Source organism: Narcine bancroftii, chromosome 5 (genome assembly GCF_036971445.1).
Source record: "Narcine bancroftii isolate sNarBan1 chromosome 5, sNarBan1.hap1, whole genome shotgun sequence".
NCBI classification, from domain to species: Eukaryota; Metazoa; Chordata; class Chondrichthyes; order Torpediniformes; family Narcinidae; genus Narcine; species Narcine bancroftii.
The window spans coordinates 118,076,834-118,292,779 of NC_091473.1; the positions used below are offsets into that span (position 1 = coordinate 118,076,834).

Genomic DNA, 215,946 nt, shown 5'->3' on the forward strand with positions numbered 1-215,946 from the left:
CTCGCACAGGCTTCAGAATAAAGGTGACTGTCTCCCAGCCTCTCCTCAGTTCGGCACAGTTGACCAGCAGGGATGTGCCTTCATTCTACTGTGAATAAAAGCCTATCAGTTTTGCTCAGTTTCAGTTTCATGAGTCATTGATGGTGGATCACACACCAAACCTGGTTCTTGAATAAATACTACAACATTTGTAGATGTTATCCAGTGATAACTTGCAAGATAGATATCAACATTTATGCTGGCATGATAAAGCCAAGAAAGCAAAAATATGCTGAATGCAAATGCTGGGGACCACATGAAATTCAGATCTATATAATTACATTGGGGGTCTACAGTTCTTGTGAAATGCGATAGCCATGGATGTGAGAAAACACTGTATGATGTGACTGTTTGAAATGCCACATCAAAAGTATCTGTGATCGCAGCATTACATGGCTTGCAAAATTTCCCATCAAATCAAACATGTCAAAACACCACACATTATTAGAGATTCCAAAATGGATACCCTCAAAGCTGAAGAAGAATCTGATCAATCCTATTTGTATTTGGAAATCATGGGGCATAATTTGTCACTCATGTGTAAAGGTACTTCTTATCTGAAAGATGGTGAAGAGCTGATAAAAATCTATGAGAATCAGAATATTCTGAAACATAAATCTAAAACCTGAAATATTTCTTTTGATTAACATGAGAAGGGGATGTGGTGTTGTTCCAGCATGTTCCTATACTTTCTTTTTCAGGAAGAATGTGTCTATTTCTTCTTTAAATCTTTGAATCTTCTGAGCTTGCTAAGAGTTGTGGGCATTGAAATACAGAAAGCCACTGTTGCCTTTATAGGGGTCAGCAGAGAGATCTGAGCAATATCAAGGTTCCACAGTTGCAGTCTACACAGTCCTAGATGTTTCACTGAAATTCTCTGACCTGTTTTAATATAGGTCCTTTCTCCTCAATCTCACCTCAGCTGTCATTAGGATTCAACCTAATGAATCTTTGCTTCTTCCTTTATAAGGTCTGCGTTTTTCCTTAGGCTTGGCAACCAAAACTGTGCACGGTTCTTCATATGCAGGGTTACCACAGTCCAATTGCAGACAGTCTCCTCACTCCTTTGCTCCAACCTGCCTCGAAATTGCAATAGAGACCAAAATACCATTTGACTTTCTAACTCCTTGCTGTATCTGCATATTTTTTAAGTATTTCCTAAGTCAGGGAATTGAGTTCAGGAGTCGAGAGGTCATGTTGCAACTCTACAAATCCCTGGTGAGACCACACTTGGAATATTTTATTCAGTTCTGGTCACCTCATTATAGGAAGCCATGGAGAGGGTGCAGAGGAGATTTACTAGGATGGTCCCTGGATTGGAAAGGTTAGCAGAGCTGCGACTTTTCTCTCTGGACTGAAGAAGGATGAGAGGACTTAATAGAGGTCAACTAGATTCTGAGATGCATAGATAAGGTAGACAGCCAGCATCTTTTTCCCAAGGCAGGAATAGCAAACACCAGAGGACATATGTTAAAGTAAAGGGAGGTAAGTTTAGGGGAGAGCTCAGGGTTAAGTATTTTTTACACAGAAGGTTGGAGGTGCCTGGAATGCCTTGCCAGGGGTGGTGATGGAGGCTAAAACGTTAGGGGCTGTTAAGGGGCATCTTAGACAGGCATGTGGAGGAAAGAAAAATAGAGATTACAAAGGGTGTTTTTGGTAGGAATGTGTAGGTTGGAACAACATTGAGGGAAGAAAGGTCTTTACTATATGGTAGTGTTTATGTTCTATGTTTATTTTCCTCCATATTCTACAAACGAAGCTTCCAGTTTTCCAATTCACCAACACAAATTAAGCAAAATAAGAAGGACGCTGTTGAAAGGATATTTCCTCGAAGAGTATCTGGATCTCAAGGAAGTGTAATGGCAGGGAAAACCTGTTAAAGAGGGAAACAGTCAGACAAATTTCCCTTTTGTTTTGAGGTTCATTTTCAAGACAATGTTAATTTCTACTGAGTAAAAGTTAATAGGCAATTTAGTTGCCCATTCAGAGCCAGCTCTTCAGCGCTTGACGTCCTGCTTTGCGGAAACTGCCAAAATGTTTGGCCTGGAAGTCAGCCTGAAGAAAACTGAGGTCCTCCATCAGCCAGCTCCCCACCATGACTACCAGCCCCCCCACATCTCCATCGGGCACACAAAACTCAAAACGGTCAACCAGTTTACCTATCTCGGCTGCACCATTTCATCAGATGCAAGGATCGACAATGAGATAGACAACAGACTCGCCAAGGCAAATTGCGCCTTTGGAAGACTACACAAAAGAGTCTGGAAAAACAACCAACTGAAAAACCTCACAAAGATAAGCGTATACAGAGCCGTTGTCATACCCACACTCCTGTTCGGCTCCGAATCATGGGTCCTCTACCGGCACCACCTATGGCTCCTAGAACGCTTCCACCAGCGTTGTCTCCGCTCCATCCTCAACATCCATTGGAGCGCTTACACCCCTAACGTCGAAGTACTCGAGATGGCAGAGGTCGACAGCATCGAGTCCACGCTGCTGAAGATCCAGCTGCGCTGGATGGGTCACGTCTCCAGAATGGAGGACCATCGCCTTCCCAAGATCGTGTTATATGGCGAGCTCTCCACTGGCCACCGTGACAGAGGTGCACCAAAGAAAAGGTACAAGGACTGCCTAAAGAAATCTCTTGGTGCCTGCCACATTGACCACCGCCAGTGGGCTGATAACGCCTCAAACCGTGCATCTTGGCGCCTCACAGTTTGGCGGGCAGCAACCTCCTTTGAAGAAGACCGCAGAGCCCACCTCACTGACAAAAGGCAAAGGAGGAAAAACCCAACACCCAACCCCAACCAACCAATTTTCCCTTGCAACCGCTGCAATTGTGTCTGCCTGTCCCGCATCGGACTTGTCAGCCACAAACGAGCCTGCAGCTGACGTGGACTTTTTACCCCCTCCATAAATCTTCGTCCGCGAAGCCAAGCCAAAGAAAAGTTAATATCACTTTGTCTGGTAAGGCAGTGATTTGTAAGGGACATAAATGCACAAAAAGAATGTGTCAGCTGGTGACAGACCAGCCAGGTGATGCGTTATATTCTCTGTTAGACCATGTTGGCCTCTAGCTGTTCTATTGCAGTTGCTAATGTTAATCATCATTTACTAAAATCCACCCTGGATGGCAGGGCAAGCAAGTATGTCAACTCCTCCCTTTGTCACTTGTCACAATAAGAGCAGAAACAAAGCTGGAAGGAAATGAGGAGCAAAATGAAAGAAGAGTGAGAAAAAATAATTACCCAGAGGCAAAATCAGCTAGTCGGCTGAAATCAGGCACCATTCTTCACGGTATAATAATAGTCAATCAACCCGGCCACCCAAGTAGTAAGGATTGGAGATCAAGTGTCAGTCCTTTTGTCCTTTCTCCCCCACTTTTGTTTAGAAGCAAATGTTTGAGGCTGCAAGGCTGGCTCCTTAAAAAAAAGATTGCACCACCTAGATTAAACCATCTGTCAAAGCATGTCACTCACAGATCTGTTTGTTGGGTTAAGTTATGTGGCAAGCTGCATTTGCTTGCCTCTGAAGTTAGTCACATCCCTGTGTCTGGATGTATGTGGGAAGGAGGGCAAAGTATCCATGTTAAAAGGGTGGATGTCATCACAGTGGTAAGTGCCAGGAAACGTTGTGCTGCAACCAAATCAGTGCTGAGAGGGATGTTTTCACTGTAACCAGTGAAGCTTGGCTCCTCGAGCAGACAGTTCACTTTACCACACTCTGCTTGGGCAAAGGCAATGAATACTGTTGCAAAGATCAATCACCTTCTTGTTCAATGTCACACTTGCATCTCAAACTTTTTGGTCATTCTTCCATGTCTATCCTGAAGGATGTAGCTTGATAACAGATTTCTGCAGTGTCTCGTTCATAGTATGGAACAATGTGTTAAGGAAGGGCTTGGCAAATAACCACACTGGGCCAGGGACTTGCATCCACCATCTAATGGTGAAGAAATGCTGCTACTTCTCCCAAAATGTGCAGTTGCTAAGAGCACTCAATTTCCTGGGTCAGGTTCTTTGTATAATTTTTCATAGACCCATTACACAGATCTATTGTGTCTTCACGGGGCAAACACAGCAAAGATGCACAGTAAATGGGGCACTGAGGAGTGTGAAGGAGCTGAGAGATCTGGGAATACAGATACATTGTTCCCTGAAGTTGGTGTCATAGGTGGACAGGGTTGTAAACAAACCTTTTGGCAACTTAGTCTTTATAAATCGAAGTATTGAGTTTAGGAGTTGGGATGTTACGATGAAGTTGTTTAAGACATTAGTGAGGCCAAATTTGGAATATTGTGTGCAGTTCTGGTCACCTAACTACAGGGAGAATGTCAATAAGATTAAAAGAGTGCAGAGAAGATTTACTAGGACATTGCCGAGTCTTCAGGAGTTGAGTTACAGGGAGAGATTAAGCAAGTTAGGACTTTATTCCTTGGAGCAAAGAAAACTGAGGGGAGATTTGATAGAGGTTTACAAGATTATGAGAGGTTTCGACAGAATGGATGCGAATAGGCTTTTTCCACAGATTGGGGGAGATGAATACAAGAGGTCATAGTTTTAAGATGAAAAGGGAAAGCTTTGGTGGGAACATTAAGAGAAAGTTCTTCACTCAGCGAGTGATGGGAGTGTAGAATGAGCTGCCATTGAATTGGGTTTTAAGAATAAATTGGAATAATTCATGGATGGCAGAAGCTTGGAGTGTTACGGAATGGAAGCAGGTCAGTGGGACTAGCGAAATGATGGTCAGCATGGATTAGATGGGCCGAATGGCCAGCTTTTTTTTTTTCTGTATTGAAGCATTCTATGGTTCTATCGTTCTAAGAGTTTAGTATATTTTGTGCCCATGACAATAAATGGAATCTTGAATCTAGTTAAATACATTTGTACTTGGTCGGGAAGTTCTATGTAAGAATGACTTATTGGGAAGGTGCAATAAAAAAGGGAAGTGTTCTAATAGGGTAATAGTCATTCCTAAAGTTTTAGGCAAGATGCATAAAAGATTATTAACCCGCTTAAACAAATTTTTTTTCAAAGATTTGCTTCATTTTTGGGGATTATGACAGACGACTTCAAGCTGAATACAAGGATCATTTCAGATTTGCTGTGCCATGTAGGATGTTGAAGAAACATTAAATTAATTTTTATTGAATTTAGCATGTTTGATGCAGAATGATGCTGGCACTTTGCATTAGTTCAACTGACCTAAAAATGTTTTGATGCTGATTTTCATTTGTACTCAGCATCTGATGCCTCTCATGTCAGTGTCCAACAATAGTTGGCCAACATTAATACATTCTAGTTGCCCTGATCCCGCTTTTCCATGGCTACAATGTCCCTGTTTCACCATGTTCATCACTAACTGCACCAAAATCAACAGGGAAGAAGTCCAACCACAAATGCCGAAAATTAATTTTCAATGACATGATGCACTTCACCGTTTTGTGTACTTCAAGTAGATTTATGTATGCTTGAAGTAGAAATTTGACAGAAAATCACAAAATAGGTTACATCTAATAATCAGTATGTAAAATGTGAAAATTTTACACTGATTTACATGATCAGCAGTCCAAAATCCATAAGATACACCCAAAAGTATTTAGGAACAAAAGGTTTATGCATTATTATACAATGTGTTTACTTGGTAACTTGGTGTAGGGACTTCTGCATCCATTAGAGGACACTGCTCAAGTGGAGGAAGTACAAGAGCCAGGATCAGTCGACAGAGTGTAATGACATTGCTTCAACGACGGGTCTCTGTATTCAACCATGTCACCCAGTAATTTTCGAACAGTGGAGGAAACTGGAGCTCTGGGGAAAACTCTTGCACACGTGGGGAGAACATGTAAACTCCTAATGAACTCCAGTCCCAATCACTGGTGCTGTAAAGACGTTGCACTATCCACTATGCCAACAGTGTCACCTGAATATTTTATAGGATATTTTGTATTTTAAAGGGTGGCATTTCTTAAGATGGAACAAAGAAACAGGCATCTAAAACTCTCATTCCTGAAAGATTGGGAGATTTTTTAAAAATGAGAGTAAAGGATGAAGAGGAAGGGCATTGCTTGTGTAGGCAATTTGTCTCCAGAAAATAATGGAGGAGGTAAGCACGTGAGTTATAGAAACATAGGAACATAGGAAGTAGGAACAGGAGTAGGCCAAAAATGCCCGAATTTTAAATATGTTTAATGAGGCAGCCTCAACCACTTCCCTGGTTAGAGAATTCCAAACATTCACTACTCACTGGGAAAAAACTATTTTTTCTCATCTCCATCCTAAATCTACTCCCCCGAATCTTGAGACTGTGTCCTCTGGTTTTAGTTTCCCCAGCCAGCTCAAAAAACCTTCCTCCATCTATCCTATCCATACCCTTCATAATCCTATATGTTTCTATAAGATCTCCTCTCATTCTTCTGAACTCGAGCGAATACAATCCTAGATGATTTAATCTTTCATCATAAGTCAACCCCTTCATCCCAGGGATCTACCTAGTAAACCTCCTCTGGACCCTCTCCAAAGCCAGTATATCCTTCCTCAAATATGGAGACCAGAACTGGACACAGTACTCCAGGTGCGGTCTCACCAGTACCTTGTACAGTTGCAACATTACCTCCCTACTCCTGAATTCAATTCCTCTAGCGATGAAGGCCAACATTCCATTTGCCTTCTTAATAACCCGCTGCACCTGCAACCTAACTTTTTGCGATTCATGCACAAGCGCTCCCAAGTCCCTCTGCACAACAGCATGCTGTAGTTTTTCACCCTTTAAATAATATTCAGCTCTTTTATTTTTCTTGCCAAAGTGGATAACCTCACACTTACTAACATTGTACTCCATCTCCAGACCTTTGCCCACTCATCCAGCTTAACTATATCCCTCTGCAGACTCTCCACATCCTCATTACAATTTGCTCTTCCACTCAATTTGGTGTCATCCGCAAACTTGGCTACACCCCATTTTGTCCCCTCCTCCAAGTCATCAATGTAAATGATGAACAGTTGTGGGCCTAACACTGACCCCTGCGGCACCCCACTTACCACTCTCTCCGCCAACCTGAAAAACTCCCATTTACCCCGACTCTCTGCCTCCTGTCAGACAACAAATTTTCAATCCAGTCCAATATACTTCCCCATACTCCACTTTCCTGTAACTTACTGATAAGTTTCTTGTGCGGCACCTTATCAAACGCTTTCTGGAAATCCAAATATACAACATCAACCTGTTCCCCTCTAACTACCGCACCCATTATATCCTCAAAGAATGCTAACAAGTTTGTCAAACAAGATCTTCCCTTTCTAAAACCATGCTGCGTCTGCCTGATTGAACCCTTACATTCCAAAAGTTTCACTATTTCATCTTTAATGACGGCTTCAAGCATTTTTCCAACTACAGACGTCAAGCATAATTGGCCAATAATTTCCAGTCTTCTGCCTACATCCCTTCTTAAAAAGTGACGTGACATTTGCTATCTTCCAGTCTGCCGGGACCTGCCCAGAATCCAAGGAATTTTGGTATATGACCACCAATGCATTAACTATAACTTATGCCATTTCCTTCAGAACCCTTGGATGCATATCATCAGGACCAGGTGATTTGTCTGGCTTTAGTCCCATTAGCTTCTCCATCACTACTTCCTTTGTAAAAACTATTTTATCGAGGCCCTCCCCAACATTCGCACCCTTAACTCCGCACTTGGGCATGCTGGACATGTCTTCCACCGTGAAGACTGACACAAAATATTTGTTCAATGCCTCGGCCATGTGTTTCGGACAGGTGGGAAAATGATGCTGCTTGCAATAGTCATGAACAGTTCTGCCTCCTAAGTCTCTCCATAAATGTTGGATCCCGCTCAGAAGTAGGTACAAGTGTGGTGGTGATCGATCTTGTATGGTGCATGTGTCCTCATGGGGAACCATGCAATAGTGCATGTGTATCTGGCCTTCTGCTGACTTGGACCCAATGAAAACACCTCTCCAGATAGCTGGCATTGTTCACAATGCCTACAGATGCAGTTCATGACACTTCAGTAGGTGCACCAGCTGCTGATCACCGAAAGTGTCTTCTTTCATGTAGTACCAACATACAGTAAAACATAGTAGGCTGTCAGAATAGACACTCTGTGTTTCATGGTTGGATGCTTGACAGCATTGACAAGAGTTGTTTACCAGCAGGCTGCTGTATGGGCAGGCTAAGAAATGCTGAGGGGTTGGGGGGGGGGGGGGGTGGAGAGGGGGGGGGGGGGGAAATAAATCTGCAATGCTGGAAAACTGCAGCAATACACAAATAAAGTGCTGGAAGAACTCAGTGAGTCAGGCGACATCCATGGAAAGCAATTTTATCAACTTTACTGGCAACATCCACCCTACCCTCAAATTTACCTCTCCACCATTTCTCAATCTTTCTGTTTCCATCTTGGGAGACAGGCTATCTACCAACCGACTCCAACTGTTGCCTTGATTAAACCTTTTCACATCTAAGGATGCTATTCCTTTCTCTCATTTCCTCCATATCTACCCTATCTGCTCCTGGGAGGAGTCATTCTATGTCTGGACATCTGAGATGTCCTCTGTTTTCAGTAAACGTGGTTTTGCCCTCCACAACTATCAATGCAGCCCTCACCCACAACTCCATTTCCCGCTCATCTTCCGATGTTCCTTCCCCCTCTCCCCCTGTTCCTGTACCCCTAACCCACCCCCCCCCCCGCCACTCATCATCGGCACCAGAACAAATGTTAGAGTTGGGACACAGTGCAAATCTCATAAACTCGCTCAGCGTGGGGGTGGGGGGGGGATGCTATTACCATTGTCTGCTCCACTGATGTAGGTGCCGAGAGCGCTGCTTTTATGGCGTCGAGCATTATTAGCCGCTAGTGACGTGGCCTGGGGTGGATGGAGAGTCGCTAGCGTGCGTCAAGCTAGCCACTAGTGATGCTTGACACACGCAAGTCATGCTGGAGAGGGTGGGGCGGGTCTGGCGTTGAGCAATGGCCGCCCCCCCCCCTTGGCCCTGACCCTTCTCCCACTGACATAGCAGAGCATGGGTAAGGTTCCACTCATCTTCACCTACCATCCCATTCGGCCAACATATTATCCTCATTAACTTCCCTCATATAATAATGGGATCCCATCACCAGCCACATCTTTCCCCAAGGATTGCTCTCTCCGTGACTCAGGATCGGTGCCGGGGGGTGGGATTTGCCCCCCAAACGAAGTGCTGTGTCCCCTTTATGCTCACGGCCATCGCTCGCTGCCAGACCTAACCTCACCTGCATAATTAGCATAATTTGACGCTGGTGATTGTCCTGCAACAAAAAGCAAAGCTTTCGGCTACCTCGTCAATGGGATGGAAGAGGTTAACGTTTGTCCAGCAGGTACTAGCATCCACCTGCAGCCCCCCACCCCCAGCTGAGCGAGTTACGAGTGTTGGACTGTACCCCATCCGTTACCCTAATGCCCCCCCAACACTCTTTCCTTGCATTGACCCTGCCTTGATTCCCTTGTCCACTCGTCCCTATTAATCAAGCCCAGCCCTTCTCCTTGTGACTACAAAAAAAAATGCTGCACATGCACCTACACTTTGCCCCTTCACCACCACTCAGGACCCCAAACGGTCTCTCCAACTGAGGCAACACTTGACCTGTGAATCTGTAGAGATCATATGCCCCATCCAAACAGTAACACAGGTAGGGAAGAAGGTGGAGCAGCCATGGCAGGAATTTGAAGGAATAATTCAAAAGACGTAGGATCATTCCATCCCAAAGAAGCATTCTAAAAGGAGGGTGAGGTGATTGTGGCTGACAAAGTAAGTCAAAGTCATCACTAAACCAAAAGAAAAAGCCATACACAGAGCAAACATCTTGCAAAAAGCTGGAGGATAGGGTAGACTTCAAAATGACACTAGAGATGTTATAATGCAGAATAAAGAAATGGTGGATGAATTGAATAAGTATTTTGCATATATTTGCAGTGGAAGACACCAGTGATGTGCCAGAAATTCAAAAGAGTCAAGGGGTAGAAATGAATGTAGTTGCTGTTATTTGGGAGAAAGTGCTTGTAAGCTGAAGGGAATGTCACCAGCACTAGATGGACTACACCCCCAGGTTCTGAGAGAGGTAGCTGAAGAGATTCTGAACACATTAGTAGTGATCGTTCAGGAATTGCTAGAGTCCAGAATGTTTCTAGAGGACTTAAAATGTCTTTGCTGATGCACCATCAATTACTCAAAGACTGAGGGTGAGAGGTCAATAGGCTTTTATTCACTAAAGAACAAAGGCACATCCATACTGCTCGACTGTCCTGCACTGAGGAGGGGGCTGTGGAACAGTCATCTTTATATAGGAGCCTGTGGTTGGGGGGGGGGGGGGTGCCACAGGTACAGCCAGCCAAAGGGTGAGCCTGACCAGACAAATACATACAACAGTAGTTTACCACATTCACCCTTCATTTTTAAAATAAATGAGTCTAGCGGGGTGAAGCTGTGCTTACAAAGTCACAAATTAAGTCTCAGGTGGTCTGGTCGTTTGTTGGGACCATCATAGTAACGGTTGTGACTGCGGTACAGTGGCGAAGTCCTGGATGGTCTCAGGTGCTGTATGTGCTCATTGGTCCTGTGCTGGTGGATAAGCAACGACTAATCTGATGTATCCTTTGTTGGGGAAGAGGCAGGGTACAATGGTTCAGGTGTATTGTGTGCGATCAGGGGTGAGGGAGGTGTGGGTTGATTAGTGGAGGCTTGAGGGCCCCTGGAGGAACCAGATCCCTAATGGATATAGTGTCCTCGCATCCGTCAGGATACGCCATGTTGGCATATTGGGGTTGGCATAGAGGAGATGGACCCTTTCGACCAAGGGGCTGGACTTATGGCCCCTCACACGTTTCCAGAGTAGGACCAGCCCTGGGGATTTCAACCACACTGGCAGCGAGGTCCCTGTCACAGATTTTCTAGGAAAGGAAATCATACATTCATGCAGTGTGGCATTCGTGGCAGTACATAGAAGGGGCCTGACGGAGTGGAGTGCCTCTGGGAGGACCTCCTACCAGCGGGAGACTGGAAACCCCCTAGATCACAAGGCCAGGAGGACAGCTTTCCAGACCTTGGCATTCTCCCTCTCCACTTGGCCATTCCCCTGAGGTCCTGATCATGGCAATGCCACTGGCCCCTGGTACTGGAGCAGCTCATGGATATAGCTGTGGAAGCTGAATAGAGTGAAGACGCTGCCCAGTACCTTGATGACTGTGCCAGCTATCATGTCAGAGTAGGAGATGGCAAACGGGAAATGGGATTATTTGTCAATGACATTGAGAAAATACATGTTGATAGGTCTGTGGAGGAAAGGGGTCTTTTAAAGCCAACTCCGAGGAGCTCAAAGTTGACTTTTATCAACTGCGCCGTGTCTGGCTGGTAGAAGTGTGGTTTTCACTCAGCGCAGACCTGGCAGTTCTTGGTCATGGATCTGATCTCCACTCTTTCCATTCTATCCTCTACCATTGTAACCCTTGTTGGTTAATTTATCCATCTTCTCTTTAATTTCCTTCTGCCCTTCCAACACTGATTTTTTTAACTGAAACCATTAATTTTTACAGTGTGGCAGCCTTACTTGAAACATATTGGCGCACAGATTGATTAGCATCCCCCCCCCCCCCCCCCGTACCACTTCGAAATAGGGGTACGATAGCAATCCGTCCAAGCAGGGAAAAGAAAGGGACCAAGAAAGTGGGGCATGGTGCAGGCAACGTGCTTTTATAGATTAGTTTTAAGGTTTTTTCCCTTTAAAATTTTTTTTTAGCCTTTGTTAATTAGGCATCATGGTTGTTTTTCCTATAGGTTTTTCCTAGGTTTCTGTAGCGGTCTATGACCCTACAGGAATTTGTATTTATACAATTTAATTGATTGTTTTTTTAGTAGGTAAGGGTGGGGATAAACATAGACTCTGTATATTGTATGAATGTTGAAAGATTATACTGTTTGTTTGAATTTTGCGAGTCTACAAAAATCAAATGGAATATTTTTTTTAATGCAAAGATCTTACCTGACCTTACCTTCTCTGTGAGAAACATGTCCTCAACCTCTGCTCCCCGAAGTCTTGTGAGTCAAAGCTTCGAAGTCCCACTTCTACAGTGAGCAACTTACTCACTGGCTGCTCCGCGTGAGTTTCCTCTCTTTTTATTGACTCCAGATAATTAGCTGTAAAAAAGCAAAAGGTTGGCAAGATTCTAGAATCCATTATCGAGGATGAGTTTTCAGACAACTTGAAAGCAAAATAGGCTGAAGTCAGCAGGGTTTCCTTCAGAGGAGATCTTGCCTGACAAATCTGTTGAAATTCTTTGAGGAAGTAACAAAGACAGATAAAGGAGAGTCAGTGGATGTTGTTTACTTGGATTTCAGAAGGCCTTTGATGAGGTGCCACACATGAGGCTGCTAAACAAGATAGGAGCCTATGGCATAACGGGAAAGCATGGATAGAAGATTGGCTGACTGGCAGAAGAAAAAGAGTGGCAATAAAGGCAGCCTTTTCTAGCTTACTGCCATTGACTAGTGGTGTTCTGCAGGAGTCAAGGTGTAGGTAAAGTATTTTATTGATGGAATTGATGGCATTGTGGCTAAGTTTGTGGATGATATGAAGGTAGATGGAGGGATGAATAGTGTTGAGGAAGCAGGGAGTCTGCAGAGGGGCTTGAATAGGTTTGTGGAATAGGCAAAGAAGTGGCAGATGGAATATAGCATGGGGAAATGAATGGCCATGCACGTTAGTAGAAGGAATAAAGAAGTAGACTATGTTCTAAATGGGGAGCAAATTCAGAAATTGGAGGTCCAAGGGGACTTAGGAGTCCTCATGCAGGATTTTCTAAAGGTGGAAATGCAGGTTTATTGCAAATACAATGTTCGTATTAATTTTGTGAGGACTGGAATGTAAAGCAAAGATTTAATGCTGAGGCTTTACAATGTATTGGTCAGATCACATTTGGAGTATTGTGAGCAGTTTTGGGTGCATATCGATGTGCTGGTATTGGAGACGGACCAGAGGAGATTTACGAGAATGATCCCAGGGATAAGAGGGTTAATGTATAAGGAATGCTTGGGCTTTTCTCACTAGTGTTTCTAAAGATGGTGGAGTGGGTCTCATCAAAACATTCCAAATATTAAAAGGCTTAGAAAATTAAATGGAGAAGATGTTTCTAGGAATGGGGGAGTCTATGCTCTCTGGTCCTAGACTCAGAATAAAAGGACATCCCTTTAGAACAAAGATGAGGAGAAATCTCTTCAGACTGAGTGCTGTGAATCTGTGGCATTCATTGTCATACACAAGTCACTTAAAGTAGAGTTAAATGTTCCTGATTTGTAAGTGTGTCAAAAATGATGGGGAGGAGGAGAAGGGGTTGAGAGGAAAAATACATCAGCCACAGTTTGAATGCTGGAGCAGACTCAGTGGTGGATGACTTAATTCTGCTTCTAATCTTATTGTGTTATCCGGTGTTCCTGTGCGACCTCCTCTGCATCAAAGAGACTGGACACAGATCAGAGGATTGCTTCATTGAACACCTCCATCTGTCTGCTACCACAGCAAGGACCTCCCAGTTGTCAATTTCGTCAATGCCACTTCCCATTCCCATCCTAACATGCCAGTCCATGGTTCTCAAGTACTGCCATTCAGAGAGCACACTTTATATTCTGTCTTGTTAATCTTCAGCATCAATATTGACCTCCATTTTCTGGTAGCCCCCATTCCTCCATCTCTTTCCCTTCTACTTCCCCTCCCCACCCTCTTATCTACTGTGGTGAACTGCTGTATTCCTGATTACCTGGTTCCACCCTGTCCTGTGACTGTACCTGTGGCCCTGCCCTCTTTGACCTTGTATAAAGCCTCTAACACCTTGACCCTTCCCTAGAAAGCCTGCGTCATGACACAGGATGAGATCCCTGACTATTGTGAATAAAAGCTTGTAAATCAGTGACCAGTCTCAGCCTCTCAAGTTATTTATTACGTGTCACCTACCTACATCTTCCTTTTTCTAGCCCCCCCCCCCACCCCCACCACCCTATTCCCTTCCTTCTATCATAGGGCATCTTTGTCAGCCCTCTGCCCTTATTAGTTCTTAGCTCCGCCCTACCTGTATTCACCTATCACCTGCCGATCCGGTGCTCCTCCCCAACCCCTTCCCCACCTTCTTATTTGGGCAATTTACTTTTCATGAAGGGTTACAGGCCTGACACACTGACTGTCTATTGCTTTCCATGGATGCTGTCTGACCAGCTGAGTTTCTTCCAGTACTTGCTTTGTGTATTGTGGACTGAGACTCTGACTTCGATTTTTTAAAAAGATTTAAGATAACTAATCAAGTAAGGATGGGTGCAACTTAAGACTGGGAACATTTCCTCAAATTAGGCATTCATGTACTGTATATACATAGTGTTGGAGGTGATGGAAACCCTGGCATTTGGACAGTGCTTGCATAGCCTCAGAAAGACCCAGATCAATGTACCAGTCAATAAAGTACTTATATATGACTATCACCCCATGGTCTCTGTTACAATGTAGGGATTGAGGCAGCTAATTTGGTGATTGTAATGATATGGTTGTATGTACAGGCTCGCCCCACCTCCTGATGACATCCTCTCCTAGACTCCTCCCATGTGACCCAGGCCATAAAGGTCGAGTCCTCTCTTCCTCTCCTCATTTTCCCTAGCCTTAACCCAGGCCAGCAATCTCTAGTGTAATCATCCCCTCAGTCTTTGTCTCTGTGATTATTGGGGCAACTGATAGCGCCCAACAATGATCATAAGGAGCTACCTGCTAATGACAGTTTTTAGTGATTTTAGCTAAAATGTTAAATATAGACTAAACCTCTGTCTCTTTGAAATAGGGCCAGGAATTGTTTTCATCTTCCCACCCCCCCCCCCCCAACCCCATCCTGGAGTTTTGGTTTTCAATCTTAAAAGGTCAGTATTTGTGTTTGTGTAATCTATAGGGTAGTACTGCAGTATCAGCCAATGTTCAAACGCTTGATGTGAAATTTGAACCTGCAATTATCTGACTCAGGTGAGTGCCATAGGCAGTATATGAGAGAAGAGCTGGAATCAAATCAGGACTTGCTGGGGGGGAAAAAAAACCTCATCAGGTCAGGTAGCATCTGTGAAATCTCTCCAGCCAAATGGCATGAACATAGATTTCTCTGCTTTCTTTTAAACTTGCTCCCTTTTCTTTCCTCTTCCACTTTCCAGTTCTCCCCTCCCTTCCTCCTTACCCACCCAGCCATCCCTCCTCCTCCTCATTGCAGCTGTCCCCTCCCTCCCCTCATTCACTTATCATCTCCTGCGTTGGCCAACCCCCCACCAACTTTTTTGTTTGGATTCCTGCCTGCATTCTCTCATACCTTGATGAAGGGCCTAGGTCTAAATGTCGGTTCTGTATTTCTAACTTTTCTACATAAATGACACTGTTTGACCTGCTGAACTTCTCCAGCATTTTGTGTGTTTTTTTACTTCAACCACGGAGTCTACAGATTTCCATGATTTACTTCCAACAAAGATAACCTTTTGTGTCCAGAGCCCTTGAGAGGGATTGAGTGTATTGTAGAACAATATTTATTGCCCTTACAGTGACCTTCTGTGTATTTTGAGAATTTAGCTTAATTTCATATTTTCACATCTTCAATTTTTGCTTTTTTATGCTGGATGGTTGATAGAAATATCTTCACTGCTGCTTAATATCTTCACCATTGCAATTGAATGCATACTCATGTCCACACACATATACACATTGAAGGTCACTAAGAGCTCTGCGTAAGTGTGACCGACTGAATTTTAATCACCTCAATTTGTTTTTAATATATTTTTCTTATACTTTGAGGTGTCATTGATGGTTTAAGAGTGGTATATTAGTCGGCTGAATGTCAGCTGTGGTGGGTATGCCAGGAATGACTACGAATCCTGCAGTACGCTCTCTACAACTAATAGAATACTTCCAAGTAATTAACCACTGCAGCTGTGGAGCAGTTCTGGACAACTGGATGGCATGCAAAGGGTATGCGTTAAAAGGTCACAGGATACCAGATACCATAATAAATGCTTGGCAGTGAGCTACAAGCCAATAATCCCATCAGCCACTAATGCTATAAACCATTACATTGAAGCTTTGGCAGCTTCGGAACTTCAGCTGGGCTACTGTATTCAACAGCTTAAGATGAACAGAGTGAAATATCAATAATATTTTGTTTAATTTTCAGGCCAAATGGGGATGAGAAGAAATATCATACCTCAGAATCCAGATGGCCAAAGGTCAATTATGTACAGTTATCCATAAGAATTAATAAACCATTTCTTTGGCTGTTCTGAGGAGTCCTTTAGCAACACGTCTGACAGTTCATATATGGGCAGCTCCTATTACAACTTGGCTCACTTGTTCTGGCAGTAGATCCATCAAAGAGCAGTGCAGGTGCACCTGGAGAAGCAGCCTCTATCATAAGGTTTTGCAATGCCAGAGATGCTGGCTTTCAACTGAGGAATTAAACTGAGGCCCCATCTGCTTCTCAAATGGACATAAAGGGTGCAGAGATAGTACTTAGAGAAAAGAAATGACTTCTGTATGGTGCTCTGACCATCATTTATCCCGAAAAAGAGATTATCTCATTGTTTCTTGTGAAACCTGTTATGCTCAAATTTGCTTCTGAGTTTCTCAAAATTATAACTCTAAAAGCATTTTGAAGGCTGCAAGGTCATTTGGGATGACATGAGGATTTTAAAAATTTTTAAATTTTAAAAAGGCAAATTGTTAATCATTTATTATAAAGATTTGCACATAGCAAATGAATGACTTCCAAAAAAAATCACTCTCTCCTCATGAGCCACTTTGTCAAGTGAACAGATGATACCACTTTGCAAGGTAGTTCATCAAATATAAAGCTCTTTAAGGCTGCAGATGCTGGCATCTGGGACAATAAAAAAAACAATCTGTGGTGGAACTCAATGGGTTGAGCAGTATCAGAAGGAGAAAAAGAATAGTTGATGTTTTGGGTCAGAAACCTTCAAGACTATTGGTGAAGGGCTCCGACCCGAAACGTCGACCATTCTTTTTCTCTCTCTGATGTTACTTGACATGCTGGGTTCCTCCTGCAGATTGTTTTTGATAACGCTGTTTGTCCCCCCGAACTCTGGGCAACAATCCATCAGAGAAAACGTCACTGGTGAAGGAACTCATTGTCCACTCAGCTTCTGGTTAGATTGGAAAACCAGATGCTGCACATGTTCCTCGGACAAGTCATTCCATCTCATAAATGGAATCTGAAATAACTGATGCTGACAAGTTATTGCTAATGGGAATATTCAGATTTGTCTTCCAGATATTTATTTTTATCCTCTGTATCAATTCTGGTGCTCAGTTTGCCTTGACCCATAATTAACTGAGATTATCAATGAGACTGCACAGTAACAATCGATTTAAAGTGAAGTACATAGAAGAATTGTAAGATCTGAGATCTAAATAGTTTGTACCTTTGAAGTTATGCAAATGCTAGCTCATGACCCCAGGGTCACAACCACCATATGAATTTGGAGATTTCTCCCCAAGTCTTGCACATGCTGAATGCAGGTGAGGATCATTTCTGAGTGATGGGGGCATCAAACAGAAGGGCAGTCATTCACCACTCTGCTTACTTAGTGGTTCCACCCTGAGAAAAGTAGCAGACAGGCTAATTTCTCTGATTCACTGATTAAACAAAGTTTTATAGAACGTGGAGGAAAATAATTAGAAAACATCAGTTGATAATTCGCTGAACAATGTAATGAATCACCCAGGACAACAGTTAGATTAAATGGTTCATGTTTATTTTTATTTTGTTAGTTAATCTCCTATTGTGCTGGAGACTAAACATGGCAGTATTACAGTCAGAAGGAGCAGGTTTATTGGTCACAGTGTCCAGATGCCCAATTCATCACCTCATTTAACAAGAATGGGAAGGTGTGAGGAGCAGTTAAACAAAACAAGATGACAACACATTTCAGTACACATCCTTCACTCTGCAGAGGTATACAAGAGGTGTACCACCAGACCGTAGTAATGAACCCAATTAACAATATATAATATAACAATATATATTTACTCTTTAAAAATATACTTCAGTCAGATGGCTACTTCTGTACAACTACAAAAATAAAAATTTATATAAATAACTTATATGGCATACAATAGTTTAACTGATTACATATACCCAACAACCAAAAAAAGCCCCCATGAACAGATTCGATTTTTTTCATGTGGTGGGTATATATTTTCTTTTCTGCTACAGTAACTACAGTTTACAAGATTTTATTTCACAGAAAGAAACAAGACATGTTTTCTACTGGATCCTACAATTAAAAGTTTATTTTCCTTTTCTTCAACCACCCCTTCACACTTTAGACAGATACAGCATTTATCCACTGACAAAATATTTTTTTCTCAATTTGAAGCAGCCCCTTTTGCTTCAACACATTTGTAAAAAAAATCAAAAGAGAAAATAAAAATATAATTCCCTGCATTTGTTGGACGGGCAGTGATTAGGACCAATCACAGCAATGAATCCTTAAAACTCTGAATCGCCCAACTGTGCACATGATTGGATAAAGGATGTAAACATTGATCTAGTATCTGCAGGCACAATAGAGTATTTCTGTGCTGCGGTTCTCTAGTAATTGGCAGAGTGAAGTATTATAGTTAACAAGATTTCTCAGTGCTTTCTCACTCCTATACTCTAAACCATTAATCACAAGCCACTTGGAAGAGATTTGGAATGTTTTCTTGCAATCATTACTGTCACTATGAACCTTACCCAGTAGACCTGGCGGCCCTCCACAGGAATGGAAAGCTATCAAGGCCAGAAAGGGTTTCTTGCTACTCCAGGGATTATTAAAGGATCTATAAGATTACAATGGGTTGGTGAACTCACAGATATACCATTTCTGTTTCTGTATGCAAAAAATATTTTCTATTCCCATAAGACATTTACAGTTGACTTGGCTGAAACAGTCTTTCTGAAGTGGGAAAGGGTGATTTTGCTTTTCCAGGGGATCCTACAAGAAGGAGTATTTTAAAGCTGTAATTGAAGGAACAATATAATAGATGTTTATTACTTATTAATTGAAAACATTGCATTGATTTTCTAGAAATATTCATTTAAATTCTAGATGAGAAATTGGGCAGCCCTATTGTAATTAGCTCTGGTGTCATATTGCAGTAAACAGCTTGGAAAGGATAACATATTCAATTATCATTTTTGTGAATGTTAAACTTTTTTGTAGCAAATTGAAAACCAGGACATATTTGAATAAGTTCAAACAGCCAATGAAGGAAAAGTACCCATCTGATGGATCAAGGCTGTAAGGGAGTCTAATTAAGATGTTCTTCCAAGTAATTGGGCTTGTCAGTAGTTAACTAAATGGGATCCAAGTTACACTGCCTGAGGAAGATTAAGGGAGCAGGACACAAAACATGGTTGGCGTAGCAGTTAGTGCAACGTCTTTACAGCAGCAGTAAGGTTTGAATCCCGCACTGTCTGTAAGGAGTTTGCACGTTCTCCCTGTGTCTGCATGGGTTTTCCTGGGGGCTCTGGTTTCTTCCTACTATTCGAAATGTACTGGGAGGTTGTAGGATATTGAGCAGCATGGACTCATGGGCCAAAATGGTCTGTTGCCATGCTGTATCTCTAAAAATCTTTTAACAACTCAGCAAAATAACAAAGCTGGTAGAGGGAAAATACTAAAAAACTGAAGCACTCAGTTTGATTCAAACTAATGATGGTTTACGGTAAATGAATGTTAAATTGCCCAGTTGAGATGGGTAGAGGGCAAATATCAACCTCACCATCTCTGCTGTTCGACAAATCCTATAGATTCCAAATTGTATGAGTTCAGTGCACGATCCAGAGCAATATGGGTAAATACCTGTGACAAACACGGTTTTCTTTTCCACATTGTACAAAAATATAAATAGAACACCTCCAACAACAACAAACAAAACTATTAATTTAAAACACTTTCATTCATTCATTTTACTGGCTATGAGTTTCCACTCTCCTCAGTCTGGTTAGGAAAAAGAGCATTTGGCACTTAAAATGGTAGCATTGAAAAGAATGATTACATGTGCATGAAAAATACACACGAGGAAAATGACGCAAGAGACATTTCCAACACATTCAGCAACTGGGTAAGAATGTTTTGGATGAAACCTCAACATCTCACTCTTTTGAGAGGCAAGGACGGGCTTCCTCTGAACTAGGTCTAAGCCTTATTCAGTCCACCATGTATGTCATTATCCGAATACATTACCACTTTTGGTGGGAGAGGTAACATGCAAACTAGTGGGATATTTATTGTTATTATTTTTAAAGTAATCAACATTTGGAAACTTGCAGGTGATTTCCAAAATTCCTGTTGTCTTTTTTATATAGGAGAGAAAATTCAGATCAATCTGATACTGGGAGGGGAAGACTGCGGTGCACATCTTAGTAACAGATCTCAGTGTGGCATCAGGAGTAGCCTAGAACAGGGCTGCAAATTAGGCACATCGCTATTTGCATTAACATGTGACTGATATGTTCTTTGAGCAAATGGAAGACCAAACATGAAAAGTCATTGAATGGAGGTGGAATGCTGGCCAAAATGCTAACCCCTTCAAGTGTGTTATATTTCGTCCACCTTATGCTAATGTCACAGACCCAGAGAGGCTATTTGGGCCGAAAATATGCACACGAATTAGTTTTAAAAGTTTCTCACAGGCACAAATGGGGACATAAAAGGATGTGACTGGTCAATCCAGTGTCACCAGTGTGGAAATGTGTTCTCTCAATCTCGGAGAAGGAAAAATACACTTACAAATGATCCAATTAAGTAGATGGAAGTGCAAAATGAAGAAAAAAAGTCACAAACTCATTGTGATCAATAATAGTTAACATCCTGTATGGTCTACTGGCATTCTAGCACTTCTAGTGACAGTGAAAATAATGCTAAGTACCCTCAAATCACATTAATGAATGGTGACAGAACAGCCCAAGCTCCTGATCCACAGCAGAAGAGATGGTGCATGGCATTTAAATCACTTCAAAAAAAGCTTAAATGGCCCTAATTGTTCAACTAATTAATGCACTAACTTGCTGAGCTCTTTGGATCATGAGCTGATTCACTGAACATGCTAAATTAGCTAAGATCACGGTGAGACTGTTAAAACATAACGCAGCTCCCCTGGGCAAGCCGAGGAAATAGGTCACATGGATCAATGTTTTGTGCCAGTTGTTACACTCCACTTGAGCTTTATCCCACTATACCTCATTTTCCCTTGTATTTATAATGTCATCAAAATGACCATTAGTTCGGTTTTATTTGCTAATGCTGTTGACCTGGTACTTCTCCAATGTGATCATACTTGTGCCATTCCCTGGGTAAAAATACAAAATCTAATACTGGAATTTTTTTTGAGTGTGTGGTGACCCCCCCCCTCAAAAATGGAAATATTGATGTGTCTACCCTTACAAACTCTTCTGTAATTCTATAGGTCTCCATCATTCAGTCTTCCCTGTTGCAGGGAAAAGCCAGCTCAGTGCAAAAATTCTCAAGGGTTACTTCATCAGATCGAATATCACAACCTCTGTATGTATATATGTGTGTCAGATGAGGCAGGACTTAAGTTTAATCGGGATCTCCACATCTAAAAACTTGCTGACACTCAACTGTCACCAGTCATACATGGAAGAATGCCATATGGAAGAATGCTGAAGGGCACTTATGGGACTGTAGCTCAGCAAGGAGAAGCGGTGGGGGGGTGGGGGGAAGAAACTTAATGATGATGTAAAATTGATGACATTATAAAGAATGTAAGCATTTTTTGGAGTCCAAGAGCATATTTTAAATTTTGCTTATTTTCAAATTAAGCGACTTTCTTTGAAACTTTGGTCACATCAATGCACAAAGGACACTTTAGGGAAATTATTCACATTCAAGTTGGAGTTGAGAAACATTTACATATAATGGAAAAACATCATGATTTCCAGAGCATGGGAGGGCTTATCAATTTCCTGTTGTCATCCCTTACATTCTTCTCCCTTGTATTCAGAGACAAGGCTGCATATTAATCATTTTGACAGGGATGAATCTTAATACATTAAACTGCAGTGAATGAAAAGCCCAAGAATTTTCTTTAGGTACAACAGCTCCCTATAAATTCCTCTATGTAGCTATTATGTTTCTCACACATAGTTAAAGAGCAATGTCATTTTCTTTGTCAACTTTCTTTCCTTCCTTCCCGAAGTTTTCCCTGCTGTGCTGTGGCTCCATGCAAGTCAGCCATCCTTCAGCAATTTGCTCATTTGTGTGTTTTGATGATGCGCTTGAGCAGGGTGTTTGCTCATGGGCCATCATTGGTGAACTCATTCCCACCTTCCCCAAGCCTGTCCACTTCTGTCAGGATCTCCAAATAAAAATCGGTACCAAGAACACCCAATAATCAGAAAGCAGGAATACCCTTTCTGCAGCACTCTCCAACTACGTCTTACATTATCTAATTTAGCAAATGTCAGGCTTGGATTTGAGACTGTTCTGTATCATAGAAAATTGGTCACCGAGCCATCAAGGAAGTTAGATGAACATTTCTGCAGCTTCAGTCAAAATGAACAACCCAAAGGGCCAACAATTACTAATGGTCATTTTGTAATCGTAATATCTCATTGCCCCATGCTACTAATTTTTTGGTTCTTGGATTGCCTGTGACATGAGCAAGTGGGGAAATTAATTCAATGGAATCAGGGTATAAAGAGAGAGAGAGAGAGAGAGAGAGAGAGAGAGAGAGAGAGAGAGCTGAACTGGGATTTATTTTGGGCTAATAAATTATTTTAAGTGAAATTATTGTAAATCCTGAATATTCCCACACACAGACCTGTGAGGAAAGCAAATTACATCTGTAACCACGGTAATCTATCTGAAATTTTAAAAAAAACCTTCTTTCATGGTGACTAGGTACTTGCATAGAAAGAAAATCCTGACAGGACAGGGAATCTAATCTATATAAATTTTTAAGTTTTAAAAAGCGTAGCAGCAAAATAATCAAGCAATTATCATTTATCTGAACCCAAAGTTACAAAAAAATTCTCTTCATTGTACACAGTCTACACATCTTAGAATTTTGACTCTGAACTTTCCGGTGCTTTACACAGTATATAATACAGAAGTATACAGTACATCATTAAATAGGTTTGTTTCATTTTGATTTTTTTAGTATTAAAATATATTTAAACACCAACTTAATATTTTAATATAAATCTTCCTGTCTCCAACATGAGGTTTATGTACATAGGCAGTTTTGCACATTTCTTGAGCCAGAGGATATCGGGATATGGGATGGGTTGGGGCGATGATGGGAATAAAAGCATTCTTTGGTTGCCACATTCATTTGAGGCGACCTGCAGAAAAATAAAGTGAATGAATGATATGAATATCAGTGATGTAGAGTCAAGCACAAAAGCTATGAGACACTACATTTGGCATTAACACAGTTGTCATTCTATTTAATTAAGTGGATTGAAAATAATTTAAGCAAGTGAATTAATATAATCCTAATTTATACAAAGCAATAGAATTGCTATTATTTTGCTTGAATTCTGGCAGAATCTGTACTTTGGAACCATCACTTTACAATCTAGGCATTCTGTATGGTTGGGATTAATGTGCAGTTGTTTTAAGTAGCTTAAAATGTCTGTGCCATCACTGAAAATAGAACAATTCAAAACTTTCCTGAGCTTCCCCCCGCCCCCCCCCCCCCTGCGTCACCACCCCCTCCCCACCCCCCCCCCCCCCGCCACCTCAATCATTTTCTACTGATCACAAAACAGAAATCCCACTGGGGAGATCTAAATTAATGTAAAGAAAACAGTCAGCGTACTGATAATATAAAAAAAAGATGCGCACCTTTTGTGCTAAACGACCTGAATGGTTCAATAAAATGTATAAAGTCTGGTACTGAGTCATACTGAGATAAGGAACCGATAATGAATGAATTTGATATCTTTTAGATGATAGCAATGATTGATATTGATCAATTGTATTTCATTTAGAGTTCACTCTTGTGGTATCCCTGGAGATTTAAGTGAAGGGCAGAGATAATTACCTAATGCCTTCTTGGGGCTTCCATGTTCCTTACTTCACATTCAGCATCCTGAAGTTCAAAAAACTCCAGTTTGGAGTCTATTGTTTTCTCATGATTCACATACGAGGAAGGTATGTGCAATTCTTCAAAGCAATCAGACTCACTGTCCTCAAAACCTTCATGTGTGTACCCTTTAAATGTCTGTGATGCACTTGGGTGTACAGAGAGCGTCACTGATGTGGTGGCAGTCACTGTAGTGAAAGGGTTACTGGGTCCAGCCACACCGGTGGAGTATGCTGGAAGTGAAGTCCTAGGATGGTGAGTCCTATTGTTGCGAGACCTATGTTGACTCCGTAAGGAACTGGCAGGCTGGATGGGTTGAGAAACATTTCTGCCGTGCAGTCCATTGTTAGTGACTTGTTGCCTCCCTTCTCCTGCTGCTTTATTTAAGTCTTGAGGTTCTTGCCAGGCTAGTTGAGAACTGACAGAATCAACAGTAGATTGAGGTGGTACTTTTGTGTTTAAATTATTCTTTTTGTGTGATGAATCCTTAATATCCTTGTATGGCTTCACAATCTGTTGGAAAACATTTAAAAAATTATTGCTTATGCATAGTTGAGTTTTTCATTCAAGTGTGCTTATTAGGCAGATATATGAACTAAAACTAAAAATAATACAAAAGGATTATCTTTAAGGTCTCTGGTTTATTTGCTTAATATTAGTCATCAGTTGGAGTGAAGTTTACAAAACAGCCTTCAAATGCAGAACATGTATCCAAATGGTAAATCTGAATGATCATTTTCCAAAATCTGAAGATAAAAGTTAAAGTACAAAATTATCAGTTGATTGGAACTTTTCTCTGTTAAATGTGAAGGAAAAGATCTGAGCCAAATTCAACCAGTCTTCCTCCAGCCTTCTGAAGAAGAGCCCAATTAAAAAAAAACATTTTAAATGTTAAATTTTAAATGGCATTCAGTCACTTTGCACAGTAGATAATGGCAATTCTTGAGAGTATCTCTGAGGATAAAAACATTGCTTGTTTTGGTTAGTGCTCTAGAAAGCAAATTCATCTGCTCTCTCTTTCTTCTCAAAATCAAGATAGGTGTATCTTTCTTTTGCTTTTCTTTCTCTGACTTTAAAGAGGCGCCCAACAATTTCTGCTGATGGTGAATCTAAAGCAAATTTCATGCAATATTCCACCTGGTTTATTACATGACAATAAAGGAATCTTACTTTTCCATGTGCAACTTGGGCAGCACAGTTGGCATAGCGGTTAGCCAACGCCTTTACAGCGCCAATGAACAGGACTGGGGTTTGAATCCTGCGCGGTCTACAAGGAGTTTGTACATTTTCCCCATGTCTGCATGGGTTTCCTCCCACCATTTGAAACGTACTGGGGGTGTAGGTTAATTGGGTGTAAATTGGGCAGGACGGACTCGTGGGCCAAAATGGCCTTTAATGGTGCTGTATGTCTAAAAAAATGTTTTAAAACTTGACTGGAGGTGAGGTTTGGAATCCACTACTTACAGGTTTATACATTTTTGTACATCAGTGTTTATAATACTAATTCAATTTAGACATAGAGCACTATAACAGGCAAATGTTTCAGTTTCCTTCATCCTTGGCAGATTCTTAACAAAGGCTGTGGTTAGCCCATTATAAAGCATCCACATTAATAGCCCATCATTTTCAACTGCTATCAAAATGCCAGGAAAAACTGTAACTTGATTGGCAATGAAATGACTTACTGTGACTCGTGGGAAATTGGAATTGTTTCCAGACTCCACCAGTATCTGTGAGTGAGTTGGTGGGATGATGTACGCACTCTGGTCAAAGTGTGGCAAGTCCTCCTCACTGATACCAGAAACTGTGGTTTCCGAGTAATATTCGGAGTCGGAAGATTCGGAAAACATGCTCTGCTGCTGAGGAAATGAATGGACGTAGAAGCCGTGATGGTTCATGGGTGGAGGAATGGGCTCAGGAGAAGGGGTTGGCAATTGATTGCCTCTATCTGCTGGTGTGACCTATAAAAAAATCAAAGGGATCAATGTATAAAGATGAGTTAGCCCCATAAATTAGGCATTCTCAGCAGCTTTAATTTGGGTTTTTAGAACAATGCCATCTGGTACAGGCCCATCTGCCCTTCATTTTGTGCCAACTACTGTATTCGTGCCAAAAAAATTAAACCTTTTTTATCTTGTAACTCTCTATTTTTACTTTCATCCATGTGCCTGTCTAAGAGTCTCTTAACCACCCCTAATACTTCAGCCTCCACCATCAACCCAGGCAAGGCATTCCAGGCACCCACAACTCTGTGTAAAAAAAACTTATCCTAGATGTCTCCCCAAAATGTTCTTCCCTTCACTTTGTATAGATGTCCTCTGGTGCTTGCTATAGATTTGAAATAGATGTCTCTAGGGACTGGTTATATCCACAATGGTTCCCTTGGTAATTTTTCCTCATCCATTTTTGCTATTTTCCTCTCCATTGTTATCTTCTATAGATTCTGAGAAGAGTCCACTACTTATTCTTTCAAATTAGAATTTAGTTGAAATAAAACAATGTCCTGAGGATTCCCAGCATCATGACCACAACCCATAGGTGGAAATAAGAACAAATATGCATCCTGACCCCCCTCCCCAACAGCACCCAACATTTCTGAATGACTAGATTTAGGAAAAAACAGCACTGAGAATTGTAACCTTATGCCAACAGTTCATCAAAATCCTTGCGTTCAGTCTCGCTTGGTATTGGAACTGTTGCAGTAGTCGGCATTTAACACCATTATCCCCTCAAAACTGTTCAGCAAACTCCAAGACCTGGAAGTTAACACTCCACTGTGTAATTGGATCATGGATTTCCTCTCCTCCAGACCATAATCAGTGAAGATTGGTAAGAACATCTATTAGTACCAGAGCACCACAGGGCGGTGTTCTACTCACTTTACACCTACGACTGTGTGGCTCAAAACAACAATAACACCATCTATAAATTTGCCGATGATACCATGGTAGTGGGTTGTATAAAGGAAGGGGATGAGTCTAATACAGGATGGAGATTGAAAACTTGGCTGAATGGTGCACCAACAACAACCTTGCGCTCAATGTCACCAAAACTAAGGAGCTGATTGTTGACTTCAGGAAAAGAAAGCCAGTGATCATTGAGGGATCAGAGATGGAGAGGATGAGCAAATTTAAGTTCTTGTGAGTCACTATCTTGGAGGATCTTTCCTGGACCAAACACACCAATGGCATCTTGAAGAAAGCCTGTCAGTGCCTCTACTTCCTCAGGAGTTTGCAGAGGTTTGGTATGACACCAGAAACCCTGGAAAATTTCTAGAGATGAGGTGGAAAGTGTGTTGATCGGCTGCATCATGGTCTGGTAAGGGAACAACAATAACCCTGAAGCCCTCCAGAAGGTAGTGGACACAGCCCAGGACATCACAGGCAAAACCTTCCCCACTCTTGAGTACATCTACAGGGAACGCTGCCGTCGGAGAGCAGCAGTAATCATCAAAGACCCTCACCATCCAGCACATGCTCTGTTCTTGCTGTTGCCATCAGGAAAGAGGTATAGATGCCACAAGACTCACACCAGCAGGTTCAGGAACAGCTGTTTCCCCTCTACTATCAGACTCATCAATGATAAACTCAATCAGAGACTCATTTAAGGACTCTTACTGTGCACTTTATTGATTTTCTTTTCCTTCTCTCTATTGCACCATCAACTTGTTTGCATTCGTTATCTGTTTACAGTTCTTTGTTTGTTTACACGTTTAATGCTGTTTCCAGTTTATTTTTTGTACCTCCAATTAGTGGTAGTTCTCCTGCACCAGCAGGGAAAAGGAATCTCAGAGTTGTATGTGATGTCATGTATGTACACTGACAATAAATCTGAAATCTCTCGTCCTGCTCACACTATGGTCAGGTCTGGATGGCCTGCCTCCAGTTGACAAAGCTAACCTGACCCAGCACATTCATAACCATCTCTGAGGCACTAAGTTACACGCAGAGCGGTATATATTCTGGAATGATTAGACTATAACCTCATCATTGGGTTCATACCATTTGCCAACAAAGTGACAGCTAACAGGGGATAACTAACAAGGGTTTAACTTAATTGTGGAGTTCAGAAAAGGTCACAAATTTAGCAGAATTTGCAGAACCCCAAGACATAATTTCAGTCCAGTTACAAACTTTCTGTGCTCATTCTGTGGATTTGCTACAAACGTGAATTTGTAACTCATTTAAAAATGGTCTGCTTCCAATTATATTAATTACACTCACTGGTTGAAGCCCTTGTAACATGAAATTCAGTTTTCAATCCAAAAGAATCCAAATCTTGTTAATCAAACATAAACATGCGACTCAAATCAATTTAAATTTGTTGCTTGGAAAATATTCAGACAAACTGAATAGAACTTACAATTTGAGAGAAAGCACTGGGAATTAAAGGTGGCATTCAGGAGCAAGTCAAAAACATTACAAGTAGTACATGTTGTAGAACATTTGTTTCATCTTTTTTTTAAATTGAGAAGTGACCAACCAGCAACATACTGTGAGAAGTGTTGCAATAAGGCCTTGTCTATTTCATAAAATATATTTATGATGGATTGAAGTAAATGCAGTAGTGTTATAGTGAATCATTAATTGAAATATTTTTACAGTTTCTTAAATACTAAATTAATGACATTTTATTTCAAGGCCTTTTACATAAGAGAGTACCACATTAAAAATGAATGTGATAAAAAGTCACTGTATATGTGTGAAAAGAAATAGTGTATATCATGACTAATGTGATTTATGGTGTGAAAAAAAAAAAAAAAAAAAAAAAGAATGTGATGATATACAGGTACTCCCCAACTTATGACTGTAATTGGAACTGAAGGATCGGTTGCATTTCTGATTGGGTCTATGTCAGAATTGTGCTTTGGTTTAAAAAATATAAAGAAAAAAAAATTACGTAGTTTATGTTGTATTTTAAAAAATATAACAGGGATACAGGGCATGTAACAGCTGAAATGTGTGAGCTTATGTTGTTAGTCGGCTTCCTGGAGTCCATAGATGGGCGCAGCCATCTTGATTCATGTGCGCATGCCTTTAGTTGGCGCATGCACGGTGGGTTTGCATATTGGACTTTGGTTGGCGCATGCACGAGGGTTAAGCATCCTAACGATACTGAATTTGCACCTTTAACCCCTGCGCATGCGCCAACCAAAGACTCACGCATGCACAGAGGAATCAAGATGGCCGGGCCCAGCCTACAGACCTCAGGATGCAGACTAATTAGGTAAGTACGCAGATTTTGGCTCTTACATGCCCTGTATCCCTGTTATAGTTTGTCAAATACAACATAAACGGCGCCAATTTTATATATATATTTTTTTAAACAAATTTTGCATGTGCGGACGGACACATGTCACATCAGTCGCAAGTTGGTATAAAGATCCAAGGCTTATTCCAGATGATAAAATGTACCAGAAAGTGCCATGTAAATGAAGAGTAACTGGATGTAAATAAAACAACATAAACCATCTGGATCATTACAGGTGTCATGCAAATCTAGGCACTGATCCAAAGGAACATAGAAGTGAGTAAGCATCAAAGTATGTCACTTTGTTTTTTGAGTTCTTTATTAGAGATGGGGCCCTACATAGTCATCAAAGGATGCTGTCTGTCAGAAAGAGACAAGAATTTTCCAAATAAAAGATATCTTTTCAGCCACAAACAAATTCAGGGAGTGCATGCCTCACTCATTAGGCCGTTGAGCTTCCTGCATTTAACTCTCCATGCACCCAGTGAAATGAAACCTGCTATTACTGATTAGGATAAGGTTGGAGTCGATGCAGAGCAGATGGAAACATCCAGACCCCTAAGGAAAATGAGTTGTGCGTGCTAGTCTGGGGCATTGGTCAAATCCAAATACTGATCTTCAAAATTTGTCATCCTGCTCCGTGGCCACTTCCACAAAACAAATCAGAATGGAAATTTACATGAACAAACTCAACGCAGGCTGGGTAAAAATGAAGAATATAAATACTCTCACCAAAAAAACAGTTAGTATCAATGTTGCAGTTTGAATACGATTTTGCTAATATATGTCACTGCGGATGTCAGGAAGCCAGGCCTTGCCCATTGCATCTATACAGGGAAGAACCTGAACCAAGAGTCTTGCCACAGAGACATGACCATGTGGGTCTAGACGCTCACAGAGGTGAGACTGGAAGGAGCAGCAGATTTTCTTCACTGATGGACTTCAATGAATCAGGTGGTTTTCAAAATCATTTGATAGCTTTCATTGTTACATTTCACAATCCCAGCTTTTTTATCCCAGACCTTGAAACTCCTGTCACCCAATTAATGACCCAAGGTTCTTGATTTTGGCCTCATATTTTAAGCCTGATTCTACTGTACCCTTATTTTAGTCTGATTGATTTTGACCATCACTCCTGTGATATTATGTGCCACAAGCTCCCTGTATACAGGTTAATTCAAGCATTTACAAGGAAAATAACTCATTCTATTCCTAAGGCAAAGCAGGATCAATAATTCAAGACCATTCTGCTTACCTCAGCTGGAGGCCCAATGACTGACAGCAAAACAGGAAGTAGAACCAGACCATTGAGGATACCCAATATTGTTAATATGGTCAAAACTGCAAAGAAATACCTGCAAGCAGAGAACAGCAGTCAATATTGTTGGAAGACCAATATTGTTGTGGTTTCATTTTATTATTATCATAACATCTTTTGCTCATCAAAGTCAAGAATCAACTATCAAATCAAAACCAGTTGATCAGGCATATCCATAATAGCAAAAATATTGTACAGCAAGTTGAAGAATGGAAAGGGTGTGAGTGGGAATCTCTGGAGAATACGTCGATGGTTTGGCTCAGATCGGTGTGGAAGCTAATCAGATGACACCAAACCACTGAGAGGCATAAGGGAAAATTTCTATAAAGAGGATATTAGATTCCACAAGGTTAGAGGAGATGAAGAAAACTATGGAGATGGAATTTTAAGATAGAGGAGGTTAAGGTACTGTGTTAGTGGGTTGGTGAATCAGAAATTGTAGTTGGTGACTGAAGGGAAAACGTATTGACCACAATGTACTGTTTGGGTGATAATAACATGAGTCGGGGGGGGGGGGGGGGGGGGAGGGGAAGAGCAATGCTATTCATCTTTGTTAATCCTGATTAAATTGAGGTGAGAATATTAATGTTTTTCTATGAGGCTGCTCCCACTCCTAACACCTTACTCCAAGTCCATCTCTTTTGTCTTTGCATTGTGAACCTAGATGGCTTATTCCGTGATCAACTGCGAGTTACATCTCCTGTTGTGTAAGCAATTGGGAAAGGTTGTGAACGATTACGGCCAATTTCCCGTTTCAGGCCTGTTGGTCTGGAGGCATTAATTATAGAGCAAAGGGCCTCCACTGAAACTCCTCACTGTACTTAGAAGGATTAAGACATTTGGCTCAATTTCAAGTGAAATTCCTGAGCAAGAGGCTTAGTCCTATTCCCAGTGGCAGGCTCATCTATCATTACAGTCGCTGTACTTCCTGCACTCTGTGTGAGTATATGTGTGTATGAGAAAGAAGGGGAGAGAGAGAGAGAGAGAGAGAGGCTCAGCTCTATGCTCGCAAAATTCCATTCTCTTTTTCTAACTTTCCAAAAATGAAACTTGATTGACACAATTAATTACTCCTTCACAGAGATGCTCATTTTAAACCCCCATAAATAATGTAGAACTGAGCTGGAACTTTATTTTGTGAGTTCAAATAATTTCTCTGCAAATATAACTGATGAATATGTATTCAATACCCACACAAAACAAATTTGCAGTAAACTTTCAACCAATCAATGACAAGGTTGCCTTGTTAAAGCCCACCTTTATAAAGTAAGGTTAAAAAAAAACATTTCTTTCCAAAGCTTTGCAGTAAAATAGGGAAGCCTAATATTATTTTTCTCCCCAGTAATGGTCTCATGAACATCAATAATGTCCAAATAATAATTCTTTAGTGATGCCGGTTGAGGAACAAACATTGGACAGGATACTGGGAGAGTCAGTGCTTCCCTTCAAAGAGTGCCAATGGGATATTTAACATCCACCTGTAAGGCCAGCTAGGTCATGGTTTAAAGCTCATCAGATAGATGGAGCCAATGGATTACCATCTGGAGGATCTTTATTTTACTTTTGTTCTTGGTTTAATATCTTCTCTTAAGTGACTTGGTGATAATTTAAAATGTGTTGTAACCTTTCCCTTTAAAACACAGGGATTGTTGCAGGAAACCGAGAACTCAGGCACAGCTGCAGAACAGCAGGAACCTTCTTCTAGTCCTTACTGCCTTTTCAGCTTTAAAGCCTTTGAGCCCCATGTGTGCCGAGGAAGGCCAAGTGTTTATTTTACAACATAGTAAGATAAGCAACAATATGCATTACTTGGAATGCACAGGAATGGCACGCAACTCCAATGGAGCCCTACGATCTGTCTCCCTGCCTCATTGAAAACATCTTTTTTTGGCTTATAAGTTTCCACTGTGGCTTGGTTATGTCTACGTCTATTTGAGAGAGGAGAGTGGGGGTGGGGTTTGTGTGCTAAAGAGGCGTTGGCATCTATTTTGTAGGCAAGAGACCAGCAACAACAGGCAGATAAAACTACTTTGAAATGATTTACTTGTCAACTAAAGATATGCTGACAGGAATTGACAAGTTTGTAAAATTAACTTCTCAAGCAGCATTCATCGCAGCTCTCTGAACCCAATCCACATGTCCACTTTTTGTGCCAATCTCCTGCTTACCCTGTTAAAAAAAATAGTTGTGGTCCTGGCTTGTAACAATGCTGATGAAACATTGAGCAAATAATTCTTGTACTAAAGCTAATGCTGAAAAGTCAAACTAACTCTCAATCTGCTGGCTCTCTTGGTGCCAGAAAATTCACTGGATGGAATACTCTGCATTAACTTTTTGGTTCTTCATCAGTGGCTGTAGCTTTGGCTTTCTAACAATTCAGAGAGCAGACAGAGGAAAATGCTTTGCCCTGGCCTGTTTGACCCCCACAATTAGATCAGATTGTGGCCAGAACTGGAGAAGGCGGAATCTGCCACTACGAAACTGGGGCTCCGTTTGTTTAATTAGCCCCACCACCAAGGCTGCCCTTTGCTGCAAATCATCAATCAATAAGCTTCCACTTCCTGATGCCTGTCAGGTTAACAAAATCTGACTTGGTGTTTAACAGTGGCAAATGAGCATGTTTCTTAATCTCCCCCACCAAAAATAAAGACTTAAATTGCCACCCCGCTTTGCCCTGTATAACAAGAGGGGCCTCCTGGTAGAGCAATCAGACAAGCAAGCATCTTCTATTTATTTTACTTAAGCCAACAGTCTGAAAATCAATTGGTTGGCTTGTTTTGCAGGACCTCCAGGTAGGCGGCAGCATGTCAGAATCCTGTTGTTTATGCTTTCTATAACCTTTTCCATTCTGGAGAAAGCTTGCTGAAAAATGCAGAGTTTGTTCAGCTGTTTATGGTGCATGCACCAAAGAAGAAATATTTACAACAACTTCCTTACACTAACCCACACTATCTGACTGGCTCTCTAAACAAGACCTCCCTGCTTGAAAGTCTACCTTGTGGTTCATTTAGTTCAATGTTTAAAATTTTTAAAAAGTCAGCTGGGGGTTTCAAAATAGTATCTCTGTTTCTCATCAGTTTTAAATGATGTGGAGTAGAAATTCCTCCCACTCACCCCACCCTCCTGCCATTTTATTTCAAACCTCCAATTCTTTCTCCTTATGCCTGGAATGGCACAGTTACCATAGCAGTTAATGCAAAGCTGTTACAGCACCAGAGACCCGGGTTCGAATCTGGCGCTGTCTGTAAGAAGTTTGTTCATTCTCCCTGTGTGTGCATGGGTTTCCTCCAGGCAATTCAGTTTCCTTCCACCCTCCAAAATGTACGGGGGTTGTAGGTTAATTGGGGTAGTGAGCACAGGCTCACGGGACTGTCACCATGCTGTATGTCTAAATTTAAAAAAAATATTCAAGGATACACAAACTGGAGCAGAAGAGGGTTCCAGGGCTTCTCAAGTCTGCTTCACTTTTCAATCAGACCATGCCTGCTCTGACTGTAGATCTCAACTCCATGTTCCTGCTTGTTCCCCAAAACCCTGGATTCCCCTGTAGACCAGAATTTATCATCATTTTCATTTAAGGGTCTGCTCTGATCACCTAAATGCCAGAGCCTATCCCTAATCCTTTGCCCCTACTTTTGTCTGGGCTCACTCAGAATTTGTTTTTATTTTAGTCAGTTGTTACCAACCTTTCTACCGCATGGTCCAATTTAGAAGTCACCTTGTAGGAGCATTAGACTCTAAAGCTCCATCTCCTCTCCTCATAGATTGCCAATTCAGCCACAACATTTTAATTGGTTATTCATATGTATGATCATTACTTGAATGGAACTAATAAGACTCAATACACTGAAGTGAAATAACCCATTACAACCTCACTGACAAAAGACAAAGGAGGAAAAACCCAACACCCAACCCCAACCAACCAATTTTCCCCTGCAACCGCTGCAACCGTGTCTGCCTGTCCCGCATCGGACTTGTCAGCCACAATCGAGCCTGCAGCTGACGTGGACTTTTACCCCCTCCAGAAATCTTCGTCCGCGAAGCCAAGCCAAGAACAACAGTAACCGCACTTCATGCACTCTGTTGGTTGTGGAGCACTTTGGGATATCCAGAGTTCATGAGCCTTACTATGTAAATGCAAATCTTTCTTTCCTGATACACGAATCACAAAGGTGATGGCCATGGCTCAGTGCTCGGGGTCTTGTCATCAGAAATTCAGAGAGCATGCCCACACTATGGGACTGTGCTTAAGTGGTGCTGAGTCATTGGAGGTGCTGTCATTCAGAGCAGATTGGTCGTTCAGGTGGCCACTAAAATTATTCAGGTGTTGCAGAAACGTGGCGGGAGGGGAGAGGGGAAGATCGCCTTGTTTTTGTGACTTCAAATAACAATGTGGAATATTGCATGCAATTCTGGTCACCCCATTACAGGAAGGATGGGGGAGTCTTCGGAAAGGCTACAGAAGAGATTTGCCAGGATGCTGCCTGTGAGTTATTGGGAGAGTAGGAGGCTGATCTGACAGAGGCGCATAAAATCATTGAGAGGGTGGACAGTCAAAATCTTTTCCCCAGTGCAAAAACACACCCCAGTGTGTTTAAGGTGAGGTAAGGAAGTTTAAGTGGGATGTGTGCAGCAAATATTTTTACACAGAGAGTGGTGGAGGCTTTGAACAGGTGGCCAGGAGTCGTCGTAGAAGCAGACACAATAATTGCATTTAAGACGCTTCCAGATAGACACGTGAATATGAAGTGGATGGAGGGCTGTCTATCAGGTGCAAGCAACAGATGTTTGGTTTGATTTGGGCATCATATTCAGCACAGAGACATGGGCCGAAGGGTCAGTTCCTGTACTTGACTATTCTATGTTTGAAATCAAATAAAAATGAAAAAAATCTACAGACACTGGAAATCTGAAACAAAACAGAAAATGCTGAAAACACTCAGCAGATTAGACAGGATCTGTGGACAGAAAAATAGTTAACGTTTCAGGTCTGAGATCCTTAATCAGAACACTAACAGATATTGTTTAATTTCTGCTTGTGGCAGCTACGTGGCCATGGTGTCTACACCACAATATTACTTCACAAACAGCAAAGGCTGAGATTGTAATAATCGTGACAGAAAATAAAACTTGTCTTTCACTAAAATATGCTGTGAGTTATAGTAAAGACCATTTAAAATGGATGAAGAACGAGATGACAATTACATTTTCTTTCATTTAGCATTGCTATTGCATTATATCCTAAATTTTAATTGACATTTCTCTTTGGCAAGGCATCTGGAATGGTGTCAAGTGGATATCAGTGACAGTTTCCAGTCTGCCATTGGATTGAAGGGTGCAAAAATTTTCAGCTGCATTCAGGTTTCTTCTGCATTCACTGTGGACGGTTCCAAAAAGATAAGCTGGTTTCCATCTCAATTGCTGGCTCTGCCCTAAGATAAGATCTCCCTGGAAGGGGGTGATAGAAGTTCTGTTCCAAATTTACATATCAGAAACTCTGGGTGCCCATCATTTCCAGTGGGTTCTGCCAGTTTTCTAGGAATGGATCAAAAGATTTTAATTCAAATTCACTTGGTTGCCAAAAAATTCATCAAGCAAATATCTAAAAAAAAGCATTCTTAGGTTCCCAACTTCTCTGCCCATTCTGGCTAGTTTATGGATAGAAAATAGAAACACATTCAGAAGTAAAGCAAAATATAACTTATAATTCACAAATAGACTTTCAATGTAATGGAATATTCAAAATCGGATTAGTTCTTTTTCTTACTCAAAGTAATGGTTTGAGATTCCAATCATTATTTCCAACTCCCACTGGAAAGCGTTGTGTCCCAGTCTAACATTTGCCCTGGGAACACTTTGGACTGGATATCTACTCAATGTCATAGGTTACATCAATCAAAGAAGTGGAAATGACAGCTGAGTATCACCTTTACAAAGAGCGATAAAAGAGACTTAAATCTCTATCGCATGTGGAAATCAAATCCCCAACAGACACTAATTACAACAAGCCTGTTGCAAACATTCTGTCCAATCTTATGCATGATTAAAACAATACCACCTATTACATTTGACATTCGAGGAATATTTCAATCATGATATTTTGCGAAGGGCTAAAAAGTTTGAAGTTACAATATTTCTTCAAATTTGCTGCAAACAATATAATTTTGTTGCCCAGGGAGGCCATTCAACCCATCGAATATGTGTCAGCTCTTTATAGGACAATCAATTTGTTTCCAGACACTTGATCCATCCCCTAAATCTTCAGAACTGTTTACCTTCTAACATTTATCCAATTATTGTATCCAGATCAAGAAGAGATGGGACAGAACCAAACAGCATTCAGACACAATGGAGCAGAACATTTGGAAGAAAAGTGTTACAATCCATAATGATCTTTGTTCTGGTGGATAGTTAAAAGGTCTTCATGTCTCATTTTGTCTTAGCCTGGGAGTTAGGAAAATGATGGGATCTGGTGCAACACTGCTTTACACTCAGTTCAATTTTGCTTTCCACTGAAGTCAATTTGGATGATTCCAGCATTCTACTTATCCTTTCCTCCTTTTAGCCTGCCAATGACCCATTTATCTCACTCTTTCAGTTGGGGCATTGTAGTTAACAACACGAGGTGCAGGTGAAAAACAGCTTTGAAATATTTTTGAAGTACTTTTTTATTATTGTTCAGAGTAAATCACGAAAGTCTGCAGATGATGTGAATGTAGTAAAAGCACAAAAATGCTGGAGAAACTCAGCAGGTCTCGCAGCATCCATGGAAGGTAAAGATATATAACCAACATTTCAACCCTGAGTCTTTCTTTAAGGTATGACTGAAAAGCAGGCAGGTACCTCAATTTAAAGGGGTGGGGAGAAGGAAAAAGCACACAAACAAACAGACAAATGGTGATAATTGGACATAGATAGAAAGACACGAGAGGAAAGGTGGATTTGGCTCTGTGAATGTCGAGCTGGAGGAAAGGTGTGTGTGTGTGTGTGTGTGTGTGTGTGTGTGAGTGAGAGAGAGAGAAAAAGATGGGTCTAGGGGTGGGTGGGCTAATGGAAACCAGAGAAGTTGATGTTAAAGCCATTTGGTTAGAGAGTGCCCAGATGGAATATGAGGTGCTGTTCCAAAAATTTGCGTGAGATCTCAGTCTGGCAGTGCATGAGACCTTGGATAGACATGTTGGCATGGGAATGGGGCAGGGAATTTAATAGTAGTGAATAAGTAACATTCTGTATCCTTTGATGTGCTGAATAATTGTGAAGTAAATTCTTGCAGTAAAGTTTGTCACCACAGGGATGCTATTCAAAACTTACCTAATGATGAAGTCAAACTCAGAACCAGCCAACATCAGTACCCCAAGCAGTGTAGAGATTGCTCCATCTATCACCGGTGCAAACATATGTTCTAGTGCTGCAGCGGAACGCAGATTCTTGCTTCCAATGGCAGTCAGGAAACCCTGATGAGTAAAAATTTACTCATTTACCAGCACAAAAATTTCACTTCAACACATCATTACGTATTAAAATATTAACATGATTTATCACTAATTTAAACTAAAACTGAATCTGCTGAATAACAATATAAAATATTTGGTATAAGAATTATGGCAGAAGAGGATATCTTCCACCTGGAAGATGATAATTAATCCATTATCTGAAAAGATGTGTGAGGCAGAAACCCAATCAAGTGTAATTGAAGAACAGAAATGGAAAGTGGGATTAAGTTTGGGGGCTCTCTTTTTAATAGCCCAGAAATGATAGGCTGAAGTTTTTCTTTTGTCTCTTTCTCCTATTGTTTGGGGCGCCGCCGGACAATGTTCATAGCCCTTTGTTTCCTTACAGCAGGCAAAAGTTGAAGCATATCATATGTATTACATTTTTAAAATAAGAAACCTTTGAACCTTCAAGTGCCTCCTTCTGTATTGTTACTTCTTATTTTTGATTTGCTCTGAGGAACTGGCTGCAGATGTTCCTGTTGCCAGGTAAGCACGTAGTGATAATGATGTACCTACCAGAGCTACGTGAACAGTGAATTCCACTCCAATTCCAACCGAAGCAATCAGAATCACGACAGGAATTGCACTCAGTTTGATTCCCATCAGTCCCATCATTCCAAACAGCTCGACTGTCATCATAGCCAGAATAAATACCTACAGATAACACGAGAGAGATGAAGAATTTAGACATGTTTGTGTTCACCTGGTTAAATCTCTCCTTGCATTTGTAATATCACCTTATTAACCTTTCTACTGTATACAGAAAAATGTGGGTGAATGAAATGATACTGGCAAATGCACTGACATTTAATCACAAATTCCACAAAAGCAATTCAAAAAAGTTGAAATGCTAATCATTTGTGCTAGATTAGGTACACTTAGTTAATTGGTGAACCAATCAGTAACACAAATGTCACCAAACTCAAATGGCAAAATATTCGATGACATTATTGAATCCAGAGGTATGACAACATTTGAAAAAATCTTCTCTCATCATTAAGTTTTAAAATAAAATAATATGATTTATCATTAGCTTAACTTAATCAGCTGAATAACTTGTTACAAAATATTTGTAATAAGAATTAGAAGAGGATAATAACTTTCACCTGGAAGATGATAACATCTAACCCACTCCCTGAAAAGATGGGCGACAGAAACCCTACTAAGTGTAATTAAAGAAAACATCTCTGCCTTGGCCGGCAGGTGATGTATTTGCTAAAGTTTAGAGCAGGGACATATCAACAGAAAATAGGGTCTATGGCAGGGGTAGCCAATCTTTTACATTCCATGCGTCAAAATAAACAACGACCAGGAGCTCCCGCGAGATGGGTCTGGCTTTGGCCTTCGAATAAGTTGTGAGGTGAACGGGAAGGATGAGGAAGGGTGGAAGGAGCGAAGAAGAAAGAGGTGTATGTTCTTTATATGTCAGGGGTCACTGGCTGGGGGGTAAGCTGGCGCTGCTGTGGGGGGGGGGGGGGGGAGAGAAAATTGGACTCCATCTTTGCTAATTGTGCCTCCTCCCATGCACCACTTCTAGCTATTGGGGGAAGTCCGGAGGCCCTGTGTGGAAAGAAACCTTCGGGAGCCCAGCTGAAGAAAATTCTTTTGTCACTATCCGAGGATGGCTTGTCTAATAGAAACTGCTCAGTGGCACCCCCTTCAAGTGGCACCCAAGGTACATTCCATACCTTATATATGCCACTGGTTTAGACTCTTTGCCACCCACCAACCTGCCCGTCCTCCACCAATACAACACAATCCTGAAGAAGTAAAGGCCTGGCCCATAACATTGTTTACTCTTTACTTCTATGGATGCGACTTAAACTGCTGAGTTTCCTCAGCACATTTGTGTATTGCACTTGACTCCAGAATCTTCAAACGTTCTTGTTTAAAACAATATAGTCCTTTGAAGCCAGAAAGAAAAATCAATTTTGTGAAATGGACAGGGCTGCAAACACAAACTTCATTTTGGACTTTCGCCAGAGAGCATCGTACAAGTTTTATTAATTTATAATGCTGGCAATGTCAGAATCTACTGTCCATTTCATATTTTCATCTAATTTCTATCCCTTATGGGCATCACAGTTAGTACAGTGGTTCGCACAACATTGATACAGGGCCAGCAAACCAGGTTCAAATCTGGCGCTGTGTGTAAGGAATTTGTGCATTCTCCCTGCATCTGCATGGGTTTCTTCCAGTTGCTCTGGTTTCCTCCCACCCTCCAAAAATGTTCAGGGGTTCTAGGTCAATTGGGTGGCATGGGCTCATGGGTCAGAAGGGCCTGTTACCTTGTTGTATGTCTAAAATTTTTTAAAGATCTAATCACATGACTGGGTATGTTGTTATCTGAAGGATGGTAAATCTCCTCCAAACCACATCATTTTTTTTTAACATAAATAAGTGCATGGCAGAATAAACTGAACCATTGCCTTCCAAACCTTTCACCCAGCTGTTGCACAGATGATGTCATGGGTGAATTGTGGCAGCTTTCCTGTATTATCTTCTCAACTGATGACACCATGCAAAGAAATAGTTCACAGAAGAGAAAAAAAAATGACAAGGTGTGTGGTGGGCAGATGAAACAATCATTTTAGTTCTAATATCTACAGTGTATAAAGACTTTTTGAATGTCTGAATCAATGAAGGGACGCACTTGCTGGCAAGATCAGAAAAGCTTCTTGTAAATTTAAGGATTACTTTAAAGGGTAACTTCAAAAGATGGGTGGAAAAAGGTGTTGCCCTTTTGTAAGGAGATGCTGGAGCAAGGGATTTGTTTATAGTCTGTGCTTTTATCTTCCACTGTGAGCTATTTCAATGTAAATTCCTTCAAGCACTCCAGCCTAGACCTGGAGAAGACGAGGATAGCAGCAAGCAAGCATTCGCTCTGAACCTTGCTGCCGCCATCATCTGTTAGGCATCGAGTTACAGGGGCCTCTTGTGATTCAATATTTACAAGGAAAGTCTACCATCTTCAAAATGAGGACGAGTGAAGCTTTTTATTTCCATTTTTTAAATTCTACAGAACCAAATCTCCTAATGTAACTCAACAGTTGTAGCATGACATATTTGGCTGCATGAACTACAGTGAACAGTCAAGACTGTGTGTGCTGTGAGAAAATGGGTACTCTCTTTACTTTTTTGGCTTCCCTGTCCCTAGGTAATGATAAGATTCTTGCTTTGATGTCAGCATGAGGCAGGTTTTGTCACGCATACCCTGTTGTTTGACTAGTGTGGAAGGAATCACTGATAACTTTAAATTCCTTCCCAAAAGAACAGCATTACTTTTGCACGGATGGATTTTCAGCATGTTTAGTGCTGTAAAGAATATTGCCACTACTGTAATATACTGAGACTCAAGATCATTAAATTATTTAACTTATTTTTTAAGGTAGGTATTAGTATAGTCTATGGATACTAAAAGCAATGTGTCTGCAAAGAAGAGGAAAAATATCATGAGGAAAATAGACTGATCTGTCCATCCCAAAGGTATATATCAATTTCAGGTGCAGCACACCGTAAGCTAGTCTCTGCTCTGCAAGGGAAGGATGATGAGCGAAGGGTAACACATCCTTCAGCCCTGGTGCTAGAACATGTTGACTGCCAGTGACCAACTGAACAAATAGAAGTTTTAGAATGCAACACATGTTGCAGCCCATCAGTGCATGAAGATGAGGAAAGAGTGGGGAGGAGTGGGGGAGGTCTTGCAGACCCCAGGACATTGATTAAAGGACTGGAACTGAACTGAAGTGGTAGATGCATTGAAATGGCATCACAAATTAAAGCCCGAACATTTTATGAGCAATTGTCCAAATTAATGCTCACCTCCAGCTCGTTATTTTTTTATCCATTTATTCAAAACAGCAGTCACCTTGTGTTTGTGTTTTTTTTTAATTGAAATTTAGACATACAGCATGGTGACAGGTCCTTCCAGCCCAGAACCCCTGTTGCCCAATTGCATCCATTTAACCCATATATTTTTGAAAGATGGGAGGAAACAGGAGTTCCTGGAGGAAACACACGCAGACATGGGGATAAAGAACAAGCTCCTTATAGACAGTGCTGGATTCAAACCCGGGTTCCTTGCGGTGTAACAACATTGCAACACTAAATGTGTCGCCCATAATAATAGTTTCACCTACAATTTTTATATGGCTATACTTTTTTTTTTAAAATTCCATTATAAGAAGAAGGGATTAGTTCAATGAGATAACCAACAATAAATATGCCATAATATTATAATATGAGGTGAAATTTTTATAAGGGAATTTCTACTTTATTTGAACATAGTGCACAAGACAATGTATAATTCATATTCTGTATCGCTCTATATATAAGTTATGTAACTAATATGTACAGAATATATAATGTCATATTTCTCTCTACCAAATCAATATTTTTTTAAAAGAATAGACATTTCTACACTTGTTTATTTCCTGAATTACTCATCAATAAATGAGTTTATTAGTGGTAAAGCAAATTTTAAACTTCTGAAAGAGACATGAAAGTAAGTGGCTGTATGGTATGTTAGTGTGTGCACAGAACAATTAAATAGAGCAAGGATGGCATTATCAGCGAACTGTAACATGCCCTATCATCTGTTTATATTTGCAAAGTAATTTTAAAGGTGAGCCAACAGGTACCAAAATAATATGTGTGGACTGTAAAAAAAAAATCAAGTGCATTATTGGAGAATTTACTGATAAATTCAGTAAATTCAGGGTGGATAGATGGGGATGTTGTATCAGAAAGGAACAGGGCTATTTCATTTCACACTTGTTTTCTGCTCCTGGGGTTTTTAATGCTCTTTCTTAATTTTCCATTAGTCTCTATATTACATTATTATGATCCTAGACTCAAGTTATGAAAGAACTGAGTTACATAACCAAAAGATTTTAGATATTTTTAAAGCCAAAATATTTATACACCATCAAGAAAAATCTCTTGACTTAGCTTGATTACATCTCTGAAACACCTTCCAAGTTTTCTCTTTGAAAGGAACTCAGTATATGACTGTAGGGAGGACATTGATACTTATATTAAAAATTATATATTGTACCTTTCCAAGCTCAGGGAACACAAGAAGCAGTTTTCAAGTGTGGCACCTTTTATAAGGTGGGATGGTGACCAGATTATCTGTTGATTTGAATAATGTTTTGAGGGATTAATATTCAACCAAGACTGAAAGAATTCTCCTTTCCTTCTTCTAAGTAATGTCACCAATGTTCTATATCCACCTGAGAGTGAAGATGGGCCAAGTACATTGACATAACAGTCAAGAAAGCACCAAAATCTTTTTTTTTTGAAGACTAAGGAAGCTTGGCATGTTCTCTTTGTCCCTCAACAACTTCTACAAGTGCACCATCAAAAGTGTGCTTTCTGAATGCATCACAGTGTGGGTGGGAGGAGCTTTGTGAAGATCGGAAGCTACAGAAGGTCACAACATCACAAAAAGATCAGAACATCATAAGAAACTTCCCTCTCCTCCATTCATTACATCTACATCTCCCGCTGCCTAGGGGTGGCAGCCAACAATTCCCAGACACAATCTCTTCCCCCTGCTCCCAATGGGAGAAGCCTCATAAGTGTGAAAGTATGCGTCGACAAGCCCACAAACTCTTTCTTCCCATCAACCATGGGGCTCTTGAATGAACCCCACAACAGTGCTATCATGCTATCCTTGCTTGGTGCTAACTGATCACTTATTTAATTGTAACTCTTCACTCTGTAAATTATGCTTTTTAACTTTATATTGGCTACATGAATATTAACGATAGCCCGTTGCTTAAAAATCTTCTGTCTGTACTAGGTATAATGTTTCAAATAAGCTTAAATGTAAAGATGGGGCATCATTTAATGTTACATTGAAGCAGGCTGGATTTTGAGTATATATCCCCAGCGGGGAATTTCTTTTTTTATATTTTTTAATTAATACTTCACTGCGAACCATGTTAGTAACAATATGTACAAATATTCAGCATTAACAGTAACATTTTCCTTTTTTTCTCCCTTCCCCACCCCATAACGTAAAGCAAGAAATGAAAGAAAAAAGAATAAACAATAGAAGCGAAAAAGAGAGAAAAATAAATCATGTCATGCAATATTTCATTTTTAATTATTTTCCTAATTGTAACATCATATCAAGAGATGGAGGTCTGAAATTGGCAGTTTCTAATGTACTCTATGTATGGTGCCCAAATATGTTCAAATAAAGTATATTTGTCTTTTAGATTGGCGGTGATTTTTTTCCTTGTTCAATTCTATGTACCGTTGTTGTATTTTAAAGTTGCTTCTGTTTTCCAAGTTATCATTATGCACTTTTTTGCTCCTGCGAGTGAAGTCATAATAAATCTTTTTTGGGCCCTGTCAAATTTTAGACCTAATGCTTTATCTTTTATGTTGTTTAACAGAAAGATTTTTGGGTCTTTTGGTATCCTAACTTTTTCATCCTTCTGACTCAGTGCTACCACACAGTTGACACATTTGTCTTTGCAGAATGTTATGCATTCTACATTTCTCAATGTAAACTATGTCTGTACCTTCCTTTTCCAAAAGAATCATTTTTTTTGGCAATTCCTTTCTGAAATTAGGTTTACTTTTCATGGTATTATTCACTAGGCCTTGGAAAAAGGCCTTGTGGTTACCCCCTCCCAGCCAATAGGCCTCCCACTTCTGCTGCCATAGTACGTCAGCTGCTGATGGATTGATTTATCATGTGAAGGTCAAGCCAAGGACTACTTCTATTTTTCCAAATGCAACAGACAGGGATGTGAAAGTCCCTTGAGCTCTGACTATTTTATCACTGTTTTCTTAAAAGATTACTTCCCACTGTACTCCATAAGCCTCAAAAATATCCCCTACAATTTAATTTATTGGCAACTGTCATTGACTCTTTGGAGACTGGAAAGGTTATGAAAATTAAAGTATCATGCTGTTTTTCTCTGGAGTTTCTGTTGTCTGTTCCCACTCACTTTTAAAGCATCGGTTGATTTTGTAACAGAGGAAATGAACAAAGTATCTTGCAAACAAAAAAATGAAATTTTTTGTGTTCAGATATTAGTTTCTGGATTGTGTGTGTGTGTGTGTGTGGGGGAGAGAGGATATTACACACAACTAGATAATCCATCAATCACATGATCAGTATTGCAACTGATTGAAATGTATTTACTAACAAAAAAACACTCAAAATAATTACACCTGTTTCAATAAAGTTCCACATCTTGGTTTTAGCTTTAAACTTGAAGAATTCCCATTGTGTAATTCATTAATGGATTGAAAAGATCATCTTGTTGAAACTGATCAGTACCACATAGAGTCTCTCCTAGATCATATCTCATTCATGCTGCCTCCACTTTTAAATTATGTGGTGCTCGTGAAATGGACTCAATTTTATTCTGTACCGAAAGCCTAGTTTGTTTAGCTTGCTCTTTTTGCGCCTTTAATTTAACATAGCTTTCATTTTGTCATTTTTTACTGTTGTTTAATGACAAATCTACTCAACAACCAATTCCACTGGTAGGTTACAGTGAAACACATCAAGAAGATGGTTAGTTGTACAAAGCCGCTCTTGGGCTTATGCTCAGTTTAGGAAAGAGAACAAAAGAAAAGCTGGCAAATAGGCAGGAAAAAGAACAAAAAATACAAACCCCTAACCAAGTATGGCAAAAGAATTTTTCTTTGTTGTTCGGGTGTTTGAGAACTCCAAAATATTAATATAATGTGAGCAACTTAAAGAAGTGATTTTACAGGAAAAGCAACTCCGGCGGTACTTGACCTTCACAATGGTTATTTAAGTGAGACACTTACAATAATGCCAGCTGTCCAAGGGTTGAGCAACAGAAGAGCGCACACTAGGAACGTGCAGGCTAACACAATGCTGATAGTGAGCAGAAACCAGTGACGCAGGCCGATGTACTGTTCCCAAAACAGGAAAGGGTAACCATTGGGATAGTTGCGTACTCCCTTCTTGGAGAACTCTTCACATATTGCTCTGATACTCTCGATAGCTTCAATGAAGTCGGAGGTCTGCTGCAGACCCGTCAGGTAGAAAGGGAACTGGGCAAACTCAATCAGCTCAGCAGCAGGAACTACGTAAAAAGGGAAGGAGAAAAACAGTTCAATGAGGTGAAATATTAGCAGCGACTGGATTTTGGTGCATCTGTACTTATGTATATGACAAATTCTCATATCATTTCACATCCCCTCTTAACATATCAATATTTAAGCAACATTACTGCTAAAAAAGTGAGGTGAGTTTTCTCTGCGGGCTTTTCATTGTTGGTAGGTTGCAAATTATTTAATTGTTGTGAAGAATGCAGAAAAATATCCAGGATTCCACATAGCACCATTTCAGAGAATCATGGAAAGGTCCATCCTTACCTTTAATTAACCTGCATGGTAATTGATTCCATTGACTGGAGCAGGTGGGGCGAAAGCGCGGTAAAGTGGATTTACTGTCAGAATTTGTATGTGGGACGCCTGCCAGGTGGAACAACTGAGTGCTGTCGACACGACATGACCATTTGGTATGGTCAGTGATGTCCAGGTGACCTTCACAATGGGTCATGAGACTGTCAGATGCAGCCACTGACTGCTTACAACAGGTGCTGAATGGTAATTAGGCAAAAAAAAAGGTTCAACAGTAATGGAGAAAGTCGGCCAGAGGGCAGAACTGATGAGACAGGATGAGTGCTGACACAGCCTTCCGAATCCTGTTGAAAGTGCTGGACTCCAGCTGGATACGGGATTTCTTGGCCTCTTCATGCACCTTCCACCATCAGCCTCAGCTCTAGCTCACTATATCTGGGGCGCGAAAATAATCCCAGTTTATTTTCCCTCAGTGGCCTGATCTCTGGAGAGATTTACTGACAAAGGAGGCATAAGAAAGCACAAGAGCCTGACCACATTCGGGTACCACCATGTTGGTGTAATGCTGCCACCATTTTCACAGCTGTTTGGTTTTGAAGTGATGAGGGACTCCGGGGGATTTTTACATGGGATTCATAGACACTCCCTTCTGCACCAACATTGTGGACAAAGTCTTTACTTAAATATAAATTCCAGCATATTTAGCAGGAGTGATGTCAAGTGTGAAAGGTGGCCATTGTTTAATGAGCCACAGATTAATTAGGTGAAACACGAATGTCAGCAGACACTATGATTGTAGAAAAAGTGCTGAAGGAATTCAGCTCATCTCACAGCATCTATAGGAGGTAAAGATACCAACATTTTGCACCTGAATCCTTCTTTAAAGTATAAGCAAAAAGCAGGCAGGCGTCTGAATTAGACTAGGGAAAGTTTGAAGAACGGGAGGGGGAGGACTCCACACCACCAACAGACAAAAGTTGTTAATTGGATATGATAGAAGAAAGTTGAGAATTGATTTTGGCTCTGTGAAAGGAGACAGAGGGAAAAGGGAAGGGAGAGAGGGAGAGAGAGAGCTAGAAGAAGAGACAGGTAGAAGAAGATTGGTGGGGGTGGGGGGGGTGCGGGGAAATATTAACTGAAACCAGAGAAGTCGATGTTAGTGCCATCTGGTTAATGTTACCCGAGTGTTGAAGATGAGGTGTTGTTTCTCCAATTTGCAGATGGACTCAATCTGGTCACAGATATTTCAGAATAGCCAATACAACAAGGAAAATTGGAAATCCAAAATGGATTGCTTACCAAATCAAGTTTATATTCACTCAATTAAAGAAACGGTCTTTCATATTCAGAGAAGCATGGAATTACAAACATCAAAACGTGTCCTTCTGTGCAACTTGCCCATGACAACCAAGGCACCTCCTTGAGCTAATGCCATTTGCCTGCATTTGTCCCCTATTCCCTACCATATTTCCTATTTATGTATCTGTCTAAATCTATTGCAAACATTTTAATTATACCTGCCTCTACCATGTTCTCTGACAACTAGCTCAATTCACCCATAATCCTGTGTAAAAACATATAACCATATAACCACTTACAGCACAGAACAGGCCAGTTCGGCCCTACTAGTCCATGCCGTAGCAAATTCCCACCCTCCTAGTCCCACTGACCAGCACCCGGTCCATACCCCTCTAGTCCCCTCCTATCCATGTAACGATCCAGTCTTTCCTTAAATGTAACCAATGATCCCGCCTCGACCACGTCTGCCGGAAGCTCATTCCACATCCCCACCACCCTTTGCGTAAAGAAATTTCCCCTCATGTTCCCCTTATAATTTTCCCCCTTCAATCTTAAACCATGTCCTCTAGTTTGAATCTCCCCCTTTCTTAATTGAAAAAGCCTATCTACATTTACTCTGTCTGTCCCTTTTAAAATCTTAAACACCTCTATCAAGTCCCCCCTCAATCTTCTACGCTCCAGAGAAAAAAGCCCCAGTCTGCACAACCTTTCCCTGTAACTCAAACCTTGAAATCCTGTCAACATTCTCGTGAACCTTCTCTGCACTCTCTCTATTTTGTTTATATCTTTCCTATAATTTGGTGACCGAAACTGCACACAGTACTCCAAATTTGGCCTCACCAATGCCTTGTACAATTTCATCATAACCTCCCTACTCTTGAATTCAATACTCCGATTTATGAAGGCCAACATTCCAAATGCCTTCTTCACCACACCGTCTACCTGAGTATCAGCCTTGAGGGTACAATTTACCATCACTCCTAAATCCCTTTGTTGCTCTGCACTCCTCAGTTGTCTACCATTCAATGTATATGACCTATTTAAATTTACCTTTCCAAAATGTAGCACCTCACATTTCTCTGTATTAAATTCCATCAGCCATTTCTCAGCCCACACCTCCAGCCTTCCTAAATCACCTTTTAATCTACAGTAATCTACCTCACTGTCCACAACACCACCAATCTTTGTGTCATCCGCAAACTTGCTTATCCAATTCTCCATCCCTATATCCAGATCGTTAATATATATAACAAATAATAGTGGACCCAGGACCGAACCCTGAGGAACTCCACTAGTCACCGGCCTCCAATTGGACAAACAATTTTCTACCACTACTGTCTGACACCTCCCATCCAACCACTGCTGAATCCATTTCACTACCTCTTTATTTATACCTAATGCCTCCACCTTTTTTCCTAACCTCCTGTGGGAAACTTTGTCAAAAGCTTTACTAAAGTCCAAATAAACAACATCCACAGCTTTCCCTTCATCAACCTTTTTTGTAACCCCCTCGAAGAACTCAATCAGGTTTGTCAAGCATGATCTACCCCTGACAAAACCATGCTGATTACTCCCTATCAATCCCTGTACCTCCAAAAATTTGTAAATAGCATCCCTCAGAACACTTCCCATCAACTTGCCCACCACAGATGTCAGACTTACAGGCATATAATTCCCAGGTTTGCATTTGGACCCTTTCTTAAACAGAGGAACCACATGCGCCACCCTCCAATCCTTTGGTACCACCCCCGTGGCCAGTGACATCCTAAATATCTCTGTTAATGGCCCCACTAACTGTCCACTAGCCTCCCTGAGTGTCCTAGGGAATATTTTGTCCGGTCCGGGAGATTTATCCACCTTTATCTTTTTTAGCACAGCCATCACTACCTCCTCGTTTATCCTTATATGCTTCATGACCTCCCCACTATTTTTCTTTACTTCAACTGGTTCAACATTTTTTTCCCTAGTGAATACCGAGGCAAAGAAATTATTCAAAATTTCCCCCATTTCCTCAGACTTCACACTCAGCCTACCCTCGCTATCTACAAGGGGTCCAATTTTATCTCTCACTAATCTTTTACTTTTAATGTACTTATAGAAACCCTTTGGATTTATTTTTACATCCCCGATCCCCGACCCCCCCCCCCCCCAACCCCGGTTCCCTTTTCCCTGTCATATTAAACCTATGCCTTAGCTTTAGACATGCCCAACCTTGTGATTTTGCATACCTCTATAATGTCACCCCCTCAGGCTCCTACTCTGAGGGAAAACAGACCCAGGTTGGGATAAATGTAACAATATGTTTCAGGATTATATCTAAAGGTTGTCTGGAGCAAATGGTCTTTGCTCACTTACATACAGATTCTGATACCCCGCTCAGAACATACTTCTTAAATTTTCTCCAGTTGTGTCATATCTGTCGTGAATCCATTCAGGTGGGTGAGGGTTGAAGTTAGCTTGAGATGCAGCATATCCCAGGGGGTCATTGCTAACCCATGCTGTGAGATAGATGTAAAAGATATCAGGATTGATGATCCCATCCTCATCCACCAACCGCCTTGTAGACAACTAGAATAAAGGAGTAAATAAAGCAGTCAGTGAAACCTGCATGCGACCTGATAAAACTCGTGCAACAGCACATATGGGCACTAACCAGACCGAAAGCTCCTGAATAGGTGTTTCTACATTCACACGTATTCATCTCTTGCAGAATGTGACATCTTCTGCTTATTTTACTCCTGCCTACAGACGTAAGTGACGTGAGAGTGGATTCATTTTATGCTGTGGTAGGATTTGTGTTTGGGAGGAAAAAGAGCGTGTGTGTGAGGAACAGAAACTCTTCCTGATATTTACGTCACTTAGCTTCACTTATGCAGTGAAATTAGAAGCTCACCTGGTTATAGTTGAAGGGCTCCTTCTTGTTTCCTGTTTGTATGAGTAATTTATAGGCAAGGATGCCATCCTCTGAACCATTACGGTAACTCTCCCTGGTGATTTTGCCTGTCTGGCAGTCTTCATCAAATGCATTCTGTAATCCTGCATGTGCAAATGAGAAGAGTTGGCATTGCATTTTTACAAAAAGAAGTAAGTCCCTTTCATCCGTTGGACGGATGGATATGGTTAATCTAATCTTAAGTGAGTCCTCTTGACCTCATCATTGTCAAAAGTATGTTTGAGGCTTAATGAGGCTTTTGGAAAGCAATTGTCACCAAATCTAGTTTCGTTTGAGTTAGTAGGTTTATGAGTGTTTTTTTTCTCAGATTGCTACATTAGGTGGAAGCAATAGATTATTGCAGGTTACTGTCTACGCTGTAACCCGTCCAGAAGAATCTTACTTGTAATATGATAATTTCAGTCCAGCAAAAGCTGATCAGATTCTGTAAAGAAAGGTGCATTCTACTCTACGAGATTAATGCCCAAAAGGGCAAAAGTCTATCCCTAATTTTCACTTTCACATCTGCACCTTCAATAGCTTCCTGCACTAACTTTATGGAAGAAAATACTGTAAAATCCCCAGATTCCAGCACCTATGGGAATTGATAGGTGCCGGATAACTGAATTTTCCGGTTCCTTGAGATTACATGGTGAACTAATGGCAAGGCGCGCCAATTTAAAACTTCTGTATTTTTTACCTATTTATTTTCCTTTATTTTTTTTTGCCGTTTGTTTGAGGCTGCTGGTTGCTTGAATTCTGGATAACTGAGGTATTACTGTACATGCATAAACTCACACTAGGTAATTTCCTGTGGCATGACTCAGGATTGTCCAGTACAGATGCCAGCATGAAAGTGATGGGTAAGATTTAAAAGGACCAAGTGTTACAGCATGTAACTATGGCACATGAAAGAAGAGACCTTAAATACATTATTTATTGACAGATAGCCAGGAGGAGGATACTGGTTGCACTTTGTCTATTCTTGTGTAACACACAAATTTATTATCAGGGAAATTTAGGGAGAACACCATACTGTGCCAATCCTGCACTTCACTTATCCCTTGACAGCCTGCTGCTCGGAGATGCTTGCTATTGAAATGGCAAAGGCTCATTTTCCAGTCTTTAAAAGGCCCTTTCAAGCAAGGAAAATACCCGACTGTAAAGGTGGAGGTTCTCCGCCCTTATGCCTAGAAACTTATCTTTCTGAATGTGCCATGGCCAGCTCCAAAGCACTGAATTCAACCCTTCTCAGGGAAGGATAATTATTGGAGCGCTACGCTCTGCTGCCTGGCTTGAACGTACAGCTGCTTCATGAGGCTGGTTAGGGGTGGGATGATGATGCCGTCAGCCTATGACCTATCTCCCCACTCATTCCTCTTCCTTCATGACTCCCTCAAGGAAGGGGCGGTGGGCAGGAGCCATCAGGCTGTGGGGGCTGGCGGGAGCCGTCAGGGTAGCGGGGGCTGGCAGAAGCCATCAGGGGGCAGCGATTCAGGCTGTGACAGCCTCACTGGGTGGCCACTCTCTGTGGCTCAAAATGTGGCAGAGAAATAACTATCTTCCCTACCCATAATCCCCCACACAGAATTGGGAAACACAGAATGGTTCCAGCTGCATGGGGGTTTATGGATAGGGAAGACGGCCATTGCTCTGCCATGCATTTATGACGGGTAGCACTATGGCACCCGTCACCCCACCTCTATCGACTCTAGAGGACGCCACGAGGCACCGCTCAATATGAACGCAACGCAGGAGCAACCTTTTAGAGCTGCTCTATGAAGAGGCAAGTTTTAAGTTTTCCCTCTGTGCTTGTAGCCGGCCTCCAGGCAGAGGCCTGGCATGAAAGGGCCTAGTGACATCCTCCAGTTACAAACAATCTGCAAGAGGAATTCAGCTGGTCAGGCAGCATCTGTGGAGCTAGAGGAAAGATCATTATTTTGGGTCATCCACCCCTCTGCCTTCACAGATGTGGCCTGACTCCCTGTTTTTTTTTTTAAGGTCCAGTTGAAAGAACCTGTGATGCCTTGTGCCTCCATTGACATCTTTTACCCTGTCTGCGTGGGCTTCCTCAGGGAGCTCCGGTTTCCTCCCACTGTTCAAAATGCAGGTTAATGGGGTGTAAATTGGGCGACACAGACTCATGGGCCGAAATAGCCTGTTACCATGCATTAATGCCTATTTTTTTTAAACTGCAAAAGGATGATTTAAGTAAAGCTTTTCGGAATAAGTCAGTTGTTGCCACCATTTAGTGGGTTTGAAAGAAAACCATTTCAAAGCAGCAATTTAACATCACTGAAAGAAAAACCACAATTAAGATCTGGGAATGCATGAAGTGTATTAAAGGGCATGGATTGCAAGATTACTTTTTATTTTTAGAATGTTGAAGGATACCCTGTGTGGTCTAACAGAAAGGATACACTATTTTTTTCAAAAACCACCAGTCTGTTCAATCTGCTTTGGCTATGACAAAGGCATTTTTTTTAAACCAATAAACTCCATCTGGCAGACCCTTTGAACATTCAAGCATTTTACTTTACTTTTAGTTTGCTTCTGGGTGTTGGTTTCTTCATTTTAGTTCTATCAATTTGTGCCTCGGAGATCCTCTTCAAGTGATCATGTGTACTAATGACTCCAGAGTTTGCTGAGTTTCTGATCTCAGGCAAGCTGATTCCCCCATAAACAGTAAAATTAAAGGGTGCCATCAGAGGTCCATTTTGATGCTAAATAGCAATGGAAATATCCATGTTAGAGCCAAGAGATAACGTTGCTCACACTGGACATGTTGAGTTTTAAAGATGAATAAAAATGAAGTATTTCCTGTAGTTACATCATGAATTTATTATATGGTAAGTTCTCCCAAGATATGGCTTTCAATCTGCTTGCAAATAAAACTATCTAATATTTCCAATCACCACTACCGTAATATGAAATGAAACGGTTACGTTCCTCTTTTATCCTTTAAAGAAGAAGGTGGCCTCTCAGCAAAATAGATTTGTGTATTGAGGTTAAATTACTTGATGCTTTAATTGTAAGAATTGGGAAAGGGATGGGATGGTCCCAGACTCCCTCAAAGACATTCTCATTTAATGCAAAGCTGCACCGACCGATTCACTTCTGAAACCCTCTCCATTATCTGTCAACAACAGAGGTTCAAAAAAAATTGTTTAAGCCTCTTGGGAGACTTGGGTCAAGAGTTTCAAAGATTGAGCATTTCTAGCTAGCAGAAGCTTCAGAGGATACTAACTATACTTATGAGCCCAGAGAGCATACCATCCTAATGTCAAACCAAAGTGTTTAAAGTTAGCCAGCTGTCAGGTGCATTTGCCATGTTGTTAACAAACCTGTGTATAATTGGTCGACAGCTTTAAGGACAATCTTCCATACATTTTTAAATCAAGCAACACGTTTCCAAATGCATCGTACACTTTTACAGTTTACTTTGTTTCCCTGATGACACTGGATGTACATACAATTATGATTCAGGACATGGATGCAAAAAGTAACAGGAGTATGACTGAAGGGGAAAGGTTATGAAGCTAAACACAATCTGCTGGAGGAGCTTGATAGGTCGAGAAGCATCAGTGGAAAAATAAGGAATGGTGAACATTTCGAGCTGAAACCAGCAAGACTTCATCCATTCTTTTTTCTCTCATTGATCCTGCTCGACCATTGAATTCCTCAAGCACATTATGTTTAGCCTCAGATGCTGGCAACTGCTGTCTCATGTGCGTCTAGAAGGAGAACAAGATTATAGCAGTTGTATCGGGGAAGAGGTTCCCACTGTCAGTTTAGGCATTCCATATTTGCCTCATCTGGACACCAACCAAACAAAGAAAAGTTTGATATGCTGCAGTTGTATGGGGGAAGAGGTTCCCACTGTCAGTTTAGGTATTCCATATTTGCCTCATCTGGACACCAACCAAACAAAGACAAGTTTGATCTGCTGGCAAGTATAATGCAGTGAAGAGGATACATGTACCTGCATGTTGGAGGGGGTGGGGGTGAGGAGGGAGAGAGAGAGAGAGAGAGAGAGAGATCCTTGGAAACAGGAAAATTTGCAGGGCAAGCTGACCTGGGGGAGTCTTTCACACCACACCATTATTTACAGGTCGTTCTGCAACTCGGGATTTTAAGGGGTCTTCAGCCTCCAACGATGACAATGCGAGAGCAGGTAGTGAGTTAATTTGGCTGGGCTCTGACACTTGCTCCCTCCATGTATCAGAGCCCGGTTGAAATCTACTCGCCCTGCCTGTTTATGCCAATTCATACTGTGTGATTCCTGCATTTTGAACCTGCAATATTGGCAGGTTAACTCAGATGAAATCAATGGTGTGAAAGGAGCTAGAGAGAGAGAGAGAGAGAGAGAGAGAGAGAGAGAGAGAGAGAAAAATGATAAAAATTAATGGTACATTTTGGGGAAAAAAAAACATAAAAATACGATTCACTTCAGCTAAGGTATAATAAAGGATCCTAATCTTCAACCTTGTAAAGAGATTCCAGTGAGTGTCTTCAATTACAGGACTAAGGTAGGATAATGATCCAATCTCATATATGTTCTTGGTAAAGTGTTGGGTATTTGGCAGTGTGATTCTGCGGAAATGTAAACACACCTTGTCATTCAATCTCACAAATACAATCAACCCAAACCCTGGAGGCATGAGGATGTAATGTGAGCAGGTTCTTTCGGGAAAGAAAAAAGCATTGTTGTATTTCCTGCTCTCCCTACCCCTTTCCTTCTCCCTCCCCCTCCCACACCCCCTCTAATTCAGCCCCGAAGGCAATTCAGCTCCGCCAGAGAAAATTTCTGTCTTCCATACTCAAGAGAGTTGGGTGGCAACTGTGCTTTCACTGGTGAACGTCTCAATACAATGCCATTCACTGGTACCAGAGGGCACCATCAAGCCCATACAGAGAAGGTCTCAAACAAAGGAGGAACTAACACATTTTCAGCAGACAGTCACATGGAAAAAAATACTAAGAACACTTTGAAGAAGATTGAAGGTGTTGACAAGGATATGTACTTGATATATAACACACAAATCTTTCAACAATTATCAGCAAACATATCGTAGAGCTGTCAGTTGCAAGGGATTAGTTAATTCTCCTTTGAAGCTGATTTAAAATTGAAATGCAGGCCTTTAAATTCAGATCTATGTCAGCAAGATGTCACGAATCATACATCTGATTTGTGAACAAATGGATCCTTGAAAGAAGCAGAGCAAATTTTTATGCCTCCAAGAAGATGAAAAGGGTTTCCAAACCATACAAGGGAACAGCCTTTAGCAGGCTGCAATTTTTCTGTGATGGCTACTTTTGAAAATTAAGGCATCTGTACCAATCGTCAGATCAAGGAAAACATAAACACATCTGAGGGCAACTCTCCAGAAATAGAGATTTTTTTTAAAAAAAGGCAAAATGCCTTTTGATTTGTAAATTCTCTCAACAGTCTGTGTTGTGACCCTATTTTTCTTTTCCTCTGCAGCAGAAGTTTGGTCACCAGCAGGTTAAAGAACATTAATTTCCTTTCTTGGAGCTCACTCCTTGAAACACTAGTCAATTAGGATATGTAACAAAGTAACTGCTGTGTACTTTCCCTGCAGCATGGAAACAGGCCCCTTTGACCCACCAAGCAGGCTTCAACCATCAAGCGGCCATTTATACTAACCACTGGCGTCACTAGGGAAGTGCGGACTGCTCCGGGTGACACCATCAGAGGGGGAGACACCAAAAGGACTGTGCAGTGTTTCAGCAGAAATTTATTATTTTTATAAAAATATCCCAACAGGAATTTTTTTTCGTAAGCCCAGCTTACATGCATCAATATACCTACAAGGCTAAAATTCTATGCTAATTTACTTTTTGAACCTTCTAATGTGCTCCGGACAGAGCTGTCATTATTATCTAATTACAATTATGTTTTGAAACACATGGTTTCGTCAGCATGCGCTGTTGTTTTCGTTGCTGCTGATGTTTTTATCATCGCTGATGGTGTCAAATTTTCTGGTGCTTTAGCTACAATAATGTGGTAATTAGGCTGTGTAATATTGTAATGATATTGTAATTTAAAGGTATAATTTTAATTTTGCTAGTTGTTTATCTCACTACTATTGCCATTACAATTTAGGAGTAACATTAGTACAAAAACATTACTAAGGATTCTGTACGATTGGATATGGGAGAATGTCCATGGGGGACATGTATCACGATGAGTTACCGCCTTGGGTGACACCATCCCTAGTTACGCCACTACTAACCTTAGATCAATCAAGTTCATTCTACCTCTATTTATATTAACTCCAGATTCTATCACACACCTAAGCACCAGGATAAATTTAAAGTGACCAATTAATCTATTAGCCCACGCATTTTTGGGATTCGGGAGGAAACTGGAGCACCCACAGAGTCAAAAAGAACATGCAAACTCTGGACAGACAGCACCAGATATCAGGATTGAACTCCACTCTCTGGAGGCAACTACTCTACTATCGCGATGCTGTGCTTCCCGTAGCTGAGCGACTATCTTGTCCTGAAATTCACGGTGAATGCATGTGAGGTCAACATATCATGTGGGGAAAAATATTATGAAAGATGCTTTCCATGCAATTTGTCTCAGGGAAGGAATTGGATTATTAGAAAGTGCATTGAAATTTCCTGTCATCATACATTACTTTGTCTGTCAGACCTGTGAGAGATAATTTAAATTTAATTTTTAAATTTTTTTAAATTTTAAATTTAGACATACAGCATAGTGACAGGCCCTTTCAGCCCACAAGCTCATTCCACCCAATTAACCTATGACCCAGGTACGTTTTGAAGGATGGGAGGAATCCAAAGCACCCAGAGGAAGTTCACGCAGACACGGGGAGAACATACAAACTCCTTACAGTCAGTGCAAGATTCACACCCTGGTCCTGATCGATGGCACAGTATCAGCATTGCGCTAACTGCCATGCTAATTGTGTCACCCTTTTGTAAAGCCAAACTTTGTGAAATGGAAAAGGCATTACTAAATCAAATGCATGCCTAATCCATTGTAGAGCAAGATACTTTATAATGAAAATGATAACAGTCTGTTGATTAAATGAAAAGATATTATTTTGAGATATAAATATATAAACTCAGTGCTGTTTAGGACATTGGTGAGAATGACGTTGGAGAGAATGAGCCTGGACTATTGTGATGCGGCTCTGGTTGCCATACCGTAAGATTAACCTGGAGTACGTGCAGAGTTTTTATTGGGACTGAAGGGTTTCCCCTATGAAGAGAGACTGGAACTGGTTTCCCCTAAGTGAAGAAAGCTGAGGAGTAACCTGTTGGAGGTTTATAAAATCATGAGGGACATAGTTAAGGTGGATGGTCAGTCTTTTTTCTCAAGGTACGGGAGTCTAAAATCAAAGGCTACAGGTTTAAGGTGTGAGAGGAATGATTTAAGGGGCATCCGAGAGGCAAGCTTTTTATCACACGGAGGATGGTGAGTGCATGGAACGAGTTGCAGAGAAAGTGGTGGAGGTCGATACAATTATAACATTGAAAAGACATATTGACAGGAAAGGTTTAGAGGGATATGGGGCTAATGTGAGTAAAAGGGACCAACCGAACAAATCACCTTGGTCAGAATGGATGGGTTGGGCCAAAGGGCCTGATACTGTGCTCCATAAATAGGACTATGACTCTCCAAGTCATCATAAAGTGAATAAAGTATGCCGCCCACAAATTTATTCAGATAGTCAAATCACATTATAATTGAATCTGGGAATTTAAACGCCACACACGCATAGAAAAGACCATTCTCTGTTTAGATGGGAAATGGACCAGTGCCAGGTGGAAATAAAGGGTGTTTCTGTAACTCCTGTTTACACTGAAGACTGCTCACAAAGTAGTTCTTCTTTCTTAACTTCATTCTGTGTAGGCATGTTGCCTACCTTTTGTCCTTTTTTTTCTCTGCACTTCCTTTCTTTATAACCAGATTCAGCCCCATTTCCTTTAGAACTGTGTTTCTCCAGTTCTGGCCTCTGGTGTATTCCCCCATTTCCTTCGACTCATTGGCCTCTAAGTCTGTAGGTCAATAACTCCCTCCATAAATATTTCTCTCCCACCCCACCCCCCACCACCCCAACTCTTTAAGAAACGTGTTAAGATCCGTTTGCTTGACCAAGCCTTTTCTAATATTACCTCTTTTGTTTCAGTCTAACACTGTAAAAGTCTCCTTCTGTGAACCACCCTGCTATGTTTTATTATGTTGAAAGTGCTATATAATTGCAAGCTGTTTCTGCTGCTCTGGGGTGAACAACACTGTGGGAAGTAGTAAATGCTATTTTAATAACCCTATGACAGTACCACTGGAACAAGGGCTAGTCGTGGAATGAGCATGTTATCCTAGTGAAGAACCAAGCCCTTTTCATCTTGATTTCATTCAGTGTGTGTACGCACCTTTTATCCCAAATCCTGGTTTTCACTTAATGCAAGCTTTGAGTGTTTATCTCACCCATATTACAAGCTTTTATATTAAGCTTTCTGATTCTAGAAGAGAAGATGTTTTTATATTTTCAGCAAGTTACACTCTCTCACACTGTAGATTATAACAGTTAAATGTGTTGCTTCACCAGGACCATGAAAAAGTTCGTTTCAATTTTTGCCTAAAAAGATAAATCAGTTGATTTATCACATTGACAAAGAAGTAGATACAGTTTTACAACATGGAAAGCATGTTTTTTCCCTACTATATCCACCCTCCCCACCTTCTCCAATTTATCTCAGCAAAAATGATCCATAACCTAACTTTATCAGACCACCCACATTGCACAATGTGCATTTGCTCAAATATTGTTTCAATTGCATTGCTAACATGGGCACTCTCGATGCTATTGTAGAACCATTTATCTCTGTAGGTTTTTCATCGTTAAAGGGACATCGGAATATTAGGTTTTAAATCCAATTCCTATTTTAATTAAAAAAGTTACTTTGTATCATCGTAGTCCAAACTATCTTGACATAACATCTTAGTAAAACCGAAACTCTTCAAGAAATGCTCTCAAATGAATCTTATAATTATTACCATAACTAAAGTGTTTTTTTTTGTAGAATCATGACGCAATTCCCTTGTCATTTGTGCCTGCCTCAATCTTTTTAAAACAACGCACGCTACATGGAAAACCACATCTCCAAAGTTTGAGATACAGCAGATCATGTACAGGCCTCAGAATAAACAACTTGCCTTTAAATAGAAAACATTCCAGACATTTTATGGGCAAGGTGAAGAAATTGATATGATTGAGCTGAGTGCACATGAATTCTAAATGAAATGCAGGGGAGCGAGCAAGAGAAAAAAAAAATTGTATAAAATACTACAGCATTGGTTGAAGAATAAGATGGCATTTGGCAGTTTTCCTGGCATTATTTTTATAATAAATTTAAAGGATATGTATTCTCATTAATTTATTAGCCCACAAATGCAATAACTTTGGAGAAATTACAGTGTTGGCCAGAGTTGGGAGGTTATATGCAATTGCCCCTAGAGCCTTAGTTAACTATATTAGAATAATCCATGTGGTAGTTATGACAGGGATGATGGGTTGAGAGAGAATATTGGTTTGTGCTGGAAAGTTCAGTTGTGATTAGCATTTCTTTTACAAGTTAATCCACTGGGGAAACATTTACAGCTTTTGTTCACGAGTTAGACACTCAGGGTACATGTATTTCTAACCCCTCCCCCCCGTGAGAAATTGCAAGTTTGGGTTGATTAACTGCAATGGGATCATTTATTATTGCCTCCTTTACCTTTCAAGGAAATGTGTGGCCTTTCAACATAGCATTGTTAAAAACCTGCTGACAATTAAACAGCCAATGTCACAAGCAACAAACTTGCTCTTACTTTATCAATTTAAGATCTGGGCAAATAGGGGAAAATGTGTAGGAAGCAAATACAGATGATTGGAGCCAGAGTGAAATTTCAATAAGAAAAAAAACCTGAGGTGAAATTAAATGAGGAGTTCCAAGTATGGAATATAATTAACTGAAATCATGAAAATAATTAATACACAGATTGGGAAGTTAATTCCAGATTCCTCACATCATTAAGGGAGTATCAGTAGCTTTGTGTTAATATATTTTGTCACAATCACCACCTAACATATAGAATCATTTTATTCTGCTTCTGCATTAGCAATACAAGGCATCAAACAATTCATATTGTAGCTAGCTTAATTGCAATAAATCTTCACAGGATTCTGATAGTTCTGCGTGATATATACCCACTTGCTATGTTTGCCACAAGAAAATGTTGTCTCCATGTGCTTTACATACTTTGAAGTACTGCACTGTGACTGTCACTTTGGGTACACAAGGCCCCAAACTATACATTCTGATGCTATTCTGCAGAACCCTAGACCCCACCTCAAGTACCCATGCAGTGCTTTAATTAACAGATGTTAAATTCAAAAGCTCATGTCATAAAAATGATGGCAGAGGATATACAAACAAGATTAGGAGCAGATTATTATAGAGCTGGTGTAGTCTCTTTAACTCTGAACTACCAATGGAGGTTTCTTTCAAGTTTCTGCATTTCACCTTCAGATGCTCAAACTTTGCTTTTTTGTCTAGCACTGATATAATCCATGCAAACTTTTACATTCTTCACTGCTTACAATTAAATTGTGTATGAAAAATATGAAAGGAGGGCTTTGAAATCTTACCTCTTAGCCAGTCTTGAATATAATGCAACCACATTTTTGGCAAGTCTTTATTCTCTTCACGAACAATGTATTTGATACCATCAAAACTTCTGTGCAAGTCATACAGCAACTTCTGGGATGCAGCATAATCAAACCCTCCCATGGAGATAATGTACATGTTGTAGAAGGAGAAATACTTGAACTGAGCTTCAATGAAATTGTACTCCTTGGTCTCACGAGGTACAATGTCTGTAAGGTACAGTCCATCATGAACCATGGTAGTTCCATAAAGACTCATCCCAAGCAAGGCCATGAAGAGGATTAACACAACAATCTAGATTGTTAAGTAAAACATAAATGAATTAATAAATATATAGCATTTCAGTGTAAAATACATGGCAATTATGGTGACACACCAGAATACTTTGTCCTTGAACTTAATTTCTCTAGGGCAGCTACAAGAATACCATGCCCAGAGGCCATCCAGGATAAAGAAAAGCAAGGAATGAGATTTATAATCAAGGACTGAAAACAAAAGGTCATGGATGGCAGGACACAAAATGATACTCTACTGCTCAAGTGGCAGGTGCCTAGTATCAGTGTCCATCATGGGAAAATACGCAAAAGGAGGCCTGGCTCCAGTTCTCATACTGCAGACTGAACATAAATAATAAAGGAGATCAGGGATTAAAATTGTTTTTGAATTCACTCTTATGAAGTGAGAAAGCACCAAATCCTAACCACTAGACCAAGGTGTCATGATTAGTGTAGAGGTTAGCGCAACACAGTTACAACGCCAGCGATCGAGACTGGGGTTCGAATCCACTGCTGCCTGTAATGAATGTGTACGTTCTCCCTGTGTCTGCGTGGATTTCCTCTGAGTGCTCCAGTTTCCTCCCGCCCTTCAAAACGTATGAGGGGTTGGGGGTTGTAGATCATTTGGGTGTAATTGGACAGCAATGTGGGCTGAAATGGCCCTGTTACCGTGCTGTATGCTTAAATTTAAAAAAAAATAAAGAAGTGGGCATGCTGTCCAGGTCAGCAGTTCTTGCCTGCCCCAGATGGCGATGAGGCTCCGAGGCACCCCCTTGTATCCTTGTGGCACTTGTAGTGCTGGCAGGGAGAAAGATTCATCATGTTGACCCCAATATCAGTGAGGAAACTGCAACAGATTTTCAAGTGTGGCTGATGAAGTTTCAGGAAGAGCCATTGTGGAGTGGCAATGGCAATGGCATGGGCCAAGAAACTGTGCCACCCATGTATTGATGGGTGACACCATCGCTGCAGGTTGCACTGCAACTATTCTGGTCATATACTTGCCTCTGTAAGGCTCAATGCTTAAACCAGCAGATTGACTTTTTTTCTCCCTACGCTTTTAGGAGTGCAAAGAAAATTGTGGGTTCAAGTGAAAGTCAGTGGGGGCGATGGTGGTGGTAAGATGGCCAATAGTTGAGTGGTCTTTCAAGACCCGGAATGGTGTGTAGGATTCACGATCAGGACAAAAGGGTGTGGGGTTTGAGGTCGATAGCAAGAATTTGGGGCCCAGCAGAGACAGAGGTTGTCATGTGGACTGGTGAATCAAGGGTGAGCCAATGTGGAATTTGGGGGAGGACATAGAGCAGTGGTTCTCAACCTTTTTCTTTCCACTCACATACCACTTTAAGTAATCCCTATGCCATCGGTGCTCTGTGATTAGTAAGGGATTGCTTAAGGTGGTCTGTGAGTGGGAAGGGAAGGTTGAGAACCACTGCACTAAACCCAATTGTTAATGAAATATTTTGCTTGATAAAAATGATCATTGGCTCATTTCCTTTGGAGCTATGAAACCGTACACATAACGAGTCAATTAAGTACGATTAAAACAGTGGTTTCCAAACTTTTTTTTCCACCTACATACCACCTTAAGCAATCCTTTACTAACCACAGAGCACCGATGGCATAGGGAATACATAAAGTGGTATGTGAGTGGAAAGTAAAAGGTTGAGAACCATTGACATAGAGAAATCAGGTCCTCTGAGAACCAGGGCCTTATGAGGGTTTAGACCGAAGAGATATTGGGTCAAAGGAGCCTGGGGGATTGGCAGTTGGAGGCCAAGATCAATTAAGGTGTTGAGGAGAGAAGAGTTTGGTATCATGGGTAAAGCTCTCCACCAGTGGACAGGTGGTAAATATGTGATTTACCATAGTGGGTTCTGGTTATGTTGGTGCAGAAAGAAAACACAATTGTCCTGGAAGTTAATTAATTTTCCCAGCACAGGGAATAATATCACTCATCAGTGAAAGACGAGAAAGTATGACTCACACTAGGAAGGGGAGAAACAACCAGGAAATTATCATTTTTGTGCTTCGTTTCATCCAAATTGAAATGATCAGAGCTACAGTATGAAATTAAATTTCTAGAAAAATGATCTTCAGCGTAATACAAAGACAAAACAGTTGGAAAATTGCTTACTTTGGATTCTGTCTTAAGGAGGAGTGGAGCGTACTTGTCCCGTGCAAAATCTGCCAAGTTCCATTTGACAAAGGGCATCTGAATGCAGTCCCTGCAGGCTTTTGCCTCGTCCACCTGGGCCAGTAAGTCCCGAGTTGAACTGGTGGGGTCCATTCCCTGGGAGCCAATGTGCTCTGCCGGAGGCACGATAATTGAAGGAGTTGAAGAGATCTGAGATGTTGGAGAAATGATGGTGACAATGTGTTGCCCAGTGTGATCGCACTGGGTGAAGGCCTGCACAGTGGTGGTGATCTGGGTGCTGTGGGTAAACGTTGGCCTTCTGTTCAGTGTAGGGTGATAGTTATGGCTATCATTCGCATCTGCAAACTCTTGCGGTTGGACCTGAATCACTCGAGTTGAGCAGAGACTGAAAAACAAAATATATGTTCCCATGTAATCCATCCTGCACCTACATCCGTGGACATTATTGAGTGCACTATAACACTGAGAACATTGCCTGGAAACAATTAAGAGTTGTAATTTTATTGAGGAATTCATTGATCATCAAAAACCATGAGAAGAAAACATTAATGGTTTCTAACTATCCCCTAAATTAATTCCTGGGCAAGTTACTCCCACACAGCCCTTTCATGGTTGAAAGCAGCTTTGTCTCCTGTTCATCCGTTCTTGGGAAGGTTATGATGGATGCCAGTGTGTAAAGCATTTCATGTGGTTGCCAGTGTGTAAGGAGTTTCATGTGGTTGACCCATGATAGTGTCCAGACCATGAGATTATTCAAAGCTACAAGAAACTATAGGAGTTCTCATATGCCATTAGTTTAAAAGGCAGGTGTCTCAAGCAATGTTAAGAGAACTTCCTATTTTGAGTTGGTTTGACTCTCCCCTTATTCAATGATTTAGTCAATGTCAAGGTCTCACCAGGAAGTGAAGCTTGTGAATCTTTTGCCTCAGCCTTCTGAGCCAGTAAGTCCCGAGTCAAATTTGGGGACGATTCTCCAGGAGCCAATGAGCTCTGCTGGAGGTTCTTGTGAGCCTTCGTACCAGGGAACAGTTGCAAATGAAGTGGCAGCAAATTTGCCTGTGCTCTTCCCCCTTGCCCCATCCTTCGTCCTCTCCTTCACCCCCCTCCCCAACCCCAGCGTGCCTTGTTTTTTGCTCATTTCTTGATGAAGGATTTAGGCCCAAATTGTTGGTTACCCTTTATTTCCGATATATGCTGCATGACCTGCTGCCACTCTCCAGCACTTTTGTACATTGCTGTACATTGTATCAGCTAGACCAATGCAAAAGAAATTTTGGAATTGTACATCAAGCACCTTAAATGTAATTGGCCCACTTTGTCTTTGACCAGTTTCTCCTCTTCCTAGTTGGAACAAATAATGGCACAAATTCCTACTAAGGATTATCTTTCTCATCATACCTACAAACTCTGTGGTAAGAGCAGACCTCACCTGGAAAAACAACAGAAAATATCCAGCCTTTTGTCTTCCCGTCGATGAAGGTCCAAACTCAAGATGGCCGGAAAAATGAGGAGCACCATGGCAAAATTAAATACCACAACTATTGCAGCCTGTGAGGGATAAGGGATGGAGATATTAATAATATTCTGATATAATTGCCAAGATTTTGAAATCTGCAGAATTATAGCTTTGAAAAAGTCATGAAAGCTAATAAAATGGATTTCATTACTGATAAAGTCAACAGCCCAACAGGAATCCTTCATTCTCTGGTATGGAGGAGAGGTATCTCAAAATAATATGTCACTCTGTCTCTATTTTTAAACTTTCCATATTAGGTCCAAAAAAAATGCATTTATTGCTGATTGCTTGCTGCATCCTTGTTTTATTTATTAATTCCTGTGCAGTTTTGCCTGACTGCTTACCCGTTACGAGTGTCCCTTTAAGATTCAAAGGAAACACAGATGAAAACCTTTAGCTTCACTGTAGGCCCCAGGCCTCGGGCAAAGTATTCAAAGAACAGCAGTTTCTGATTTCTAACCAAGATATTTCTAGCTTTAAGTGAGTTGTACAACAACCTATTTCCAGACCTCACCAAAGCCCTGTATTTAGCCAAAGAAAATATTAAATCACTGAAAAATTTTGAAGCAAGAACCACCCCCCCCCAGCCTAAAATATGCCCCCCCTCTACCCCTTCCTCCACGTAAACATTAAAGTGAAAGAGACTTCTAAGGTCACAGCAGTCTGATGTAAGTGAATAAAGAGGGAGTGAGGTTGCCCAAGGCAGACATTATAATACATTATTATCTCCCGGACCACCCAGTAAGCTCAGGCAGATCACATTGCTGGAGCTGACATGTAGATGATATATCCCATCATTTATACCAATGACATTGGCTGTGCAAATTGAAGGCCTGCTTGCAGGCTGGCCTCGTGTTCATCCATGTCAGGTTCATGCTGCTTAAAGCTCTTTGTACTGTTTTCAGCGACTCCAGGCTTAGCCAAGTACAGTAGGCCGAAGGGAGTTTTTAGCAGATCACCATTTAGCATGAGAATAAAGAGAGCATGGGAGAGGAAAACAATCATTGTTCAGTGGAAATAATGAACACATATCTTCTTTAGCCTTTACTCTCTAGACTGGGTTGCAGTTTTCATGTACTGGACATTCCTACTTTATGGCTGATATCCCACTCCCTCTCCACAAAGAAAAATAAATGAATAGTAACTCAATTTTAATAAAAATTCCAGAAAGGTATGTTTGGGTGTGAATTTGGAGAATGTTAGACAGCTAAAGGAATGATTTTCCAACTCTCTAAAAATACATTTAGATCAAACGTAAATGCATGCGAGAAATGTTGTTTCCTTCACACATGTAGTTATACTGACAACAAAGCCCCCTCCCCCAAACCCCCCAAATAAAATTCAATTTTTTGTAAACATGCATTAAGATTTGACTATCATTTGTGGATGATTCTCCGGATACATTTGAAATTTGTGTTGAGCTTAAATTGGAATGCTGTAAGAGTCTGAGGGTAGATTGGTCTAAATGGGAATGAGTCAATGGACAATTAATATGGCAAGTGCTTGGAAGCTCAAGACCACTTTTACGGACTTAATGGTTCAGCAGCAAGATCACGTCAGTTTTTGTTTTGATGCCCCACACACATCTGGCCTCAATACTGAAATTACCAGTGCTCTGTTTTCTTGGACTTCATGGAGCCAAATATATTTCAGTGCTAACTGTCATTTATTTCTCTCTGCCCCACTGACATCCCTTTTACCTTATCATTTAATTTTTCCGGTTTCCACCCTACTATCGTTTCTGCTCCTTTCAACCTCTTTTCTTCTTCCAAATTGTCAAATTCAAGATCACAGATTAAAAATTACTTTTTACTTCTCTCTCCGTTACCAAGCCAACATTCTCTCTTATAGATTCAGATTTGCAGTTTTTTACTTTTGTTTTTAATGTCCTCACATCATTCAAAACGAACATCCTTCATTGAACCCTAATGGGTGGCACAGTTGGTATAGCAGTTATCAAAATGCTGTCGAGAAGGAGTTTGTATGCTCTCCCCATATCTGCACGAGGTTCATCTGTGTGCTCCGATGCCACTGGCAAAGGTATGGGGGCCATGGACTGGATGTCACTGGCAGAATTATGGGGGCTATGGACTGGATATCACTGGCAGAAGTATGGGGGCTATGGACTGGATCCGGTTTCCTCCCACCCTTCAAAGGTGTACAGGGGGTTGTAGGTTCATTGGTTTATTTGGGAGGCCCATGCTTGTGGGCCAGAGGTGGCAGAATGTCTAAATTTAAAATTTTAAAAATTAATGAGAAATATCATTTCAGTTGGTCTCCAACTTGCACTTATTAATTGATCATTTACATTATAGTCACTACTTTCCAAAAAAAAGTAGTGATATAACCACCTGGCATAAAATTAACTTGCCTATTTTTTACATTGGAAACAGGTTGTCACCGACTGTCAGTAGTAGAAGTATGTCCACTGGGTTGTCATTACCATTCGCAGAATTGGATTTATATGTTTTATAAGTGGGTGCAGCTCAAAAGGGAAAAGCGACATGTAAACTTTGATTGCCGTGATTGCCTTTCAAGCGCACAAACAAAAAATGCAGATGACACCCTAAATCTTATCTTAAACCAAGGGGTCATGCCGTGATGATCCTATCCTTACAAAATGGCACCTTTTAAATTTTGACTGCAGAAGGTTCTGTTACACACACCTAATGACAATCTACTTTGTTGTTTGGCAGACAGTTAAGCCCCTCTGTGGCAGACATCTGCAGGTAAGAAACAGGGGTGGTGCAGGTAAATTCAAAGAAGCATGCAACACCTGGAGCAAAGGAATTTAAAGCCCCTAATCCACCCTCATCCAATCTGCTCAGTCACCTCGCATGCCCCCCCCCGCTCCACACCCGCCACTTCAACTTAAGTACACAAACATTTTTCAGGTTTACTTAAAAAGGCTCGAGCAATGTATTAAACACCTTATGCATACTGTAACTGACTTATACAATTCGCTTACCTGTAAGGAAAATGCACGAAGTGCAGGGATGGGAATAAGAGCAGCCATAAAGAAAGCAATCATGTTATTGATGGATGTGAGGGCAACACTGGTCCCAGTCCGTCTCAAACACTCGCCTGTTCTATCCTTTAGTACAAAACAAAACAGAGAATAGCAATTGAAATGTTTCACGTTATGAAGATCAATTATACTTATGTGAAAACTGAACCAAGCAAACAGTAGTCATTGCATATCGAATCAAACATGAAGTATATTTTTATAATTGGTCTCAAGCTTAACGAAATGGTGATAGCTGTTGAAAGCTTGTCTACCTGGAATGTTAACTCTGCTTCTCTCTCCAACTTTGGTGCCCAATTTGCTATTGTCTGAACTTCTATTTATATCATGGATTTTCAGTTTCCAGAAAAAAAGTGTTTGCTACTATTGAGTTGGCTGTGGAATCCATCCTTGAAGCCCAGTGTGACCCACCTTATTTCAGTCTGATTAAACTTTTGATAGGAATACACAATGTGAACATTAACATTAAGATTACCCAGAAAGGCATGCATCAGAAATTGACGGTGCAAAGATTCCTGTCAGAGTCACTTAAAAGGAGTTTTTGACCAAGAGACATGGGTTTCTTAATTTTTCAACTAATTCAAACTTGTTGACATAGAAATGTGCCCTATCGACAGTGTGGAAAGTTTACAAGGTCTCCCTGAATTTCCCAGAATAGTCATTGAAAAGGAGCAACATTGTATTTGAGTCGCATGTAAAGATTGATCTTTACCTTGAAAGGAATGTTCTTATTTTGGCCTGTCTCAGTGAATGCATGAGCCAGGAGAAACATGTCATCAACACCAATACCCAGTGCCAGAAATGGTAAGACCTAGATTCAGGAGATGTGAAGAAATTGTTAATATTCATTACTCTCAAAATGTGTTCTGAACATAAATCACTTCTAATTATTGACAAAAGCAGTATTTCTCTTCCACAATTCCAATGAGAACTTTCAATTGTGGGGAAGGGCCCTCTGCACTGGATCCTGGACTTCATGTCTAACAAACCACAATGAGAAAAGATGGGAAGCAACACCTCCATCATGATCAAACTCAGCACTGGCATTCCACGAGGATATGTGCTCATCCTCCTAACAGACTCCCTATACCCCACAACTCCAAGTCCATCTTGAATTGTTAGTAACACCACAGCCTTAGGCCAGATATTAAATAATAATGAAAGAGAATACAGGGAGGAGATTGCAGTCTAAGTAACAACCTTTCTCTCAGTTTTAGCAAAGGAGCTGATCATAGTCTTCAAGATGGAGGAAGGAGTTGGAACCCACTCCCACGTTGAGAATCAATGTGTTGAAGTGGCCACAGTAGATAGATTCCAGTTCTTGGGAGCAAACAATTCCAATGACCAAACCTGTCAGGAAAGTCTACCATCGCTCCACTTTCTTGGAAGGCTACGGAGGTTGGCATGACCACCATGTCCATTAACAACTTTTACAGGTAGAAGTAGGTGAGCTAGATGCATCACAGCATGCTACAGGAACACCTCCACCCCAGATTTGAAGCTGCAAAAGGTGATGAATGCAGCTCAGAATATTACACAAATCTCTCTCCTCATCCTTCAGCTCCATCTACACTTCCCACTGTCCTGGAAAGGCAGCTAACAGACTGAAGGACTCATCTCACCCCAACACCACTTCTTTCTCCCTTCTCCAATCAGGGGTGGGAAGGTTTAAGATCATGCACCATTGAGTTCAATGACAGTTCCATCCATGCAGCCAGCAGGCTCTAGAATGAACCTCACAATAGTGATCTAATACTACCTTTGCTGTGTACTAATTGATAATTTAACAGTAACATTACACCCTGTAATGTGCTCTTGCTCTTCTACTTTTCACCTTTATATGCAAGTTACAGTTGAGCTCCTGGGGGGTGGGGGGGTCACTATCTTGGAGGAGCTTTCCTGGACCCAACACATTAACGGCATCATGAAGAATGCATGTCAGTGCCTCTACTTCCTCAGGAGTTTGCAGAGGTTTGGTATGACTCTAGAAACCCAGGAAAATTTCAACAGATGTGTGGTGGAAAGTGGGCTGACCGGCTGCATCACGGTCTGGTATAGGGACACCAATAACCCTGAGCGTAAAGCCCTGCAATAGGTAATGGATACAGTCCAGGACATCACAAGCAAAACCCTCCCCACCATCGAGATCATCGACGGGGAACACTGTTGTTGGAGACCATCAGCAATCATCAAGGATCCACACCACCTAGTATATGTGCTGTTCTCGCTGCTACCATTAGGAAAGAGGTACAGGTGCCACAAAGCTCACACCATCAGGTTCAGGAACAGTTGCTACCCCTTCACCGTCAGACTCCTCAACAATAAATTCATTCAGGGACTTATTTTAAGGACTCTTACACATGCATTTTATTGTTTTTTTTTCTCTCTGTATTGCACAGTTAGTTTACATCTAGTAGGGCCGAACTGGCCTGTTCTGTGCTGTAAATGGTTATATGGTTATATTTCTTCTTGATAATAGTTTTTTGCACTACCAATAAGTGATCATTCTGCTTTGCCCATGGAAAAAGAATCTTAGGATTGTAGTGATGTTATGAGGGAACTCTGACAATAAATCTGAAATCTGAATTGGTGGTCAGCTCATTAAACAAACCCTTCCTATTACACCAGGTACAATGTGATTATAACCTTGAAACAAAATTATTTGCGAGAAACAGGACTTGAGAATTATTTACCTGGGTAGTTGCAGCATTGAATGAAATGCCCAGAAGTGAACACAGTCCCAGTCCTGAAGCTACTGACAATGCCACCAGCAGGACACCAGCTAGACCCACAGCCCCTTGGGATTTTGAACAGTCCCACCTTAGCATGGTCACACAGGCATATGCCAACTAAAGGGAGAAAAAAAAAGACATCAAGATGCAACAATGCAGGAGAAATAGAAAATGCAAATTCTGAAAATATTCAGCAGATGTCAATGTTTCAGTTAAGCCTCAGCATTACAGACGACTACACATCAAAGGCATTTCATTGGGCTGTGGGGCACGGCGGGGATGTGTTGAGATAGTGAAATCTGTTTTATTAATATAAGTTCTACCTTTCAGAATCACTAAAGTTACAATTCTATGGTACCATATTGTTTCAATTCAAATCAGGGTGATTCATTGGTAATGTTCTTCCATTTATCATTCGTGATTCCTTTGATCATGGTTGGAAGAAAATATCTTGCTTAACTCAAGTTATCATAACCACCATGTAGTAGCAAGTTCACTAACAAGGCCTCATCTCTTGATCAGTAGGTACTGAACACTGAAAAGACATGAGCAAGTAACCTACCCAAGTAATTTAATGCTGTACTGAGGAAATGTTGCTTGGTTCATTGGATGATAGGTACTCATAACTAAGGCCTGTACCCATTTCTCAACTAACACCATGTAAGCAGATTAATTAATCCATGGTACCTGGAGACTGCCTGCAATATTTGCACACACATCACTGTGTAGACGTTGAAGTCACTGGGGAAATTTTGAGGACGTGAAAGAAGGTTGGCTAATGCAACTAATTTACTTCTTTAAAACTATGCCTTTAAAACTGAACAGATGCACCCAAAATACAAAGAGGCCAATTTCCTATTTGTTGCCCATATTTTTAAAAAAAAGTGGATTCATGCAGTTAATGGATCAATGCACTGTTTTTGGACCAGATATTTTAAGGTCAGAAAAGACCAGAGTATGCTATTATCTAATACTTTAACGTACATTATTATTGATCTAAAGTGCCAAATATGTGGAGCACCAACTGAGAGGCCTGGAGATGTAAAAATGATGCACAACAGTATTATCACAGGCAGCATAATTTCATTACACTCCATGATCCATCTTTAAAGCCAGATTCCACTATAAACACAGAGATTGCAAATTACAGAAAAACAATTACAAATGAAGCTGGAAGATCAGAGTGTAGTTTAAACATGTAACCAATCTAATTGTTCAAATGATATAAGCATTTCTTTAGAATTTCTCTCCGCCTTGCAATTCATTTAATATACATATATACACAAATCTGATTACTGTCATCAATCTGATCTGAATTTATATACTTTATAAGTGGGATGAAAATGTGGGATGCAATATTGAAGTTCACCAGTACTGCACCATCTGCTCAGCATTTGGAAGAAGATTCACATAGAAAGGAAAATCTGATCTGAACTTCAACATGGGTTGTAGAATTCAGATCAAAGTCTGCACTAAACTTGAAGCCTGTGCCCATATATTTCACAGATCAACTGTCATCCTCTGAAATAGTATTAGAACAGGCTCCTAGTGTTAAATAGCCTACTCTTGCTCCTGTGTTTGTATGTCTTTCTTGCATTGTGAGGCAAACCAAGATGATGTTAACATGAAATGGAGATCTATGGATAAAAGTATGCCTACCATTAGCAAATACCCTCCAGCGACACGGATGGCACTGACATCAGAAAAAGACTTCATGATGTCATTGAAGGTGGTGGTGGAAAAGGCATGGATATTTTGTGTTGAGTTCTGAGGCAGAGTCTGTTGAGCCACCTACAACCAGAAGTTCAAAGTTCAGATTTATTTTCAGAATATACACATGGCATCACATACAACCCTGAGATTCTTTCCCCGGAGATAGGTTAAAAATGATATTACTGGCCCATGAAAATATATATTCAAGTGAAACAAATATTTTAAGGTCTTCATTTGATGGTGTAGCAAATTCCTCGAAAATTCAAAGTGAAAATTGCTCAGTCGAGATTTCTCCGGTAAAAAGAGAAGCAGACAGTTTTGCGTCTGCTTTCTGTCCTGTGTTGAATTGGTTGATTCCCAAACCAAGGAATTAATTGCTATGTTACAATTAATCTCAAGGTTCTTGATTTGAAAAAAAAATCACCCACTATTCACCAAAAATGACCCACTATTAGTCTCAGGCTGAAAGGTGTCCATATAATGAACAATAGGTTTGGACAAAAGCTTGCAGTAGTTTTCCACAAGGGAAATTGCAAATATTCTTTCACTTGTGTCTTGAGGATCCAAAGACTCTTGGTGACATCCAAATTATTGATGGCTCAAAGCAAATTATGGATCGAATTACTCGGAGTGGCCTAATAACCCAATGGGCATGGTCAGTAAAATAGCAAGGAAATTAATATCTATTCTTAAAGGGTGCAAATTATGTCTCTTGACTTTACTATCACTAAAGTGTGAAAAAGTGGCAACTCTGAACCATATGGCCAAACAACAATTCTTTTAAAGGATTTATCATGACTTGGTTTCTTTATCCATGATGTTATCAAGAATATGATATTATAGTCATGGCACTTTCACTCTTCAGATGCAATTTGTCACCAAGCCTCAGATGAGTTTATATTCATATTTTAAAATATATTATTTATGTAATGTTTTAGAAAATAGAACCTGTTGCTAGAAACTGTTGAGGGTAAATATATACAATTCCATCCATTTACAGCCTGGTGGTTCACAACATTGGAAAACCAGGGTAGGTTATTTGGTTCACTGCCTTAGGTTTTTGGAGGCTGAAATTTAACAGAAGACTTCTCCCCAGGCCAATCTGCAAGAGTCACTTTTAATAGCTTAGTGCAAAGTCCTGAAGAGACAAACGATTCAGTAAGCCATGTTGCAGTAAGGCAGATAAGGATAATATAACCAGGGGTTGAATTCTTCACCAAACAAGATGTACATGTTTGCTGCAGGTTTAAAGGAACATGTACAATTGAATGGAGGACTGACTGCTAATTAGTTCTAAAACCGTGTAGGTATTTTCAATCAATTTGTGCAACAAAAAAAAAAAAATGCCTTAACAGTTTAATACAATTTGAATATAAATCCAGAATAATTAAATTAAAACATCAGAACATTCTAATTCCCTGGAGCTTCCTCTGGTTTTGTATCTTATCAAAAAGAGTTAAACTAAACATTGAAGCCATTCAATTTATTTTGACAGGGTTTATCCAAATGCAAATTTGACAATCCCGGACAAGAAAAGATTGTTTCTTCTTTTTCTGGGGGTGCTCCTTTTAACAAGTAAAAATACATTATTTTGATTCCTGACAGCTTAGAGTAATGGCTGCAGATGCCAAAGATCATTATGGTCAAAGGTCAGGCAAGATCACATGGCCTCTGGAGCACAGCAACGTTCCCATCATTCAGCACCTAAGCTGCCACAGCTAAAGGGACTGCAACCTTGGGAATCGGTGAAACATCTTCCACATTTGTTATTCACCCCCAACACAACCCAATTCCCTTTCCAGGCAAGCTTTTCATAGGCCTCGGGTCTTCTTGCAATCAGCATCTGGGTGTCAGTTATCACCAAACAGCTTGTTCCCATAACTCTCCATCTGTCAGGAGCCCAGAATCTGACTCCTTGTACAATACAGCTGCAGACTGATGGAAATCAGCCTGATGAGTAATTCCAGCATTTACAGAAACAATTCTCCCTCACACACTGGAATGAATCCAATTGAAAATAAAGAGAAAAGTGTGCTTGTTTTCTTTATTGGTGAAAAAAAACCCCTTGAAGTATTTTCCCATAGAAATAAATCCCCTAAGTTCACTTGGAGGCATTTAATAAATGGAACCAAATTGCTTGCACGATCTTATTCACTCAATGGAAACACCTAAGTGTGCTGAATGCACTGGAACTAATAATTAAGGTATCCTTGGTGATCCAATGTGACTGATATAAATGACAGAGTCTCTAGTAAGTCTCATTTTATGCTGATAAAAACCCATATAACCATATAACCATTTACGGAGCGAAAGCAGGCCATGTTGGCCTTTCGAGTCCGCACCGATTCACTGATTTTGTGCGCCCTCTTCAGGCATTGGTCCCGGTAGATCTTCATTCAATAACGATGGATGAATTCAATGCAGGTGGAATCAGTCGTAGAATTGTTTGACAATGAACCTCATTAAGAATAACCTCAAAAAGATCTAAAATTTACTAAGGAGTTGTAGTTTGAACCTTTGTCTGGCACTCATACTTCTACCATTTATAATTTCTCATGTTTGGAGATTTTCCCAAATAAAATTTTTTAAAAAGGAAAAAAAACCCTTCCAGCAGGCTCCAAAGACACCATTTTCTTCAGCCATCCAATCTACAGCAGATCTTTTAATCCTCCTGCAACTCCTCTCCATTCCACTGATACAATGTAACTACTCTACCTCGAAATACGTCTCCTCAACAAATATCTTCTTGATATCTTTGTCTTCAAGATGTTTTTAAATCACCTCTATGAATGAAGCCAGCAGCAATTTTTCCATCTTGAGAGGTTCAGCACCTTCACTTGACAGCCCAGTCCACGAGAGTTGCAGATTCTGGGGAAGCAGCAGATCGTCTCCAGGCATCCAACCAGGACTCCTGCCCCTCACCTCACTGAGAAGGAGAAGCCTGGTAGAGGATCCTGTAGGTTAGGAAACCACAGCAGTGAACCACTGCAGGGTCCTACAACTAAAGAACTCACACAAGGACGTGGACTACTGGCGAATGGCTTCTGGAACCAAGAGTCGTGAGGGTTCTGATGCTGATTGAGGCTCCTGAAGAGACTGGATCTGACAACTTCCTATTTGCTTCAGAGTTTGGACCCAGGGGCCATAGAGCATGAACTTGGATGCCATAAGCTCAGGTACACTGCAGGACTGGACAGGAGTGACAGATCCAAGCATCGTCACAGTCAACAAGTTCACCTGCTGAGCCTTTTTATCTTTCCCACCAAGCAGGCAAGTTCCATACTCACAGCATCAATTCATATTCCATTTCCCCCCTCCTCCCGCCTGTAAAACAAAAGGAGCAGAAAAGATTGCATTTGTCAATACCTCAACAAACTTCCGCTGCCAACTTTCCAAAATGGCCGTTGCCTTCTCCAGGTTCCAATTGATATCGTGGATTTCGTAATCATCCTTGAAATGTTCATAAAGTTGCTTGGGGCTCATCAGCAGATACATGGTCTGTAGAGCTTCAGCACTTGAGTGGGGGAAAATAATACACATTTCACTGACTTGTAAAAGAACCCTTGAATTTTTATTATCACTTTTCGAAAATCACTACAAAGCTCTTTTCCAGAAATCCCTTCAGCGCAGTTTTAGATTTGTATAAGGAGAGGAAGTATTAACGCGGTGTATCAGAACCTCAGGTATTGCTTAATTAGGTCTGGGGCTCGGATTGCCCATGGTTTGGACTGGACTCTGTGTCGCTGCGGGAGTGCTAGTGGCGAATCCACGGACACGCAGTGACTCTGGGAGGAACTCTTCCTTTGCTTCTCTTTCTCTGACTGTAGGACACGCTTTGGGCAATTTCTGCCAAAGGTGAATCTGTCTCTTAGAGCAGACTAAAGAAATTTCATGTAATACGACGCTGCTTTTAAAGATAAATTGAATCTTGAAATCAAGGTTTTATCGGTAGAGTGTGCATTTTTGCTCTTTTATTTCAAACCCAGAAAATCATGAAAAGCAAAGAACTTCAATCCATTTGGGGGCCAAGAACTGGAATTTAATTCCACTCTCTGAACTCTGTGACAGCCTGAGCTGTCGGAGGAGAGGTGGATTGGGCTCAACTCTAACTAACCTCCTGCTGGGCACCTGAAATATAAGCAAAGCACCACTGGAAATAACAGCAGGCCAGGCAGCAGTCACACGGATCTCATCATCGAGCCAATGTGCCAGATAAAAGATCCATCATCGTGAGTGACTCCGGGACTCTCTGCTTCCTTTCTCAGGCTTAGCTGCAATACTTGTCACCATCAAACACTTGTCAACATGCACACATTTTGCTGCTTGGCCCTTAGCGTCAGTGCCTGCAGTTTGGACGGTTGTGGAGAAGCACACATCAGAGTCAATGAGCACAAGAAATGGAAAGGTAAAGAACATTTTAGCTGCACGCCAAATGACTTGATGCAAATACTAAGAGTTTCAGCCATCGTTATTTCTCTAAAGTCTACCATCATGCTATGCTCATCATTGATGTAGTGAGGAGGATGGATATTGTTGGGAGCTACTGCATCAACTTCTCAGTTAACGAGGTGACTGGTGCTATTCATTTTCAGGGCCAATATGAAAGAGCTATAATTAATTAAAAAGAGCATCTGTTTCCATAGCTGTGCTCCAATAAAGATGGAATAGGCATGAAAGGAAAAAGAAATGAAAGAAAAGAGATGAGTATACACTGATTGTTGGGCGAGTAGAAAAATAAGGTAACGCGCAGTGTCTGCTCTGGAAAGAGTTAAAGAACACTTTCTTTGGAGAAGCAGCTTTTTTTTTTGTTTTCCACCAGTGTCTGTTCTCACTTGTCTACATGTCATTCAGTCAGGATCCTGTGGTCTCAGCCTGAAACTCTAGATCAGGGTCAGGTGACCTATCATTGCCTCCAGCACGATGTTTTTAGGCCCCTCCCAGCACCTTAACTGCACCACAATTTTATGGCACTTCATCACGGAGATTTCACAAGAGTGGAACCACAGGTGCAAATTCAGGCTCTGTTTTCAGCTACTGGGCAGCCTCCTGGTTGGCACCCTGACAATCAGAGCTCAAAGAGCAAAACTAGGATATCATAAATCATATCACAAAGTAATGTTTCCGAGTCTTTCATGGTCTGTTTAAAGGGATTGCACCACATCCATGGAGATTTCCCAGGTCATGTTCTGGGCAATGCACCAACTCTGTTGTAATCCCACTCATTTTACATCGATTTTAAATAGGAAAAAAAAGCACAAAAGTTCTGAGATTGTATAACATTCCATTCATTTTTACATGATTTAAACTATTTCCTTTTTCTAATTTGAAATGATCTGTGTTATTTTCTCCTGTCTTTCCAGCGCCACACGCAGCTCCCTAGGCATAACATGGAGACACGCAGGGAGATTAGCAGCCAACTTTCACCACTGCTTTTGCTGCAAGGTGTAAAAAAGTACTTTATTAGTTCGGGAAAAGAAGAAACTCTCATATTTGCTACAGCAGCTGCAAGCCGAGTAATGATCACCACTGACGTATTGTTTTATGAAACTCACATTCTATGTCACCACACCACTAAAGCCACCTGTTCCTTTCCCTCTGCTCTATTAAAAAAACACACACACACTTCCATTAATCAACATGAGGTGGCACGGTTAGCGCAACGCTTAATAGTGCCAGCGACCAGGGTTCGAATCCGGTGCTGTCTGTAAGGAGATTGTATGTTCTCCCCGTGACCCACATAGGTTTCATCCAGGTGCTCTGCTTTCCCCCCACCCTTCAAAAACTTACAGGGTTTGCAGGTTATTGGGGCAGTTTGGTGGGATGGGCTTGTGAGTTGGAAGAGCCTGTTTCTGTGCTGTATCTCTAAATTAAAAACAATAGAAAAAAAATTAAACTAAAAAAAGAAACTTAATTAATTTAACAATGGAAATTAAGCATCTTTTTGGACAGATATCATTTTTATTAACGTCAAGGTGAAGTCCTTTGAGTGAGAATATCACTGATGCTATATTTTACTTTAACTAAAGGCATGTTAATATTTAAAATTATGTTAGCATCATTGCTACACTCTGGAATATTCTGGGTGAAGTTACACAAGCTAAAATGCTGAGCATGGTGATAATATAGGCAAAATAATAATGGAATGGAATGGAAATACTTAGAAGACCAGCCAGCCTTTTATTGATTTTTCATCGGTTCACTGACCTGAAATCTCCCTGTGTCTGTAGATGCAGTCTGATTTGTGTAAGATTCTGAGCAATTTCTATTTGGAATTTCAGATCAATGAATTGATAACAAAAATTCCAGTGACCTGGTTGAGAACAGCTCCCAATAACACATCATAATGAGAATCAGTTGAATTGATATGGCTACAGTTATGAAATGCATTGCTTATCCAGAAACATGATTGAACACTTCTGTGCACATGCGAATAGATACTACTGTGCAAGAGTCTTAACTCAACCATCGAAATAACTCCATTCCTATATCTTTACACCTTTGGGTTTCTGCTTTCGGCATGAGGTCCAGCAAGCCTCCGAAACTCAATACCTCTTCCCTTGTCACCAAGGACCTAATCATCCCTTTCAGGTGAGGCAGAGATTCACATCAACCTCTTCCAACCTGACCTCTTGCATTCAGTGCTTGAGATGTGCTTAGCTCTCCATTGGCAAGACCTAGCATAGATTAGGCATCAATCCTGCACAGCGAAATCTATTAACTTACCCCCTTGCACTCTGGCCAACTCTTGTTTCTCAACTTTATGATAAATCTGCTAGTTCTTGATGCTGAGACACAAGATAAAAATAATGACATAATTTGAAATGATTTTCTTTTTAAAGAAAATCTTGGTAGTGAGACAGCCTTTCAAAGGGAATCCCAATATTGATACCCTTTTCAGTTAAGAAAAACCTGCCGTTCGTTTGTCTCCTCCTTTAGCCAGACTCCCTTCAAAGTGGACCTTCTTCTTTGGCTTGGCTTTGCGGACGAAGATTTATGCAGGGGGGTAAATGTCCACGTCAGCTGCAGGCTCATTTGTGGCTGACAACAGGCAGACACGGTTGCAGCGGTTGCAGGGGAAAATTGGTTGGTTGGGGTTGGGTGTTGGGTTTTTCCTCCTTTGCCTTTTGTCAGTGAGGTGGGCTCTGCGGTCTTCTTCAAAGGAGGTTGCTGCCCGCCGAACTGTGAGGCGCCAAGATGCACGGTTTGAGGCGATATCAGCCCACTGGCGGTGGTCAATGTGGCAGGCACCAAGAGCCTTCTTTAGGCAGTCCTTGTACCTCTTCTTTGATGCACCTCTGTTTCGGTGGCCAGTGGAGAGTTCGCCATATAACACGATCTTGGGAAGGCGATGGTCCTCCCTTCTGGAGACGTGACCCACCCAGCGCAGCTGGATCTTCAGCAGCGTGGACTCGATGCTGTCGACCTCTGCCATCTCGAGTACTTCGACGTTAGGGATGAAGGCGCTCCAATGAATGTTGAGGATGGAGCGGAGACAACGCTGGTGGAAGCGTTCTAGGAGCCGTAGCTGATGCCGGTAGAGGACCCATGATTCGGAGCCGCACAGGAGTGTGGGTATGACAACGGCTCTGTATACGCTAATCTTTGTGAGGTTTTTCAGTTGGTTGTTTTTCCAGACTCTTTTGTGTCGTCTTCCAAAGGCGCTATTTGCCTTGGCGAGTCTGTTGTCTATCTCGTTGTCGATCCTTGCATCCGATGAAATGGTGCAGCCGAGATAGGTAAACTGGTTGACCGTTTTGAGTTTTGTGTGCCCGATGGAGATGTGGGGGGGCTGGTGGTCATGGTGGGGAGCTGGCTGATGGAGGAGCTCCGTTTTAAGGAATGCTAGGAGGCAGGATTATATGGCCCATTTACTAAGTCCAATTGACAATTCTAATGATCAAGTCCAAAGGTAGAAATGATTGTCCTTGCAAGGAATTCCTTTGTAATGCAGTTGTTGGAAGGCAAATCAGCCTTTTCAACCACCTGAGACCATAACAAACCAAATCCACCTTCATCGAAATATTAGCCAAATTGTGCTAATTTTGCTGGTCCAGCAAAGTTCCAAGAATTCCATGAAAAGCCCGATTGGACCTGGCCCTGCTCCACTGCCATTCTCTAGCTTCAGTCTGGCCCAATGGTTGAACAGAATCCTGCTGAGGTGCTGCGGTGTTGAGGTTATGCAACCTGCTCACAGATCCTGTACCAGATTAGACTCACTGAAGGATTTCTGAGCTGTGTCATTTGAACCGGGATTGCAGGGAAGAATTACAATTACATTGTATCTGGGTTGGGTTTGATGTTTTATTTAAACATGTTATGGCATGTTTTAATTGATGTTTAAACAAATTAGCATTTAACTATAATAAACAATTTAAAGAGTTTAAAAAATGTGAATAGTGTTATCAGGGTATTAAGTCAACGGGAGATAAAATTCTATATGCAGAGGCAGTGGATATCAAGAGAAGGAGGTTCTCGGGTATTTCAGGTATCTTTGCTCCAAACGTACCATGAATAATGGAGAGAATCAAAGTTTTTCCCTACTGTACCCATCAGCTGCTTAAGACACTTTAACCCTAGCACTCTGGAGTTACTTAAAACGAATTGTCAAGAATTTGAGAAGTCTAAATTCCTTTTCATTCTGCCACCAAGGCCTCTAACTCAGTTCTCTATAACTTCTCCTCTCCTTCGTGCCTTACCTCAACAGTACGTTCTGGGGATTTTTCTTTACGCCACCCAAAATCAGCTCCTCTTGCCAATGCATAAACTTCTTTGAGAATCCGTGGCAACCTCCCATTAATTCTGTGGCAATATTTGGAGCCTGCAACAATGCAAAATGTGTTTAGTTATTTATATTCAGTAGCATCACTGTGACCTTTAAGTTCACCTAAAATTTAGGTTTTACTCTCCAGAGCAGTTCCCCGAGAACAGGAGCATCAATGGTTCTCTGAAAACCAGTGAGCAGGCTACTGGAGCCCCTACGATCAAGTTTCTTTGCCTTGGTTTGAGTGCCTCCAGTCTCTGGATAGTCTCCACCAGCTTACGTCTAAAAATCATTTCGCGCATTGATTGAACCACCCAGAAGTGACAGCTTTATTTAGAAGAGTCAACACTTGGAGAGATTTGTTTCAGGGAACCATATCCACCGTAAACTGGGTTTATCAGTCAAGCGATGATTCGAAAACTTAAAATCAAAAATGTTGGAATAAAAGTGCATCTGGTCTCATAATTGAGCTCCCCAAATGAATAAGGAAGCAACTTGTGCACTCCAGAATGAAAATGTACACCAGCAGTAATAGCCAAAAACTACATGGTACTCTGCATTTAAATGTTTTACATTTAATTTTTTAATTGCTTTTACATTTAAATTTTTGTGAGGTTCTCATTAAAAAAAATTAACATTTTACTCCCAGCATGTGAAGCTCTGTGTTGGCACGCTGACATCCATAGGTCAGGTGCAGAAATAAATTGTCAATTAATTTTTTTTAAAACTGGCAGGCGCTAGAACTCTGAAATCAAAACAGAAAATGGAGCACATACTCAGCAGGTCAGACAGCATCTGTGAAGAGAGAAATAGCATTCAGATAAAGGGTCTCAATTCCTCTTTCCACAGATGCCATCTGACCAGCTGAGTGTTTCCAGCATTGAATGCAATAAAATGCCAAATGGCTTACCTCCAGAGATTTTTTGTTTCGGGCAGTCACAGGGCACTCAGTATCAAATGGATGCAGGCAAAGCCTATCCATGTAGGCATGTCCTACTTGTGCCTTATCCAGCATCTCCTTGAATCCTTCCAAAGATGTAAACTGCCCTAGTTCATCCAGAAGCTGTACGGGGTCAAGGTTCATCCACTGAATATCTGGCTTTCCTCTGTTGAAAGAAAGGTTTGCCAATTTTTGCTGGTAATTTGAGGACTTTTACTTTTGGACTTTATTGATTTTTTGCTGTTCTCTCTGTATTGCAGTCAGTTTGTTTACATTTCTTTACTTGTTTACATGTTTATGTATCTTCTTGATATCAGTATTTTTGTACTACCAGTAAATGATAATTCTGCCTTGCACACGTGAAAAAGAATCTTAGGGTTTTATGTGATGTCACATATCGACTCTGACAATAAACCTGAACTTGAAGGTACATGCTTTTATATCTCCAAATGATGACATCAAAACTCTAATCTAACATTGTTTGTAATCAGTAGCCCATAAACAATCCAAACAAACTGTGCATCAACTGTAATAGTTATCAGATGGGTTGAACTGTTTTTTCCACTGGAGCCAGATGGGGTGGGCCAAGAACAAGTTGCTGCATGTTCAACCAACAGACTACAAGTTCAAAATCCAGTTTTGATTGGTATATACAATCAATTTTGATGGTTCTTATCAAAGCCGGTAGATGGAGTGCTGCACTGAACAACAACTCAAAGTTAATAATTATACATCATCATTCGCAGTGCAAGTTTAGTCATCATTACAAGACTAGATTCATCGCTGGACAAAAACAGCCCTTGCTGGTAGTCACCTCCCCAACTCAAAACCTTCCCATCTAATTAGGCAGGAAAGTGATGAATCTTTGAGCTAGCATGGGCGATTTTACCACCAAAATGTTGCTGAAATGTTTTGAAATGATAAAAGCTACTACACTTCAAAAGAACTTTATTGGCTGTTAAATGATTTGAGATATTCTGAAGGTACCATATAAATAAGTTTTTTAAAAAACTTTTTCACTAAGGCCTAAGGATTCCATGACAAGTATCCCACCCTCATACCAACTTTATTGTTTCTTTCAGGATACGCTACCAGGTGCTGCAAGTTCTTTGCCAAGTTTCTAAAAAGAATCTTTGAACAGCAAAAGTCGCTTTTGGAACTTCCTCAATATAATGAGGCAGATGTCATTTTCAGATGGAGGTTCAGTTTCAAGCAGCTTTGTTAATGGGTATGCTTCCCGACCATTATCACCAAATAAGTGCTTTCCTAATGGATCCTATTTTAGATGTATGTATTACTTTTTATAGAAATATTGGGCATGTTGGAGGAGTTACAGAGTGAATAGATACAAGACAGAAGAATTGTCATTAACCTGATGAACCTCTATAGTTTTGTTTTGTCTGTTGTCATTCCAGCTGTGAGTGTTGTCTCATTACCTCCCCTGTTATCAAATTCAGCAGGCCACTTTGTTAATTCTGGTGATGATATTCTACTTAATGTTTAAATTTAAAAATCTACTGCCTCCAAACAAAATCCCCACCAAAAATAGGCACTGCAGAAAGAAATATTTTTGGCAATATCTTTAACTGTTCATTTCATAATGCGGGCTACTGATGACAAGACTCCCTCTTTATGGAAGTGGTAATATCTGTTTAAGTAACTGTGCTTGATTTCTTCTGTCCACTACTTGAAGTTAAATCAAAAACACATGTATGAAGAATGTGTGTATAAATTTGCTACAAACTGTAAGCAGAAGACAGCTTCCCATCACCAAATTCTTCTGATCAACCTGTGCTTCCATAAGAATGCTGTTCTGAAGGGATAAGACAATTCTACAGGTAATCTCTGTCAAAGGGAACTGTTTACCTTGAAAGGAAGCAACCTCTAGTTACATTCTAATCATGCCAGAGTCATTGATTTAGTCCAAGGTCTCATGCCATTCCACCATAGCTAATTCCCCAGATACTACATGAAGAGGGCAAATAAAGGTAGGAGTCCATAAATATAGATATTCATAAAATAAAAATGCTGCTTTCTCAACATTAGTATCCCTTCTGGTTCTAATGTATTACGAAACAAAATGAGGTGGTCCGTCGGCAAGTACTTCCAATTGACTACACTTGCCCATAGAGGTACATTCTCCTTCAAGCTTATATCATTGCTAAATGCAGAGTAAAAGACCATGTATTATCTCATTATGAAGGAACAAAGTGAGGGAAAGCCTGATCAGGCCGCGGTGCCCACTCACATTTCTTAACTTTGTGCAGTGAGACATGACAATTACTGGGGAACACTCTCTCTCTCTCCCTCACTCCCTTTCTCTCTCTCCCTCTCCCATGTGTCTCGATATTACTAGTCTGTGGCTTATCCTGGCCATTTTAAACTCCTGCAATGAAGGCAAGGCAAGAGATCCCCTCTGTATTTTTTGACATTGTTGGGATAATTAATCTGGTACGCCTGAAATGAATAAACAGTAATACCATGTAATCTACAGGTGAGATGAGCTGATTCCTTAAGGGAGAGTCCTTCCTGTAAACTTGTAATCTGCTGGTTTTATTTGAGGGAAAATAAAGCAAATAAATAACTGGAACATGATAATAAAATAATTCTAAAAACTCATCAAAAACAGGATATTATCAAATTTTAAAATGAATTATAATATGAACTCGAATAAGTGGAGCCATAACTCAGTATTCAAAATTAGTCTGTGTTAATTTGAAGTTGCCCCAACTTCTGCCTAATATTTGTTTCAATAGCAAATGGAGGAATTTTATTTATATGCGCTATTTAACACTGCACAGAAACAGCCGGAAGGAGAGACGTAACAAATTAGCGGAAATGCAGAAAAATAAATTATTTTATAAATCCCTTTTGATAACTGATGTGGCAAAGCATCAGAAATGTTTTCCCATGTTGGTGTTTCTTTAAAGATGGGATTAGTGTCCTTCTGTTTAAGACCTCAAACTCTACTGCAATTTTAATAAACCCATTTTGCCTTTAGCAAACACTCTCCACCTGCACGTACCCAGGCTACGCGTCAGGCCCGATCAAATTAATTTTTCGTTAAAGGTCTTTCCTCTAAATAATCAGATTACGCCCCACAAACAGAGCCCTGCGGTCTCCAACGCTGGCTGCCACTTTAGATTGTGTTTCTCCCCCTCCCCCATTGTGCTCATTCCTCCTCCCACTCTCCATGTAACAGCTCTCTTCTCAGCCACATTAAATCATTAATCTCTTCATCTGTAAAATATCCTTTTGTACGGTTTTCTCCCGTCACCACAAAGAGTGTCTTTTTTTCCCTCTCCCTTTTCTTCTCATTTCAGTGCCTTTCAATACTCACTGCAGCCAACTCATCACCATTTGGAAGCCGAGCACAAAACTGGACTCAAGAAAGCAGGATGGAAGAGATTCCGACATAGACCTGCTCCCTCCTCCCCAGCCTGCCTAAGGACAAGACCTAATAAAGTCCTTCAGAACTGTCAGGTCTCTCTGAGCTTCTTCACTGGATGTGGGAGAGAAGGTGTAGGAAAGTAGAAGGCCGAGTGTTGCTGAGTTTATCTCTGAGACTCTTAACTGATTTGCTTGTAGGACTCAAGAAAAAAAAATGTAAATTTTTCTGTGGAGTGTTATAGCATAATGGAAACCACAAAATAACTTTAACATGGTAACTTAAGCATTAAGTGCACAAATGCTGGAAAGATTTTGAACTATCATCAAACAATTGAAATCAGGGAACAATCTTAAAATTGATTTTTTTTTTGTTTTCATCATCTGTTTTTATTTATTGTAATACTGTATAGTAGGTTAAGTAAATGAAGGCAGGGGGATTTTGCACGGGATGTCTTTGTCCCTGCAAAAGTGGCTGTCAACAGATGGTGACTAGTGGCAGATTTCAGCTCCTTAAGGAGTGATGATGTCTGCTCAAGATAGGCACCATCCTTGACATCATCACCACCTCAAGTTTTAAAGTTTCGAGCCAAACAAATATGACAACAGGATAAATCCAGCTCCTGTTTTGCAGCCTGGAATTCTGCGATACTACCTGGGGATTAGATTCCAAGTCTTCTGCCACGAGAACTGCAAGAATTCATGACACATGGCAGTAAAATGCTATTGATCATTTATGATCTGACATTTCGGTGTCAGCCATGTGCCTGTAAAGAAAATTTCATAAGTGTTTTTCGGATGCATGGTTCACACAAAAAAAATGTTGTCATTTAACGACATCTCCTGAGTTTGAAAGTACCAGCCAAGCTGAAAGCAGAGTTCCACATGATGAAATAATTAAAGTGTTCTTTAATTATTGGTGCTGCTCTATTTTATTTAGTTTCTTTTTAAGTCTCCTTCAATTGATTTATTGTAATCAAAGCCTTCCAACGATTTGACTTTTTTTTCTCCACCCTCCCACCCAGTTGAAAGTTTACAAAGCAAATAACCTGTTGGAAGGAAAAAGGAAATGCACAGGATATCTCAAATAGAAGGCAAGGAGAAAAAGTCCAATTCTGCCAGAATGACACTCCAATAATTCATGAGCAAGGCATTGCATGAAGCAAGCTCTTTCTGATTCCCACATACCAGCAACCCTTTCTACTGCAACCAAAGAGAGGTTCCTTTATCTCCTATTTCTTGCTTGAGTGAGCCTGCTCAAGGTCTTTTGTTTTTTGTAGGTTTGAGAATAGATTGCCATTCTTTGTTTCCTTCCTTCTCTCATTCTCTCTCCCTCTCTCCCTCTTTCTCTCTCTTGCGTATTTCAAATTGGCTGAACTGAAGCGGAAGCTGACAGCGCACACAGGCTTGCCCTCAACAAGGCAGGGGAGGGGGATTGGGTGAACTGGTTGGGGGAGATGAATTTGGCAAAGTTGAGTGGATTGGAGGGAGTGAGGAAACCACCTCAAAAGACACTAAACACTGAAAACGTAACACGTACGTGGCAATTTAAATAAAAAATTCAGGAAGAATAAGAGAGTGTCATTTTAACACTGACAGAGTAAAGACAAAAAGAGCTATGCAAAATCTTTGAAGGGAGGAATGCTGTCAAGTGAGCTGATTTTCATCGAAAGAGGGCTTTTTTCTTCTCAGGAGCATTTTTAAATAGGGCCCGTGGAATGAATAATGTGTACATTTTATTTGTTGGGCAACTTGCTGCAATAAGGTTCAGATTAGCATGAGAATAACTTCAGTTACCGTCTGTTGACAAAGAATTCCCATGGGTCTCTCTGCTCCGCCTGACAAGTAACCACATCGCAGGGGAAGAATGCAAGCCATTGTTCAGCCTCTCACCACTTTAATTCAGACCAAAAACTTGGGAGAAATGTCCAGTGTGTCATTTTTAGAGAACCAATCCCTAAAACCCCAGAAACATAATAATTAACACAGTCCTACTTACGGTAGGTAGGCAGAACCTCCTTGAAGCTTGGCACCATCCCAGAAACAGTCTAAGGGAGTTAGAATAACACAGGGAAATAGCTTCTCAATCATCTAGATGGTGGAGAAAAAGCAAGAGAACAAATGTGGTTACATTCTATCTTAAACAAGGCTATAACGAAGAAGATTTGCAAATTTAATTTTCTGATGATTTTCATTAACTGGAGACTGGTCTTGAGTTAAATATTTTTAGTAATGGGAAGAGAAGATATTGCCAAGTCTATTAATGCTGGCGCATGTGAGCATTGATACTTGGGTTTCTTGTGGCATTTTCACTTCATTGACCAATTAGTTGTATATGATATAGAACCGTGATGCTGAAGCCAACCTCAATAGATGAAGAATGAGATTTATGGGAAGGTTTACCATGACAGGGCCAAATTAGCAAGGGGTGATTCCGATGAAGGGGCAATGATAATCCTTCTGTCTCTCATCCCAAATACTCATTGTTCATGTGCAGTCCTGTCTCAGGCAATTCAGTCATAATGTACTTCAAGGCTGAATCTGACCGAGTCCTCAGTCAAGGTCGATGAGATGGTGTCAAGCATCAAGGGAGTATTGAGACCCTAACAACCCACACCTTCGACCAAACATGTCAATTATAGCATTGTCAGCAACACTCTGGTTGAGATCAGCTAATTCAATAATAGCCAGCGACAGAGTGAGTGATTCTCTTGATTTGAGCGACATGATAATGCAACCCATTTGGGGAGTTGCCTTTTTGACAGAAAACTTGGTCTTACTTTTGCCCACAAGTCTGCTCAAACCCACAAGACCCACTCACAACTTGCTTGAGTACAACAATCATCTGTTGGCAACTACACAGATGCCTCCTGACACAAATGCAGATCAGATCGTTAACCAGAAAAATGTAACTAGGGCCATCATTTCCCTATCACAGCTGGGTTATGACTAAATGCCTTTAAGTCAGAATTCTGGAAAAGAAAAGTACAACTGTAATGGGATGATATCACTGATGGAAGATTTCCTTTAGAAATCAATGCATTGTTCTTTTTTGACGGTGGTCTGTTACCCTTAAATGGGGGGGGGTTACCATTCTGCAGTCTCTACAATACAAAAACCTCAGTGGTAAAATAAATGGTAACCATTTGACCTCATTAAACATTCAATTTTGTACATGAAAAATGTCACTTCAAGTTTTAAATGCAAATCGGAGAAGTAAAGCAAACAGAGAACAAGCAGGTCACGATGCTTCAATGAAACAAATGAGATATCTTTTTAAGAGTTCAGAGCTCCATCAGAGACTGTTCGAATGAGTGGGAAACCTGGATGTGACAGGCCACAATAACCTCTCATTCTTCTTCTAAGATAATCATTTAACTGTTTTGGATCAGCATTTACCATTGTGGTCAGTACTAGATTCATTAGTAATTTGCATTTGTGTGTCGGATTGAGGGTGGGGGGAGGGGGGTAGTTAGGAAGAACAGAAAACTGAGGAAATAATTAATAACTGTTTGCGCAAAACATCCTCCTCTGCCTGAGTATATAGAGGCTAGAGGTTGGCAGAAACCACATTGAACTCCAAAACCATTAGCCAGCCATAAATCACAACAGCCTGTCATCTGCATCTTGATCATACTAGCTAGCTTTGAAACGCTGACAGCAACATGCAAGTTCCATTGTGCACAATACCATTGTGTCATATCATGCCAGCATCTCCACATGGGAGCACTACATTTAAAAAAAAGTCTGCATTGCTTCCTTCACCAGATTAAATTGAGTTTTCTGGCTATGAAATGAACAAGAAGGATGAGGTGGTTAACAAGGTACTTTGATTAAAGTGTAAGAATTTATTTGCATTGTTAATGTTGGTAAGACAGTAAATGTCTTCCCCAATGGTTTAAAGAATGGAGCTAATAAGCAGCTGAAGGGAGGTCCGAACTTGCCTAAATGTGTTGATCTCAGCACCTTCAGTTCAGAATAATGATAGGACTTTTAGTCCTGACCCATTCCCCAGTGACCACAGCTATGTGAGAATATCTAGAAGATGGCAGAATTGAATTCGTCTGTAATTCCTGCCTTTTTTAAGAAAACGTCAAAGCCGATGTACAAATTTAGGCCAGAAGGAAAACAAAATTATAATCAGAACATAGGAAAGATAGTTCCAAATCCATAATTATCAATGCTTGGATAGTAATAATTGTAGGGGGATCAGTCTTTTATCTTTGGCCCATATTTGTAAATCCAACCTTTAATTATAATTGAGAATTCATTCTAATAACCACTCAACTCTAAATACTGTTCCATCAGATTGGATGCTGGAATACTCGTTGCTTTCTTTCAGATGGACCTACTGCTCCATTGCTTTCAAATAACTTTGATGGATTAAATAAGTGAAGGGATTTTTATTCCACTTTTAAACCATTCAGAGATTTGGCATACAATAAGAGTTCTGAGCATATTTTTGGAGTGAAGCTGAAAAACATACATCTGAAATTCAATGTATTAAAATGGTTCACTGTATTATTGGGTGCCACTTACTTCAACAACTGCAACCAAAAAAAAAAATCAGATTTAGGAATAGAAAAAAAAGAGGAAGCACTTGAGCATAAAGAATTGCTGCTGAGATAGCAAAGTATAATTTTTCCTTTACTCACTCGGTCAATCATTGCATTCTCAATGATAGGCACTCCAGATTTGTAACAGATTTTGTTTAAATCCCAGGACCTGAAAGAAAGGTTAAAGGCCAATGACCTGGTTAAACAGTACACTGACGGAGCCAGCAATGCTAATTACTGAGCGCATACACATACACATTTATTTACCATTTTACATGCCTGACCATGAAGAATTTGAATTAAATATTTTGTAGTTAATATTCCTCCACTGCCTTAGCTGAAAACAAATCTAGGAAGCAGGAGATAATGACATGAAGCACAACAGAAAGCCTGGGAGGGAGGAATATCACTTCTGCAATCAGTCAGATGAAGCAAACATAATTCAGAGCAGGATCTGCTAATCTCAAGATGGTTATAGGTGCCTTCCGCATCAGTGGGAGCACAACACAGGCGATATCAGATTAGCTGCCCCATAAACCAAAGCTGGGAGAAGTGGATTTTAAATCTCTCTCGGTGGGCTGGAACCGCTGCAACCGTGCCTGCCTGTCCCGCATCGGACTTGTCAGTCACCAACGAGCCTGCAGCAGATGTGGACATACCCCTCCATAAATCTTCGTCCGCAAAGCCAAGCCAAAGAAAAAGAAGAAGAAAGGTGGGCTGGAATAGATGGTGAAAATTTAGCTTTGTTTTCAATGGTAGCACCTGTTGGCCTTGATGATGGGTAATGTGGAGTCAACTTCAACAATATGAAGCAGGACCGAAGTTGGGAGTAAAGATAAAGATACCTTCCAATTGGTACAGCCTAGAGGGTCCCAAAACTCACCACAATATACCTGAAAACCTCAGGGGTCTCTGTTACTCGGTTCTTGTCAGATGGGTAGCGGAATGCTCTAGCCATGTTTAAAATGAGTTCCAGAGAATAAACTACCCTAGATCTAAAGTTTGGCCAAAGACTATGTTTCCCATGTTTGCCCGAAACCTAACCCTTAAGTCAATTCACGATGGCTACAGCTTTCTTACTTTCCATATAACAGGACTTGAACTTTGCTAGCTGCGAGGGCAGCATCCAAGTGCTGGAGCAATGCTTCCTGAGTAAGGATATTCTCCCCTTCTTTTTTTGAGGTTTGAATTAGCATCTGTGTGGTGAAAATCGTCTCCTCGCCCAGTTTCTCTCGAGTGTACATTAACTCTTGACTCACTCGGCTTCCCACTAGAGAAAAACAAGGGAAAGAACATTTAAAACATGTTATTAAAAGGATATCCAACATGTAATTACTGTGACAATAAATCATAGAAACTTGTTCAACAAGATACCCAGTATCAATTGCATTAACAGCTTTGTGATATTTCCAATGTCAGGGTGGCACACTCAATTTAAAAAATTCTCTTTAATTTTCATAAATTTCAGTGGAATGGGAGCCTTAAATCAAATGATTTTAAGGAAATTTTGAATGAATTCCTCAAAGTCACAGGAAGAAATTGTTCTTGAAGGAACTATTGTTCTTGGAATTCATGTATAAAAAATGCTTTAAAGAATGTAATCCTGTGTTTATTTCAAAAAACTGGGAAGTTAGAATCTGATGCTTAAAGAAACAAATATCCGCCCTATTATGTTAGAAGTCCGAATCAGAATTTATTGTCATGAACAAGTCACACAATTCGTTGTTTTGCAAACATTCATATAAACCATCTGACAACAATAAATAAAAATCGTGGATAAAAAGTTAAAGTAAGGCAATGTTTTTGGTTCATTGGATCATTCAGTTGATCAATCCCTCCTCTTCAAATCATGGATGTCCTAAATTATACCACTGCCGCTCCAAGTTTCGAACTTCCAGCTTGCCTGATTGTGCGCACTTGCCGCCAGCCAATCCCAAAGTTAGGTTTAGCGCCTGTGAGGTGTCCTATCTGGAGTGGCCCCAATGTGCCTGTGGCTGACTCAGGGTGGAGGAGGAACATTACTTCAATCATTCACAAAAAGCATTTTATTTTTCTGCCTTTTTTATATTTCTTACCCTCCGAGATTAAAAAAACAGTGAATTAACCATATTTGGTTTGCCACTGACTTGAACAGAATTTTATTTTGTTAACAATGATGAATTACAGCAGAGATTTGTCTTAAAATATGCCTACTAATAATAATCTCAACAATGACAGCAATAAAAATCATTGCCAAAATTTATGCTGAGGTGCAAGTCTAGCTCAGCTGGCCCTTTTTCCCTCTGGATAAATTGGCAAAAGTCAAATGAGTTGGAAATAGGAGAGGATATTTAAAGTAAATACTGTCCACACTCATACACCTGGACTGCTAACTTCCCAAAGTGTTTGACTTTTGTCATGAACTGCAAATTGAATTGATTTTTGTATTTATTGTCTCTTTTTAATTCAATTTAGTAGACCTTGTGGTTGTTTTTGTAGTTGATTGTTTTTTTTCCCCCAAAGAACCTGTTCACCTGCAGCAAGCAAGAATTTCAGTCCATATGCTCATTGCACAATGTATATGACAATAAACTCATTATCATTGTTCTTGAAACTTGAAGTAATTGCCTTGACTGGTTTCACTGTGCATCAGGTCTTCAAACACAAGATATTAAATGGAGAAACAAAGCTCAGTGTGCCTTTAAAATAGGAACAGTCCAAACCTTGATTACAGTAATGGGCTGTCATCTCACTCGTAAAAATCTACACTGAGACAGTGCAGCCTCTCTTGGCCTAGAGTGCTCAAGACATTTCCTGGCTTGTATGGTGCATGCCTCTCACTTTCATTCCCTGATAACTAACCCAGCTCCCACTTCCCCACAGTACGGCTCCATTTCCTTACATGCTTTAGTCTGCAACACGTTCCAAATTGAAAGGCTGGCAGATGTCCAATGTGAGGTATACCAGCATCAGAGCAAGACCCCCGACAGTGAGCATTTTAAAGCATTATTTTTAATATCCTGACAGATGTGGTGTTCCCTCCCCTTGCTGTGGATAGTCAAACACCTCTACTTGCTTCTTTTGATTGGCAGTTTAATATTTCTGCTACTAGGGGGTGGCAGGGCCTACTCAAAGAACATCTATGTCAAAGCCTAAACAAAACCTTCCATTTATAAGGCAACATTAAGCTATGCTAGAAAAGTTATTTTAGCTTCATAAATCTACTTCATAAAGTAAATAGTAGAGGTATATTTCTACCGAGGGCTCACCAATCCAGCTCTCCAAGTGGTGTGTTGTATTTGAAGGAAGAACAGAACAGAGAGTTAATGTCACCTTATCTCTACTGTTGACTCCCTTTGAGTGTCTTCACACACAATATTGCAGAATCAGCAGATCTACATTTCTTTTCATTAATAGTGAATTTGAAGAGACAACCTCCTTTATTATCAGATTTTAACTCATTCACTCAGTAAGGGCAGGAACCTCACCTCATTTTTTTGGTATTGGTGATACTGCCAAGAAGAGAATAAAACTATAATTTAATCATGAGCTTTCCCTCGCCGTGAAATGGTATGGCAGCACCTCAATTTCAGGAGAATATTAATGAAATGAATTAGTGATTTTTTTTTTAATATATAAACGCACTTGTATCTTTTGCAAACTTGCTGATGCTTGGATTGCCTTCGTATTCTGCATCAGTCTGTCAAAACAACTCGAATGCTTATAACGTATGTGTGGTAATTATAGATTGTGAACTAAATTGATCCAATACTCTGTCACTGAAATAAAGACAAGGAAAAATAGCTTTAAAACTTTGACAAGTAATGTCACATTGAGTGTTATTTTGAAAAGACCAGCTTGGTTCTGAAGCAGTGGCAAGAATCCAAGTGCTCCTTTGTAATTTCCTCACAGGGGAGCCATTTGACTTCAGCCATTGATTTGTCTCCACCAAAGAGTTGCGGGGGTGGGGGGGGGTTGGTGGTGGGAGGTGGATGGGGGATTGGATGGAGAGTCAGACTCAAAGGTGGAAGTTGTGCCACTTTTAGAAGCCAGTTATCCATCAACACTGGTCTGGGAGCAAGTCTGCTTCACCCTAAAGCTGCGTGGCACTGGAGGTAATGATAAAATGTAGAATAAAATATAATTAAAATACTTGCTAAAAATAACTTCCATTTTTAAGTTGAGACAGGAGTGAATGTCAGCCATACCAAGCAGTCAGAACCCCAATGAAACTCATACTGTTTTAATGAAGCCTCTAGTGTCCCATTTTAAATGACCTGCATGTAAATAAAAGCCCAACTTAATTTTATTTGAAGTGCCAAAAGCAATTTATACACCACATTCATTGTTTTGACCAAAAATAGCAAACAAGTGGAAATTGAGAAAGAGAGAAATCCTTCCAATTTAAAGTCAGCAGTGCAATTTCAAGTGAAGCGCCTTTAAGCTTGTAAAAAAAATCTTCAAATTCCAAAATGTGATTAAGCAGGCCAAACATAACAAGGCTAGATAACAAAAAGACACATCTACATGAAAAGCTACATGTTAAAGGAGACAAAGTCTCGTTTGATGAGGCCCCATGGTAATTTCAAACTGTTGATCCGCTTTAAACGTTAACATTAGCATCAACTGGCCATTGCACTCTTGAAGAGGGACTGTTACTCTCTGACTCTTTAAAGACCCTTTCATCAGGGCACTTAATAAGAATGTTAGTTATAATTATAACCCTGGCTGCCTGGTAGAAATAAAAGAGGCAGATACGGGGTTTAAATGGAATTTGGAGAGGACCCACTGAGGGTTCCTGACCTGTCTTCGGTTTCCACATCTCAATTTTTGGAAAAGCAAGCATCTTCTTCTGACCCAGGATACATCGATCTGCTTTAAAGGTGATTAAAGGTAAATGCAAGTGGCGACTGCAGTAAACTCCTGTTCATCCGGAATTGTCATGCAACCAGCAAACGTTTGTTTTTATGAAAATAAACTCAAACAGTGAATTTAATTTCATGTTTATCCAACATAAATGCAAAAAGACATTTATCTTATTTAATTTTTTTTATACAAGGCCTGTGCAGTTGTAGATTGATTAGCACCACATCTTCTTTGAAGAGCAAAAGAGTCATTCAGCACAGAACAGGACCCTCATATGATGGTGAATACCATCATTTATTTGATTTGGTTTTGTTATCTTACATTAATATTGTTCAGCCACACACACATATATTATGTGCATGTATGTATCCACACACACTGTAAAATCCCTGTCACTATCCCAAGTCATTTTTGGTAGGTGGCCGACTGTTGCATGACCTTCAATTGTTAGCATCACAGATCCCAGCACCACGTATAATGTACCCCCGCACTCAAAGATTCTGTGGCCAAGACTGGGAAATTTATGGCATGAGCTCTGCGGCAACCCCACACATTCTTTGCTGCTTCTCAGAATCCTATACTTAAAGAAATTACATGCGACTTTGCCAAAGTGGTACACTTTGCTTCTCTTTGTCTTGAGATCTATATTTTTGTTTCAGTAAGTGGAAAGGATGGTTTGAACTATGAACAAAACCTTCTTTCGAATGACCTGCTGGCCAAGAAAGCCTTTTCAAATTGCATTCATTTGGTAACTTTGAAAACTGCAAACAAATAAAACGTGGATTGTCACTGTAATTACAGGATTGGTGAACTAAATTATAGTTATTTGCTATCTCCTGTTCTTTCAGCTGGACCACCCACAAAATCCAAACATAGAACTTGGCTGACATCCCATCTTGTCATACACAAATGCCTAGGCAAGATTCAGTTTAAAAACCAATGGAGAGATGAAAACCTGCTTCTTTCTTATAGTAACTTTTGTTTTTGCAGCCGCATGGTATTTTCTCAATTCTTACTTTATGATGCCGTTAAAACTATCTGGGTTGCTCTCTCTGTCTCAGAGACATTGTAACAATGCAAAACAGAAGCCCTCCTGGCCTACCACACTGTTTCGTTGGATAAATTAACATGATGGTTAGCATTGATGCACAGTCAATGCTGGGTTCTTCCATCTGCTGGGTGGTGTACAGTGTAATCTCATCGATCAACATTATAGAATCATAGATCTTTACAGCACAGAAACAGGCCCCTTCGGAACTTCTAGTCTGTGCCAAATCATTTCTTTCTGCCTAGTCCCACTGACGTGCACCCAGTCCTTATCCCTCCACGCCCCTCCCATCCATGTACCTTTCCAAATTCTTCTTAAATGTTAAAATTGAGCCTACTTCAGCTGGAAGCTCATCCCACACTCCCACCATTCTGTGTGTTCCCTCTCATGTTTCCCCTAAACCTTTCCCCTTTCACCCTTAACCCATGTCCTCTGATTTGTATCTCACCTACCCTCAGTGGAGAAAGCCTACCTACATTTACTCTATCTATCCCCTCATAATTTTAAACAGCTGTGTCAAATCTCCCTTCATTCTTCTACACTCCAGGAAATTATCAAGCATTGAGGTTGAGGAAGATTCATCTGTAGTGTTCAGGATAAGTGTCTGAATGACTGCAATTTCCTTTCCTATGGGGTGGGTTGCACACTGTACCATATGCCATTAAAATGAGAGTGATAACAAGGTGCCATGGTTAGTTAAATGTAATGCTTATTACAGCACCAGTGACTTGAATACGGCACTGTCTTTGAGAAGTATGTACATTACCACTGTGTTTGCGTTAGTTTCCTTCACGTGCTCCGGTTTCTTTCGACATTCCAAAGACGCACAGGGTTGGTAGGTTAATTGGTCACATGGGGTGTATTTGGGTGGCGTGGGCTCATGGGTTGGAAGGGCCTGTTACCATAATGTATCTTTAAAATTAGAAATTTAATTAAATAAAGTGAAAATGATAACTGTGAATCTTTGCCCAGAGAGAAAGCTGCCAGTTCCACATGTTGTTATATACATGATATACAAATTAGCTTCATCCCTTTAAAGTCCCAATTATCTCATTTTGGGAAGAATAACCAAAATAGGTGTATGCAGCAAAAGCGAGGGCATTAAGGAATGCTGAGAGACAGAGAGATCTTGGAATAATGGTTCAGCATTCCTTGAAGGTAGATTCTCATGTAGATAGGGTGGTGAAGAAGGCTTTTGGTATGCTGGTCTTTATAAATCTTAGCATAGAATATAGGTGATGTTGAGACTGTTTAAGGCTTTGGTGAAGCCAAGTTTAAAGTATTGTGTGCAGTTCTGGTCTCCAAATTATAGGAAGGATATAAATAAGGTAGAGAGGGTGCAAAGAAGGTTTACAAAAATGTTGCCTGGGTTCCAGTATCTTGAATTCGGAGAAAGATTGAGTAGACTGGGACTTTATTCATTGGAGTGTAGAAGGTTGAGAGGGGATTTAATAGAGGTATTTAAAATTATGAAGAGAATAGGTAGAGTAGATGTGAATAGGTTCTTTCCCCTGAGGGTAGGGGAGATTGGAACAAGGGGTCATAAGTTAAGGGTTGGGGGGAAAACTTTAGGTGTAATATAAGAGGATGCTTCTTCACTCAGAGAGTGGTGGCTGAGTTGAATGATCTTCAGGCAGAGGTCATTGCAGCAGGGTCAATTCTGTCATATAAGAGGAGGTTAGATGAGTACATGGATGTTAGGGGGTTGGAGGGTTATGGGCATGGGAGTGGGTAGGTGGAACTAGTGGAGTTTCACGTAAATCGGTGTGGACTAGAAGGGCCAACATGGCCTGCTTCTGTACTGTAAATTGTTATATGGTTATAACAACATTAAATCCTTGTCAGTGTACAATTGAAGAGCTCTGTCAATGTTATTGGATAATTGCATATTAACCATGAAGTATAATCACTCTAGCCCCAAACTTTGCTTGAAAAATAACTGAGAATAAAGGCAAACAGAAAAATGGATACAATTATTAAAGTGCACTCCATATACAAAATCTAAGAAAATGGAATATCCATATTCAGCAAAAAAAAACTCATCTACTTTTAATGTATTCTAGTGGATGAAAGGTACTAAATTCTGTAATGGGTGCCATAGTCTGTGTTGGGGATGAGGTAAATTCCTTCAAGTAATAGGAAGGACAGGTAATAGAGGAATATTTTTCTGTTTGAAGTTCATAATTGTAAATCATGAAGGAGACAATGGATGGTTGCAGATGATTGCAAGATTGTCTCAGAATCTTATACTGCTGTGATCCAATTAAGGAAATCAGATGGTATGTGTACAAAGTAATGGCTACCTGAGGATGTCTCAAAGCAGTAATGTAAATTGAGGAGTTGGAGCCCAAAGTATAGACATGAAATTACTTTGGTGATGTATGTAGGTGGTCTCCATTCAGTGTGGGTCATTTTTATTCATATTGACTCTCATTATGGACAGCCTGCACAATGACTGTCTCAAAAGTGCGTTCCTGGGAGACATCTGTCAGACATTCATTGACTCATACTTCCTTCAGCACAAATATATTCAGGTGCAGATCTTCCAATTCATCTCCTTTCTTGAACAATCACTGTAATTTAATGGGTTTCTCCCATCCTTTTGGTCATTGAAATATTTTATATTCAACAGAAACAAGGGTTTTAGATTTTCTTCTGTGATCTAATCCTTCTCTACCTGCATCTAACATTTGGATGCATCTAATAATTAAGTTGCATCTAACATTTCTAAGACTTGGATACAAGCTCACTCTTACCTATGAATCTGAACATCAAATCATTGTTCTTGCCTCTATGATGCTGGAGATCTGAACTACCTATTTTCCCCCCTCTAAATTAATTAATTTCCCCAACCTCCAATTCTCACCATTGAATTCTCAATTGTCAGTGGTTCATTTGATTCCAGACCACCTTGCACTTGATTGAATTAAATTTCAACTACCATTCTTTTCCCAGTTCACCTAGTTTCTGATGTTCTCTCACATAACCTTCATCACTGTCGACCTTACCACTAATTTTGGTGTCATCTGTATATTTTTAATGGTAGTCCTTCGGTTTGAAAAAGACATTGTTGTGCAGTTCATCTGTGGACACAGATGTAACTTTGCATTCCCGGTCTGGAATCGCAGCGTCTAGCACAAAGGAGGCACTGGAAGTCTGCTGTGGCTGCTGCTTTGTGATACCATTAACCTTTTCCTTCAGCTTTTGGCAGCGCCCGTCTTCAAAACTTGTGTAGGCTTCATAGCACAGGGTCCGCTAACGGGATCTTTCAGCAGCCGCAGCTTCTAGTTCTCTTGGTTGGATGTCACATTAGCGTAGGGTTTCCTTCACAGCGTCTTTATAGCATTTGTGTGGACAACCTTGAGGTCTCCTTCCAGTCTTCAGTTCACTATAGAGCAGCTGACGAGACATACAGTGGTCATGACATCCCATGAGTGGTCATCCATTCTGATGATGAGTCCCACCCACTGCATCTGGGCTCTGATGATCAGGGACTCAATCCTGGTAGTCCTTGAGCAACCCAAGACCTCCAGGTTGGAGACACAGTCTTACCAACAAATGCCAAGGATGGAACAGAGGGTGCGCATGTGGAATTTCTCCAGCTGTTTGATGTGACATCCGTACAGAGTCCAGGAGAGAAGGGATGAAAACAGCTCTGTAGGCTTTCAGCTTTGTGGAGATGCGGACATTGCATTGATTGGGCACTCTGGTATGCAGCTTCGCAGAACCTGGCTGGCCTTGCTGATCCTGGAGTCAATTTCTTTGTCCAAAGACCCATCACTCAAGATGATGCTCCCCAAGTATTTGAAGCTGTTTACATTTGTCAGCTGGGTGCGTCAACAGTGATTTTTGGTTCTATAGTGCTGGTCTTTGGTGCAGACTGATAGAGTACTTCAGTCTTGTTCAGATTGATGGTCAGGCCAAAGAGCATAGCAGCATTTGAGAATTTGTTCAGCATTAACTGTAGATCACTATCTTTGTGTGCCAAGAGCACACAGTCATCGGCCAAAAGGGTTGCTTGAATGACTGTGTAGAGGCACTTCATCCATGCGTTCAAGCGGCCAAGGTCAAAGAGAGAGCAGTCCTATTGGTACCTGATGTACACTCTCTCCTCCAGACCTTGGACAGCATGTGACAACATGCAAGTGAAGAACAGATTGAACAAGACTGGGGCTCGTACACAACCCTGCTTCACCCCATTGGAAATGGCAAATCCAGATGATGTGTCACCACTGCAGAGGACCTGTCCAGTCATTCCATCATGGAGCAGCTGAATCACTTTTACGAATTTCCTTGGGTTTCAGGATGATCCAGAGAGCCTCCCTGTTTACAGTGTCAAATGCATTTGTCAGGTCAATGAAGGCAGAGTAAAGAACACTGTCATCCAAGTCATTCATATGGATGACAAGTAACAGTGCAACCAACATCTATCCCTGTAACACCACTTGCAACAGGCCTTTAATCTGAGTAAGAACCTTCCATGAACAGCTCATCAAGCCAAATCTGAATCTAACTGACCAGATCACCCTGGATCCCATGAAGTCCAACGCTCCAGACCAGTCTATCATGTGGGACCAGTATATGTCGACAATATTTACTTTATTGCCTTCATTCTTCTTTGTCAGCTCTGGAAAAAATTGCATTAAATTCATAAGACATGAATTTCCACAAGCAATCCTGCTGACTATCCCTAATCGGTTTTTGCCTTTCCATTATGCAAGTAAATACTAGACCCTTTAAAACTCCGTGTAAAATGGGTTTAACCAGGCAATTTGCCCGGTTAGTGCCCCAGTTACGCAACAGTTAGAAAGAGTCTAACCTGGTCAACCCCATCAGAATTCAACCAGGTCCCTAACCTACCTCAGAAGTAATCAGGGAACCCAGTTAAACATACCCAGGACACGTCCACAGGTGATTTGAAAACGAAAATGGCTGACCCGCTTCTTTCGGTGATGTCAGCGCTTATGTGCACGTGTCACTGGGCAGCCAGCATCCAAACATCTGGCGGTACTTCCAGTGAGTACATGACATGTCATTGTGGGGGAAGGATCCCCCTTAAGTCGCCAGGTTGGCGATTTAATGGGTCAATCCCCCTGCAATTTAAAAGGTGCTTCCAGCACCTTGACCTCACTAATTGCACGTGGGTCCCAGGGGGGCTACCCAGGTGCTGCAGTTTAAAAGAAACTACTGTCTCTCACAATCCCCTCCAGTAACCCATCACTAATGTTAAACTCACTATCATGTAGTTCACTAGCTTATCCTTATAGCCTTTTTGAAAATAAAAGCACCCACTTGTCTTTCAGTAACTCACCTATACTAAATTTTAATGCAAAATCTCTGCAGGGCTTCCCATGATGTCTCAAGATCAGGCACCAGGGATTTAGCTACCTTCATACAATTCAGACTTCCAGAATCTCCTCTTCTGCAACATGCACTTTCTTCAAGATATCACTATTTACTTCTCCTCGTGCCAATATATTTCTCCATGGCAAATACAGATGAAAAATACTATTAAGACTATAAGACATAAGAACGGAAATAGCCTATTCAGCCCATCATGTCTACCCTACCATATAATCATGAACTGATCCATTTTCCCTCTTAGCCCTACTGCCTGGCCTTCTCCCATAACCTTTGATGCCCTGGCTAATCAAGAACCTATCAATCTCTGCCTTAAATACACCGATGACCTGGAGTTACCACCCTCTGGCTGAAGGAATCCCTACACATTTCTGTCCTAAGCAGACGCCCTTTAATCCTGAGGTCATCCCACTTGTCTGACTCTGTATATGCCTTTCAACATTCAAATTGTTTCAGTGCGATCCCCCTCAATGCCCCAAATTCTAACGAATACAGGCCAAGAGCTGTCAAACACTCCTCATGTGATAACCCTTTCATTCCTGGAATCATCCTTGTGAACCTCTTCTGAACCCTCTCCCATGTTAGCACATCCTTTCTTAAATGAGGAGCTGAAACCTGGTCACAATTCTCTGAGAGTGGTCTCACCAGTGCCTTTTAAAGGGTTAACATCACAGACCTGCTCATATATTCCATTTCTCTTGAAATGAATGCCAGCATTGCATTTGCTTTCTTCAGCTCCAACTCAACATGCAACTTTACTTTCTATCCTGCACGAGAACTCTCAGGTCCTTTTGCATCTAGATATACTCAAACGTCTCCTCATTTTAAAAAAAATCTGTCCATTTATTTTTTTTCTACCAAAGTTCATGACTGTACACTTTCTGACGTTATATTTCATTTGCCACTTCTCTGCCTTTTTTCTTAATCTGTCAAAATCTTTCTGCAGCCTCCCTGTTTCTAGTCTACCTGGTTGTCTACCTATCTTCGTACCTCATCTGGCTCCACACGTAGACAACATTATTTATCTTTAAGGGGCCTTAAAAACTTTTGTCTTTAATATACATAGAACCTCTTGGAATTCTCCAAAACATTACCTGCCAGAGCCATAATCATACCCCCTCCTTGCATGTCTTATTTCCTAATTAAGTGAATTCTTACATCTTTTATACTGTTCAAATGACTCACTTGATTTCAACAGTCTTTCACTGACTTATGAATCTTTTTTATTAACCAGATCCCCAATATCTCTGGTCATCTAGAGCTCCCTATTCTTGTCACCCTTCCTTTTACTCTAACAGGAACATGCTTTCCCCATTTCTCTTTTAAAATGCTCCCACTTGTCCTTTACCCGCAAACAGTGTCTCCCATTAAAACCTTGCAAGTTCTTGTCTGATGCATAAAAATTGGTTTGGACTCAATTTCGGTCTTTAACTTGTGGATCAGCCCATGGCTATTTTAAATCTATTGGAGTTTCGTTTATTGGTCCTCTAGTGCTCTTGCACTCTCACCTCAGTCACTTGGCCTACCATGTTCCCAAGAGGAGGTCTAGTGTTGCTCCCTCTCTAGTTAGGTCATCCACGTACTAGTTGAAAAAATACTTCCGGGCGCATTTAGTAAATTCTGCTCAATAAAGGACTGTGAGAATCCCAATCAATACGAGAGAAGTTGAAATCATCTACTATTTAAATTTAATTTTTTTTTTAATTTAGACATACAGCACGGTAACAGGTCATTTCGGCCCACGACCCCGTTCTGCCCAATTTATTCCCAATTAAGCTACACCCCTGGTACGTTTTGAAGGGTGAGAGGAAACCGGAGTCCCCAGGGAAAACTCACGCAGGCACGGAGAGAATGTACAAACTACTCACAGGCAGTGGAGGATTCGAACCCCAGTCCTGATCGCTGGCGCTGTAAAGGCTAACTTTTACGAAAACCATGCTACCCAATTACGGCGCTGTAATTCCCAGAGCTTTCAATGATCTCCCTTCACATTTGCTCCTCTAATTCTCATTAACTACTGGGAGTGGGACCTATAATACTGCCCAATGAAAATAATTATTCCCATTCAGCCTCACCAGATGATCCTCAAAGAATATTCACACTCAGAACTTCTGTGACAATCTCCCATCAAAAATGCAACACCCCCATTTCTGTTACCTCCACTTCTATCTCACCTAAAGTGTCTGCACCTTAGAACTTTGAGCTGCTTGTCTCAGCCATGTCTCTGTTATGGCTATAATATCCCAGTCTTAGCAAAGCTACCACTCTAACCACAGCTGTGCTAGAGTTTTGGTGGCAGTAAGCCAAGACAAATAAATAGGGTAGCATCTTCACTTTATCTACAGACAAATGAGCAGCAACAAAAAAAAAATGGTATGTACTGGGAAAATCAAAAGTGAATTAATAGATTTTTAATAAGCACTTTATCCAGCTGGTTACAACTTTGATGTTGCTCTCTATTCAGGATTCTGTTACCTTTTGCACCCCCCTCATTACAGATAATCGTGACTTTTTTGAAACCTGAATTTTAATAATTTCTTCAGTGATTTTCCATTTTATTTTTCATTGAACCTATAAATGTAGATTACACAGACAAGCTTCATTACCCTTTAAGTTCTTCAAACAGCTGTCTCACTGGGCACAGCAGAAGACCTGGGAGGCCTAGTTCAGCCAATATTTCCATTCCTTCCTGCAGATCAGCACTTAGCCTCTGCTCTGCACCTTCTCCACAGCCATAAGGTTGACAAATGTTACTTGGAACCCTATCAATCAATACACAAGACGGCAGTGTAGCAAACATGCTGAGCCATTGGATGGCAGGTCATTTTTCTAATAGCCTGCCTCATTTTCTATAGATTTGTAGGTTGCTTGTTTATATTGGATGCATACAATATGATGTTTAAACTAAAAAAAACCCCAGATATTTACAGCAAACATAGAATATCAAGATCAATATAATATTTTCATAGGAATGGTAAAAGAGTCAAGAACAGTAACAGAATAGAGGTGGAGATTAGCCATTACCAATTCAATGTCAGAATGAGTTCAGGACCAACCTCCTGTTCTTATATTCCTTCATCAAGATAGAATCTTTTTTTCAATACCCTAATAGTCAAAAATTGTTCAACCTTGTAAGTCTACTCATGGATCGGTTATCCACAATAGTCTCCCATATTAAATTAATCTATTTCTCAGTTGATCTCATGTCGTTAGGGATCTTTTAGGTTCTTTATAAAGATTTTTTTGGTCCATCTCTCTTGCCTCTCCAGTAAACGTTTTCTTTTACACTTTGTATGAGCTAGAGAATGTGAAGGGAACACTTAAAATACATCAATAAATATGCAATAATTATCAATGTAATTTTATATAACTAAACAGTTCTGCATTTTAGTTTCTGCAATTATCTTACAAGACTTCTTAGTTTTGAATTATGTGCACATGGTTCCTTACAGTTGGTGACGAATTGACTCCAACTGCAGACTGGCACCACATCCACAATGGAATCACACATTTGATTCCACCTCATATTATTCCCCTCCATATCAGCAGAGGCCCTTAGTAGTTTCATCATGTAGCTCAGTTTATTTCAGTGCCGTGCAGTTGGAAATGTTTGCAGTCAAATGTAATTATGAATATTGTCTAGTCATTCATGTCATTCCAGAAATGTGACCAGGCAAAACCGTTTCCCATAAATACTTTCCAAGCTACATCTCCATCATCTGAACGCTTAAAGCACCGATAGATCCAAGCATTTCCAAATCACTTCACCCAACCATTTTTTTTCCTGAGCAGCTACCTGACTGATTCGACTTCTGGCCTTGTCCTATCCTTGTTCAGGTCATTGACCATAGCTCAAGAAAGGTCTCCAACTACTGGATATCTCGCTCCAAACCCCCACCAACCTTGAGCCAGACCTGACTGAAACAAAAATGATTCTGAAATTTGGCCCATGACCTAAGTAGTTGTTGAGGAGCCAAACCATGACCAGTGAGTCACGTGTAAATGATCCATTACTATCTCATCTGAAACCTTTTGTAAAGCAATTTGATTGATGAAGTATTAATCTTCAGGTGTGAAATGATAACACATACCTGTTTTTCTTGACCAGTAGTCGTAATCTAATTAACTTACTCTATTTATTGCAATACATTTCATCCATATTGTTAACCTTTTCTGTGATGTTGGCACAGTCTCTGCTCAATTGTGAACTCTGATGGCTTGTTCCAAGGTACCACAACCCTCTATCTAAAAACGTTTTGCTTCCCGCTGCTTGCCCTCAATCTCCTGTTCTTAATTATACATTGATGTACATTTCAATATAAAAGTTGTCAGTCACTGAAGAAAGATTCCATTAAAAAAAATCACATTGGCTGGTAGCACCAGTCACACAATGTACAGTAGTTGTGCATGCATGTTCTATTGAAATTCAAGTCAATGGAAATGAATGGAGATATTACAAACAGCTGCTGGTTTACGTTTAGCTTGGCAACTGAAGCAATTATCTCTAGTGACCAAGGACAAATTCTTCCATCGCCTATTTTTATTAATGCTGCTCTATTCTTTTATAATTTAAAAAAACCTTTAATATGGCATAATCTCATCTGTTTTAATGTAAACAACAAGTGATGTTTAAACATTTCTTCATGTTTGCATTTCTGCATATCTTGTAGTGATTCCATGCTATACTGCCAGAAATGACTTCAAACATTAAAAGAGACTCTTGAATTAAAGAATTAGCAGCTATTTTTAAATATAAGGAAATTCACACTGAAGATATTGTGGGTTGTACAATACAGGCCTGGTGACCTGTAGGAGTTTTAACAGAGAACTATTCTACAAAATGGATCTCCTTGAAGAAGCTGCGACACAGCCCCTTAAAAGCTTACCAGAACTGGTCAATGTAAAACCTCAATAATCATCAACTGTCTGTGTATAGCTGAAGGAAGAGTAAGTGCCATGTACTGCTTAAGAAAATTAAGAATCTGAACTCATTTTATTGAAATTAAACTTTCTACAACACAAACTATATACATTTATATTGCACATGTTAGCACATTTATATTGCACATCCCAGTCTTGTATGACAATGTAATCACAAATTTTCAGAAAAAAAAAATTGCAATTAAGAGGTTTGGGACCAATTATTTGGTCACAGGATGTACAAGCATCAGCCCAGATCTTCTGATGAACTATTCCAAGCAGAAACAGTGAAGAGCTTGTGAAGTGCACTGAGTACACATAAAATTGAAGCTAAAATAAGGTTACCCGTGATCTTCTTGAACAGCGATAAAGGATTTTAGGGTCAAATGGCCTTCATCCAATTTTGTTTCTCATTAACTTATGTTTACATAATAATTGTAACGGGGTAATCCCACTATGTGAGATGAAACATTCATTTTAACACCCAACACCCATGGAGCAAGGAGATGGATGCAGCAAGTGATAATCCATTCTCTCCCATAAACAACCTAAAATTTATCTCTGAAGCCGCTCATTCTGCACTGGTGACTTTTCTAACCATGAAAATTCAGATGCTTTTATTTTAAAGAGTTTAGTTCATTTTCTCTTTTCCTTCCCTTCTTAGTGAACAGAGAAAAGAAAAAAACTACACCTGCTGAATCCTAATATTCATGTTGCCAAGAAATGTTGTGGTTGTGTCAGGAATTCTATAAAAGCTAGGTTAAAATAGCCAACAGGCAGATCTTTGTATCTTAGGAGAAGCATTCATTCAGCAATTCAATTTAAACAAAAGCAACAGAAAACATTTAACAAAAGTGTTACTTTATCCAACACTGATTAGACTTCTAATATGTTGTTGTGAAGAAGTCTAGATGTGGGGAAATTGCACAGTGCAGATAATTACAATTTTAATGATTTGTAGCAGGATTTCATATAATGGAAGGAAATGTTAATTCTGCACTTACCACAGGAGTAAATAGGTTTGTATTTCAAGATTTCTAAATCTGGACGTGGCAATGATTTACTTTAAGTTAATCTCCTCTGTACTCCTGCCTTCGCTAATTCAGATTAAGATACCCTGAACCTTCGTGGGATTCTTTCACTTATCAATACAATAGTAAACCACAAGTTCCAAGGGAAATGCACCTGTAAATCTTTCTGAAGTGAACAATAGTACGGTAATATCAAAGCACCAACTTGGGAGAATCAATCTTTTTGTGCATTTAACACATGATGATTGTTTCCATTCTTTTCAGAAAATAAAACATTCCTGTCAATAACTTTATTGCAGCAGAAAGCTGCCAATGTTAAGTGAACAAGGATCAAAAAAAATCAAGTAACTCTTTAAGCATAAATCTGTAACATTTATGAACAGTTAAATGAACACACATTATGGAGATCTTTGAAACACCAGAAAGATCACTCTCACCCCTTCATTGGGGTCTCAGCTTCTCTCTACAAGTAACCATGTGCTATTCCTCACAAACAAAACGCTTAAAACAGCTTGTTTCCAGGAATTTTGGAATGCTGAATTATTTGGCTGGGCTTGAAGAGAGAAGAGCAGCTTTCCTTTAGGGAGGTATTAAGCTGTCTGCTTTCCTTCTTTTCCCTGGAGCAGCTTGGCTGAGAGAAAGATAATCATGAATTTAAGCACGGGTAGAATTGACGACATGAATTTTTATCCTAATGTGCTGTATCTGTTTATCTGAAAGAGGATAATGGTTCATGAGAAGAAACAGTGCTCCCATGTTATTCTAGATCAAACACGAGTGACTCTAACCAATTCTAATCCAAACATAATGCTGTAACATTCCAAACTGTACCCCTCAAATTTGTTTATCACATCACATTCCAAACACAAGTGTTGGTAGAAATTTTAGATCCTGAACCACTAAACCACTAACCATACTCCAATTACTTCAGTTTTTATTGTTCATCCCGCTGACCACTGTTAGGGTAGTACATTGATTATCATTTCCTCAATACAAGTTAATAATTCCTCTACATTTAACATTTTGAAGTTGGCTTCCAAGTTGTGAAGAGTCCAGGTACCAAGCGATAGCAACATCAAACTATTTTCCAGTATTTCTGACTCACTGCTGGACAAAAATCATAGAGAGTAGCTCAAAGAGAGCTGAATAAAGTATCTAAAAGGAAAGCAACTTGTAGGGTTATGAAAGAAGAGCAGAGGAATGGGGCTAACTAGATTATTCAAACTGGCACCGACCGACTCAAGAAGACAAGTTTTGGAAAGTTGAATGAAACAATAATTAGAAGTGATGTTTAATGGCATTTTTTAAATCAATCATTTTACATAATCATCCAAAGTCAACCTTACTTTGTGTATAATCAAAGCACAAGGCCATTCTGTGATGATAGAATTGTGTGAGGGGAATGACCAAAGAACGGCAATCAACAGCAGCCTTAATGGCATCATTAACCTGAAATAGGTTTATTTCCACATTACAAGTTCCTGGTAAATTGGTTAACACCCTGTTTGGTTCTAGAATAGCCGGCAAGTTCTATTTCAGATAATTTGGCTCATTCACACCCATGCCCTCTCATCAAAACCATGCAAATTTGTTCCTTTCAGATCCCCAATGAACAACATTGAATCTGCCTCCACTATTATCCTGTGTATTCCAGACACTAAAACTGCATGTGAGTTTTCATTCTTTTGCCCAATTGCTTTTCTGCAGAGAGTTGTAAATACAAACCAGGCCATTGTGCAAGCCAACATCTCTTTCATGAACTCCATCTCTACTCCTGTTATCTCAGTAAAGCCGCTAATAGATTAAATGACTCATCCCACCTAAGACAGGCTCTTTTCTACATGTGCGTGGAGATATAAACCATCAGATTCAAGGACAGTTTCTGCTGTTATCAGACTCCTGAATGGATCCCTCACTTGCAAAATATGATGCCTGTGCGTTTTTTTTTCCCCACAATAAAACTTTTCTCTATATCCTGTGTCTTATTGTAATACTATTCCCTATACCAGCCATTCTCCACCTTGTTTTTGGCTATGACCCTGTCGGATTCTGTTCAAAGTTTATGGACACCTTTCCCTATAAAGCAAGCAAGTTTAGTTGGTTTCTTCCGTACTTCTCTCCTACTGACTACATAATGTTTTTTTTATGATTTCAGTCTGTGGTCCTCCCTTATAATTGTTCTCCCACCCCCTCCCCTCCCCACCACTACCCAGGGGCCATATAGCTCCGTTGAGAAAGACTGCCCTACACTGTCACCTATCTATCTATTTATTTATTTGTAATTAATGCTCTTCCTGCTTTTTGTCTAGATAGCATGAAAAACAAAGCTATTGTCTCCATTTTGAAACATGTGACGGTGAAGCAATTCAATTACCCTAGTTCTTGACCTTAACCATATAACCATATAACAATTACAGTATGGAAACAGGCCATAATCGGCCCTTCTAGTCCGCACCGATTTAAGTGAACAGTCTGCAAAATCATCGAGGACCCCCTTCCACCCAAGCACACGGCATCTTTCTGCTGCTCCCGTCGGGAAAGAGATCCAGGAGGATCAGAGCTGGCACCACCAGACTGAGGAACAGCTTCTCCAACAACTCCCTCTACATTGTCTGTACCCCATGGACATGAAGTACAATGCTGATTTTTTTAAAAGGTGCTCACCGAATGGGCACATTGTGAGGATGGCTGGTGTTGAATTGTTCCAGACAATTGTTCCACACCAGACCTGGCAGTCCCTCCTTTTCTCCCTCTTGTTAAATGTAATTGGTCCTTCAGCCAGAAGGTCCAGCAAGATATTGCTTTACTTCATGTGAACAATTCCCAAATGAAATATTCATTTGCTCAGAGCAATGACAAGGCAGTAATTTGATCAATAGATTTGGATGAGTGAATAATCCAAATGGGTGACGCTCCAATAGCTTCTAACCACAGATGATACGTGAATGTCAAATCCACGCTGGGTTCTTTAAATGTTTAAATTTTAGTCATTCAGTACGGTAACAGGCCCTTTTGGCCCACACCGCTCAATTACATCCAATTGACCTATAGCCCCTGTACATTTTTTTTGAACAGTGGGAGGAAACCCACCCAGACATGGGGAGAACATGCAAATTCCTTACAGGCAGCGCTGGATTTGAACCCTGGTCCCAGTCACTGCCGCTGTAACAGTATTACACTTATAGGTATACTAACTGTGCTACCCTATTACATTCTGTGAAATACGTGAATGCAAATCCATGCTGTGTTCTAACTACAGAAGTGAAATTGGTACAGTACAACTCCAATTATCCGAAATCGGATTATCTGAAATCCGGATAAATGAGGATATCAGAAACAAATCAGAAATCCTCATTTATCTGAAATTATTTTAGAGCTGAACTGACCTGGGACCTTGGGCTCCCGGCACAAGTGGGGCGTCGGTGGGGAAGTGTCAGTTATAGGCAGTGGTCAGCATTTTTTTTTGGTGAGAATTAAACATTATTTAATGCTTTAAAAGCCTTAGCTTGTGGTTTGTTGTTGTTTAAACGCTGTAACAAGTGATGTCCTGTTGCTATTGGGCTGTTTTTAAAAAAATTATCCGTTCTCCGGAAAAAAGAACGTTTATCTGTTTATCTGAAAGAGGACCAATCCTGACCATTTCGGATAATCGGAGTTGTACTGTATCTCTTTCTTCAGTGCTATTTGCCACTGTATCATCTGTTATGCAACTGATAAGAAATAATTGGCAGGAAGTTCATTCCTCCTCTGCTAAACATGGTGACATCATGACATTGTACACTTGTCGTTTGTTTGTTTGTTCCATTGAGTTTACTGACCAAGAATGAATTTATGGGGCACTACGCTCAGGTTTTCCTCTGTGGTATATTTCGTACCAGATGTGTCAGTCAGTGAAGTCCCTTTCAGAATCAATCCAATATCCTCAATTCATATTCAGTGGGGGTTTCTAACAAATTACCCCTCTCTCTCTCACCAGTGAGGAAACCTGATAGGGGTTTGATTAAATATGGTGGAAAGCAATGGGGTGGAGAACATAATGCTCTGAACAGTCGGGAAGGGCCAAATAGCCTATTTCTATGGTGATCATTCAACAGAAATCAAGGGTCATTGGATTTTGTGTCAAAAACTAGCAAACACACAAGCTCATGTGGAGTGCAAACATTGATTTGAACCTCTTGGGATAAAAAGCTGTATATACTCTGCAAGGGGCTGCGGTGACCTGAGATGCAGCAACTAACAGGATACACTTTATACCTCAGTAAATATTCTCACCTCTTTCTCTAATTTCACCACAAAAGGGAAACAGTTCAAAACAGCTACCACCTTAAACACCAGGTTGGGGGCTGGAGTGAGTTGGAAGTGAAAAACAGAGCGAATTGGGTTAACAAATGAAAAGCTACTAAAGCTCTTTCCTGCAGTAGGAACCTCCACAGCATTTTCTCTTTCCGCTTAACTACAGTGGACAGCCCAAAAATGAACAGACTCCCCGAGGAACATCCAGACCAATGACCTTTCCTGAAGGATTAATTATCATAAACATTGCAAGTTTGTTGAGGACTAATCTGGAGCTAATTACCATTAAAGTTATCAGTGGGTAATAATGTTCATTTGCTACATTATACCAGAGTCCTGCACTTAGTAATAGCACTCCCCTTTTGCATTTAGAACTTGGGAGTATGTTATATACACCTCTCTTTTCCAAGGGTTCAGACACACTGAATTTGTTACAGAAACTGATGCCACAGTGCTCAGGCAATGTCAATTAATAGAAGAGTTCATATTTTAAAACTACACATCTATTTCAAATGGTGATTAAAAACAAGTGTGTGTCTTTCATGCAGTCCCATCCTGAAAAAGAGAGAAAAAAATGACAGGCCTGTACTCAGGCTTTTCTTCCAATCATATGGCGTACGTGGCTCAGGCCACCTTCAAAGTGTTGTGGGTAGGATTAGCTGGATTAGGGCTCCACTGAAAAGACCCATGCTGCTTTGGAGGAAGTCTCACTGTGAACTAGTTGAAAGAGACTTTTTTTTATACCTGTCCAAGCTACTCCTGCCTTCTATTATGAGGAAGGGGGAGGGGAGAGGGGGGGACACAAACCCCAGAGGCTCATAAGTGCTCTCCAGCCAAATGCTGTCACAACATGCATTGGTCAGATTGTTTTCTTTGTTTTATACATTGTTCAGTCAGGAACTTTCTCAGAGTCACCTACTATATTTTTAATATTGCGATGGTGGTGGGATTTGAGGGTGGTGGGGGAATGAGAGGAGGACGAGAATAACGCTGGTAGAAGAAGGACAGAGAGATAGAGTGAGCGAGAGAGAAAGAGAGTGTGTGTGTTTTTGTGTGTGGGGGAGAGAAAGGGAATGTTTGTTGTTGTATGTGCATGTGTGTGGGAGGGGAGGCGAGAGAGAGAGAGAGAGAGAGAGAGAGAGAGAGAGCCTGCAGGAGAAGCTTTGTTGAAAATAAATCTTTCCATTGCCTGAATCGAGTAGCAGATGTGTGCTCCACCCCAGGCCCAAAAGGCTGGGCTCATCAAGCCTCCACTGAATGAATGCAAGGCTTTGTCACCACTATGAATGTCCATCAGAGATGTTCTGTAACAAACAGGAGGAGAAAAAGAATTTTCTACAACAAAAGCAGGAGACCAAAGCCCCACATTAAAAAAAACCAAGGAAAGTGGGTGGAGAAGAGGTCGGAGCTGGGGAAGATGGTGAGGGGGAGGGTAGGAGGTATTGATCATATAGAAAATAATTAAAATTAAAAGGAGAAAGAAAGGAGGAAGTTGAGTGATTAAGGGTGCAGGGAAGTGCTGCCATCCAGTCTGTTTTATAAGCCCAAGCACTGATTGCAATCTGGCTTTAGCCGGTTCACACTTAGATTCAAAAACCAAAGACCCTAGCTGGGTTGGGGACAGTGTGACCCAAAGAGGTACAGCTGGGAACTATTGAGCCCTGAGATTCCTGTCAGCCCTGACATAAATTTCCACTGGTGCTGGCATTTACGCAGTTGGCATTTCCATATGTATAGGCTTGCCTGTACTAATTATGCTAATCATCTCCTCTGTTGGCTCCTGTGAAAAATGGCCACATTAAGCACTCCACTGCCTGTTAATGCGGCTTAATGTGTGGCTGAGATATACATTCATCCGGCTCTGAAAAGCAAAATTTTTCCACATTGCTGACTTCATTCATGGAAAAAAATGAATTTGTTGAACTCAGTTCAGTCCTCCGTACCAAGGCAAGTGAAATCTTGACCAAAATAAAATGTTACTGTTGTTTTCTTTTTCCCCTCACGTTAACTTTTTTTTAAGAACCTACTCCAAAAACTAAGGAAAAGCAATGAATCTTAAAAATAATTATTTCATGCCACATACACTTGCAGATCTCAAACAGCCAAATTTGTGCATAAAGAAGGAAAGCACCTCCAATTTGCTCTCCTCCCCGCCACCCCCCCCCCCCCACCCACCCTATCACCTCACCCCACAAGACCCTACCCATCCATCACTGCTTCAAGTAAACTCACGCATTCCCACAGTCAGGCTAAGCCTTGCATGAAGTGTGTCCTTTTTAAACTTTCCTCCATCAGGTAAGATTGTCAAGATTCAGTGTTAGAAATAATGTTTACTATACTGGAGTGTGGAATTATTTTGGAAGCACCCATTCTTAAATTTAAAAAAAATTAAAATAAGCAACCTTCAGGGCATGCTCATGATGCAACAGGTATCAATCAGCGGCTTGTAAATCTCTCTCACTGAAAAAATCCGGGACAGATGTGGGAAGCGATCACCCTGCTTCTGGATGGACAAGGTCGATGCTGCTAAGTATGGGAGGCGGGGGGTGTGAAGAGAAAGATATGTCAAACAATTCAAGCAATAACAGAGTTGTCGTCCCACCCACGCACACACAGGCAGACAACAGTCTCAGTTAGAAGGCAACAGCTGACCTCTGGCAGACCAGCATGCAGTATCTTCCCAACTTATACAGTTCTATCCAGATTTCATTAGTGAGCATAAATCCTCCTATACGTGCAAGCAGTCACAAATACTGACACCATCTCATGTACTGGGTCATGGAAACCCAATCATTTCAGGACACTCTGCCCTTGAGTCTTAAAATTAATTCACCCATGGTCTCTTATTCAGCTCACACACATGCAATCATATCTTTAACCCTATCAATCTAGTTCTCACAAATCTAGTTGGTCACAATACTGATAACCTAAATCTCTACGCATGCCTTTTATCCAGTGTGAGATTACCAAATCTGAAAGCTGTGCTCGGGTGTTCTTTATATTCAGAGGATAACCAAAAAATGGTAATGGGTTAGTGTAGTGGTTGCTGTTACAGTGCCAGTAACTTGGTTTCCAATCCAGCATTGTCTGTAAGGAATTTGTACGTTCTCCCCTGGTCTAAGTGGGTTTCCTGCAGGTGCTCAGATTTCCTCCCACCCTTTAAAACATATGGAGGTTGTTAGTCAATTGGGTGGCATGGGCTCGTGAGCTGCATGAATACCCAAATAAGTAGCACAAAGTTTTCCATATTATCCATATTTCTTAATGGCATAGAAAGAAGCCATTCAGTTCATCAAACTCATGCTGGCTCACAGAGGCAATCCAATCCCCCACTCATTTCCCCCGTTACCTATTCTCCCACATTCGCATTGGCTCCTCCAGGATTCAACCACTCACTCACCTTCACACAAGGGGCAATTTACACGGGCCAATTAACCTATTAGCCTTCGGGTCTTTGGGACGTCGGAGGAAAGCCCAGCACCGGTGAGAAGCATACACTCTCACAGGGACCGCGTGCAACCTCCACACAGACAGCACTGGAAGTCAGGATTAAACTCTGGTCACTAGAGTAGTGAGGGAGCAGCTGTATTACCATTGCCTCTGTGCTCACTCTATTGACCTTAACAGCTGGAAAATATCTCTTACTCCTTAAACAAATAACACACTCCAACAATGAATGCAATTAAACTAGCAAAAAAAAATCTAGATATACATATATAATCTATCTGAACTTCCTCCCTGATTACTAATGGCATTCCTTTTTAAGAATGAGCAAATGCACATAACAATCCTGATAAAGATGTCAAAACGTATTAAAATTTAATTTTGCAACTTGATTGCCAAATTGATACTTAGTCCTGCTCAGATGACGATAGGGTCTAAGTTTCAGTTAATCAGCAGGAGTACATCAATTAGTGGTATACTTTTACTTTATTGCCTTCCAACCAGAATTTCTAGGTGCTCTCTTCTGAGCAGAAATGACCCATGTCATCACTGGCACCAATCACTTTCTGAGCACACAAAGGAATCACTCCCTTGAAATCTCTCACTGCACCTCTATCTGGAGCCTCAAGGCCGTTGCTTCTTTTGTTTATACTTACTGCTACAAAGGTATGCAATTCTACAGCAACGGTTTATTTGTGTAGCTGGTGCCCCACAGTTCATGGGCCATGGCTGCAGCCTGTGTTAATAATACCAGCATGAATTACGCTTCCTGGTTGAGTTGTTAGAGGGACCCATGTCTTTCCATGCCTTTACCTCAATTTGAAAATTAGAATAAATTTTACTATGATGGCACAATGCAGTGTTACTGGAACTCACAATGACTGAGGTGTTTCATAGAGACTCAGTTCACAGCACAACCTTCCGTCCTTCACCCCAACTTGTGGAGTAAACCAACAAAGGCCCAAAGGAAATGAATAAGAACTAGCTGCATCATACCTTCATGAGACTTTGGGTTGCTTTGTAAGACGCAGAATTTCTGTGAACCCCTGAACAAGAAACAGGCTGAGTCGAGGTCAGAGGTAGGTCCTCCTGCCCCACCCCAGCTCTCCTTTGAAACCAATAATTTGTCATTTTAGTTCCGGATTTGGAACTGAGCATATTGATGTGCCATAGATAAAATGACATGGGACAACTTTACCATGGAGGTCCTGCACATGTGGTCCACAGAGTTGAACTCAATAAACAAAAATAATCGTTCAAAATTTCATGACTGGCCAGCTTAATGAAAGTCAATGGGGGCTGTATTATAATTGGAATTGGAGCGAGTTGTTGGAGGGGTGTGTGATGATAGCATTTTACTATTGACAAACTACATATGTACTTCTGACTTCCAGGCAGAGGGCAACGAATCCTCTGTTTGCATGAGTGAGCAGAAACTAAACAAGTAGACAAATGCCTCTCCATCTCTCAGTCCACTGAAATGACGCACTCTCCTATTGAGACTGGTGACTCCAGTGGAATTCAATGTTGCGGAGCCATAGGCCTGCAGTGAATGGATACAAATATTCAGCCTGATTTCTCTCTACCCTGCACCTTGTCTTTGCAACACTATTTTTTCTTTGGCTTGGCATCGCGGACGAAGATTTATGGAGGGGGTAAAAGTCCACGTCAGCTGCAGGCTCGTTTGTGGCTGACAAGTCCGATGCGGGACAGGAAGACACGGTTGCAGCGGCTGCAGGGGAAAATTGGTTGGTTGGGGTTGGGTGTTGGGTTTTTCCTCCTTTGCCTTTTGTCAGTGAGGTGGGCTCTGCGGTCTTCTTCAAAGGAGGTTGCTGCCCGCCAAACTGTGAGGCGCCAAGATGCACGGTTTGAGGCAAGATCAGCCCACTGGCGGTGGTCAATGTGGCAGGCACCAAGAGATTTCTTTAGGCAGTCCTTGTACCTTTTCTTTGGTGCACCTCTGTCACGGTGGCCAGTGGAGAGCTCGCCATATAACACGATCTTGGGAAGGCGATGGTCCTCCATTCTGGAGACGTGACCCATCCAGCGCAGCTGGATCTTCAGCAGCGTGGACTCGATGCTGTTGACCTCTCCCATCTCGAGTACTTCGACGTTAGGGATGAAAGGGCTCCAATGGATGTTGAGGATGGAGCGGAGACAACGCTGGTGGAAGCGTTCTAGGAGCCGTAGGTGATGCCGGTAGAGGACCCATGATTCGGAGCCGATCAGGAGTGTGGGTATGACAACGGCTCTGTATACGCTTATCTTTGTGAGGTTTTTCAGTTGGTTGTTTTTCCAGACTCTTTTGTGTAGTCTTCCAAAGGCGCTATTTGCCTTGGCGAGTCTGTTGTCTATCTCATTGTCGATCCTTGCATCTGATGAAATGGTGCAGCCGAGATAGGTAAACTGGTTGACCGTTTTGAGTTTTATGTGCCCGATGGAGATGTGGGGGGGCTGGTAGTCATGGTGGGGAGCTGGCTGATGGAGGACCTCAGTTTTCTTCAGGCTGACTTCCAGGCCAAACATTTTGGCAGTTTCCGCAAAGCAGGACGTCAAGCGCTGAAGAGCTGGCTCTGAATGGGCAACTAAAGCGGCATCGTCTGCAAAGAGTAGTTCACGGACAAGTTTCTCTTGTGTCTTGGTGTGAGCTTGCAGGCGCCTCAGATTGAAGAGACTGCCATCCGTGCGGTACCGGATGTAAACAGCGTCTTCATTGTTGGGGTCTTTCATGGCTTGGTTCAGCATCATGCTGAAGAAGATTGAAAAGAGGGTTGGTGCCAGAACACAGCCTTGCTTCACGCCATTGTTAATGGAGAAGGGTTCAGAGAGCTCATTGCTGTATCTGACCCGACCTTGTTGGTTTTCGTGCAGTTGGATAATCATGTTGAGGAACTTTGGGGGACATCCGATGCGCTCTAGTATTTGCCAAAGCCCTTTCCTGCTCACGGTGTCGAAGGCTTTGGTGAGGTCAACAAAGGTGATGTAGAGTCCTTTGTTTTGTTCTCTGCACTTTTCTTGGAGCTGTCTGAGGGCAAAGACCATGTCAGTAGTTCCTCTGTTTGCGCGAAAGCCACACTGTGATTCTGGGAGAATATTCTCGGCGACACTAGGTATTATTCTATTTAGTAGAATCCTAGCGAAGATTTTGCCTGCAATGGAGAGCAACGTGATTCCCCTGTAGTTTGAGCAGTCTGATTTCTCGCCTTTGTTTTTGTACAGGGTGATGATGGTGGCATCACGAAGATCCTGAGGCAGTTTTCCTTGGTCCCAACAAAGCTTGAAAAACTCATGCAGTTTGGCATGCACACTATACCTTGTAACTATTTGACTTAGTGTATCATCTGACCTTGCACTTTTGTTTTATTATTACACAATCTGCTGTATTTCACCTGCCTGGATAGCACCAAAAACAAGTTTTTCACTTTATTTTGGTAGACATGACAATTCAGTAAGCAATTCAAATCAACTTGATTATGCATCCTGGGGCAGGCCCACAAAGTACTGAAGCATCAAGTAAAATAAGGAATACATTGTTGTCATACACTTCTTTCCTTGGGTCAGCTTGCTTCCATTAGAAATGGACTGCTTGAGGTTAAATTCTAATGGATGTGAATAATCTAGGTTGACAATTTAGTGTGGGGGCCAAGGAAATATAATCTTATTTATAAGGTACTCAGTCACAGAGTATCCATGTCGAGGTGAAGATAAAAAGACTCTGTACCAGGGAGATCTGATCAGCATTCATTCCTCAACCCAAACAAATTAACTAACCATCCCCTTATTAATATTTTGTGGGATCATGCTGTGCAAGGATTAGCTGCCACAACTAACAACTGGCAACACTTGACTTGAACTGTTTAGTTACTTCCTGACAGAGAATGGTGCTATTTTGGAGCATGATCTCACTTTTGCTCAGTCCCTCAGCCTCTACTTTCACCAGACTTGAAATATGATCTAAATCCAGTGTGTAGAACAGGTCTTCTGAAACGCGAGGTGTGCAAATTGCAAAGACATTTATCCAAAAGAGTGTGTGCAGTGTGGACAATGTTCTTGATCATTTGTGCTAAATCAATAACATCTGTGCAATGTACATGACATCCAAAATTTAATTCTCTTGCAGTTAATGGATCAGATTTTCAGAAACAGAATGCAGTACAACTCAGGGCTGCTGTTAGATTATGGTTTTAACACTACTGTGGAGGATGATTTTCTCTATGAGCCCATGGAGATGCACCAGTTAAAGTTCTCTTTTATGTTTCTGATTTGTGGAGCTGTTGTAAATAAAATCTTTTGCCACTGCTACTTCCCTTTCACTCTAGAGCACACATGTCAAACTCTGGCCCGCGGGCCAAATTTCCACGATATAATTATATTTGGCCCACAAGATCATTTCAAAAATGTATTAGAGGTGGCCTGCCGTGCAGCGAGAGCTGATGCTGTTTTTTGGTAATGTCACCCCCACCATCCTCCCCCTTCATTGCACATCCTTCCCCATTGTAACACGAGAAATTGTAACACGAGAAGTTTGTCGATGTCATCAGCCGGCAAGCCAGTTGGAAGGCTCCCCGCACAACCAGTCACTTCTCCCACCTGTCGAGCGGTGTGGCGGATTGGCGAGCGCCTGTGATTTCCTGTCGGCGTGACGGACATGGCAGGCTGCGCACGGCCCCGCTGTTCCGCAAAGGCTGATCGGCAGCGCGCTGGGCCTAAGTGGGTGGGTAAGCAGGGGTGGGCAGTGGGTGTAGGTGAGGAGTAATGGGCAGGGGAAGTTATGGTGGTGCGAGGGGCAGTTAGAGGGAGGGATGAGTAGAAGGAGGGGTGGATAGGGAAGAGGTAAAAGGGGAGGGGCAGGGCGAGTAGGGGAGGGGTGATTAGAGGGTGAGAGACGGGTAAAGGGAGGAACAGGTTGAGGGGAGAGGCAGTAGAGGGGCGTGTATAGGATGGGGTGGGTAGAGGCAGAGTGAGTGGAGTGAGGGGTGAGTAGAGGTTGGGTGAAGGACTGGTCAGGTAGAGGGATGGTGGGTCAAGGGTGAATAGAGGCCTAGAGCCTGAGGAGTGAGCAGGAAATGCTGAGTCCTGATGCAGGCCAAAATGGACACAGCCTGTGAATGCTGACTACATCTCCACAGGGACCAAATATGTTTCCCTCAGGTCAAGCAAAGGGTGAACTTGAGCTACCTACTCCTAACCTATAACATTATCCTCCTAAAGTTATATCCTAAAGTTTAACATTACATAAGTTGAAAGAAGAGAAAACATGCAGATGTTGTTGAAAAATTTCAATAAATATCTAGTTCGGCCCTCGACTTAGTCCAAGTTTTTAATTTTGGCCCTCCGTGAATTTGAGTTTGACACCCCTGCTCTAGAGGATCACCTTTAAACAGAGCAGGGCTCAAAAATAAACAGAACGTGTCCCTGTCACCTACAATATATCATGTGATTTGTGGTCATCACTAATATGCTTGTGGGGTACAAATTGAAAAGCACTAACTGCTTATAGAATTTTTTTTTTTAAATGCTGCGATTTGGATTTGGTTGTAGACTACTTGGAGAGTTATTTATCATATTTCCATCATAGTTGCATCTTGACGTGGGTTTTCATACTGTTAAAAACAATTAAATAACATTATACCCAGTCATCTGTGCTTCACAAAACATTATTTTCAATTTTATATCAAGGAAAAACTCTCAAGGGAACAGGAGAATTCAACCACCTCTCTACCATAGATGGACCTTGCATTGATCTTTTGATCTAATATTTTGAAACAGCATATTTGTCACTGAATAGCACCTTCCAATTTTGTATGAAAAAGTGCACCCCATGTTTCTTCTACAACTGTCATTTTAGATTTAAATCAGTTCTCCAATCTCCCACGAGATGAATTAGTTACAGAAGGAGGGTGGTGATTGGAAATGCAATCTTTCAGGTGAGATGTTTTCCATTTGATTCCACCAAAAAAAAATCTAATGGCATTATTTTGAAGTAAATTCTGACAGATAATGATCATTGAACGCACACCTAAAAACAAATTAAATGGTCATTATCACAATTCTATCTGTAGGGGGTTAATGAATGTAAGTAAACTGTGCATTTCTTATATTACAACAGTGACGTGAATTGAAATTGTACTTTAGATAGTGAAAGATGCAAGTCTTCATTCTTGTCAAATTCTGTTCAAATTTGAATCACCTCAAGCAGATCACTCTTCTTAAAGTAAGTCTGGAAATGTAATTTGCATAATAAAGAAACATTCCTATTAAGTATACTGTAAATGATATAAAAATGATAACTACTTCAAGGGTAATTGAGACAAACAAATCTTTGGTCTAGAACGTCAAGTTCAGCAAATGGGTGCATTAGATAGTCAGAGCAGAATCATAGAAATGTTATGTTTGATGTTTCATGACCATTCCAAATCTACACAAGAGCAGCCCAGATACTTCTGTGGCACTGCCCACGCTCCATTGTCTTGTAATTTATTTTCTTTCAAGTGCATATCTAGTTCACTGTTGAATGCCATTATTGAGTCTGGACCTTACCAGCCATCTAAAGCTTCTGCCCGTGATCCTAATCATTTGATGTATTAGAAATTTATTTTCCTGTTACTTTTGGTTCTTTTACAAATTTCCTTAGATCTAAGGCCCTTGGCCTTTCAGCCAATGAGAACAACCTCTCTCTATCTCATCTGTCTGGGTGATTTTAAATGATTTGTCTCAGCCCACTTGATTCCAAGGAGAACCATCTCAACTTCTATCTATGCATGTGACTGAAAACGTTTATCCTTGGAATAATTCCAGAAAATCCCCACAGTTGCCGCTCAATGCCCTTCACGTATTTCCTAAAGTGTGATGCCCAGAACTGGAACATATGCAGGTGTGGCTTCATCATGAATTCCTTTTTTTTAAATAATCTCTTCTTCTATTTTTAAAGTCCAGAATCCCATAGACTTTTTAATGGCCTTCTCAACCTGCCTTACCACTTCCAATAATTTTACATTTATCTCAACACCTGTCTGTTCTTGCATGTCTGTTAGAATTACTGTCACAATTTATACTGTTACAAGATCAAACCAGCAACCACAAAGAAGGCATATCACACAGGCGTAAAGATGAACAATTACTTTATTAACAAAAAATTCACCTTCAAACTTTAATTCAAAATTCCCCCCTTTTATAACAATGCCCTATCTTTCTTTTTCTTTGGCTTGGCTTTGCGGTCGAAGATTTATGGAGGGGTAAATGTCCACGTCAGCTGCAGGCTCGTTTGTGGCTGACAAGTCCGATGCGGGACAGGCAGACACGGTTGCAGCAGTTGCAGGGGAAAATTGGTTGGTTGGGGTTGGGTGTTTGGTTTTTCCTCCTTTGTCTTTTGTCAGTGAGGTGGGCTCTGCGGTCTTCTTCAAAGGAGGTTGCTGCCCGCTGAACTGTGCGGTGCCAAGATGCACGGTTTGAGGCGATATCAGCCCACTGGCGGTGGTCAAAGTGGCAGGCACCAAGAGATTTCTCTAGGCAGTCCTTGTACCTCTTCTTTGGTGCACCTCTGACATGATGGCCAGTGGAGAGCTCGCCATATAACACTATCTTGGGGAGGCGATGGTCCTCCATTCTGGAGACGTGACCTACCCAGCGCAGTTGGATCTTCAACAGCGTGGAGTCGATGCTGTCGGCCTCAGCCATCTCGAGTACTTCGATGTTAGTGATGAAGTCGCTCCAATGAATGTTGAGGATGGAGCGGAGACAACGCTGGTGGAAGCGTTCTAGGAGCCGTAGGTGATGCCGGTAGAGGACCCATGATTCGGAGCCGAACAGGAGTGTGGGTATGATAACGGCTCTGTATACGCTTATCTTTGTGCGGTTTTTCAGTTGGTTGTTTTTCCAGACTCTTTTGTGTAGTCTTCCAAAAGCGCAATTTGCCTTGGCGAGTCTGTTGTCTATCTCATTGTCAATCCTTGCATCCGATGAAATGGTGCAGCCGAGATATGGTTACTATGCAAATCTCTATAACAGTATAAAACTAAAATTCCCCAGCCTAAATATAACATATGTAATCAAAGTCTAAGTTATATTTCCAACCGGCCCACAGAAAAGCTTAGATACAAAACACACAAGACTCACAAAACTTCGATCTCAACCAAAGCAAAGATCATAAACAAAATTCAGTTTGTTTGGTAAACTGAAGCCAAAAGATCTTTTAGAGAGAGAGAGAGAGAGAGAGAGAGAGAGAGAGAGAGAGAGAGAGAGAAAGAGAGAGAGAGAGAGAGAGAGAGAGAAGAGAGAGAGAGAGAGAGAGAGAGAGAGAGAGAGAGAGAGAGAGAGAGAGAGAGCACAAAAGTCGAAGTTGCTTTGTGTTGCTTGCAGAAAGAGGAACTACTGGCTTGGTCCGGATCCTTCTGGCTGCCTTCGGAATGCTCATCCTTTTTGAAATCCCAACATTCTAAACTATGCTCCAGACCATGACACATGATCTGGGCCTTCTTCCACATCACAGCACCCCCAGTGGTGGTTTATCGTCCAAGTCAAGAAATTTTTAGATCATTTTCTGCACATGCTCAGTCCGTCTCCCATTCTCTCAGCAGTCCACCTTCACCTTGGCTCTTAAAGGCAAACTGTCACTTTTTAGCATAAAACATACACAACACACAGAACTCTGTAACACCTCCCTGCTAAAAAATAAATTGCTCCACAAGAACAAATTTTTAAACAATTAATGGAAATATATAAATAAAATAATTTTTTTTTTTTTTTTTTTTTTTTTTACACACAATAAAAAAAAACAATCTGCTATTACATTATCCATCCCCTTTATGTATGTAATAATTAAATCATACTCTTGATTTAAGCTCCAATTCAATAACCGTCTGATCTTATTTTTCATTTTAGACAGAAAAATTAATGTATTATGATCAGTATATATTATTAATGGTTTTTGAGCAGTACAAATATACACATTAAAATGTTGCAACACTAAAACAAGCGCTAATAACTCCTTCTCAATGGTCGAATAATTTCATTGATGGTTGTTAAACTTTTTCGAGAGTACAACATAGGATGTTCTACTCCATCACCATCCTTCTTCTCTAACAGTACAGCACCAACCGCTTTGTCACTGGCATCCACAGCTAAAGAGAATGGCTTTTCCAAGTTAGGGGACACAAGTACAGGCTGATGGCATAAAATGGCCTTTAACTTCAGAAACGCTTCCTGGCATGCATCTGATCAGATAAATTTTTCTTTCTTTCCAAGTAGTTTGTTAATGTGAGTGCAATTTCTGCAAAGTTTTTACAAAATCTATGATAGTAGCCAATCATGCCTAGAAATCTCCGAAGAGCTTTCTTATTACTGGGGATAGGGAACACAGTGATAGCCAATACTTTCGCTCCAACCGGTGCCACCTGTCCCTATCCTACCACATAAACCAGATAAATTATAGTGGCATGTCCAAACTCACTCTTGTGCAAATTCACTATGAGGTGTGCTTCCACTATTCACTGAAATATCTGCTCTAATTCAAGCATGTGTTCTTCCCATGTATCCATACTAATTTCTAAATAATCAATATAGACGCCTAAACCCTGAATTACTGCATTAATCATTCCCTGAAATGTGCCAGGTGCATTTTTCATCCCGAAAGTCATAACATTATACTCATAAAATCCCGAAGGTGTAACAAATGCAGAAATCTCCCTGCCTTTCTCTGTCAAAGGAACACACCAGTATCCTTTTAAGAGATCAATCTTTGTAAGAAATTTAGCCTTCCCCACCTTATCTATACAATCATCTATTCTGGGGATAGGGAACACATCAGTCTTTGTCACCATGTTTACTTTTTGATAATCTGTACAAAATCTAATTGAGCCATCTGGCTTAGGCACCAGAACACAGGGTGAACTCCAATTTGAACTTGATTTTCAGATGATGTCATTTTTGAGCATATAATCCACCTCTTGATCCAACAACCTCCTCTTATCCTGATTAACTCGGTAAGAATGCTGCTTAATAGGCTTAGCATCACTGACCTCCACATCATGACAAGCCACAGTAGTTCTTCTTGGAACATCTGGGAATATATCCTTAAATTTCATAAGTAATGTCTTCATTTCTTCCCTTTCTAATTTAATCGAATGCATTAACTTGGTGTCTAAGTTTTGCAAAACTATAGAATTTTCCAGCCTGGGGCTTATCACTTTCTGTGCTCCATGACCTTGCACAAAACTTATCTCCTCCTTACTTTCCTCTATAACTAGAACTTTGGTTGGAATCCTAGTCTCCTCAGTCATTTTCTCAAAGAAAGGTTTAAGCACGTTCGTGTGACAGACCTGTGTCTCTCTTCGACGATCAGGCGTCTCGATGACATAGGTGACTTGGTTAATTTTTTATTTCACCTTATATGGTCCTGAAAACTGATCTCTCAAATGGTTTGACTGCATTGGAAACAAGCCAGGTTTAATGTCCCTAATTTTTGCTTTTTGATCATACCGAATTTTCATTTTTTCCCTGAGCAGTTTTTAAATTTTTCCTTGCCATCTCGCAAGCCTGATGTAATCTGTTTTTAAATGTGAAAACATAATCCAACAGATTTGATTGTATATCATTATGTATCCACTATTATTTCAACAATAGTAATGGACCCCTAACTTCATGACCAAACACCAACTCAAATGGACTAAAGCCAAGAGACTCCTGAGTTGCCTCTCAAACAGCAAACAATAACAAATGAATTCTTTCATCCCAATCCTTATTATTTTCCACGCAATAATCCCTCATCATATTTTTCCACAGTTAAATGGAATCATTCCAAGGCCCCTTGACTTTCAGGATGATAGGCAGATGACACAATTTGATGGGCTCCCAATTCATGCACCACCTGTTGAAATATTCCAGACATAAAATTACTCCCTTGGTCCGATTGAATTTCCCTTGGTAGGCCAAAGAGTGAAAATTTTTAGCTGAACCTTCACAATTGTCTTCGCTTTAACATTTCTCAAGGGAATAGCCTCTGGAAACCTTGAAGCTGTGCACATGAGTGTTAATAAATATTCATTTCCCGCTTTGGTTTTTGCCAATGGGCCAACACAATCCACTATCACTTTTTAGAAGGGCTCCCCGAAAGCAGGGATGGGTTGTAAAGGTGCCACTGGTGGTCCTTGATTAGGCTTGCCACCAGTTGACAAGTGTGACAGGTTCTACAAAAGTTCACAACACCCTTTCTTAATTTCGGCCAATAAAACTGTTTCCTTATCTTTTCTACCATCTTCTTCACTCTAAGATGACTTCCTAAAGGTGTATTATGAACCAACTTTAATATTTCATTCCTGTAAGTTTTGGGAATTACAACTTGCCTTATAACCGCCAGGTTTTCACTGGCAGGTATCACTTGTGATCTCCACTTTCTCATCAATATTCCATCTTGAACAAAGTAACCTACTGGCACAGTTTTAATTTCCTGGTTAGACAGAATCTTGACAACAGCAAAGCTGGATCCTCAGGTTTATCCTCAATGCTTGCCTCCACTACAGACTTTCTCGACCTCTACCTTTTTTCGAGACATGGCTCTAGTAATGGCACACGCAGGGTAGATTTCCAAATCCTTTTTGGACTCATAAACCAATGGCTTACTTGTGAGTTTCACCGCAGGCATGACTTTACCCTCTGCTAAATCATTCCCTAACAAAAGAGAAACTCCATCCACTGGCAGACTTGATCTTATCCCTTTCATAACCAGGCCATTAACTAAGTGTGATTTCATCACTATTCTATGCAAAGGTATAGGCTCTGCTTCACCACCAATGCCTTTAATTAAATTCACATCTCCAGTATCGGACTCCTCACCAAAATTCAAAATGTTGCCTAATACAAGCGATTGAGCTGCTCCAGTATCCCGCAGGATTTTAACTGGCACTTGATTGAATCCTTCTTTAACCGAAATAAAACCTTCAGTCATGAATGGCTTAAAAATATCCGTAACTTTCTGACTCTGAACACAGGTAGTTTGTACTACCCCTTTCTCTTTCTTCTTTTTCAGTACAGGATAATTATGTCCCCTGGCTTCTTACAATAGTGGCAAATAATACTTGAAAATTTTTCCTTCACCCATTTCTCTTCCTCTCTCCTCACTTCTAGATTTTATTTCTAGTCTATTTGGATTATCAGCAGTATTCCTTTGAAAGGTTTTCCCTGGTGTCCACTTAGACTTGTGAGTTAAAGCATATTCCTCTGTGAATTTAGCCAATTCTTGCCAAGTTTTTATATTTTTCTCTGCCCAGTACACTTGAATATCATCAGGAACACAATTTTTAATCCCCTCAATCAGAATGATTTCCCTCAATAAATCAGTTATTTTCTACCTTCATTGCGGCACACCACCGATCAAAACACACAAACTTCCTATAAACAAAATCCAGGTAAAATTGGGTTGCTGCTTTTTTGAAACTCCTGAACTTTTGTCTAAAGCCTCTGGAACTAGTTCATAAGATCGGAGTATAGCCTGCTTTACAAATTCATAATCAGCTGTTTGTTATACAATGAGACACGAATACAGCTGTGGGGCTTTCCCTTTAAGAACACTTTGTAGCAGGAGTGACCACTGGTCTGCTGGCCATTTTAAATTTACAGCTGCTTTCTCAAAATGCTGAAAATACTGGTCTATTTCAGCTTCCTCAAATGGAGGAACTAACTTCACTTCTCTACTGACCAGAAACCTCTCCTCCTGACCAGCGCGTGGGTTTTGGGCTTCTTCCTCTCCTTACATTAGGGTCAGCTTTAATTTAGTTCATTCTAGCTCATGCTTCTGTTCTTTCTCTCTCTCCTCCATTTCTGCCTGCCTTACTGCTTCCCGTTCAGCTTTCCTTTCTGCCTTTCTTTTTTCCTCTAACTTTAGTTTTCTCAAAGCCAACTTTACTTCCTCTGAAGTTTTCTCCTTTGGAAACTGTTCTAAAGCAGCTTCTTCAAATACCCCCTTTTCTACATAGTGCTTAACAATCTTTTGGGCAATTTCCTTTTTTTTCATCCCAGTTCTTACTGTAAGAAGCTTTAACTTGCCAACTATAACCATTAGTTCAGACTTTTTTGCCATTTTTAAATTAACCACTGAAGGGTTAGCGATGAACTGGTCAATATTCATAGTTGCCGGTTTTTCTGCTGGTGATTTATACACTCACCATTTATTTTTAATTTCAAGCTGGAGGTTGAATCAAACTCAGACGACTGATAACTAAGCACAAGTCAATCGACCCTAAAGCTTCCAAATTGGTTTGATCCCGGACGATTCCCCCAAATTATGTTACAAGAACAAACCAGCAACCACAAAGAAGGCACAGGGGTAAAGATGAACAATTACTTTATTAACAAAAATTCACCTTCAAACTTTAATTCAAAAATCCCCTCCCTTTATAACAATGCCCACTGGTTACTATGCAAATCTCTATAACAGTATAAAACTAATAAATTCCCCAGCCTAAATATAACATATGCAATTAAATACTAAGTTATATTTCCAACCAGCCCACAGAAAAATTTAGACACAAAACAAACAAGACTCACAAAACTTCGATCTCAACCAAAGCAAAGATCATAAACAAAATTCAATTTGTTTGGTAAACAGAAGCCAAAAGATCTTTGAGAGAGAGCACAAAATTCGAAGTTGCCTCGAGTTGCTTGCAGAGAGAGGAACCATTGGCTTGGTCCGGACCCTTCTGGCTGCCTTCGGAATGTTCATCCTTTTTGAAATCCCAACATTCTAAACTGTCATCCAGACCATGACTCATGCTCTGGGCCTTCTTCCACGCCACAGTGGTGGTTCATCGTCCAAGTTCAGAAATTTTTAGATCATTTTCTGCACATGCTCAGTCCATCTCCCACTCTCTCAGCAGTCCACCTTCTCCTTGGCTCTCTAAGGCAAACTGTCACTTTTTAACATAAAACCACACAACACATAGGCCAATACACAACACAGAACTTTGTAACAATACTTATTTGTATCAAAATACAACACTTTTTTTCTATATTTCATCAACTGACCATTCTATCAGTTTGCCATTCCTTTGAAATCTATTAGAAATCCTTCTTGCAGTTCAATATGTTTCCAAGATTTCTGTCACTTGTAGATTTGATAATTACACACTGCACATTCAAGTCCAAGACATTAGTCAAAATTGATGAGAATACTAGCTCTTGGGAATATCACTCTGTTTCCTGTCACTTGACCAAATTTCTAGCCCATTCTACTACACCACCTCCTATTTCATGATTTCAATATCAGAATATGCCTTATTGGACCAAGGCTGGGTCCTGGTAAAGGCAATGCAGAGAGAATCAGGGCCTGGAGTTGGGGTTGCAAGAAAAAAAAACATTACTATGGAGGGAGAGTAGTTCATTAATAAAAGGGCCTGCCAGAAAGACTGGAACAGGTATTGTGAGTGTTGAAGGCAATTGGGGTGGGCATTGGTTGGTGCTGGAACAGACAAATGAATGGGAAGGGAATGAAAACCAGGAGTTCCAGATAGGGTATAACTCAGGTTAAGTGTCAGGTGGGTGGGGGGGGGGGGGCAGTTGAGAGGACTGAGCGGTGAAAGAGGGGAAGGGAGGGTAAAGTTCTGTACTGTCACAGTTTGGAAGGGAGAATCCCAACCATGGCAATGTGAGAATGATGTAACATGTGCTGCTGTGTTATTATTTCCACATATCCTAGGAGCTCTCTTGGTGCCTGCCACATTGACCACCGCCGGTGGGCTGATATCGCCTCCAACCGTGCATCTTGGCGCCTCACAGTTCGGCGGGCAGCAACCTCCTTTGAAGAAGATCGCAGAGCCCACCTCACTGACAAAAGACAAAGGAGGAAAAACCCAACACCCAACCCCAACCAACCAATTTTCCCTTGCAACCGCTGCAACCGTGCCTGCCTGTCCCACATCGGAATGTTAGTCACCAACGAGCCTGCAGCAGACGTGGACATACCCCTCCATAAATCTTCGTCCACGAAGCCAAGCTAAAGAAAAAGAAGGAGCTCTCAATGACAGGATTTGCTCCCAGGACACAAGTTAGATTAATTTCCTCAAAAATCTTTCAGAAAGAACATTTCTTGGGGAATACATCAAGCCTAGAAGGTAAATCACTCAAGAATGTGCCAGTTCAAGTTTTGGACCAACTCAAGACTATCTAAATGATTGTAAGAAAATTAGAGGGTTATGAGTTTAAGGTAGGAAAGGATTAGATTGTTGCAGCATGGGTTTATATGGGTAGGAACAACATCCTGGGCCAAAGGGCCAATACTTTGCTGTAATATTCTCTGTTGTTTCTAAAAATGTTTGTTTCATGGGCATTGCTGAAGTGAAATTTGATTGTCAATTGTGTAATGCCAAAATAATGCAGCATAATTTGATCAGATTGCTAGATTCTTAACTGTTCTCCAATCTGTATTAAATTATAAAAAGTAGAAATTAAACTACAAGTTATTAATTGTAAATCATTTCTCGATAATACTTGTTTTAAGTTGTCTAAAAATAATGCACCATTTTGTTCATCCACTATGCTTATTTAGAATGGAAATGAGGAGGAACTGCCTTTTCCAGAGGTGGTGAATTTATGGAATTTGCTGTCCATGGAAGCAGCGGAGGCTACCTCAGTAAAAATGTTAAAGGCAAGGTTTTTACACAGTAAGGGAATTAAGAGAAATGGGGGAAAAGGCAGATAGTTGGAGATGAGCCTATCATCAGATCGGTCATGATCTTGTTGAATGGCAGAGCAGGTTTGACGAGCCAGATGGCCTCCTCCTGCTCCTATTTCTTGCGTTCTTATATAGCACATGGTTTGTTCCAGTATTTAGTGTAATATTTAGTTTATTATGATGTCATGGTCTGAAGCTAAATTGAAATCTTAATTTGTGAAAAAATTCAGTACAGTAGTTTCAGGCAACAATATCTCAATTGATTTATTTTACAAAAGTATTATAAGGGATATTTTTTTTAAAGCAAATGCATAATTTGTATTTAAATTATTATTAATTATGCTCCTTAACACCATATAATATCAATACAGTTCATGCAATACTACTATGTCTGTTTTCTTAATATGGCTTATATAACAGAATCATCATTTTTTTTTTATTTAGGTTCCATAAAAAGTCTTTACTGATGCTAATATGACCAGGTATATAGTGCTATATTTTCTACATATGTTTTGTTTATTTCTAGTCAAAACCAACAACAACAAAAAATGAAAACTTAGATTGAGATGACATAGTGTTGGCAAAGTTTATGTCATCCTACAGCCAAACCCCCCCCTGTAAACATTTCTATCATCCTACACCCCCCTCAGTAGAGCACAAAAATTTTTGATATAAAATTTCTCAATGAATAGGTAATTCTGACCGCTAATCAGCTTTCTATTGCAACTGAAACTCTTACTTTCTAAAGCCTCTTTAAGTTGCAAATCTAATACTAAACATGTACCCAGCAAAACTGGGCTTCAGTGCAGCCAGCTCCTCTTCCAGCCATCTCTTTTCTTCTCCCTAACAATGGTCCCTTGGCTCTATTATTCCCTCCATCCAAACTTTCAATGCTCGAGCTCAGATAGCCTGCAATTTTTTTTCCCCAGTCAATGGTTTTTCCAATAACTAATTTACATATTCCTTTTTTTTTGCCAAACAGCCGCATATTGAAAATAATGTTTGTTTTCCCTCTCTTTCCTGTACTTTTACTGAAACAAATGGTGTCAGTCCTTGATCACCTGCATAACGGTCTTTATTTCCCATTTGTGTAATTGTTAAGATTCATTGTCTTCCTGTTAATTTGTAAATTACCCTGAGCAAAGTGAAACCATGTAACAATTACTCCATGTGTGATTTTTATCAGTACACAAGTAGAATTAAAGCAGAAAACAGACAACATTAGTAATTGTGGCTGAATCAAAGGTGACCTAATGTGGAATAGCATCGCTTAGGACTGCAGCTGTATATTTTGTGAGAAAGTGACAAGAGTATAACCGACCGGGACACTGAGGTGATGGAATTACTGCTTCAAGGATATTCATACCCATTTTAAAACAATTGACCAACCAATCTTCCAAACATTGCATTCCTGTTTCTTTTGCTGTTCTTTCTTTCTTCTTCTTTGGCTTGGCTTCGCAGACGAAGATTTATGGAGGGGGTAAAAAGTCCACATCTGCTGCAGGCTCGTTGGTGACTGACAAGTCCGATGCGGGACAGGCAGGCACGGTTGCAGCGGTTGCAAGGGAAAATTGGTGGGTTGGGGTTGGATGTTGGGTTTTTCCTCCTTTGTCTTTTGTCAGTGAGGTGGGCTCTGCGGTCTTCTTCAAAGGAGGTTGGTGCCCGTGTTGGGTTTTTCCTCCTTTGTCTTTTGTCAGTGAGGTGGGCTCTGCGGTCTTCTTCAAAGGAGATTGCTGCCCGCCGGACTGTGAGACGCCAAGATGCACAGTTTGAGGCAATATCAGCCCACTGGCGGTGGTCAATGTTGCAGGCACCAAGAGATTTCTTTAAGCAGTCCTTGTACCTCTTCTTTGGTGCACCTCTGTCTCGGTGGCCAGTGGAGAGCTCGCCATAGAACACGATCTTGGGAAGGCGATGGTCCTCCATTCTGGAGACGTGACCCATCCAGCGCAGCTGGATCTTCAGCAGCATGGATTCGATGCTTGTGGACTCTGCAAGCTCGAGTACTTCGATGTTGGTGATGAAGTAATTCCAATGAATGTTGAGGATGGAGCGGAGACAGCGCTGATGGAAGTGGTGATGCCGGTAGAAGACCCATGATTTGGAGCCGAACAGGAGCCTGGGTATGACAATGGCTCTGTACATGCTGATCTTTGTGTGTTTCTTCAGGTGGTTGTTTTTCCAGATCTTTTGTGTAGTCTTCCAAAGGCGCTATTTGCCTTGGCGAGTCTGTTGTCTATCTCTTTGTCGACCCTTGCATCAGATGAAATGGTGCAGCCGAGGTAGGTAAACCGTTTTGAGTTCAGTGTGCCCGATGGAGATGTGGGGGGGGCTGGTGGTCATGGTGGGGAGCTGGCTGATTGAGGACCTCCGTTTTCTTCAGGCTGACTTCCAGGCCAAACATTTTGGCAGTTTCCGCAAAACAGGACGTCATGCGCTGGAGAGCTGGCTCTGAATGGGCAACTAAAGCAGCATCGTCTGCAAAGAGTAGTAGATCAGATGCAAAGTGATGTTTGCTACAACTAGCCTATGACCTATGGGATAATGGGAGACAAGGGTAAAATGCTGCACTTTTCTCATCCGGTGAAATTCTCAATCCTGACCTGAAAATTATCCTTTTTGTTTTCCAGATAAAACTATCTGCCTTCCTTTTCCTTGCTTTCTTTGCCATGCACTTCATCTTATTCTAAAACTACAGCTAAAATGAGTATTGACCAAGATTAAGTTGATAGCAGATTTTCCTCTCGCAAATAGACATCACAGTTTGAATTCTAGAGGAATATCCAATAGCATGAGCATGAAGGATGAAGCTAGAATGAGCTAGCTCCCTCTAAAGGGGTTTCCCAGTCCACACCACCATCAGACTCTCTCAACAGAAAGAACAAGGAATTGAGAGATTTAGTCAACTGGTTGCAGAAGGGAGTAATGAACACCCAGGAGGAGGAAGCTGAATGACCCGCCACAGAGTAGCACAGCACCAAAATCTGATGAGAAGGTCCCAGTGAGAACTAGTGATATGTCTCCACCTACTTACCTAGTTAATTCCAAATAGAATTTCATGTGCAATTCCTAATACAAACCATGCTTCATGATTATATGAGAAAAACAGCTAAGCATAATTCAGAACTGTTTGGATGTCCGTAACTTCAAATTCCCAGAAAAAAAGAGCAATAATTCCAACAACTAATGCATAATGTTGAGCAGAGCAAACAGATGAAAGTTTGCTGATATTTCCATTGGTCTACTTTACAGAGATTTGCCTAAAATCAATGGGTTAATGAGACATTCAAATATTAGCATATAAAATTATAATCAGGAGTAACCCACAGTCGAATGCAATATTGGAAATGTGCTAAATGTACAGTTATCTGGCTTCTATGCTTCATGAATATGGCATTTGGTCCTATCTACGTGATACCACAGCACTGTTATGCAACACCACCAGTGGTGAATTAGTCTAAGTATTGTATTAAATTGTTTCACTTCAGAAAAATGCACATGACAGGAAAGTGTATTTATGCCAAACTCAACACTGAATATCACTAACAGGTCACATGGAAGGCAAGTGTGAGAAATGTCCTGCCACTCAAACCCTCATTTGATTTTGAGAGTATGGTAGTTGTGCCAAGTACCTTTACCCTTCTGTAAATCCATTTTACACCTACTCTATAAATGCCGCTAACTACATTCAGCTTCTCAAGATTGACATCCTACACCTAACACTAAGTTCACAAAGATGATATTAAAAACTTAATTGGGTCTGAGCATTCTTGTTCTTTTCTTATTCCTTGAAGAAGGGCTCACAACCAAAATGTCAGCAATGTATCTTTATCTCTTATGGATGCTGCAAGACCGGCTGATTTCCTCAAGCGTTTCTGTGTGTTTTCATTAAAACCTTACCTGTAAATCATCTGGTCAGAAGGTGAGCAATTCTGCAATTGTTGTCATAAATACAAGGTGGAAATACAGGTGAAGTTGCACATTAGAAATGAAAATGCAGGAAATACCTGTGAAGAGAGAGACAACTCGTGGTTCAAATTGGTGAGCTTTCCTTCTAATGAAATATCATTGATCTCTTGCCATTACTTTGTTTCTCTTTTCACAGATACTGCTTGACCTGCTAAGTACTCCCAGCATTTATAGCTCCTTTAGCACTTAACCTCTCAAGAGGTCTTACATTTGATTTTATAATCTAGAACTCGGTCTCCACGAGTGCCTTTTCTGGCACTTAGTCGATACCCACATTCAATTAACGTGATACCCAATTTGAGGTTTCACTTATTTGAAGGAATTTTGACATTGATGCCAATTGGAAAGTTAAGGTAACTCCGAGGGCGCACTTCATTGAGGTTAATGTAAGGTGGCGTAGCAGTTAGGCAAAGCTACTACAATGCCAGTGACCTGGGTTCGAATCCAGCACTATCTATACAGAGCTAGTATGTTCTCCCCGTTTCTGCGTAGGTTTCCACCAGATTTCCTCCCACCGTTCAAAACACACAGGGTTTGGAGGTTAATTGGAGCATTTTGGTGGCATGGGCTGGAAAGGTCTGTTACCATGATGTATGTCTAAATGTAAGTTTACCACTATGTTAGAATTATTCCTCAATCCAAACCGCTACCCTAAACCTTAGTGACTGCTTTGTGGTTTCCGAACACTCTCACGTCGGTCTGCTGGTTCTCACTTGACCATTCTGATCCTCTGGGCATTGAAGAGAAAGGATAAGCAGTAGAAGAGAAGACACAGAAAGGAAAGGGGAAAAAAGAAAGGAGAAAAATATTAAAGAATACAGCAGAGCAAGACAAAGGCTTAGATTAGTCAGGTGTGTTGACATCGAACTCCATCATATCAGGACATCAGGAGTGCAGAGGTGATTCACCTGCTGCCCAGGGAGAAATTTGGATGATGAGTGTTTTCACATGGAAAGAGGCATTATGGCCTGAAATGTACAAAATATTGCTGTGTTAAGGTAATGCAGTGTCTCCATGAGACCAGAAAGTTTAATTCTTAGATAAACAAGGGCTGAGGTCACTCAGCGTATAATTGTTTGGTTAAGGAATGTTGAAGCTTGGCAGGTGGTTGTCGTTTTGATGCTGTATTTTAGAAGTATGTCAGAATAAAAAGGAGTGACAGGTGGAGGATGGCATGTGTACACTGACTGTATGATTTGCATTATATTAAGTTAAACATAGGTACAGATATGTGCAAGTAATGCACATTTAGCATGGAGTTTAGTATTTGGCAGGTCCTAACAACATCACGCTACATTAAAACGTCTTCAGGCCTGATCCAGTAATGTCCCTTTTGACAAGTGGAACATATTGTGATTTTTAAAAAAATTCATGTGGCACAGAAGGCTAAGAACCAGGTGTTGGTAAAATTAAGACGCGTAGATAGGTATTTGATTGTTGGCATGGGTGGCATAAGCCGAAGGATCAGTTTCTTGCTGTATGGCTCTGTCCTCTTTTCAACCAATTGCACTTCCAGATCATGTTCATCTCGTTCTCGACACAAAGTCAGAAAAGTCATGACAAGAGAGAATTATATTCTTCGTGTTTTAGCTTTCCATTTTTCAGGAATAAAACCTCTAAAACAGACAGATAGAAACATAGAAACATAGAAGATAGGAGCAGGAGTAGATCATTCGACCCTTCGAGCCTGCTCCGCCATTCAACGAGATCATGGCTGATCTTAAAGTTCAGTACCCCGTCCCCGCCTTCTCTCTGTAACCTTTAATACCCTTATACTGAAGAAATAGATCTAATTCCCTCTTATATTTAATGAACCTGCCTCTACTGCCCTCTGTGGCAATGAATTCCACAGATTCACCATCCTCTGGGTCAAGAAATTCCTCCTCATCTCAGTCCTAAATGGTTTGCCTATTATCCTCAAACCATGGCCCCGGGTTCTGGATTTTCCCATCATTGGAAACATCCCATCTGCATCCATTCTGTCCAGTCCTGCCAGAATTTTATAGGTCTCTATGAGATCCCCTCTCAATCTTCTAAACTCCAGCGAGTACAGTCCCAATTTGCGCAATCTTTCCTCATAAGTCATTCCTGCCATTCCAGGTATCAGCCTGGTGAATCGCCTCTGCACTCCTGATGTCCTGATATGATGGATGGATTGCCATGGAGTTCGATGTCAACACACCTGACTAATCTAAGAACATAGAACATTAGAGCACAGTACAGGTTCTTTGGCTCTAGATTTTGTGTTGACCTATATATTCCTACCAAAAAAAAACTAAACCCTACCTACCTCATATCCCCAATGTCTCCCTAAACTTTCCTCCTTCACTTTGTGGAGATGTCCCTTCGTGTTTACTATTCCTGCCCTGGGTAAAAGCTGCTGGCTGTCCACCCTATCTATGCCTCTCAGAATCTTGTTGACTTCTATTAAGTCTCCTCTCATCCTTCTTCTCTCCAAACAGAAAAGTCCCAGCTTTGCTAACCTTGCATCATAAAACTTATTTTCCAATCATGGTAGCATCCTGGTAAATCTCCTCTGCACATTCTTCCTGTAATGAGGTGACCAGATATGAACACAATAATCTAAGTGTGGTCTCATCAGAGATCTGTAGAGTTGCAACATGACTCCTCCATTCTTGAACCCAACCCTAACTAATTAAGCCCAGTATTCCATTGGCTTTCTTAGCTATCCTATCAACCTGTGTGGATTTGGACCCAAAGGTCCCCTTGTTCCTCCATACTGTTAAGTATCTGACCATTAACCCTGTACTCAGCCTTCTGGTTTGACCTTCCATCACCTTACCCTTATCTGGATTAACTTTACCTGCCACTTTCCTGCCAAACTCCGCATCCTGTCTGTATCCTTTTTTAATCTATGCAACCTTCAGCGCTATCCACAACTCCTCCAACCTTTGTATCATTTGCAAACTTACTGTCCCATCCTTCTGCTTCTTCACCCTGGTCAGAGCAGGCGACCCAGAACAGATCCCTACAGAACTTCACAAGCACACTTCAGGCAGAATATTTTCCTTCCACTACTACTCTCTGCTTTCTACATGCAAGCCAAATTTTAATCCACGCAGCCAAGGTTCCATTTAATGCACCAAGTAATGGAAACAAGGACTACATCTTTTGTTTCTGTCAATTGTTATTGCATAATCTCAACAACAAAAGCTTATTAGGCAATAAAATAGCCAACCCTCTCTTAATTTGATCTGACCCCTCGTTCTCATCTTCACCACCCCATAGGAGATGCTATTCAAGAACCTTTGTCAAAAATTAATCTCTGCCTGCCCAAGGAAATTTTGGAAATTTCTCCAAGAGGTCCCTAGAACTAGATGAAATGAATGAAGGCCCTTATTCATAAAATTCACTGCAAAATTATCAGGAATCAAATCAGATTGTAATCAGGTCCTCCTGGTGTAGCTTACTCTACTAAGAAATGATTTTGATGTGAAAACTATTTTGCTATTTTCTTCATTCATGGAAATAGCTTCAGATAAAATTAAATAAAGCATAAACCCATTACAGTTCAGTTGGTGAACTGGAGAAGTTTATAGAACATGATGGGCACCTTAATACTTTGAAAATATTTTATTCAGATTAAAAACACAAAAGCTGGCTATTCTAGAACCAAAGGGTTAGTTGACCAATTAAGGGACTGAACTATTGAGCTTCCTTTTCACAAAGTCTTATGCGCTTGTGTGTGAACTTTTAGTTGAAACCAATTAGGAAGAACCTGTCAAAAGGCATTAAGAATGTCTCTAAGGTTGATGCTGAATTGTGACATGTAACTCATCCAAATTTACAGCGTATGTTGGGCAGCCACATTTCTTGTGTAGTGTACAGGATAGGTAGGACCTTTACCAAGTGTAGCTTATCATTGCAGCATATCTATTCATCAAAAGTGCAAGAAAGGATAAAATGAAAAGAGACAAGCCTGAAAATAACAAGAAAGCACTGTTTGGCTATAGACCAATTATCAAATACATTCTGAAGAATATATCTTCTGAAAACATAATCTGCCTTTTCTTTTTGAGTTATCCTATTATTTTACTCTTGGTACAGTAACCCAACATTGTTGTTAGGTGGATCGTGTTTTGAAACAACACACCCTTTCAAATCATGTACAGTGGTTACTGTCTACCATGGCACAGTCTTTTATCAAATCAGTAGTGCCACCAAAGATGTAATGAAACTGCTTCTGCAAATTCCACATCACTCTATTGCAAAGAATCGCATTGTGAATCAAATACACAGTCAGACATTTCATTGCTCAGGTAACTCGTTCATTATAGATTTCTGCTTGGAGTTAACATTATTTCATTTAATGTCATTTCATAGGTCTAACAATGCCAGAATGATTAAGTAGTATCTATGCTAGACTCACTCCCTAATGTTTTATCTCAATGTTTTGTCCTCCATTCAATGTTGGATCATTCATCAGAGCATCAAACAATCAGGGTAAAGTCAAATTTAAATTAGGATTTAGTCTTTCTACAAAAAAATGTTACCACGTATATTTTAAAAATATTTAACAAACTTGAAAACTATAATCCATAGAATCCAAAGTGACAGGAGATTTCCTCAACATTCTCTTAATATGTTTGCCCTCAATAAAAAAAATCTTACATTGTGCAGCAGTGTGAATGCTGCAGGAGAATACACAATACACTGAGGTCTCCTGGGCACGTATTCAACAAAAACTACGGGTTACTTTCCAGACAGATTGTAATCAACTCAAAGATTTGCTCAGAATCCTTTCAACACTGCTTAACAGAAAAGTGCAGTATTTGTGAGAAACTGGCTGGAGAACCACTTAAACACGATTCAGATAGGAACCTTTGAACAAATCATGGAGGGTAGCTGGGGCACTAGCCCAACCAACACAACCCTCTATTTCTTCAATGTAAAATATTTTGTACTTGTGTTCCTCCAAAGCAAAGATTCAAATACTTACATGGATAAGGTGGGTATGAGAGCAAAAAAAAAGTTCCTAGATTACTGAAATGTAGGAGTTATTCTAATTTATTTAACTCTTTGTCATTTTGTGTCAGCTCAAACTTGGTATCATCCTTTTCTTTTCCATGCCTTTCACATAAACGGACTATGTACATAGTGAGACACGCAAAAACAATCAGGATGTTAGTAAGGTAAAAACTGCGACAACTCTCAAGACAAGAACAAAAGTAGAAATGAGGCAAGTCCACTATTTCAGTATAAAGCACATCATGTAAGGTAACGATCAAATCAAATCAATGATGCATACATGATCAGTTTATTTACTGTATTCGCTTTCATCAATATCATGGGTAAGGAAATAGGTTATATGGTAAACTTGTATTATTCTCCTTGTTTATGTCACTGTAATCACAATTCCTTTTTTTCTATGTACCCATCAACAAAAATGCTACTTTATAACTCATTTCCTAGTTTCAAGATGACATTGCCCAATTACAGTACTTCTCTTCCCATAGTATTTTGTTTCCAAATATATCTCCACACTAACTCTGTGTAAGTGTACATAGCATTGGAATGCCATTTATATTTTCCAGAAGTTGGAGAAAATTGAATTACATGAAACATAAAATGAACAAGCCATCATTAATCAGCCTGTTTTTTTAAACTATGCTTCGAAAAAAAACTTAAACACTTTTCCAGGTCTGACCAAGAATACGAGTTAAACCTCCAGGGAGATTTGTATCAGCTGCTCACAGGGGGGACACTGACAATGAAAGACACTAAGTACTCACTCCGAGCAAAGGAGAAGCTGCAAGTTGGTGACTTGCTGGGGAATTCAAGAGCCTGTTCCAGCAGTAAACACATAAATCTCAATTGAAAGAGGAGTTACCATTTAGAACTTTATTATGCAACTTCCTGATGAATACTTCAGGAGCAGGCCCGGTACTTTTAAAATTCCAATGGAATCGTGGGAAGGAAATAAAAAGAAACTGTTAATTTGTTACAGGAAGCTCATAGGCAAGTTGTCTAATTAAATTTTGTATGCACAACATTGTAATTAATTGTTTAAAAATAGATGACAAGCTCTTACATGGCATTTTAAAAAAACAACGAAAATTGTAATGTTAATTTTGAAAAATTCTACTAGTGTTCCTCAAAGGGTTAATTTATAGTTAGTGAAGTTGTGCAGTCTTCCAAAAGCCACTTATTAAACAAAAAGATGCAGTACTTCAAACATAAAAGCATGAACAGCTGTTCTTCCCCATGGTGTTGTTTCTAGAGAGAAAAAAAAACTTTTAAAAAATAAGATGAAAGAATTAGGAGAGGGCATCAGACTTTTTTTCTTTTTTCCAACTGCTGTGGAAATCTAATGTGCAAACAGGTGGGTAAACTTTAATGGCATTCAGGTTTAGAGAGTTTCCCTGTATTGTTGAATGAGGTCCAGGAATAGTTTGGGACCACACACACACACACACACACACACACACACACACACACACACACACACACACACACACACACACACACACACACACACACACACACACACACACACACACACACACACACACACACACACACACACACACACACACACAAGGTCAATAGCTCAAAATGGCGAAAATTTCACACACTACATCTGCTCCCTGGAGCAAAACTGCAGAATGTTTTTCGGGGGGATGGTGGGAAGTTTACAGCAGGTTTACAAAGGGTCAGAGTGTGAAAACTGAAATGAACACATGGCCCTGAACTGCCTGAATAGGAGAGGGAGGTGGGGGCGTATTAGGAAGCCCAGCACATAAGAGGAGAAGAGGAGAAGGGAGCAAGTCATGGAGAGAGAAAAAATATTCACTCAAAGATAGAAATTAGTTTGCAACTGTTAAAATAAAAACAGCAGTGTGGGAGAGACCGGAAACATAGAAATGAGAAGCTCAGTTGAGGGACAGAAGAAGGACACACAAGTAGGTTCACGGTTAAAAGTAGACAAATTATGTAATAGCAACTTGAAACGGCTACAAGTCTGCAATCGACCGCTCACCACTGCTGTCTAAAGCTATGCTACATTTCTGCCAGTAGATGACTATGTTATTCCAAATTACATTTGGAAACATAAGAAAGTGAACATGGCTGCTTCAAAGCTGCCTTAACCCTTTCAGGTCAACAACTGAATTTCTGTCATCAAATGCACTTTTTCTCCAACTTATTGATAGTTACATTTCCTTTTCCATTTTAAGAATGTAAATAATTCACGTATTGTTAATTTTCACAGAGCTAAAATGCTTTTACGGGGGAAAAATAATTAAGTTTTAAAAACACGTCTTTTGCGGGTTACTCCAGAGAAACTTACTTACCACTTGCAACACCAAAGGAGGCGATTCAGCTGATCATCCCCATGCTAGTCACCACCTGAGCAATCCCATCAGTCCCACTCCTCCTCTTCATTTCTCTATGGCCCTGCAACTTACTTTTACACATTCATCACTGTCCCTTCATTCTCTCAGACCAGCCCCAGAAATTTCATTTCCCATATATCCCGCCACAATTATTCTTTCTTATATTCCCAACCTAAATCATCCTACCAATCCCACTATCTTTGGGATGCAGGATGAACTGGAGCACCTGTGGTCACAGGGAGAAGATTAAAACCCCACACAGGCAGCGCCCAAAAGCAAGATCAAACCTGGAGCAGCTGCAATAACGGATGCCTGAATGTGCCACTTAGTTCATTTACTCATTTAATTCGTACGAAAAGCAAAGCATCTGACAGTTGAGATAAAATTGCTCCCAAAGAAAACTAATAACTTCCAAAACTATAAATTTGTAACCCAGAGCTAATGTAAAATACATTATCATTGGGATGTGAAATCGCTATAATTACATTTCCATAAATGTGATATTAAAAATAAATTGGTGCAATTGTGGAGGAGCTAGTGGAGTTGTTCAAGTGAACCGGTACGGACTTGAAGGGCCGACATGGCCTGTTTCCGTGCTGTAAACGGTTATATGGATATGGTTATATGGACTGCATTTTTATCACTAATTTGCCTCACAAGGTATAAAATGAGATAAAATACTAATGAAAAGCAATGCAGTAATAATAATTTTGACATTTTGAATTAGTTATCTATTGATTCAGATTAATATCTAAGAATTAGAAATTACAAATAGAGGAAGATACATTTCTGAACCAGGCCTTCTGATTTAGTCCTTGCCAACCATCCAGTTCCCACTTTTAAACCAATCACATTTACTTCTGCTTATATTGCCATCAAATGCTGTCTAGATTCTACTCCACACCTGCTCACTCAGTGCAGTTTACAGTGGCCAATTAATCTGCACAGTTTTAGGAAGTAGGAGGAAACAGGAGCACCTGGGGAAACTCACAATGTCACAGAGAGAATGTACAAATTCCACATAGATCAGAGATCAGGATTGAAAATGTTATCACTGCAACTATCAGGGTGTGAGGATAAATTCAGTAACTTCAGACCCATGGGTTTAACTTCAGTGGAGGGGAAGTTCCAGAAATGATAATCAGTAACAGAATTAGCCACAAGGTGTGGATCGGTCAGAGAAAGTCAACGTAAGTTTGTTAAAGACACATGACATCCAGTTAATGTGGTAGAAGTTTTAATGGAGTCACAAAGGGGGTTAATGCAGGAAATGTAGTTCATGTGACATATATGGACTTCCAAAAGGCATCTGATAATGTGCCATATAATAGGTTTGTCATCAAAATTAGTCATGGAATAAGTTGGATGGAAATTTAGCTAAATAACAGGAAACAGACTAGTTGTGAAGATTATCTTTTGGATTGAAGGAAAGTGTAGAGTAAAATTCACCAAGTCTACTACCTTCCTTTATATTAATGGTTTGGAAGGGCACAATTTCTAGGTTTGCTTGTGACATAAAAGTTGGTGCAGAGTGAACAGTGAGAAGGAAAGGAATAGACCACAGAGAGAAACAGACGGGCTGGTAGAATGGATGGGTAGAAGGAATATGAAATTTAATACTGAAATACCTTTTGGAAGGAAGAAGTAGTTGAGGCAACATAAATTGGAAGGGTACAGGAGCAGAGCTATCTGAGACTATATGTGTCCAGTTCATTAAAAATGGGAAAAGAACATTGAGAGAGTGGTTTAAAAGTCATATAAATAGAGTCAAAATAAAGGAGTAAGGTGTAAAAATTATGCTAAAAATGTAATTAACTCTCCAAAAATTGCAATAAGATCCCACACTTTATGAAAGATATGATGGCCTTAGAGGGAGTCCCATTTCATCCACTGAATGGATCTCTGCGTGGTGCCACCTCAAGAAGGCCGCCAACATCATAAAGGACCCCCATCACCCTGGTCACAACCTCTTCTTACTGCTTCCTTTGGTCAGAAGGTACAGAAACCTTTGGACCCACATCTTTAGGTTCAGGAACAGTTTCTTTTCAACAAACTAACAGGTTCTTGAACCTCCCCTTGGTACATGAATTAGGGTCTCCTCCGACACCACAACAGGACTGCCTGCGATATTGCCGTCACTTCCTTTTGCACAAGGATAGCTGTGAATATTTATTTTGTTTGTACACTTTGTCTCTTTTTAATTCAATCAAGTACATTATTGTAGGATTTTTAAGTTGTTTGTGTTGTATTTTATTACAAAGTACCATCCAGCTGCAGTGTAAGAATTTCATATGCACTTGTCAGAAGGGATTTACTACGGTAATTTCAGAATGTAAGGGCCATAGCTGTTGTTATAGAAAATTGACTGAGTAATAGAAGGTAGGCAAGTTTACCTGAACAGCATCAGCCATATCTACAATTCTATCATCAGAAATTACACACGCAACAAGCCTTGAAGAGAATGTCACTAACTGCAGGTTTCCCTCCAAGTCAAACACCATCCTGACTTGGCATCCTTTATCGTCACTGAGCTCAAATGCTGGAATTCCCTACCCAATGGCACTTTGGAAGTACCTTCACCAAAGGAATGCAATGGTTCAAAAAGGCTGCTCACCGCTATTTCTTACGGACTATTAGAGATGGACTATAAATATTGACCATTGCCAGCACTATCCAAATACTGAAAATGAATTTTACAAAGTGGGGCTCTTTGTACAAAGCAGGGCTCTTTTGTGCAAAGAAGAGAAATTGGGATTGCTCCCCTTGGAACAGACGACATTGCAAGAAGATCCGACAGAGGTATTTAAAATCACAGAAGGTGCAGACAATTTTGACAGGAAGAAGCTGTTTCTATTGATGGAGGGGGCCACAGTCCAGAGGTATGGAACAAAGGTTCTTGGCAAGAAAACCAAAGGTGATCGGAGATGCTTTTTAAACAAGCGGTCAAGATTTGGGATGCATTATCAAGTTTGAGGAAGATTCATCTGTAGTGTTCAGGATAAGTGTCTGAATGACTGCTAGAGGGGGAGGGGAGAGAAGTGGGAATAAATGGATTGTTCTTAGAGAGAGCCAGTATGTTCTCAATGGACTGAAAGGCTCCCTCTCTGCTGGACCTATTCTGTGATATTCTCACTGAGACCTGCCATTCTACTACCACTTGCTGCTCCTTGTCTGCAGAGTTGCAGTAAGGACACCATCTGGTGTACTACCACAACCTGGAATAACAGTGGAAATGACAACAGATGGAATCTTTAGCAGGAAACCAGTTAAAAGCTTTTAATGGGGCTTGAAAATTTTAATTTTCAGATTTTTTAGATAACCTATAAAACTCTCTCTGTCACCCTATGTACTTAGAGACAGAGAAATCTTGCAGTTCATCAGTTTTAACCAGTGTTGTGTAAAAACAAGAAGTAAATGGAACCACTAGAGCAGTAATTCACCACAGAATACATTGATATCAAGGATTTTCTGCTTCCCTGTTCAAAATAATAGAATTGGCAGCTCACAAATATAAATTTTGGAAGAATCATTACTTTGCAACTCATCTCTGCTTCAAACCCAAGTAACATACATAGACTTTGAATTAATTCAACTACTACAATGCAAAAACCTGAAATTCTTTTGCACTCTGATAAACAATCAGGAAAATACATCTGCAAGTAAAAATTACTGATGATTTCCATGGCGATATCTGCAGTACAATGAAGGAGATTGGAGACATAAAAGACTGCAGATGCAGGAATCTGGAGCAAAAAAAAGCAGATGGAATATGTACTGGTGATGTAGGTCGTTTTGCACACACAACATTTGTACGATTGAAAACTGGCACCGGGTTAGGAATAAGACTGGAACAGATGAAGTATCAGAAAGTGGACAAAACATTTTCAGGAATTGTGAATCTTTAACAGAGTTAGGTTGATCTAAAATGTTTTTACAGTACAAGTGGAGTGGATCCACTGACTTCATGGAGACAGCGTAGAGACCAATTTGTACACAGCAAGGTGCTACACACAATATTATAATAGTCAGATCATTTGTTTCTTTGATAGTAACTGACATACAAGTATTGACCAGGAATCAATGAACAATCTCTTGCATGTTCTCAGATGGTGCCGTGAGATCCTTCCTATCCAATCCTTCCTATCCACCTGAGAGAGTGGAAGCAACCTTGATTTAATATCTCTTCTAAAAGATCGAAATTGTTTGGAACAAACTACCAATGTATTAATACATTTTGGCTAAGTAAATAGAAATGAACTTGTAAACAGTTATTTTAGTGTCTCTGTAAAAGACACAGTTTGATTGCTGGAGGAAATAGTAATGTGGGAAGCTGCAAGGAAAATGGAAAAATACAATGAAACCTGTGCATTTAAACTTGGGCATTGTGTACATCAGTGGTTCTCAACCTTTTCTTTCCACTCACATACCACCTTAAGTAATCCTTTCTAACCACAGAGCACCGATAGCATAAGGGATTACTTAAGGTGGTATGTGACTGGGAAAAAAGGGTTGAGAACCACTGGTCTAAATACTTTGAAACATAGCAGCAAAGAATCTGGATCTAAAAGAGAAATTAAGTTCTTGATAAAAATGAATAGTAAAGATCACTGAAAATCAGGACTGAGTGGAGTCAAGAATCTCATAATCAAGAGCTGAACTGTTGTAATCATATCTCCATCAATCTTTGTTTTTTTTTGGTTTTGTGTTCTTCATTTCAAACTCTTACCTTCCACCCAAAGCTGCTCGATGTCGGTCTCAATGCTTGCAACTCGAAGGCCAACAGCAAAAGCTCCAAAGACCAAGAGCCCAATGAAGAGGAACTTGCCACAGTGCTGCTGGATGCTGCAGCCCAGCCTGAAGAGCAGGGCCTGGAAATGTGCTCTCAGCCACAGTGGAGCCCGGCGCCCTTCTGCCTTACCCTAGGGTTAAAAGAGAAGAGTCTTAGACCAGGGAGCTACTGGAAGAGAAATGCTGGAGCAAGCCAACAGGAAGAGTGGCTGGGAAGAGCAAGTGCAGGGCAATTGACAGGAAGTAAGGGACAATGAGGTTGCTGAAGTGGATGAAAAGATAGAAATAGGAAAGGATGACAAGAGAAGGAGATAGTGAGAAAGGAGTAGTGAGTGAGGAGCAGGAACACAATATTGAGGTGGGATAGAAAATGCTATGGTGAACTTTGCATATGCAAAGATGAAAGCAAGGAAAGAGCTGGAGTTGGAGCAGAGGAAAGGGAGAATGGAGCTACTGAGAAAATGAAAGAAACAAAGAGGAGGATATATGCGTCTTGCTGCAGATAAAAAATTAGAAAGTGGAAAGGGCAGGAGAAGGGTAATGAAGAATGAAGGTGAAGGTAGTGAAAGGATAAAGTGGAGGGGGGTAAAAGAGCATGACAAGTAATGGATAGTTGACATGAAGTATGGGAACAGGAAAACAAGGACATTAGAATGAAAGAGTTGCTGTTACCCAAAACGACCTGGCTTGTAAATAAGGTGGGAACATTTTAAGAGGATGCTGAAAACTCTTGCTGGTACTTTCTGGAAGATGCTGAGAAAATCTAACATGCTTCAAGAGATTACCTCTTTCTGCCCCGCACATTTCTCCTTTTTTATTTCTTCCTTTCATAACCTCGCTCTGCTTTTTTTTTTTGCTTGTCACTCCCCCCCCCCCCCCCCACCCACACCACTGCACATATTTCAAATCCGTTTCCTCTCGTTCCAAGGTGCTCCTTCATTCTCTTTGCCCATCTCTTTCTTTATCTTGCTCTCGCCGCACTGAGCCAGGGTGTCAAGCGCTCTTACCTTGTGCTGTTTTAGTGCCTTCCCTGCGCCACCTTCTGCCTGCCCTCAGCCCCATCTCCACACCACCTCGATTGCCCATTGCTTCGGAGCACTTTTCTCACCCTTCGCCTCTGCTTCTCACCCTTGTCAAAATGCTCTGCGGCGGCGCTCGACGATTGTCAGGACCGCTCTCTCTCTGCATCGACTCTGCCTCCCCTTTCCCAATTCAACACAGCCCGTCAGAGCTTTCTGCGAGTCACTGACTCTATGAAGTTCAAGTCAAGATCCCGGCATGTGCAGATGCATTGGTTTTTAAAGGGTGCAACATCCAGGTAACTGGATACAATAACGGCGTGCTCAGGGCACACACACACACCTGTGTACATTGCCTCACCCGCACACACACACACACCTGTGTACATTGCCTCACCCGCACACACACACACACCTGTGTACATTGCCTCACCCGCACACACACACACCTGTGTACATTGCCTCACCCGCACACACACACACACCTGTGTACATTGCCTCACCCGCACACACACACCTGTGTACATTGCCTCACCCGCACACACACACCTGTGTACATTGCCTCACCCGCACACACACACCTGTGTACATTGCCTCACCCGCACACACACACACCTGTGTACATTGCCTCACCCGCACGCACACACACCTGTGTACATTGCCTCACCCGCACGCACACACACCTGTGTACATTGCCTCACCCGCACACACACCTGTCTACGTTGCCTCACCCGCACACACCTGTGTACATTGCCTCACCCGCACACACACCTGTGTACGTTGCCTCACCCGCACACACTCACACCTGTGTACATTGCCTCACCCGCACACACACACCACAGAGGTGAGCGTTGGCCAACTCAGGCTGGATCCTGCACTGACTGCTATTCGGAGGCATCGCCTGATCAATAACTCTTCCCCCCCCCCCCCCCCCCCCATCATTCCCATCCCCAGCTCTGAAAGGGAGGCAGCTTCTGAAAATGTTGACACCTTTTGTTATAGCTACTTTCAGAAATACCCCAACCTCACTTCCCTGGACTAGGAGGCGCGCCGTTTCTCAACAAGAGAAAACAATCTTGCAATGAAACACTCTCCCAGCTCGGAAATATTACTCTTATTAATAAGAGCAGTTCCCCCAAAAAACAACTTCCAGGAGTCCTGCCGACTTCCTGGTGGTATCAGCGTCTCGCATTGCACGGGGAGGGAGAGGGAGGGGGGGGACAGGGTTACTTAGCAAGTACAACATTCTTTTTCTTTTGCACCTTGGAGATCTGTTTCAATGCGAAAGCAGCGTGGCAGTAACTGGGTCTCCGCAGCAGATCCGAGCAAGCGGCCGGGCTTCGATGACTGTACCTCGGGGGCAGACCTCCATCGATCCGGGCAAGGTTAGAAACCGAAGCCATGTCGCTGGAAACCAGTCGCGGATCGTTTGGTTCAACAGCAACAATAATAATTCCCCCAAAGTGACCAGAAAAACAGCTGGAGAGTCTCTAGTCTCTTCCTGAACGAAAGCCTGATATTTCCATCCCAACATTTCGCGCAGAAATCCTTGAGGATCTTGACTCTACATCCACGTGTAGTTTTCTCTCTCTCGCTCGCTCCTTTTTACTCGTCCTGCTAACATCACAAGAATTTGTTCTAAAAAAAACCTCGTCCAGCTCAATCTTTACTTCTGTCCCCGATCTCAGACATCCAACATTTGGAGAGAAAAACCCGCCTCCAGCCCATCAAAAAGAGTTGATGGAAAGTCCTCTCCACCGGATTCCCATTGGCTAAGGAAGAAGCAAATTACTTAGCAAACATCTACTATTATTAGCTGCTAAGCAACAGCTCACCAAAGTGGACGGACCACCCAGGCTGTAGAAGCATCAATGGGAGGTAGCGAGAACTCCTGCACACAAGATCTCTGCGGATCTTTCCAAACACTTGAATTTTGTTTTGTTTAAAAAAACAAGTTTCCCTACTAATACATGAAACTGACAGCTAAATAGGATCTTGTATAGTTTAGCTATATGTGTACATAAAGTTCTTTGTCCTGGCAAATCAAGTTTGTAAAGGAGTTTTTCTAACTTAAAAAAAAATGAAAGTAGTGGGAACAGCAGTTCTCGCTCTCTCTCACGCACACGCACCCCCCCCCCCCCACACACACATGAGTCTGTGTATGTGTATTTATATTAGGTATGTATGCATGTGTATATAAAACGTCGTGAATTGCTGAGGTACCCGGGCCCCTTTAACCCAACAAACGCAGGGGAGGTCCCAGATGAATTCTGGAGACCGCATAAATAAACCAAGGGCAACTGGATCTGAATAAATGTTCTCCAGAAATCTGGCATTGCAAATGCTGTTCATAAAGTCAAGCGAAAATGAATGAGGAAATGTGTAGTGAAACTGCATTCAGACATTTACAAGGTTGGGGAGCTGAATATTTTACAGCCTAATGATAAAGAGAGAGGGGGAACCCAGGCAAGGCTTTAGGGGGGTGGTGGTGGGTGGGGGAAGAGATCATTGCAACAATGTAACTAATAAAATTAAAATATATTTGATTTCTTTTTAAGATGCTGTTATAAAGTTTCAGTCCCCAATTTTGTGGCTTTCCGATTATTCAAATAGAGCTTTGGAAGGGGAATTCAATTAAAAAAAAAGATAACAGCGTTAAGGGTCCCCCAAAGCAGGCGGACAAGTCGTTGGAATGGTTGACTCTGGGCTTTAGCATGAGACCCACGGGTGAGCGCTCATCGAGTTTTACCTAAATGTTGTTTTCGTTACAGCCAACAGCTGCAGCATGTTTTTCCTTCCCTGAAGATTGTTTACCAAGCGGCTAAAATCCTGTGGAAACCCTGACTGCCTCCTTCCACAAAAAGTATGTGTATATGTTAACGTTACCAGTGTCCAACATTACCTTAAAGGACACACATCCTGCCACCCACCAGCACTGATAGGATTAATTATGATAATTTATTTCTTTTTCCTTTTGTCGACCTAATGAATGGTCTTCTTTAAGATTTTTAACGTCTTTTGTTTGTCTTTTAAGGATGTATTGTAGGATTGCAGATAGCAGGTGGTTATTCCAAACCCGCCTTTGTCTCCATTGGGGGGGTTTGACGGAGCTTCGGCCGGACGTGGCTTCGCTCCCAACTTGGTTCAGCACAATCCACGGTGTCGTGTTGAAATGTAGCCACAGAAGCAGTAGCATTGTAGAACCCCCCCTCCCCTCCCCTCCCTCTCTCTCTCTCTCTCCCCCTCCCTCCCCTCCCCTTCCACGGGTCTGTTCCACACACCCTGTTAAATTGTGCTCGCCAACCACCGTTCACTGAATGTGTAACAATTCCTAGACATTTCACTCCTATGTTTGCTGCTTTCTTAAAAAGCGCTGCTTGCATTATTCCAATAAAAACCGAATTACATGCAACCGGCTTTAAAAAAAGGCTGTAGGTAGCTGCAAGTTTAACAGAGACATATAAACTGCACGCGTTGCCCCGCTCCGAATGGTGTCCAATTAACCTTTATAATAAATGTGAGACCCGGACCGAGTTCAACCGCACAGTCGCGCGTTTGTGTGGCTGAAGGAGGGAGGGGGGAGGAGGAGAGGGGCTGTATCGGCTACACTGCGCCCTCTGCGGGACGGTGGGGGAGGCAGTCGAGGCATGGGGTCGGAGATGGTCCCGGCGGAGCGGCTGCAGCTCCGACTGAGGCCAATTGTGGCAGCGAGCAGATGTTACATGATCATTTACAGACTTGAGGGATTCCGATTCAATGGGCGCGAAGTGATGAGAAAAGTTTTGAGATTCATTGGTGGAACCACCATTGGAAATCCCATTGCAAGAAGAGGGGAATTTAAAAGGGGGGATTTAAAAGGGGGGATTTAAAAGGGGGGTTTAAAGGGGGATTTAAAAGGGGGGTTTAAAGGGGGATTTAAAAGGGGGGTTTAAAGGGGGATTTAAAGGGGGGTTTAAAGGGGGGTTTAAAGGGGGATTTAAAAGGGGGGTTTAAAGGGGGATTTAAAAGGGGGGTTTAAAGGGGGATTTAAAAGGGGGGTTTAAAGGGGGATTTAAAAGGGGGGTTTAAAGGGGGATTTAAAAGGGGGGTTTAAAGGGGGATTTAAAAGGGGGGTTTAAAGGGGGATTTAAAAGGGGGGTTTAAAGGGGGATTTAAAAGGGGGGAAATGTAAGCAAAGCATTCCTAGACATTCCTAAAACATTCCTAGGGTGTAGACGAACTTGAGGAGGTTTATGTGCATTGTCCCGACATAGGAGTTCGGGTGGTGTATTCACGGGAAGCTTAAACAAGTATAACATACATTTCAATGTCTAATCATGAATGAATAGCGGGGAAGACTTGACGGGCTGCACCGCGTATTTCTGTTCCCGTGTCAGTGGCTCTCTCTCAACCTTTTTTCCCCACTTATATACCGCCTTAAGAAATCCCTTACTAACCACATGGCATTGGATGTGAGGTGGTATGGGAGCAGGAAAAAAAAGGTTGAGAACTACTGCCTTACGGCCTTGTATAAACCATACACTTTAATGTTAATAGAAACAGACCAGAGATTGCAGATGCCGGAATCTGGAGCAACACACAAACTGTTCGAGGAACTCGGGGGATCAGACGGCATCAGTGGGGGGTGAGTGGAAGGATTGTCAAGGTTGCAGACCATTTCATCAATGTGGAGGAGACCCCACCCTTTATGACTCACCTTCCTCTGCCTCACCTCTTTGTTCTCTCTCCTGTTCTGCATCTGCCAGTGAACTGTCTCTATCCTGCATCCTTCATGTCTCCCTTGTTCACCAATCTTCCACTGAGTAGCAAACACCAGAGGACATCTATACAATAAGAGGGGAGGAAAGTTTAAGGGACACTCAGGGGTAAATCTTTTACACAGAGAATATATTGGCAGGGGTGGTAGTGGAGGCTGGTGCAATAGAGACATTTGAAAGACACTTGGATATGGATACAAGAAAAATAGAGGTAGGGAAGGTTTAGTAGGTTTATATAGGTTGGCCCAAATTTGTGGGCTGAAGGGCCTTTACTGGGCAGTTAATGTTCGATGAAGAGACTGCCATCCGTGCGGTACCGGATGTAAACAGCGTCTTCATTGTTGCCTGCAAGCTCACACCAAGACACAAGAGAAACTTGTCCGTGAACTACTCTTTGCAGACGATGCCGCTTTAGTTGCCCATTCAGAGCCAGCTCTTCAGCGCTTGATGTCCTGCTTTGCGGAAACTGCCAAAATGTTTGGCCTGGAAGTCAGCCTGAAGAAAACTGAGGTCCTCCATCAGCCAGCTCCCCACCATGATTACCAGCCCCCCCACATCTCCATCGGGCACACAAAACTCAAAACGGTCAACCAGTTTACCTATCTCGGCTGCACCATTTCATCAGATGCAAGGATCGACAATGAGATAGACAACAGACTCGCCAAGGCAAATAGCGCCTTTGGAAGACTACACAAAAGAGTCTGGAAAAACAACCAACTGAAAAACCTCACAAAGATAAGCGTATACAGAGCCGTTGTCATACCCACACTCCTGTTCGGCTCCGAATCATGGGTCCTCTACCGGCACCACCTACGGCTCCTAGAACGCTTCCACCAGCGTTGTCTCCGCTCCATCCTCAACATCCATTGGAGCGCTTACATCCCTAACGTCGAAGTACTCGAGATGGCAGAGGTCGACAGCATCGAGTCCACGCTGCTGAAGATCCAGCTGCACTGGATGGGTCACGTCTCCAGAATGGAGGACCATCGCCTTCCCAAGATCATGTTATATGGCGAGCTCTCCACTGGCCACCGTGACAGAGGTGCACCAAAGAAAAGGTACAAGGACTGCCTAAAGAAATCTCTTGGTGCCTGCCACATTGACCACCGCCAGTGGGCTGATATCGCCTCAAACCGTGCATCTTGGCGCCTCACAGTTTGGCGGGCAGCAACCTCCTTTGAAGAAGACCGCAGAGCCTACCTCACTGACAAAAGGCAAAGGAGGAAAAACCCAACACCCATCCCCAACCAACCAATTTTCCCCTGCAACCGCTGCAATCGTGTCTGCCTGTCCCGCATCGGACTTGTCAGCCACAAACGAGTCTGCAGCTGACGTGGACTTTTTACCCCCTCCGTAAATCTTCGTCCGCGAAGCCAAGCCAAAGAAAAGAATGTTCGATGATCCCAGTTCTACCTCTTGCATCCTGTCCTCAATATTTTAGTGCTCTCTCTCTCTTCCACTCTCTCATTTCCGATGAAGGATTTTGTCACGTAACATTGACAATTCATTCTTCCACTGAAACTGCTCGAGCTGCCAAGTTCCTCCAGCAGAGGACTGATGGACGAATTACCAGAATCAGGGATAAGCCGTCACTTAGTCAAAATCCTGGGTCTTCCCTCGTGCTCCTTCACCAAAGAGACTGTGGTAGCTCACTTCCACCTTCTCCAGGGCAATTATGGGATCACCAATATATGCTGAGTTTGTTAGTGAGGCCAACAGCACCCCCCACCATACAAAAATAATGAATGTAAGAAATTAGTGTTAGGGCACAGGTGCTGTCAGTCAAGGCAGGAAGGTGCACAGTTTGGGAGAGGAATCGGGTCCAGAAAGGATCTGAAAGTGGCAAAGGCAGAACAGTTGACTGAATCCTTAAAGAGATGGTGCCCCACATTCTTCGGAAGGGATACAGATATTGCATGCTTCTACTTCAGTACAAGTTCTGGAGACTTGTCAAGCCTCATTTATTACAATTAACAATCACTAAAATTGTTTAAAATCTAATTTATTTTGAATTATGCATTTGTAACAAATAAACAGTTCCATATGTTATAATATGTTTGCATCTGTTCATTCTTACCAATCAAACCCTGTTCCTTCATAACACTTAAAGCTAAAACATGGCATGAAATGACTGTAACAGCAAAATGAGGGAACTAAAAAACAATAAGCGATCTCATTCAAAATATATCCAGGAGGTCACATAAAACCAGGTGTACATAACATACTTACAATTATGAATTTAATATTTTGTTTTGAAGTACAGTTACTTCTGCAATTACTTTTGATTAAACAGGCAGAGTTACCTCATATATTCTAAATGCTAAAATCCAGGTTAAAGGTAGGCTGTAATAATGTGTAGTGACTGAGTTTACCTCGCAGGTTTGAACTGGAAAGAGTCATGGCTAATAGATCTACTACCACTGAACTAGGTTGTCATTAACCAACCCACAAGAATTTATCTGGCCTTGATCTCTCATGACACGGATGGATGCTCTCAAAACACTTCCAGACATACATCGGCCAGAGTTCAACCCACAAGTCTGGATGGGGATATTGTAATAATGGGATGGTTCAGAGATTGCTGCTTATTATCATTACTGGCCTACCATTTGCATTTGGGGCAAGGTGAGAGAACTAAACACCATGTTGACACTTATTCAGCATGGCTGGGTTGAACAAAATGTTAAAAAAAAAGACCAACTGTGTGGTTAGGATTGAGCAAACTTGGAGATGAAGTTCAGAACCAGTGAGGGCACATGTGTGGCTATAAAACCTTTTTAATTGGAAACTTGATTTTCTTCACTTCCTTCGATTTGCAATATTTATAAGAATTTTGTCCTTTTACACAATTCTCAATGATTAGTCTTCCCTTTCCCTGTGTGAATATGCATCCTTAGAAGTCTGTGAATCACACACATTGTAATATTGCTTGCATTCGGCCCATATTCCGCTACTCCTTTCTACGAGTGCTACTTTTTTCAAGGAGGTTTTTGGTAAAATCTTTGACCCCTATCCTCCTTTGCTAAGATGATATAATCTCTTTAGACCTCATCACTGCGGTGTTTAAAATCAGACCTTAACGTTGGTTACAGATTCCCATTTGTAACTCTTCACTTGCTTTCCTCTTGGATTGAATGCTGTGGCCTAGGCATGGCCACATTAGGTGAAACATAACATTTGAAAAACAAGCATCCAATCTTAAGGCAAACTTAGCTTCAAACAAACATCTTTTATCCATCACTGAGAATGTCTGTTTTCATTAATCACACAATATAATGTTTATGTGTCTCCTTTGAGAAACAATTGTCTTGTCAGAAGTGTAATACTTTAAAATCTGCCATACAATGTCTTTGACAAGGTCTTGCATGGCAGGTTAGCCTGAAAGGTTAGATCACTTGGGATCCAAGGGGAGCAGGCCAACTGGAATCAAAATCAGCTTGGAGGAAGGAATCAGAAGGCAATAGTGGACAATAGTTATTGGAGGACTGTGACTGGTGGTGTGCTGCAGCAGTCAGTGTTGGGTTCACTGTTGTTTATTATCTATATTTAAAATTTAGATGGCAATGTAGATTACATGATGAGTTAATTAGTAGAATTAAATTGTCATTCAGCTATTGGCACTAACTCACTGACAAAAGACAAAGGAGGAAAAACCCAACACCCAACCCCAACCAACCAATTTTCCCCTGCAACCGCTGCAACCGTGTCTGCCTGTCCCGCATCGGACTTGTCAGCCACAAACGAGCCTGCAGCTGACATGGACATTTACCCCCTCCATAAATCTTCGTCCGCAAAGCCAGGCCAAAGAAAAAATAATTAGTAGATGATATCAATATTGGTGGCATAGCAGACAGTGAGGAAGGATATCTAAGTTTAGAACAGGATCTAGATCAGTTGGAAAGTTGGGACAAGGAGTGGCAAATGGAATTTAACTCTGACAAGTATGAAGTGTTGCACTTAAGCAAGTAAAAAAAAAGGGTAGGGCCCTGAAGAATATGGTAGAGCTGAGGGCAACAGGTGCACAGTTCCCTGAAAATGGCAACCAAGCTGCACAAGGTGGTGAAGGTAGTGTTTGGTGCACTTGCTTTCATTGGGTGGTATTGAGTGCAAAGGCTGGCAGAATTTTGGCATTTAAAATATATTTAGACAGATATATGGATAGCACCTAATATGTGTTGTATGACTTCATGATTATGTGCACCAATGACAGGATTTGCACCAGGTGTTTTAATTCCCACTCAACAAATTTAAAAGAGGGAAATAATATCTGTTAGGTATTTGAACATAGCCATGTTTGAAGAATACCTCATCGAATAACACAATGCAGAAACAGATATCTTTGGCCCAATTTGGCTAGGCCATCTGAGTGGTCCTTTAATGCAATCTTATTTGCCTGCTTAAGGCCCCTATTCCTCTATTCCTATCCGAGTACCTACCCAAACCCTTTTTCAGCATGTAATATTACCTGCCTCCACCTCCTACTCTGGCAGCTCTTTTCAGATATTTACCATCCTGTGTGGAAAAACAACCTTCATGTCTCCTTTAAATGATTGCATTTTCACCTTCAACATGTGTCTTCTATTTCTAGACTCCTCTGCCTTGGAAAAATTATTCTGACTATATACTCTATCCATGCCCTCATAATCTTATAAATTTGTATAAATTCACTTTTCAGCCTCCATTGTTCCAGTAATGATAAACCTTTGATCTCTTCAGATTACTACCATCCATACCAGGTAACATCCTGGTAAATCTATATTGATATAACATCCTTCCTCTGGTGTGGTGTCCAGAACTACGTATACACAATATTTGAAGTTCAGCTGAAACTCGAGTGAATGTAGCTCCAAAGAAATGGCAATTAAATATTGATCAGTACTGCATTTCTTTTTGTGAATCCAATGCATTTTATGAATCCAAAATTTCCTCCTGTTTGTTGTCCCAATTCTGGGTGCATTGGAAGTCCCTTAGCTGCCAATAGCTGAATGGCAAGATTTTCAACTCAGTCTGCTTCTGTGAAGAATAACATTGAACATGAGCAGAGATATAAAAGAGTTTGATGTACAGAATAATGCATATGTAGGAGTGATTACAGGATTGAAAGCTTAAGGAAACAGAATCAGCAAATGTTTGTGTTCTTCAAGATGAAGGAGTTTCATGCTGGGTGAAAGGGATCAATTCCCTTAATAATTTTCAACCAAAGCCTCAAAGGAATATCCCCTGCAGTGCCAGTGCAATAGTTCTATTTCCCACATCTATCATTCTTGTGGCTTCATTGAGTAACATTGGTAATTGATGCCAAATAGAGCTTAACTATGGGCACTTAGGCCTATGGACATGTGCCCACTAGGAGTGAAATTGTCACATACTCATGGAGCTAACAATCACTTACAGACCACAGAGATTACCATCCATCAGTCTGGAGTCGATTAAAACCCAAACCCCGAAGATGAAAGGACAACTGAATTAACTTTTAAAAAAATCACACCGAGTAGTGAATTAATAACCAACTCCTGCAAAGTGAAACCTGGCTTTTCATAGAGGCATGAAACCCTTATGATAAAATAAGTTTTGAACAAACACTTTCAATCCAACACTGACAAATGTTTCCCTAAGATCCCATTTTTAGTAATTACATAAATAATACTGGGTGCTTTGTTCCATGAGAAAAGAATAATGAATTATAACACTTTTTAAAAGTTATAATTTCCACATGTAAAATTTGTTTTCCTCTCTTTAGGATCTCTCCCATTATCGTAGTCAAATGAAAAGGTTTTTAGTGCTGCTTGCTGAGTTAATATTCGCCTGGTGTGGCATCGTAATCAGATCATTCTCTAATCTTGCCTCTGAGGAAATGTCTTTTACTCTCTGTCCCTTTCTGACAACTAGGATCAGGGAAATGATAAATAGAAATCAGTAGGTTACCACCATCCTAAAGAAATCTATGTGATCTAGTCTGGCATCACCAGCCATGCATTGAAATATTTTAGAGATTAGCCAGAACTATTTATTCTCATAATTTGAAGATGACTCACTCTTAATTGTAAAAGGCTAATTAACATGACTCCATCTTGATGGTCTCATTATTGCAAACGATAAAGCCAGAAATTTTGTAACAAAACATGCCTCAAAACCATAAAACTGCAAAATTAAAATTTAAAGTACAGAAATAAACTATTTGATTCCTTGAGCCATTTCCATCATTCCATTAATACATGACCTATTTCCCTTTTCCCCATGTTCCTTAATATATTTAATTAACAATAATCTATCAATCTCAGATTTAAGATAAATTATTGACCTCACATCCACTGCAAAAGCAAGTTCCAAACTTCTAAAAACTGTTGAAGAAGAGTTTTATGCTTTCATTCTGGAAAGGACTGAATCAGAGAACAGGGCCTTTGGCCCTTCTAGTCTGTGCCAAACAATTTTTCTGCCTCGTCCCACTGGGCCATTTCCCTCCATCCCCTTCCCATCTATGTACCCATCCAAATTCGCCTTAAATGTCAAAATTGAGCCTGCATTTACCAAATCAACTGGCAGCACATTGCACACTCCCATCACTCTCTGCTTGTAAAAGATCCCCCTAATAGTCATCTTGGGACCATTGCTGGAAGAGGAGAAGCGAGGGACTCGGGAGAGCTGTGAGTGTCAGGAACCAGCTTGAGGTGAGTACATTTAAAAAGGGAGCCGAGGGCAAATTAAGGGTTAAGCAGAACAGTGATTGGTGCGAGGAATAATAAAGATAAGTAATGAAGACAAATAAAAAAAAGTATCTCAAGAGGAGCGGCCAGCATGTGAGTGCCTCAGGGTGAGAGTGGGACTTTGGTTTATGAGGTTTCAGCGAGAAGGGGCTAAGGATGAGCTTGCTTCCAGCAAGGTAAGGCCAGGTAGGATCTTTGTCTTTAAATTAAGAATTAATGGAGAAAGCAGCTGGGGCAGAGGAATGCTCTGAGTGCAACACATGGGGAATCTGGAGCAGCAGCAAGAGGTGTATCCAGCTGCAGCTCTTGGGAGATTGAGTTAGGGAACTGGAACTGGTGCTAGATGAACTCTGGATCTTTTGGGAGGTCAAGGCATGATAGAGAGGAGCATCAGGGAGACAGTCACACCCAAAAGTCAGGAGGCAGGTAACTGGGTGACTATTAGGAAAGGGATGGGGAACAGGCAGACAGCGCAGTGCACCCCTGTGGCCCTTCTTCTCAACAACAAGTATACTGTTTTGGATACTGTTAGGGTGGATGATCTACCAGGGACAATCATGGTGATCACATCTCTAGCACAGAGGCAGGCCCCTCAGATCAGAAGGGAAGGGGTGAGGAGAACTATGGTGATTGGAGACTTGGTTAGATGAGCAGATAGGAGGTTCTGTGAATGAGATCGAGGCTCCCAGATGGTATGTTGCCTCCCATGTGCTAGGGTAAAGCATGTCTATGATCAAGTTCACAACATTCTGGAGGGGGTGAGTGAGCAGTCGGATGTCGTGGTCCACGTGGGGACCAATGATATAGAGAAGAGTAGGGATGAGGGAATATAGGGAGTGAGGAAGGAAGTTAAAAAGCAGGACCTCAGTGGTGATAATCTTGGGATCACTGCATGCGCTGTGCACCAGAGAGAGTAGGAACAGGAAGATGTGGCAGATGAATGTGTAACTGAAGAGTTGATGCAGGGGGGCAGGGGTTCAGATCTGTGGATCATTGGGATCTCTTCTGGGGAAGGTCCGACCTGTACGAAAAGGATGGGCTGCACCTGAACTGGAAAGGGACCAGTATCCTTTCTGTCAGGCAGGTTTGCTAGAGCTGTTGGGGAGGGTTTAAACTAGTTTGTCAAGGGGATGGGAACCAGAATGTGAAGGCAGAGAATAGGGTAGAAGGTCAAACCATGATGAGTTGGTGAGGAAGAACAGGTAGTGGACAAAACATAAAGGTAGCCATTTAGAGGGTTCGAAATGCTAGGAGTATTAGGAATAAAGGGGTGTTTTAAAAAGAATAGAATGGGAGGTAGGAGAGGGAGGACACTGAAGAGGGAGTGTCCACTGAGATGGTGTGGGTAGAAGTCAGAAATAGGAAGGGAGCAATCACTGTGCTGGGAGTAATCTATTGGCCCCCAAATAGCCCTCAGGACACCGAGGAGCAGATAAGCAGGCAGATTTTGGAATGGTGCAAGAAATGCAGGGTTGTAGTTATGGGTGATTTCAACTTCCCTAATATTGTCTGGCACATCATGACTGCAAGAGGGATAAATGAGTCTGAATTTGTCAGGTGTGTTCAAGAAGGATTCCTGACACAAAGAAAGAGACCTTGATCTGGGTGAGGTAGAAATAGAACAGATCTGTGTGCTGGACAATGTGAAGATTAAGGAAGACGAAATGTTGGATCTTTTTAAAAACATCAAGATTGATAAGTCCATGGGGCCAGACATGATATACCCCAGGGTCCTGTGGGAAGTGGAGGTAAGAAATAGCTGGATCAGTAGCTAAGATCTTTGAATCCTCTTTGACTACAGAGGAGGTCACAGAGGATTGGAGAATGGTGAATGTAGTCCCCTTGTTTAAAAAAGGTAATAGGGCGAAACCTGGGTATTAAAGACTAGTGAGTCTTACGTCAGTGGAGAGAAAACTATTAGAGAGGATTCTTAAGGATAGGATCTATGAGCATTTGGAGAAGTGCAATCTACTCAAGGATGGCTTTATGAAGGGATGGTCATGGCTGATGAGCGTTAATTAGTTTTTTTGATGAAGATAGGGCAGTAGAAGTGATCTATATGGATTTTAGTAAGGCATTTGACAAGGTTCCTGCATTAGAGACTTGTTCAGAAAGTCATGAGGCATGGGATTCATGGAACCTTGGCTGTGTGGATAAAAAATTAACTTGCAGGTAGAAAGCAGAGAGTAATAGTGGAAGAAAGGAATTCTGCCTGGAGTTCAGTGACTAATGAAGTGCTGCAAAGATCTGTTCTGGGACCCCTGCTCTTTGCAATTTTTATAAATTACCTGGATAAAGAGAAGGAAGGGTGAGTCAGTAAGTAAGTGGATGATATGAAGATTGGAGGAGTTGGGGATGGAAATGCAGGTTGTCGAAGGTTTCAAGAGGATAAGATAGGATTTAGAGTTGGGGAGAGAAATGGCAAATGGAGTTCAATCTGGATAAGTGTGAGGTGATGCACCTAATCCCCTTCCACCCTCTCCAGTCCAACTGCAACCTGCGGAAGGTCATCTGTGAAGCAAATAGGCAATTCTGGAGGAAGCTTGAGACAGAGACAAATATGCGCCAGCTATGGCAGTGAGTGCAAGCCATTACAGCATACAAAGTGAGATGGCTGTGATGCTTCATTACCTGTTGAGCTGAACACCTTCTATGCCCACTTTGAGAAGGAGAACCCAACAGTGCCTATTAGAATCCCTGCAAAGGTTGAAGACCCTGAGATATCTGTCTCTGAGGATAATGTCAAACATCCTTCAAGATGGTGAACCCTTGCAAGGCATCAGGCCCCCACAGAGTACTTGGCAGGGTGTCTGAAAATCTGCGCCAACCAACTAGCCAGAGAGTTCACAGGGATTTTCAACTCCTTATTCCTGCAGTCTGAGGTTCCCAGCTGCTTGAAAAGGGTGTCTATCATCTATCAAGCCCAAGAAGAGTAGTGTGAGCTACCTCAACAACTTTCGCCCAGTAGCACTAACATCTACTGTGAAGAGATGCTTTGAGGGGCTGGTCACGGCCAGAAATAACACATACCAGTGGATTAACCATTAGGCTGAGTAGGCTTAAGGTTGGGCCCTGGAAGGGAGGGGTGGGGGTGAACCAGGGAGCAAAAAAAAGTTAATTGAGTATTTTGGATGATATTTCAGTACTTTTGCATATATATATATATATATATATATATATATATTATATACACACACACACACACACACATACACACACATACACACACATACACACACACACACACACACACACACACACACACACACACAGAGACATATGATATATATATCCATTTGAATATTTTATTTAAATATTTTATCCATACATGTAATAATAGCAAAATACAGAATACAGTAATCAATTATTAATGTCAGTTCCATTATACATGATGGTGTAAACCCCCCCAAACCCTCAACCCCCTCCCCCCAGCCAAAAATCCCCAATATAGAAAAGAAATGATGATAGAAAGAAAAAAAGAAAAGAAACCTGATGCCAAGAAGACACCACCCACCACACGATTCTAACCATTCACAGTTTTTAGTTCTTCAAAGGAGGTTAATGAGGTTTCGAAGTTTAGGGAAAATATCCATAAATGAATTCCTGCAATTTCTAAATACGGATGCCAAATTTTCAAAAATATATCGTATTTATTTCTTAAATAATAAATCATCTTCTCAAGGGAAAACGCAACTATGCATTTCTGTGTTCCATTGCTCCATACCCAGATGAGAGTCTGATTTCCATGTGACTGCTATACATTTTCTTGCTTCTGCTACACAACCTTTACAAAATCTTTTTGATCTACAGTTAATTTCAATCCCTACAATATTACCTAATAAAAACAACATTGGATTTTGTGGAAATTTAATTCCTGTAACCTGTTCTAAAAAAGTTCCCAAGTTTATCCAAAAAGGTCTCACCTTAGAGCAGGACCAAACAGAGTGTAAAAGATACCTATATCCTGGCCACATCTAAAACATTGATCTGATAAATCTGACTTCAATTAACTTAATTTCTGTGGTATAAGATATAGTGATGTAGAAAATCATATTGAACTAATCTATATCTAACATTTATTGTATTTCTTATACTAACTTGACAAAATATTTTTGAATATATTTTTTCATATCTGGAATATTACAAATATTATTTTGTTTTTTTTAAATTAGGCTCCAAACATATAAACATTTAGAAGTAATGCTATTAGGTCTTTCTACTATGATGACGTTACTTTATCACAAGTTGACATTAATATGCACATATACTGGTCAAAGACAGGGAGCAAATCCTGCAGGAACAAGAATGCCAGTATTGTGAAATCTATAAAATATGATGGTAAACTGAAACATTACTTAGTTTTACCGCTCCCTTACAAATGGCAAGAAAATGTGGAGAAGTTGGCTGTGCTATTCTCCAAGCACAGGCAAGGCATTCTGTTTTAACTGCAAACTATTTTCAAGTGAAGTGCTTATACATATATAGTATATGTATATATACTTATACGTACTACAACAATACAAGTTATTTAACTTAACTTAATGTCACTTTATTCTATTCAACAAATGGTGGGGCACAGGGGCAAGACCGGGAGAGGCTTTCTAAAGCTTAGCCTAAGGGCCCGGGTGGTTGTTAATCCGCCACTGCTGTACCTAAGCAAAGGTCAGGTCCCACTGGAATTCATCGATCATCACAATTGCTCCACAGCTGATGCAATATCGCTGGCTCTCCTCTCAGCTCTGGATCACCTCAAAATAGCACTCATACATAGCTGCTCTTCATCGACTACAGCTCAGCCTTCAACACCATTATTCCCTCAGTGCTGGTCAAGAGGTACCAACTCTGGACTGGCTCCTTAACTTCCTCACCAGAAGACCACAGTCAGTACGAATTGGAAACAACATCTCCTCCTCACTGTTCATCAACACAGGAGCATCTCAAGGATCCGTGCTTAGCACATTGCTCTACTCATTATACACCCATGGCTGTGTGGCCAGGGACAATTCCAATGCCATCAGCAAGTTTGCCAATGACACCACAGTTGTCTGCAGAATCACAAACAGCAATGAGGAAGCGTCCAGGAGGGAGATGGATCAGCTTATCCTTGGAGAGATCACCAAGGTAGGTGAGAAATCGCCAGCCAGGGGCAAGCTACGGTGAAGGTGCAGGCTTTGTTCTGAGTTACCAGATCAGGAAATTATTAAAGTATATGGCAAGGACCCAGAGGTGGAGGAGGGGGCAGCTCCAGGGGAAATCCAGGGAAGCATCCACAGATGCTGTCAGGGGATAACCCCGAGAATGTCCACCTGCACACGTGAGCAGCACGAGATCTCAGAGCGGTGAGGTGGTGAGCCACAGAGCGCAGCTCAAGGCCAAGGGACCATCAATTTGGATCAAGCGCAAAGCTTCTGCAACTCCCGCAAAGTGACCATACATATGAAGGCGTCAATGGCAGACATATACTGAGATAAGCACATCGCCAGCCAGATATAAATGGGGAGATCAACACTGTCCCTAGAATGAAAAAGATAACAGCCTACAAATACAGCAGGTCGGGTGTGGGGTCACAATATCTCGTGGGGGGGTGGGGAACAATGCTCGTGAATACCTCTTCTTGGCGCCAACCCTATTGCCAGCTTTAACCTCCCAATGGAGTATAACATTTTTTTTGCAAAGAAAGTTCGACCTTCATTAATTTTATCTAATTTTATTTGTGCTCTCTCATCTGATTTCTGAAAAGAACCATTGCAAAAGTGACCCTCCTAGCTGATATATTCAAATAAAATGAGAAGTGTGAACATTGTAGGGCTAGGGGGACTATTAATAAAAACTCGCTTGCTCACATTTTATGACAATGTTCATCATTCCTCAATCAGACTGTCAGAACCTTACCACTAACACTGGGGTTTTATAAAGGAAACATCGAAGATTTTAATTTGGAGGGCATTTTTGTGCGTTTTGTTTTGTGCAGTTCTTTAACGGGGGGGAGGGGGCGCCGAGGTCTGTGGTGGCCCTAGGGTGCCATTTTATCTAGATACACCATTGGGTACAGGAGCCGAAAGACGAGCGCTCAGCGGACTGCTTCTTCCCCTCTGCCATCAGATTCCTGAATAATCACTGAACCATAGACACTGCTTTACTTTTAGAGCACTATTTTTAAAATTTATTGTTGTAAGGTGGTTTATATGAATGTTTACACTAGGACGCTGCTGCAAAACAACAAATTTCGAGACTTGTTCGTGACAATAAATTCGGATTCTGATTTTGAACTTTGAATCTTGTTTGTCAATTTCTTCAAATCCCGTGCCTCTCACCATTTGGAATTATCTCCCTAGTGAGACCATGTTAAATGCCCCACTAATATCATACAGACTACATCAACTCCATTGCCTTCATCAATACATTTTGTTCTCTCTTTGGAAAATACAATCAAATTGCTCAGACAGGATCTTCCCCTAACCAAACCACACTGATCACCATTGATCCATCCATGCCTCTCAGAATTTCTTTCAATTAAGTTCTCTCACACTGATGTTAGATAGACTGCCTGGTCCATAATTAACCTGGCTCAAATCTCCCTTTTATGATTAATTGCTACATTTGCTGTCCTCCAGTTATGCAGCGTCTTACCTACAGCAAGAAAAGATTTTAAAAATCTCTGTCCCTTAGCCCACATAGCAGCCTGGATTACATCTGATCAAGCCCTGGGGATTTCTCCACTTTTATGCCCTCTAGGATATTTAATACCTCATTTTTAATGTTTGTATGTTCTAGAATTTCACCATCTGACCACCCTGAATTCCCTTAACTTTTATTAAAGTACATGCCATATATCACGCAATTCTGTGTGGGTCCTGCCAATGTCTTGCATCAACTTTGGCAGTTGACTATGGTTCCATCCCCAGGGAAAGTGCCAGTGACCATTTTCAGCTGTTTATACAATTTCCGTGGGAACTCTGCCAGTCTCTCATTGGATTGATATGGGAGATTAGAATTCTAACATACTTTTTGGGACACAGTTTCACTTAAATAGTTAAGAATTTATTTAAGTCACAAGTTAAAGAGCATTTTTATTAAACGGTGCGAGCTTGGCATTCAAAGACACCGTTGTTCTTACAATGTTGCTTCACTATTCTTCCAATTACAGTAGATTAAGAATCTAAGGATAGGAAGCCATTCATTCCTTCTTGGCTGCCCCTCCAGTCCATAGATAAATATACAAATTTGCTGGAGAAACTCAGCAGGTCACATAGCATCCATATTCCAAAGGAAGATGAAATCAACATTTATGTAGAGGCTTTAATTCCCTCATCATTTTTCAAACACTCTAAGACCAATTAAACCCCTGTTTATGAATAGAAGACTGAAGCAGGCAAGGCTACCAGTCACCATTATGTCAATCTCTATAGGAGTTGTATCAAGAGTGTTCTGGCTGGCTGCATCACCGCGTGGTACGGTTGCTGCAGAGAAATGGATCGGAGGTCAGTTCGCAGAGTGGCAGAGAGAATCATTGGATTCTACCGGGATCGTTGTTTGAAGAGGGCTCGCAAAATCATTGAGGACCCTTTCCACCCTGGACACAGTATATTTCAGCTGCTCCTGTCAAGGAAGAGATACAGGAGGATCAGAGCTGCACCACCAGGCTGAGCAACAGCTTCTTCCCACAGGCAGTGAGACGACTGAACGGCCAAAGGAGCTGCTCACACTAACCATCCGAGACTCTCATATTCACAAAGCGATATTTATTTATTTATTTGTATCAATGAAATACTTGTCTTGCATATGTATTGTCTGTATGTGAGTTATGTCTGGCTGCATGCCTGCATGTTTTGCACCAAAGACCGGAGAACGCTGTTTCATCGGGTTGTGCTTGTGCAATCAGACGACAGTAAACTTGTCTTGAATGGGTTGTCATTTGGCAACAGCAAGATCTCATACTAATGAGATAACACCCAATTATCTGTTTTAGTAACACTTACAATTAAAAAATGTTTAATAAAAAAGATAGCAAGGAAATGCCCTTACCTTCTTTGAAGAGTGCCATGACACATTTTGGTCTATCTAGGAGAGAAGATGACACCACAGTTTAAAAAAAATGTCCTCTGGCAGCACTGCATTGAAGTACTGGAATAGATTTAATGCCGAAGATTGAGGAAGAGTTACTTGAAACCACAACATTTAGACTCAGAGGGTCATGGTTAACATTCACAATGTGAAAATATGCATATGCCGTATTAATATGACAAAACTTCAACATCAGATGCTTAATTATTTGGATAGGCTTCCAAAATATTTCTGGTTTATGAGGCAATAACAGTGATGTGATATTTAATGAATTATTTTAAAATTATCTAAAATCTTAGCTTTAAACCTTATTCGTATTGGTCTGACTACCTCATAAAAATGTAGCAATGATGAGAAACAATGTAGCAAAGTCAAAGAAGGACCAAAGATAAAGCTATAACAAACCTTTAAATATCAGACGTTTCGAATAGGGTTTAAATAAGCCAGAGATTCCTTCGGTGATAATGAGGATAAAAGTGTCTGATGCATTGTATGTTTGTTGGCTGGAACAGGAAATGAGATAAGCAAACAGAGAAGGTAAAAACAAAATTACAATGAACATAAAAGATGCTCCAGTCTTTTACACAGAGAATAGTGGGATAGTGGGCGCTTTGAAAATACATTCCCAGGGGTGGTGGTGAAGGCTCGTACAAAAGAGACATTTAAATGACTTTTACACTGGCCCATCGGGTCTGAGGTGGGAAAGGCATAGTTTTTTTTGAGTATGTTTCTATCGGTCAGCACAACATCATGGGCGGAAGGGTCTGTACTGTGCTGTAATGTTCTACGTTTATCGGCATGTTATTAGTTGCTGTGGTTTGTCACACGCTTTCCTTGTTCACTCCAACAGCATCTACCAATTCTACAGCTTCTTCTGCCAAGATGGACAAGGACAACAGGATCACTGCAGGCTCCCTTTTGAATTCCATATGAATCTCTGGGAAATACACTACAGTTCATTCATCATTAGTGAATTTAAATTAAAGAACTTTCTACTTAGAGAAATATGGGAATTCCCTCTGCAGAAAGTCTATGGCACACATGTCAAACTCTGGCCCGCGAGCCAAATTTGGCCCGCGATATAATTATATTTGGCCCGCAAGATCATTTCAAAAATATATTAGAGGTGGCCCGCCCTGCAGCGAGAGCCGATGGTGTTTTTTGGTAATGTCACCCCCATCATCCTCCCCCTTCATTGCACATCCTTCCCCATTGTAACACGAGAAATTGTAACACGAGAAGTCTGTCGATGTCATCAGCCGGCAAGCCAGTTGGAAGGCTCCCTGCACAACCAGTCACTTCTCCCACCTGTCGAGCGGTGCGGCGGATGGGCGAGCGCCTGTGATTTCCTTTCGGCGCAACGGGCAAGGCAGGCTGCGCAAGGCCCACGGGCAGCGTGAGCCCCGCGTGACTGGCACCGGACGGCCCTTCCACAGCACGAGCGCACTTCTCCCGGTCGCCACGGCCTTCAGCGCTTGCACCCGCGCAGACCCCAGTGACGGCTGGTTCGGCCCTGCACGTGGAGAGATGGTGGCTGTCCGCAAAGGCTGATCGGCAGTGCGCTGGGCCTGAGTGGGTGGGTAAGCAGGGGTGGGCAGAGGGTGTAGGTGAGGAGTAATGGGCAGGGGAAGTTATGGTGGTGCGAGGGGCAGTTAGAGGGAGGGATGAGTAGAAGGAGAGGTGGATAGTGAAGAGGTAAAAGGGGAGGGGCAGGGCGAGTAGGGGAGGGGTGATTAGAGGATGAGAGACGGGGAGAGGCAGTAGAGGGGCGTGTATAGGATGGGGTGGGTAGAGGCAGAGCGAGTGGAGTGAGGGGTGAGTAGAGGTTGGGTAAAGGACTGGTCAGGTAGAGGGATGGTGGGTCGAGGGTGAATAGAGGCCTAGAGCCTGAGGAGTGAGCAGGAAATGCTGAGTCCTGATGCAGGCCAAAATGGACACAGCCTGTGAATGCTGACTACATCTCCACAGGGACCAAATATGTTTCCCTCAGGTCAAGCAAAGGGTGAACTTGAGCTACCTACTCCTGACCTGTAACATTATCCTCCTAAAGTTATATCCTAAAGTTTAACATTACATATGTTGAAAGAAGAGACATGCAGATGTTGTTGAAAAATTTCAATAAATATCTAGTTCGGCCCTCGACTTAGTCCAAGTTTTTAATTTTGGCCCTCTGTGAATTTGAGTTTGACACCCCTGGTCTATGGTGATCCAAGTAAATGGTTCACCAACACTATCTCAAGTACAATTAGGGATAGCCAATAAATTCTGGCCTTGCCAGATACACATATTTCTCAAAATATGTAATCAGGGAATCTTATATCCCTTTAGGAAGTTGACTGAATGGTGCGCCAACAACAACCTCTTACTCAATGTCACTAAGACCAAAAAACTGATTGTAACTTTAGGAAAGGAAAACCAGAGGTGTATAATCCAGTAATCATTGCGGGATCAGAGGTGAAGACGATGAGTAACTTTAAATTCCTGGGAGTCATTATACTGGAGGACCTGTCCTGGACCCATCATATTTAATGCCATTGTGAAGAAAGTTCATCAATGCCTCTATTTTCTCAGGAGATTTCAGAGGTTCGGCAAGTCATCAGAAACCTTAGCAAGCATCTACAGCAGTGTAGTAGAATGTGCACTGACTAACTGCATCACAGCCTGATATGGGAGCATCAATACCTCTAAGCAAAAAAAAAAAATCTTACAAAAGGTAGTGGACTCAGCCTAGCATATCACAGGCAAAACTCTCCCTGCCATCATGGACATCTATGTGGAACATGGCTGTCAGAGAGCGGTAGCAATTGCCAAGGATCCCATGGCATTCTCTGTTCTTGCTGCTGCCATCAGAAAGAGGGTACAGCTGCCACGGGATTCATGCCTCTCGGTTCAAGAGTAGTTGCTACTCCTCAACTATCAGATTCCTGAATGACAGACTCATTCGGAGAGTCATTTCAGGATTCATGCCTTGCACATTAGTCATTACTGAATATTTATACTTGCACATTTCCTCAGCTTGTTTACAGTTCTTTCTTTGAGTACAGTTTACAGTTACTGATAATTAGAAATTCTGCCTAGTCCACAGGGAAAAAGAATCTTAGGGTTGTACGTGATGCCATGTATCTACTCTGACAATAAATTCTGAATCATAGCAAAGTAAAGTACAGAAAAGGGTTAAACAGCAATGTCTGCAAACCCTGTGGTTGAGAGCAATGCACAAATTTGCTCGAGAAACTTGGCAGGCCATGTGTGAACTGCTGAGTTTCTCGAGCACATTTGTGTATTGTGGTTTAGAATTGATCCTTTTGGCCCATCTTATCCATGCTGACATTGATCCACACAAATCTTATTTAGCGGCATTAGGCCTGTAACATTCTACACTGTTCCTAAGGAACTGTCCAAACACCTTTTAAACACTGTAAACATTGTCATTATATCAGTTGGTCACTTGCTTGTTGTTTTTTTCTTGACTTTTCAAATAACTAATCCATTTTTGCTTTGAAAATTACATTACTTAGGGATTTTTTTTCTCAATGTCTGTTTTTAATGCTGAATTTTTAAAAAAAAAATCAAGAAATCCCTTCAAAATATCCACATCTCAGGGTTGTATGTGATGCCATGTATCTACGCTGACAATAAATTCTGAATCATAGCAAGTACATTGCTAGTACAAAAATGTTTTTAAAGGTCCTCTGGGATTATTCTTTGCATTCTTTTCTTTGCTGGTCCTAACTCCCTGTGTTAAAAATGGTTTATGCTGTACAGAAAACTTTGAAGTTGCCATGTGATATGAACTGCCTTGGCCTTTGGTGTCAAGAAGGGTCTGCATTTTTCTGACTATTTCCTTCCATCTTTGAAAGAAACATCTAGCTTCCCAGCATAGCAAGGCCTTGAGGCAAGAAAGTTGCAAACTAGAGTCCTGCGATTCAATGATGCAAACTTGTGATTTGTGATCATTAACCATTCCTCTGTGAGCCTACAGTTAAATCTAAAACTACTCCCACCGTGAAATAGTTAAGAAGGGTCTATTTCTAGCATTCCCATAATATGTAAACTTTTTTAAAAAATCCTGACACATTCCACCGAACCTAAAATGAGCATTGCAGTACCAGATGGATTCTAGTATAAATAACTATTTCTTACATTCATTGTTTAGATTAGCTGCGCTGAGTGCAGTCCCTGAAACATACTTTATTTATATAGATGGATGTACCAGGAAAATCTGTTATCTACAGTGTCCAATGCACAAATTCTGCCTTCTCTGGTTTAACCATAATAATTTTCTCTGTTGCTGATTGCCTCCATGGTTGTAAAATTAGATTCTTTGTCGTGGCTCCGATTTATGCTCTCGTTTGAGAACTTGGATTTTACTACCGCTTAACAGCGTAATCTAACTTTTAACCAGCAGTAAAATTATCACAAATTTCACAAGATATATTCATCCAGCCATGTGATCACTGGTGCTCTGCCAAATTTACTTCTGGGAGAACATGAGTGTAATCAAAATCATCCCAGGATCAGTTCAGCAGTCATATGCTCTGTGAAGTTACTCTGCATTAAAATGTAAAGTAATGAAATGCTCTCACTCAAGTCAAGTCTGATTGCACAAGTACAATCCTACGAAACAGCGTTCTCCTGTCCCCGGTACAAAGCATACAGATATACAACCAGATGTAATACACATATAGACAAACAATACACATGGAGGACAAGCATTCATATATATATACAAATAAATAAATCAATATTGTTTCATAAATATGAGAGCCACAGATGATTAGTGTGAGTGGTTTCTTTGGTCGTTCAGCATTCTCACTGCCCGTGGGAAGAAGCTGTTTCTCACCCTGGTGGCGCTGGCTCTGGTACTTCTGGTCCTGTGCATGCCCTCTTCAGACAACAATCCCGGTTGAACACATCGATGATGGAGGAGGGATACTTGAGTGATTCTCTCTGCCATTCAGTCTGATACAAAAATTGTGATCTCCACCATCAATACTTTCCTTCCCTTTCACCTCTGTTCCCACATCCTAACCACAGCACATGCCAATGCAGCAGTAGTTTTATTGGGTTTTGAAACTTTGGTTTATTATCAGGTGCTGTGAACCTGAAATCAGACTAATCATACCATCCCTGTCTTATTCCTTATGACATCCTATCATCGACAATTTGGGAAACCTCTGCAGTTTAGCCTCTTTGGCAAAACAGTACTTCACAATCATGGCAGAATGGCAGGTCACTCCATTGCATCCCAGTCAAGCACTGTTCTACAAAAAAACAAAAGAGCTGCAGATGCTGAAATTTAAAATAAGAACAGAAAATGGTGGAAATACTCAACAGGTCTCTGTGGGAAAAGAAACAGGGATGATGTTTTGGAGCTCTGTCAAAGCACTCTTTTATCCTCCTGTGGAATTAAAATGTAAAATAAAACCAGAAAATGGTAGAAGAACTCAGCAGGTCAGGAAGTATCTGTGGAGAAAGAAAGAGTTGGTGTTTCAGCTTAGTATCTTTCATCAGAATTGGGGAAAGTTAGAAATGATACAAAATTTAACAGTGGCAGTACTACCTGCTGCATAGCTTCGGCAACCTGGATTAAATCCAGACCTCAGGTGCTATTGGGAGAGACCACAGAACATTACAGCACAGAAACAGGCCTCTTCAGTCTTTCTAGTCCATGCCAAACCATTTTTTTTGCCTAGTTCCACTGACCTGATCCCTATCCATAGTCTTCCATACCTCTCCCATTCATGTACCTGTCCAAATTCCTCTTAAGTGTTAAAATTGAGCCTGCATTCATCATTTCAGTTGGAAGCTCATTCCACTCTCTGTGTGAAGATGGCCCCCCTCATGTTCCCTCTAAACTTTTTCCCTTTCACTCTTAACCCATGTCCTCTTGTTTGTATCTCACCGACCCTCGGTGGGAAAAGCCTATGTACATTTACTCTGTCTATCCCACTCATAATTTTAAATACCTCTATCAAATATCCCCTCATTCTTCAATACGCCAGGGAATAAACTCCTAACCTGTTTAACCTTTCCCTGTAACTCAGTTCCTGAAGCCTGGGCAACATCCTAGTAAATCTTCTCTGCACTCTTTCTGTCTTATTGATATTTTTCCTGTAGTTAGGTGACCACAACTGCACACAATACTCCAAATTTGGCCTCACCAATGACTTAGACAATTTTAACATAACTTCCCAACTGTTGTACTCAATACTTGATTTATGAAGGCCAATATGCCAAAAGCTCTCTTTATGACACTATTTTGATGCCACTTTCGGGGAATTATGTATCTGTATTCCTAGATCCCTCTGTTCTACCACACTCCTCCATGCCCCACCATTTACCGTGTGCATCCTTTCTTGGTTTGTCCTTCCAAAATGCAACACTTTACACTTATCTGCATTAAATTCCATCTGCTGTCTTTCATCCCATTTTTTCAGCTGGTCCAGATTCCCCTGCAAGCTTTGAAAACCTTCTTCGCTGTCACAATGCCTCCAATCGTAGCGTTATCTGCAAATTTGCTGATCCAATTTACCACATTATCATCCAGATTATTGATATAGATGACAAACAACAATGGTCCCACCAATGATCACTGAGGAACACCACTAGTCACAGGACTCCAGACTGAGAACCACTATTCTGTTTTTTCCTGACCAGCCATTATCAAATCCCATTCACTACTTAACCATGAATACCGAGCATCTGAACTTTCCTGACTAACTTCCCATGCGGGACCTTGTCAACGGCCTTACTAAAATCCATGTACACAACATCCACAGCCTTTCCTTCATCAGCTTTCCTGGTAACCTCTTCGAAAAACTCTGTAAGATTGGTTAAGCACAATCTACCAAGCACAAAGCCAAGACGACTATCCCTAATCAGCCCATGGCTGTCTAAATAATTGTATATCCTATCTCTTAGAACACCTTCCAATAATTTACCTACTACTGACGTCAGGTTCACTGGTCTACATTTTCCAGGGTCATTTTTGGAGCCTTTTGTAAACAATGGAAAAACATGAGCTACCTCCAAACCTCTAATACCAAACCCATGGCTGAGGACATGTTAAATATTTCTGCCGGACCTTGTGCAATTTCTACACTAGCCTCCCTCAAGATCCAGGGGAATATCTTTTAAAGCCCTAGGGATTTATCCACCCTTATTTCCTTTAAGACAGCAAGCATTACCTTTTTAATCTGTATAGGTTCCATGACCTCACTCCTTTTTCTTACTTCCCATGACTCGGTGCCTGTTTCCTGAGTGAATACTGATGAAAAAAAGAACATTAAAGATCTCCACCATCTTTTTTGGCTCCATATATAGCCGACCACTCTGATCTTCAAGTAGTCCAATTTTGTCCCTTACTATCCTTTTGTTCTTAATATACCTGTTAAACCCCACGGATTTTCCTTCACATTGTCTGCCAAAGTAACCTTATGTCTTCTTTTAGCCTTCCTGATTTCTTTCCTGAGGTTTTTCTTTCATTTTTATACTTCAAGTGCCTCATTTTCCCCATGTTGCCTATACATGTTATATACATCTCTTCTTCTGAACCAGATCCACAATATCCCTCAAAAACCAAGGTTTCATATGCCTTCTATCCTTGCTTTTGATTCTGACAGAAACATACAAATTCTGTACTTTCAAAATGTCACCACTGAAGGTCTCCCACTTACCTCACACATCGTTGTCTAAAAACAATTTATCCCAATCCATGCATTCTAGATCATTTCTCATTTCCTCAAAATTGGCCTTTCTCCAATTTAGAATCTCAACCTTTGCATGTTCTCCCTGTGATCATGTGGGATTCTTCCATTTTCAATGGTTTCTCCCACACCCAAAAGTGTTGGCTGGTAGGTTAGTTGGCCAGAATCAATAAACCCTGATAAAGGTAGGTTGATACTGTGACAAAATATATAGATAGGTTTTTGGGAGATAAATTGGGAAAGGTTTGTTAGAGTAGGTCACATACAAACACTTTAAAACAGATCTTATTTGAAATACTGGAGCTCTGCTAATGCTAGACATGTCAGGGCCTCACAGCTTTTGCAAGAGCTTTGAAGAGTGCTCATGATACTTCACTAATGGATTGTTGTTTACAAAAGTCAACAGATGAAAGATCATGTTGGAGTCGCTTCTGTCTGGAAGAGAGCTTGTTGTTCTAAGAGGGTCATGTGGTTTTGCAAGCAGAGAGAGTCAAATAGACTTTCTCAGAGAAAGAAAGAAAGAGAGAGAGAGACAGAGAGACAGATCACTTGTACAGTGTTACAGTCAGCAGACAGCAGCTGATACTGGAACAAGACAAGGTGGCAAGCTTGTGGAAAGCCCCCTTTTGTAAGATGGCCTGGTCAGAGCCCTTGTGGTTCATACAAGTGGAGAGGATTGGCTGCCTAATGTTTCCCTTGGAATAAGTGAAACAAAAAGGAACTCTGTGGTTACCTGAAAGAAAGAGGTTATCATCTGGAGAATCCTGAGGGGGAAAGTTTCATCAATAAGAAACTGAAGTGGTTGATGGAAGTAAATCAGTTGTGGATGTCCAGGAACAACAAACCTCTCTCTGAAAACTTTCAAGAACCTTCCTGAGCGGTAACCATTTACCTTTCAAGCACCAAAGCCTGGTGAACTTTATAAATGTTATATTCTGTGCACAGTATAAGAGATGCCTGCAACCAGTGAACTTGGGAGGAGTGAGATCAAAAGAACTTTTCTGAACTTACATACACACATTACATGCAAGTGCACTTAGAATTAGGAGGGGGTTAAGTTAGGTTAGTTAAGTCAATAGTGATAAGTTAAAGTGTGATTCTGTTTTCATGTTTAAAGATAATTAAAAGCAACATTTGTTTAAGTAACCATTTGTCTTGGTGAATTGGTGCTGGGTTTTGGGGTCCTCTGGGCTCGTAACAATACTTACATGAGATAGAATAGCTGTGAGGTGGTAAGTGGGGGAATGGGATTGTTGGCTCTGCACAGGATTCAGTTAGATGAGCTGCATAACCTACTTCTGTGTGGTAAGGAAACCTGAAATAAATTGCATGAAGAAAACAGAAAGAGCAGAGAGAAGAGAGTGGAACACCTGAGATATGGCAGAGACCAGAGGAGACTGAATTACACGTGAGGCTAAGGTGCTGGTCGAAAGATTTTGGTAAGTGTTGCTAACTGTCGATAAGCATATCTGAATGAGATGACACAATGTCATCTGAAGTACAAGAAGACAAAAGTGAAAAGAACGATCTTAATCCATGGACTGAGACATACAAGGTTGGAATAGCTGAAATTCTTGGATTCATTGCTGAGTCTGGGGGACTGCAATGTGCCCAGAAGGAAGGTGAAGTGATGTTCCTCAACCTTACATTCAGTTTCATTGGAAGAGTGCAGGCGGACAAAGAGAAGGAGGTTAGAGTGGGAGAGGGGTGAAGAATTACAATGGCATGTAGCTGGAAGCTTAGCATCACCCTGTCGATTAAATTACATGTTCTGCATATTACACTCAGTGTTCACGACAAATTCTCCTTTCTAGTGATAGGCATTGATTGCAGAAAGCAGTGCTGCCTTCCCACTCACTGCACCTCTTTCTATTCCCATTGTACTTCACCATTCATTCATCTTTTCTTGTTTTACACTCCCTCCAACATGCAGTATCTTGCCTTGTTTATTGGCCTTTACTAACTTCTGTCAGCCACTAAGTACCACTACCATCATGTCATTCATTCTCTCCTGATTTCCACACTATCACACAAGTTTAATTTCAAGTTTATTATCATCCAATTGTACAAGAACATCCCAACAAAACAGTGTTCGTTGTCTGCCCCTTGTTGCAACTATTCCCGTCGGGGAACAGGAGTATCAGAGCGAGATCAAACGCAAACGCACATACAAATAATACATATTCAGTAAGTATCTACCTATATAAAGTAAATAATTACTGTTTAATAAATAGTAGAGTCCTGGAAGGTTAGTATGAGCAGTTCATTCAGTTGATCAACATCCTCACTGTCGGTGAGAAGAAGCTTTATCTCTGCCTGTTTGATCTCGCTCTGATACTCCTGTTCCCCGACGGGAGTAGTTGAAAGACGCTACGTGTGGATAGGTAGGGGTCCTCAATGATCTTGTGAGCCCTCTTCACGCCTTCCCCTTTTGTTCTCACCATCGCCCACTCCCTTTTTCTGCAACTTAAAACATCTATTATCTCTCAATGATCCCAATTCTGGCATCAATCTCAAACGCTGAACTCTTTTCTTCACAATTGCTGCCTCTGCTGTTTCCATTGAATCAAAAAAGGTTGATGAAGGGAAAGCTGTGGATGTTGTCTATTTAGACTTTAGTAAAGCTTTTGACAAAGTTCCCCACAGGAGGTTAGGAAAAAAGGTGGAGGCATTAGGTATAAATGAGGAGGTAGTGAAATGGATTCAGCAATGGTTGGATGGGAGGTGTCAGAGAGTACTGGTAGAAAATTGTTTGTTCATTTGGAGGCCGGTGACTAGTGGGGTTCCTCAGGGTTCGGTCCTGGGTCCACTATTGTTTGTTATATATATTAACAATCTGGAAGTAGGGGTGGAGAATTGGATAAGCAAGTTTGCGGATGATACAAAGATTGGTGGTCTTGTGGACAGTGAGGAAGATTACCGTAGATTAAAAGGTGATTTAGGAAGGCTGGAGGTGTGGGCTGAGAAATGGCTGATGGAATTTAATACAGATAAGTGTGAGGTGTTACATTTTGGAAAGGCAAATCTAAATAGGTCATATGCATTAAATGGTAGGCTATTGAGATGTGCAGAGCAACAAAGGGATTTAGGAGTGATGGTAAATAGTAGCCTCAAGGCTGATACTCAGGTAGATGGTGTGGTGAAGAAGGCATTTGGAATGTTGGCCTTCATAAATCGGAGTATTGAATTCAAGAGTAGGGAGGTTATGATGAAATTGTACAAGGCATTGGTGAGGTCAAATTTGGAGTACTGTGTACAGTTTTGGTCACCAAATTATAGGAAAGATATAAACAAAATAGAGAGAGTGCAGAGAAGGTTCATGAGAATGTTGACAGGATTTCAAGGTTTGAGTTACAGGGAAAGGTTGTGCAGACTGGGGCTTTTTTCTCTGGAGCGTAGAAGATTGAGAGGGGACTTGATAAAGGTGTTTAAGATTTTAAAAGGGACAGACAGAGTAAACATGGATAGGCTTTTTCAATTAAGAGTGGGGGAGATTCAAACTAGAGGGCATGGTTTAAGATTGAAGGGGGAAAATTATAAGGGGAACATGAGGGGAAATTTCTTTACGCAAAGGGTGGTAGGGATGTGGAATGAGCTTCCGACAGACGTGGTCGAGGCGGGATCATTGGTTACATTTAAGGAAAGACTGGATAGTTACATGGCTAGGAGAGGACTGGAGGGGTATGGACCGGGTGCTGGTCAGTGGGACTAGGAGTGTGGGGATTTGTTACGGCATAGACTAGTAGGGCCACACTGGCCTGTTCCAAACGAGCCTGCAGCTGACGTGGACTTTTTACCCCCTCCATAAATCTTCGTCCGCGAAGCCAAGCCAAAGAAAAAAAAAAATGGTTAAATACAGTGTGTGAAAATAGGCCATTTGATTCAACTAGACCAGTCCAATCCTTAGCCATTACTAGGAAGTCCTCTTGTCCATCCTCTAAATGTACCTGTTTAATTCTCTATTGCATTCTCCCTCCCCAGTCTCCCCATAAGTGCATCTGTGCAATTAATTTCAACCATTCCCTGTGGTGTGGAGTTCCACATTCTCTATGATACTGTGTCAAGCAACTATCTTATTTAATCTTTCTTTTCTTTTTCAGGATTTGGATACCACTTGGCATGGTCAGTTATTTAATTCCATCTTCCACTGCCCTTTAGAAGGTGGAGGTGTGTCACCAGGATCTTGGTGAATGTATTGCTAATCACCTTCCAAAAAAACCATTGGAACAGTTTCCATATATTAGAAGACAACAAAAGTACTGCCACAACTTAAGAAAGGAGGGAAGGAGGTCCACTGAGAACATGCCTGTTTGCATTCACCCTTTCCTAATCCCATTTTATTTTCTCCACATCGCCATTAACACATGCAAACTCAACTACTCACCTACATATAAAGGCAACTAACAATAGCTAATTAACTATCAACCTGGGCATCTTTGCAATGTGGAAGGAAACTGAAACATCTGGAGGAAACTCAAAATTATAGGGAGAATATGAGAACCTTCGAACTCGGATCACTGGTGGCATAAATCCACAAATATGTTAGCTGCAATACTGTATCACCCGTATCAGGAAAAATTCTGGAATCAATTATGAAGGAAATTAAGGCGGCATGCTTAGCGTAGTGTAGTGATTTAGCCCCATGCTCTTATGGGTTCTGAAAGGAGTTTGGATGTTCTTCCTGTGATTGCATGGGTTTTCTCTGGGTGCTATGGTTTCCTCCCATGTTTCAAATATATATGGGGTTAGAAGGCTAATTGGTCACATGGGTGTATCTGAGTGGTGTGGGCTCATGGGCTGGAAGGGCCTGTTCCCATGCTGTATCTCCAAATTAACTAAATAAATAATTGGGCAGAGTTCATGTAAATTTGTGAAAGGGAAATTTGCAAAAGCTGTTTGTTTTTGAGATTGTAACTCACAGAAAATCAGGGGAAACCAGAGAATGTGTTGAATTTGGACTTTTAATTATCTCTCCTGTGGCACATTATTGAATTAAATCAAAGCAGACAGTGTTAAGAGATATATACAGGTATGGAAGGCTGATTGATTTGTGGGCTGAAAACAACGAGAAGGAATAAATTAATCATATATCCTCTTGGGAAATTATGACATCGAGGAGCTACAATGCTTGGTTCCTGACGCCCTCATCAAAACTGTTGATATAGATGATTAACAATTGGGCCTGGTGTAATGTATTCTTGTTTTCTGATGGCAATGTGGATGGGAGAGAGGTTTCAGGGAAATGGGAGAAACAGATGGAATAAAATTTGGTGGGGGGGGGGAGGGAGTGAAATGGAAAAATTCCAAAATGGTCAGCGCAACGTGATGACAGCCCACTGACCCAGGCTCAAGTCCATCACTGTCTGTAAGGAATTTGTACATTCTCTCTGTGTCTACATGGTGTTTCTCTGGGTGCTCTGGTTTCGTCCCACGTTCCAAAAGGTGTAAAGGGTTGGGAGATTAATTGGATGTATTTGGGCAAAGCAGACTTGTGGGCCAGAATGGCCTGCCACCATGCTGAATCAAGTAGAAAAAATATAAACATTAAAAAAAAGAAACATGCAGTATTTTCTAAATGGTGGGAGACTGAAAGGTTCAGAGGGACTTGGTGTGCTTATAAATAAACCACAGAAACAATAGGGAAGGCACAAAGTATATTGAACCTTCGAAAGGATTTGAGTGCAAGAGATGACCTGCTCCCTCTTTGGTGGGATCACAACTGAAATATTGTCCACAGGTCTGGTCTCTTGACCCAAGGATAAATATACTTACAAGAACAAGAATGCAGTGACCACTGATCCATCCAAGTGGTGCATGTGCATGTGGTTTGCAACCAGTGCACAAAGGAAATCAATGTGCGCACAAAAGGTTAGTGACCTAAAATAATGTAGAATAAAATCTTAACTAAATACGTTACTTCATAGAATGCAATCATACTTGTATTTATATGAAAATATGCAAATACAGTTTTATTAGCCATGAGAGATAGGCTGTGCCAATATTACCTTGAAGCATTTTCAAGTTTGCATTTGCACAAGCATTCAGTGCGCATACACTTTTGTCACAGGAAAAAAAAATTGCACAATGTAAGATTATTGCACACACTGACTACTAAAAATTAGAGGGAACACGTGCAGTGAATCTTCACCAGATTGATTCTTGTGAAGGGGAGCTTGTCAAAAGAGGCTAAGCAGAATATACTTATATTCTCTTTCAAGCTCACACAAATGAGGGGTGAACTCATCAATATTTATGGAATTCTCATCTGATTTGACAGGGATGAGCTTGCCCTGGCTGAGGTGTATAAAATCAGGACAGAGATAAAAAGACGTTTCTTCACCCAGAGGGCAGTGAATTTTTTTTTCATCTTTTGAATATTTTGAATTCTCTGCCTTAGAGAGTTGCAGAGGCTGTTTGTTGATAATATTCAAAACTGATGTTGTTAGCTTGTTGGATATTAAAGGGATCAAGGATTATGGATTGAGTGCTGGGAAGTAATGCTGAAGTAAAAAGGTCAGCCACAAACATTGAATTGATAGAACATATTTCATATGTTCTAAGGTTTGAGAATGGAATTCCAGAATTTACATCTAGCCATGATACATGAATGGTGATATGTTTCCAAGTCAGAATGCACACAACTTGAAGAAGATGTCAATGTCCTCATGTGCCCAAAATTCTCATCCTTCACAGTGGTAAAGGTTGTGTGTTTGTAAGGAGCTGTTGGTGTAACCTAGGCACGTAACTATAGAGCATTACAACTGTGCTCTAGTGATGGTACCAGTTTGGTTTGGATGGTGCCAAGCTTTCTTAGTGCAGGTGGAGATACACATGTCTAGGTGAGTGGAAAGTATTATATGACCCTCTTAGCTTGTAGTTAGTAGAAAGGAATTTCAATGTCAGAAGGTGAGCCACTTGCTGAAAGATCTCCAACATCTGATTGCTTTTGTAGCCCTGGTATTTATGTGATTAGCCCAGTTGAATTGTATTCAGTGGTCACTCCTAGAGTACTGAAAGAGGGCACCTGGTAGCAGAGAATAATACTAATGGATACTCAGAGAAGGTGGTTAGATCATAAGACCATAAATCATTGGTGCAGAAACAGGCTATTCAGCCCATTGAGTCTGCCCCCTGATCCATTTTCCCACTAAGCCCCACTGCCCGGCGTTCTCCCCTGATGCCCTGGCTAATCAAGAACCTATTAATCTCTGTCTTAAATACACCCAATGACCCATCTTTCAGAACTGCCTATTGCAAATAATTCCACAGATTTACCACCCTCTGGCTGAAGAAATTCCTTGGCATCTCTGTTCTAAGTGGAAGCCCTTCAATCCTGTGCCCTCTTGCCATGGACTCTCCCATCATGGGAAATCAATCTGTCAAAATCTACTCTGTCCACACCTTTCAACATTTGAAATTTTCCAATGAAATACCATCCACCACCCCCCCCACCCACCCCAACCCATTTTCCTAAGTTCCAGCAAGCTGTCAAATGGTCTTCATATAATAACCCTTTCATACCCAGTTAGATCCTTCTTTATAGTAATTGTCATTACCTGGTACTTTTAGGGCACAAACCTTACTTGGTGTTCATCAGCCTTTACCTGTTGCATGCATTCAACAACCTATTCATTTGTTGTGGAATTAAGAATGGAATTGAACAATATGCAATCATTGTTAACCATCCCCATTCTGATTTTATGATGGAAGGAAGGTCAGTGATGAAGAAGCTGAAAATAGTTGGAATTAGGGCACTGCCTAAGGAACTCATATAGGATGGGCTGATCCCCAACCATCAGAACCACCTTCCTTTCAATGAAGTATAATTCTAGCCATTAGTATCCCTCCTGGGTCTCAGGTGTGATTATTGGGCAAAGGTGAGGGGAACGACTCATTAAATCACTAAATCAGCAATTTAAGGGGGAATCGCTCCCCACAGTGACACGATCATTGACATGTCGCGCACTCACGGGAACTATTGGTAAGTCTGCCCTGCCATCCTCCCACCAGCTGTTAGTTACCCGCCCGTCAGTTCCCCCCCCCAATTAGTCACCACCCACCATCAATCACAACTACCCCATTCAGTCACCCTGCCCCGTCAGTCATGGCCCCCACGGTCAATCATCACTCATACCATCAATCGCCACACCGCCCCCAGCAACATCCCACTGCCACGATCACTGAGCTGTCATAACTGGAATGGCGTTCGTAGCAGCGGCAGTTCGCAACCTCCTACTCTCCCCCTCCACCACTGCGGCAACGACTTCTCCACCACCCCTCCCCGCAGCCGCGACCTCTCCCCCCCCCCACAGCAGCGACCCCTCTTCTCTCTCCCCTGTGGCAGTAAGACTTCTCTCCCCCCCATGGCATTGACCTCACTCCCCCCGATTGTGGGCCCACCCTCCACCCCAGGCTCCACAGCAGTGACTCCTCTCTCCCCCCCCACAATCACAGAAGGCACTTCAGCCAGGGGTTTCCCTGTGTCTCCAGAGTGCAAGTTGCTGATGTCACAGGAATAAAAAGGTCGGCCATTTTTCTGTTCAAGCCACTGGTGGATGTAACCTAGTTAAGTTTAACTGGGTTCCCTGACTACCTCTGAGGTAGGTCAGGGACCCGGTTAGATTAGGACCATGCTGACTGGGTCAGACCCTTTTAAGCTGCTGCGTGAGTGGGTCACTAACCGGGCAAATTGCCCTGTTAACTCCATTTTACATGGCAGCTTGAAAGGGCCTAATGACTTCTGTTTCATCAGCGTCCTTGATGCTGATTTGTTTACATGACGCCTGTTCTGGTGAGATAGGATTTTGCCAAGGATTGTGACATTATGAACCTACACAATGCCAGTAAGGACCGATTCTGTGAAGATGTCTGCGTCAGACTGTTAGTGGACTAAAACAAAAACAATGCTGGAGAAACTCAGCAGGTCAAACAGCATACTTTATATAGCAAAGATAAACCAATGTTTTCCAGCTTGAGACTTTTATCCAAGGCATGAGCAAAATGTAGGCAGGTGGCGTGGAACAAAATGTGAGGGGGAGGGGCAGGGGTGGAGCTCAGTCCCACACACAGGAGGTACTAGGTGGATAAGGGAGGGAGGCACAACAGCAAACAAAGAGAGGGGGAATAGCTCTGAGAATGGAGAGGGAAGGAGGTGGAGAGCTGGTGGAAAGAAGACAGAGGGATGTGGAAGAGAGGGAGAATGGGGACTAGGCTAGCAGAAACTGGAAATGTCGATATTCTGTCTGGGCAGACTGGGAGAATGCTTCACTGAGCACCTTCACTCTGTCTACATCAATGACAGGAATACCTTAGTGGACAATCATTTCCATCCTGCACCCCATTCCCACAGTGATATGTCTGTCCATGACCTCATGTACTTAAATTAAAATGTACTTAATTTTCCATTTGGGCACTCTCCAATTGGATGACATTGCTTCTCCTGTTGGTGAACTTATCCCGGGGCAACTCTTCTGATTTAGATATCAATCCACAAATCCTTCTAATGATGACTTTGCAAGGTTAGTTGGTCTGAGAGTGACTTTTCCATGTCTATATCAGATATCTAGTGATCCAGCCAGTTTTATTCTTTCTCTCTTTCAGTGTGACAGGGAACAACTGAATGGCTTATTCGCCCAATTCAGAAAACATTTAAGAGTTCACCACATTCGTGAAAAATCAAAATAAAGCTTGAAAATGCTGGATATCTGAAGTAAAATCAAAATCAAAGTATTAGAAATTGTCAAGCAGGCCTGGCAGCATCTGGGGAAAGAGAAATACTTAAGGTTGAATATTTTCTGATTTTAGGCGAATCTGGAGTTAACCCTCTGAAAATGCTCTTCCCCAGGAGTAGAAATGTTGTTTCTGTCTTACTGTCAAAGCCTTTCATCAATTCAAAGGCCAAGATAAGGTCCGCCTCTCAGGGTTTCTTTTGAAGTGAAGAGAGAGAGAGAGAGAGACATAAGGCCTTTTTATGGTGAAATACTGCATTATAGCTGGCTCAAGTTAAAAAAAAGGCCAATTTTATCTTTTCTGATGACAACCTACCATGCAGATCCCGCAGGGCCATCATGCAGAGCTGAATTGGGAGCCGGATTCCAGAGCGGAAGGAGGCAGGGCAAGTGGTGCAATAGCACTACCCGCCACCTTGACCTCAAACATACGCGCCAAGAAGGGAAAACGGCATATACACAAGAAAATGACAACCGAAGAGCAGGTAAGAGTGCTAGTGGAGATCTCTGCAAGCAGTCTTAGGACTCATGCAGATCTTCTGTGCAATGTAATAGCCTCTATCTATCATATGGTTTTTTAAAAAAATTCGCACTCCTGGGTCGTGTCATCACGACATCATCAGCCCTCCCCTTTGGAGCTGCTTTCAGCGGCATTCCTTTTATGGAGGAGGTGGAGTGACTACACTCCACCTCTAAGTGTACCCCCCAGGTGGATGGAAATTGGAGCGAGTTTGAGCAGTCAATCCACCTTTTATGGAGGTAAGTGCAGCCATGTAAAGACAGAGAATCTCTGCTTTCACATTCATTTTTTTTTCTCTAAAAAAGGCCTATAGTATGTTCAGCCTCTCTTATATTTAAACCCTCACATTTCTAGCATAAGTATAAGCTTTGAAATCTCCTTCCAGTGTTTTTATTATAATATGGTGGCTAGAACTGTATGGAACACTTTGAGTGTAGTCTAACAAAAGGTCAGTACATGTTTAATATAACTTCCCTAATTCTCAGATCTATCCCTTTAGAAACAAACATTGGAGTTATGCTTTGCTTATAGTACAAGGCCTTGAAAACCTGTGATGCAACTTTCGGTGATTGGTGTATTTGTATTCTGTGACTCCCTTTGTTTCTTTATTCCTCTTATTCCAAGTAATCAGTGACCTCTGCATTCTTTTTAGCAAGTCTGCTGCTCCACATTTATTTATGTTGAATTTCATTACCAATTATTTGCCCATTCTGCAAGTTTTTGTTCCCAAAGCATTAACTGTTAATGTAAATTATGAACAGCAGTGGCTCTGGTACTGATCATTTCACGACAGCACTGTATACAGAGCCGTTGTCATACCCACACTCCTGTTCGGCTCCGAATCATGGGTCCTCTACCGGCACCACCTACGGCTCCTAGAACGCTTCCACCAGCGTTGTCTCCGCTCCATCCTCAACATCCATTGGAGCGCTCACACCCCTAACGTCGAGGTACTCGAAATGGCAGAGGTCGACAGCATCGAGTCCACGCTGCTGAAGATCCAGCTGCGCTGGATGGGTCACGTCTCCAGAATGGAGGACCATCGCCTTCCCAAGATCGTATTATATGGCGAGCTCTCCACTGGCCACCGTGACAGAGGTGCACCAAAGAAAAGGTACAAGGACTGCCTAAAGAAATCTCTTGGTGCCTGCCACATTGACCACCGCCAGTGGGCTGATAACGCCTCAAACCGTGCATCTTGGCGCCTCACAGTTTGGCGGGCAGCAGCCTCCTTTGAAGAAGACCGCAGAGCCCACCTCACTGACAAAAGGCAAAGGAGGAAAAACCCAACACCCAACCCCAACCAACCAATTTTCCCTTGCAACCGCTGCAATCGTGTCTGCCTGTCCCACATCGGACTGGTCAGCCACAAACGAGCCTGCAGCTGACGTGGACTTTTTACCCCCTCCATAAATCTTCGTCCGCGAAGCCAAGCCAAAGAAGAAAAGAAAGAAGATAGTACAAGGCCTTGAAAACCTGTGATGCAACTTTCGGTGATTGGTGTATTTGTATTCTGTGACTCCCTTTGTTTCTTTATTCCTCTTATTCCAAGTAATCAGTGACCTCTGCATTCTTTTTAGCAAGTCTGCTGCTCCACATTTATTTATGTTGAATTTCATTACCAATTATTTGCCCATTCTGCAAGTTTTTGTTCCCAAAGCATTAACTGTTAATGTAAATTATGAACAGCAGTGGCTCTGGTACTGATCATTTCACGACAGCACTGCTCACCTTCTTCCACTGCAAATAGCTACCCTTTCCTTTCACTCAAGCAAAGGGTGGAGAAACTCAGCAGGTCAGGCATCATCCATGGAAGGCAATGGATAGTCTATATGTTATTTTTGCATAAAAATTGTGGTGATATGTAATTACATCACTAGGTCACCAGGGATCAGCCCAGTGACCTTATATATAAAGCAGTCCAGAGCTACAGTCTAGCCTTCCAGGTTCATCTTGCAGAGAGACAAGACCTCTTAGTGTACATATTAGCTTATTAAAGCTGTCTTATACTCGCACTGCTGGTGTGGTTATTGTCAGTACAATTTAATAAACTAATATGATAGCTACTAGGATGGAAGCTGCTTCTTCTCCAATGCGCATTCCTGACCACCTGGAGATTCTTCCTGAGGAATGGAATTCGAGGATGACTAGCACGCACATGCATCCGAGGACAGAGACAGCGAGGGACGGCTGTACTGGAATTGTGGTGGAATTTAGGAAGACCACAGAAGTATGATAGGGCAGGTAAGAAACAGCCAAGAGCTCTGTCTGCCCATGGGTTCGGTGGTACTGGCGCTGCCGACCCTAAACCCCGGTCCAATCAGAAAGGGGCCACTACAAGCGCGGGTGGAAGGATCTCCACAGTCGTGCTCCCGATTGCCACATATGTGCAGAATTCCCAACCACTCCAGAGCCAGGGAAAGAAGACACAGCTATCTTCACTCCCCCAGCAGCAGTTTCCTCAGTACCACGGAGACCTGATGCTACAGCTGGGATCCCCTCTAAGCCGGCTGCAAATGTCCCAAAGCCAGAGACTCAGCCAACAGCCCCAAGCACCCAGGTTACACCTCCAGCAGACAGAAGCCCCACAGAAGCTCTTCCAGCAGCTCCCAGCACCTCAGGGTTCGTCCTTGCTACACCTAAGGGACCAGAGATTGCTTCTTAGCTATGTGCTGCCAAAATGTTCGGCCTGGAAGTCAGCCTGAAGAAAACTGAGGTCCTCCATCAGCCAGCTCCCCACCATGACTACCAGCCCCCCCACATCTCCATCGGGCACACAAAACTCAAAACGGTCAACCAGTTTACCTATCTCGGCTGCACTATTTCATCTGATGCAAGGATCGACAACGAGATAGACAACAGACTCGCCAAGGCAAATAGCGCCTTTGGAAGACTACACAAAAGAGTCTGGAAAAACAACCACCTGAAGAAACACACAAAGATCAGCGTGTACAGAGCCATTGTCATACCCACGCTCCTGTTCGGCTCCGAATCATGGGTCCTCTACTGGCATCACCTACGGCTCCTAGAACGCTTCCATCAGCGCTGTCTCTGCTCCATCCTCAACATTCATTGGAGTGACTTCATCACCAACATCGAAGTACTCGAGCTGGCAGAGTCCGCAAGCATCGAATCCATGCTGCTGAAGATCCAACTGCGCTGGGTGGGTCACGTCTCCAAAATGGAGGACCATCGCATTCCCAAGATCGTGTTATATGGTGAGCTCTCCACTGGCCACCGAGACAGAGGTGCACCAAAGAAGAGGTACAAGGAATGCTTAAAGAAATCTCTTGGTGCCTGCCACAATGGGCTGATATCACCTCCAACCGTGCATCTTGGCGCCTCACAGTTCGGCGGGCAGCAACCTCCTTTGAAGAAGACCGCAGAGCCCACCTCACTGACAAAAGACAAAGGAGGAAAAACCCAACACCCAACCCCAACCAACCAATTTTCCCTTGCAACCGCTGCAACCATGCCTGCCTGCCCTGCATCGGACTTGTCAGTCACCAACGAGCCTGCAGCAGACATGGACATACCCCTCCATAAATCTTTGTCCGCGAAGCCAAGCCAAAGAAAAAGAACCAGACAGGCTGGAGCTCGACCCCAGAAATCCCAGAGCCAGCACGCACTTTGGCCACTGGCAAAGCTGCTTAATTATGTGGAGGGTGCTGAGGCATCAGATAATGAGCTATTAATGCTGCTGTTAGCGCAGCTAGGAGACCACCCTTACTCCCTTATACAGGATGCCAGCTCCTACCAAGAGGCAATGAGCATTTTACAGAGGTATTACAGTAAGGGGCCTAGTGAAGTCCACTACCGGTACAGACTCATGACCAGGTCACAACAAGTAGGGGAGTCTGCCAGAGACTTTATACTCTCTGAAAGTCCTGGCGAGAGGCTGCAACTTCAAAGCAGTATCAGCTCAGGAGTATGTGGAGGACCTTATTAGGGACAGAATTGTTGCGGGTATACGGTCCACTGAGACGAGACATTGATTGCTGGAGAAAGGAATGGTGGGGCTAGATGAGGCAGAGACTATTGCAAAAGCTTTAGAAAGCACCAGGAAAGAATTGGGGGAGTACTCACAGGACCCTGGGGCTGGTACAAATGTCACACTGCTGTACTCTCTAGCCCCACGAAAAGAAAAGTATGTTGCCTCACAGGAATTCACAGCAGCAGCACACCTTGAGGGTCCCAAGTGCTATTTCTGTGGACAAAGAAAGCACCCCAGAGCCCTCTGCGCTGCCAGAGAAAATGTCTGTTCCAACTGTAGAAAATGTGGGCATTATGCAAAAGTCTGCAGAAGACCCAAGGCCACAGCCAAGGCCCTTTCTCATGCCAATGAGAGGCGGGAAAGCTCTTCTTTCTCCACAGACAAACAGAAGAAGAAGAATGCCATGTGCAGCCGGCCATCTTGGACAAATGCTACGAAGCAGAGGTCACAGTCTTCGGGAGATGAATATGACGCCGAGTACTATGGGATGGAAGGACACGAAAGACACGCCAGACTTGCTTCCCTACGCATGAATCAGGCGAGTCCACACAATTTATCTGATGCCACTGTGTGCATCAAAATTAATGATGTGAGGGTAAATTGCTTAATAGATAGTGGAAGCACTGTAAGTTTTATTGACCAGGAGTTAGTCAACCACCTTTCCCTCCCCACATGCCCGAGTGGAAAACCAGATCCTGTTAGCAGCCGGCAGCCTTGCGGCTGAGATAAAACAGTTTTGCAAGGTTACTCTATAAATCCAGGGCACAAAATACGAATTCCTTCACCTCTGTGCCCTGGTACTATTGGGGTTAGATTTTCAGTGCCAGTTAGAAAGCATTACAATAGTGCACAACAGGCCTCACCCCCCCCCCCACTATGCCTTACAAAGAAACAACACTGCGGCCTGTCTGTCCTGAACATAGAACCCCTTCCGCTGTTCACACACCTGACCCCAGAATGCACACCAATAGCCACAAAGAGCAGGAGGTACAGCCCGAGGGACAGAGCCTTCATTAGGACAGAGGTCCACAGGATACTACAGAAGGGCATCATAGAGCAGATCACCAGCCCCTGAAGAGCCCAGGTGGTTGTAGTAAAGTCAGAAGAAAAACTGCACATGGTAGTGGATTACAGCCAGACAATCAACAAATTTACACAACTAGATGCCTACTCCCTGCCACGCATAGTAGACATGGTCAACAACATTGCGCAGTATAAGGTGTTCTCCACCATAGACCTGAAGGCAGCATACCTCCGCGATCGCACTTACACAGTATTTGAGGCAGACAGCAGGCTGTGTCAATTTCTGTGACTCCCCTTTGGTGTCACCAATGGAGTGTCCCTGTTTCAGAGAGAAATGGACCGAATAGTAGATGAGTTCCAACTCAAAGTGGTGTTCCCCTACTTAGACAACGTGACAATCTGTGGCCACACTCAGGAGGATCATGACACGAATTTAAAATGCTTCTTCCAGGCAGCCGAGGAAAGGAACCTTACATCTTCTTTGGCTTGGCTTCGCGGACGAAGATTTATGGAGGGGGTAAAAGTCCACGTCAGCTGCAGGCTCGTTTGTGGCTGACAAGTCCGATGCGGGACAGGCAGACACGGTTGCAGCGGCTGCAGGGGAAAATTGGTTGGTTGGGGTTGGGTGTTGGGTTTTTCCTCCTTTGCCTTTTGTCAGTGAGGTGGGCTCTGCGGTCTTCTTCAAAGGAGGTTGCTGCCCGCCAAACTGTGAGGCGCCAAGATGCACGGTTTGAGGTGTTATCAGCCCACTGGCGGTGGTCAATGTGGCAGGCACCAAGAGATTTCTTTAGGCAGTCCTTGTACCTTTTCTTTGGTGCACCTCTGTCACGGTGGCCAGTGGAGAGCTCGCCATATAACACGACCTTGGGAAGGCGATGGTCCTCCATTCTGGAGACGTGACCCATCCAGCGCAGCTGGATCTTCAGCAGCGTGGACTCGATGCTGTTGACCTCTGCCATCTCGAGTACTTCGACGTTAGGGATGAAAGCGCTCCAATGGATGTTGAGGATGGAGCGGAGACAACGCTGGTGGAAGCGTTCTAGGAGCCGTAGGTGGTGCCGGTAGAGGACCCATGATTCGGAGCCGAACAGGAGTGTGGGTATGACAACGGCTCTGTATACGCTTATCTTTGTGAGGTTTTTCAGTTGGTTGTTTTTCCAGACTCTTTTGTGTAGTCTTCCAAAGGCGCTATTTGCCTTGGCGAGTCTGTTGTCTATCTCATTGTCGATCCTTGCATCTGATGAAATGGTGCAACCTTACATACAACAGGGTCAAATGCGTCTTTAGCCAGGAAGTTGCCAATCCTGGGCTAAATAGTGCAGAACAGGGAAATCAGCCCAGACCCAGCCCATATGCGCCCTCTCCTAGACCTAAAAAAGGTCTACCTAAAAAGGTTCATATTTAACACTACCCACAAAAGCAAGATCAAGAATGACAAGATCCTGCACTGGAGAGTTGAGCTGGCAACCTACAGCTACCGCCCTGGGAAGTTTAACGACTCGTCCAATGCCCTCTCTCGCACCTGCACGTCTATGCATGACGACAGGCTGCAGGCACTGCATGAGTCCCTCTGCCATCCGGGTGTCACCAGGTTGTACCATTTCATTAAGTCCTGGAACCTGCCGTACACCATCAGGGACGTCAGGGACATGACCGAGGCCTGTCGGGTCTGAGCGGAGTGTAAACCCCGCTTCTTCCACCTGCCCCAGGCCCACGTTGTAAAGGCTACTCTTTGGAGCATCTCGGCATGGACTTCAAAGGGCCCCTGCCTTCCATGAACCAAAAGGTCTACTTTCTCAGAGTAGTGGACGAGTACTCACGCTTCCCTTTCGCTATCCCTTGCCCGGACACCTCCACGGCCACCGTCATCAGGACCCTGGGGCAGATTTTCACGGTTTGGCAACCCTGCCTTTATCCACAGCGACCTGGGGTTTAGTTTCATGAATGACAAGCTGCGCCAGTACCTGACGGCGAGGGACATCGCGACCAGTCGCACGATGAGCTATAACCCGAGGCAATGGGCAAGTGGAACACGATAATGGGATGGTCTAGAAGGCAGTCCTCTCAGGTTGAAAGGGTGAGTCATTGAGTACTGGCAGGATGCCCTGTCCGAGGTGCTCCATTCCATTTGGTCACTGCTGTGCACGTCTACCAACGAGACCCCTCATGAACATCTGTTCTCACTCCCCAGGAGGTCAGTGACTGGAACGTCCCTCCCAGCATGGCTCACGTCCCCGAGTCCGGTGCTCCTGCGTAAGCACATACGGACACACAAGGCCAAAGCCCTGGTCGAGCAGGTCTTCCTCCTACATGCAAACCACAACTATGCCCACGTTAGGTTTGGCAGTGGCAGGGAGGATACCATCTCATCCAGGGACCTGGCACCAGCAGGAGCACCCACCACACCACGCCACCCTCCAGCCCAGGACAACAGGGCATACATCCCCGTCCCCAGGCAGCTATGGGGCATGCAGGACTTCCTTGACCACTAGGGGCCCGTTTCTGCCTTGGGAGACGAACCCGCCCCCCCCCCCCACCCATCCAATACAACCCTCATACGTCGACCCCGGCCCCCACCCCCCCACCCATCCCTCTGAGCATCAGTTGGGCTGAAGGGATCAAGCCCCACCCGGTCAGGTGTCAATCACTCTCTGGGATGGATATAAGCCTGCGTTGGCCTCCCGAAGCTCACTCAGAGTTACTGCAGCTACAGCCATCCTGGCTCTGTGGAAGTCTTTGTGGCACACCGCACACAATAATCTACAATACATGTTCAGTGCCTACCCCAGGTATCTGTACAAATGTTTGACTCCATCATTCAGAAGTTGACTTAAACTCATAAGTATAATTTGGATAAGAAAAAAAAATCTGACTCACTTAAATCAGATTTCAGATTTATTGTCAGAGTGCATACATGACATCACATACAACCCTGAGATTCCTTTTTCCTGCAGGTGCAGGAGAATTACCACTAATTGGTAGGGCAAAAAAAAACTGTACACAGCATAAACATGTAAACAAGCAAACAAGCAAAGAACTGTAAACAGATAATGAATGTAAACAAATTGACTGTGCAATACAGAGAGTAGAAAAGAAAATCAATAAAGTGCACAAGTAAAAATATTTTAAACAGACAAATGCAGTCTAAGTTAATAATGTTATAAAATAAAGAATACTTTGTCACTGACCACAAAGAAACTCTCACAAATATCTTTGTGTGGGCTTCCCCTAATTCAACATCATTGCTGCTATCCAGCAGATCCCTGGCACCAGTAACAGTGAAATCATCCAAAAGGTTGATTCACCAATCACATCGAGGAATTCCGACAGATGACATACCAGAAAGTTTAAAAAAAACACCATTCCTTAAAGATCACAGAGAGAGAGAACATTAAGGTAAAATATAAAATATTCAAGACCCTCTTACAAAACAAAAATAGTTGAAGTATTATAGTCCGCACAAAATTTGTTTTGGAGGGTGAAATAATTCATTACAGCTTAGTTTGGCAGAACTGCTGACTGAGGAATAAATGGTAATAAACCAATAAAATCAGAGTGAGTAGAGCATTTTCAATGTTTTTCATATAAAATTTGCAGGTATCTGGTTTTCATTATTTTGCTGATTTACCAAAATTACTTCCAGTGTAGAAGGCTGCAAAATATCTAATTGAGAGGAAATCTCTGGCAGGAATATCTGAATTTCCCCATTTAACTTCACATCTGTGTAATCCAGAGATGCTGATAGCTTTGGGGCCATTACAATCAAAGTCTGGGCCATTTAATTTCAAGAAGGAGTTACCTCCAATTCACATTTTCCAAAACAGTACAGTGTTAAGTTATCTCACTGCCCTGCGCTTCCTCAAACTGTAATGTTCTCTATCCAGTCAAAATACTGCCCAGGGTATCATTGAAATAAACTGAATTGTTTATTGTCACATGAACCCTGATTCAGTGAAAGCTTTGTTTTGCGTGACATTTAGGGAAGTCAACCCATACTTAAATACAGCAGAAAGTATAAGTGTTCATACCAAGTGTTTCAACAAGTGCAAGGTGTGGAGAAGAGTTTAAATTAAACTGCATAAATATATATTGAATGCATTCTGTACACAACTGTGCAAGATCAGTCTTTGAACATCAATTATAAAGCAGGTAGAGGTCATCAAGCCCATCATGTCAATATAATCCTGGCTAATCGTTTGTTCAACATTATATATTCCTGCTCACACCCATACCCTTTCATGCATTTTGTGCCTTGAAATCTGAATCTTCTTAAATTTATGTACTCTCCACTACAGGACAAATAAATTCCCTCTGACAGTCAGATTGTTAACTGTTCTTCCCCCTAATGTTAGGTGTAACATTATCCCTGCATTCAGCTTTTTGAACACTGCTTGAATCTCAGACGTCTCAGTGAGATCTCAAAGTTCAAATTTGTTGACAGAGTGTATAGTGTACATGACAACACTTGTACAATTTATATCTAGTGCATACTGCAATTCTGAAATTCTCTGTATTAATTTTCAAAAGACTAATCTGGAAGCAAGACCCACCCCTAAAAGCAATCAGAATAACTTGATCACCATCAGGACTCAAGTTCAAGTTCAAATTTATTGTCGGAGTACATACATGACATCACATAAAACCCTTAGATTCTTTTTTCTGTGGGCCAGGCAGATTTTCTACTTATCTCTAGTGTGAACTGTACACAAGAAAAAGATAAGTATATGAAAGAAAGAAATGTAAACAAAGAAAAAATGTAAATAAACTGATCGTGCAATACAGAGGAAAAAAAAACAATAAAGTGCCCTGAATTTGTTGTTGAGGATGCTGGTTGTTGTGTATCCTTGATAATTGCTGTTGCTCTCCGACAGCAGCAATCCCTGTAGATGCTCTTGATGGAGGGGATGGCTTTGCCTGAGATGTCCAGAACTCTTGTCCACTACCTTTTATAAGGCTGTACTCTCAAGGGCATTAGTGTCCTAATACCAGACCTTGATGCAGCTGGTTAGCATACTTTCCACCACACATCTGCAGAAATTTGTCAGGGTTTCCGTTATCATTCCAAACCTCTGCAAATTTCTGAGGAAGGTGCTGACATGCTTTCCATGCAATGCCATTTGTGTGTTGGGTCCAGGAAAGATCCTCCAAGATGGCGACTCCCAAGAACTTAAATTTGCTCATCCTCTGATTCCCTCGTGATCATTGGATTGTATACCTCTGGTTTTTCTTTCCTGAAGTCAACAATCAGCCCTTTGTAGGAGAAGTATTGGATAGATATTTTTAAGACTTTGTTAGTTACACTGGACATCAGTTTGCAACCTAACCCATTGCTCTTTTTTGAATTATACTTCCAGAAGTGGGATGAGTTCCCACTTCCACATATCGGGTTGTAACCTTTTCTACATTGTTGGCTAGAAGATCAATTTAAATGGAAAGATACTAAACTACCTACTTTGACTCAATGGCTCTCTCAAATTATGTCATGTTTAAGTTTAGAGAAAGTTAGGAGTCACATATTTGATACTTCTGTTAAATTTGAAGAGACGGCAACCTTTTATAAATTACTTCCACATGACTTAGTTAGTAAAACTATTTTCCCTTCCAGTCTATGTTTTATTTCTTTTCGCTTTGTTGGTGAAGACCAGATGATTAAACTTTATCAATAAATTCTCAGGATAGGCTGCCCAGTCCTTTTTCTTTTTTAAAAAATATTATGTGGGGTTTTATATAATTTTTTTTGAAAATTTCAGTTTGAGGAGATAAGAACATATTCATTACTTGTGGTGTAATATAATATGTTACATCATATGATGTCATGAAGTGATATTTTTTCCCTTTATGATTATGTAGTACTCTTATTCTCCTTATGTACTATTTGCCTATAATATGATTAATAAAAAGATTGAAAAAGAAAGAATTTGGAGAAACTGAGTGCAAGGTTATTGTTGGTGCACCATTCAGCCAAGTTTGCGATCTCCCTCCTACATGGTGACTCATCACCTCTTTTTATACAACCCACTATTGTGGTATTGTCAGCGAATTTGTAGATGGTGTTGTTATGGTACCAAGACCGAGTCATAGGTGCATAGCAAGTAGAGCAGAGGGCTAAGAACGCAGCCCTGTAGTGCTCCTGTACTGATGGAGATTGGCTAAAGATATTCTTACCAATCCTCACTGATGATTGGCCCTAGTTGCACTCTGTTGACAGTTGAAAAGGAGATTTGGATAGTTATGAGAACCACCTGATTGTGCATTGGCAGCACACAGAAGACATAGAATAATTATTCTACCTGACAAGCTATCCACCCACCAGTCCAGCTAGCTAACTCCTGCTCTTCTGTGATGGAGTCTGTGGCACCCACATTGAACTCATTTTCCCCTAAAAATCAGAGTGAAAGCTAAAACACTTCTGAAAATCCAAGTGCACAACATTCATCCACTCTCACTCTGTCTTATCCATCTGTGGCTTTTGCACTGTTCTAAGATCCAATGTAAGCTTGAGAAATAGAACCATATAACAGTGACAGTACGGAAACAGGCCATCTCGGTCCATCTAGTCCATAGTGATCTACGTGATCTCCTCTGGTCCCATCTACCTGCACTTTGCCCATAACTCTCTCATCCGTATGTGTACATGTACAATTAAATGACAAAATTGACTTTGTTGCGACCATTCTCTTCTGGAATGTCATTCCACTTAGCCACCACTCTCTGAGTGCAGAAGCTCCCCCTCATGTTACTTCTAAACTTTTGTCCCCTAACTCTTAACTCATGAACTCTTGTTTGAATCTCACCTACCCTCAAGGGAAAGACCCTATTCACATCTTTGTGAATACCTCTACCAAATCCCTCCTCTACCTTCTACACTCCAATGAATAAAGACCTAATCTACTCAATCTTTTTTTGTAATCTTGATTCTGAAATTCAGGCCACATTTTAGTAAATCTCCTCTGCACCCTCTCTACATTATTGATATCCTTCCTATAATTCGGGGACCAGAACTGTACACAGTTTTCTAAATTTGGCCTCACCAATGCCTTGAATAGTCTCAACATCACTTCTCAACTCCTATATTCTATGCTTTGATTTATAAAGGCCAGCATACTAAAAGCCTTCTTCACCACTCTATCCACATGAGATTCCACCTTCAAAGAATGATGAACCATTATTCCTAGATCTTTCTATTCTTCTGCATTCTTCAATGCCCTTCCGTTTACTGCATATTACTCTTTCCAAAATGAATCTCTTCATACTTTTCAGTATTAAACTCCATCTGCCATCTTTCTACCCACTCTTCTAAGCATTCTAAATCCTTCTGCAATCTCTGAAAACCTTCTTCACTATCCCCAACTCCATCTATCTTTGTATCATCCGCATATTTACTAATCTAGTTTACCACTCCATCATCCAAACCATTAATGTAAATGACAAATAACAAAGGACCCAACACCGATCCCTGAGGCACACCACTCGTCACCGGCCTCCATCCTGACAGACAGTTATCCACCATGACTCTCTGGCATCTACCTTCTACCCACTGTTGAACCCATTTGACTATCTCAAAATTAATACCTAGCGCTTGAACTTTCCTTACTAAGCTTCCATGTGGAACCTTATCGAAGGCCTTACTGAAATCCATAGAGATGACATCTACTGCTCTACCCTCATCAACCTTCCTAGTCACCTCCTCAAAAAATTCAACAAGATTAGTCAAACATGACCTTCCACGCACAAACCCATGTTGAGTATCCCTGATCAGACCCTTTCTCTCTAGATACTTATAAATATTATTTCTAAGAATACTTTCCATTAGCTTACCAACCACCGATGTCAAACTTACAGGCCTATAATTGCTAGGTTTACTCCTCGAACCCTTTTTAAACAAAGGAACCACATGTGTGATACACCAATCCTCCGGCACTATGCCCCTCTCTAATGACTTTTGAAAAATCACAGTCAGAGCCTTCACTATTTCTTCCCTGACTTCCCTCAAGGTCCTGGGGAAAATACCATCAGGACCTGGAGATTTATCCACCTTTATAAGCTGCAAAAGCTCCAATACTACCTCATTCATGATCTCTACATTGTCCATAATTACCCCTTTGGCTTCCCTTATCCTGCACAATTCAATATCCTTCTCCCTAGTGAATACCAAAGAAAAGAACTTGTTCAATATCTCCCCCATCTTATTTGGCTCCGCTCACAGTTGTCCACCCTGATTCTCTAAGGAACCAATTTTATCCTTCAATCTCCTTTTGCTATTTACATATTTTTAAAAACCCTTCTGATTTATTTTCACTGTTTGCTATAGCCACCTCATACCTTCTTTTCACTTTCCTAATTTCTTTCTAAAGATTCCTTTTACAATCAATGTATTTTCCAAGCATCTCGTTTAAACCTTGTTTCTTATATTTAATGTAGGGCTCCCTTTTTATTCGAACCACATTTCTAATATCCCTTGAAAACCATGGCTCTCTCGAACATTTGGTTCTGCCCTTATCCTAACAGGAAAATAAAGATTATGTACCCTCAAAATCTCACCTTTAAAAGACCTCCAATTCTTCTTTACATCCTTCCCATAAAACAAATCATCCCAATCCACTCCTCACGAATCTTTTCTCATCTCTTCAAATCTGGTTTTTCCCCACTCAAAAATCTCAATCTTTGGACAAGACCTATCCTTTTCCATAATTATATTAAAACTAAATGGTACCATGATCACTGGATTCAAAGTGCTTCCCAACCAATACCTCATTCCTCAACAGTAGATCTAATACTGTCCCTTCTCTCGTCAGTACCTCAACATTTTGCTGCAAAAAACTATCCTGCACACATTTTACAAATTCTAATCCGTCCAGCTCTTTCAAAGAATGCATTTCCTAATCTATATTAGGAAAATTAATATCTCCCACTAACACAACCCTATGCTTATTACAAATATCTGCTATTTCTTTATAAGTTTGCTCCTCAATCTCTCGCTCCCCACTAGGTAACTTCTTTCCCATTCCTCAGTTCCACCCACCCTGGATGAGCCCTCCAATCTATCTCGTCTAAGCACCGCTGTAAATATTTTCCCTGACAAGCAATGCTACACCATCCCCTCTTGCCCCTCCAATTCTATCACACCCAAAGCAGTGAAATCCAGGAATATTTAGCTGCTAGTCACAACCCTCCTGCAGCCACGTCTCACTAATCACTACCATGCCATACTGCCAACTGTCTATCCATACCTTCAGCTCGTCCACTGTCCTTACAATACTCCTAGCATTAAAGTAAATGCATTTCAGAGATTTCTCACATCTTTCTCTCTGTTTGTCCCTATCTTTACAGTCAACTCCATCATCTTCCCTCCATCAATGTAATGATAATTTTCCTTCTCAATCAACTGTCTATCCACCCCCAAACTTTGTCTACAAGCCTTTGTTTTCAGTCCAACCTTCTCCTTGCTGTACTCCTTTATTTGGTTCCCTTCCCCCAAGCATTCTAGTTTAAAGCCTCCTGAGTAGCTCTAGCAAATGCCCCCGCCAGGATCCTGGTCCCTCTGGGATTCAGATGCAACTCGTCCATTCGCTACAGGTCCAACATCCCCCCAAAAAAGGTCCCAGTGATCTAAAAACTCAAATCCCTGCCCCTGGCTCCACTCCTTCAGCCACATATTCATTCTTCACCTTATACTATTCCTGCCCTCACTGTCGCATGGCACAGGTAGTAATCAAGAGATTACTCTTAGATTACGGTTAAGGGACATGCACCAGCCATGGAATGGTAGAGATTGGTTTGAGACTGGTCAGAGGGGTACCAGGTCTCGGAACTAAGATGTGAGAGGGTGCTGTTGAGTTCCTGATCGTGTCAGAGGTTTGGATCTGGAGTTTTGATTGTCGATGGTTTGGACTGGTAGTTGCGTCACTGTCAAGGATGTGGAACCCAAAGTCCTTACTGCTTGCAGTATCTCCAGGTCACCCCCCCTCCCACTCCGAGACCCAGGCTCGTGTACTCACCCCCAAGTCCAATTAATATCCCAATTAGTATTAAATCTATGTTCCATTGTATATGACCATTATCTATCATTAAAAATATTTGTTTAATTGTTCTGCTATTTTTTTTCCTAATTACAAATCCTCCCATTGTTGTCTGTTACAGACCCACATTGGTCTTCAACTGATCATTTTCTTTTTATATATTGCTTTTATGTTCTTTGCAAGTTTATCCCCAAGCCCCATTTGCTGAGATGTACCACCATAAATTACTTATTCTTTCTCCTTTGTAAGTGTTCTTTCCAGAGACTAGATCACTGTTACATAATCTCTAGGAGTTGCTGTTATTTCCTTTTCCTTTTGAATTATTTTTTAAATTACAGGAAAGCTTGATTTAAAATGTAGCGCCTGATGAATTTTTTTTAAAGTTTCTTGCTGGCAGAGGAATTCTGTGGCTTCTTTTCGTGTATGGGAGTTGGCGTCAGTATCCCTTTAAGTACGAGTTTACAAAGGAAGTTTATTTATGAAACGGAATGTTCGAGAGAAATTGGTAGAGACCCGTATGAACATGCAGGAGTTAGCAGTTGAAGCCTGGCTGCTCTATGTGGGTGGTCTGGAGGTCCAACCACCCTGATTGGCCTGTGCATAGTGAATGACCCTGATTTATTAATCTCCATGTCCTTAAGACTTATCTGTTTGGTGTAGTTTCTACTCCTGCCCCCTCCTCCGAAAACACACAGACCCAGACCGAGAAAGACACATACCTCCCAACCCAGTTCCTTTCCTATTCATTTGTACCGCTTTTGGCTTCACTGACCACCAGGATAACACAGAAACACACTTTGTTCATTCTCTGGGTGGATTCCAACAGTGGAGTCACATCAAAACAAATACATCAAAACAGAAGGAAATTAAAGGGAGATTATCGCCGTTAAAACCATTCACTATCCCAAATGCTTATTAAATGGAATAAGTTGATGCACAAAGCTTTTCAATCCCAAGATTTTAAAAAAAAATTTCTTGAGAATGAAGTTGCTAGTTAAAGACAGTTTGAGTAAAGGCGATCCAACTCTTTATTACAGAGCAGCTGAGGGCTGGACTGTGGTGGGGTCTGCGCTGGCTTTCCCGACTGCTGCTGTGACCTTGGCATATTATTAAAGGATCATATTATTCTAAAAGTTAAGGTGAGCTCCCATTGAGAATCCAGCCAGCCAAATCAATTTTAGACAAGGCAGTGGTACATATTCCTTCAACATTGGACTTTGCAATTGTCCTTCTGCTGGTGGCTGGAGTTTGAAACGTATTGGAGAACCAGATGATCCCTGCACTGCATTAACAGTTCCCTTAGAGCACACATGTCAAACTCAGGCCCGCAGGCCAAATTTGGCCCGCGATATAATTATATTTGGCCCGCAAGATCATATTAAATATATATTAGAGTTGGCCCGCTGGCCGCCGCGCCAGTATAGCGCATGCACACTGAAGGTGAAAATGAAGACGCCAGAGGTGTGGAGGGATCTCAGAGTCCCGAATCCCGGGGATCGGAGCGCCGCACTCAGCCCGTCCGGCTCCCAGACACACAGACGCGGCTGGAGTTGGGGACCATCCTTGCTGGGTCTGCGCTTCAGCGGCGATGCTGGACCGAACATCTCGTTGGCGATGCCTTCCCCCTCGCTCCATGCACGGCGGACCCTGCCTCCCGCTCCTTTTGTTGGAGACGAGCCCGGCGCAGTGAGATCGCAGTTTAATCCCTCTCCAACCATGGGAGGGGGGTGGGAGCAACGCGCTCTTCTCAGCCAATTCCTCCACTGCCCCGGACGCCGGCGTTCCAACGGGGGGTTCGGGTGCCTTCGTCAGGCGACCGACCTGTTGGTCCAAGACAAGGGGAGAGCGTACAAACTCCACACAGACAGCACCTGAACTCGGGTGAACGTGGAGCTGCGACCCCACATTCCACATCAGGACTGTGTGTAAGATTGGGAGCAGTGAGACGGAAGCTTATTTTGTTCCTGTGATTTAAGCCTTTCTTGGGGTGGGGTGGGGGGGCTTTCTCTGACCACTTGCCTAACAATTAACCTAATCAGATGTGGAGTTACCACAATACAACAGTTCTCAACCTTTTTCTTTCCACTCGCGTCCCTGTGCCATTGGTGCTCTGCGATTAGTAAGGGATTGCTTAAGGTGGTCTGTGGGTGGGAAGAAAAAGTTTGAAGACCACTGCTTTAATCATCCCTCATTGACTTGTCATGTGCACGGTTTCAGAACGCTAAAGGAAATGGGCCAATGACAATTTTTCTCAAGCAAAATATTTCAGTAACAATTGGGTCTAGAGCAGTGATTCTCACCCTTTCCTTCCCACTCACATCCCACCTTAAGCAATCCCTTACTAATTACAGAGTTCCGATGGCATAGGGCACACATGTCAAACTCTGGCCCGCGGGCCAAATTTGGCCCACGATATAATTATATTTGGCCCGCAAGATCATTTAAAAAATGTATTAGAGGTGGCCCGCTGGCCGCCGCGCCAGTATAGCGCATGCACAGTAATACAACAAATCCCAGAATGCATTGGCGTCAGCCTGCTAATCACCCCCACCTCCTATGTTTACGTTGCAGGGTCTCACAGTGGACTCTGGTTTTGGGGCGCTTCCCAGCGCCCGGAACCGGAGGCCTCGGGCCTGACCTCGCCAGAACCGTTGCCCACTCCCCCTCCCTGCCGCAGGCCGACCCGCGACTCACGGTGACGGGGCCGCTGATCCGCCGAGATGCCGCCCTGCAGCGAGAGCCGATGCCCCCGCACTGTCGTTGTCCAACCCGATGGCCCACAAACCCCGCCCTCCCGCACACAGGCCTGAGTAAGGATTATGAACTTTAATCTCAGGATAAAACGATCTTCCAATAGTTTCATGTCACAGTGATAAATATATTCCTGGTTAAAAATGGTCCTGCACCTGGATACAAGCTCATTAGGCATAAAACTTGAAAAGTGTGTCAATCAAAGGATATCTGTACCAATGGAAAACGGGCATGGCAAATAACCCTGCTAGAGTTCATGCCCACAATCAGTCACCCATTTGATTGTTTCAGGAATCATGTTATTCTCCCACATTCTCAATAGCCCTCAGATTTTACTATTCAACAGCACACTAGCAACATTTGACAAATCCTCTATAGAGAAATATTATTTATTGAATATTTTATTTCTCATTTGTTAATGCTTCTGGAAAGAGTTTATCCAAAAATATTATTAAACATTTATTTTAATAAGAAAAAGTTTAACATTACATATGTTGAAAGAAGAGAAAAAATGCAGATATTGTTGAAAATTTTCAATAAATATTTAGTTCGGCCCTCGACTTAGTCCAAGTTTTTAATTTTGGCCCTCCGTGAATTTGAGTTTGACACCCCTGCCTTAGAGCTAAAGAGACATGCTGCACATCACCCATGGTTCTGCATTAATCATGAATACTGCTGCAGTTGATAAAAACAATCAACACCATGCAATAACAGCACCATAGTCTTCCTGGCAGTTTCCATCTCCCATATTAATTATTTTACATTCACTGACAATTTCATTTATCCATTCAACTTCACGTTCTACCTATTTTGGTATCTGCTGGAAATGTATAAACTTTGTCTACAAATCATTCCTCATATATTTATATTAAAAAAAAACTAGCATGGGTTCTAGACCCAACTGAGGAACTCATCCAGCAGGAGTCTCCCTGTTCTCATAAGATTTTAGGCAAAGAAGATAAATCCTCTATATCCCTTGGGAATCTCTGCTTTTAGGCTGCAATTACAAATACACAAGCCTGGCCAGTCATTGTTAGGACAGCCAATGTGAAATAGTTCTGTTGACTTCATTTGCTTTATATCATACTTTTTCGGTGAAATTAAGCAGTCAGGATATTGTATCTGACACCTTATCTACATTTTGATGGTTTGTTCATGAAGCAGAAAGTGTTTGATCATCAAAAATGAACAAATGCAAACTCCAGAAATTGAAAATCCAAAACAAAGAGCACTCTACAAATATATAGCATGTCACTTAGCAACTACAGACAGAATATATGATAATGTATTTCATGTACTAATTGTCTCATGTATCACAAATTTGAATTGAAGAGGTGACCAAGTAGATTGATGAGGGCAGAGTCGTGGATGTTGTTGACACAGTGGAAGGTTGGTCTGGAAGGTTAGATTTCATGGGATTCAGTATGAACTGCTCAATTGAATACAGAATTGGCTTCATAGTCAGAATCAGGTGGTGGTGGTAGAGGGTTGGAGGCCTGTGACCAGTGGAGTGCCACAGGGATTGGTTGTTTGTCATGTGTAGGTTATTGACTTGGATGACAACGTTTGTGACAGTGGACAGTGAAGAAGGTTACCTAAGATTACAACAAGATCTAGCTGAACTTGGAAAGTGGGCCAATGAATTGCAAATAGAATTTAATTTGGATAAGTGGAAGATAGGTTAAACCAGGGAAGGACTTGCACAGTGAATCGTAGGGGCCTTGAGAGTGTTGTAGTTCAAAGAAACATCAGGGTACAGATAAATAGTTCCATCCAAGTGGCTACGCAGGTAGACAGGGTGAAAGTGTTTGGCAAGATTGCCTTCATTGGTCAATGCATGCAGTATCATGTTACAGCTGTACAAGACATTGGTGAGATCACATTTGAAGTATTGCACACATTTCTGATCAGCCAGTTGCAAGAAAATTATAATTCAGTTGGAAAGGGTGGCATGGTTAGCGTTGCAGATAGTGCAAGCCTTACAGTGCTAGCGATCGGGACTAGACCTGAGTTCGAATCCTGTGCTGTCTGTAAGGAGTTTGTACGTTCTCGTGTGTGCATGGGTTTAACCCGGGGCCTTCCACCTTTTGAAATGTATCGGGGGTTGTAGGTTGATCGAGAGTGGATTGGGTGGCTTGGGCTCGTGGGCCAAAAATAGCCTGTTACCGTGCTGTATGTCTAAATTTAAATGATTTAGGAGAATGTTACTTCACTGACAGGCTTGAATTATAAGGAGAGGCTGGATAAATTAGGCCTTTTCTGGTGCATAGAAGGTTGAAGGGGAATCTTGTAGAGGTTTCTAAAATCATGAGGGGCATAAAGTAAATAGTCACAGATTTTTTCTGAGGGAGGGGCAAATCTAAAACTAGAGGGCATAGATTTCAGTTAACAGGGGAAAGATTTAAAAAGGGATTAAAGGGACACTTCCTACACCAAGGATGGTGGGCATATGAAACAAACTGCCAGAGGAAGAGGAAGAGGTAGGTAAAATTTAAAATTCATTTAGACATGCATAGATATGAAAGTTTTAAAGAGATAGGATTAAAACGCAATCAAATGGGACTAGTTTGGGCAGACAACTGTGTTGGCATAGGCATCATTTTTTGTGAAAAAGGGTCTCCATTCAATGATTTGATCACCATATCTGAAGTAAAATGGGGTAAAGAAAGTCATTAAAGTGGTTGAAAAGCAGAAATCCTCAATAAAAGTGAATGGAACTCCATTAATGATTTATGCTGGTCACTTTAATATCAAGCCTGGCTTTGACATAGTATTATTGACAAAATCCTACAACACATTATATCCAGACAATTATGAAGGTGGAAATGTCACCTAATAGTCAGAAAACAAGGTCTCTGATTTACTAAAACATGATGGAGAAATATTTCTGGCAAATTTATGAACCCATCTCTCTATTTAGAGAAGTGGAAAATGAACTACAAAATCTCAAAAATATCACAATTTTAATAATCTGCAAGATGGGAGGTATTTATTAACAGTATGTACGGAAGAGTCCTCTTGCTGCCTGCTACATGGGAAGTATTACCCTCAAATGCCTTCTTCAAAGGTTGAAGGTCTCTCTCCAGAATCAATGCTGAAATTATCCGCCCAGGGATACAATGGTATTGATCATGGACATGGCAGTTAGCGTAGCAGTAAACACAATGCCATTATAGTGCCAGCAACCCGGGGTTGAACCCAGCGCTGTCCGTAAAGAGTTTGTACACTGTCCTTGCGTAGGTTTCCTTCAGGTGCTCCGATTTCCTCCCACCATTCAAAATATACAGGAGTTTAATTGGGGTATTTGGCAGCATGGGCTTGTGTGCCAGAAGGGATTTACTGTTACCATGTTGTACATCTAAATTAAATTAAAATATAAAAAAAAGTAAATCTTTAATGCTTGAAAAATCTGAGAAATGCACAATGACCTTACTTGACCTCATCAAAATCTTTTGATTCTCATATATGACAATGGAGAATTATTTGGCATGGGAGAGAATTATTCGGCTTGGTAGTGGTTAGCACAACACCGTTATAGCGCCAGCATTTGGGACCAGGGTTCGAATCCCGCGCTATCTGTAAGGAGTTTGCGCGTTCTCCCTGCATCTGTGTGGGTTTTCCCTGCGGGCTTCGGTTTCCTCTCACCCTTCCAAAAAATATGGGTTGTAAGTTAATTGGGTGCAAATTGGGTGGCACGGGCTCATGGGCCGAAATGGCCTGTTAGGGTGCTGTATGCATATCTAAAATTTAAATTTTCAAAGTTGTCTGTCTTCAAAAAATTGTCAGGATTCTTACTGTATAATACAAGCCATGATGCTAACCAACTAACTGCTGCATTCAAGGTGGACACAATTCAAGTGCAGACTGAGGTTGAGAAAGGCTGTGTCATTGTTTCAACCCTTCCATGCAGTCTTCCTCACTGCAATACCACGAGTGGAACTCACCTACAAGATAAATTAAACAGTTCAACCTTTGCTGCCTGTGGTGGTACACCACCGGCCTACTGCAGGGGGAAACCTCTGTACCTGCAGGAGTGTAAGGGGACAGGACAACACCTGGCCGGCTTTCAATCAGTCGGCCTGAATGGATCAAGCCCCACCCGGTCAGGTGTCATTTACCCTCCGGGATATAAGCCTGCGCCGGCCTCCCGAGGCCTCCCTCAGACTCTGTGGAAGTCTTTGTGGATTAAAGCCTGTTGTACAGTCTTTATCTTTGTGTGTGTCTGATTCTGGCGAACAGCGCCCCACACTGCCTCAACTTAAAATCAACATCAGCATCAGCTCAATCATCTATAATGCTTTTATACTTGCCTATTCAGAGGAGAAGCTTCAAGTCACTTTGGATTTCTTTCATTAAAGCACACAAGGGGGTTGGACTTGATAAATAATTTGGAAGATGACATTTTATCTGCTAACCTATCTCTTTGCTGCACAGGACGACCCCTGTCAATTACAATCCATTGATGCAGCCCTGGAAAATGTGGATCATTTTCCATTTCTCAGAAGTCATTTAGCACAGGCAGACATCATTGATGAAATTCCTTACCACCTTCAGGGCACTAATGCAGTGACTGAGGAAAGGAGCATTCAAGCACCAAAATCTCAATACTTCAACACGTCCATGTACTACTGAGCAGCAGAGATCCCAATCCTCTTACATGCTTTAAAGATGTGGACAACCCAGTGTCAACATGTCAAGGCACTGACAAAGTAGTATCATTGTTGCATTTACATAACTCTCTAAATCCACTGATTGCATTGGTGAACTAATATTTGCAACCTCTACCAGGCCAACATCCCGTACTTTGATGTGATCATATTTAAACATCTCTGAGATGTAGGCCATGTCATCTGACACTCGAAACAAGCACGCCATTTTAAGCTCTGTTGAAGAAAAAAGGCCTCCAGGAAGATGGTGAAAATGCATCCAGGATGTGCTCAGAATTTTCACAAAAACAAATGATGTAATTTCTGATTCTCTGAGTATTCCTGACCCTTGGCTGCTCAAAATGGAAAAGCAGTTAGCAGAAGCCATTGAGCATCTCATCTCTACAATGGGAGGATCAAAGTCCATGCACAATCAGCGCAAAGAGCACACAACATTTCAAGCAACGTCGCCAGCTGCCCCTCACACCTGCATCATTTATAGCAGGCTGTAGATTCCACATAGGACGCATCACTCACCTCAGGCACTGTAGGACTGGAAAAGAAGCAGGGTATTTTCAAGTGCGAGGGAATGCATGCCAATAATTTTCTCTCTGTGCTTTTTATTAAAGAACAAAAAGAAAATTATGATGATTTAATATTATTCAGTACATCTTATAGCCAATTTTGGGAGCAAGATTCTCAACCAAGGTGTTAAGCCTTTAAGAGACGGAAGCAACACCATGGAATTTACTCAAGTAATATTGTCCGTTAATGCAAGGAACACTGGAGAGGCAAATCATCAACATCTGCTATCGTGACAGAAAAATCCACACACAATGACAATGGGAAACTTTCTGTGATACTTGCTTAGAGCATGTTATGATGTGTCAGGTACAAGTTTCCCAGCTAAGTATCTTCAAGGTCACATATCCACCAATTACCTTTGCCGATATACACAACCATCCTAATCTTTCATACTACACAATATGAAAAATAAATGCCAAAGGCACAGTGAAGATACCTGGAATGGCAGGAATGACTTATGAGGAAAGATTGCACAAATTGGGATTGTACTCGCTGGAGTTTAGAAGATTGAGAGGGGATCTCATAGAAACCTATAAAATTCTGGCAGGACTGGATAGAATGGATGCAGATGGGATGTTTCCAAGGATGGGAAAATCCAGAACTCGGGGCCATGGTTTGAGGATAATAGGCAAACCATTTAGGACCGAGATGAGGAGGAATTTCTTGACCCAGAGGGTGGTGAATCTGTGGAATTCATTGCCACAGAGGGCAGTAGAGGCAGGTTCATTAAATCTATTTAAGAGGGAATTAGATCTATTTCTTCAGTATAAGGGTATTAAAGGTTACGGAGAGAAGGCGAGGACGGGGTACTGAACTTTAAGATCAGCCATGATCTCATTGAATGGCGGAGCAGGCTCGAAGGGTCGAATGACCTACTCCTGCTCCTATCTTCCATGTTTCTATGAAAATATTATATTGGTACAATAGCTGGTATTCTTTCAAAGTGGAGTTTAAACAACAATGGAGCGTATTCCTATTTCTCTACTTACTTTGTTAAAAGAAATACAGCGTTCGCCTATGCTGGCCAGCCCCCAATACACCAATTAGCCTAGTTTCTCCAGCACTTTTGTGTATTGAACCTACAAGCCCCATACATTTTTGGAAGGTGAGAGGAAACTGGAGCACACGGAGGAAACCCACACGGTCACAGGGAGGACTTTACAGACCGCGCTGGATTTGAACCCAGGTGGCAGGTACTGTGGTAATGTTATGCTGACCATGCCATAAGTCCCTTGGAAGAGCTTGATACCACCAGTAGTCTCCCTTTCCAATGGTTTTTTTTTAATATATAAAAATGTGCATGCTCATAAGTAAATGTATATCCAACAAAGTAAACATATATTAACAAATAACTGTAAACAACCTATGAATGAGATAAAAAATAAAACCAAAATGTATATAAAACAAAAAACTCTTCTAACAGCTCTTGTGAAGTTATGAATGTGATAGTAATGGGATCCTATCACCACTGTATATATTTGTATATATTTGCATAGAGTGATAATGATTGGCTGAGAGCCGTAGCCACTCCTACTGGCCAGGTCATAAAGGGCTACACCTAACCAGATCCAGGTCAGTCTGAATGGTTGACCTCGATGTACTACGCTCCAGTCTTTTGGCAATAAAAGCCTTTGTTTGAGTCAACAAGTCTTTGAGTCATTCGACGCGCTACAATGTCACCCCTTCTTTTTAAGAACTGACCCTGGGATGGCTAAAAAAAAAGGAAGGGGTTACGGAGTGGTGGTTTTCTGGGTTGTTAATAGACCGTAGTCTGGAATCCAAGATATGGGGACATGCAGGAGTTACGGACTGTAACAGTCGGGTGGCCTGATCGTCCGACATGATCGCCGCGGCGCTGGGATAGGAGTAGCTGGCGGGGGCGGTTTATGATCGTCGTTGTGGGTGGAGTTTCGCCTAGTCCGCAGTCGTCGAGGTCTGTGTGCTGGTCCAGCCTACTGACGTCGTCATCTGCGAACTGTTGCTGGTCCCGCTGTCCCGGCATGTTACCTGGGGGAGGATTAGAGGAAGGGTGGGGAACGACCGTTACAATGTTAGATCTGGCTTGGGCCAGGTACCTTACCGAGACCGTGTCCTCCCACCCGTGCAGGTACTCAATATAAGCATAGTGCGGGTTTGCATGTAGCAGTGTTACCCGGTCCACTAGAGGGTCGTTTTTTTGAGTACCGGTCATGACGCCTCAGTAGGACAGGCCTCGGGTCTGTCAGCCAAGCTGGTGTGGACGTCCCTGATTCCGACTTTCATGGGAATGAGAACATGCGTTCGTGTTGGGTAGCATTGGTCGTAGTGCATAACACAGACCTGGTGGAGTGTAGGGCATTGGGAGTACGTCCTTCCAGTGAGTGGTGGGGAGACCTTTAGACCAGAGGGAAAGTGTGATTGCTTTCCAGACGGTGGCATTTTCCCTTTTGACCTGCCCGTTACCATGCGGTGGTCCTGTTCAAAGAAATACCACACTCCAGAAGATACTGCCTCAGCTAAGCACTCAAAAATGAGAACCCCCCAGTCACTGTGGTACCCAAAAATGGCAAAGGTGCTGTGCAGTGCGTTTATGACTGTGGAAGCAGTCATATCCAGGCAGGGGAATAGCAAACGGGAAGCAGGAGTACTCATTGACCACTGTGAGAATGTAGGTGTTATGGTTTGTCAAAGGTAGGGGCCCCTTGAAGTCCACACTGAGATGTTCGAAGGGCCGGGTGGCTTTTGTGACATGAGTCTTCTCGGGCTGGAAGAAATTGGGCTTGCAATCAGCGCATAATGGGCAGGCTCGGGTCATGGAGTGGATCTCCTCGACCTTAAATAGGGCAGGTTGCAGGCCTTTACGAAGTGTGTGAACCTGGTGACTCCCGGGTGACAGAGCTCCTCATAGAGTCTCTGCAGCCTGTCCAGTTGTACACTGGCGCATGTCCCACGGGAAAGCGCATCGGGCGGGTCATTGAGTTTGCCAGGCCAGTACAAGATGTCATAGGGAGTTCGATTCTCCACCTGGCAATTTTGTCGTTTTTGATCTTACCCCACTGGTTGTTGCTAAACATGAATGGTTGATCAGCAGTGTAAAGTGCCTGCCAGTGAGGTAGTGTCTCCAATAACATACGGCCTCCACAATGGCTTGGGCCTCCTTCTCGACAGAGGAATGTAAACTTTCTGAGCCCTGGAGGGTCCTGGTAAAGAAGGTGACAGGCCTACCGGCCTGGTTTAAAGTGGCTGCCAGTGCAAAGTTGGAAGCATCACACTCTATCTGGAAGGGTATTGATTTGTCTACGGCATGCAAAGTGGCCGCGATGATGTCTGACTTAATGCGGTCGAAGGCCACTCTTGCTTCCGCTGACAAGGGGAAGGCGGTGGACTTAATGACTTAATGACTTAATGAGTGGCCGTGCCTTGTCAGTGTACTGTGGGACCCATTGGGTGCACCATTTCATCAGATGCAAGGATCGACAACGAGATAGACAACAGACTTGCCAAGGCAAATAGCGCCTTTGGAAGACTACACAAAAGAGTCTGGAAAAACAACCATCTGAAAAATCTCACAAAGATAAACGTATACAGAGCCGTTGTCATACCCACACTCCTGTTCGGCTCCGAATCATGGGTCCTCTACCGGCATCACCTACGGCTCCTAGAACGCTTCCACCAGCGTTGTCTCCACTCCATCCTCAACATTCATTGGAGCGCCTTCATCCCTAACGTCGAAGTACTCGAGATGGCAGAGGTCGACAGCATCGAGTCCACGCTGCTGAAGATCCAGCTGCGCTGGGTGGGTCACGTCTCCAGAATGGAGGACCATCGCCTTCCCAAGATCGTGTTATATGGCAAGCTCTCCACTGGCCACCGAGACAGAGGTGCACCAAAGAAAAGGTACAAGGACTGCCTAAAGAAATCTCTTGGTGCCTGCCACATTGACCACTGCCAGTGGGCTGATATCGCCTCAAACCGTGCATCTTGGCGCCTCACAGTTCGGCGGGCAGCAACCTCCTTTGAAGAAGACCGCAGAGCCCACCTCACTGACAAAAGGCAAAGGAGGAAAAACCCAACACCCAACCCCAACCAACCAATTTTCCCCTGCAACCGCTGCAACCGTGTCTGCCTGTCCTGCATCGGACTTGTCAGCCACAAACGAGCCTGCAGCTGACGTGGACATTTACCCCCTCCATAAATCTTCATCCGCGAAGCCAAGCCAAAGGAGAAGAAGAATAGGAAAAAACAACCTAGGCAGCGTTTGAGTGCCTTCTGGTTTTAGGGCAGAGGAAGGTCCATGAGAGGGCACATGCGGTCGGGGTCTGGCTTTACCACCCCTTTTTCCACCACGCAACCTAGAATTGCGAGGTGAGCAGTCCGGAAGACACACTTCTCGAAATTATAGGTTAGATTCAGCCGTTCCGCGGTTTGGAAGAATTTCTCAAGGTTGGTATCGTGGTCTTGCGGGTCATGGCCACAGATAGTGACATTGTCCAGATACAGGAATGTAGCTGTTAGGCCATTCTGGTCTACCATCCGGTCAATTTCCCGCTGGAAGACCGTGACACCATTAATGACACTGAAGGGAACCCTGAGAAATTGGTACAAATGCCCATTTGCTTCAAAGGCCGTGAAGGGACGGTCCTCCAGACAGATCGGGAGATGGTGGTAGGCTGACCGAAGGTCAATGGTGGAAAACACATGGTATTGGGCAATCTGATTCACCACATCCGTGATTCGCGGAAGAGGGTCAGTGTCCAAGAGTGTGAAGCGGTTGACTGTTTGGCTGTAGTCAACCACCATCCGCACTTCATTTTGCACTTCTGGCACTGGGCCTTCCTCGCAGGGCACAGGAATCGACTGTGTTTCTCCATCCCACAGAAGTAACACTTTTGGAGCTGCGTCAGGTAGATTGGCGGCAGCAAGGCCATCTGCAGGGAGTGGGGAGGCTGAATTAAAAGCAGGCGCTCTACTCATGTCGTAACGGTAGGCCCAGCCCTGTGTGTAGGCATCCATGCTTAGGGCTGCAGCCTCTATCATTTCAGCAATCTAGTCTCCACCATGCTCCAACAGTCATTGTCTCACTTTGTTAGATCAAATCCCAGCCACATAAAGCATCCCATATGAGGTCATCAGTGATCCTGGCCGCAGTTTTATCAGTTTAACCTTAGTGCCTGTAGGTAGGCTCTGTAGGACTCACCCGGCTGCTATCTCTTGGTCGCCAACATGTGCCTGGCATATACCTTATTCACAGATCGTTCGTAGAGTCCTTTTAGCACATTTATGGCTGCTGTATAGGAGGTTGTGTCCTGGATATTTTCATAGACCCTCGTGGACACCATGGACATTAGAATCAACAGTTTATCGGCGTTTACCTCCACAATGGGGTCTGAGCGCTGCAGGTATCCCTCAAAATACCTCACCCAGTGCCTGAAATCATTCTGGGCAGTAGCTGACTGTGGGTCGATGCTGAGGCGTTCTGGTCGCAGCTTCGCTCCATCCGTTGAAAATTTTGTTAATAAAATTGTAGTGCGGTCCGAAAGCTAGAGTTGTTACTAATGGTTTGCTTTCAGAATCCTTTAATTTAACAAGATCTACTAGACAAGGATGTCCATTATCACCCACCTTGTTTGCTTTAGTTATTGAACCTCTAGCACAATTAATACATCAAAATGATAGTATCAAAGGTATGAGAGTCTTGAATGAAGATTATAAAATAAATGTATTTGCGGATGACGTTTTGCTGTATTTGGTGGATCCTGATGTTTCTCTGCCAGCACTTCAAGATTCCTTAGAGATTTATGGTCAATTATCTGGTTATAAGGTTAATTGGACTAAAAGTGAAATTTTATCAATTAGTAAAGATGATTATTCAATGTTTAGAAATATTACGAATTTGAAGTGGATGAAACAAATTAAATATTTGGAAATTAATGTTAATACTGACTACCAAAATTTATATTCACTTAATTATCTTCCTTTAATGAAGAAGATTAAGGCAGATTTAGTTAAATGGAAAGATTTACCTTTGGGTTTATTAGGAAGAATTAATACTATAAAAATGAATATTTTTCCTCGTATACAATATTTATTTCAATCAATTCCTTGTTGTTTACAAAAAAGATTTTTTAAGGATTTATATAAAGTAATTAGGGATTTTTTGTGGAAAGGAAAATTTCCTAGGGTGGCATTGAAAAAATTGATGTGGGATTTTCAATTTGGAGGGTTACGGCTACCTAACTTTCAATTTTATTATGAAGCAGCTCAATTTAGATTTCTTAGCGTATTAATGGCCACACAAGATACGCCTAGTTGGGCACAGATAGAATTGGCAGTTATTTCTGAAAAATTTTCAAATGAATTTTTATTTCGATGGAATAAAAATTTGTTACGAACTTATGATGTACCAATATTGAAACATTTAATGAATTTATGGACAAGTAAATTACATAAAATGGGATTGAAAAATAAGTGGTCGGGAAGATTATCATTATATAATAATCAACTTGTTCCTTTCACGGTATCTAATACTATTTTGAAACAATGGGAGGAGAAAGGAATACATAATTTATCTGACTGTTTTTTAGAAGGTCATTTTTGTTCTTTTGTAGAATTGCAAGAGATTTGATACAAGTGGTTATTCTATATTTGTGTATTATCAGTTAAGATCTTTTATAAAACAGATATGCGGTCGTCAAATGAACTTACTGTCTGAAACTGATTTTGAGAAATATGTGCTCTCATTTCCAAAAAAGGGTTATATATCAGGTTTGTATCGTATTTTGTTGGAAAGTGCAAGTAAAATAGATTGGGATAAAGATAAAATGAAATGGGAAAAAGATTTAAGTTTAACAATAACTGAAGATTGGTCTGAAATCTGCCGTAATAGTGTTTGAAAATTGATTAATGCTAGATTGGCGATTAATTATAGTTTTATACATCAATTATATTTAACACCTGAAAAATTAAAAAAAATTGGTTTTAGTAAGTCAGATCTTTGTTTTCGTTGTGATCAGGTTTCTGGTACTTTTTTTACATGCTGTTTGGTTGTGTGATCCGTTACAATTTTGGAAAGGTATTCAATCTGTATTTAATA

The 215,946-nt window shown here is 41.5% G+C and overlaps 1 protein-coding gene across 1 annotated transcript; it reads right to left on the reverse strand.

Annotated features, from left to right (window-relative positions):
* Positions 1 to 17,840: 17,840 nt before the first annotated feature.
* Positions 17,841 to 150,121, reverse strand: ptch2 (patched 2). Its single transcript, XM_069938870.1, has 24 exons — positions 149,637 to 150,121; positions 147,294 to 147,486; positions 91,721 to 91,910; positions 90,740 to 90,809; positions 88,084 to 88,175; positions 82,668 to 82,863; positions 81,693 to 81,814; positions 76,363 to 76,510; positions 72,943 to 73,074; positions 71,245 to 71,400; positions 69,264 to 69,362; positions 68,495 to 68,620; positions 65,440 to 65,558; positions 63,990 to 64,395; positions 61,559 to 61,871; positions 50,826 to 50,968; positions 50,320 to 50,500; positions 46,073 to 46,353; positions 38,786 to 38,923; positions 38,088 to 38,230; positions 30,714 to 30,813; positions 25,894 to 26,169; positions 24,167 to 24,721; positions 17,841 to 23,462 (listed from the first exon to the last, which is right to left on the reverse strand). The coding sequence occupies exons 1-23, from the start codon at positions 149,775 to 149,777 to the stop codon at positions 24,167 to 24,169; spliced, it is 4,320 nt and encodes a 1,439-aa protein (XP_069794971.1). The 5' UTR covers positions 149,778 to 150,121; the 3' UTR covers positions 17,841 to 23,462.
* Between the last annotated feature and the right edge of the window lie 65,825 nt (positions 150,122 to 215,946).

Bases quoted from the DNA above. Each gene is read 5' to 3' on its own strand.
- ptch2 (XM_069938870.1), bottom strand. From the start codon at position 149,777: ATGGCTTCGGTTTCTAACCTTGCCCGGATCGATGGAGGTCTGCCCCCG. The intron at 91,911-147,293 runs GTAAGAGTTTGA...GTTTTTCTCTAG, and splicing joins CGAGCAGCTTTGGGTGGAAG to TGGGAAGCCGAGTGAGTCAA. The intron at 69,363-71,244 runs GTAAATAATTCT...TCCTGAATCTAG, and splicing joins TCAATGCTGCAACTACCCAG to GTCTTACCATTTCTGGCACT.